Source organism: Arachis stenosperma, chromosome 3 (assembly GCF_014773155.1).
Source record: "Arachis stenosperma cultivar V10309 chromosome 3, arast.V10309.gnm1.PFL2, whole genome shotgun sequence".
Taxonomy (NCBI): Eukaryota; Viridiplantae; Streptophyta; class Magnoliopsida; order Fabales; family Fabaceae; genus Arachis; species Arachis stenosperma.
This window is the reverse complement of record NC_080379.1, coordinates 167,674,935-167,916,632: the sequence shown is the minus strand read 5'-3', so window position 1 is coordinate 167,916,632 and position 241,698 is coordinate 167,674,935. Positions and strand designations below refer to the sequence as shown.

Sequence of the window (241,698 nt, the reverse complement as noted above, 5' to 3'; positions counted from 1 at the left end):
CGGGGGTGGGGAGAGAAAGAAAAGGGGGGGGGGGGGAGGGAGGAGGGTGGAGAGAAGGGGTCCTCGCCCTCGTCGTCACCGCCTCGCCCTCGCACCGCCGCTGTGCCCTCGCGCCTCACCCTCCTCGTCGAGCCGTTTCTGCTCCTCCTCCTCGCCCTTGTCATCGCCTCGCCCTCGTCGTCGCTGCCTCGTCCTCGTCGTCGCCGCCGCCTCCTCCAGAACTCTGATGATGATGACGATGATAGTGATTTTTTGAGTTTTGGATTTTGATGATGATGATTTTTTGAGTTGAGTTCTTGTTTTTTTGAGTTTGAGTTTTGGGTTTGTTTTTCTGAGTTTGAGTTTTGGGTTCTGATGAGGATAACAATGATGATATTAATTTTCTGAGTTTTGGTTGGTGTGATGCAGATGGTGATAGAGTGACAGTGGATGGGGGTGGTGTTGGTGTTGGTATTGGTGGTGGTGGTGGTGGTACTGGTGGTGGTGTTGGTGTTGGTGGTGATGGTGGTGGAGGAGGTAATTGTGTTGGTGGTGGTGAGGATATTTTTATCCAAAAAAATTAAAAGAACAATTTTAATTCAAAAATTATATGAGGGACGGTTTCAATTTTTACGCTAAACTTTAATAACCAAAACAGTACTTACCCCTCTAATTAATGATGGGAATTGTTTACGTAAATTCTTTAATTTTTAATAGTTTACTTTTAATTTTTAAATGCTCAACCACTTCGTGTTTTATGTTTGGTGGGATATAAGTATCTAATTGAATAATAAAAATATAACAAATTCTTTTATGAAATTTTTTCACATTAAATAGATAGAAAATTTTCAATTTAATTTTTTTTGGTAGCTTTTTTTAATTAGATAGAAAATCTTATTCAAAACCTCCTTGGATAGCCGGAGCTGAAGCATCCTCCATTCCTCCACATTCCAACTTTTTTTACGTCTTTTCTTTTTTTGTAAATGTATCAAAAAGTTTGGAAATTCCTAAAGGAATTGAATTGAATTCTTGTCTTTAAAATAAAATAAATTAAATTAGTTTAAATAGAATTTAATTTAATAATATTTTTTTAATATTAATTTTTATTTAAATATATCTGATTTAAAATTTTATTCTATTTGCATTTCATTTAAATTATAAAATAATAAAAAAAAAATCGTAACTTAATTACTTTTTTTTTTCCTTTCTCACCCACTTTCTCTCACACGCTACTCTCTCTCCATGCCTCCCAATCTCCCATTCCTCCTTCTTTACCTCCCTTCTCCTTGATGCCGCGATGCTGACGTCATCAACATAGCCTCTGTTTTTCAAACAAATTCAGGCATTTTTTATATACGAGTTTTATTTATATGTAATTTTAACAACTATAAAATTATAATTATATCATCAGGACCAAGCTATTCCGGTAACCGCTTATTCTTTGAATGTCCAGTAACTATTTTTATAAAACGTATGCGGTCAAGTCACTATGTTTAAGTGTTTTTCACTATTCTCCACATAAATCAAGACTTAAAATCAAAATTTATGGTCAACAAAATTGCTGACAAATTTCATACGTTACATTTTTTTGGTTATTCAGTGTATGTTTCAATTCAATAGATTAAAGATTAATCTATGATAAATCTGAGTTTTATTTAAAGATTTATCATTAGTTAATAGATTACTACATACATAAAATAAATTTTTTATAAAATTCTAATATTGATTTATACGTCGAATCAATTAAGTATATTGGTGACTCAGCCTTTTTTTTATCGGTTGAAAAATATTTCCATTCTAACCATTTAAATTTAATAAAATTATATATATAAAATACAGGGAACATGAGAATCATTTGATGTCCAATTTATTTTTTTAAATATTTTTTATTATATATAATTTATAAAATAAAATATTTTGTTACTTAATCTTGGATGATTTCAAATTTATTATTATTATTATTATTATTATTATTATTATTATTATTATTATTATAAAAAATTGAATTAATAGACATGTCAATACCTATTAATATACTAGCTGAAGAAAATTAAAAATAAAAGAATTTTAGCTAAAAAATATAAATTTTTTAATTATTTCATATAATTTAATAAATAAGTATATTTATTATTAAATATAATATTATATTAATAAAAAATAAAATTATTTATTATAAAATTTAAATTTATTTAATAAATATTTTAAATATTAAATATAACTTAATTTTATAATTTTATTAATTCATTTTAATTACTAAAATTCAATTTAGTTTTTATTAAAATTTAATTTTTAATAAAATTCAATTCAATTCTATACCGTTACAAATTTTTAAACAGACTCTAAAACTTCAAATCATGTATAAGTAATGTGATCATATGTATCTGTTACACATAACTTTTCTTGACTTGCAATGCTTCCTATGCTACTCTTACATTTTTCAATGATCTCGTTATAATGCTTTTGGTTTCATGAGCTATCATTATATTGTCAAGGATCCTCAATAAGTTAAGATATTATTTTTTCCGTTGCATTTGATTTTTCTATTTTTAAACTCTTAGTCTTGCATATATATGGACTCTGCAGAAAATGAGATTGAGTGAAAATAATTGGCATGAAATACTTTGTTTTATGTTTTATTATTTTTTGCTTTAATATGATGCCAGTGTGATAATGCTCTTTATAAAAAGATTGATAATAAGTAGAATAGAATAGGATTTAGATTGAATTTTACCCTAATTCTACTTGTGAATTAAAAATTTTATTAAAATTATATCTTATTCTATTTGCGAGTTAAAAATTTGTCAATTCTAACTCTATTTATACTTTAAAATTTTAAATTTTATTTCATTCTATTTTATCTGTAGAAATATTAATTTTTTTAAAATAAATATAAAATTTAACCATTAAAAATTTTATATATATTAATAAAATAAAAAATTAATATTTTAAATGACTAAATTAATTAACTGATTTAATAGTTATTCACCCGAACGAATTGGACCAAATTAAATACCCACAAGTAATATACGTATCACTAGCCGTAGCTCCTTGTGACAGTTCACTGGCGCTACCATTAATTAGAAGGAACAAATCAAAAACAACAGCTTTCATTAGTGAGAGAAGTGTAATAAAATGCAATATTTTTGGTACATTTTTCTTCTTTTTCTTTATTTATTTTTGGTACATGTGACGTAAAATCCGCTAATTTTTTTATATGAAAAAATATTAATATTTTTATTAAAAATAAATTATTTAGTATAAATATATTTGAAACGATTTTATAAGTGGAGAGCCAATAGATAGGGTACGTGTTGCAACACGTGTCATCATTCTTGTAACATTGCAAGATGCGTGTTGAACATGTGTCATTATCTTGATAATACATAAGATGTTTGTTGGATATTTTTTGTATTTCTATAATACTGTAATACACTGCAAATATCAATATTTAACTAAATCACCATCTTTATTTTCATATTAAAAATAATTTTTGCGTAAAATCAACTTTTTTTCTCTCTCTTTCAAACAATTTATTTTAAAATAAAATTATCTCAAATGTGGTCGTCCTTTTTTCTCTAGTGCACCGAAAATAATTAAAACAGTAATACTAAAAAAATAGAAATATTAACTAAAAATTATTTTATTTAAAATTTATTAATTATTATAAACAAATTTTAGTTGCTTTCAACTTTTTTTTTTGTTACTCAACATTTTCATTAAACTAATAGTTGACCACGTATGTATTTCCTTCCCCATCAATAACTTTTGCTATTTAATTTTCATCCTCCTCCTTCGTACGGTAAGAATATTCTTGTACGATCTTAAAAGTGTGTTTCGGTATCAGCTTGATTCCATTAGCACCTTAAATGGAATGCTATACCAAAATATGCCCTAAGAATATTCTTCTAAGTCTTCACACACTACACTACATATGCATATTTCACTACTGTACCTAAATTAGAGCATTTCTTATGAAATTTGTCACTTTCTAGTGAAATTTGCATATTCACATGTCAAAATTCAAATACAGCATAATCAATTAATCATCCAGTTCAGTCCACCTTTTATGCTGCAATCTGACTGCTTGTTTTGTTTTATTGTAGTTAATCTAATCTAACTTACATAATCCATCATTATAAACGTCAAAATAAAGTGGCAGGAATCCTAATGTCAGATTCCCAATACTAATACTAGTGAATCGGTGATTAATTGATTAGGAAAAGTACAGATGAATAATGAAAATATTAAACAATGTAAACAATAGATATATCGGATATTCATTTTATTAGTGTACGGATAATTATGTTAATATTAAAATTTAGAAGGTTAATTTGGATGTGTAGTGTGCTTTTATTTGATTGGTGATTGTTCATATTCAATAAAGTCATTGTCTCCTAACATTTTCCAATTGATTATAGACTAATTAAATTCAAAACTCACCTAATTATTTAAATAACAATATATCATCTTAAATAATTCTTCTTATTTTTTAAAGATTAATTAAATTTAACTATTTTTAATATTAAAAAATTTAAAATCAATGAATAATAATTTTATTTATTTTTAAAGTATAATAATTACTCATTAATAGTAATTGATGTATTAAACAAATTAATTCTTATATTTATATCTATTATGATTTTTTATTTTAAAAATTATTTTACCAAATATTTTTTAGTTTAATTTACCAAACATAAATATTATAACTTTTAAAAAAATATTTTTTAAAAGTCAAATTTAATAAGTTGTTTTCGATAATTAAAAGTTTTAACAAATGAATAATTAAAATTTTCTAATAATATTTGACTGGAATTCTTATACAGACATGGGAATAATTATTGAATTTAAAAAATTATTAAAGTATATATTTTATAATAAATCATTTCAATATAAAATAAAGATAGTGATCTCATTGCAAAATAAAATGATATATTTTCTCCAATCAATTTATGTCACATTCACTAAAGTGATTTTGTTATAGATACTTATTAATAATTTTTCATTCAATTAATAAATTGATATAAGAGTTGTAATTTGCATCTATAACACCTATTAATATTTTCTAATATTATATCACAACATTTTATATGAATGCAACAATAATCATATCTAATCACTCGAGTAAAAAATAAGAAATATTACATAGTTAAAATATCATATAACTATTTTATTATCCTTTTCAAAATAAATAATAAAAAAAAGTAAGCCTCAATTTTGTGGATATAGTAAAATAAAAATAGAAAATATTACATAGTTAAAATATTATATAACTATTTCATTATCTTTTTTAAATAATTAATTAAAAAAAGTAAGTCTTAGTTTTGTGTTTGTTTGGGTATCATTATCTTGTTAAAAAAATATGTTTTTTAATAATTTTTTTTTTGTTTTTTAGCCTGTTTGGCAAATTTATAATAGTAAAAATAAAATTACTAAAAAAATTAAAAAAAAATACATCTCTTTTGAGAAGCTGCAATTTATATCTTTTTTTAAAAGATATTTTTTCTTAAAAAAATGACATTTTTCATATAATAAATAAACAAAAAAGTACTTTTATATTGTTATACCCAAACATAATTGATAGATAAAAAGATCTTTTTGTATGAGATATTCAAACATAAAATTACTTTTACTTTTTCATAAGATTTTTTAAAATAAGATAACTCAAAAAAGATATTTTTTTAAAAATTTATCCAAACAAACTCTTTGTGAGCAAAGTAAAATAAAATAAAATACATTAATCAAATAGGTATAAATATGAAAATTATAAATTTTTATGAACAATCTCTTTGTACAAAGTTGTCATTTATAAAATTATATTTATAATCCAAATAAATTTAATACCATAAACTTATTTCAGTGCTTATTTTAATATAATTACTAACCTTCTTTTCTTATAATTATTAACAATTCAAATAAAATAATACCTTATAACTTACTTCATTAACTATTTTAAAGTAATTACAAATATTTTATTTTTTCACTGTAAGAAAAATGCTGAATACTATTAGATTTACTGTTGAAAATTAGCGACGAATTTATCGGCAGATTTACCAGCGGATTTGGCAATAAATTCATTGAGCCAGAAAAGTTATCGTCGGATTCGATTTTCTGACGAGAAATTTGCTGGTAATAATTGGAGAAAAAAATTGACACGATCATTACCGTCGGATTTAGAGGAGAGAATCTGACGTTGAGGTAATTAAATGAAACGCGCTGTTTTGGTCACAGGTTGTGCGTTACCGGTGAATTTTTTCACGGTAAATCTGCTGGTAAAATTGACCCTAAATTCAATTTTGCGAATCCTTTCCTTTCATTTCTGCAACATCATTAACCTCACTTCTCTCCTTTTTCTCTTTCTTTCTCGCTGTCATCCCCATCGCCACCATTCGTTGTCATTTTGCCATCGTCGACCGCTTCCCACGATTCAAGCCATCGTTGCCGTCGAGGAGCACCACCTGGAGCTTATTTCTGCCATGGAGGAGCTTGTTTCTCCCCTGCGAGTTGCTGCCTTCGTTGTTCGCTGTTGTCGCTGCTTGCCTCCATCAGTTGCGATGCTATCCTTCCTCCTTCATCCATGTATGTCTTCTTTCCTTCCTTCTTCTATTTTTTTTGAAATTGTTGGCATTTGCTAAACCGAAAAATACTAGGGAACCAAAAGGGTATTAGCAAAAAACTAGCCAAAATACCTTTGGGTGAATCTAAAATCTCTACGAGTTAATATATATGGATGTTTCTTCTGCTAAGTATCAGAATGTTTCTTTTTCATACTAAATGGATGTTCTTTTATATATTTTTCGAATTTTTTTGTATTACAAATGTGAATGTCTCTATTTCTTTAAGAATTTCATATTTTTTTAAAATTTTATAAATATTTAATTATTTTTGCTAAAATATAACTGGATATTTCTTTTGTTAAGTATTAAAATGTTTTTTTTCATATTAAATGAATATTTTTTTATATTTATGTAATTGTGTAGTTTGCAGTCTCTTTAATCATCAAAAACGGCACCTAGCTAATATCCCAAAACGCAGAGAGCAACATCGTGATGATGCTGCTACCGTGCGACTACTGTGAAAGCCGTTGGAAATCCAAACTTTACATGATCACCTGCATCATAGTACCCTCCAACCAAGTCCACCTTCAAAAGCAAGAACATATATACTTCAATTTTCAACTTGGAAATTATCACAAACACCTAGAAATTTAGAACTAGAAATTGGCGTAACTAACTAACCCCTTGTTCTAGACCATCAGTGAGGCCGGAATGGTGACGCCAAGAGACGCGCTGGTTGTAAGGAATTCTTCTTCCATCGCCTCCTCCCTCCACGCCCGCCACCGCCTCCATGGCTTCTCCGGCTATCCCTCCGCCCTCAAAATCGCCGTTGCCTTAGGGATCGAGCTCAAGTTCAACTCCAACTGCAATGGCGGCTCCGATAACACATTTGGTTCACGAAAGGAAAGCTATTCTTGTTGACGATGGCGAATTTGACAAGCCAGATGTCGGTGATAGAAGATGAGTAGGTCGCGGTAGGGAGGTGGAGAGGGCCTGACGATGAGAGAGAGGTCTGTGTGTGTGATTGTTGGAGGTGGGTAAGTTAATGTGAGAGAGAAGAGGAAGGTTTTTATATGTTTTAATTAGGTTTACTTAATCAATTTTAAATTTTTTAAATTTTGAATTTAAAAAATTTAAAATTAATTATTAATATAAACTAATGTGGTTTTGTTTAGTTTTTGGTTGGTAACCTCTTGGTTCCATATACTCTAACTCCTTTTTGTCCTAACCCCTTTTTTGAACCACCATTCAGGTCTCCGCTGCTTCTGGTTCTCTGCCAGCAGCTGCTTCATTTGCTGCTTGTGTCCTCTTCTATTTCTGTCGCTTCTGGTTGTCCTGCTCGGCTCCTCAGGGTGAAGAGACCCGTGGGGATGCCTACTTAAGGTTCTTCATATCACTATCAAAAAATCTCCTTGTGATGAAAGTAAATTCTTCACTGTTCCTTCCACAATTTTTATCATCTTGTGACTGTGACGGTTTATTAATTTGTGTTTTTTTTTTTAAATTGAATTTGTTTTTCATATTTGGATATCATTCATTGTAGAATGTTAAAGGATTTTAGATTAGAAAGGTTATCTATTTCAATACTTGGATATTTAGATAATAACTGTTTTGAAATTTATACAAATGATAGTATAATGCAAGTTATTTGTTAGAATTTTGAGTTTCAGTAGCCATAATGTTAGTTTTATGTTGTGATTAATTTATACTATACTTGTGATTTGCTATGTTATTTTTTATGTTTATCTATAAAACATATTTCAGTATTACAATTGATCTGGAGTTCGTTGCAGATTATATATGTAGCACATCTTTTCTAGTCTAGACTAACATTTTGTTATTGTATTAAACTAAGCATTATTTGGTACAAAATGACAATCATAGATGTGATAAATGTTATGATCTTCCGATTTTAGTCTCAGTGTGCTGGCTTCAATCTTTCAAGAATTCAAGCATTGTGTTGCAACAATCTACGTGAAACCAGTTATTTTAAGAAGGTTAAATGAAGATTATCATATGCTTCTTACAACAATCTACTCGAAACCATAAATGCTTATACCATGTGAGGTTGAAACTCTTTTGTTAACACATGATGATATGCAGGAAAAGTTTAAAGAAATAGAAATTACTATAGTTCAAGCTAATCTTGCACAGACATCATATCCTAATATTCCAAATTTCAATTGTGACAATGGAGGGTGTAGAGGAGATAAAAATGGTGGTAGATTTTAAAGAGGGGATAAATCTGTTTATCAATCTTCAAAATCACAATGTTAAGTGTATGTTAGAATTGGTCATATTGCTTGGCACTTCTTTTACCGATTCAACTAAAAATACCACTATTCTCTCAGCCTCAACAATTAAGATTTGACAATTATGTCACTAATACATCAGCATCACAAAGTAATTCTACACCATCCACTCCACCACCATGAGATAGAATGGGTAATGAGTAGGATACGGTTTAGACTCCACCTTAATCTTATCTGCGGATTTAAATTCTCACTAAAATTTAATCTTATCCTATCCACGGTTGAGAATTTCTCAATTATAATCCTATCCACACTTTAAAATTATACACCCAATTCTACTCGACTCGACTCACAACAAATTAACTTTTTAATTGAACATAATATTTAATCATTCCTTCATAAAATACTAATAAAATAGAAAATACAAAATTAAGTCAAAATTAAAATTAAAAACAACAAAAACATAATAAAATTTATTCTTAAATCACAAAAAAAGAGGATGTGAATTTGATTTCCATCAACTTCATTACATATGTATAATAATTTTTAATTACATATTATAATATATCACGGATGAAGGTTGGGTTAGGCCTAAACCCGCACCCGACCCTACCCGCAGATAAACTCGTTCTACGCTCAATCCGACCCTATGAGAATCGGATTGTTAACCTTACCCAAATAGGTTGGATCAGATTGAATACTCGCGGATAAGATTAGTAATTTAGTATTGCCAGCCCTACCACCAATACCATCCTTCCATAATCCTTATGCATATGTTGTTGTTCCATCCTCTATCACTGACCCTTCTTAATATTTCGGTTCAGGTGCTTGACATCACATAACACCTAATTTTTCAAATTTGCTTTTTGGATCAGAATACAATAGTTATGATCAAAGTACAAATTGGATAATATGTGTCCTTTTTTGTATTCTTTGCATTGTTTTTTCTTTGATTTGTGGCATAAGAGGCTGGGTCACTCAGTCAGTTAGCCACTGAGACTATATAATTGATTTTAAAATAATACAATAATTCTTTGGATGATATCAATAATGCTGATTCAAAATTGTCATCCAGAGTTTGTGAAAATTGTGCAAAAACCAAAATGCATAGAATTCCCTTTACTGGTTCTATTATTGAGTTTACTTCACCTTTACAGCTTGTTTTCTTAGATGTTTTGGGACCTGCACCAATCATCTATCTCACATCAAGGTTATAGTTATTATGTTATTTTTATAGATGCTTATACTAGGTGTACTTGTACATTCTTGTTAGTTAACAAGTCTCAGGTATATCATGCTTTTCTTTAGTATAAAACCTATATAGAAAACAAACTATAAAATCAAAGAACTTCAAACTAATAATGGAACTGAATATACCTCAAGATGTTTTACTGATTTTTTGCACAAAGTAGGCATACATCACAGATTTTCTTTTTCAAATACCCCTAAGCAAAATAGATTATTAGCTGAAAGAAAGCATAGACACTTATTTAAATGTCTAGCTATACTTTCTATAGCCACTATACCTCTTATATATTGGGATGAAGCTGTAATTTGTGTTCAAATTCAACACAAATCCAAGACAACATTTGACTAAAAAAACTAATATATTAAACTAAATGAAGTAACTATTGACTAATTATAAGTTTTTAAAATTCTACATTTGCCCACAACGATGATAAATTTATTGGTTCAAAATAATTTATAATATTTTTTCTAATACAAGATAGAAAATAAAACTTTTACTAAAAGAAGATAGGATACAATTTATACTTATCCTTTATACACAAGTATCATTGTATATAATTACTCATGATCCCTACATAAAGGGAGTTAAGCCAAGAAGATAAAGAAAAAGATCGCGCTGACAGTCTTCAACTCTTCATCAATGTTATTTTATCACTCAACCCCCTAAATCAGAAATGAAATTAAGCACAAGGAATATAATTTAAACATCAAGAAGACTCAACATATAATATAGTAAATTAACTTGTATGTGATAAAAATGATAAAATTTGTAATAAAAAATTATAAAACTTAAATAATTAGAAAAAAATAAAAAATAAAAGTGATAGAGTATAATAATGAATAATAATATTTAATAAAAAAAATCAAAGAATAGAAATAATACATCATAAAAAAAAGTATTATTGATGTTAGAACAATTGGTAAAAAAATGAGATTCTCTTATATTATATATGGCATTTTAGAGTGAATAAGTTATATAGAAATAGATAAAATAAAAGAAGAAGGAATGAAATTGTGTTTTTTTAACAAAAAAATATTCATGACGATATAATTAATGGTAGACATATAACTATTAAATAATGAATTGTAAGAAAATATTAATAAAAATATTAAATTTGATATTAAAATAAAAAATAAAATATAAACAATGAATAAAAATATTTAGAATCAAGGAAGGAAATAAAAAAAACTTTTGGTAAACAATGACACAAATATTAACATGATAATAAATTGAATCAAATAAGACATATTTGAATTAATTAAATTAAATAATTAATATAATCAATTAATTATAATTATTTGACTCAATAAAGTAAGTTAAATAAGTAAAAAATATCTTATAAATATATCATGTAAAAATTATAACACTTTTAAAAATTACGAATCAAAATACATATAAGACAAAAAATTAATACAAATAAAAAACAATATCAATTCATTTATTCTAGTCAAATCAAATATTAATATAATTGATTAGTTATAGTAAATATTAAATAATTTAATATTTATTTCAATAAAATTGAATAAATAATTAATTATAACACTTTTAAAAATTATTAATCAAAATACATAAAATAAAAATTAATACAAATTAGAACAAAATCAATTCATTTATTTCAATCAAATCAAATCATTAATGTAATTGATTAGTTATAATTAATATGATCAAATAAAATATTAAATAATTTGATATTTATTTTAATTAAATAAAATAAATAATTAATTATAAAATTTTCAAAAAATGTTAATCAAAATACATAAGACAAAAAAAATATAATTAAAATAAATTAATTTATTTATTCCTGTGAAATCAAATAATTAATGTAATTTCTTAATTACAATTAATATGATCAAATAAAATATCAAATAATTTGATATTTATCTCTACCGAATCAAATAAATAATTAATTATAACACTTTTAAAAATTGATAATCAAAATATATAAGACAAAAAATAATATAAAATTAATTTATTTATTTCAATCAAATTAAATAATTAATATAATTAATTATTTATAGTTAATATAATTAAATAAAATTTTAAATAATTTAATATTTATCTCAATCAAATTAAATAATTAATTAATTAACACATTTAAATGAATTAAATAAAATAAATAAAAACATCTTCAAGAACATGTCAAATAAGCTAAACTATTAATCGAAGAAATTTAATTTAATATTATATAATACATAATAAATAATAGATTATAAATTTATATATTTGACTTTTACTTTTTTTTTTGCTTTTGGTTTTAATGCTCAAATTCGAGAAGATAGGGAAATAAGTTAGCTTCTCCGTCAATTAATCAGTAACAATAACTTGTTAATTAGGGAAAGAAGCAGTTAATCACATATAGAATCCTATTATTGAATTTAATTTTTTTAAATAAAAAGGAAAGATGCGATAATAGGATTATGAGAGTCAAGGCATTAAGTCAAAGAGGGGGGATCAGGGGAATCTTCTTTGTTCATAAAAACCTAAAAAAGTGACAACGTGACAAACCAAAAAGGAAAAAAAAAGAGGAGAAGAGCAACGCGTCTTTTCTCCACACAAACACAACCTTCTCTCTCTCGCTTGCGCGCTCTCTCTCTCTCTCTCACACACACTGACACACACACACTAACTCTCGAGATTTTCACATTTTTTCAGCTAAAATTACCATTAATGCCCCTCCACAAAATCTGCGAGAACCAACACTGGACTCTGTCATGTGGTTGTGGTGGTGCTGCTAGTAATCTGTGACGGATTCACAGATCTCAATCCAATCCCCAATGGCGTGAAACTGGAGCACGTGTGCGCCACCTCCCCATCCTCGTTTTCTGTTTATACCTTTTTTAACCGATTCCTTCCAAAAGCGAATACGACAAGGGACAACGTGGGAAGATGTCGGAGCTCGGTGGCGGCAACTGTTTTCCGCGTCTGTTGCTCGGTGTCAATGTCGGTCTTGCCCTTGTTGAAGGAATCGTTGCTTTCGTTGCGTTGTTTCAGGTTCTTCTCCTCTTTCTTTCATGTTTCAATTCGCGCTGGCATTGCTTTTCGGATATGAAATTGGTTCGTGCATTTGCAAATTTTTGGGGTTTTTTTAGTGTTGTGCACAATTTGGGGTTTGTTTTGGTGGGGAACTGGAATTGAAAAATAACGATGAAAAGAGGATGGGTGATTGGCGTAATTTGAAAATTTGGGGAATTTGTGAGAAGATATTCAGATTTCGAAACTTGCATTTTGAATTTTGATATTTTAGCTGTTATATTGTTTTACAATCCCTAAACTGTAGCCTACTTTTTTTTTCTTGCCCTAAGAAATTTTTTTCTATATATGAATCCGGTAGCTTCATTAGCATCAATTAATATAGAAGAATTAGCATAGGATATATGATGTTATCATTGAGCAGTGAGTTCTGTTACCATGGTACGATTGTGCAGGTTTTAGGGCATGATTCAGATTTTAATAACGTAGAAGTTTACTTTTGTAATTGCTCTTGATCATCATACAGTTTAAGAATTTGGCTAGTGTACTTTAACGTTGAGACATTAAGCTCTTGTATGCAAAAGGGTGCTGCACTGTAGTTCTTTGCCTTTACTTACTGCCTGTTTTTCTTCCTATGGAATCTCAGTTGCTTAGGATTCACTTGCGTAATCAAGAGCTTGGCTGGACTCGACAAAAAGTAAGTGCATTATGCAAGCTATTATGTCAGAGATTGCTACAGTAGTCAGTAGGCCAGTGTTTTTTTAGAAAATCTACCAATTTGAGTGTTTTCAACATGTAATAAGTGAATGAGTACCATTTACTGGTTAGTACTGTAGTAGACTGCAGATTAGGTATAGCAATGGTGTTTGAATTATGCCCTTACTATATACCAGTTTCCAAAATGTGAAAGGGATTCCTGCTTAACATTAATTATAGCATGGGGATATTAATCAGTGATCCTTTATTTTTATTGTAAAGATCAGAGAATGCTTTTTTGATGCCAATTTCTGCTTTCAGGTTCACTAATTATTACTTGCTGCTACTATATATGATTAACAGCTTCCGTATATATATTTTAGTTTCTCATGAGATGTAAATATGATGGGTTGCAGGTGTTTCATGTATTGATTGGCTCCTCTAATCTGGGTTAGTTGTATTTTAATTTTGTTGCCCAAATCTATTTAGTACGTGCTTAACCTATTTTCTTGCACCTTGGTTTTATGCAGACACGATAACTTCTGGACATTATTTTGAAAAATAATGCTTTCCTGAATAAATTGTGAGCTAGCAATATTTCATATTTTATCCCAGCTGTTTTATCCTGATTCCATCAAGTATTAAATTTCAGGTTACTTTGTTTACTTGGTGTTGGCACTTTTTGCTGCTTGCAATGGATGGAGATGCTGGTCAGACTCTTGTGGTTTTATCTTTATGGGTATGACCCCATTCTCTACTGACTAGACATCTACAACGAGTTCATATCCTTGATTAAAATGTTTGAAGTTTGAAATGTTGAAAATTGTTTTGCAGCTTTCCCCAAAATACTTTTTTTTGCAGCATTTCTTCTTCTTTTATCCTTCTGGTATGTAATCTTGCTTATTTTGGTGTTGTTTGAATTTTTATACTTGAATATGCATGTTGAATCACTAGCAGTGTTTGCTAGAGTAATTTTATATATAGCAAATATTTACAGTCTCTCTTAAGTGGTCTTTACTGTTATCTCTTATTTTTATTAACCTCTGTCAATGATTAGTTCCTTTTTACTTCTCTTCTTTTGCTTTCCCTCTTTGCAACTGTACTATTGATATATTGTTCTCTTCCATGGGAGCAATTCTCAGGCTTCATTAGTCGTTATTCACAAACAAGCATGCATCTTTTAGGAGTGGCATTAAATATTCGGTTTGGTGTTCTAGAATTTGCCAAGAACTTGTTTTTTGAGAATTTGCGAGTCAAATATATATTTGTCCTGAAATTGGTACTTCAAACCACTTACTATTCTGCCTTAACTATTTAAGAAAAGCACACGAAGAGTTGTGATTCATGGTGGTAAAAGAGGGGTGTGTATGTGGGGGGATTGAGTCCTCTTGGGTGTTTTACTGTTTTTAGCTTCTAAGGTGGTGCTAGGTTGCATATCCTCTTTTGTGCGTGTATTACTATTATATGATTATCCTTCATATTATTTTAACCTACTTTGTTCTCATTTCTGCCAATTATGAACTACTTTATGTTGTTACACTTGGGTTTCCCTTTGCAGGGTCGACCTTTGCCATCAGCCTGATGATGATGATGACTATGAAGGAAGTTTTATTGAAGAAGCTTTGTTAGAAAAAACTTCACATGCAAATTTAGCAAACATAGATAGCCATAGAAAGTGTTTTCCTGTTCGTCTTTCTCGTATTGGATATCGGCAAAAGCTTGTTATTTTGGTATGTGAAATTTCTTCTTTGAGTTTCTTCTCATGTAGTTATGCTTTATTCACTTTGTGGCATCACATTACCTGTTTCATTTGACAGTTATCTAATTATTTATTCTTTTCTGAATCATTTCCATTAATTTATTCTTCAGGTTACCTTGCTACTTTTCATCATCATGATGGCATTTGCTGTAATAATCTGGATTGGCCTAGGAGAAAATCCCATTGATTCTGAAGTGGCTTCTCGAGTATGTAAACAGTTATTTCAGTATTGTTTTATTATTTACCATGCCATGCACCAGCTTTTGATTATATTAGTGTCATTATGATAACTGACTTTTTTTTATGTTAATCATTGTTGCTATTCTTTTTCCTTGAGTATAAACGAGTTCTTTTTATTTTTATTTATTTTTAAAAGGAAGTCTAAGCTTACGCTTAGTATGAAGCTTCTATTTATTTTGAGTTGATACCAAACTTGAAAGATATTGAAGGACCCTTTTTGCTCAAGTAATGAGAACAAAGAAATTATTGATGAAGCGCAGCCACCCAACCTCTTAGCATATTTGCAAGAGGATGTGTGGAACCTTGTTAGAAGATTGTACACTCATATTGTAGATTCTTTTTCCTTTCAAAATATAGTAGGTTTTAGATAGGACTAATGGAGGTTTTCCCCAAAGTTTGCTGTCTGAAACGAATGAGAAAATTTGTGCTGTTTATTGATAGGATGATGATGAAATTATGATGCTCCTTTAATATATTTTAGCTGCCTTATATGTTTAGTTGATGGAGGTAGTATTAGGTTTAGTGAAGCTGCTGGACAAGTGGTGCTTAGTTATTGGTACATATGTGAAATTAGCTTAGGGCACTGAGCTGTCACTGTTATTCAGATGTGTGATATTCTCTTCTTTAAATTTGAAAGTTTTCATGAATCATGCATGCTCCCATAGTTTAGTCTTTCAAAATGTTTCAAGCATGGTTTAAATGACTATAAAGATCATGCAGGTATACTTGGATCTTTCTGCTATTGCAATGGTTTTGTTGGGAGCAGCTTTAGCATGTTATGGTGAGCTTCTTCTATTGAAGCTTTTTTCCATTCTAAAATTTTGTACATTTGGCATTGATTGGTACTTGAGTAGATGTTCTACTTTTTTTGTCCCGTGTAAATGTATTTCATTGATTATCTATGAGGCTCATTGCTTAGCATTTGTGTAACTGCATTATGCAATATTGAAAAGATTTATGAATAAAATATGTTAATAAAACACCTGCTTTTTATGGTGACATGATAAGTTCTCTGTTTTGATCTTTTTTTTTCAAAAAAAAAAAAAGCTGTACACTCTCTTACCACTATGTAATTGTAAAATAGGAATCCTGGGAAGTAACTAGATGATAAGATTAAACCATGTACAATACTACGGTACTTCCTACAGATCTGGCCGAATTGCACATGGATGATCACATGGCATTGACATAGTAAACATGTGTAAGCCATAGTTTGTTAGGTACATCTAATGGAAGAGCAATATCTGAAATTTTGGATGAGTTTGTAGTTTCAAAATGTGTATTATATATTTGGGATGAGTTTTGGTAGCTAGTGAGATGCCTACTTTTGTAGACACAGTCTAATTTATTACCTTTTATAAATTATAAATAAATATATATACAGGAATCCTATTGTACTTGAAGATGAGAAAAGTTAGAGCTGAGCAACCTTCATCTGAAATGTGGAAGGTACTATGTTGCTGTTTCTGCTGGAGTATTAGAAATATGTAACCTTTCTTTTTTATCTTTTTATCATTCTAACTTCTTTTGGCTCCAAAAATGGTGTGGTGGGTCTGCCAGCGAATAGCACCCATAGCTTGAAGCACACTTTATTTACTTCTTGATCTGTTGCATGCATACAATCTAATGACTTGTGCTGTCATTCATGTTTGTGCATTAAATTTAAATAATAGATTATTGATGTATTCTGTTTCTCAGGTTGCAGGTTTAACTATTGTATCTGTATTGTGCTTCGTATCAAGTTCCTGTGTAGAGCTTTTAACTGATATTCCTGTATGTATGAATAAATGGTTCCAAGTGTTATTCTATGTCCTTTTTTCTTTTTGACAGGTTAATGATTTCCTTAACTTTTTCTATTGCAGTTACTGTATCACTGGCACCAGTGGCCTTTGAATGATATTTACGCCTCTCTTCTACTTGTTTTGTATTATTTCGTTGGTATGTGCTGTTTATTAGTTCTCATGGCTCATTTACTGGAATCTACTATTGATGCCCTTTCACAGTTTCATACTCTCATGAGAGTGATAATTGTGAAAATATTTTTCATGGTCTATGTTTTCCCTTCAACTTTTAGTTGAGTTTACAATTGGTAATTGCCTTCTGAAATGAATTTCATATCTCCAGTAAATCTGAAGCTTTCACTTCTCCCAGGTTCATCACTACCATCAGCAGTGGTACTGTGGGTAATGAGAGAATTGCCACCTGCAGAAGCTTCTAATGTACAGGAAGAATCAAGAACATTAGCTTTTGTTGCTGATAGTTCAGTTGCTACTCATAATCCTCAGCGCTGGACTACAACAACTAGCATGCAGAATCAGGTACTATATCATGTAACTTACCGTTTGTGCTCAGACTAAGTTATACTTGCATTATTCAGTCATTAATTTGTGATATAACGATGGACTCTCCCAATCTTCCCTATTTTTACCCCATGTCTTTACCTTTATCAATACAGAGAGTTCTGTTAAACATTGCATGATCCCATCCATTCAAAAATCTTTTATAATTACAAATATGTTGATATTAGAAAGGCAATGGATGAGATCATGTCAGATTTAGTTTGTAAGGTTCATGGGGAGCACAATCCCGTGATAACATAATTCAGAATTCTATTTATTTTATTCTTCAAATGGAATAAACTAAACTGACTATTAGAAGTTAAATATTCACAACCATATTGTTTCCGAATAGTGTGGATGGAAGGTGTATTTAAGTGATGATCAAGCATAAATAAAGAAATGGTGCATCTATCCAAGAATAATAATGACAATTTTTAGTGAACCAGTATGGTTCACATGCTAGTATGATGTTTCCTATATCGATTTTATTTTTTGGTACTCCTATCCATGGTTTTTGTTGTTTTTATCATTAGTACCTCTATATCAGTTATGGTTCTGACTCCTTAAGCCAGCTCTGTTTTAGGTTAATTCAACTATTTCCAATTTATCGTTTTATTTGTTTCCAGGTAGTCTCTGTTTCAGACTTAAGTCCTACATGAAGAACTGTGTAGTAATATAAGCCGTGTTATTTTTGCAGGCATCTAGAGCGAGCCCTATATGAATATATGATCGATGTCATAACATTTTCAAATACATATCTTGTTCGGATGGACTTTTGGGCACACTCTTGAAATTTCTCAAGAATGTCAAACCCTGAAGATGCAAATGAGATAAAACAAAGCAGGCAGGTGCAAGTGCTCTAGGGCATCGAGATCTACGTTCCCACTGTATTTACATTCTAAATATAAATGTAAATATCAGCAATTTGATATATGAAAATTCCCTTCCTTCCTATTATACAAATTTTGGAATGCTAATGAATGTGTCATTGTTTTTGGGTTCTTTTTGGAAATACTCTTGTCCGATGTTAATAACACTCTTGCAAAGTGAACATGTTCATCCACCCCGGTTTCTCTGTTCTTAGAAGATCTTTAAAATAGCCAAGGTGATTTCTTCACCCGACTAACTCCGGTAACTGGCTAGGACAAGTTATGTGGCTTGCGTTCACACGTGTTCTTGTTTGTCATAACGTTAACAAGTGTTTTCTTAAAGTGTTTCTTAGCAAAATTCTAGAATAATATGCAGCTCGAGTCACAAACCACATATTTACATCAAGCCTAGTGAATTTTGATTGGTTTGTTCTCAATAATGGTTTGGAATCTCAATGGATTCTTTTCTGATGACTGGACAAAAGATCAAAGTAAAGGATGATAAAATACTTGCATTGGTATAGAATTTTAGAACCCCAAAGGTCAAGCAACTAGATGGAGTGTGAATCACTGTGGGACCTAAAACTGCATGAAAATTACAAGGCGAGCAGCACTGAGAGAAAAGTATTCGTTGGTGCGCCACTAACACCATAAAATTGGGGGGTCTTGGGGACAGTAACCCACAATCAATAAATGCATGACAGTGCCCTGTGACTCTGTTTCTTGAGAGTTAAGACCCATCAGGCCATCACCAAGAATAATAAAAATAAAGGGATGGCCACAACATATATAACAAAAATAAAGACAATGGCAACTTGGTCAAGGTGATGTTACGTTCAAGGTCAACAAAAACGTGGTCTCCCTTTCTTGGTATCTCGACCAAATCCACTGGAGAACACTTCAAAAAGTCAACTTCGAGAAGCATGCTTCAAATTGAGCATGCGTGTTAAATAAAATCCAATGCAAGAATGTAGTAGTGGAAGACAAGAAGATACAAGTGGCATAAAGGACAAGTATAAAGGAAACCAGAGCTCAATCACATAAAATAAAATTTACAGTACATTAAACAGCATAATAAAATGTCTGACAACCTGAATATCTATTCAAAACGGAAATAAACCAACATCACTGCCAAACATAATTTAAGTACAGTTCAGACAGTAATTTCTTACACACTGCCAGCGAAATTTATTACTTTGCAAGACCATTCCAATGAGTGGGAATTAGGAAGGTGGCGAGAATGGAAAGGCCAACCGATATATTGCGGAAAGTTTAAATTTTGCCAGAATTTCATGTTCAGGGTCCAACTCCAAATTGCTCCACTTCAACCTTAAGAGATTTGAGGTACTTAACAGCTTCATCTAAAACAGCAACTGCATCCATTTGGTTACCACCGCCGGGCACAATCCTTCTCAGCATATTCACCATTCTCTTCATCTCCTGTTGCTTTTTGTGGTCACCCCTAGTCCCAGCAGACTTCTCTAGACTCGATGACAACCTCTTCTTTGATGGTTTTGAGCAGTAACTCGAACAAGTATCTGATGTACTTTCATAGTTGTCGTGAGTCCTTGCTGTGCTGACTTCTTCCTCATCCATGCTGTCTTCTAGTTCATCATCCATTTCCAAGCTCAGCAATGCAGCAATGTCATTAGAATCCTCTTCAAACGGAGATGACAAATCTCTTTCCAGTTGATTGACTTTACCCTTTTCAAAATCCTGGGGGCAAGTAGCTTGAAAATCAAAACCAGGAGTATTAAACTTATATGTTACAGCAGGATGGAACATCATCCTGCTCTGTTGATTTGTTTGATCAAAGATAATGAAATTCCTTGGGCAGACCTCAGACGGCTGCAATTTAACTCTTCCAAAGGGCATCATCTGCCTCATACCTGGAGGCAAGGCTACATCAAAGGTAGAAGCGAGTGGGGCGTTCGTATAATTATCAACTGATTCACCTGCCACAGGAAGTGACATCTTTCCTGGGATAAAATATTCATGAGTCTGCATAATGATACTTTTTCGCTCTCACTGAGCAGTGAGTGAGGCAGTGAGCGGTATTGGTTTGACCTTTGCAACTGGCAATTATTCTGTACCAAAGCTGGATGGAAGTTTCTAAAAGGAAAGCAAAAACTTAAAAATACTAGGTACTAAAGTGAGCCCATCTAACAACTTTCTTCAAATTAAAACTTTCATATCTTCTTCAGCCTTCAATGATGAAAATACCGAATCCAATATAATGCAGTCCCACCCCAAACCAATGGTATGTAATACTAGACTACGTAACAGGTTTAAGTAACTGACGGAAATACTCAGCCTGCAAAAGAAAATAGTGTTGTATGAACAATAAATAATACAGTCGCAACAGACTCCCTTTATTCCAATCAAATTGCAATCCAGAAATGGAGAAGAATATTTACCTGGAAAACTAGCATCAACTGATTGTATGCTATAGCACCAACACACATTGTAATCTGCCCAACTTCCCTCACAGCTCGGTTTCTTTTGATCGATGGCGCAAAGTTCATTCTCAACCAACCCAACAGTTTTGATAGTTAAAGAAAAGAGAGTACTAATAAAAGGAGTTTCTCTACACCTAATGGAGCTTCACCTACAACATAAGGAAAATATATTAGAACATCGGACATAAAGAGAAAGCCCCATATACAAGATGACATGAAAAGAGCAAAACAATAGCAGTGTTGTTCGGTATATTGCTTCATATACAGTAACTTACAAACTTGCTTACACATTTCAACTTTCCGAACCAAGCAAAAATCATAGGAAAAAACATATGGTAATAAATGCATTTTCTTTACATCAGAATTTATAGAATTATAGCCTGGGCTAAAGGGGAAACATTTATAAAATAAATGGCAGCACAAAATAGCTAACCTCAGCTAAATAAATTACAGAATCACACGAAAAAACACCACCAAGCGAACACACTTCCTGTTGTAAGGCACAAACAAAGAAACCCACGGCATCTTGATTCAGCTTGACTCCAGCTTAGCAGAAAATTCAAACTCAAACCTCAGACCTGAAAATGTTAAAGTATGGCTTCAATGTGAATGGAAAAGACTACTATGCACAACAGAGAACTAAGAAGCAAGAACCATAAAAAGGAACATGATTTATCCCATTCTGATAGAGAAAGATTCATAAACTCTACATATAAACAAAACAATAAAAACAAAGCAGCTGAAACCCCCCTCAGAACCAATCATAATCTAATCTAAAGCTCAAAACCCATTATTTCAAAAGCATTCCAAATGCACTAAACTGTATTGTTGCAGCCAGCTACACAGCAAGGCTCCGAACTTTGTGATAAAACATAAAACAGTACCAAGTCAATTTTACAAAGAAATCCCTAGCAATCAATAATCCCTAGCCAAGCAAGTTATTTTTTCTGAATTAAAAAAAGAACACATTTTAAGAAACAGATCTTCAAACTCACATCAGTCCAGCTCAAAGCAAGCAGAAAAAACTTTCCCTTTCTGAGAATTTGATAATTTTGAATGCAACAATTTGGGGTAAATAAATCAGCGAGAGAACAAGAGCTTACTTAGGGTTTATGAAGAAGGGGAGGATCAGAAAGAGAGTTGAAGAACGTGAATATAATATTTGGGCCTGTGTTTGGAGATGGGGAGCACTGAGCACTCGCAAGATTTGATTTTGAAGGGAGTGATGAGAGAGAGGGAGAGAGAGAGAGAGAGAGGAGTCAAACATGGAGAATCTGGGCCGTTGGATTGGATCAGAATGGGTCTCGGAAATGCACTTCCGTTCATCGCGGGTGAAATTCTGACCGTTGGATTAGAGCACGCGTGAAGAAGGGTGTGGGCCCCGTGAGGTTTGACAAATGCAATATATAAACTAGAATGGAGTTATAATTAATTCAAATAAATACTTAACTGCAGTTAAGTTAAGACTTCTGAGTTCTGAATTGCTAACCCCAAGAGCTACTTTATTCAGGTGTGTTTGGGTGGGCAAAAATAGGCTAATTTTTTTTAATATAAAAAAAATATTAGTGTTTTTGTTGAAAATAAGATTATTTTGTGTAATTATAGATAGGTGGATTTTGTAGGTATAAAATCAATACGTGAAGGACGTATTGGACAGGTGGCAACATCTTGACCAATACGCAAGGAGCGTGTTGGACACGTGGTAACATTTTGACCAACACGTAGGAGCTTGTTAAAACACATAGGAAGCGTGTTAAATAACTTCCACAATACTGTAATATATTTCAAATGTCAATATTCAACCAAAACATCATCTCTATTTTCATATTAAAAATAATTTCTGGCAAATATATATATATATATTAAAGATTAATAGTATTTCAATCATAATTATTTATCTTTCATATAATGATTCTACAAGAACTAATTCCTATTCATATCTCCATATGTTATGTATCGTTGGATTGAAAATTGATTTTGAGTTAATTTGTTTTATCAATAATAGTTTTGCTTTCTAAAATCACCACATAAGAGATAAACTAATTAATTTATATTTTAATAATTTTGAACAAAAATTAATTAAATGACTCTATTTATACTATTACTACATTAATTTTTTTTTTTTTTTTACAACAGTTACATAAAGTTAGAACATTTGATAAAATAATATAATTTGTCAAAATCATAAAATAAAGAGTTATGATATGCCTACCTAACATGTCACTAGGTTGGGCAAACAAGGGTTAGACAATAACAATAAAGCTACAAACCATTTTTCTTCTATTAATGGATAAGGTGTTTTTTGGTAACAAAGAATCATGTAGTGTATTGTATATCATTTGTCCTATATAGTTATTTTATTTGAACTTAAAATATTATATATAATATATATAACTATCAATATTACACATAATATTTGTTTTTTTCATTTGTTCACCAACCACATGCATTATAGTGAAATCAAGTGATGAAAAAAGAAGACATATATAGCCAAACTTCCCTAGATTAGCACAGTGATAGTGTCTTAGATTCACTTAAAGATTATAACTTTATAAATGCAGTCGACATATACATTATATAATGTGGGGTCCCAGCAATTATTAACGAAGAAAATTTAGAAACAATTTGCTATTGTAAAGTTATAGATAGATAGATAAATATGATTTATAATGGTTGGGTCATTGATGAATATAATGATGACCATGATGCCATTGTTAACTATCAAAATAGCAATCCCCTTTCGTGTGGTTCTAGAACAGATTAATCGCAATGATGCATGATCCGTGACTCTGTTTGGGGTAAAACTCTTAATTGTATTGCATAGCCCATTGATTACTTTTTATAGAAATATTTTATTTGCATACTCATATAACATATTTTAGGAAAACTTTAAAATGTAGGGGTATACGTATACTGTTCAGTAATTTTAAGTGTTGATTTTAATTATAAAAAATATATATAATTAAGATTTATTATCAGAATTTACTGAAACACCATTAAAACACCGTGTACTAATATATTTGAAAGTTTTTCCATATTTTATATATGCTTTATATGTGTATTATAAAGATTTATATTTATTGATGCATTATGAATTATGAGTTTATTTTTTATACATTGATTTTGTAAAGCATTTTACATAGTTATATAATTACATCTATTTTTTGGATAATTATTTATGCAATTAATATGAAAGATAATTATTTTTATTGATATGATGTTACATAATTAGATGCACGTGTAAAACTATTTTACATTGACAGTGCATCAAAATTAAATTCTATGAATTATATATAAAAGTAAAAATAAAACAATTTATATTTTCTTAAAAAATTAATTTTAATACATATGTAAAGTAGTTTTATATATACATTTAATTATGTAAAGTTGTGTCAACAAAAATAATTATTTTATATATTCATCATATGAATAATTATTTAAAAAAATATAATTAAATGGCTGTATTAATAAAAATATAAAAAAATATATAAAATAGAGTACATCAAAATTAAAAACATGTCTTAAACATGTTTAAAAACAAAGAACTTGTACTATGAGTAATCGATTATACTCTAAAAAGTACAGATACTTTTTTTAATTTATCGTGTTTTTGTGTCAGACACACATTGATACTCGTCCGACACGTATGTCTTCTGTGTCCAATTATGTCTTAATACAAAACAAAAAAAATTTCTAGAGGACACACCTAAATACCATCATTTTATCTGCGTGTTTAGTCTTATTCTTAACATGTATTCTTAAAATTAGTTTTAAAATAGTAATATTATTAATTATTAAAACAAAATATATTTTAAATACTTTATATAATTAAAAAATATTAAAAATAATTAAAAAATTAATTTATATTTTAATATCAATAAAATACTAAAAAATATTGCAATTTATCTAAAACATGCTTTTTATATATATATATTTTAAACTCGCGTATCTCGTATCGTATCGTGTACCGTATCCGTGACAGTGTCTATACTTCATAGATTCTACCGCAACAAATTAAAGTCAATATCTGACTATGCATAGCAACATATTAGTTCTTGTGTTTAGCAATTTGTCTGCCACATACACCAAACTTAGAATCAAAGATACATAGATGTATATAAAATTATAAATGTTATCAAGTTCATCCTCCTCAAATTCCAAGAGAATTGACAATCTATCTGTCCACAATTTACTGCTGGAAATTCTCAGCTAGTTGACATTGTTTTCAAGTATTTCAGATCTATTATCTCAATTTTGTTAGTTGTCAAACAGTCCAAACTACTGAAAGTGGCTATGTTGGATTATGCTGCATTTTCACAAAAATGTCAAGAGGCAGTATTTATTTCATTTTGTTGTTTTCTTTTTGGCTTTTTCAAAAGGTTCAATTGACAATGAAGTATTTTATTGAGTGATGTTCCCGTTTGGAGAACAAAGACACATACGTTACATGTAAAAGTGTCACCACCACTTCGTTTCATCTGAAGACATTGTCCATGTATCTCTACTAACTGTTAATCGACATTTATGTTGCAATTACTTCATTAAATTGCTATTATAATTTACAGATCAAATTATAATAGCCAACAGTGGGCATTTGGTCTAGTGGTATGATTCTCGCTTAGGGTGCGAGAGGTCCCGAGTTCAATTCTCGGAATGCCCCCTACTATTTAACATCTATTTTACATCTTACAAATGAACTCGACAGAAATTCCATGAGGTTGCAATAATTGTTAATTCTAAGCATGTATTGCAGAATTCAAAGAACACGCCAGTTGACTATGATTATGACTTTCAATGAGAATTCACAAATCCACCCACCATTACCACGTTACTTTTTAAGTAAATTATCTATTTTACTTTTTTTATAAAGGTTTAACTAAGATGTGTTTTCAGAATATATGATAAATTTATTATTAGTAAAAAAATTTAAATATTTTTATTTACTAAATATAAAATAAATATATTAAAAACTTAAATTATTTATATTTTTAATAATTTTTTTTAATTTGTAAACTTAACATATATACTTAGGATAAAAGATAGATAAAATTCTTTTTATAAAAGTATGAAGAATGTTTAGAAAAAATAAAATTAAAAAGTCTGATTTCAATTTGAAAAATATTTTAAAATTATATTTTTTATTTTTGAAAAATAAATATTGAAGAATTTGATTTAAATTTTAAAATTTTTTAATTTAAAAAAATAGAAATTGAAATGTCTAACCCAATTTTTTTAAGGTTTAATTACTCTATTGGTCTCTATAGTTTTGCGAAATTTTTAATTAGGTTCCTATAATTTTTTTTCTTTTAATTGGTCCTGCACCAATTTTTTTTTCAATTAGGTCCCGCTTGGTAGTAATTGGCTTAATTGTATAGGGATCCAACTAAAAAAGAAATTGGTACAGAGACTCAAATAAAAGAAAAAAAATGTAAAGACTCAATTGAAAAAAAAATTGGTACAGAGACCAATTAAAAAAAAAAAGTATAAAGACTTAATTAAAAATTTTGTGAAATTCTACCCCACATTGTTCGCAAAATTTTTGGTTGTCTTTTTTTTTCTCTCCGATCACTCGATAATTTCCACAAGCACAAATTCCACTTTTTACAGGTCCAAAAATTCTTTCGCAAAATAATCCATCTTTTTCAGGCTTATGTGAGCTCTTGGGGAAGATCAGCCTGTTATCCCTAGAGTAACTTTTATCCGTTGAGCGACGGCCCTTCCACTCGGCACCGTCGGATCACTAAGGCCGACTTTCGTCCCTGCTCGACTGAAACTATAGAGAATAAGAGAATAATTAAACTTTTTTTTAATCCGTGGGTGTAAATACCATATACGTGCTAGTATCCAAAAGAGATTAGTACCATCGATTTCTATCACTAATAGACAATAGTGGTGTAATTCACAGCAGTACTATCAGGTTGCTACAATACCAGTTTATTATCAATCAGCTTAAATGCTTTTTATATTATACAAGTTTACTATAAAATCATCAACTTAATAAATTAATGGTTTTTTACTGATTTAAACTCAAAACATGCTTAATAACATGTTTGTCTCATCTTATCTCAACATTATTTATATAAATATCCTATTTTTAGTATAAATAAATCGCAATGGTATCTCAATATTTACTAAATAACAAGTAAATCGCATTAGTGATAGTTGTTTTAACGCATTTGATAGTGAATAAATTCCAGTAGAATTTAGGAAGTTTAGTGTGTATTAGAGTCTACATATTTTACGATGCTACTTATTATAGCATGTGTAAATCGCAACAGAGTCTATGGTTTTTATTAAAATATACATAAATAGTAGCACTCAATTTTGATTTTTTGTTAGACATAAAAGTAACTCGCCATTGCGATTTAAGAATTCTTTCAATACAGTGGTGGTAAAATGGGTAGATTTTAGTAATATTTCTAAACTTAAATCTTACAACCAACTGCGATTTATTCACTATTTCATGTGTGTTAAATCTTAAATCAACAAACGCTAATGTGATTTACTTATTATTTAGTAAATATTGATATTTCACTACGATTTATTATAATAAAAATAGGATATTTATGTAAATAATATTAAGATAGAACAAGCACATTATTAAATATTATTTTTAGTTTAAACTAATAGAAATCTTAATTCTTAAATTTACTTCGTTATAATCTTTAATTCTTCTAATGGGTGGTTTAATTTGGCAAGTACACCAACTCGCTTCAAATAATATTATGGTGAGTGAGTATCGTTCTTACAAGAATTTAGCGTGTGCATGCTTTCTGCGATTTTCTTTTGTTATGTTTTTTATGAAAAACCCCGCAAAAATCAGGCTGTGATTTTGACAAAGCTTTTGTCTTTGAATGATTTTTTTCTTATCTCCTTTGTATTCCTCATATTCAATTTTTGCTTATTGAATTTCTGTAACTTAGGTTATTTCTGCGATGCATTTTATTTTTCTCGGATCTTCGGACTAGATAGTCGTTCCTGGTTTTTGGATACCGAGTTATCATGATCGTCTGTGTAACCTCTTTACACCGACTTGTACCTCCTCGTTTCATCCTGCCGATTATGTAGGTCGGATATGAGATTTTCACATTTTTTCGAGCTTAAGTCGGCGCGTTTCGTAAAATGATAATAATAATAATAATAATAATAATGGAATTTATAAAGAGATATAATGAAAAGATCTTTATCGATTGATGAAGGTACTTTTTGCTACTAGAAAAATTTTAAAGACTTATTTTTCCCTAGCCTCCACTTTGATGTCTCGTTAAAACCCCCTTCAGGAAAACCCTTTTTTGGAAAAAAACCGAAAAGTCGGGAAAAAGAGTACATCAGGGAGTGAAGTTCGCTTTTAACTATAGTACATTTTCATGTTACAAGCATGCCACGACCTTGGTAGCTCGGTACCGTTCAAGTCGGTTACCTTGTAGCTTGCCTTTTCTAAGACTTCACTTATCTTATATGGCCCTTTTCAATTAGCAGCGAGCTTTCGTTCCCCCCATTTGTTGACTCCGATGTCATTTCTGATTAAGACTAGGTCGTTTGGGACGAAACTTCTTTGAATGACTTTCTTTTTGTATCTGTTTGTCATCCTTTGCTTCAACGCTGCTTCTCTTATCTGGGCTTGTTTTCGGACATCAGGGAGTAGCTCGAGCTCTTCTTTATGTCCCTGTACGTTGCCAACCTCATCGTAGAAGCTCACCCATAGACTTTGCTCATTGATTTCAATTGGTATCATGGCTTCTATGCCATAAGCAAGTCGGAAGGATGATTCTCCTGTGGCAGACTGAGGTGTAGTCCGATATGCCCATAGTACTTGAGGAAGTTCTTCAGCCCAAGCTCCACTTTGATGCCTCGTTAAAACCCCTTTCAGGAAAATCCTTTTTTGGAAAAAAAATCGAGAAGTCGGGAAAAATAGTACATCAAGGAGTGAAGTTCGCTTTTAACTATAGTACATTTTCATGTTACAAGCATGCCACGACCTTGGTTGCTCGGTACCGCTGAAGTCGGTTACCTTGTAGTATCCCTTTCCAAAGACTTCACTTATCTTATATGGCCCTTTTCAATTAGCAGCGAGCTTTCGTTCCCCCCATTTGTTGACTCCGATGTCATTTTTTATTAAGACCAGGTCGTCTGGGACGAAACTTCTTCGAATGACTTTCTTTTTGTATCTGTTTGTCATCCTTTGCTTCAACGCTGCTTCTCTTATCTGGGCTTGTTGATGATTGGATTTTTGATGGTATAGAATTTCACAAATGAATTCTCGTTGAAAGTATAGTTTCTAAACCAACAATAATCCTTTCATACAAAAGATTGTTTGTCACAAGTAACAAACCCCTAAAATTAATAACCGAAGTATTCAAACCTCGGGTCGTTCTCCCTAGAAATTACAATAAAGTGTCTTGTTATTGGTTGGAATTGTGTTTTGGGATTTTGGATAAGAAGCATGAAAGTAAATGACAATGAAAATAAACTAACAACTATAAAAGACTCTTGGCAAGATATGAAAATTAGAAGTCCTATCCTAGTTATCCTTCTCAATTGTGATGAGAATTGTTCATTGCTACCACTTAGTTAACCCTTACTAAATGGAGAAAAGTCAAGTGGATGAATTGACTTGAGCCACAAGTCCTAGCCAACTCCCAAGGAAAGACTAGCTTTAGTGCACTCCAAACCAATTAGCAATCTCTCCAATTACCAATCAACAAAGGAATTAGATAACCCAAGTATCACTAATTACTCTACCTAGGCGAAGAGGAACAAAATCTATACTATATCTAGAAGAGGCATTTCAACAAACACATAAAAGGCACTAAAAGTAAACAACATAAATTGCAAGAATTAAAGAGAGATCTAACTACAAAGGCAAGAGATCAACAATAGAAAAGCAAAGAAGAACAATTATTATGAATTACCTCTTATTGAATTGAAAGAAAATGGAAGGAACAATAGTAGATCTACAACAAAGCATAAGAACAACATAAAGAAAATTACAACAAAAGAATAGAGGAAGATGAATGTAACAACAAAGAATTGAAAGGTAGAAGTAGAAGAAAGCAAAGATTAAAACCTAGATCTAAGAACTAATCCTAATCCTAATCCTAGAGAGAAGTGAGAGCTTCTCTCTCTAGAAACTAACTCTAACTACTAAACTAAGCTAATGGTTAAAAAGTATGTAAAGTATGTTGATTCCCCTTCAATCCTTGGCTTAAATAGCATCAGAAATGAGTTGGATTGAGCCCACAAGGCTTCTAAAATCGCTGGCCACGTTTTGCTTTAAGTGGACTACGTGGCAGCAACGGCGCGTGCGCGCCACCATACGTGTAGCAACTATGGCAAATCTTATATCGTTTCGAAGCCCCGGATGTTAGCTTTCTAACCCAACTGGAACCACATCATTTGGACCTCTGTAGCTCAAGTTATGGTCGTTTAAGTGCGAAGAGGTCGGCTTGACAGCTTTCCGGTTCTTTCATTTCTTCATGAGTTCTCCAACTTTTCATGCTTTCTTTCTTCATTCCCTTGGTCCAATCTTTGCCTCCTAAACCTTAAATCACTTAACAAACATATCAAGGCATCTAATGGAATCAAGGAGAATTAGATTTAGCTATTTTAAGACCTAAAAAACATGTTTTCACTCTTAAACACAATTAAAGGAGAAGTTATAAAACCATGCTATTTCAACGGATAAATGTGGGTAAAAGGTTATAAAATCCCCTAAAATCAATACAAGATAAACCGTCAAATTGGGGTTTGTCACTTGTTTTTGGACTTCAGGGTGTAGCTCGAGCTCTTCATTATGTCCCTGTACGTTGCCAACCTCATCGTAGAAGCTCACCCTTGGACTTTGCTCATTGATTTTAATTGGTATCATGGCTTCTATGCCATAAGCAAGTCGGAAGGGTGTTTCTCCTGTGGCAGACTGAGGTGTAGTCCGATATGTCCAAAGTACTTGAGAGAGTTCTTCAGCCCAGGCTCCACTTTGATGCCTCGTTGAAACCCCCTTCAGGAAAACCCTTTTTTGGAAAAAAAACCATGAAGTTGGGAAAAAGAGTACATAAGGGAGTGAAGTTCGCTTTTAACTATAGTACCTTTTTATGTTACAAGCATGCCACGACCTTGGTTGTTCGGTACCGCTGAAGTCGGTTACCTTGTAGTATGGCTTTCCTAGGACTTCACTTATCTTATATGGCCCTTTTCAATTAGCAGCGAGCTTTTGTTCCCCCCCCATTTGTTGACTCCAATGTCATTTCTGATAAAGACCAGGTCGTCTAGGACGAAGCTTTTCGAAAGACTTTCTTTTTGTATCTGTTTGTCATCCTTTGCTTCAACGCTGCTTCTCTTATCTGGGCTTGTTCTCGGATTTCAGGGAGTAGCTCGAGCTCTTCTTTATGTCCCTGTACATTGCCAACCTCATCGTAGAAGCTCACCCTTGGACTTTGCTCATTGATTTCAATTGGTATCATGGCTTCTATGCCATAAGCAAGTCGGAAGGGTGTTTCTCCTGTGGCAGACTGAGGTGTAGTCCGATATGCCCATAGTACTTGAGGGAGTTCTTCAGCCCAGGCTCCACTTTGATACCTCGTTAAAACCCCCTTCAGGAAAACCCTTTTTTGGGAAAAAACCGTGAAGTCGGGAAAAAGAGTACATCAGGGAGTGAAGTTCGCTTTTAACTATAGTACCTTTTCATGTTACAAGCATACCACGACCTTGGTTGCTCGGTACCGCTGAAGTCGGTTACCTTGTAGTATCCCTTTCCAAAGACTTCACCTATCTTATATGGCCCTTTTCAATTAGCAGCGAGCTTTCGTTCCCCCCATTTGTTGACTCCGATGTCATTTTTTATTAAGACCAGGTCGTCTGGGACGAAACTTCTTCCAATGACTTTCTTTTTGTATCTGTTTGTCATCCTTTGCTTCAACGCTGCTTCTCTTATCTGGGCTTGTTTTCGGACTTCAGGGAGTAGCTCGAGCTCTTCTTTATGTCCCTGTACGTTGCCAACCTCATCGTAGAAGCTCACCCATAGACTTTGCTCATTGATTTCAATTGGTATCATGGCTTCTATGTCATAAGCAAGTCGGAAGTATGATTCTCCTGTGGCAGACTGAGGTGTAGTCCGATATGCTTATAGAACTTGAGGAAGTTCTTCAGCCCAGAATCCACTTTGATGCCTCGTTAAAACCCCTTTCAAGAAAACCCTTTTTGGAAAAAAACCGAGAAGTTGGGAAAAAGAGTACATCAGGGAGTGATGTTCGCTTTTAACTATAGTACCTTTTCATGTTACAAGCATGCCACGACCTTGGTTGCTCGGTACCGCTGAAGTCGGTTACCTTGAGTATCCCTTTCCAAAGACTTCACTTATCTTATATGACCCTTTTCAATTAGCAGCGAGCTTTCGTTCCCCCCATTTATTGACTCCGATGTCATTTTTTATTAAGACCAGGTCGTCTGGGACGAAACTTCTTCAAATGACTTTCTTTTGGTTTCTGTTTGTCATCTTTTGCTTCAACGCTGCTTCTCTTATCTGGGCTTGTTTTTGGACTTCAGGGAGTAGCTCGAGCTCTTCATTATGTCCCTGTACGTTGCCAACCTCATCGTAAAAGCTCCCCCTTGGACTTTGCTCATTGATTTCAATTGGTATCATGGCTTCTATGCCATAAGCAAGTCGGAAGGGTGTTTCTCCTGTGGCAGACTGAGGTGTAGTCCGATATGTCCATAGTACTTGAGAGAGTTCTTCAGCCCAGGCTCCACTTTGATGCCTCGTTAAAACCCCCATCAGGAAAACCCTTTTTTGGAAAAAAAAACCATGAAGTTGGGAAAAAGAGTACATAAGGGAGTGAAGTTCGCTTTTAACTATAGTACCTGTTTATGTTACAAGCATGCCACGACCTTAGTTGCTCGGTACCGCTGAAGTCGGTTACCTTGTAGTATGGATTTCCTAGGACTTCACTTATCTTATATGGCCCTTTTCAATTAGCAGCGAGCTTTTGTTCCCCCCCATTTGTTGACTCCAATGTCATTTCTGATAAAGACCAGGTCGCCTGGGACGAAGCTTTTCGAAAGACTTTCTTTTTGTATCTGTTTGTCATCCTTTGCTTCAACGCTGCTTCTCTTATCTGGGCTTGTTCTCGGACTTCAGGGAGTAGCTCGAGCTCTTCTTTATGTCCCTGTACGTTGCCAACCTCATCGTAGAAGCTCACCCTTGGACTTTGCTCATTGATTTCAATTGGTATCATGACTTCTATGCCATAAGCAAGTCGGAAGGGTGTTTCTCCTGTGGCAGACTGAGGTGTAGTCCGATATGCCCATAGTACTTGAGGGAGTTCTTCAGCCCAGGCTCCACTTTGATACCTCGTTAAAACCCCCTTCAGGAAAACCCTTTTTTGGGAAAAAAACCGTGAAGTCGGGAAAAAGAGTACATCAGGGAGTGAAGTTCGCTTTTAACTATAGTACCTTTTCATGTTACAAGCATGCCACGACCTTGGTTGCTCGGTACCGCTGAAGTCGGTTACCTTGTAGTATCCCTTTCCAAAGACTTCACTTATCTTATATGGCCCTTTTCAATTAGCAGCGAGCTTTCGTTCCCCCATTTGTTGACTCCGATGTCATTTTTTATTAAGACCAGGTCGTCTGGGACGAAACTTCTTCCAATGACTTTCTTTTTGTATCTGTTTGTCATCCTTTGCTTCAACGCTGCTTTTCTTATCTGGGCTTGTTTTCGGACTTCAGGGAGTAGCTCGAGCTCTTCTTTATGTCCCTGTACGTTGCCAACCTCATCGTAGAAGCTCACCCATAGACTTTGCTCATTGATTTCAATTGGTATCATGGCTTCTATGTCATAAGCAAGTCGGAAGTATGATTCTCCTGTGGCAGACTAAGGTGTAGTCCGATATGCCCATAGAACTTGAGGAAGTTCTTCAGCCCAGGCTCCACTTTGATGCCTCGTTAAAACTCCTTTCAAGAAAACCCTTTTTTGGAAAAAAAACCGAGAAGTTGGGAAAAAGAGTACATCAGGGAGTGAACTTCGCTTTTAACTATAGTACCTTTTCATGTTACAAGCATGCCACGACCTTGGTTGCTCGATACCGCTGAAGTCGGTTACCTTGTAGTATCCCTTTCCAAAGACTTCACTTATCTTATATCGCCCTTTTCAATTAGCAGCGAGCTTTCGTTCCCCCCATTTATTGACTCCGATGTCATTTTTTATTAAGACCAGGTCGTCTGGGACGAAACTTCTTCGAATGACTTTCTTTTGGTTTCTGTTTGTCATCTTTTGCTTCAACGCTGCTTCTCTTATCTGGGCTTGTTTTTGGACTTCAGGGAGTAGCTCGAGCTCTTCATTATGTCCCTGTACGTTGCCAACCTCATCGTAGAAGCTCCCCCTTGGACTTTGCTCATTTATTTCAATTGGTATCATGGCTTCTATGCCATAAGCAAGTCGGAAGGGTGTTTCTCCTATGGCAGACTGAGGTGTAGTCCGATATGTCCATAGTACTTGAGAGAGTTCTTCAGCCCAGGCTCCACTTTGATGCCTCGTTGAAACCCCCTTCAGGAAAACCCTTTTTTGGAAGAAAAATAACCGTGAAGTTAGGAAAAAGAGTACATAAGGGAGTGAAGTTCGCTTTTAACTATAGTACCTTTTTATGTTACAAGCATGACACGACCTTGGTTGCTCGATACCGCTGAAGTCGGTTACCTTGTAGTTTCCCTTTCCAAAGACTTCACTTATCTTATATGGCCATTTTCAATTAGCCGCGAGCTTTTGTTCCCCCCCCCATTTGTTGACTCCAATGTCATTTCTGATTAAGACCAGGTCGTCTGGGACGAAGCTTTTCGAAAGATTTTCTTTTTGTATCTGTTTGTCATCCTTTGCTTCAACACTGCTTCTCTTATCTGGGCTTGTTCTCGGACTTCAGGGAGTAGCTCGAGCTCTTCTTTATGTCCCTGTACGTTGCCAACCTCATCGTAGAAGCTCACCCTTAGACTTTGCTCATTGATTTCAATTGGTATCATGACTTCTATGCCATAAGCAAGTCGGAAGGGTGTATCTCCTGTGGCAGACTGAGGTGTAGTCCGATATGCCCATAGTATTTGAGGGAGTTCTTCAGCCCAGGCTCCACTTTGATACCTCGTTAAAACCCCCTTCAGGAAAATCATTTTTTGGGAAAAAAACCGTGAAGTCGGAAAAAAGAGTACATCAGGGAGTGAAGTTCGCTTTTAACTATAGTACCTTTTCATGTTACAAGCATGCCACGACCTTGGTAGTTCGGTACCGCTGAAATCGGTTACCTTGTAGTATCCCTTTCCAAAGACTTCACTTATCTTATATGGCCATTTTCAATTAGCAGCGAGCATTCGATTCCCAGCCTTCATCTGTTTGTCATCCTTTGCTTCAACGCTGCTCTTATCTGGGCTTGTTTTCGGACTTCAGGGAGTAGCTCAAGCACTTCTTTATGTCCCTGTACGTTGCCAACCTCATCGTAGAAGCTCACCCTTGGACTTTGCTCATTGATTTCAATTGGTATCATGGCTTCTATGCCATAAGCAAGTCGGAAGGGTGTTTCTCCTGTGGCAGACTGAGGTGTAGTCCGATATGCCCATAGTACTTGAGGAGTTCTTCAGCCCAGGCTCCACTTTGATACCTCGTTAAAACCCCCTTCAGGAAAACCCTTTTTTGGGAAAAAAACCGTGAAGTCGGGAAAAAGAGTACATCAGGGAGTGAAGTTCGCTTTTAACTATAGTACCTTTTCATGTTACAAGCATGCCACGACCTTGGTTGCTCGGTACCGCTGAAGTCGGTTACCTTGTAGTATCCCTTTCCAAGACTTCACTTATCTTATGGCCCTTTCAATTAGCAGCGAGCTTTCGTTCCCCCATTTGTTGACTCCGATGTCATTTTTTATTAAGACCAGGTCGTCTGGGACGAAACTTCTTCCAATGACTTTCTTTTTGTATCTGTTTGTCATCCTTTGCTTCAACGCTGCTTCTCTTATCTGGGCTTGTTTTCGGACTTCAGGGAGTAGCTCGAGCTCTTCTTATGTCCCTGTACGTTGCCAACCTCATCGTAGAAGCTCACCCATAGACTTTGCTCATTGATTTCAATTGGTATCATGGCTTCTATGTCATAAGCAAGTCGGAAGTATGATTCTCCTGTGGCAGACTAAGGTAGTCCGATATGCCCATAGAACTTGAGGAAGTTCTTCAGCCCAGGCTCCACTTTGATGCCTCGTTAAAACTCCTTTCAAGAAAACCCTTTTTTGGAAAAAAAACCGAGAAGTTGGGAAAAAGAGTACATCAGGGAGTGAACTTCGCTTTTAACTATAGTACCTTTTCATGTTACAAGCATGCCACGACCTTGGTTGCTCGATACCGCTGAAGTCGGTTACCTTGTAGTATCCCTTTCCAAAGACTTCACTTATCTTATATCGCCCTTTTCAATTAGCAGCGAGCTTTCGTTCCCCCCATTTATTGACTCCGATGTCATTTTTTATTAAGACCAGGTCGTCTGGGACGAAACTTCTTCGAATGACTTCTTTTGGTTTCTGTTTGTCATCTTTGCTTCAACGCTGCTTCTCTTATCTGGGCTTGTTTTTGGACTTCAGGGAGTAGCTCGAGCTCTTCATTATGTCCCTACGTTGCCAACCTCATCGTAGAAGCTCCCCCTTGGACTTTGCTCATTTATTTCAATTGGTATCATGGCTTCTATGCGATAAGCAAGTCGGAAGGGTGTTCTCCTGTGGCAGACTGAGGTGTAGTCCGATACCTATAGTACTTGAGAGTTCTTCCCAGGCTCCACTTTGATGCCTCGTTGAAACCCCCTTCAGGAAACCCTTTTTGGAAGAAAAATAACCGTGAAGTTAGGAAAAGAGTACATAAGGGAGTGAAGTTCGCTTTTACTATAGTACCTTTTTAGTTACAAGCATGACACGACCTTGGTTGCTCGATACCGCTGAAGTCGGTTACCTTGTAGTTTCCCTTTCCAAAGACTTCACTTATCTTATATGGCCATTTTCAATTAGCCGCGAGCTTTTGTTCCCCCCCCCCCATTTGTTGACTCCAATGTCATTCTGATTAAGACCAGGTCGTCTGGGACGAAGCTTTTCGAAAGATTTTCTTTTTGTATCTGTTTGTCATCCTTGCTCAACTGCTTCTCTTATCTGGGCTTGTTCTCGGACTTCAGGGAGCTCGAGCTCTTCTTTATGTCCCTGTACGTTGCCAACCTCATCGTAGAAGCTCACCCTTAGACTTTGCTCATTGATTTCAATTGGTATCATGACTTCTATGCATAAGCAAGTCGGAAGGGTGTATCTCCTGTGGCAGACTGAGGTGTAGTCGATATGCCCATAGTATTTAGGGAGTTCTTCAGCCCAGGCTCCACTTTGATACCTCGTTAAAACCCCCTTCAGGAAAATCATTTTTTGGGAAAAAAACCGTGAAGTCGGAAAAAAGAGTACATCAGGGAGTGAAGTTCGCTTTTAACTATAGTACCTTTTCATGTTACAAGCATGCCACGACCTTGGTAGTTCGGTACCGCTGAAATCGGTTACCTTGTAGTATCCCTTTCCAAAGACTTCACTTATCTTATATGGCCATTTTCAATTAGCAGCGAGCTTTCGTTCCCCCAATTTGTTGACTCCGATGTCATTTTTTATTAAGACCAGGTCGTTTGGGACAAAACTTTTTCGAATGACTTTCTTTTTGTATCTGTTTGTCATCCTTTGCTTCAACGCTGCTTCTCTTATCTGGGCTTGTTTTCGGACTTCAGGGAGTAGCTCAAGCACTTCTTTATGTCCCTGTACGTTGCCAACCTCATCGTAGAAGCTCACCCTTGGACTTTGCTCATTGATTTCAATTGGTATCATGGCTTCTATGCCATAAGCAAGTCGGAAGGGTGTTTCTCCTGTGGCAGACTGAGGTTTAGTCCGATATGCCCATAGTACTTGAGAGAGTTGTTCAGCCAAGGCTCCACTTTGATGCCTCGTTAAAACCCCCTTCAGGAAACCCTTTTTTGGGAAAAAACCGTGAAGTCGGGAAAAAGAGTACATCAGGGAGTGAAGTTCGCTTTTAACTATAATACCTTTTCATGTTATAAGCATGCCACGACCTTGGTAGCTCCGTACCGCATTTGTTGACTCCGATGTCATTTTTTATTAAGACCAGGTCGTTTGGGACGAAACTTCTTCGAATGACTTTCTTTTTGTATCTGTTTGTCATCCTTTGCTTCAACGCTGCTTCTCATATCTAGGCTTGTTTTCGGACTTCAGGGAGTAGCTCGAGCTCTTCTTTATGTCCCTGTACGTTGCCAACCTCATCGTAGAAGCTCACCCATAGACTTTGCTCATTGATTTCAATTGGTATCATGGCTTCTATGCCATAAGCAAGTCGGAAGGGTGTTTCTCCTGTGGCAGACTGAGGTGTAGTCCGATATGCCTATAGTACTTGAGGGAGTTTTTCAGCCCAGGCTCCACTCTGATGCCTCGTTAAAACCCCCTTCACGAAAACCCTTAGGAGGTCAGTGAAAACGAAGGCCAATCTTTAGATTGGACTTTTGGCGTGCTTGGGCCTGGGTTATAGTGTTAGGCCAAGATATGAACATCATCCTCCTTTATTTCAGATTGGTCCAAGTATGTCATCTCTCAATCTTTGAGATCAAAAGCTATCATTTGAATTAATTGGGTCAAGTACATTACGCCACCTTCTTTCATATCATAAAAGCAACGTATACCATTCTCCATGATTTCAAATTAAGTCAAAGTATGTTATAGTCCATCTTTGAGATCATAAAAGCTATCTTTTTGGATCAATTGGGTTAAGTACATCATGCCACTTTATTCTCATATCATAAAAACAACGTATATCATCTCCTTTACTTCAAATTAGTTTAAGAATGTCATAACTCAATCTTTAACATCGTAAAAGCTATCGTTTTAAAACAATTAGGTCTAGTATATCACATCACCTTCTTGTATCATAAAAACAACGATATCCTCCTTTACTTCAGATTAGGTCCAAGTATGTCATATCTCAATCTTTGAGATCATAAAAGTTATCGTTTTGGATCAATTGGGTCAAGTACATCACGCCACCATTGAGATCATAAAAGCTATCATTTTGGATCAATTGGATCGTGTACATCACGCCACCTTCTTCTCGTATCATAAAAGCAACATTTACCATCCTTTTAATTTCATAATTTAAAATTGGGTCCAAGTACATCGTCTCTTAATTTTTAAGATCATAAAATCTAACTTTTTTGGATCAATTTGGTTAAGTACATCATGCCATCTTCATATATAAAAGCACAATACCATCTTTCTTTATTTCGTATTGGGTCAAGTATGTCATTTCTCAAATTTTGAGATCATAAAAGCTATCATTTTTTTATCAAAAGCAATGTATTAAATTGGGTTCAAGTATGTCATCGCTCAATCTTTAAGATCATAAAAGCCATCTTTTAGATCAACTGGGTCAAGTACATCATTCCAGCTTCTTCTCGTATCATAAAACAATACCATCCTCCTTTACTTCAAATTGTTATGCCATATCTCAATCTTTGAGATAAAAGCTATCGTTTGGATCAATTGGGTAAGTACATCATGCCACCTTGTTCTCATATTATAAAAGCAACGTATAGCATTCTCCTTTATTTCAAATTGGTCCAAGTATGTTAGATCTCAATTTTTAAGATCTTAAAAACTATCGATTTTGATCAATTGGGTCAAGTACATCAAGCCACCTCATATCATAAAAGCAACGTATACCATCCTCCTTTATTTTAATTGGGTTCAAGTATATCATATTTCAATCTTTGAGATCATAACTATCTTTTTAGATCAATCGGATTATGTGCATCATGCCACATTTTTTCATATCATAAAAGCAATGTATTTCATCCTCCTTTATTTTCAAATTGGGGTCCAAGATGTCATATCTCAATTTTAAGATCATAAATTGGGTCCATCATTCATCCTCCTCTTTTTTCCGGACTTGAAACCATCTATGTAAAATCTTTTGCAATAAAGTTCTACATAGGCAGAGTTATGAATGGCATGCATACCATGCTTCTTAACATTCAAACATTTGGGTGTATAGCATTTCTTTTAACATATTCAAAAGAGTCATGAATATAATCCCCTGTTCTACCATGCTCGTAAGATCAACCATTATGCTTATCTCAAAAATGATTCTAGCCACATTGATATCCATCATTCTTTCCAAATTCCAATGTGGAAATAAATTTTATGAATGACTTTTTAAAGGAGCAAAACATTTTTTATTTAATATGCACAGAAAATGAACAATGAGAAATCATGACTAAAGTAAAAAAAGAAAAAAGAAAAAAAGAAACTGCACCAACCTCAAGAGTCAGGATGCCTTCAGTATTGGGTCTCCAACAAGTCTAACTATCGCTAGCGTCCATCAATCTTTCTGTACCTTAAACCAAGAAGCAAAAAACAAAAGCTCAATTTTACTCCTCAATCTACTTACAGACTGGTCTCTAAATGCATTGTCCAACTTAAATTATATTTTGAAAGTATACCTCTCCAGAGATTATAATTGTAGGTTTACTCTTGAAATAATAATTGAACCTGAGTATTTTCGAAAGAAAGTTTCCAATCATAGGAAGCCATGTACACGTTCTTCCCTTCATATCCAATTTTGCCAAATTTTGAATTAACACTGACCAAAGAGCAAAGTTATCCGCAGCAACAAGCCCAGGCACTGCCCTTACTCTAATGACTAGTGGATCCATTCCAATTTCATTATGTAGCGATAGCAGAGGCCTGAATTCCACAGCACACACAAAAAAAAAAGAATTGCTTATTATAGTGTACAGACAACAATCACAGCTTCAACTAGAATTAAAAGTAGGACATGTCAAATTGCCAAAAACACTATCTAAGGGTGATTGCAACATTATTGTAAAAATATAAAAGAGAGTCCGGCAATCAATAATACCAAAAAAACTTTTTGCATTGTTGGCCTAATAGCACAAGAGTAGCAGGTTCCACTTCCACCTGTTCATTATGCTGACTCTACTAAATTGACAATATACGTGTAAGGCTTGACCATCCCCAATTCTATTCAGTAACTGCAGTATATACAAGAATTCTTTTAGCACAATGCAAAATCAAAGAGACCCCCTCCCGCATATTTTCTTTTTGTACCCAATTTTTAAAACATTAAAAATAATACCCATTGCTTAATTTCAAAACATCAAAGCTTGAACTTGTCTTGTAAGGATAACAAAGCAAAACCAAAGAAACCCTAAAATAGAAAGTAGAAAGATATTGATTGTTGAATCTTGAGGCATTGCCACTGACTCACTAATAGTGCAGGGGAAAAGTTTCTTTTTAAAAAAAAAAAAATAAGACTCCTATTCGAACGTGCAAACAAAGAAAAGAAAGATACCATCTTCATCCTCTTCCTCGTTTTTCTGATTCTGAAAAGGAACCAAGATTTCCAAAAGAGTTATGAACTTTTACAATTGTGAAAGGAAAACAAAACAGAAAAGGGAGAGAAAGATAGAGTGACGAGTGAAGAGTAATTGACCTTGAAATCCTTGAGGAGGCGAGAGAGATGATGCAGTGTTTGTTCTTTCACTACATGGATAGCTTCTTCTCTGCCACCGTTCTGCTTCACATTACCAAGCTTGTGAAAGACCAGGAACCAATGGCATCACGAAATGCAGAGAAAAAAGAACCCTAGTGGCAATGTTCTCGTTCTTTCACCCGCAACATAATGCAACTACGCTATGCTTATGGCAATGCATGAAGAAAAGGAGACCGAAAATTCAGAGAAAGAATAAATCAGAAAAGGATGATGAAAATTGAAAACAGAAAATTCACACTGCGAAACTGTGTCGGAAATAATTCGAATAAGACTCGCAAACGAGGTGTATTTATAGGTTTAGGTAGGCTTACCATTGACGCTAACCAAATAACGCTACTTTTGTGACAAAAATTAAATTTCTTTGGCCCAACCTGACCCATTTTAGAACCCAAAAAAAAAAAGGCTAAGCTAACTGACGATAATAATAATAATAATGCTTGATCAACCTTTTATTTCTGCAAATATGGTCAATTTTAGATTTGATTCTTATACATAAAGAGTTTGATTTAGGTCCAAATATATTTCAATAACTTTATCAATAGACACACAAAAAATATATTTCAGTAACCATTTATTTTATGTTTTTCTCGTAATTTTGTTTGGTTTTGTTAAAAAAGAAAGCATTATGTTTGTTTTAACTTTTAAATTCCTATATAAATTAATAAATGCCTTGTGTAAGTCTCATTTAAAAGTTATATGATAGAGGATTATATTTATGTTTGTCAATTAAAAAAATTTGATTTAAGAAAAATCAAATCCGCAATAATATAACAATAGATTTTGTTTGGTTGTTCTTTTATAAGTCTAAAATATTTATCTACTGTATATAATTAAGATAAAAAAATTTAATATATAAATTATTTAAAAATATTTTTTATTATGTATATCTATAAACAAATAAAAAAATACCTTTTACTATTTATAATATTCAAACTCATAATTGTTTGACTAATTTTATTTTTTTAATCGTTTATATATTCAGATAAATAAAAGGTTAAATATATTATCATTTTATTAGTGTTATGATTTTTTATAAATAGTTTTGTATTTTTATGATAGATTTATTATAAGAAAATGTATTCTAATTTTACCATCTAATGAAACATATTTTAATAGATAAATTTAAATTTTGTTAAATTATTTAAAAAACTACAAACTAGTAGTTTATTAGTTCTTACTTCTTTGTTGACTTTTTAAAAAAAAATTTCTTGTCAGATCGAAATTTATGACCATACGCGAACATAAGAGGTCAGTGGGCTTAAGATAGACGCTAACCACAGCATATATAATGGGCTCACATTGGACTCTTATTGGGCTTCCATAATTCAGTTTTGTTCAATACATTCGTCTTTGATTTTTTTTGTTTTTCCTTTTGGGTTGAAGTTACTCTTTTTCTCTGTGTTCAAGGAGCTCAAAAGTTGGAGCAGGAGAAATTTTACTAAAACTGACAGGAAAATAGCAAGACTACAGGAAGAATTCCAAAACCTCCAAAACTCAAGCATGACCGAACAGCAGCAGGAACTGTCGCAGAGCATCAAGAAGAGGATAGAACAATTATGGAAGCAAGAAGAGAAATATTGGGGTCAAAGATCAAGATTCAAGTGGTTAAAATGGGGAGATAGTAACACGACTTTTTTCCATGCCACAACTCTACAAAGAAGGGATAGAAATAGACTTGAGAGAATAAAGGACAGCAATGGAAACTGGGTGACCAACAGTTCAACCATAATGAGAATGATAGAAGAGCACTTCTCCAATCTGTTCACTAAATCTATAAGAGAAGGTGTAGATCAATGCATCCAAAAAGTGCCAAAAAGAGTAACACAGGAAATGAATGAGGAACTCATAAGAGAAGTAGATGAAAAAGAAGTTAGAGAGGCTGTCTTCAGCATGGGAGGCCTCAAAGCCCCGGGGCCAGACGGGTTGAATGGAAAGTTTTTTCAAAGCCACTGGGAGGTGGTTAAGGAAGATTTAGTTATAGTGGTGAAAGATTTTTTTGAAAATGGAAAGATCCATCCGGACATAAGCGAAACGACGGCGGTGCTTGTTCCCAAGGTCAAGAGACCAGAAAATCTCAATCAGGTGAGACCTATTAGCTGTTGCAACTTCATCTATAAAGTTATTACCAAGATTTTGGTAAAGAGACTGAAAAACATGCTTAATGACATTGTCTCACCTATCCAAAGTGCGTTTGTAAGCAGCAGGCTCATCCAAGACAACATTATAATTGTACAAGAAATATATCATAGCTTGGAAAAAAGTAGAAGTAATGGGGCGGAGAATATGGCAATTAAGCTCGACATTAACAAAGCTTATGACCGAATGGAGTGGGATTTTATTGAGTCGGTACTGAAAGCCTTTGACTTTCATTCAAATTGGGTCAAGCTTGTTATGGAGTGCATCACTACAACGTCCTACCGAATTAAAGTAAATGGGGATCTCTCAAGAAAAATCATTCCTAGTAGAGGACTCAGACAGGGAGACCCATTATCACCTTACTTGTTCATCTTAGCGACAAAAGTCCTAACTATTTTGATGAAAAAAGCACAAGAGCAGGAAAAGATTAAAGGTTTTATTGTTTTAAGATAGCGCTAACGGCACCTACACTCACACACCTTCTTTTTGCAGATGATTGTATTATTTTGGCTAAAGCAAATGTTGAGGAGGCATACCAAATTATTTCTATCCTCAACCAGTATACCGAGGCATCAGGGCAGAAAATAAACTTACAAAAGTCAGGGATCACATTTGGCAAGCAGGTGGCCTTACAAGCTAGAGTGAACATAGAGGAGATTATGAGCATGAGCACATGGGACAATCCGGACAAATATTTGGAGTTACCGGCACATTGGGGGAGATCAAAGAGCAAAGCCTTAGCTTGGATAGAAGAGAGAGTAATGAGCAAACTAGAAGGATGGAAAGAAAATTTACTCAACCAAGCGGAAAAAGAAACCCTCATCAAATCAGTGGTTCAAGCCATTCCGGTCTATGCTATGAATGTGGTCTTATTTCTCAAAGGTTTCTGTAAAAAAATTAAGTGCCAAAGCTGCAAAGTTCTGGTGGAAGATTTGTGAAAGCAAAAAAGAGGGGGGCTTAAGCTTCAAAGATATTCAACATCAAAATCTGGCCCTTTTGGCAAAGCAGGCATGGAGAATTTTACAAGAACCAGAGGCAATTTGGGTTAAAATTATCAAAGCCATTTATTTCCCAAAGGAATGTAAGGGAGAGATTTCTTGAGAAGGAAAGGAAAGTGGATGGTGGGTAATGGAAAAACTATTAATATTTGGGAGGATTCTTGGGTTTATGGCATGGGGAGGATTTTCATAGAGAGAAATCAGGAAATAAGCGTAGTGGAAGAGCTGATAAAACGAGGAGAAGGGTGGGACGAAGTAAAGATCAAAAGGATTTTTTCGACTGATATAGCCAACAAGATTCTTAGAACCCCGATAAGCTTAATTGACAGAGAGGATAGTCTAAAATGGCCATATAGGTCGGACGGATGCTACTCGGTCAAGACGGGATATCATGCTGCTAGAAAGGAGGAGAACGAACATAATCTTAATGCACCATCAACAAGTGGAGAGGACAAGGAGGTGTGGACAGAAATTTGGAAACTTCAGGTACCACAAAAAATTAAAATGTTTATGTGGAGGGCGGCTTAGAATATCCTACCAGTGGAGGCCAATCTATTTAGGAAAAAACTCACAAGGAATTCCATATGCCTTATTTGCAATGAGAATGTTGAAACTACAGAACATACCCTCTTACTATGTCCCTGGACTAGGGCAGCCTGGTTTGGGTCTCAATGCCATCTCAGTCAATCAACAGAAATTGTCTCTACTTTTGGGAACTGGTTTCTTAAGAATGTCAGGAAAATTAGAGCAAACAAGGACAAGAATCAGGATATAATGATCAGTAAAATTGCTTATTTGTGTTGGAAACTATGGAAAACAAGAAACAAAGCTTATTTTCAGAATATAGCAGTCAATCCTAAGACTACAATCGAAAGAGCCAGCGCAATGGAGAAAGAATTTAAGGCAGCAACCAATGATGAGAAACAAATAGCAACAAACACAAACATGGCAAAAAAAAAAGGAAAGCAGCTACCTGGAAGCCACCACCAGGGGAGTGGATCAAGGCCAATGTGGATGCAGCCTTCAACTGCAACTCAGGAGAAGGAGCAACAGCAACAATGATCAGAGACAACAGGGGAGACTCCTCATGGGGGCTACGAACAGAATCAAGGCGAGCTCAGCCCTAACAGCAGAGGCAACAACGATTAGAAATGCAGTCATCCTAGCCAAAAATCTTAGATTAAATAAAATTTTAATTGAGTCGCATAGCCTTCTCATGGTACAAGCTCTAAAATCAAACAACATAGGAGGCGAAATAGAATCCATTCTAAAAGATAGTTTAGAATGGATGAAAGAAATAGAGAATTGTGGTCTTACCTGGACCCCAAAGGAGGGTAACCAACGGGCACGCATGACGGCAGCAATGGAAGCGGAGCGAAAACTTGAGAGAAATTGGACTGGAATCCCCCCACACCGATACAGGACATAATTCAAAAGGAGGCTCGGCTAGCTAGCAGGACAGGAGCGAACACTTATGCAGGTTGGATGCAAGCTTCAAACACAATTGAACAGCAAATAAATAAGGGTAACCAGATTTCATCGGTGCTTTGAAGAAGAAAGTCACAAACCATTCAAGGAAGCTCCACGAGGTATCAAATTGAAAAGAAAGGAACAAGACAGGATCAGCAGAGCAATGCAGAGAATCATAGACAAAGTGCAGACCAGCTTGCATTTAAATTTGGAGCAATAGGTATACCCGTTCTCGAGACTGCTCTCTTTACCTTGGTTTTAAGAGGCAGCTCCACAACAGAAGGCCACGAAGCCCAAGAGAACTAATTCGTGCTAAGACAAAAGGGAAACACAGGGGATGCAGCACGGCGCGCACTCAATCGCAATTGAAAATCCAAAGCTCCCACAGGACTTGAAAGTGGCGCCATATAGCATGCAATGGAGGAACATTGAAAATTCACCTGTTTCCTTTTCTTCAATTAGAGCGTGCTTCAGCTTTTGTTGTGGAACCGGGGCGGATCTATCCAAACCGGTTTCTTCTAGAGGCCTTTGGCCCAGACCAAAAAAAAAAATAATTCCATGCATCGCGCCACTGTCACTATCGTTTCGCAATTTCGTTTCCATTTTCCCGCGAATGTACCTACACCGTTACCGCCGTGGCGATGGGGGAAACTGCCCCCGATAACCGACGCCCGAAGCCACATCAGAACCCATTCCAAAACCCTAAGGTGTTTGTTTCATCTGTACGATTCCAACCTTCCAAATCGCAAATGGCGCTCCCGCATGGCTTGTCTTCCCGGAAGTTTTCGATGCGGAAGGTTTCGCAGAATGCTCTCGTGGCACATACAGGCTAATTCTTGAAACACTTTCGGCATTAGTGTTTTTTTTTTAGTTAAAGGAGTTTGAAATTACAAAGTAGTTAGGGTTCAAATATGATTTTCAATGTCTAGAAAATAATCTACTTTGTTTTGTTCTTTTGTTTACTTGTATAGGTGAATGATTTTGTGCATTGCTTTTTGTATGATTTAAAAATGCCACTTCCAGGAATGAAGGAAGACAAGTGGGGAGATTTTGTATATAAATGAAGGCTGAAGAAGTTTGGATTTTACTGCCAATAAGTGATTGGTCAAATGCAGAGTATGGCTTGGTATTCGGTTTCACAACTTGGGGTATGTTCTTTTTCCTTCATTTACTTGGAAGGTGGTGTGTGCAATAGAGAAAAAGTGTGTTGATCTAATGTCAATCTGAATTTAAACCATTTTTCTTTTCTGTTAAAATGATGTTTGCACTTTTTTTTTTAAAAAAAAATTGTTGTTTTATGGCACTTATTATTATTATAATATAATAATATGTCTGGAACTTTTGGAGATTATTTAGAATAACCTTGAGAAGTTGCTTATTGATTTTGATTTCTGTACTAACTTTTATTGAATTAGCCTTTCTTTTGCCCCCATTAAAACACGATATATGATGCATTGCTTCCTAAGGGTTGCTGCTCAACCTCAACATAACAATTTGTAAAAATTTCAGAACAATACGACTTTGGGGTGAGGAGGGATACACAGGGATAACTGCATTTGAATAGTGGCCATAAACAATGTACTGAACATATTATCTCTTTCCTTTTGACATTTCTAATTTCCAACACAACTCTTTAGTCCAAATGAAAACCATGATTATTCGATTTCTTTAGTAAACCTTAAATGAACAGTCCATGAGTTGCCATATAACAAAGAACCTAAATTTATTTTATTTAATATTTATTAATTATCGCTAAAATTAATAAATGTTAAATAAGATAAATTTGTATTGATTTTTTATGAAAAAGGTATAGAAAAACGTCATTTTTCAAATAACAAACAAATTTTGAATTAATTAGATATAACGTTTGTTAATGAACCTGAAATGCAACTCTTTGTTCGCATCTCTCATTGTTTACTTAACGTAATTAATTTTTTATTGTCTCCGTAGCATTACGGTTATATAAATAGAAGAATTGCAATGCATTGGTAAGGTAGGAAGGAAAACCAAAATGACTAGATCAGTTGTAAACTTAGTTCTCCTACCTGCCATAATTTTCATCTCAATTTTCTCTGCATCATCATCAGGTTCGGCTAGCCATGAAGATTTCCTTCAATGTTTTCAGTCCGGTCTAGGAGTTAACACCAACACAAGTTCAGTAATAGTCTTCACCAAAACCAGTTCTTCTTATGAACCTATCTTGGATGCTTCTATAAGAAACTCAAGATTCTTGGCCACTTCAGTCCCAAAACCAAACTTCATTGTCACTCCACACAACCTTTTCCACATCCAACTAGCACTGCGATGTTCCAAACACAGCAACCTCCAAGTCAGAGTTCGAAGCGGTGGCCATGACTATGAAGGCCTCTCTTATGTCTCTAATGTTCCATTCATCATCATTGACCTTTTCAACCTCAGGTCCATAACCATTAACATGGAAGACGAAACAGCGTGGGTTCAATCAGGTGCTACTCTGGGAGAACTCTACTACGCAATTGCGAATAGAAGCAAGGTCCATGGCTTCCCTGCTGGGAGTTGCGCTACAATTGGCATTGGAGGACACTTGAGTGGAGGTGGATTTGGCACCATCTTCAGGAAATATGGCCTAGCAGCTGATAATGTGATCGATGCGCAGATAATCAATGTTAATGGGACGATACTGAACAGAAGAGCAATGGGGGAAGATCTGTTTTGGGCCATAAGGGGTGGAGGAGGTTCAAGCTTTGGTGTCATCACAGCATGGAAGATCAAGCTTGTCCAAGTTCCATCAACAGTTACCATCTTTGAGGTTTCAAGGAATCTTGATGATGGTGGTTCTGAGATTTTCACCAAGTGGCAAACCGTTGCTCCAAAGCTTCCTGCAGAACTCTTCATGCAGTTCTTGGAGTTTCCAATTCAGCTTCTCGACTTGGTAATAAAACTGTGGTGTTTTCTTTCACGGGAATGTACCTTGGAACCGCAGAGAACCTCCTCCCTTTGATGCAGGAAAGTTTTGCAGAATTCGGATTGCAACGAAGCAACTTCACTGAGATGAGTTGGATTCAATCTGTTCTTTACTTTGCAGGTTTTTCAGTGGACCAGTCGTTGGAGGTCTTGCTCAACAGGAACATAACATCATCAAGTTTCAAAACAAAATCTGATTATGTAACAGAACCGATTTCATTTACTGGTTTAGAAGGGTTATGGAAGATGCTGGTTTTGGAGGAGTCACAATTCATGATCCTGACACCATATGGTGGAATAATGAGTGAGATTCCAGAATCAGCAACTCCATTTTCTCACAAAAAGGGTATGTTATATGGAATCTAATATTCTGTTAGTTGGGATTCCAATGAAGATGCAACTAAGAACATAAAATAGATAAGAACACTCTATGATTACTTGGCGCTCTACTTGTCAAAGTTGCCAAGACGAGCATACTTGAATTACAGGGACCTTGATTTGGGCGTGAATGGTCCGAATACAAGCTATGTTGAAGCACAATCTTGGGGCCTCAAATATTTCAACCATAACTTTAAGCGGCTAGTAGAAGTGAAGGCTATAATTGATCCTGAAAACTTTTTCAGGAATGAATAGAGCATTCCACCATTGTAGAGGTACCATCAGTGCCCACTAGAAAAAGAATATACAATAGATTAGTTACCCATAGTTATTTCATAATCATAAATAAATGGCATACCCTGTTTTGTTCCTTAATGGTTGGTATAGCAAATAAAAATGATACTAAAACTACACAAGTTTGTTTGTTGACTGCAGCCGGACAAAGAGATGTCAAATTATGATTTAATAAAATACAAGAGTAACATGACATAGCAACTGTTTTTGAAAAGTTGTCATTAGTTAAACCAGGCCTATATTTTAAAGTTTATAGTTCGACTTCATAACTTTTGCAAAGTATATACTTGTCTTCACGTAGCTTTGAATAAAAGCTTGCAAATTGTTTGAATAATAAATATTTAAAATCAATCATATACAACCGTCCTAATAATTGAGGTATGAACAGTTAATGCAACTACACAGCAGAGACTCAAATGTACCCAATAAATTTAAAATGTCAATGAAAACACCTATTGGATAATTACACACAAACCTTAACACCCACCCAAGGTGTGTTTGGCAAACATGGTTGAGAGAGTAAAAGTGCGTTTAAGTTTTTTGAACGCTATTTTTTTATGTTTGACCACTTTTCTTTGTTGAACGCAACTCAGACATAATTTTACATCTCAAAAGTTCGTTTACTTCAAGCAAAAAATTATAACTTCTGCCTTCACTCAACGTAAGTTTAAGTTTGTTGCTGGTTAATATTGATTTTTTCCATAATTTTTTTATCACTTCTAATACTTTATTTCATATTTTGATTTTTATATGTTATTTTTAATTTTATAAATAAATATTAATTTTTATGGATTGACGTTGGAGTTTGAATGAAAGTGATTTTGTAAAATTGATTTTGAGTAGAAGTGAGTTTATGTCCATATGATTTATGTTTGGCAATTTTATACTAAAATTGATTTTGATAAAATAAATATTGTTTGGATAATATTAGTTAAAATCACTTCTAAATAAATAATTAATTAATTACTGAAAAATATAATATTAAATTATAATGTTATTTTTTAAGTATATTTAATCTTTTTTTATACTTCTTTTAATATTTTTTTGTAGAGTATTTTTTATAGTATTCAATTTTAATATATTATAATTTTTTACTATTATAATAAAAATTAATATTTATTTATAAAATTAAAAATAACATATAAAAATTGACAACTTTTTAAGTATCTTTTTATAATAAAAATTAATATTTATTTATCAAATTAAAAATAACATATAAAATAACACATTTTAATATTTTTTAAGTATTTTTAATAATTTTATTTTTATTATTATTTTAAGTTCTAACTTTTTACTAATTATATTTTTATTATTATTATTTATTATTAATTTTTTATTTAATTTATCATTTCTAATAGAAACAATAATGCATATTATAAAAAATTAGAATAATAAACAGTACACAAAAATTAGAATAATTATTTTAATATTTTCAATATTCTTTTATTTAATATTATTTTGGATGATAAAATTTTATTCTTTATGACTCTATTATTATATATGATCAATCTTTTATTTATTTTGTCTTTTTTAATAAAATCAATAATGCATATTATAACAAAATTACAATAAAAAAATTTATAAAAAAATCAAAACATGAAAAAAAAGTATTAAAAGTGATAAAAAAATTATGGAAAAAACCAACAATGACCAGCAACAAATTTAAATGTACGTTGAGTGAACGCAGAATCTATAATTTTTTGCTTCAAGTAAAGTGAACAGACTTTTGGGATGCAAATTCACTTCTACGTTTAGAGAAAAAAAGTTGCCAAACATAAAAATAGCAAACTTAAACGCATTTTTATTCTTTTTAACGTGGTTGCCAAACACACCCATAGTCTTTAATAAGCCAAAATTTACATTAGTATATTACAAGTAGCTAATACTCTTGAAATTGAAACTCACACGTATAGTAGGAACCCCGATATGGAAGCTTTGGAAATAGTGATGCTTGATAGTATACGTTGGTGATGCCTTCTTGGTAACAAAGGAGTCCAGTAAGGTCCTGGAGCATCATATTGTGAAAACGAATCTCTCCACTCAATGATTGGGGACGAGCTCCTCTTCAGATGGCGCTATAAAGGAGAAGGCAGTTAATAGCTAATAATGCAGACCTCTTGATGTTCATATAATGGTGTCGCCAATGAGCAAAAATGAAGAGGAAAGCTCTTTTCAGGATCGCAGTGGTCTGAAACAAAGGGCAAATGCCCAACAATAATTTTCATGTTTTTCATAACTTTGCTCTTCTTTTTTGGTCTTATGAATATTATCAGTTGAAATTTTAGAGGTGCTGGCTCTAAATCCTTTCTCACTGTTATTAAAGATTTAAAACGTGAATTTGATGCAAAATTTTTCCTTCTCTTCAAAACTCACCTTAGTGGGGATCAAGGTCTGAAAGTCAGGAATAAATTGAAATTTGAGGGTTGTTTTATTGAAGATGCTGTTGGGCATTCTGGTGGTACCTGGGCTCTTTGGAATCCAAATATTTGGAAGGTTGATATTTTGGGTCATAATAAACAATATGTTCATTTACTAGTATCTTGTAATAACTCTGCTCCTTGACTTCTTACTGCTATATATGAAAGCCCCCAAAAGGTTAATAGAAAATTGCTTTGGAATAACTTGGGTCTTTTGTCGAAAAATACTAATCATCTCTGGAGCGTGATTGGCGACTTCAATTAGCAGCGAGCTATCGTTCCCCCCATTTGTTGACTACGATGTCATTTCTGATTAAGACCAGGTCATCTGGGATGAAGCTTCTTCGAATGACTTTCTTTTTGTATCTGTTTGTCATCCTTTGCTTTAACGCTGCTTCTCTTATCTGGGCTTGTTCTCGGACTTTAGGGAGTAGCTCGAGCTCTTCTTTATGCCCCTGTATGTTGCCAACCTCATCGTAGAAGCTCACCTTTGGACTTTGCTCATTGATTTCAATTGGTATCATGGCTTCTATGCCATAAGCAAGTCGGAAGGGTGTTTCTCCTGTAGCAGACTGAGGTGTAGTCCGATATGCCCATAGTACTTGAAGGAGTTCATCAGCCCAGGCTCCCTTCGCATCTTGCAACCTTTTCTTCAACCCGGCCAGTATAACCTTGTTGGCTGGCTCAACTTGCTGCGGACGTCTTCAGATGCCCAGACTCCTGTTGAAGAGACTGCTCCGACCTCTCCTGCTACAGACCCGAACTCTCTTCCAGTTGGTGACTCTAATCTTCCTTCCCATTAATTGATTTGAGCTACTTGGGGCCCGGCTTGTGGGCCCCTTTTTTGAACAATTTTCTTTTTATTGTTTCGGTGGTTTGTTGTTGACTTTTTTCGGCCTTTTTGGTCGTTAACAAAAATTTATTTTTGTTTTATTGAGATCGCCCTTTTTTGGATAAGTGTTTTAAGATATATTTGGCATGTGCATGCTTTCTGCGATTTTCTTTTGTGATGTTTTTTATGAAAAACCCCGCAAAAATCAGGCTGTGATTTTGACAACAGCCTTTGCCTTTGAATGATTTTTTTTCTTATCTCCTTTGTATTCCTCATATTCAATTTTTGCTTATTGAATTTCTGTAACTTAGGTTATTTCTGCGATGCATTTTATTTTTCTCGGATCTTCCGACTAGATAGTCGTTCCTGGATTTTGGATACCGAGTTATCATGATCGTCTGTGTAACCTCTTTACACCGACTTGTACCTCCTCGTTTCATCCTACTGAATATGCAGGTCGGGTATGGGATTTTCACGTTTTTTCAAGTTTAAGTCGGCGCGTTTCGTAAAATGATAATAATAATGGAATTTATAAAGAGATATAATGAAAAGATCTTTATTGATTGATGAATGTACTTTTTGCTACCAGGGAAATTTTAAAGACTTATTTTTTCCTAGCCTCTACTTTGATGCCTCGTTAAAACCCTCTTTAAAAAAATCCTTTTTTGGAAAAAAAACCGTGAAGTCGGAAAAAAGAGTACACCAGGGAGTGAAGTTCGCTTTTAACTATAGTACCTTTTCATGTTACAAACATGCCACGACCTTGGTAGCTCGGTACCGCTCAAGTCGGTTACCTTGTAGTATCCCTTTCCTAAGACTTCACTTATCTTATATGGCCCTTTTCAATTAGCAGCGAGCTTTCGTTCCCCCCATTTGTTGACTCCGATGTCAATTTTTATTAAGACCAGGTCGTTTGGGACGAAGTTTATTCGAATGACTTTCTTTTTGTATCTGTTTGTCATCCTTTGCTTCAACGCTGCTTCTCTTATCTGGGCTTGTTCTCGGACTTCAGGGAGAAACTCGAGCTCTTCTTTATGCCCCTGTACGTTGCCAACCTCATCGTAGAAGCTCACCCTTGGACTTTGCTCATTGATTTCAATTGGTATTATGGCTTCTATGCCATAAACAAGTCGGAAGGGTGTTTCTCCTGTGGCAGACTGAGGTGTAGTCCGATACGCCCATAGTACTTGAGGGAGTTCTTCAGCCCAGGCTCCCTTCGCATCTTGCAACCTTATCTTCAACCCGGCCAGTATAACCTTGTTGGCTGCCTCAACTTGCTGCCGACGTCTTTAGAGGCCCAGACTCCTGTTGAAGAGACTGCTCCGATCTCTCCTGCTGCAGACCCGAACTCCCTTCCAGTTGGTGACTCTAATCTTCCTTCCCGTTAATTGATTTGAGCTACTTGGGGCCGGCTTGTGGGCCCCTTTTTTGAACAATTTCTTTTTATTGTTTCGGTAGTTTGTTGTTGACTTTTTTCAGCCTTTTTGGTCGTTAACAAAAATTTATTTTTGTTTTACTGAGATCGCCCTTTTTGGATAAGGGTTTTAAGATATATTTGGCGTGTGCATGCTACTGCGATTTTCTTTTGTTATGTTTTTTATGAAAAACCTCGCAAAAATCAGGCTGTGATTTTGACAACAGCCTTTGCCTTTGAATGATTTTTTTTCTTATCTTCTTTGTATTCCTCATATTCAATTTTTGCTTATTGAATTTCTGTAACTTAGGTTATTTCTGCGATTCATTTTATTTTTCTCGGATCTTCCGACTAGATAGTCGTTCCTGGTTTTTGGATACCGAGTTATCATGATCGTCTGTGTAACCTCTATACACCGACTTGTACCTCCTCGTTTCATCCTGCTAAATATGTAGGTCGGGTATGGGATTTTCACGTTTTTTCGAGCTTAAGTCGGCACGTTTCGTAAAATGATAATAATAATGGAATTTATAAAGAGATATAATGAAAAGAACTTTATTGATTGATGAATGTACTTTTTGCTACTAGGGAAATTTTAAAGACTTATTTTTCCCTAGCCTCCACTTTGATACCTCGTTAAAACCCCCTTCAGGAAAACCCATTTTTGGAAAAAAACCATGAAGTCGGGAAAAAGAGTACAACAGGGAGTCAAGTTCGCTTTTAAATATAGTACATTTTCATGTTACAAACATGCCACGACCTTGGTAGCTCGGTACCGCTAAAGTCGGTTACCTTGTAGTATCCCTTTCCTAAGACTTCACTTATCTTATATGCCCCTTTTCAATTAGCAGCGAGCTTTCGTTCCCCCCATTTGTTGACTCCGATGTCATTTTTTATTAAGACAAGGTCGTCTGGGATGAAGCTTCTTCGAATGACTTTCTTTTTGTATCTGTTTGTCATCCTTTGCTTCAACGCTGATTCTCTTATTTGGGCTTGTTCTCAAATTTCAGGGAGTAGCTCGAGCTCTTCTTTATGCCCCTGTACGTTGCCAACCTCATCGTAGAAGCTCACCATTGGACTTTGTTCATTGATTTCAATTGGTATCATGGCTTCTATGCCAAAAGCAAGTCGGAAGGGTGTTTCTCCTGTGGCAGATTGAGATGTAGTCCGATATGCCCATAGTACTTGAGGGAGTTCTTCAGCCCAGGCTCCGTTCGCATCTTGCAACCTTTTCTTCAACCCGGCCAATATAACCTTGTTGGCTGCCTCAACTTGCTGCCGACGTCTTCAGAGGCCCAGACTCCTGTTGAAGAGACTGTTCTGACTTCTCCTGCTGCAAACCCGAACTCCCTTCTAGTTGGTGACTCTAATCTTCATTCCCATTAATTGATTTGAGCTACTTGGGGCCCGTCTTGTGGCCCCTTTTTTGAACAATTTTCTTTTTATTTTTCGGTGGTTTGTTGTTGGCTTTTTTCGGCCTTTTTGGTCGTTAACAAAAATTTATTTTTGTTTTATTGAGATCCCCCTTTTTTGGATAAGGGTGATAAGATATATTTGGCGTGTGCATGCTTTCTGCGATTTTCTTTTGTGATGTTTTTTATGAAAAACCCCGCAAAAATCAGGCTGTGATTTTGACAACAGCCTTTGCCTTTGAATGATTTTTTTTCTTATCTCCTTTGTATTCCTCATATTCAATTTTTGCTTATTGAATTTCTGTAACTTAGGTTATTTCTGCGATGCATTTTATTTTTCTCGGATCTTCCGACTAGATAGTCGTTCCTGGTTTTTGGATACATATTTATCATGATCGTCTGTGTAACCTCTTTACACCGACTTGTACCTCCTCATTTTATCATGCCGACTATGTAGGTCGGGTATGGGATTTTCACGTTTTTTCGAGTTTAAGTCGACGCGTTTCGTAAAATGATAATAATAATGAAATTTATAAAGAGATATAAGGAAAAGATCTTTATTTATTTGATGAAGGTACTTTTTGCTACTAGGGAAATTTTAAAGACTTATTTTCCCCTAGCCTCCACTTTGATGCCTCGTTAAAACCCGCTTCAGGAAAACCCCTTTTTTGGGAAAAAACCGTGAAGTCGGAAAAAAGAGTACATCAGGGAGTGAAGTTCGCTTTTAACTATAGTACCTTTTCACATTACAAGCATGCCACGACCTTGGTAGCTCGGTACCGCTAAAGTCGGTTACCTTGTAGTATCCCTTTCCTAAGACTTCACTTATCTTATATGGCCCTTTTCAATTAGCAGTGAGCTTTCGTTCCCCCCATTTGTTGACTCCGATGTCATTTCTGATTAAGACCAGGTCGTCTGGGACGAAGCATCTTCGAATGGCTTTCTTTTTGTATCTGTTTGTCATCCTTTGCTTCAACGCTGCTTCTCTTATCTGGGCTTGTTCTCGGACTTCAGGGAGTAGCTCGAGCTCTTCTTTATGCCCATGTACGTTGCCAACCTCATCGTAGAAGCTCACCCTTGGACTTTGCTCATTGATTACAACTGGTATCATGGCTTCTATGCCATAAGCAAGTCGGAAGAGTGTTTCACTTGTGGCAGACTGAGGTGTAGTCCGATATGCCCATAGTACTTGAGGGAGTTCTTTAGCCCAGGCTCCACTTTGATGCCTCGTTAAAACCCCTTCAAGAAAACCCTTTTTTGGGAAAAAACCGTGAAGTCGGGAAAAAGAGTACACCAGGGAGTGAAGTTCGCTTTTAACTATAGTACCTTTTCATGTTACAAGCATGCCACGACCTTGGTAGCTCGGTAACGCTAAAGTCAGTTACCTTGTAATATCCCTTTCCTAAGACTTCACTTATCTTATATGGCCCTTTTAAATTAGCAGCGAGCTTTCGTCCCCCATTTGCTGACTCCGATGTCATTTCTGATTAAGTCCAGGTCGTCTGGGACGAAGCTTCTTCGAATGACTTTCTTTTTGTATATGTTTGTCATCCTTTGCTTCAACGCTGCTTCTCTTATCTGGGCTTGTTCTCGGACTTCAGGGAGTAGCTCGAGCTCTTCTTTATGCCCCTGTAGGTTGCCAACCTCATCGTAGAAGATCACCCTTGGACTTTGCTCAATAATATCAATTGGTATCATGGCTACTATGCCATAAGCAAGTCGGAATGATGTTTCTCCTGTGGCAGACTGAGGTGTAGTCCGATATCCCCATAGTACTTGAGGGAGATCTTCAGCCCAGGCACCACTTTGATGCCTCGTTCTTCAGGAAAACCCTTTTTTGGGAAAAAATCGTGAAGTCGGGAAAAAGAGTACATCAGGGAGTGAAGTCGCTTTTAACTATAGTATCTTTTCATGTTACAAGCATGCCACGATCTTGGTAGCTCGGTACCGCTCAAGTCGGTTACCTTGTAGTATCCATTTCCTAAGACTTCACTTATCTTATATGGCCCTTTTAAATTAGCAGCGAGCTTTCGTTCCTCCCGTTTGTTGACTCCGATGTCATTTCTGATTAAGTCCAGGTCGTCTAGGCCGAAGCTTCTCGAAATGACTTTCTTTTGGTACATGTTTGTCATCCTTTGCTTCAACGCTGCTTCTCTTATCTGGGCTTGTTCTCGGACTTCAGGGAGTAGCTCGAGCTCTTCCTTATGCCCATGTACGTTGCCAACCTCATCGTAGAAGCTCACCCTTAGACTTTGCTCATTGATTTCAATTGGTATCATGGCTTCTATGCCATAAGCAAGTCGGAAGGATGTTTCTCCTATGGCAGATTGGGGTGTAATCCGATATGCGCATAGTACTTGAGGGAGTTCTTCAGCTCAGGCTCCACTTTGATGCCTCGTTAAAACCCCCTTCAGGAAAACCCTTTTTTGGGAAAAAACCGTGAAGTCGGGAAAAAGAGCACATCAGGGAGTGAAGTTCGCTTTTAACTATAGTACCTTTTCATGTTACAAGCATGCCACGACCTTGGTAGCTCGGTACCGCTCAAGTCGGTTACCTTGTAGTATCCCTTTCCTAAAACTTCACTTATCTTATATGGCCCTTTTAAATTATCAGCGAGCTTTCGTTCCCCCCATTTGTTGACTCCGATGTCATTTTTTATTAAGACCAGGTCGTCTAGGACGAAACTTGTTCGAATGAGTTTCTTTTTGTATCTGTTTGTCATCCTTTGCTTCAACGCTGCTTCTCTTATTTGGGCTTATTTTCGGACTTCAGGGAGTAGTTCGAGCTCTTCTTTATGTCCCTGTACGTTGCCAACCTCATCGTAGAAGCTCACCCTTGGACTTTGCTCATTGATTTCAATTGGTATCAGGGCTTCTATGCCATAAGCAAGTCGGAAGGATGTTTCTCCTATGGCAGACTGAGGTGTAGTCCGATATACCCATAGTACTTGAGGGAGTTCTTCAGCCCAGGCTCCACTTTGATGCCTCGTTAAAACCCCCTTCAGGAAAATCCTTTTTTGGGAAAAAATCGTGAAGTCAGGAAAAAGAGTACATCAGGGAGTGAAGTTCGCTTTTAACTATAGTACATTTTCATGTTACAAGCATGCCACGACCTTGGTAGCTCGGTACCGCTCAAGTCGGTTAACTTGTAGTATCCCTTTCCTAAGACTTCCCTTATCTTATATGGCCCTTTTCAATTAGTAGCGAGCTTTCGTTCCCCCTATTTGTTGACTTTGATGTCATTTCTGATTAAGACCAGGTCGTTTGGGACGAAGCTTCTTCGAATGACTTTCTTTTTGTATCTGTTTGTTATCCTTTGCTTCAACGTTGCTTCTCTTATTTGGGCTTGTTCTCGGACTTCAGGGAGTAGCTCGAGGTCTTCTTTATGCCCCTGTACGTTGCCAACCTCATCGTAGAAGCTCACCCTTGGACTTTGCTCATTGATTTCAATTGGTATCATGGCTTCTATGCCATAAACAAGTCGGAAGGGTGTTTCTCCTGTGGCAGACTGAGGTGTAGTCCGATATGCCCATAGTACTTGAGGGAGTTCTTCAGCCCAGACTCCACTTTGATGCCTCGTTAAAACCCCCTTCAGGAAAACCCTCTTTTGGAAAAAAAAACCGTGAAGTCGGGAAAAAGAGTACATCAGGGAGTGAAGTTCGCTTTTAACTATAGTACCTTTTCATGTTACAAGCATGCCACGACCTTGGTTGCTCGGTACCGCTGAAGTCGGTTACCTTGTTGTATCCCTTTCCAAAGACTTCACTTATCTTATATGGCCCTTTTCAATTAGCAGCGAGCTTTCGTTCCCCCCATTTGTTGACTCTGATGTCATTTTTTATTAAGACCAGGTCGTCTAGGACGAAACTTCTTCGAATGACTTTCTTTTTGTATCTGTTTGTCATCCTTTGCTTCAATGCTGCTTCTCTTATTTGGGCTTGTTTTCGGACTTCAGGGAGTAGCTCGAGCTCTTCTTTATGTCCCTGTACGTTGCCAACCTCATCGTAGAAGCTCACCCTTGGACTTTGCTCATTGATTTCAATTGGTATCATGGCTTCTATGCCATAAGCAAGTCGGAAGGGTGTTTCTCCTGTGGCAGACTGAGGTGTAGTCCGATATGCCCATAGTACTTGAGGGAGTTCTTCAGCCCAGGCTCCCTTCGCATCTTGCAACCTTTTCTTCAACCCAGCCAGTATAACCTTGTTGGCTGCCTCAACTTGCTCATTTGATTGTTCCACCTTTTAAGGTGGATAACCGTCCATTTATCTTAGGGTATGTGAGATATGACTCCTAGAAGTGGGTTGAGAGATTTTATGAGCAGTTACTTATTTGAGTAAGTGTTATCTGCCAGTTATCGACTTCTTAGGGATGGAGTCTGTGTTGAATCCGACCTCTTCCGAGGAGGTCAGTGGAAAACGAAGGCCAATCTTTAGATTGGACTTTTTGGCGTGCTTGGGCCTGGGTTATAGTGTTAGGCCAAGATATGAACATCATCCTCCTTTATTTCAGATTGGGTCCAAGTATGTCATCTCTCAATCTTTGAGATCATAAAAGCTATCATTTTGAATTAATTGGGTCAAGTACATTACGCCACCTTCTTCTCATATCATAAAAGCAACGTATACCATTCTCCATGATTTCAAATTAAGTCAAAGTATGTTATATGTCCATCTTTGAGATCATATAAGCTATCTTTTTGGATCAATTAGGTTAAGTACATCATGCCACTTTATTCTCATATTACAAAAGCAACGTATATCATCTTCCTTTACTTCAAATTTAGTTTAAGAATGTCATAACTCAATCTTTAACATCGTAAAAGCTATCGTTTTAAAACAATTAGGTCTAGTATATCACATCACCTTCTTGTATCATAAAAACAACGTATATCATCCTCCTTTACTTCATATTAGGTGTAAGTATGACATGTCTCAATCTTTGAGATCATAAAAGTTATCGTTTTGGATCAATTGGGTCAAGTACATCACGCCACTATTGAGATCATAAAAGCTATCATTTTGGATCAATTGGATCGTGAACATCAGGCTACCTTCTTCTCGTATCATAAAAGCAACATTTACCATCCTTTTTAATTTCATTAATTTAAAATTGGGTCCAAGTACATCGTCTCTTAATTTTTAAGATCATAAAAACTAACTTTTGAATCAATTTGGTTAAGTACATCATGCCATCTTCTCATATCATAAAAGCAACATATACCATCTTTCTTTATTTCGTATTGGGTCAAGTATGTCATTTCTCAAATTTTGAGATCATAAAAGCTATCATTTTTTTATCAAAAGCAATGTATTAAAATTGGGTTCAAGTATGTCATCGCTCAATCTTTAAGATCATAAAAGCCATCTTTTTAGATCAACTGGGTCAAGTACATCATTCCAGCTTCTTCTCGTATCATAAAAACAATACCATCCTCCTTTACTTCAAATTGTTATGCCATATCTCAATCTTTGAGATCATAAAAGCTATCGTTTTGGATCAATTGGGTTAAGTACATCATGCCACCTTGTTCTCATATTATAAAAGCAACGTATAGCATTCTCCTTTATTTCAAATTGGGTCCAAGTATGTTAGATCTCAATTTTTGAGATCTTTAAACCTATCGTTTTGGATCAATTAGATCAAGTACATCACGCCGCCTTCTCATATCATAAAAACAACGTATACCATCCTCCTTTATTTTAAATTGGGTCCAAGTATGTCATATCTCAATCTTTGAGATCATAACTATCTTTTTAGATCAATCGGATTATGTGCATCATGCCACATTTTTTTCATATCATAAAAGCAATGTATTTCATCCTCCTTTATTTCAAATTGGGTCCAAGATGTCATATCTCAATTTTTAAGATCATAAATTGGGTCCATCATTCATCCTCCTCTTTTTTCCGGACTTGAAACCATCTATGTAAAATCCTTTGCAACAAAGTTCTACATAGACCGTGTTATGAATGACATGCATACCATGCTTCTTAACATTCAAACATTTGAGTGTATAGCATTTCTTTTAACATATTCAAAAGAGTCATGAATATAATCCCACTGTTCTACCATGCTCGTAAGATCAACCATTATGCTTATCTCAAAAATGATTCTAGCCACATTGATATCCATCATTCTTTCCAAATTCCAATGTGGAAATAAATTTTTATGAATGACTTTTTAAAGGAGCAAAACATTTTTTATTTAATATGCACAGAAAATGAACAATGAGAAATCATGACTAAAGTAAAAAAAGAAAAAGAAAAAAAGAAACTGCACCAACCTCAAGAGTCAGGATGCCTTCAGTATTGGGTCTCCAACAAGTCTAACTATCGCTAGCGTCCATCAATCTTTGTACCTTAAACCAAGAAGCAAAAACAAAAGCTCAATTTTACTCCTCCATCTACTTACAGACTGGTCTCTTAAATGCATTGTCCAACTTAAATTATATTAGTTGAAAGTATACCTCTCCAGAGATTATAATTGTAGGTTTACTCTTGAAATAATAATTGAACCTGAGTATTTTCGAAAGAAAGTTTCCAATCATAGGAAGCCATGTACACGTTCTTCCCTTCATATCCAATTTTTGCCAAATTTTGAATTAACACTGACCAAAGAGCAAAGTTATCCGCAGCAACAAGCCCAGGCACTGCCCTTACTCTAATGACTAGTGGATCCATTCCAATTTCATTATGTAGCGATAGCAGAGGCCTGAATTCCACAGCACACACAAAAAAAAAAGAATTGCTTATTATAGTGTACAGACAACAATCACAGCTTCAACTAGAATTAAAAGTAGGACATGTCAAATTGCCAAAAACACTATCTAAGGGTGATTGCAACATTATTGTAAAAATATAAAAGAGAGTCCGGCAATCAATAATACCAAAAAAACTTTTTGCATTGTTGGCCTAATAGCACAAGAGTAGCAGGTTCCACTTCCACCTGTTCATTATGCTGACTCTACTAAATTGACAATATACGTGTAACGAGGCTTGACCATCCCCAATTCTATTCAGTAAGTGCAGCATATACAAGAATTCTTTTAGCACGATGCAAAATCAAAGAGACCCCCTCCCGCATATTTTCTTTTTTTATCCAATTTTTTAAACATTAAAAATAATACCCATTGCTTAATTTCAAAACATCAAAGCTTGAACTTGTCTTGTAAGGATAACAAAGCAAAACCAAAGAAACCCTAAAATAGAAAGTAGAAAGATCTTGATTCTTGAATCTTGAGGCATTGCCACTGACTCACTAATTGTGCAGGGGAAAAGTTTTCTTTTTTAAAAAAAAAAAGACTCCTATTCGAACGTGCAAACAAAGAAAAGAAAAGAAAGATACCATCTTGATCCTCTTCCTCGTTTTTCTGATTGTGAAAAGGAACCAAGATTTCTAAAAGAGTTATGAACTTTTACAATTGTGAACGGAAAACAAAATAGAAAAGGGAGAGAAAGATAGAGTGACGATGAAGAGTAATTGACCTTGAAATCCTTGAAGAGGCGAGAGAGGTGATGCAGTGTTTGTTCTTTCACTACATGGATAGCTTCTTCTCTGCCACCGTTCTGCTTCACATTACCAAGGGCATCACGAAATGCAGAGAAAAAAGAACCCTAGTGGCAATGTTCTCGTTTCTTTCACCCGCAACATAATGCAGCTACGATATGCTTATGGCAATGCATGAAGAAAAGGAGACCGAAAATTCAGAGAAAGAATAAATCAGAAAAGGATGATGAAAATTGAAAACAGAAAATTCACACTGCGAAACTGTAAGACTCACAAACGAGGCGTATTTATAGGTTTAGGTAGGCTTACCAATGACGCTAACCAAAAACGCTACTTTTGTGACAAAAATTAAATTTCTTTGGCCCAACCTGACCCATTTTAGAACCCAAAAAAAAAAAGGCTAAGCTAACTGACGATAATAATAATAATAATGCTTGATCAACCTTTTATTTCTGCAAATATGGTCAATTTTAGATTTGATTCTTATACATAAAGAGTTTGATTTAGGTCCAAATATATTTCAATAACTTTATCAATAGACACACAAAAAATATATTTCAGTAACCATTTATTTTATGTTTTTCTCGTAATTTTGTTTGGTTTTTGTTAAAAAAGAAAGCATTATGTTTGTTTTAACTTTTAAATTCCTATATAAATTAATAAATGCCTTGTGTAAGTCTCATTTAAAAGTTATATGATAGAGGATTATATTTATGTTTTGTCAATTAAAAAAATTTGATTTAAGAAAAATCAAATCCGCAATAATATAACAATAGATTTTGTTTTTGGTTGTTCTTTTATAAGTCTAAAATATTTATCTACTGTATATAATTAAGATAAAAAAATTTAATATATAAATTATTTAAAAATATTTTTTATTATGTATATCTATAAACAAATAAAAAAATACCTTTTACTATTTATAATATTCAAACTCATAATTGTTTGACTAATTTTATTTTTTTAATCGTTTATATATTCAGATAAATAAAAGGTTAAATATATTATCATTTTATTAGTGTTATGATTTTTTATAAATAGTTTTGTATTTTTATGATAGATTTATTATAAGAAAATGTATTCTAATTTTACCATCTAATGAAACATATTTTAATAGATAAATTTAAATTTTGTTAAATTATTTAAAAAACTACAAACTAGTAGTTTTATTAGTTCTTACTTCTTTGTTGACTTTTTAAAAAAAAATTTCTTGTCAGATCGAAATTTATGACCATACGCGAACATAAGAGGTCAGTGGGCTTAAGATAGACGCTAACCACAGCATATATAATGGGCTCACATTGGACTCTTATTGGGCTTCCATAATTCAGTTTTGTTCAATACATTCGTCTTTGATTTTTTTTTGTTTTTCCTTTTGGGTTGAAGTTACTCTTTTTCTCTGTGTTCAAGGAGCTCAAAAGTTGGAGCAGGAGAAATTTTACTAAAACTGACAGGAAAATAGCAAGACTACAGGAAGAATTCCAAAACCTCCAAAACTCAAGCATGACCGAACAGCAGCAGGAACTGTCGCAGAGCATCAAGAAGAGGATAGAACAATTATGGAAGCAAGAAGAGAAATATTGGGGTCAAAGATCAAGATTCAAGTGGTTAAAATGGGGAGATAGTAACACGACTTTTTTCCATGCCACAACTCTACAAAGAAGGGATAGAAATAGACTTGAGAGAATAAAGGACAGCAATGGAAACTGGGTGACCAACAGTTCAACCATAATGAGAATGATAGAAGAGCACTTCTCCAATCTGTTCACTAAATCTATAAGAGAAGGTGTAGATCAATGCATCCAAAAAGTGCCAAAAAGAGTAACACAGGAAATGAATGAGGAACTCATAAGAGAAGTAGATGAAAAAGAAGTTAGAGAGGCTGTCTTCAGCATGGGAGGCCTCAAAGCCCCGGGGCCAGACGGGTTGAATGGAAAGTTTTTTCAAAGCCACTGGGAGGTGGTTAAGGAAGATTTAGTTATAGTGGTGAAAGATTTTTTTGAAAATGGAAAGATCCATCCGGACATAAGCGAAACGACGGCGGTGCTTGTTCCCAAGGTCAAGAGACCAGAAAATCTCAATCAGGTGAGACCTATTAGCTGTTGCAACTTCATCTATAAAGTTATTACCAAGATTTTGGTAAAGAGACTGAAAAACATGCTTAATGACATTGTCTCACCTATCCAAAGTGCGTTTGTAAGCAGCAGGCTCATCCAAGACAACATTATAATTGTACAAGAAATATATCATAGCTTGGAAAAAAGTAGAAGTAATGGGGCGGAGAATATGGCAATTAAGCTCGACATTAACAAAGCTTATGACCGAATGGAGTGGGATTTTATTGAGTCGGTACTGAAAGCCTTTGACTTTCATTCAAATTGGGTCAAGCTTGTTATGGAGTGCATCACTACAACGTCCTACCGAATTAAAGTAAATGGGGATCTCTCAAGAAAAATCATTCCTAGTAGAGGACTCAGACAGGGAGACCCATTATCACCTTACTTGTTCATCTTAGCGACAAAAGTCCTAACTATTTTGATGAAAAAAGCACAAGAGCAGGAAAAGATTAAAGGTTTTATTGTTTTAAGATAGCGCTAACGGCACCTACACTCACACACCTTCTTTTTGCAGATGATTGTATTATTTTGGCTAAAGCAAATGTTGAGGAGGCATACCAAATTATTTCTATCCTCAACCAGTATACCGAGGCATCAGGGCAGAAAATAAACTTACAAAAGTCAGGGATCACATTTGGCAAGCAGGTGGCCTTACAAGCTAGAGTGAACATAGAGGAGATTATGAGCATGAGCACATGGGACAATCCGGACAAATATTTGGAGTTACCGGCACATTGGGGGAGATCAAAGAGCAAAGCCTTAGCTTGGATAGAGAGAGAGTAATGAGCAAACTAGAAGGATGGAAAGAAAATTTACTCAACCAAGCGGAAAAAGAAACCCTCATCAAATCAGTGGTTCAAGCCATTCCGGTCTATGCTATGAATGTGGTCTTATTTCTCAAAGGTTTCTGTAAAAAAATTAAGTGCCAAAGCTGCAAAGTTCTGGTGGAAGATTTGTGAAAGCAAAAAAGAGGGGGGCTTAAGCTTCAAAGATATTCAACATCAAAATCTGGCCCTTTTGGCAAAGCAGGCATGGAGAATTTTACAAGAACCAGAGGCAATTTGGGTTAAAATTATCAAAGCCATTTATTTCCCAAAGGAATGTAAGGGAGAGATTTCTTGAGAAGGAAAGGAAAGTGGATGGTGGGTAATGGAAAAACTATTAATATTTGGGAGGATTCTTGGGTTTATGGCATGGGGAGGATTTTCATAGAGAGAAATCAGGAAATAAGCGTAGTGGAAGAGCTGATAAAACGAGGAGAAGGGTGGGACGAAGTAAAGATCAAAAGGATTTTTTCGACTGATATAGCCAACAAGATTCTTAGAACCCCGATAAGCTTAATTGACAGAGAGGATAGTCTAAAATGGCCATATAGGTCGGACGGATGCTACTCGGTCAAGACGGGATATCATGCTGCTAGAAAGGAGGAGAACGAACATAATCTTAATGCACCATCAACAAGTGGAGAGGACAAGGAGGTGTGGACAGAAATTTGGAAACTTCAGGTACCACAAAAAATTAAAATGTTTATGTGGAGGGCGGCTTAGAATATCCTACCAGTGGAGGCCAATCTATTTAGGAAAAAACTCACAAGGAATTCCATATGCCTTATTTGCAATGAGAATGTTGAAACTACAGAACATACCCTCTTACTATGTCCCTGGACTAGGGCAGCCTGGTTTGGGTCTCAATGCCATCTCAGTCAATCAACAGAAATTGTCTCTACTTTTGGGAACTGGTTTCTTAAGAATGTCAGGAAAATTAGAGCAAACAAGGACAAGAATCAGGATATAATGATCAGTAAAATTGCTTATTTGTGTTGGAAACTATGGAAAACAAGAAACAAAGCTTATTTTCAGAATATAGCAGTCAATCCTAAGACTACAATCGAAAGAGCCAGCGCAATGGAGAAAGAATTTAAGGCAGCAACCAATGATGAGAAACAAATAGCAACAAACACAAACATGGCAAAAAAAAAAGGAAAGCAGCTACCTGGAAGCCACCACCAGGGGAGTGGATCAAGGCCAATGTGGATGCAGCCTTCAACTGCAACTCAGGAGAAGGAGCAACAGCAACAATGATCAGAGACAACAGGGGGAGACTCCTCATGGGGGCTACGAACAGAATCAAGGCGAGCTCAGCCCTAACAGCAGAGGCAACAACGATTAGAAATGCAGTCATCCTAGCCAAAAATCTTAGATTAAATAAAATTTTAATTGAGTCGCATAGCCTTCTCATGGTACAAGCTCTAAAATCAAACAACATAGGAGGCGAAATAGAATCCATTCTAAAAGATAGTTTAGAATGGATGAAAGAAATAGAGAATTGTGGTCTTACCTGGACCCCAAAGGAGGGTAACCAACGGGCACGCATGACGGCAGCAATGGAAGCGGAGCGAAAACTTGAGAGAAATTGGACTGGAATCCCCCCACACCGATACAGGACATAATTCAAAAGGAGGCTCGGCTAGCTAGCAGGACAGGAGCGAACACTTATGCAGGTTGGATGCAAGCTTCAAACACAATTGAACAGCAAATAAATAAGGGTAACCAGATTTCATCGGTGCTTTGAAGAAGAAAGTCACAAACCATTCAAGGAAGCTCCACGAGGTATCAAATTGAAAAGAAAGGAACAAGACAGGATCAGCAGAGCAATGCAGAGAATCATAGACAAAGTGCAGACCAGCTTGCATTTAAATTTGGAGCAATAGGTATACCCGTTCTCGAGACTGCTCTCTTTACCTTGGTTTTAAGAGGCAGCTCCACAACAGAAGGCCACGAAGCCCAAGAGAACTAATTCGTGCTAAGACAAAAGGGAAACACAGGGGATGCAGCACGGCGCGCACTCAATCGCAATTGAAAATCCAAAGCTCCCACAGGACTTGAAAGTGGCGCCATATAGCATGCAATGGAGGAACATTGAAAATTCACCTGTTTCCTTTTCTTCAATTAGAGCGTGCTTCAGCTTTTGTTGTGGAACCGGGGCGGATCTATCCAAACCGGTTTCTTCTAGAGGCCTTTGGCCCAGACCAAAAAAAAAAATAATTCCATGCATCGCGCCACTGTCACTATCGTTTCGCAATTTCGTTTCCATTTTCCCGCGAATGTACCTACACCGTTACCGCCGTGGCGATGGGGGAAACTGCCCCCGATAACCGACGCCCGAAGCCACATCAGAACCCATTCCAAAACCCTAAGGTGTTTGTTTCATCTGTACGATTCCAACCTTCCAAATCGCAAATGGCGCTCCCGCATGGCTTGTCTTCCCGGAAGTTTTCGATGCGGAAGGTTTCGCAGAATGCTCTCGTGGCACATACAGGCTAATTCTTGAAACACTTTCGGCATTAGTGTTTTTTTTTAGTTAAAGGAGTTTGAAATTACAAAGTAGTTAGGGTTCAAATATGATTTTCAATGTCTAGAAAATAATCTACTTTGTTTTGTTCTTTTGTTTACTTGTATAGGTGAATGATTTTGTGCATTGCTTTTTGTATGATTTAAAAATGCCACTTCCAGGAATGAAGGAAGACAAGTGGGGAGATTTTGTATATAAATGAAGGCTGAAGAAGTTTGGATTTTACTGCCAATAAGTGATTGGTCAAATGCAGAGTATGGCTTGGTATTCGGTTTCACAACTTGGGGTATGTTCTTTTTCCTTCATTTACTTGGAAGGTGGTGTGTGCAATAGAGAAAAAAGTGTGTTGATCTAATGTCAATCTGAATTTAAACCATTTTTCTTTTCTGTTAAAATGATGTTTGCACTTTTTTTTTTAAAAAAAAATTGTTGTTTTATGGCACTTATTATTATTATAATATAATAATATGTCTGGAACTTTTGGAGATTATTTAGAATAACCTTGAGAAGTTGCTTATTGATTTTGATTTCTGTACTAACTTTTATTGAATTAGCCTTTCTTTTGCCCCCATTAAAACACGATATATGATGCATTGCTTCCTAAGGGTTGCTGCTCAACCTCAACATAACAATTTGTAAAAATTTCAGAACAATACGACTTTGGGGTGAGGAGGGATACACAGGGATAACTGCATTTGAATAGTGGCCATAAACAATGTACTGAACATATTATCTCTTTCCTTTTGACATTTCTAATTTCCAACACAACTCTTTAGTCCAAATGAAAACCATGATTATTCGATTTCTTTAGTAAACCTTAAATGAACAGTCCATGAGTTGCCATATAACAAAGAACCTAAATTTATTTTATTTAATATTTATTAATTATCGCTAAAATTAATAAATGTTAAATAAGATAAATTTGTATTGATTTTTTATGAAAAAGGTATAGAAAAACGTCATTTTTCAAATAACAAACAAATTTTGAATTAATTAGATATAACGTTTGTTAATGAACCTGAAATGCAACTCTTTGTTCGCATCTCTCATTGTTTACTTAACGTAATTAATTTTTTATTGTCTCCGTAGCATTACGGTTATATAAATAGAAGAATTGCAATGCATTGGTAAGGTAGGAAGGAAAACCAAAATGACTAGATCAGTTGTAAACTTAGTTCTCCTACCTGCCATAATTTTCATCTCAATTTTCTCTGCATCATCATCAGGTTCGGCTAGCCATGAAGATTTCCTTCAATGTTTTCAGTCCGGTCTAGGAGTTAACACCAACACAAGTTCAGTAATAGTCTTCACCAAAACCAGTTCTTCTTATGAACCTATCTTGGATGCTTCTATAAGAAACTCAAGATTCTTGGCCACTTCAGTCCCAAAACCAAACTTCATTGTCACTCCACACAACCTTTTCCACATCCAACTAGCACTGCGATGTTCCAAACACAGCAACCTCCAAGTCAGAGTTCGAAGCGGTGGCCATGACTATGAAGGCCTCTCTTATGTCTCTAATGTTCCATTCATCATCATTGACCTTTTCAACCTCAGGTCCATAACCATTAACATGGAAGACGAAACAGCGTGGGTTCAATCAGGTGCTACTCTGGGAGAACTCTACTACGCAATTGCGAATAGAAGCAAGGTCCATGGCTTCCCTGCTGGGAGTTGCGCTACAATTGGCATTGGAGGACACTTGAGTGGAGGTGGATTTGGCACCATCTTCAGGAAATATGGCCTAGCAGCTGATAATGTGATCGATGCGCAGATAATCAATGTTAATGGGACGATACTGAACAGAAGAGCAATGGGGGAAGATCTGTTTTGGGCCATAAGGGGTGGAGGAGGTTCAAGCTTTGGTGTCATCACAGCATGGAAGATCAAGCTTGTCCAAGTTCCATCAACAGTTACCATCTTTGAGGTTTCAAGGAATCTTGATGATGGTGGTTCTGAGATTTTCACCAAGTGGCAAACCGTTGCTCCAAAGCTTCCTGCAGAACTCTTCATGCAGTTCTTGGAGTTTCCAATTCAGCTTCTCGACTTGGTAATAAAACTGTGGTGTTTTCTTTCACGGGAATGTACCTTGGAACCGCAGAGAACCTCCTCCCTTTGATGCAGGAAAGTTTTGCAGAATTCGGATTGCAACGAAGCAACTTCACTGAGATGAGTTGGATTCAATCTGTTCTTTACTTTGCAGGTTTTTCAGTGGACCAGTCGTTGGAGGTCTTGCTCAACAGGAACATAACATCATCAAGTTTCAAAACAAAATCTGATTATGTAACAGAACCGATTTCATTTACTGGTTTAGAAGGGTTATGGAAGATGCTGGTTTTGGAGGAGTCACAATTCATGATCCTGACACCATATGGTGGAATAATGAGTGAGATTCCAGAATCAGCAACTCCATTTTCTCACAAAAAGGGTATGTTATATGGAATCTAATATTCTGTTAGTTGGGATTCCAATGAAGATGCAACTAAGAACATAAAATAGATAAGAACACTCTATGATTACTTGGCGCTCTACTTGTCAAAGTTGCCAAGACGAGCATACTTGAATTACAGGGACCTTGATTTGGGCGTGAATGGTCCGAATACAAGCTATGTTGAAGCACAATCTTGGGGCCTCAAATATTTCAACCATAACTTTAAGCGGCTAGTAGAAGTGAAGGCTATAATTGATCCTGAAAACTTTTTCAGGAATGAATAGAGCATTCCACCATTGTAGAGGTACCATCAGTGCCCACTAGAAAAAGAATATACAATAGATTAGTTACCCATAGTTATTTCATAATCATAAATAAATGGCATACCCTGTTTTGTTCCTTAATGGTTGGTATAGCAAAATAAAAATGATACTAAAACTACACAAGTTTGTTTGTTGACTGCAGCCGGACAAAGAGATGTCAAATTATGATTTAATAAAAATACAAGAGTAACATGACATAGCAACTGTTTTTGAAAAGTTGTCATTAGTTAAACCAGGCCTATATATTTTAAAGTTTATAGTTCGACTTCATAACTTTTGCAAAGTATATACTTGTCTTCACGTAGCTTTGAATAAAAGCTTGCAAATTGTTTGAATAATAAATATTTAAAATCAATCATATACAACCGTCCTAATAATTGAGGTATGAACAGTTAATGCAACTACACAGCAGAGACTCAAATGTACCCAATAAATTTAAAATGTCAATGAAAACACCTATTGGATAATTACACACAAACCTTAACACCCACCCAAGGTGTGTTTGGCAAACATGGTTGAGAGAGTAAAAGTGCGTTTAAGTTTTTTGAACGCTATTTTTTTATGTTTGACCACTTTTCTTTGTTGAACGCAACTCAGACATAATTTTACATCTCAAAAGTTCGTTTACTTCAAGCAAAAAATTATAACTTCTGCCTTCACTCAACGTAAGTTTAAGTTTGTTGCTGGTTAATATTGATTTTTTCCATAATTTTTTTATCACTTCTAATACTTTATTTCATATTTTGATTTTTATATGTTATTTTTAATTTTATAAATAAATATTAATTTTTATGGATTGACGTTGGAGTTTGAATGAAAGTGATTTTGTAAAATTGATTTTGAGTAGAAGTGAGTTTATGTCCATATGATTTATGTTTGGCAATTTTATACTAAAATTGATTTTGATAAAATAAATATTGTTTGGATAATATTAGTTAAAATCACTTCTAAATAAATAATTAATTAATTACTGAAAAATATAATATTAAATTATAATGTTATTTTTTAAGTATATTTAATCTTTTTTTATACTTCTTTTAATATTTTTTTGTAGAGTATTTTTTATAGTATTCAATTTTAATATATTATAATTTTTTACTATTATAATAAAAATTAATATTTATTTATAAAATTAAAAATAACATATAAAAATTGACAACTTTTTAAGTATCTTTTTATAATAAAAATTAATATTTATTTATCAAATTAAAAATAACATATAAAATAACACATTTTAATATTTTTTAAGTATTTTTAATAATTTTATTTTTATTATTATTTTAAGTTCTAACTTTTTACTAATTATATTTTTATTATTATTATTTATTATTAATTTTTTATTTAATTTATCATTTCTAATAGAAACAATAATGCATATTATAAAAAATTAGAATAATAAACAGTACACAAAAATTAGAATAATTATTTTAATATTTTCAATATTCTTTTATTTAATATTATTTTGGATGATAAAATTTTATTCTTTATGACTCTATTATTATATATGATCAATCTTTTATTTATTTTGTCTTTTTTAATAAAATCAATAATGCATATTATAACAAAATTACAATAAAAAAATTTATAAAAAAATCAAAACATGAAAAAAAAGTATTAAAAGTGATAAAAAAAATTATGGAAAAAACCAACAATGACCAGCAACAAATTTAAATGTACGTTGAGTGAACGCAGAATCTATAATTTTTTGCTTCAAGTAAAGTGAACAGACTTTTGGGATGCAAATTCACTTCTACGTTTAGAGAAAAAAAGTTGCCAAACATAAAAAATAGCAAACTTAAACGCATTTTTATTCTTTTTAACGTGGTTGCCAAACACACCCATAGTCTTTAATAAGCCAAAATTTACATTAGTATATTACAAGTAGCTAATACTCTTGAAATTGAAACTCACACGTATAGTAGGAACCCCGATATGGAAGCTTTGGAAATAGTGATGCTTGATAGTATACGTTGGTGATGCCTTCTTGGTAACAAAGGAGTCCAGTAAGGTCCTGGAGCATCATATTGTGAAAACGAATCTCTCCACTCAATGATTGGGGACGAGCTCCTCTTCAGATGGCGCTATAAAGGAGAAGGCAGTTAATAGCTAATAATGCAGACCTCTTGATGTTCATATAATGGTGTCGCCAATGAGCAAAAATGAAGAGGAAAGCTCTTTTCAGGATCGCAGTGGTCTGAAACAAAGGGCAAATGCCCAACAATAATTTTCATGTTTTTCATAACTTTGCTCTTCTTTTTTGGTCTTATGAATATTATCAGTTGAAATTTTAGAGGTGCTGGCTCTAAATCCTTTCTCACTGTTATTAAAGATTTAAAACGTGAATTTGATGCAAAATTTTTCCTTCTCTTCAAAACTCACCTTAGTGGGGATCAAGGTCTGAAAGTCAGGAATAAATTGAAATTTGAGGGTTGTTTTATTGAAGATGCTGTTGGGCATTCTGGTGGTACCTGGGCTCTTTGGAATCCAAATATTTGGAAGGTTGATATTTTGGGTCATAATAAACAATATGTTCATTTACTAGTATCTTGTAATAACTCTGCTCCTTGACTTCTTACTGCTATATATGAAAGCCCCCAAAAGGTTAATAGAAAATTGCTTTGGAATAACTTGGGTCTTTTGTCGAAAAATACTAATCATCTCTGGAGCGTGATTGGCGACTTCAATTAGCAGCGAGCTATCGTTCCCCCCATTTGTTGACTACGATGTCATTTCTGATTAAGACCAGGTCATCTGGGATGAAGCTTCTTCGAATGACTTTCTTTTTGTATCTGTTTGTCATCCTTTGCTTTAACGCTGCTTCTCTTATCTGGGCTTGTTCTCGGACTTTAGGGAGTAGCTCGAGCTCTTCTTTATGCCCCTGTATGTTGCCAACCTCATCGTAGAAGCTCACCTTTGGACTTTGCTCATTGATTTCAATTGGTATCATGGCTTCTATGCCATAAGCAAGTCGGAAGGGTGTTTCTCCTGTAGCAGACTGAGGTGTAGTCCGATATGCCCATAGTACTTGAAGGAGTTCATCAGCCCAGGCTCCCTTCGCATCTTGCAACCTTTTCTTCAACCCGGCCAGTATAACCTTGTTGGCTGGCTCAACTTGCTGCGGACGTCTTCAGATGCCCAGACTCCTGTTGAAGAGACTGCTCCGACCTCTCCTGCTACAGACCCGAACTCTCTTCCAGTTGGTGACTCTAATCTTCCTTCCCATTAATTGATTTGAGCTACTTGGGGCCCGGCTTGTGGGCCCCTTTTTGAACAATTTTCTTTTTATTGTTTCGGTGGTTTGTTGTTGACTTTTTTCGGCCTTTTTGGTCGTTAACAAAAATTTATTTTTGTTTTATTGAGATCGCCCTTTTTTGGATAAGTGTTTTAAGATATATTTGGCATGTGCATGCTTTCTGCGATTTTCTTTTGTGATGTTTTTTATGAAAAACCCCGCAAAAATCAGGCTGTGATTTTGACAACAGCCTTTGCCTTTGAATGATTTTTTTTCTTATCTCCTTTGTATTCCTCATATTCAATTTTTGCTTATTGAATTTCTGTAACTTAGGTTATTTCTGCGATGCATTTTATTTTTCTCGGATCTTCCGACTAGATAGTCGTTCCTGGATTTTGGATACCGAGTTATCATGATCGTCTGTGTAACCTCTTTACACCGACTTGTACCTCCTCGTTTCATCCTACTGAATATGCAGGTCGGGTATGGGATTTTCACGTTTTTTCAAGTTTAAGTCGGCGCGTTTCGTAAAATGATAATAATAATGGAATTTATAAAGAGATATAATGAAAAGAACTTTATTGATTGATGAATGTACTTTTTGCTACTAGGGAAATTTTAAAGACTTATTTTTCCCTAGCCTCCACTTTGATACCTCGTTAAAACCCCCTTCAGGAAAACCCATTTTTGGAAAAAAACCATGAAGTCGGGAAAAAGAGTACAACAGGGAGTCAAGTTCGCTTTTAAATATAGTACATTTTCATGTTACAAACATGCCACGACCTTGGTAGCTCGGTACCGCTAAAGTCGGTTACCTTGTAGTATCCCTTTCCTAAGACTTCACTTATCTTATATGCCCCTTTTCAATTAGCAGCGAGCTTTCGTTCCCCCCATTTGTTGACTCCGATGTCAATTTTTATTAAGACCAGGTCGTTTGGGACGAAGTTTATTCGAATGACTTTCTTTTTGTATCTGTTTGTCATCCTTTGCTTCAACGCTGCTTCTCTTATCTGGGCTTGTTCTCGGACTTCAGGGAGAAACTCGAGCTCTTCTTTATGCCCCTGTACGTTGCCAACCTCATCGTAGAAGCTCACCCTTGGACTTTGCTCATTGATTTCAATTGGTATTATGGCTTCTATGCCATAAACAAGTCGGAAGGGTGTTTCTCCTGTGGCAGACTGAGGTGTAGTCCGATACGCCCATAGTACTTGAGGGAGTTCTTCAGCCCAGGCTCCCTTCGCATCTTGCAACCTTATCTTCAACCCGGCCAGTATAACCTTGTTGGCTGCCTCAACTTGCTGCCGACGTCTTTAGAGGCCCAGACTCCTGTTGAAGAGACTGCTCCGATCTCTCCTGCTGCAGACCCGAACTCCCTTCCAGTTGGTGACTCTAATCTTCCTTCCCGTTAATTGATTTGAGCTACTTGGGGCCGGCTTGTGGGCCCCTTTTTTGAACAATTTCTTTTTATTGTTTCGGTAGTTTGTTGTTGACTTTTTTCAGCCTTTTTGGTCGTTAACAAAAATTTATTTTTGTTTTACTGAGATCGCCCTTTTTGGATAAGGGTTTTAAGATATATTTGGCGTGTGCATGCTACTGCGATTTTCTTTTGTTATGTTTTTTATGAAAAACCTCGCAAAAATCAGGCTGTGATTTTGACAACAGCCTTTGCCTTTGAATGATTTTTTTTCTTATCTTCTTTGTATTCCTCATATTCAATTTTTGCTTATTGAATTTCTGTAACTTAGGTTATTTCTGCGATTCATTTTATTTTTCTCGGATCTTCCGACTAGATAGTCGTTCCTGGTTTTTGGATACCGAGTTATCATGATCGTCTGTGTAACCTCTATACACCGACTTGTACCTCCTCGTTTCATCCTGCTAAATATGTAGGTCGGGTATGGGATTTTCACGTTTTTTCGAGCTTAAGTCGGCACGTTTCGTAAAATGATAATAATAATGGAATTTATAAAGAGATATAATGAAAAGAACTTTATTGATTGATGAATGTACTTTTTGCTACTAGGGAAATTTTAAAGACTTATTTTTCCCTAGCCTCCACTTTGATACCTCGTTAAAACCCCCTTCAGGAAAACCCATTTTTGGAAAAAAACCATGAAGTCGGGAAAAAGAGTACAACAGGGAGTCAAGTTCGCTTTTAAATATAGTACATTTTCATGTTACAAACATGCCACGACCTTGGTAGCTCGGTACCGCTAAAGTCGGTTACCTTGTAGTATCCCTTTCCTAAGACTTCACTTATCTTATATGCCCCTTTTCAATTAGCAGCGAGCTTTCGTTCCCCCCATTTGTTGACTCCGATGTCATTTTTTATTAAGACAAGGTCGTCTGGGATGAAGCTTCTTCGAATGACTTTCTTTTTGTATCTGTTTGTCATCCTTTGCTTCAACGCTGATTCTCTTATTTGGGCTTGTTCTCAAATTTCAGGGAGTAGCTCGAGCTCTTCTTTATGCCCCTGTACGTTGCCAACCTCATCGTAGAAGCTCACCATTGGACTTTGTTCATTGATTTCAATTGGTATCATGGCTTCTATGCCAAAAGCAAGTCGGAAGGGTGTTTCTCCTGTGGCAGATTGAGATGTAGTCCGATATGCCCATAGTACTTGAGGGAGTTCTTCAGCCCAGGCTCCGTTCGCATCTTGCAACCTTTTCTTCAACCCGGCCAATATAACCTTGTTGGCTGCCTCAACTTGCTGCCGACGTCTTCAGAGGCCCAGACTCCTGTTGAAGAGACTGTTCTGACTTCTCCTGCTGCAAACCCGAACTCCCTTCTAGTTGGTGACTCTAATCTTCATTCCCATTAATTGATTTGAGCTACTTGGGGCCCGTCTTGTGGCCCCTTTTTTGAACAATTTTCTTTTTATTTTTTCGGTGGTTTGTTGTTGGCTTTTTTCGGCCTTTTTGGTCGTTAACAAAAATTTATTTTTGTTTTATTGAGATCCCCCTTTTTTGGATAAGGGTGATAAGATATATTTGGCGTGTGCATGCTTTCTGCGATTTTCTTTTGTGATGTTTTTTATGAAAAACCCCGCAAAAATCAGGCTGTGATTTTGACAACAGCCTTTGCCTTTGAATGATTTTTTTTCTTATCTCCTTTGTATTCCTCATATTCAATTTTTGCTTATTGAATTTCTGTAACTTAGGTTATTTCTGCGATGCATTTTATTTTTCTCGGATCTTCCGACTAGATAGTCGTTCCTGGTTTTTGGATACATATTTATCATGATCGTCTGTGTAACCTCTTTACACCGACTTGTACCTCCTCATTTTATCATGCCGACTATGTAGGTCGGGTATGGGATTTTCACGTTTTTTCGAGTTTAAGTCGACGCGTTTCGTAAAATGATAATAATAATGAAATTTATAAAGAGATATAAGGAAAAGATCTTTATTTATTTGATGAAGGTACTTTTTGCTACTAGGGAAATTTTAAAGACTTATTTTCCCCTAGCCTCCACTTTGATGCCTCGTTAAAACCCGCTTCAGGAAAACCCTTTTTTGGGAAAAAACCGTGAAGTCGGAAAAAAGAGTACATCAGGGAGTGAAGTTCGCTTTTAACTATAGTACCTTTTCACATTACAAGCATGCCACGACCTTGGTAGCTCGGTACCGCTAAAGTCGGTTACCTTGTAGTATCCCTTTCCTAAGACTTCACTTATCTTATATGGCCCTTTTCAATTAGCAGTGAGCTTTCGTTCCCCCCATTTGTTGACTCCGATGTCATTTCTGATTAAGACCAGGTCGTCTGGGACGAAGCATCTTCGAATGGCTTTCTTTTTGTATCTGTTTGTCATCCTTTGCTTCAACGCTGCTTCTCTTATCTGGGCTTGTTCTCGGACTTCAGGGAGTAGCTCGAGCTCTTCTTTATGCCCATGTACGTTGCCAACCTCATCGTAGAAGCTCACCCTTGGACTTTGCTCATTGATTACAACTGGTATCATGGCTTCTATGCCATAAGCAAGTCGGAAGAGTGTTTCACTTGTGGCAGACTGAGGTGTAGTCCGATATGCCCATAGTACTTGAGGGAGTTCTTTAGCCCAGGCTCCACTTTGATGCCTCGTTAAAACCCCTTCAAGAAAACCCTTTTTTGGGAAAAAACCGTGAAGTCGGGAAAAAGAGTACACCAGGGAGTGAAGTTCGCTTTTAACTATAGTACCTTTTCATGTTACAAGCATGCCACGACCTTGGTAGCTCGGTAACGCTAAAGTCAGTTACCTTGTAATATCCCTTTCCTAAGACTTCACTTATCTTATATGGCCCTTTTAAATTAGCAGCGAGCTTTCGTCCCCCATTTGCTGACTCCGATGTCATTTCTGATTAAGTCCAGGTCGTCTGGGACGAAGCTTCTTCGAATGACTTTCTTTTTGTATATGTTTGTCATCCTTTGCTTCAACGCTGCTTCTCTTATCTGGGCTTGTTCTCGGACTTCAGGGAGTAGCTCGAGCTCTTCTTTATGCCCCTGTAGGTTGCCAACCTCATCGTAGAAGATCACCCTTGGACTTTGCTCAATAATATCAATTGGTATCATGGCTACTATGCCATAAGCAAGTCGGAATGATGTTTCTCCTGTGGCAGACTGAGGTGTAGTCCGATATCCCCATAGTACTTGAGGGAGATCTTCAGCCCAGGCACCACTTTGATGCCTCGTTCTTCAGGAAAACCCTTTTTTGGGAAAAAATCGTGAAGTCGGGAAAAAGAGTACATCAGGGAGTGAAGTCGCTTTTAACTATAGTATCTTTTCATGTTACAAGCATGCCACGATCTTGGTAGCTCGGTACCGCTCAAGTCGGTTACCTTGTAGTATCCATTTCCTAAGACTTCACTTATCTTATATGGCCCTTTTAAATTAGCAGCGAGCTTTCGTTCCTCCCGTTTGTTGACTCCGATGTCATTTCTGATTAAGTCCAGGTCGTCTAGGCCGAAGCTTCTCGAAATGACTTTCTTTTGGTACATGTTTGTCATCCTTTGCTTCAACGCTGCTTCTCTTATCTGGGCTTGTTCTCGGACTTCAGGGAGTAGCTCGAGCTCTTCCTTATGCCCATGTACGTTGCCAACCTCATCGTAGAAGCTCACCCTTAGACTTTGCTCATTGATTTCAATTGGTATCATGGCTTCTATGCCATAAGCAAGTCGGAAGGATGTTTCTCCTATGGCAGATTGGGGTGTAATCCGATATGCGCATAGTACTTGAGGGAGTTCTTCAGCTCAGGCTCCACTTTGATGCCTCGTTAAAACCCCCTTCAGGAAAACCCTTTTTTGGGAAAAAACCGTGAAGTCGGGAAAAAGAGCACATCAGGGAGTGAAGTTCGCTTTTAACTATAGTACCTTTTCATGTTACAAGCATGCCACGACCTTGGTAGCTCGGTACCGCTCAAGTCGGTTACCTTGTAGTATCCCTTTCCTAAAACTTCACTTATCTTATATGGCCCTTTTAAATTATCAGCGAGCTTTCGTTCCCCCCATTTGTTGACTCCGATGTCATTTTTTATTAAGACCAGGTCGTCTAGGACGAAACTTGTTCGAATGAGTTTCTTTTTGTATCTGTTTGTCATCCTTTGCTTCAACGCTGCTTCTCTTATTTGGGCTTATTTTCGGACTTCAGGGAGTAGTTCGAGCTCTTCTTTATGTCCCTGTACGTTGCCAACCTCATCGTAGAAGCTCACCCTTGGACTTTGCTCATTGATTTCAATTGGTATCAGGGCTTCTATGCCATAAGCAAGTCGGAAGGATGTTTCTCCTATGGCAGACTGAGGTGTAGTCCGATATACCCATAGTACTTGAGGGAGTTCTTCAGCCCAGGCTCCACTTTGATGCCTCGTTAAAACCCCCTTCAGGAAAATCCTTTTTTGGGAAAAAATCGTGAAGTCAGGAAAAAGAGTACATCAGGGAGTGAAGTTCGCTTTTAACTATAGTACATTTTCATGTTACAAGCATGCCACGACCTTGGTAGCTCGGTACCGCTCAAGTCGGTTAACTTGTAGTATCCCTTTCCTAAGACTTCCCTTATCTTATATGGCCCTTTTCAATTAGTAGCGAGCTTTCGTTCCCCCTATTTGTTGACTTTGATGTCATTTCTGATTAAGACCAGGTCGTTTGGGACGAAGCTTCTTCGAATGACTTTCTTTTTGTATCTGTTTGTTATCCTTTGCTTCAACGTTGCTTCTCTTATTTGGGCTTGTTCTCGGACTTCAGGGAGTAGCTCGAGGTCTTCTTTATGCCCCTGTACGTTGCCAACCTCATCGTAGAAGCTCACCCTTGGACTTTGCTCATTGATTTCAATTGGTATCATGGCTTCTATGCCATAAACAAGTCGGAAGGGTGTTTCTCCTGTGGCAGACTGAGGTGTAGTCCGATATGCCCATAGTACTTGAGGGAGTTCTTCAGCCCAGACTCCACTTTGATGCCTCGTTAAAACCCCTTCAGGAAAACCCTCTTTTGGAAAAAAAAACCGTGAAGTCGGGAAAAAGAGTACATCAGGGAGTGAAGTTCGCTTTTAACTATAGTACCTTTTCATGTTACAAGCATGCCACGACCTTGGTTGCTCGGTACCGCTGAAGTCGGTTACCTTGTTGTATCCCTTTCCAAAGACTTCACTTATCTTATATGGCCCTTTTCAATTAGCAGCGAGCTTTCGTTCCCCCCATTTGTTGACTCTGATGTCATTTTTTATTAAGACCAGGTCGTCTAGGACGAAACTTCTTCGAATGACTTTCTTTTTGTATCTGTTTGTCATCCTTTGCTTCAATGCTGCTTCTCTTATTTGGGCTTGTTTTCGGACTTCAGGGAGTAGCTCGAGCTCTTCTTTATGTCCCTGTACGTTGCCAACCTCATCGTAGAAGCTCACCCTTGGACTTTGCTCATTGATTTCAATTGGTATCATGGCTTCTATGCCATAAGCAAGTCGGAAGGGTGTTTCTCCTGTGGCAGACTGAGGTGTAGTCCGATATGCCCATAGTACTTGAGGGAGTTCTTCAGCCCAGGCTCCCTTCGCATCTTGCAACCTTTTCTTCAACCCAGCCAGTATAACCTTGTTGGCTGCCTCAACTTGCTCATTTGATTGTTCCACCTTTTAAGGTGGATAACCGTCCATTTATCTTAGGGTATGTGAGATATGACTCCTAGAAGTGGGTTGAGAGATTTTATGAGCAGTTACTTATTTGAGTAAGTGTTATCTGCCAGTTATCGACTTCTTAGGGATGGAGTCTGTGTTGAATCCGACCTCTTCCGAGGAGGTCAGTGGAAAACGAAGGCCAATCTTTAGATTGGACTTTTTGGCGTGCTTGGGCCTGGGTTATAGTGTTAGGCCAAGATATGAACATCATCCTCCTTTATTTCAGATTGGGTCCAAGTATGTCATCTCTCAATCTTTGAGATCATAAAAGCTATCATTTTGAATTAATTGGGTCAAGTACATTACGCCACCTTCTTCTCATATCATAAAAGCAACGTATACCATTCTCCATGATTTCAAATTAAGTCAAAGTATGTTATATGTCCATCTTTGAGATCATATAAGCTATCTTTTTGGATCAATTAGGTTAAGTACATCATGCCACTTTATTCTCATATTACAAAAGCAACGTATATCATCTTCCTTTACTTCAAATTTAGTTTAAGAATGTCATAACTCAATCTTTAACATCGTAAAAGCTATCGTTTTAAAACAATTAGGTCTAGTATATCACATCACCTTCTTGTATCATAAAAACAACGTATATCATCCTCCTTTACTTCATATTAGGTGTAAGTATGACATGTCTCAATCTTTGAGATCATAAAAGTTATCGTTTTGGATCAATTGGGTCAAGTACATCACGCCACTATTGAGATCATAAAAGCTATCATTTTGGATCAATTGGATCGTGAACATCAGGCTACCTTCTTCTCGTATCATAAAAGCAACATTTACCATCCTTTTTAATTTCATTAATTTAAAATTGGGTCCAAGTACATCGTCTCTTAATTTTTAAGATCATAAAAACTAACTTTTGAATCAATTTGGTTAAGTACATCATGCCATCTTCTCATATCATAAAAGCAACATATACCATCTTTCTTTATTTCGTATTGGGTCAAGTATGTCATTTCTCAAATTTTGAGATCATAAAAGCTATCATTTTTTTATCAAAAGCAATGTATTAAAATTGGGTTCAAGTATGTCATCGCTCAATCTTTAAGATCATAAAAGCCATCTTTTTAGATCAACTGGGTCAAGTACATCATTCCAGCTTCTTCTCGTATCATAAAAACAATACCATCCTCCTTTACTTCAAATTGTTATGCCATATCTCAATCTTTGAGATCATAAAAGCTATCGTTTTGGATCAATTGGGTTAAGTACATCATGCCACCTTGTTCTCATATTATAAAAGCAACGTATAGCATTCTCCTTTATTTCAAATTGGGTCCAAGTATGTTAGATCTCAATTTTTGAGATCTTTAAACCTATCGTTTTGGATCAATTAGATCAAGTACATCACGCCGCCTTCTCATATCATAAAAACAACGTATACCATCCTCCTTTATTTTAAATTGGGTCCAAGTATGTCATATCTCAATCTTTGAGATCATAACTATCTTTTTAGATCAATCGGATTATGTGCATCATGCCACATTTTTTTCATATCATAAAAGCAATGTATTTCATCCTCCTTTATTTCAAATTGGGTCCAAGATGTCATATCTCAATTTTTAAGATCATAAATTGGGTCCATCATTCATCCTCCTCTTTTTTCCGGACTTGAAACCATCTATGTAAAATCCTTTGCAATAAAGTTCTACATAGGCAGAGTTATGAATGGCATGCATACCATGCTTCTTAACATTCAAACATTTGGGTGTATAGCATTTTTTTTAACATGTTCAAAAGAGTCAAATATAATCTCACTGTTCTACCATGCTCGTAAGATCAACTATTATGTTTATCCCAAAAATGATTCTAGCCACATTGATATCCATCATTCTTTCCAATTTCCAATGTCGAAATAAATTTTTATGAATGACTTTTTCAAGGAGCAAAACATTTTTATTTAATATGCACAGAAAATGAACAATGAGAAATCATGACTAAAGTAAAAAAAGAAAAAGAAAGAAAACTGCACCAACCTCAAGAATAAGGATGCCTTCAGTATTGGGTCTTCAACAAATCTAACTAGATAGCTAGCGTCCATCAATCTCTCTGTACCTTAAACCAAGAAGCAAAAAACAAAAGCTCAATTTTACTCCTCAATCTACTTACAAACTGGTCTCTAATTTGCATTGTCCAACTTAAATTATATTAGTTGAAAGTATACCTCTCCAGAAATTATAATTGAAGGCTTACTCTTGAAATAATAATTGAACCCGAGTATTTTCGAAAGAAAGTTTCCAATCATAGGAAGCCATGTATACGTTCTTCCCTTCATATCCAACTTTAGCCAATTTTTGAATTAACACTGACCAAAATGCATAAACAAGAGCAAAGTTATCCGCAGCAACATGCCCAGGCACTGCCCTTACTCTAATGACTAGTGGATCCATTCCAATTTCATTATGTAGCGATAGCAGAGGCCTGAATTCCACAGCACACACAAAAAAAAAGAATTGCTTATTATAGTGTACAGACAACAATCACAGCTTCAACTAGAATTAAAAGTAGGACATGTCAAATTGCCAAAAACACTATCTAAGGGTGATTGCAACATTATTGTAAAAATATAAAAGAGAGTCCGGCAATCAATAATACCAAAAAAACTTTTTGCATTGTTGGCCTAATAGCACAAGAGTAGCAGGTTCCACTTCCACCTGTTCATTATGCTGACTCTACTAAATTGACAATATACGTGTAACGAGGCTTGACCATCCCCAATTCTATTCAGTAAGTGCAGCATATACAAGAATTCTTTTAGCACGATGCAAAATCAAAGAGACCCCCTCCCGCATATTTTCTTTTTTTATCCAATTTTTTAAACATTAAAAATAATACCCATTGCTTAATTTCAAAACATCAAAGCTTGAACTTGTCTTGTAAGGATAACAAAGCAAAACCAAAGAAACCCTAAAATAGAAAGTAGAAAGATCTTGATTCTTGAATCTTGAGGCATTGCCACTGACTCACTAATTGTGCAGGGGAAAAGTTTTCTTTTTTAAAAAAAAAAAGACTCCTATTCGAACGTGCAAACAAAGAAAAGAAAAGAAAGATACCATCTTGATCCTCTTCCTCGTTTTTCTGATTGTGAAAAGGAACCAAGATTTCTAAAAGAGTTATGAACTTTTACAATTGTGAACGGAAAACAAAATAGAAAAGGGAGAGAAAGATAGAGTGACGATGAAGAGTAATTGACCTTGAAATCCTTGAAGAGGCGAGAGAGGTGATGCAGTGTTTGTTCTTTCACTACATGGATAGCTTCTTCTCTGCCACCGTTCTGCTTCACATTACCAAGGGCATCACGAAATGCAGAGAAAAAAGAACCCTAGTGGCAATGTTCTCGTTTCTTTCACCCGCAACATAATGCAGCTACGATATGCTTATGGCAATGCATGAAGAAAAGGAGACCGAAAATTCAGAGAAAGAATAAATCAGAAAAGGATGATGAAAATTGAAAACAGAAAATTCACACTGCGAAACTGTAAGACTCACAAACGAGGCGTATTTATAGGTTTAGGTAGGCTTACCAATGACGCTAACCAAAAACGCTACTTTTGTGACAAAAATTAAATTTCTTTGGCCCAACCTGACCCATTTTAGAACCCAAAAAAAAAAAGGCTAAGCTAACTGACGATAATAATAATAATAATGCTTGATCAACCTTTTATTTCTGCAAATATGGTCAATTTTAGATTTGATTCTTATACATAAAGAGTTTGATTTAGGTACAAATATATTTCAATAACTTTTTCAATAGACACACAAAAAAAAATATATTTCAGTAACCATTTATTTTATGTTTTTTCTCGTAATTTTGTTTGGTTTTTGTTAAAAAAGAAAGCATTATGTTTGTTTTAACTTTTAAATTCCTATATAAATTAATAAATGTTTTGTGTAAGTCTCATTTAAAAGTTATATGATAGAGGATTATATTTATGTTTTGTCAATAAAAAAATTTGATTTAAGAAAAATCACTTCCGCAATAACATAACAAAAGATTTTTTTTGTTGTTCTTTTATAAGTCCAAAATACTTATCTACCGTATATAATTAAGATAAAAAAATTAATATATAAATTTTATTTTAAAAATATCTTTTATTATGTATATCTATAAACAAATAAAAAAATACCTTTTACTATTTATAATATTCAAACTCATAATTGTTTGACTAATTTTATCTTTTTAATCTTTTATATATTCAGATAAATAAAAGGTTAAATATACTATCATTTTATTAGTGTTATGATTTTTTATAAATAGTTTTGTATTTTTATGTTAGATTTATTATAAAAAAAATGTATTCTAATTTTACCATCTAATAAAACATATTTTAATAGATAAATTTAAATTTTGTTAAATTATTTAAAAAACTACAAACTACTAGTTTTATTAGTTCTTAAAATTAAGGATGGGAGTTTTATTAGTTCTTACTTCTTGACTTTTATTGGTCGGTGCTATAGCGTGTTTTTTATTTTAGTTTTTTAAAAAAAATTTCTTGTCGGTGCTGTAGATCGAAATTTATGATCATACACGAACATAAGAGATCAGTGGGCTTAAGATAGACGCTAACAACAGCATATATAATGGGCTCACATTGGACTCTTATTGGGCTTCCATAATTCGGTTTTGTTCAATACATTCGTCTTTGATTTTTTTGTTTTCCCTTTTGGGGTTCAATTCCATGCATCGCGCCACTGTCACTATCGTTTCGCAATTTCGTTTCCATTTTCCCGCGAATGTACCTACACCGTTACCGCCGTGGAGATGGGGGAAACTGCCCCCGATAACCGACTCCCGAAGCCACATCAGAACCCATTCCAAAACCCTAAGGTGTTTGTTTCATCTGTACGATTCCAACCTTCCAAATCGCAAATGGCGCTCCCGCATGGCTTGTCTTCCCGGAAGTTTTCGATGCGGAAGGTTTCGCAGAATGCTCTCGTGGCACATACAGGCTAATTCTTGAAACACTTTCGGCATTAGTGTTGTTTTTTAGTTAAAAGAGTTTGAAATTACAAAGTAGTTAGGGTTCAAATATGATTTTCAATGTCTAGAAAAGAATCTACTTTGTTTTGTTTACTTGTGTAGGTGAATGATTTTGTGCATTGCTTTTTGTATGATTTAAAAATGCCACTTCCAGGAATGAAGGAAGACGAGTGGGGAGATTGTTATGATTTTAAGTGAGGTTTTGGATGCCTCTCGGGGTATATAAATGAAGGCTGAAGAAGTTTGGATTTTACTGCCACTAAGTGATTGGTCAAATGCAGAGTATGGCTTGGTATTCGGTTTCACAACTTGGGGTATGTTCTTGTTCCTTCATTTACTTGGAAGGTGGTGTGTGCAATAGAGAACAAAGTGTGTTGATCTAATGTCAATCTGAATTTAAACAATTTTTCTTTTCTGTTAAAATGATGTTTGCACTTTTTTTTTAAAAAAAAAAAAATTGTTGTTTTATGGCACTTATTATTATTATAATATAATAATATAATAATATGTCTGGAACTTTTGGAGATTATTTAGAATAACCTTGAGAAGTTGCTTATTGATTTTGATTTCTGTACTAACTTTTATTGAATTAGCCTTTCTTTTGCGCCCATTAAAACACGATATATGATGCATTGCTTCCTAAGGGTTGCTGCTCAACCTCAACATAACAATTTGTAAAAATTTCAGAACAACTGAGTTCTGAAACGACTTTGGGGTGAGGAGGGATACACAGGGATAACTGCATTTGAATAGTGGCCATAAACAATGTACTGAACATATTATCTCTTTCCTTTTGACATTTCTAAATTTAACTTTCTATCTTATCGGATTGATGTAGCCATTGATCAGGTTTTGGAGAGGATGCTTCAATCTGATGAAGTAAAACCATGTCTAACTGTCTAAGAAAGAAGATCGGAGTGATGTTCTGATCGTACCCATTAATTCAGTTACCGAATGCAGCTGTAAGTTATTTATTTATTTATTTATCTTCTTTTTTTTAATGTAATCTGAATTTCTGATGCAATCTTTTCTAAATTATTTAATTGCGGGAGCCAAGAGAATTCAGTATTAACAAAGACAAGTTCAGGAGATTCTGCACATTGAGATAATGCAATATTCTGGTTCAACAACACCATTTGTATGTATGAATAATGACAAGCTGTCATCAATAAACAAATAGACAAGAAAGCCTTTGTAGGTACGTAGTGAATTAAGTCCATTTACTTTTCAATTTTCATCGTAAAACAATTACCTCAGTCATTAATAACTTCAATTACTTTCGAGTTGGTTGAGATATCAAGTTATTGACAGTGTGTAATTACTTGAATATCAAGTTTGTTTTTCGTTTTTTTTTTTAAATGTTGATTTTCCTCCTCAGTCTCAATGAAATTCTTGTCTTAAAAAAAGAGTAATTAGCAAACTATCACTTTGATACCCAAAAGTTATAGGTGATATAAATTTAGCACTCTAAAGAAAGCTGTTATTAGTTTAGTCCTTCAATAATAAAAAACTATAGAGAATGATTAGATGTGGGCTAATATGATTGAGGGGCAAAAGCCAAAAGCGATATTATCACTTGTATGATTGAGGTGCTCAATTAGTCTAAACTTCCTTTGAAGCACTATAAATGGATTGAATTTAGTCATATATTTGAAAGAAACTAAACCTGACCCATTTTAAAACCCATAAAACAAAACAAAAAGCTAACTGACCGTAATAATAATAATGATGCTTGATTATTCTTTTATTTCTGCAAATATGGTCAATTCTAGATTTGACCCTTATAGATAGAAGTTTGATTTAGGTCCAAATATATTTCAATAACCATTTATTTTAAGTTTTTGTCATTATTTTGTTTGTTTTTGGTCCATAGAAAGAGTTATGTTTGTTTTAAATGTCTTGTATTGGTATCATTCAAAAGTTGTATAACAGGGGATTATATTTATCTTGTCAATTAAAAAATTTTATTAAGAAACTTCTTCAATAATATAACAATAAGATATTATTTATTTTTGTTGTTTTTTTGTTTGAAAATTTAATATACTTATCTACTGTAGATAATTGGAATAGAGAAAAAGTGGTGTACAAATTTTTATTTCTAGAATATTTTTATTATGTATATTATCTTTTTCCAATTGTTGTGTTGAGGCACTTATTTCTCTAAGTTATATACTTGTGAGTTATATATGCCTATACTCCATATTACATATTCTTTGTGAAATTCTCAGATTAATAAGTCCTAATTCAAAATTTATTGAGGGCTATGTTTTTTTTTTTTCGGTTTCAGTCACTAAAGGATAACAATATCGTTTGTGTTAACTTTATCATCTTTATGTTTCACTTTTGTATGAGCAAGACTTGCTACACTTGTCTGACATTTGTGTTGTTAATGAATGAATCGAAGTTTCTGATGTAGATTTATGTTGCAGATGAAATCTTGCAGCTGTGAAAGTTGGGTGGCTGAGCAGTTTGGGGTGAAGAAATTCAGGAAAATAGCTACTTGGATGAATTCATGGAAGGTATTCATTCTTTTTCCCCCTTGATAGCTAAGAGATGTAAGAGAAGCCGAAGATAGTAGATCATAAAGTCCGAAAACCAAAGGAACAAGGTAAAAATTAACACCTGAAAAGATCACTAAAGGATAAAAATACACTCCATTTGAATAACAGTTCCAACTCCCACATTATCATGGTTAGATTATTTATTTTTATTCTTTTCCTTGTTCACAGTGGGCACATTCTTCCCCCACTCAAGGCCACACTACTCTTTATTTTCTCTTTTGCCATCATTTTGGATTGGCCCAATTTGATTCTTGATAAGCAGATAAGGTACGTTAACCAACTCTGTTGGCTGGATTCCGCAGTGTGGGGTAGTTTGTGTTTATCCTCTCTCTAATTATCTACCCCTTCATCGATTAATGCCACTCATTCGCTGTTAATTATATAAATCTTTTCTGCTTAGTGGTGTACAAATTTTGCTCCTAATAACTCTTCAGCATCATGCTGATGCTGGATCCAACATCGTGATGAACGTGACTAAATAATGCATATAGCTTTCTACCAAATAATTGAAATTTATAAGTTCTGAGAACTGTTCAAGTTCTTAATTATTAGCTGCCTATACAATTATGCTTACCCAATCCTATTCGCAGTTGTGCTAGTATATAACTATGCATTAGCTATCATTAACTTTATTTATCTACACATTTTGGACGGTAATTTCGTAAGAATGGCAGAGAGGAAAGAAAACCACTAACTCCATAGTGCAGTCAAGGAAGCTCTCAATGTCCCTTCACAGGAATCATAAGTGTGTCATAAACAAAAGCTGATGGAAAATTAAAAATAGAAAAAGAAGCAAGTATATTGTTTGATCAGGTAACAGGATTTCATAATGTCATGTAAAAAGCGGTATTAGAGGTCATTTGTGTTTATATAACACGTGATAATTTGTGTTGCTCACTTTTCTTATTAGAAAAATTCATCTGATAATAGTGCTAAATTTTGGGACAAAGCAGTCAATTTAAAAAGCAGTAGAGTGGTGTTTCTGAATTTGCAATAACTCTGGTGCACAGACACCAACAAAAATGAAGGACCCAAGACCACATTTTACTGTTGTCATAATTGTCCTTTTATTTTCATTCGTGTCTTGTGTGTCTCATACTGAAGAAGACTTCCTTCAGTGTCTTCAACTTCATAACTCCGCATCAATCTTTAAGCTTGTCTACACCAAAACCAATTCCTCCTATTCATCTGTACTCAAGTATTCTGTTCACAACCATAGATTTGCCACCAAAACAACCCCTAAACCCCTTGTCATTGTGACACCCCGGCATGCTTCCCATGTTCAAGCCACCATAATTTGTGCCCGACGCCATGGCTTGCAGATTCGAACCCGAAGTGGTGGCCATGACTTTGAGGGAATCTCCTATACTTCTCGAGTTCCATTTGTTGTCATTGATCTCATAAAGTACAAAAAAATTGAGGTGGACGTAGAAAAAAGAACTGCATGGGTTCAAGCCGGGGCGACTATAGGTGAACTTTATTATAGAATCAATGAGAAAAGCAAAACTCTGGCTTTTCCAGCGGGTGTATGCCCCTCTGTAGGAGTTGGTGGACACTTCAGTGGCGGTGGCTATGGATTCTTGATCCGTAAATATGGCCTTGCTGCTGATAACATAGTTGATGCTCACATGATTGATGTGAAGGGAAGGCTTCTTGACAGAAAAGCTATGGGTGAGGACCTTTTCTGGGCCATTAGAGGTGGTGGTGGAGCAAGCTTTGGAGTCATCCTAGCATGGAAGGTCAAACTAGTTTCAGTTCCATCAACCGTAACAGTATTCAGAGTTAAAAGAACCTTGGAACAGAATGCAACTAAGCTTATTCTTAAGTGGCAGCTTGTGGCAAGTAAAATTCATGAGGACATAACCATTAATCTCATATTGCAAAGGGTGAATTCAAGTAAAAAGGGAGAGTTAACAACACAAGCCACATTTGAAGCCGTGTTTCTTGGAGGTAAGGATCAGCTCATTCCCCTGATGCAAGAAAGCTTCCCAGAATTGGGTTTGGTCAAGGAAGATTATACCGAGATGAGCTGGATCGAATCGGTCGTCTTCATGACTAGAGTTGCTCGATCCCTTGGTTATTTGCTGCAAAGAAATCCAACTTCAGTGCAAACTACTTATAAAGCAAAATCTGACTATTTGAGACATCCCATTCCTGAAGATGGGTTAGACGGAATATGGTCACTGTTCAATGAAGATGAGGGCAAAGGTGTATTTATGCAATTGTTTCCTTTTGGGGGCAGAATGGATGAGATTTCTGAGTCTGAACTTCCATTTCCACACAGATCTGGAAACTTGTGCTTAGTTCTTTACCTAGTTTTTTGGCAGGAAGAAGGGGATGAAGCTGCACAAAGGAACATCCATTGGCTTAGAAGGCTATATAGCTATATGGAACCGCTTGTTTCAAAGTCCCCTAGAGCTGCATATGTCAACTATAGAGATCTTGATATTGGGGTCAATAACATTAATGGCTACACAAGCTATAAGCAAGCTAGCGTTTGGGGTGAGAAGTATTTCAAGAACAACTTCAATAGGTTGGCACATGTGAAGACCAAGGTTGATCCTCTTAATTTCTTCAGGTATGAACAGAGTATACCTTCACTCGTGTCAAAGAGTCACAAATAGATAATGTAAGATCTAAAATCTTGGAATGTCAGCAGCATATATAATCAAATAAGCTGCTTTATTCATTTGCTTCTGTGTATCAGTGTATGGAGGGTGTCCTTCTTCCATAACAATATTATTTCAGAGGCTACTTCAATGCCTAATATATATTTTGCATGAGGTCCTTGAGAGCTTCAAGATGGTTATTTATAAAAAAGAAAAAATATGTTTACTGTGTCCTAAATTTTTCTTATCCTGAATCAAAATGAGTGGAAGAGCTTGGGAATATTCTGGCAGTGCTAACTCTTAATTGAAATCGCAAATTAGCTTCTTAGCCGTGATCATAAAATGGTTATGCAGATAATCATTACTTACAAGTTGGTGATGATTCTGGAAAAACATTGTGATCCGGCTTTCTTCAACAATTTTGAGGGCGCATAAACTCCTACTTAGAAGAAAGAGAGGAAAAGCTTAAGATAATTATGAACAACTACTAACAATTATATGCAATTTGTTAGGTTGGAAGGTCTAAAACAGAGAAAACTTATTGCCATTATGTTGCTCAGTATAATTGATAAGTGCACACGGGATGTGTGAATCATATAAGACAGACAATCTCATATTGAATTTGCTATTATAAACGTTTTAAATGTAAATATAAGAAAGACTATCTCATATGTGAATCATAGATGCTCTAGAGTTCTAAATGTTTTAAAACTTAGATGTTTCTTTTTTTTGAAAATGTAAATTATAAAAGAACAAAAAAGACATGTCTTATATCGCCTCAACAATATAGACTATATGTTGATTATAAAAAAACTTTAAAGATTAAAACATTAAAGATGAAATTAAAATAAACATAAAAAATATTTTTAAAATTTTTCAAAATCTTAAGAAACAAAATGTATACTCTACACAACGACTTTTCAATTGTTACAATATTTGTCACAAAACTGACAGAAGGATTTTGATTTAAAAAGACACAATTACACTAAATTCAAATTCAACGCACGATATTTATTTATTGGTTGAATTTTATTTCAGGATGTCAATCAGCATAGTTGACTTTCACACGTAGAAGAATTTGATTGGACAATACTATAATAATTCCAAGAAGTTTACACTAAATAATGGAATCTTGAATACTGAATAAAGACAAACAACTATGAACCATACTTTGTTGTAGTCCTATCTGAGGTAGATCCTGCCTTCAAATTTCAAAAGTGATAAGCTCCTTCAAAAGTGATAAGCCTCAGTAAACATACCAGTTAGTCATACATCCTTAAGTTTTTAATTTGCAAAGAGTATTCAATTACACGACTTGTCTAAAGTCTAAACAAGTAGTTTGCGTGTGAGCGAGGTATAAGTTGATTGTAGCGTTTGTTAAGTTGAAGCTTCTTTAGATATATATTATCCATAGAAATAAATATACATTTTTATTGTTCAAGCTAAGACTTGTCTAAACAAATTTTCAACAAGTTTGAGGATTCTATATATTTTTCAAAATAACCATCTGTCTACTTTTACATGATTGAATTGTCTCCCACTGCATATGATCAAAATTGATTTTTAATCTCTTTTATTCTTATATTAACACTTTGATTATAATGTTATTTTTAGGTAGTGTTGAACTTCAATATCATATCAAAAAATAAATCTTCATTCACACTTTTGGGTACGTATCAAATTAAATTAGCCAGTCTTGACTATTATATAAATCTGATACTCATATACAAAGCACACAATAGTATTCTCAACACAAAATATAATGAAATCTATAAGTTGGTATTTCATTGTTCTTCTGTTCTCTTTATCCTTAACATGTTCATCAGCAAGCACACTTGATGATGATACTAACAATAACGAAAACTTGGTTAAATGCCTTTATCAATATTCGAATAATTCAACATCAACATCTAAGCTTGTTTACACCAAATCCAACTCATCCTACTCATCCGTACTCCAATTCTCCATTCAAAACCTGAGATTCGAAACGAACACAACATCAAAGCCCCTTGTAATCGTAACACCCTCAGAAATATCCCAAATCCAAGCCACAATCATATGTTCGAAACGCCATGGCATGCAGATTAGAACTCGAAGCGGCGGCCATGACTATGAAGGCCTCTCATACGTTTCAGAAGTTCCGTTCGTCATCATTGACCTCATCAACTTGAGTGAGATCCACGTGGACGCAGATAACCGTACTGCATGGGTCCAAGCTGGTGCAACTATTGGTCAACTTTACTACGCAATCAGCCAAAAAAGCAAAACCCTAGGATTTCCCGCCGCCGTGTGCTCCACCGTAGGAGTTGGTGGGCAATTCAGTGGCGGTGGCTATGGATTCTTGATGCGTAAATACGGCCTCGCTGCTGATAACATCATCGATGCTCACATTATTGATGTCAATGGTAGATTACTTGACAGGGAAGCCATGGGTGAGTTTTTTTTTTTTTTCATTTAACTATAATGCAACATCTTGTCATTTATTTAATGAATTTAATTTTGATTTTATATGTATTTAATTACGAAGCAACTTAATAAAAATATAATTTTTTATTAAATAATTGAGTAATCATCTTTTACACCACACATGTGAATGATAATTCAAAGAGACAAATATATTAAATACTTGATTTTATATTGTTTATCAATAAATCAAAATTAAACTTTTATATAATATATTCTCTCTTTGATGAAATTGTCAAATCACTTTATTGTCGAGTAATATTTCAAGCACTAGTTTTATATACACATCTCTTACTTTTCACTTTTGATATTAAAACCTAAAAGTGATTGTTTAGAGAAGATAAAAAAAATTGTATTTTATGAGTTTAGTTTTGATATATCAAAAGTATAAAATATTTTACAAAAAATGTTAGAGTCAATTTAAATTTATTATTTTTTAATATTAGTGTTTAAAATTATAAGATAAAATATAATGTTGGATTATCTGTGGTTAGAAATGCACATGTAAAATTATTTTATATAAAAAAATAATACAAATATTTAACAAACGCAGGTGAGGATCTCTTTTGGGCCATTAGAGGTGGCGGTGGAGCAAGCTTTGGAGTAATAATTTCATGGAAGATAAAGCTAGTTACGGTTCCATCAACTGTAACAGTGTTCAGAGTTGCAAGGACTCTAGAACAAAACGCAACTGAGCTTGTTCATAAGTGGCACCTTGTGGCAAATAAACTAGACGACAACCTAACCATCAGGATCATCTTGCAGAGACTGAACTCATCATCATCAAGTAATAAACAAGGGAGTTTAACAGTACAAGCCACATTTGAATCCATGTTTCTTGGAACTGTGGATGAACTCATTCCACTGGTGCAAGAACGCTTCCCTGAATTGGGTTTGCTTAAACAAGATTGCTCTGAGATGAGTTGGATCCAATCAGTGCTTTACCTGGGTGGTTTCTCAATCAATGAATCCCCTCAAGTGTTGCTGAACAGAACTCAATCTTCTGTGTTTTATTTCAAAGGGAAATCAGATTATGTGACGGTTCCAATTCCTGAGTCAGGTGTAGAAGGTTTGTGGCCTCTGTTTTATGAAGATGAGGCACAATATGCACTCATGATATTCAATCCATACGGGGGAAGAATGGATGAGATTCCAGAATCTGAGATTCCGTTCCCACATAGAGCTGGGAACATATGTAAGATTCAGCATATAGTGTATTGGGTAGAGGAGGGGAATGACGTGGCAGAAAGGCATATGAATTGGATTAGAAGGGTTTATAGTTACATGGAACCTTTTGTGTCAAAGTCCCCTAGAGCTGCATATGTCAATTATAGAGACCTTGACATTGGGGTCAATAACAAAAATGGCTACACAAGTTATAAGAAAGCTAGCGTTTGGGGTCTTAAGTATTTCAAGAATAATTTCAATAGATTGGTACATGTGAAGACCAAGGTTTATCCTCTTAACTTCTTTAGAAATGAACAAAGTATACCTTCTCTTTTGCCTCTGGGACGCAAATAGAGAAATCTTTATAGGAATATAGGATGTAATAAAAAGTAAGTAGCTGCTTTAATTTGTTAAGTTAACGTTCTTGTGCTATGTATCGTAATTCGGTAATATATTATTGTTATTATTAGTGCTATTGTTGTTGAAAAAGAAATTGTAGAAAGGCCGACCGAATGAGGATAAAAAATATTTTTTATCTGTGTATAGATATAACTCACCAAAGTTGCGGCCTTAAAATGATTAATTATTGCAAGGACTTCTTTTACTATAAATAAATTATTTAAGTTATCATTATATGAGCTCCAAATAAAAATTTAGACTATCTTTCTCCCAACTCATTAGTTAAGAATTAATCTGTGGTATATTATTGGAGTTTTGTTTACGAGTTTGTTACTGACTAATGAATTGCTATATGTATAAAGTGAGACTTAAACTTTCGACACTTGTTTAATCAAACTAGTGAATTAACTAATAGATCAACCTAATCTTTTTAATAATATGACAACTTTAGAATTACATAATTACCTATTAATACAATAGATAGTAATAAAAAAAGTTAATGTTAAGTACAAAATTTTATTATTTTAATTACCAGTTATTAATACCCATTTTAAATTAGGTTGTTTGGGTCGGCAGGTTTTGACCATATCCAGATGTAAGGTAGCACTAAGTAAATGATCAATGTGGATTGGAAGGTACATAGGATGATGATGAGAATGTCTGAGTAATAATTTTCTTTCATTTTCATGGTGAGTGAAGAATCAGAAGAGATCTGAGGACAGAGGTTAGTGATGATCATCGAGAAAGTTACGTTGGATATGTATGTGTATCAAGGTTGTTACGTACTTACGTTGATGATCACTACGTACTTGTGCCCATATATAGCTAACATATAATTTGTTTTCTATCTTCTGAAAATTAATGTGGTACGTTTTCTATTGGTTTTATTATCTCTTTTTCAAATAAATAACTTAACTCTGCAACTGAAAACCAAATCTGTGATATCTATATAAAAATATGAGTAAACGATAAATAGGTCATTAATTTTTTATTTTAAAAATAAATAAATTAATTATTAATTAAAAATATAAAAATATCTCTTATTTTTTAAAATACGAGACATTTAAATTTTTTTTATCCAAAATCATTCAAAATATATATATAAAAATAAATCAGTCTCTTAAAAAAATTTTAATAATTTGGATAAAAAAATTTAAATATCTCATAATTTTAGAAAATCAAAGATATTTTAATATTTTTAATTAATCTAAGACTTATATGTTATTTATATTTAAAATTAGTTATTACATATTTATATATAAATATATATTATTTAATATTTTTTATATATTATGATATATATTTTATATTAATCATTAATTTTTGTATATCTAACCTGATTATATATATACATACACGTGTGCGCGCGCTTTTATTGGAGAGAATTTTTGGAGTGTTTTGTGAATAAATAAATGTATTCTTATGCTACCTCAAAAGTGTAAGCCAATTCGATGGTTAATTTTTTATTTTGTTGTTTTAAAATTGAATTAGAAAATAATAACAATTTTTTAATGACAATATACGTTTTGGTGGCCCCTACTCATTTTTGGATGCACAATTATGTTGACTTTCACGATTTATAGCGTTTACAAAGCTAAATACACACTTTGATGACTAATGGTCTTGCCTCTTCTATAGTTATACTTTATGATGTATAGATTCTAATACGAACAGGGAATACGACACGATATAAAATATGACAATACGTGAATTTTAAAATTTTATATGATAAGGAGACACGTATATACATATAAAATATAAAGTATTTTTTAGATAAATTGTAATAATATTTTGATATTTTATTAATATTAAAATATAAATTAAATTTTTTATGTTTTATTTTAGTTATATCAAGTATTTAAAATATTTTTTTATTTTAATAAATAATAATATATACTATATCTAAACTTATTTTAAAAATATATATTAAAAATAAGACTGAACACGCTGACACGTGATGATATTTAGGTGTGTCCAGACGTGTTCAGAAAAAAAATTTATTTTTTATTAAAATACAAATAGACACAACAAACACACATGTCAAACGATATCGATAAATATTGTGTTTAAAATATATCTAACACACAAATACGATAACTCAACAAAATGTCCCTCGTTCATAGGTTAGACTTATACACACAGTCATATGTAGGTGCGTGCTTAGTCGGGTTTATTTTCAAACATATCTAATTAAAGAATTCCAATCTTGCGAGTTGGTGTATTCAAATTTGATTCCATTTTCTTTATGAATATATAATTAATAAACTAATGATATATCGGATATATAATGCGGCCTTTTACATTTACATTTAGAACTTTAATTTGTTAATTACGGGCCTGTCCAAAAATGATCGCAAATCTACAAAAGCACGAAAACGAAAGATTATTGGATCAAATTATACATAGAATTGTGCAAGCCACAATGACACATTTCGGGACCTTTACAGGGAGAAGCAACAAATCACTAATCACCACATAACCAAGTTGTTCTGCAACAGAAACCTTCTTAGGACTTCAATATTGACTATTCTCAATTCTTAATTAGAATTTTATTAAGTAGAGATGGTGGAAATAAGGCGTTTTACCTTCCCAAGTTAACCCGATTATTGGTTAAACTCAAATGTTCTCATTAGACTTTATCACTTTCGTTGACCAAAAATTGTTAGGTAATCTTAATCTTAGAGCGCCACGTATTTTATGATCCTAATAAACACGAAATTATTAATTTTAAATAAATATTTAAGTCCGTAACAAATCATATTTTAAGCAGTCATTTCTGTTAATAATTGTGATTACATCCATTTAATTAAAAAGTTTATAGTTTGGCGGGATGCAATGAACCGATGAAATTAAAAAGCCAAGCTCAACTGATATAGGAATAAGAAGACAACAAAAATAGGGTTGGGCAGAAGAAGTTAATGCTACGGATTTTCTTTCCTATTATTCAGACGATCTGAAACTATTTTATTGAGGGAGTTTGACGTCAATAATAATAATAATTTTCCAACACAACTCTTAGTCCAAATGATAACCATGATTATTCGATTTCTTTAGTAAACGTTAAATGAACAGTCCATGAGTTGCACCTAAATTTATTTTATTTAATATTTATTAATTATTATTAAAATTAATAAATATTGTTGATTTTTAAATAAAAAATATAGGAAAACGTTATTTTTTTAAATAACATAAATAGATTTTGAATTAATTAGATATAATGTTTGTTTTAGTGAACCTGAAATGCAACTCCTTATTCGCATCTCTCATTATTCATCTAACGTAATTAATTTTTTATTGTTTCCATAGGATTACGGTTATATAAATAGGAGAGTTGCAATGCATTGGTAAGGTAGGAAGGAAAACCAAAATGACTAGATCAGTTGTAAACTTAGTTCTCCTATCTGCCACAATTTTCATCTCAATTTTCTCTGCATCATCATCAGGTTCGGCTAGCCATGAAGATTTCCTTCAATGTTTTCAGTCCGGTCTAGGAGTTAACACCAACACAAGTTCAGGAATAGTCTTCACCAAAACCAGTTCTTCTTATGAACCTATCTTGGATGCTTCTATAAGAAACTCAAGATTCTTGGCCACTTCAGTCCCAAAACCAAACTTCATTGTCACTCCACACAACCTTTTCCACATCCAACTAGCACTGCGATGTTCCAAACACAGCAACCTCCAAGTCAGAGTTCGAAGCGGTGGCCATGACTATGAAGGCCTCTCTTATGTCTCTAATGTTCCATTCATCATCATTGACCTTTTCAACCTCAGGTCCATAACCATTAACATGGAAGACGAAACAGCGTGGGTTCAATCAGGTGCTACTCTGGGAGAACTCTACTACGCAATTGCGAATAGAAGCAAGGTCCATGGCTTCCCTGCTGGGAGTTGCGCTACAATTGGCATTGGAGGACACTTGAGTGGAGGTGGATTTGGCACCATCTTCAGGAAATATGGCCTAGCAGCTGATAATGTGATCGATGCGCAGATAATCAATGTTAATGGGACGATACTGAACAGAAGAGCAATGGGGGAAGATCTGTTTTGGGCCATAAGAGGTGGAGGAGGTTCAAGCTTTGGTGTCATCACAGCATGGAAGATCAAGCTTGTCCAAGTTCCATCAACAGTTACCATCTTTGAGGTTTCAAGGAATCTTGATGATGGTGGTTCTGAGATTTTCACCAAGTGGCAAACCGTTGCTCCAAAGCTTCCTGCAGAACTCTTTCTTCATGCAGTTCTTGGAGTTTCCAATTCAGCTTCTCGACTTGGTAATAAAACTGTGGTGTTTTCTTTCACGGGAATGTACCTTGGAACCGCAGAGAACCTCCTCCCTTTGATGCAGGAAAGTTTTGCAGAATTCGGGTTGAAGCGAAGCAACTTCACTGAGATGAGTTGGATTCAATCTGTTCTTTATTTTGCAGGTTTTTCAGTGGACCAGTCCTTGGAGGTCTTGCTCAACAGGAACATAACATCATCAAGTTTCAAAACAAAATCTGATTATGTAACAGAACCGATTTCATCTACTGGTTTAGAAGGGTTATGGAAGATGCTGGTTTTGGAGGAGTCACAATTCATGATCCTGACACCATATGGTGGAATAATGAGTGAGATTCCAGAATCAGCAACTCCATTCCCTCACAGAAAAGATATGTTATATGGAATCCAATATTCTGTTAGTTGGGATTCCAATGAAGATGCAACTAAGTACATAAAATGGATAAGAACACTCTATGATTACTTAGCGCCTTATGTGTCAAAGTTGCCAAGGCGAGCATACTTGAATTACAGAGACCTTGATTTGGGCGTGAATGGTCCGAATACAAGCTATGTTGAAGCACAATTTTGGGGCCTCAAATATTTCAACCAGAACTTTAAGCGGCTAGTAGAAGTGAAGGCTAGAGTTGATCCTGAAAATTTTTTCAGGAATGAACAGAGCATTCCACCTTTGTAGAGGTATCATCAGTGCCCACTAAAAAAAGAATATACAATAGATTAGTTACCCATAATTATTTCATAATCATAAATAAATGGCATACCCTGTTTTGTTCCTTAATCGTTGAATAGCAAAATAAAAATGATACTAAAACTACACAAGTTTGTTTGTTGACTGCAACCAGACAAAGAGATGTCAAATTATGATTTAAGAAAAATACAAGAGTAACATAACATAGCAAATGTTTTTGAAAAGTTGTCATTAGTTAAACCAGGCCTATATATTTTAAAGATTATAGTTCGACTTCATAATTTTTGCAAAGAAGCATATACTTGTCTTCACATAGCTTTGAATAAAAGCTTGCAAATTGTTTGAATAATAAATATTTAAAATCAATCATATACAGCCGTCCTAATAATTGAGGTATGACCAGTTAATGTAACTACTAACTACACAGCAGACTCAAATGTACCCAATCAATTTCAAATGTCAATGAAAAGTGAAAACACCTATTTGATAATTACACACAAACCTTAATACCCAGCCAAACACTATTGGTATATTTGGGATCACGTTGGAAAAAAGAGAAGTCCGTTTGAGTATCCTGAACGTTTTATTTTTATATTTGGTAACTTTTTAAAATTTTGAATTCAGAAGTTCTCTCACCTCTAAACGTAAGTTTGCGTAAAGCTAAAAATTTTAACTTTTGCGTTCACGTTAGAAAAAACTAATTACTGTTGGAGAAATTAGCTGAAAAATTTATTCCTTTTTTACCAAATTCTACCCTTTATGTTCTTTTATAAAAAAAATGCAAGTAACTGTATAAGTTTTACAGTAGTTATTTATGTATTATTTTTGTTCTAATTTTTTTTCATCAAAATCTTTTAGATTTGTTTCAATCTGCCAAGGTAAATATTTTAATTTTTTATTATTTTTAATACTCTCTTTCATATTTTAATTTTTATGTTTTTTATTATATTTTTTATATTATTTTTTTAGTATTCTAATGTTATTTTTTTAGTGTTTTGATGTTATATTTTTATTGTATTTTTTATTCATATGACAACTATTGTTGATATAAATTCTTATTTTTATTAATTTTTATGATATTTTTATTATTTTTTGTTTATATAAATTTTTTTCTATCTTTATTATACTATATTTATGTTGTGTATAAATCTTTTATTTTTTATTTGATTTTATTCATACGAATTTTATTTACTTCTTATTGTAATTTATGATACATATTGTTGGTTGTAATTATTATATACTATGTTTCTATAAAAGAATTTTCGTTTTTATTGTACTTCTTATTGTGCTTTATTTTCATTTTTATTATATACGAATTATAAGTAACAAAAGAGCCATACATAATAAAAATTTATAGTACAAAATAATACTAAATTAAAGAATACTAACGATATTAAAAAAATTATAGAACATTTTCTTTTTGTTTGACATTATAAAATGTATAGTACTTTAATTTTTTTTATAAAATGAATTAATATGATCTATTCAAATATTTAAAGTGAAATGATAGGATAATATAAAATATTACTTAAATTGATATATTTTTTAGTAATTTTTTATCTAAAAGTGATTTTGAGTAGTATAATTCAAATAATATTTATTTTATTATAATTCATTTTGATATAAAGATGGTCAAACATAAATTACGTTAACACAAACTTACTTTTCATCAAAATCAAGTTTACAAAGTCAATTTTATACAAACTCTCATTTTCAAACTGTAATCCAAACACAAACATAGTCTTTGATGAGCCAAAATTTGCATTAGTATATTACAAGTAGCTAATACTCTTGAAATTTCTGATGCGTCTCCTCCCTCATATCGCGTAGTAGGAACCAGATATGGAAACTTTGGAAATGGTAATGCCTGATAGTATGCGTCGGTTACAGCAAGAATAGAACGATGCCTTCTTGGTGATAAAGGAGTCCAATAAGATGCTGGAGCATCATATTGTGAAAACGGATCTCTCCACTCAATTGTTGGGGGCGAGCTCCTCTTCGGGTGGCGCTATGAAGAAGAAGGCAGTTAATAACCAACAAACAAATCTCCTGATGTTCATATGATGGTGTCGCCATTAAACAAGAATAAAGAGGGAAGCTCTTCCTGGGATCGTAGTCTGAAGCAAATTAAAGGGCGAATGCCCAACAATGATTTTCAGGTTTTCCGTAACCTTTCTCTCCTTTTTTTGTTTTATGAATATTATCGGTTGGAATTGTAAAAGTGCTAGTTCTAAATTATTTTCTACTCTTATTAGAGATTTAAGACGTGAATTTGATGCAAATTTTTTGCTTCTCTTCAAAACTCACTTTAGTGGGGATCGGGGTATGGAAGTCAGGAATAAATTGGAATTTGAAGATTGTTTTGTTGAAGATGCTATTGGGCATTTTGGCGGTATTTGGACTTTTTGAGATCTGAGTATCTGGAAGGTTGATAGTCTTATTGCTGTATATGGAATCCCCCAAAAGGTTAACAGGAAATTGTTTTGGAATAACTTGCATCTTTTGTCAAAAAATACTAATCATTCCTGATGTGTGATTGGCAATTTCAATGCCACCCTCCATGATAATGAGAGGCGGGACGGTGCCACTAGGATTTAGTCTGGCGCTTGCTCTGATTTCAGCGATTGCATTTTTGGCTGTGGCCTGCTTGACCTAGGGTTTGTTGGATGACCTTTTGCTTGAAAGAGAGGTAACTTGATAGTTAGACTGGACAAAACTCTTGACAATTTGGATTGGCAAATAAATTTTTCGAATGATTGTTTTAAACATCTTTCTATATTGAAATCTGATCATGCTATTCTCTGCCTTCAGCTTTATTCTATTTCTGTGCTCAATAAACGAAAAAGGCATTTTTTTCTTTGTTGCAGTTTGACTACCTCACCCGGATTTTGACAACATAGTTCGGGACTGCTGGAATGTTGAGGCTTCTTGGATAGCTAGTGTCAATGAATTTCAGCATGCTCTTAAGGAAATTTCAGTTGTGTAAAGATTATAAGGAAATTCTTACTCCAGAGGAATTGTTATGGTACCAAAAATCTAGGAGTAACTGGATTGAATTTGGAGATCGCAATACAAGATTTTTTCAAGGATATACTATGATTCGAAGGAGAAGAAATAAATTCATTGCCCTCCAACAAGAGGATAGTTCGTGGATCACAAAAAAGAATGATCTGAAACAACATGCCTTTACTTTTTTTGCCAACCTGTATCAAGACACCCATGATAACCCCCTACGTTCTTTGTAAAGAGTTTCCGCCTCTCAATGAGTCTGACCTTAATATTCTAGGCTGTCATGTGACGTATCAGGAGATTAAGGATGCTCTTTTTGGTATGAAAATCCTAAAAGTTTCGGTAGAAATGGTATTCGAGCTATTTTTTATTAGCAACAATGGAATAAAATTGGGCCTGACCTTTGTAACATAGTGCAGAGTATTTTTTACAATCCGATCAGTGTTGAGGACCTTAATGAAACGCTCATCATGCTTATACCTAAGGTCGACTCTGTTTCTAATCCAAGATAGATGAGACCTATAAGCTTGTGCAATGTTTCATACAACGCTATTACTAAAATTTTTGTCAGTCGTATGAGAAAGATTATGGAGAAACTGGTTGGTCCTACTCAATGTAGTTTCGTGCCAGGAAGACAAGGCTCTGACAACATCATCATTGCTCAGGAAGTCATTTATTCGATGAGAAATAAAAAAGGGAAGAAAGGGTGGATGGCTATCAAGATCGACCTTGAGAAGGCATATGATAAGCTTAAATGGTCTTTTGTTAGGGAAACCTTAATTGACATTGGGTTTCCCTCACATACCGTTGAGTTTATTATGGCTTGTATTTCTACAACCAAAATGAGAGTTCTTTTGAATAGAGAGGAGATGGAGGAGTTTAAACCAACTAGGGTATCTGACAGGACAATCTCATTTTTCTTTACATTTTTTTCTTGTGCATTGAGCGTCTTTCTTAGCTCATTAACTGTGATGTGAATTATAGGTTCTAGAAGCCTATTTATATTAAGAGAGGAGGGTTGTCTTTTATCTCACATTTGTTTCGCGAACAACTTGATTATTTTTGCTAAAGGTAGTATGGAGCAAGCTAGTATCATTAATAGATGCCTAAGTGTCTTTTGTGAGAGCTCTGGGCAAAACATCAGCTAAGAAAAAACACGTATTTTTTTCTCTAAAAATGTTGAAAGCCCAATCAGAGAGGAGAACAATGAAGCTTTGGATTTCAGCAGAACTGACAATCTAAGGAAGTACCTTGGAGTTCCTCTTTATTATTTCAAAGTCTCAAATAACACTTTTGATGAAATCCTCAACAAACTCAACACCAGGCTTAACTCTTGGAAGGCATCCTCTCTTTCCTTGGTAGGAAGAAATATTTTAGTGAATTTTGTCCTTTCTTCTATTTCTTTATATACTACGCAAATGCCTTACTTCCTATTACTAGTAATTTCATTGATTGTAAATGCAGAAAATTTTTTTGGGGAAAGACTGAACGAACAAAAAATATCCACTTGTTAACTTGAAAAAAAGTGGGTCAGCAAAAGAAAAACGAGGACTTGGGTATTTGTCATGCCCATACTCTTAACAAGGCTTTCATAATGAAAGTTGGTTGGAGGCTTATTGAGAAGAAGGATGCCCTGTAGACAAGGGTATTACAATCCAAATATGGTGGAGGTGATAACATTATTCCTCGAGTAGATAGAAAGCAAAGTAACTTGAACCTCTGGAAAGGAGTATCCGCTAATTGAGAGAATGTCACTAAAAACACCATTTGGCGGGTTGGCAATGGCAAAAACATCAACTTCTAGAAACATAACTGGGTTCCTAATTTAGGGAGTTTGGATATGCATATTAATCAGGTAAGCAATAGAAGCATTGATTATTCTAGTAACCTTATGAATTTTCGTTCTATTTCAGGGGATGGGGACGCTGACAAAATCAAAGAATGGCTCGCTGATAACGTAGTCAGCAAGATTGTTGTGAATCCCACGCTGTCCCCTTGAAAAGATAAAGATCAGATTGTGTGGGCTCTCATCTTGGATGGATGCTTCAAGCTCAAATCTGCTTACCAAGATATCTAGAATACCACTGACAGCTCTAGCGATATTTTTAGCCTTGTTTGAAGTTGGAAAGGACCTGAATAAGTGTGTTTATTCCTTTGGCTTATTGCTCATGACTCCATTCTTACAAATGAGGAAAGGAAGATGCACCATCTTACCAATGACGATCATTGTCCCCGGTGTAGGAACGATATTGAATTCACTCTCTATGTCATTCGAGACTTTTTTTTTTTGCTAGAAACGTATTACGAAACCTCCTGCTTGCCAATCAATTTTGACATTTTCTGAATTCTGATATGCTGAACTGATTGCAAAGCAACCTCTCGAAGAGATCAAAGTGGTCAAACCTGTTTGGCATTGCAACATCTCATTTTTGGTTTTTCCGTAATAAACTTGTTTTTGAAGATATGTTGATTTCTTTTGCTATATCTCTTATCCAGATTAAGGCTAGGCATGAGGAATATTTACATGTCATGAATGGACATTGGAGGCAGAAGCACAATAATCCAACTGCTAATACTCTTATCTGCTGGTTCCCTCTTCATGAGAATGAAATTAAGTTTAATGTTGATGGCTCTTCCTTCGCTAACCAGAATAGCACGATGTACGGTGGAGTTTTTAGGGATCACTTGGGGAGATATATCATTGGTTTTGCTTCCAACTAGGTAGTTGTTCTATTATGCATGCGGAAATATGGGGGGTTGTGTGCGGTCTCTAGATTGTTGTGGCCAACAATTTCAAGCGGCATGTTATTGAAACTGATTCCTCTTCTTTCCTTGAGTTTGTAAGAGATGGTTGTACTGCGAGTCATCCTTTTTTTTAACAAAGAGCTCAATACAATACAGTGGAGCAATCAAACAAGAAATAAAATAACAACTTAAAAGTAACACAACAGCCATTACGAAATCCTCCTGTCATCTCCGGCATAGCCATCAACGACTAGAAGGGTCCACACCTCTCCACTCGTTATGGTTCACGACAATCACGTGAGTAATTTTTTCAACACCTTTGCTTTTATTCTAAAATATCTTTCTATTTCTTTCTAGCCAGATATTCCAAACGATCGCACAGAAGCATGTCAATCGTTGCTCTCTATCCTCCCTGCTCCTCGGCTCCTCTGTCCAACACAGAAAATGTTCTTTCATTGTACCTGAGATAGACCATTGTTGGCCAATCATTGATATCCAAGCACTCCACACCTGCCAATTAGTAAACTCACAGCATAGAAACAAGTGTTGCACATGTTCCACATCTTTATTACATAAAACACAAGCGTTATCTAGTTGGTTAATGATCCCGAGCCGGCTTAACCGTTCCTTTGTATTCACCCTATCTATCAGGACAAACCAAACAAACAACTCTACTCTTGGTGGAACTAACCCCTTCCAAATGGTCTTTGTGTAGCTGTAACTTGTAACCTCCTCTGGGAGTATCGCCTCCTACAAAACCTGAACAAATGAGTTGGTTGAATAAACTCCTAGTTTATCATATTTCCACACCACCCTATCCTCTCTGTTAATTACTAGTTTCACAGGTCTCAAAGCCTCATGTAATTGACCCAGTAGTCCCAATTCCCATTGAAAGAGCTCTCTCCTCCATTGGAAGTTCCAAATCTACTCTAACCCGTCCCAAAACCCACAATCCCCTATAACAGATCCACATTGGTTTGAAACAGAGAAAATCATGAGGAACCGATCTTTTAGAGACCCACCAAGCAACCATATATCCTCCCAAAACTGAGTACGCCACTCATCACCAATCTCCATGATAAGCCTGTAACCATCTTCTCCCTGATACAGTTATTCATTATTTGTAACTGGCAGATATCCTTCCACGGGCCACCTCTAGAAAGTAGAGCTTGAGTTGACAATAGTTCATTAGGATTCAGATTATAACAATAACAAACCACCTTTTTTCACAACGGGCAATCTTTCTTTGCGAACTGCCACCACCACTTAAACAACATAGCTGTGTTACGAACCATAGCATCTCCAACTCCCAAACCGCCTAGTTTTTTAGGGGCATGTACCACTTCCCATCTTACTAATGCCATTCCATTACTACCATCCTCCTTGCTCCACAAGAACCTTCTTTGTAGTGAAATCAATTTCTCAGCAACAGCTCTCGGCATCTTGAACAAACTCAAATAGTACACTGGCAGATTATTTAGAACTGATTTAATCAGCACCAACTTCCTAGCTTTATTTAGTACTTTGGCTTTCCACAAACTGAGCTTCTCTTCCACTTTGTCTATTATAGGCTTCCAGATCTTCACCAACCTCGGATTTGCACCTAAGGGAATACTCAGGTATTTGACTGGAAGCGAATCAACCTTACAACCCAACACTTGGCACATACTCTGGATCCACTGATCGTCGCAATTTATCGGAATCAAGCTCGACTTGTCAAAATTAATACTGAGCCCTGACATCAACTCAAAGCATCTCAATAGTCTCTTGTAATTTCTAATAGTTTCCTCCTCTGGTAGGCAGAACAGAATTGTGTCATCAGCAAACTGAAGATGTGACAGTGCTATACTATCTCTCCCAATCAACAATGGTGATATCATTCTTGTGCATCAATTCTTGTTGATATCAACATTCATGCCCAACGGCTTGATGTTTTCGGATGGTCACTTACTCTTAGAGAAACAAATTATGTTGCGAATATGCTTGCTAAAAAGGGACAGATCCTCCCATTTGGCCTCCATATTTTGTATGTTCCTCCTCCAATATTAGCTTAGCTTTAGATTTGGACTGTTTTGACATTTTACTCCCTAGAGACTCTAAGCTCTGTTTAGTAGTGTTTGTTTTTTTTTTTTTGGATAAGTACAATTTTGGTCCCTAACGTAGAGGTCAAAAATTTATTTCGTCCTCGACCTTTTATTCGCTATAAAATGGTCCCCAAAGTTTCAGTTTGTTTTAAAATCGTCCTTTTTACTAAATCTTTTATTTTTATTACCAAATTACCCCTAACTAAAAAATTATAAAATAAAATAAAATAAAATAAAATAAAATAAAGAAAGGGACGCGGGGGGAGGGGAGAAAGAGAAGCGGGAGGGGGTGTTGTTTCGGGAGGAGGGGAAGGGGAAGGTCGCCCGCCGCAGCCGCTCCTTTCTTCCTCAGCAAATACGCAGCGCCACCGAGACGCGGAGAAAGAGAAGCGAGAGGGGGATGTTGTTTCGGGAAGAGGGGGAAGGGGAAAGGGGGAAGGGGGAAGGTCGCCGCCGCAGCAGCTCCACACCGCCGCAGCCACTCCACACCGCTGCTCCTCCACGCCGCTCCTTTCTTCCTCAGCAAATACACAGCACCGCCGAGACGGGGGGAGGGGGGAGAAAGAGAAGCGGGAGGGGGTGTTGTTTCGGGAAGAGGGGGAAGGTCGCCGCCGCAGCAGCTCCACACCGCCGCAGCCACTCCACGCCGCTGCTCCTCCACGCCGCTCCTTTCTTCCTCAGCAAATACACAGTGCTGCCGAGACGGGGGGATGGGGGAGAAAGAGAAGCGGGAAGGGGATGTTGTTTCGGGAAGAAGGGGAAGAGGGAAGGTCGCCGCCATAGTAGCTCCACACTGCTGCTCCTCCACACCGCTCCTTTCTTCCTCAGCAAATACACAGCGCTGCCGACAAGAGAGGAACGAAGCCCTCCACAGCGCCGCGACCACCACAGCGCCCTCCTCGTGATGATTTGTACTCCGCCAACACTGCATTGCCGTTCACCACCACAGCCCCTCCTCCCCACCACCACCGCAATCCTTTCCCTCTGTTTCAATTTTTTATTCCTTTTTCTTTAATTTTTCAGATTTAAAGGATTCCATTGTTGTTGTTGTTGATGCTTCTGGGTTTATTCCTTTTATTTCGTTGTTGTTGTTGATGCTTTGGTTGCTTTTGCTTCTGCCTATTTTTGTTTCTGCCTGCATTTGCGCTTTTGTTTCTGTTTCTGGTTGAAGAAGAAGATGAGAGGGAAGGGTATTTTTGTTTGAAGGACCATTTTAAAATAAATTGAAACCTTGGGAACCATTTTGTAGCAAAAAAATGGCCAAGGATAAAATAAATTTTCGACCTCTACGTTAGAGACCAAAATCGTACTTATCCCTTTTTTTTCCTCCTTGCTTGGGGTCTTTGACCCCGTAGCTCATAAAATATATATATATATATATATATAAACATGACAGAGGAAACCCAACTCCTACGACCAAATCATAATTACCTCAAATTCCATGTGTGAAACCTTAAATAATACTAGCTGCATAATTACTGAAAGCAAAGCCATAACTTGTGCAGTTAGTTCAATTTGAAATACAATTAGTAACACTTGCAGCATAATGAGTGAAGCAAATTTACCAGCATGGATGCATTATTACCCTAAAGCAGAGTCTTGTGTATTGTAATGTCAATTCTCTTTCGGCATACACTGACCGTGACCAAAGGGTCCAAGGCATTACTTGTCATGGAAAAGAAAACTTATGAAAAAGCAACAGCAGGAGAACAAAAGTTGATGTACCAAAATTCATATTCCAGCTGCACCCTACCCTGAAGCACCCCATTCGGTCCAACTTGGTGCTGTGCATATAATTAAATGAATTTCGAGTAATACTAAGAGCTCTATGAAAAATAAGCAAGCTCTCTTATATCAGTAGTTCTACCATGACAATGACACAAAACACTTTATAATATAAGTAGCTCACCCCGCACGCCCTTTCAAACAATTTTATAATAGTCCTCAGCCGACCCAGCATGAAGCAGAGCCAAGAAAAAACACTTAAAAAATTGAAAGGGCAACCAATGACACCGCCCCATGAAGAAAAACAGTGCAATCCTTGTGGGTCAATTGTCCTCAGTGGTCACTAGTAAGTAGTAAACTCTTACATATAATTAAACAAATCCGAAAGTCTTAATCAAGTCAATAAAGAAATCCCATAAAAAGCCAACCACACCGAGACAAAGACTTGTTCATATATTTATCAGCCAATACAACCTCCTCCCACCAAAACTACCTAACCCCCTGCAACAGAACTCACTTACTCACTCACTCATTCTCACTGAATGGAAGATCATCGAAGTTCAACACCCAACGCTATTGGTCTCTGCCTCCTCCCGCAAGAGCTCATTCAAAACATATTTCTATCTCTCGTCTTGCCTGAAATCCTTCCCTTGAAACTGCTCAACAAATCTTTCTCCCGAATCATCTCCGACCACACCTTCGTTCGCCGCTGCAACTCCGTCTCCGCCGCCACCACCTGGCTCTTCGTCTACAAGAAGCGCTGGCTCCGCGACGCCGTCCTACACGCCTTCACCCACCGTAGCTCCCACCGCTGGTTCCGGATCCGCATCGCAGACCTCCACTTCCACGCCGACAACGACCTCTACTTCCTCGCCGCCTCCGCCAACTTCTTCCTCTTCGCTTCCAACACCGTCCGCGAGGTCATCGCCGTTAACCTCGTCACCCTTGCCGTCAAGAGGATCCCGCCTTCCCCGTTGGGTCCACGTGGCACCTCATCGTGGAGGAGGTCCGGCATGAAGCTCGTCTCCCACCCGGACGGCTCCGATCATTTCCTCTTCTTGTTCGCCGAGTGCGTGGACAACCGGCCCGTTTTGTTTGTCTACAATTCCGAGAGCGACACGTGGAAGTCAACGGAGGGGAAGGAAAACACTGGATCCATTGGGATTGTGCCACGTGGAGGTGGAAATATTTTCCTGAGCGTGGCTCATGGGCCCCGGGAGAGCGTTCTGGTTGCGTGTACAGCACAGTGCGAGGCGCCAACAGTTGTACGGCCGAGATTTGATCCGAGAGGGAGCGATGGAGGGTTGAGCGTTGGATATAGCTGGGGAAACGTGATAGATAGGCTACACGTGTACGGAGATGGGTACATGATGATAGTGAAATCGGAGGGTGGAGAGCGTGGAAAGGGGAGGGTGTTAAAGGGCGTGGAGTTGTGGGGGTTGAGTTTGGATGGGAGGAAGTGGGAGTTTGTTTCGGTGGTTCCGAGTGAGTTGATGAAGGTTGTTGAGAAGCCTTATGGGGTTATGATGGGTTGCTTGGAGGAGAAGAATGGGATCCTTCGGGCTGCTTTGGTCTCTAATTCTGAGGGGTTTTGGAATATGATTTGGCTCTCCTATGATGCCACGTGTAACAACTGGACCTGGATTCCCCTTCCTGATTGCAAAATGAAGGGATGGAATATGGCTGGAATAAGCTTCTCCTCTGGTCTTATTCTGCCTTGATGAAGAGTACCAAACATGTATATAGTATAGTATGCCATCTATCTTGTAAATCAAATTATACCAGAGGATGAGCTGAGCCATGCATTTCTTAAAATTATTTAATGGATCATCCATGTTATTCACTTTTATTATTTTTTAAATTCGTGATTTCAAGTATTGCCAATGCCACGTTATAGTGCAATGAACACCTTAAAGTGTGAAACAAGAAGAGTTCCCGTGAAGAAAATAATCACTCGAGTCGAAACTGATGCCACACCTTTTCTTCTTGACTACAAATCTCTATACATGATTTTCGTGAAGAACAAAATCAGAATCAACAACTCTCTTTCTTCACAGAAAAGGATAGTTCAAATGAAATCCAATTTTTTTTTTCAATAGCTTAAAGTATATTGAATCCAATATTCAAGGAGTTGGGGTTCCAATGAAGCAATTAAGGGTATCATATGCTAGTAGATTAGTAAAGACGACTATAGTTCCAATGAAAAAGGTTCAATTGCAAATTTACTTTATCCTCCTTGACTTCAGCTGTATTTATCTTAAACACCTAAATTACAACACGTACAAGAGTTGCTAAGCTTCGATTTGTTTTAATAGGTATTCTTGATGGATTTCATGATCAACCTAATTCTGAGCAAATTTTATTAAAAATTTCGAATTTTTATTTAAATAAATATTTAAAATTGATTAATTATCAAAATGTGCATGGACGAAAAAGTGGATGAAAATGTGCATGGCCAATTCATTGGAGTTGTTCACAAAATGGGATTCGCTACCAATTCATCTCAGGCGTCTGCGAAATGAAAGAATTTGTCCGGACCAATCCAAATATGTCATATGCGAAATAGTGTCCAACCTCCGCAAAAAATTGTATCCAACCTCTACTGCTGCAAAACTAACTAAATACTTTATTTAATTATGTCTATTGTTTAAAGAGTTAAAATTAAAAATTAAAATTGGATACTATTTCGCGTATGGCACACCTGAGTTGGTCCTGACATGCAGTTCCTCCATTTCATGGCCGTCCGGGATGAATTGGTGGCGAATCCCATTTTACTGGCAGTTCCGGACAGTTGACCCTGCACATTTTCATCCACCTTTTTATCTATGCGCATTTTGGTAATTAATCAATTTTGGATACTTATTTAAATAAAAAAGCAAAAAATTTATGAATAATTAATCAAATGTATTATTAAGTTTGATGTGTTTTTTAAGTTTGATGTGTTTTTTAATACAAATGAAAAAATGTTTGAATTAGTAGACAACAAGTTTGTAGAGCATGGGATATATATATAGTTCTTTGAAGATTACTTACATTATGTAAATAATCAAATATATATATATTAATGATATATTTCATTTCATATAGAAAAAGATTCTTTAAAATCAAACAACCCAATTTCTAGTCCTACATTCAGTCTTCCTCAATTTATTAGTCAACCCTGTTTGAGACTTCAAATGAAAAATAAACAGGACCACATTAGTGGGAGGTATTAACCTTAACCTTTTGCTTCCACTTCATAGTCCACCAATATAATAAAGCACATGGAATATGACTAATGTAGATTCCTAAGGTCATAATAATGTGACACCAATTTGCTAGAAATTAAAAAAGCTTGTTATCAAAGTATGTGTGGAAGCATATGCGGGGAAGATACTTTGTTCCACTTTCCCTACCCTTCTTCACCTACAAAAACCACTTTCCCTCTCTTGGGCTTCACAATTGAGACTTGACCACACCATTACTGTTAAGGCCTTACCATATACCATATAATTATCAGCTTCTATCATCCTCAAAATGAGTCTCAAGTTCAGAAGAGAAGGTGTTTGCATCAATGATGATGATGGGCAGGGAAGCGAAAAACAGAAAGGTGCCCCTTTAATTAGTCCTACAAGTTAGGTCATAGGCTTAATCTTAATAGGGCAACCATGATCCTTTGGCAATGTATCCTAATCCTGCATGTAATCACTTATTACTTATTTTGCTGTTATACGTCCTTTGAGTGTTTCAAGTTTTTTAGTTGTTGTGTTAATATTCAAAGTTATGCAGTGTCAACTCTTGTGTGTGTGGTAAAAGAAATATAATATATGAGTAATTAAACTATTTGTAAGGTCTAAGTTGAATGAAAGGATTGGAAACCTAATTAGCTGATTAGCTCCTATTATCCTCATCTTTTTTTCCCCTCGTTGTGTTAATTTAATTTGCGTGAGGTGTAATAATTATATTAATACATAGAAAAAAAAAAAAGAACTGATATATGGTTGGAAAAAATTTGTTAAGCAAATATGAAAGGAAATACCTCAGTGTTAGTTTAATTGGTGAGTATTAAATCACTTTCTAGCATTAGATTAGATAACACGAATTCTTATTTAGTTCGTAGCGTTTATGTTGTGCTAGAAGAAGAGACTATATATATAGGTTGAATGACTTCAAGGGTTCAGGGAATTAATTAATAACAATGCAAAAGGAATAGTTTTATAATTAACAAAAGAAAAAATAAAATTAACTAATGTTAAAAGCAAAAAATAATTAATTACATACATATTAATTTTAAAAAATTATGAATTTAACTAAGAAATATTCTTAGTATGAAAGTTTTTTTAGAAGTATGAAAAAATAAATAGATAAGATAACTAGTATTTACTATTTTTAGGAGCACTTTTGATAAAAAAAATTATTTTTTTACGATATCTTTTAATTTAATATACTAAAAATTAATTTACTGTAATATTGAACTCCGCTTAAAGGTTAGAAGCACTTTTGATAACTAGTTTCAAACTTCGGATCACTTTTTTTAAATTTATAATTTATTCTTATATTCACACAATCACACCGTCTAGCTTTACCTCACTCTTCTTTTTACCACCAATAGTCCAGTTCTATTTTATTTTTTTAGTTTTTTATTATATCTTTTAATTCGATAATTTTATTTAGTAATTTATTATTGGCTAATAAATTATTACATTTACGAGACGAGACTTGACCATAAATTATAATTTATATATTATTTTTTGTGTTGTAATTTAAGTGATATTTTTTTATAGATATTATAAATCTAATTCTTAAATTTGTAGTTTTTATTTTAAAATTATTTAGATATAAAATTTGTAGGTTAAATTTGTGTTTTAGTGTTAAAATTTTTTTTAAACATGCTTTACATAAAAAAATTTATTTTATCACAAATAAAACCAATTTAACCCTTAGATTTAAAATAAAAACATTTATAAAAAAAAACACACCAATTACTGAATTACGCACAATTTTTTTTATTACTAAAAAAATGAGGCCTTTATTAACCATGATCTAAAATTATTAATTGTTAATAAAAATATGATCTAAAATATTCTAAAGTTATTTGGTGTTGTCCAATTCCTTGGAGGCTTGGACTCGGTCTTCGTCTGATTGCAGTAGATGGGACACAATGGCTATTACCTATGCACTTGTTCCACTCTTTTTGGCCCCGATCTTTCTACTTGAAATTCTAATGGCTGCTGCAGATATTCTTCAGTGCCTTTCTCTCCATTCACACCCCTCTTTTCCAATCTCTCAAGTCACCTACTTTCCCAACACAACTTCCTATCCATCCATCTTAAACTCCTACATCAGAAACCTCAGGTTCATTTCCCCCATCACCCCCAAACCCTCCTTCATCATCACCCCCACCCACCTCTCCCACATTCAAGCTTCCATTATCTGCTGCAACCAATTCTCTCTTCAGCTCAGAATCAGAAGCGGAGGCCATGACTACGACGGCCTCTCCTACGTTTCCCAGCTCCCATTCATTATTCTCGACATGTTCATGCTCCAATCTGTGGACATCAACATGGACGATTGCACTGCTTGGGTTGATTCTGGCGCCACAATTGGTGAGCTTTACTATAAGATTTCTCAGACAAGCAAGGTTCATGGCTTCCCGGCCGGTGTGTGCCCCACTGTGGGCGTTGGAGGCCACTTAAGCGGCGGCGGCTATGGCAACTTGATGAGAAGATTTGGCCTCTCTGTTGATCACATTCTTGATGCAATCATTGTGGATGCTAATGGAACAGTCTTGGATAGGAAATCAATGGGGGAAGATCTCTTTTGGGCTATTCGAGGAGGCGGTGGAGCTAGCTTTGGTGTTATCGTTTCATGGAAAATCAAGCTTGTTCCTGTGCCTGAGGTTGTAACTGTTTTCAGAGTTGAAAAGACATTGGAACAAGGTGCTACTGAAATTGTTCATCAATGGCAGCATGTTGCCCATAGAATACACCATGGTTTGTTCATTAGAGTGGTTCTTAGTCCAGTGAAAAGAAATGGGAAGAAAACAATAAGGGCTAAGTTCAATGCATTGTTTCTTGGAGATTCAGAAGAGCTTCTAGGGATAATGAATGAGAATTTTCCTGAACTTGGTTTGGTTGGTGAACAATGCATTGAAATGAGTTGGATCGATTCGGTGCTGTTTTGGTATAACTATCCGGTGGGAACTTCAAGGGAAGCTTTGCTTCAAAGGGTGCCTGAATCAGAGAAATTCTTGAAGAGGAAATCAGATTATGTGCAGAAGGCGATGTCGAAAACGGAGCTTGAAAGCTTGTGGGAGAAGATGATGGAGCTAGAAAAGCCTGTTCTAACACTGAATCCTTATGGTGGGAGAATGAGTGAGATTTCTGAGGTGGAAACACCATTTCCACACAGGGCTGGTAACCTATATAAGATTCAGTATTCTGTTAATTGGAAAGAGGAGGGTAATGATGTTGCTAATCATCATTTAGATGCAATTAGAAGGCTTTATGATTATATGACACCTTATGTGTGCAATTCACCTAGAAGTTCTTACTTGAACTATAGAGATGTTGACATAGGTGTCAATGGAGATGGAAATGTTGGTTATGCAGAAGCTAGCATTTGGGGTAGTAAGTATTTCAAAGGAAACTTTGATAGGTTGGTAGAGGTGAAAACCATGGTAGATCCGGGTAATTTTTTCAGATATGAACAGAGCATCCCATCACTTGCATCTTGGGATAGTTTAATGTCACAATAGTATATATCTTGTATTAAGATTCTAATTTCTAATGGAATTGGTAGCAAATGAAAATGGCTAATTTAATTAATACAATAAGTCTCGAAAAATACAACACTTTAAGTTGGTATTAAATCAAATTAACCTGTGACAAAAATAAGCTATGAAAGTAGTTTGGAGGTGGGTGCGAAGTTGTGCATCTGTGGCGTCACCAACCACCGCAGGCGATGAAACGGTGTCGCTGCTCAACGACTTCGCCACCATGTGCCACCAGAGGGACCTTCCCAGAGCCATGCACGCCTTGGACGCCATGGAAAGGCGCGGTGTGCGTGCCCATGATCTCACCTACGCCGAGCTCGTCAAGTGCTGCCTCGCGCGTCGTGCCGTCAGCGTCGGTAAGCGCGTCCACCGCCACGTCTTCTCAAATGGGTACCTTCCAGAGACCTTCTTGGTCAACACACTACTCAATATGTACGTCAAATTCCACCTCTTGGAAGAGGCACACAAGCTGTTCGACGAAATGCCCGAACGAAATGTTGTTTCATGGACGACTTTGATATCTGCTTATTCTCAGGCTAAGCTGAATGATACGGCTATGAGACTCTTGATTGGTATGCTTAGAGAAGGTGTCATGCCTAACATGTTCACTTTTTCTTCTGTTTTGAGGTCTTGTGAGAGGCTCTCTGATCTCAAACAGCTTCATTCTTTCATATTGAAGGTGGGGTTGGAGTCTGATGTCTTTGTAAGGAGTGCCCTTATTGATGTTTACTCAAAACTGGGAGAGTTGTTTGAAGCTCAGACTGTTTTTCGTGAAATGGTGACTGGAGACCCTGTTGTTTGGAGCTCCATCATCGCTGCTTTCGCTCAGCACAGCAATGGGGATGAGGCCTTGAACCTTTACAAGAGGATGAGGAGAACTGGCTTTCTGGCCACACAACCAACTCTCACGAGTGTTCTGAGAGCGTGTACTAGTTTGTCATTGTTGGAGTTAGGGATGCAGGCGCATGTCCATGTGCTGAAGTATGATCAAGATCTTATCCTTAACAATGCATTGTTAGATATGTATTGCAAGTGTGGTAGTGTGGAAGATGCAAAGCTCATTTTCAATAGGATGGCTGAGAAGGATGTTATCTCTTGGAGCACCATGATTGCAGGACTAGCTCAAAATGGTTTCAGCTTAGAAGCTCTCGATTTGTTTGACTCCATGAAAGTTATGGGTCCAAAACCAAACTATATAACAATGCTTGGGGTTCTATTTGCATGTAGTCATGCAGGGCTGGTAAATGAAGGCTGGAACTACTTTCGGTCTATGAAGAATCTTTATGGGATAGATCCTGAAACAGAGCACTATAGTTGCATGCTTGATCTTCTTGGAAGAGCTGGGAAGCTTGATGACATGGTTAAGCTAATTCAGGAGATGAGTTGTGAGCCGGATGTTGTAGCATGGAGGACTCTGCTTTATGCTTGCAGAGCCCACCGGAATGTGGATTTAGCCACATATGCTGCTAAAGAGCTTCTAAAGTTAGATCCACAGGACACAGGAGCTTATGTATTGTTATCTAATATCTACGCAAACTCGGAAAAGTGGAACGATGTTGTAGATGTTCGGAGAACTATGAGAGCGAGAGGCATAAGGAAAGAACCTGGCTGTAGCTGGATTGAAGTCAACAAGCAAGTACATGCTTTTATTTTGGGAGATAAATCGCATCCCCAGATTGATGAAATCAATATGAAGTTGGATCAATTTATTTCTAGACTAAAGGGTACCGGTTATGTGCCTGATACAAATTTTGTCCTGCAAGATCTTGAAGGAGAACAGAGAGAAGACTCCCTTCGGTACCACAGTGAGAAACTGGCAATTGTTTTTGGCATCATGAGCCTTCCAAGGGAGAAAAGTATTAGAATATGGAAGAACCTAAGGATCTGTGGGGACTGCCATATATTTGCAAAACTTATAGCAAAGTTAGAGCGGCGGCACATTGTAATTAGAGACCCTATCCGATACCATCATTTTAGAGATGGTATCTGTTCCTGTGGTGATTATTGGTAGCATAGTAGAAGCACATAAGACCAAGACAGAATATATTGATACTCACAAATAGGTGAACTGGGATGAATAAGTAGCTGCTGTTCAACATTTGTCTCCAATAGTTCAATCAGTACCTTCATAAATTACCCGAGACATATAGACCTACCTTTGAGACGTTGGTTTACCTAAACACAGAAGTTCATGCATAAAAGCGTTCAGGAATGAACTAACACGGGTAATCAGTTTATCCATTTCCCCATTTGGGTTTGGAAGAAGGGAAGTCAGTCTAGGGAGTTTGTGTTTTGAAGGTGTAAATGTAAACAGAACATGGAAACATCAAAATGCAATTTTCAATTTCTTTTTGACTTTTTATTCTTATCATTCAAACCGAGTTATAGACTTACAGTTATTTCTAAAGATTTTATGTGCAGAGAAATATGTATTCTTTCTTAATTATTTTTAGTTTAATAAAAAATATTGTTTTATAGACTAATTTGTTCGAAGTTTTTTTTTTTATTCTTTTCTATAACGGAAGTAGACACGAACTTGGAACATGACTAAAGTATTAAAACAATCTAAAGAAAAAAAACAATCTAAAGAAATTCTTTCACTAACGTGTGAGGCAATGTAGTTGGAAAAAAAAGACAAGAAAAAGGAAATAACTTGCATAAACCCAGAATCACACTGACGCAGACACCTAGTCAAAAAGACTAAGGCAATGAGAGAATCAACCTCTTTGGTTCATTTGTCTGCAATTTCCCTTCTTCTTGTTCTTGTTGATCATGTGTCTTCTTTGGTGGCAGCACCAACACCAGAATCTGTGTATACCCCTTTCCTCCAGTGCCTAGAAAACCACACAAACTCTTCAACGCCCCAACTCTCCAGCATACTCTATGCTCGATCCAATTCTTCCTTTTCTTCCGTTCTACAAGCCTATGTTCGTAACGCCAGATACAACTCAACCTCAACACCAAAGCCATTACTTGTTGTAACTCCTCTGCAACAATCTCATGTCCAAGGTGCTGTCATTTGTGCCAAAACAATTGGTGTTCAACTCAAGATCAGAAGCGGTGGCCATGACTTCGAGGGTGTCTCATATGTCTCACACGAAACCTTCATTGTTCTTGACATGTTCAATCTCCGAAACATCACTGTGGATGTTCAGAACGAGGTTGCTGTGGTTCAAGCTGGTGCCACTCTTGGAGAACTTTACTACAGGATTTGGGAGAAGTGTAAAGTTCTTGGCTTTCCTTCAGGGGTGTGCCCCACTGTTGGTGTTGGTGGCCATTTCAGTGGAGGAGGCTATGGTAACATGATCAGAAAACATGGGTTATCTGTTGATCATGTTCTTGATGCTGAAATTGTTGATGTGAATGGTAGGGTTCTTAACAAGGAGGAAATGGGGGATGATCTTTTCTGGGCCATTAGAGGCGGTGGAGGATCAAGTTTTGGGGTTATATTATCATACACAGTTAAATTGGTTTCTGTGCCAGAAATTGTTACTGTTTTTAGGGTTGAAAGGAGTTTGGAACAGAATGATACTGTTACCGAGCTTGTTCTGCAGTGGCAGGAGGTTGCTCCTAATACTGATGATAGGCTTTTCATGAGGCTGCTATTGCAGCCTGTGAGTTCTAAGGCTGTGAAGGGGAAGAAAACTGTAAGGGCCACTGTTATGGCTTTGTTTCTTGGAGGTGCTGATGAGGTTGTCACATTGTTGGGAAAAGACTTTCCTTTGCTTGGTTTAAAGAAGGAGAATTGTTCTGAAATGAGTTGGATTGATTCTGTGATTTGGTGGGCTAATTTCGACAATGGCACAAAGCCTGAAGCCTTGCTTGGCCGGAATTACTCAGCCGAATTCCTCAAGAGGAAGTCTGATTATGTGCAGACACCAATTTCAAGAGATGGGTTGGAAGGTTTATGGAAGGAGATGATTGAGTTGGGAAAAATTGGATTTGTTTTCAATCCTTATGGTGGGAAAATGAGTGATATACTGCCGGATGCTACTCCGTTTCCTCATCGTGCTGGAAATCTGTTCAAGATTCAGTACTCAGTGAATTGGGAGCAATCTGAAGTTGCTGAAGAAAAGAATTTCATGGATCAGGCTACAAGGGTGTACAGTTACATGACTCCTTTTGTGTCAAATAGTCCAAGAAGGGCATTCTTGAATTATAGGGATCTTGACATTGGTACCAACAATTTTGGGACGCATAGCTATGAAGAAGGAGAGGTTTATGGTGCCAAGTACTTTGGCAATAATTTTCAGAGGTTAGTGAAGATCAAGACTGCTGTTGATCCTGGAAACTTTTTCAGGAATGAACAAAGCATTCCCACCAATCTAAGTAAGTGTCTATATATAATACCTTAGTTGCTACTGAAATTTCCTTTTCTTTTTTTAAATGTAAGTTGCACTGGGCTGGTAGACATTATCCAATCATAGTCAATGCAAAACATGGTTTTCCTGAGTAACTGAAAGATTTCTTCTTTCTCTGAAAATATTATGCAGTTTTCTGGAATGGATCCTTCAGCTATCTGATTTATTTATTTATTTACACGTTTGAGATTATCAAGCACCTTAGTGTATCCACTGTCACATTAATACTCTCTTTTTTTGATAATTTGATGTTTGATCATCTATTAGCCCCAAGTATATATAGGTTGTAGGACTCATGTTTGAATTTCTTGTCTTGCAGGTGGTGGTACACCATTTAACCGCAGCCTAGGTAGAAAACTCATGGTAAAGGGGGTAGGGTTACTCATCCTAGAACTCTTTATTATAAGATTATTGTACTTTGTTTAGTAAGCATACATGGCCAATTTGCCCTTTGAATAATTGATCTAGCTTTATTGTAAATAGATAATGTAGATTGAAAATTCCATTTAACAAATTTATTATTTTTATTGTTTAATTTCAATTTTCTTTTATAAATTTCTAAAACTAGAAAACACTGAATGAGAATAAAAAAAAAACCAAATATATCCTTTATTTTTTAAAAATGACTGTTTATTTGCTAAAATCTATGATTAAATTTTTTATATATTAATAAGGTTGTGTACAAATTAAGTTTATAATACATATGTCCACTATAAAAAAAAGAGTACGTGTTAAATGATACAACAACAATAACAAAGTTTTGTCCCACTAAGTGGGTCGGCTATATGGATCAAACGATGACATTGAACTAAGAATTTACATGTAGAACATATTAAATAATAATCTAGAAAATTTTCTCTTTACTAAGAATCTCTTGCACCACTTCACCATCCACATGCTAATATGCTATATCTGACTTTTTCTCTTTATATTTTACTTTTACACTCTTTTAAGCTGACAGAAGCTAATTAAAGCATTGAAGTGGATTCTCAATAATGTAAATTTCATCATGTGTATATTATCACAAACTTGAGATCATTTCAAATTTATAAAATTGACAACACATGTAGCTAGACAATTATTAGAATGAACTGTGTTGGAGAAAAATATCATCAATTTGAGTAGTTGACAGCACAACTCAATTATTAGAGAAAGCAGAAAAGCACTACCAACACCTAAGTGGTCCAACATGTTTCTCTGAATTAAGAACCTTACCAATCTCACACTATATTTCCAAGAACTGAATCCATGGAAAAACCAATCTCTCTCCTTGCTACTCTTATTGTTCTGCTTCTTTATGCCTCTGACTGTTTGGCAGCCCCATCATCAAGAAATTCCCTATTTGCCACTTTCCTCAACTGCCTAAAAACCCACACAAACCAACCAAACCAAGTTTCAAACATAGTTTACTCCCAAACAAACGCATCCTATGACTCTGTCCTTAAAGCCTCTGCTAGAAATGCCAGGTTCAGCAACCCCTCAACCCCAAAGCCATTACTCATCATCACCCCTCTTAATGAAAACCATGTACAGAACTCTGTTCTCTGCGCGAAAAGCATTGGTGTTCAACTCAAAATAAGGAGTGGTGGCCATGATTTTGAAGGCATTTCATATGTCTCTCAGGCTCCCTTTATCATCCTTGACATGTTCCACTTTCAGAATGTAAGTGTGGATGTTCAAAACGAGATTGCTGTGATCGAAGCAGGTGCCACTCTTGGACAAGTTTACTATAGAATTTATGAGAAGAGCAGTGTTCATGGCTTCCCTGCAGGGGTGTGTCCCACTGTTGGTGTTGGTGGCCACCTCAGTGGAGGAGGCTATGGCAACATGATCAGAAAGCATGGCTTATCAGTTGATCATGTCATCGACGCGAAAATTGTCGATGTAAATGGTAGGATTCTTGACAAGGAAGCAATGGGGGATGATCTTTTCTGGGCCATTAGAGGCGGCGGAGGAGCGAGTTTCGGAGTCATATTGTCCTACACTGTTAGGCTAGTTCCAGTGCCGGAAACGGTTACTGTTTTCCAGGTTGACAAGACTCTTGAGCAGAATGCAACTGATCTTGTTTTCCAATGGCAGCAGGTTGCTCCTCACACAGATGAGAGACTCTTCATGAGGCTGGTGATGCAGCCGGTAGCGAAAAGAACCATGAGAGCCTCGGTTATGGCTTTGTTTCTTGGAGGAGCTGATGAAGTTGTGACACTCTTGGAAAAGGAGTTTCCATTACTGGGTTTAAAGAAGGAAAGTTGCCATGAAATGAGGTGGATTGACTCTGTTTTATGGTGGGCTAATTACAATGATGGATCAACATTGAAGGCATTGCTTGATAGAAGCCATTACAGGGTGCATTACAACAAGAAGAAATCGGATTATATTCAGACACTGATTTCGAAAGCCGGGCTTAATCTGATATGGAAGAAGATGATTGAGTTGGGAAGAGTTGTTCTCATTTTCAATCCATATGGTGGAAGAATGAATGAGGTTCCTTATGATGCTACACCGTTTCCGCATCGTGCTGGGAATTTATACAAAGTTCAGTATAGTGTGACATGGGAGGAGGGAGGAGATGGTGCTGATAAGAAGTTCATTGGTGAGATTAGAATGATGTACAATTACATGACTCCATTTGTGTCAAAGAATCCAAGGAGTGCTTACTTCAACTATAGGGATCTTGATATTGGTGTGAAGATGCATGGCAAGGATAGCTACCAAGATGGGGTGGTTTATGGTTCCAAGTATTTTAATAGAAACTTTGAGAGGTTGGTGAAGGTTAAAAGTGCCATTGATCCTCAAAACTTCTTCTGGAATGAGCAGAGTATACCAAGTCTTGGGAGCAACAAGTTATTTTTGTAGTACCATTATTGCTTGGATTTCGATAACTACTTCACTAGTTCTTTTGATTAATCTTTTGGTCATTACAATTTCACCTCTCTTTTTCTTTATTTTATTTTATTTTTTTAAGTTCTCTCTAACGATAGACAAGATAACAAACTGACTACTCAGATGAAGATGGTCAGAGAAATTTCTATTTGAAAATGATTGTTGAGATATAGCTACATGTAATATCAAGTATTTTAGTTAAACTTCTCAAATTATTTAATAATTTTAACCATTTTTATTTTTTAAGGTGTATGCCTAGAGATAATTATTTTTTTGGCTCGTGCTTGGTTGGAACTATAAGATAGGAATATTTTTGGATGGAGTCTTTTTTTTTTTTGGATGATGTCTTGAAAGAAAGGTTGAAAACTCCCAAAATTTTTATATTTGATTGTTTACAGTATTTCTTAATCTATCACAGATTAAGGACTAATCTGTCGCGAATTTAAAGTTTTCAAAAGTTTTTGTTCACAAATGGTAAATAGTAAGGGCTTGGAATTCTATTGGTCCATATATGGGCTAACATCGTTAAAATATTTTTATGTGAAAATGGACTAAGAGAGGCCTATATGTAGTTCATCATCATTATTTTGAGCTAAGAAGTCATCAAGACCAAAAAAGAGGAAAAGGTAAGAAGTGATGATATAGTAATCATGAGGGAATGTAATAGGTTTTTTATTAGGTGATTTCTAGTCAAACTTCTTGTAAATAAAAGGTTAGTTACCTTTTATGATTTATTTAATAACCATTAGATATATAAATTTAATTATATTATTATAATTAATACTAATTATTTATTTAACCTAAGTTTTAAAAATTAAATTATTCAACTATAATAAAACTTTTTCTATAAATTACAAAAAGTTTTACAAAAATCTTAATTTGTAATTTGTAATTCTTTTTATAAACCATCTAATTATTATTCAGTGGTTCATGTTTTGCTCGGTTTTCCATGACCGAACATATGTCAAAGTAAATAGTACTATAACTGCAACAATACACTAGAACTATTTTAACATGAATACATGATTCCTTGTGCCAAACAAAAAAGCAATGCAAAGAATTCAAATTTATAATGATTAATGAGCATGCATGTATACAACACAACAACACTACTGAAGGGCGAGATTGAAGAACCGACAAAGTCGGTGTGTAATTTGGTTTATGTTTATTTTCATTTTTTGATTTTTTTTAAATTGGTTAATAAATTGAGTAGTTTAACAAAATGTTAAAAATTATAATTAAGACTTATTTAAAAAATTTTATAATTTATAAAAATAGTTTTATTATAATTGTGTGATTTGGTTTCTAAAAAAATATGGTTAGTGTTAATCATAAAGACACAATTAAATTTTTTCAATAACTATTTAACATGTCATAGAGAATAATTAATCTCTGATTTGTGAAAAAGTAGATTCCAAGCATGTTACATGGTTAATATAGTCTTTACACATTTAGTTTATGTTAGAATTTTTTAATCAAAAATTTGTGCAGTAAGTTAGTTTGTTAGCTTTTGATTGTAATTAAGCATATATATTGAGAGTTCAGGAACTCCTTTAGTTTTTATGATTTTAGGTCCCATTAACCATCATGTTTGGGAGACAGTTATGTGCAAAACGTTGAGATCTGAAAATAAATTGAAGTTTGTTGATGGAACTTTAGTAAAATTATTGGAAGATGATTCACTGTTTGATGTGTGGGATAGATATAACACATATGTAGTATCATGGTTGAATTTGTTTTTAAGTCTAGAAATAGCACATAATGTGGTGTGGATGAATGTTGCTGTAGACATATGGCATAGTTTGAGACATCGCTATTACCAGGAAGACGCTTTTAGAATGGCTGAGTTGCAAAAATAATTGTTTGGTATAAAGCAAGGAGGCCTCAACATCACTGCATACTTTACCAAATTAAAAGGAATTTGGGAAGAGTTAGATAATTTTTGACCAATTTCAGCATTTAAGTACTGCACTGGAACTTGTGATTGTGGTTTAGATGTGATGAGGAATTACCAAGAAGATACCTATGTAGTGAGACTCCTCAGGGGGCTAAATGATCAGTTTGTCGTAATTAGGTCCCAGATCATATTGATGAAGCCGCTTTCCAACGGTAGATGCAGCCTTTTCACTTTTGTTACAACAAGAAAGACAACATGCAGATATCATTGAAGGAAAAGTATTGATAACCACCGGTAATACCAATCAAGATTTTAATCCTCATATCAATATGGCCACTAGAAGAGGTAGAAGCTTTAGAGACAGAAGGGGTAGATTGAATGGAAGAGCAGGCAGAACTCAAACTTATAAACAATGTGTGTTTTATGGTAAGAGTAGACACACTAAGGATGTATGCTATAAAAACCATGGATACCCACCGTATACGAGGAGTGGCGGTGGCAGTGGAGTCATCAACATGGTTGCTGATTTGAATGGTGATAACATCAGTAACAACACTCAAAAAGCAATTAGCAAGTTAGAGGCTCAATTCTCTGCAAATCAGAAAGCAGCATTATTGGCACTTATTGAAAGGGAGAATAATCAACAGCATAATCGTAACACATGTTCTAATCACACCATTTCTCTACCATCAAATCAAGATATTGCATTTATTATGTCTTTGTCCACATTTAGTCCAAATTCCTAGGTCAGACTCAGGAGCTAGTAAACATGTTTCCTTTTCATTAAAATTATTCAAGAATTTGTATCATATCAAAACTGTACGCATTAACTTACTTGATGGTACTCAAAGAGTTACTGATGTAGCTGGAACAGTAGAGTTTAGCAACATATTTTATCTAGTACATGCATTATACATTCCCAATTTTAAATTCAATCTCATTTCAGTATCAAAATTGACTACTGATCTGAAATGTGAATTCATTTTGAATTATTTTACTTGTGAGATACAGGATCATCTTTCAAAGAGGATGATTGGAGTAGATGAACAAAAAAGAGGATTATATGTATTTGAGAGTTTGACAACTATTGCATCACCAAAATCGCATATAGCATTAACATCTCCGAGTTGGCCTCACAACTCCAATAAGCATGAAGCAGGAGTCTTATGTCACTTTAGACTAGGACATATACCATTTCAAAGAATAAATGTAATGCAAAAATCATATGAATTTTTGATAAATAAAGGATCTATGGATCCCTGCGATTCTTGTCATTTTGCCAAATAAAGAAGGATAGCTTTTTTGCCTAGTTTCTCTCAATCTTCAGTTTTATTTAACTTTATACACATGGACATATGGGGACCCATTGGAATACCTTTCATAGGAGGTCACAAATATTTTGTCGACTTCGTGCGCTTTAAAGCTGAAACTGTTTTTCATGTGCAAAATTTTGTCGACTTCGTGCAAACTCAATATGGTAGCACCATAAAGAAAATCAGAATCGACAATGGTCTTGAGTTCAAAATGCCTTCTTTTTACAATTCCAAAAACATAATTCATCAAACAACTTGCGTTGAGACGCCTCAACATAATGGAATTGTAGAAAGAAAGCACCATATTTTAGAAGTTACTAGAACATTAATATTTCATTTAAATGTACCTAAAAGTTTTTGACATTTTGCTACAGCTCATGCTGTCCATTTAACCAATAAGTTTCATAGTGTGTCTCTCAATGAATTATGTCCTTATCAAATTTTAAAAAATAAATTACTTGAAATTACTTACTTGAGAGTGTTTGGTTGTCTTGCTTATGCATCTACATCGACTGCACATAAGAAGAAATTAGATACAAGAGCTAGAAAATGTATACATCTTGGTCACAAAATTGGAATTAAAGGGTATCTTTTATATGATTTGTCAAATAAAAAAGTATTTTGGTCAAGAAATATCAGTTTTTATGAACATAGACTACCTTTTTTGCAAATTGAAAAACTTGAATCATCATCACAACATCATGCAGCACCCTGCATAACTACACATTATACGTTCTTTAATCCTTTTGACTTACTTCATCATAATATCATCAACAATAACACAAATCACACACAATATGATGATACTCAGCATGCATCTCATGACTCTTAATACACTTTTGCATCCATTGAGCTAAACAGTGACAATTCTAATCTAATTGTACCTAATAGTCCTCAATTGAAAATTATTCTTAGAGGTTCAGCACCCAAATAATACCTTATCAACATGCATTACATGAAAATCATGAGTTGAATTTAGAGATACGAAAGTCACTTCACTCTAAGGTAGCGTTTGTTTTCGGAGACAGGACACGGAGACATGGACAACACATTCTTAAAAAATGTTTGGAAGCCAAGACATGGACATGAACATATTGTCTCTGGGACAGTTTTTTATACTTTTGTATCCACTCTTTTACAAAGGACAATGATGGACACGGGATTTTGAAGAGGGACACGGACTGTTTTATGAATTTTTTTTCTTGTTTGTCCATGGTGCTATTTTTTATTATTCCACTGTTACCCCTTCTTATTTTTCCTATTTTGCGTTGTTCTCAGAAAGTACTTTTTTACTCTATGCTCCTTTTCTATCTCTACATTCTTTTTCTTTCTCTTTTTTTCTCAGGTACTCTCTTCTTTTTATAAAAATTTTTATTGGACTGGATAATTTCTTTTTTCTTATCATTCTTACTTCAACATCATTTTAATTTTATATTATATTATTTGATTTGTAATAAAAATAATAACAAAAATAATTAGTCGGGAGACTTTTAAAAGATAAATATTATAAAAGTAAAATTAATATTTTAAAATGCTAAAAAATAATTTATAAATTGTAATTGATTTTATATAATTTAAAGAAAAATTAATTTTTTGAAAAGAAAAATAAAATTTTAGATAAAAAAAATTAATTTTTTAAATAAAAATAGATTTTTATGTGCAAAAATTAATTTTTTTCCATTTAAAAATGGATTTTTTTTAAAACTGATTTTGTATTTAAAATTAATTTGGCTTATTAATCTAAATGAAATTTTTTATTAATCAAACTCAGATTTTTTTTGTTAATATTAACCATATGTATTCCTACATATTAAGAATAAATTTAAAAAAAATTATATTTATAAATTTTATTTTAATGTAAATACTATTATATAATTTTTTATTAAAATTTTTTACTACTTCAAATATTTTTTTCAAGTTTCCACTGTCTGTACTCCTACGTACTCTCATTATTTATTAAATTAGTTTATACTAAAAAATTTGGAATCACATGGCTATTTTAGTCATTTTATATAATATTTTAGTCTTGTCCATGTGTATCCAAACATAATACTGGACATTACATTAGTGTCCTATCCATCGTATCCAAACACGATACACAAAACATAATTTTTAATGTCTCTGTCTTATTGTCTTTGTCTCAGTGTCCTGTTCTGTCGTGTCTCTACAAACAAACGCTACCTAAGAGACCACCATCTTATTTGAGAAACTTTTATTGCATGATGGCCTCCTCCAATGGTTCAGCTACTACCAGCACCATACATAAATATCCCCTCTCACAAGTAGTATCATATGAGTCGTTGTCCCCAAAGCACAAAGCATTCACACTAGCTGCATCCATGCATTTAAAACCCAAAAATTATGATGAAACTATCAAGGATCCAAACTGAAAAGAAGCTATTGATAATGAGCTTTTTGCTTTGGAGAGGAATGAGACCTGGACACTTACTGAATTGCCTGCTGGAAAGAAAGCAGTGGATTGCAAATAGATTTTTAAACCTAAATTGAACCCGGATGGATTTATAGAGAGACACAAAACAAGCTTGGTGGCACAGATTTAACTCCAGTCTCATGTCACTAATTCAAGGGTTAGAGAAAAATAGAAATAAAACTAGTAACTATACTAATACACCTTTCATGGCCTCACCCCCAACTTCCTCCCTCTCCATGAAGAAGAACAAGGATGACGGATAGTCACAACTCAAAAGTGCAAATCAACAAGGTCAGAAGCCCAAAGCAGTTGAGAGCCCAGATGCCATTACAACAAAGACAACAACAATGGGCGGTGCTTGCATTCATCCAGTGCAACATAATAGATGGCTATTACATATATACCTCTATGCCCTCAAATGCCGCTATGGAGCAACGTTGCAACAATAAAAGAGCTTGTTCATCAATGTATAATATTCATCACATATTCACATTTACATAACATAAATTCATAAATTAAAACCAAATCCTCAACCCACCTATGATGACACACTTTAATTTTCTAATTTGGAGGAATGCCACACTTTCAGAAACTACTGAATATTGAGTATTGATCCCTAGTCAAAAACTCTGCTATCCATTCAAATGATAAGACCTATTCACCACAAAATCACTCCTGCATTACCAATACTCCCTTCCCACACGCTTGAACTTTCATTGAAAAAAGAGGAATTAATTGCATGAAATTGAAAATTTAACCTCCAGGCGAAGAAAAATAGAAGGCTTCAGTTTCAGTTAATTAGCGGATTGTACGTTAGGGTTCGAAAGGAGAGACGCGAGCAACACACGGAGAAGATCCAGAAAGGGATGTGACGGAGCTTCGGTACGATAGAAGTTCAGTGCAATGGAATTTTGGTGCGATAGCAGTGCAAGGCTGAGAGGCGCCACCGATGGAGCATTTGAAGCGGATGAGTGTGGATACGCAGAAGTATCGTAATTGAAATGAGGAGCTCGGGGTGGCAACCCTTATTTCAATATTTTTTGATGGAAACTTTTAAATTACAGATAGATTTTTTGTCTATAATAATTTAATAAAACGTAGCGTTTTGACCATTTAAATACAGGCAGATTTTCTGTTGGTAATTATTTTCCATGAAAGAACCACTAATTTTATCGATAAAATTATCGATAGATTTTCTTTTTTGTTTGTAATTCATGCTAATTCATTTTTTTTGTTTTTGATGAAAATTTCCTCACAAAAAATCTGTCTGTATTTCTGCAGGATAAAATTTGTCAAAAATATATGTTTGTAATAAGTAGTTTTTTAGTGGTGATTTTTCTCAAACTAAGGGTGTTGACTACAAAGACACTTTCAGCCCTGTAGTAAAGATGAACATGTTTCGAATAGTCATGGCCATTACAGCTATCAAGAGTTGGCATTTGCACAAGTTAGACGTCAATATAGCGTTTTTACATGGAGATATCAATGAAACTATCTATATAAAACCTCCACCAGGCCTCAAAATTCACAAACCAGGTCTGGTATGCAGATTAGATAGATCGCTCTATGAAATAAAACAACCAAGCAGACAATGGACACACAAAACTTGCTGGCTCTCTAACTAAGGCTGCCTACACTCAATCTAGGCATGATTATAGCATGTTTACCAAGAATATTTCAAAGGGTTTCACTGTTATCTTGGTATATGTTGATGATTTAGTGATTGCAGGTAGTGACTTGCAGAAAATTCTTCACATCAAGACTTATTTGCATAACTTGTTCATAATTAAAGATCTTGGAAAACTCAAATACTTCCTTGGTATGGAGGTAGCTCGAAGCAAGAAGGGCATTTTCATTTGTCAGAGAAAATATTGCCTTAACTTACTGCAGGATTATGGAATGCTTACTACCAAACCAATATCCGATCCAATGGATTATACCACTCATTTGTCAAAAGACTCGGGAACCCCTCTAGCCTCAACTTCAACATATTGCAGAATTGTGAGAAGACTCTTACATCTAACAAACACAAGGCCTGAGATTTGTTATGCAGTGTCTAAATTGAGTGAATTCTTAGACTCTGCTATAGATAAATATTTTCAAGTAGCATTGAGAGTGTTGAGATATCTCAAAGGATCCTCATCAATGAGTTTATTCTTTTCTTTATTCATTGACCTCGCTCCCTCTGATTTCTCAGACAGTGACTGGAGAACATGCCTAAATTCTAGAAGATCCATCATAGGGTATTATTTTTTCTTAGGCACTTCAATAATTTCATATAAGAGCAAAAAGCAAGATACAATTGCAGCATCATCTTGTGAAGCAGAGTATAGGACATTAGCTTTAGAAACAAGAGAGGCGCAATGGCTTCGTTATATGATGAAGGAACTTCAGATTGACCAACAACGACCAATGAAGATTTATTGTGATAGTCAATCAGCATTATATATAGTTGTCAATCCTATTTTTCATGAGAGGACAAAGCACATCGAAGTGAATTATCATATCACAAGGGATAAGTGACAAAAGGGGATTACTAAGTTGCTACCATTAACAAGTGCTTATCAAGTAGCATATATTTTAACTAAGTCTGTATTAAAACTGTCATAACAAACTTAGACTATTGGATATTTGCATTCTAAATTTGAGAGGGGGTGTTACATAATTAATAGTCTTTACAGATTTAGTTTATGTTAGAATTTTTTAACTGAAAACTTGTGCAATAGATTAGTTTGTTAGCTTTTGATTGTAAGCATATATATTGGATAGAACGTGAATAAGTTAACTTTTTGTGAAGTTCATTTGCTCATTTTGAGATATTAATGCTTATTTTTTTTCTCTATCAGAACTTGCTTCTTCTATTTTTTTCTTCTACTTTTCTAAAACTTTCTTTTTGTTCTTTCACTCATTTTTTATTTCTTTAGTTTTCTTTTTCTATTTTTCTCTTCTCTTCACATCTAAGCTTACATAACAGGGATGATAAGAGCTGCTTCACCTCAATTCATGATCGATTCTTCAACAAAGTAAGCACGTGGGAGAGGTCTTAAATCCACGTTTGTAGAAAGATTATCGTTTGATGAAGTATGTTTTTTATTTTTAGTATTTTAGTGATCTTTTAATTTTTTTATAATATACATTTGTAGAAAGATCACTGTTCAATGAAGTGTATGTGTTTCTATTTTTAGTATTATGGTGTTTTTAATTTTTTTAGTGATTTAATTTTTATATAATATCATTTTTAGTGTTGTCTATTAAGTTTTATTTTTTCTATCAATTTTTTAAAATATTTTTTTATTTATATTGTAGATTTTTTTTAGAGCTTTTTTCTTTAATGTCCTCTCTAGTGTACTGTTATCTTTAATTCTTTATTAAGCTGCACGGGTTCATGCTAGTTTTCAATAAAAAAGATGCTTAAATATTGATATTCTTCGAGAGTTCACGATCCAATTTAGCGAAAACCTAACTAAATCAAGAGAATTTATACATTTCCAAGTTTTCTTGATAATAGAATGTACAGAGAGACATACTCTAATAAGCAAACTAAAATAAAAATAATAAGTACAAAATCAAAAGTGAAATTAAAAACCATACCGGGGAGGCAGTTTTTTTTTTTTTTAGAAAAAGACAAAAGAAAATCGCACCCGAGATTAAGCCCTTTATATAGGACCTGACATAGACACTAATAACAACCGGACATTACACACTTATTACATTTTATAAAGAGAAACTTTATGGGTCTAGTAGATTTTGTGGTTTTTAGCTATTAATTAGTTATTAATGTTATTTTTAATAGTCTGAGATTGTATCTAATAATATAGAATTATTTAATTTCTTTTTTATGGTTAAATGCTGGCCATAATTTAATAAAAATACTAGTCTCCTAGCACTCCTCTTTTATAAATACTAGTTATAAAAAAAATCACATTCAATTGTCTTTGTATGAGATTAATAATTGAGAATTATTAAATAATTTAATAAGTTTAATTAAATTATTATTATTTATCCATTATCAACTATCAACTTCACATGACCTGCATATGAAATTTTACATTATAAAAAAATATCATTTAGACTGCATTTGTTTCTAAAAACAGAATAAGACAAGACACTGAAAACAAGACATAAATGGCAGAGATACAAATTTTTATGTTCTTGTATTCTATTTGGTGATAAACTAATAAAAATTATAAAAATCCAATTTATTCTCATTTTTTTCGTTCAAAAAATTTGAGACAAAAAATATGATTATAAAAAATTAACAAAAATAAGGAAAGAAAAAATAAAAAATAAATTGTGTCTTTTATTAGTGTATCCGTGATGGACACAAAATATATTAATTCAGTGTCTCTGGATGCTTTATCTCTATCCATGTCTCTTATATCAAATACGATTTTGTGTCTTTATATTTGTATCTCTGTATTCTATCTCTATAAAACATGCAGCCTTAAATTCTTTATTATTGAGAACGTAGTAATGAACATGTGCATGAATCCCGTGTGATTCATTTCCTAGATATGGATGATCATTTAGTAAATCTTAGTTATGTCATTACTTGTACTATGAGACTAAAGTGCCTAGACAGTAGTTGAGATTAATTTACAATTCTTACGTACCCTGATTCATCGCTCCACAATTTTTTGGTTTGCACCAGGGTATCCATCAGGCCGGAAGCCCAATGACTAATTTCTCGGGTACTGCAGAGGCACATAAAGTGGGCGACCCTCCCAAACAAGTAAGGTCCATTCCCATCCTCCAGTGAGTATCGAACCCGGAAGAGATGGTTAAGGGACACAGACCCTCATCCATTTGTGCCAACTTGCATTGGTCATCGCTCCACAATTAACTTTATGCATGCATAATTCAGATACATCAAATATGCATGATAATAAACAAATGAAAAGTTCGTTATAGTTTCTTACAAGTTAAAGGGACCAACCCTTTTAGGTCAAGAGCATACTTACTACTCTTGTCATAGTTTCTTTGTCCTAATATATTAAGCCTAAATGGGTAGATTTGCAAGGTTTAACAACTATTGCATCATGGCATATTATTGCAAGATTTGCTTGCACTGATCAGGAATATATATTAGAACGAATGTGACCCCAACAACATCATTAGTGCATATGAAAAAATCCAATTGAATTATTGGGACCTCTCCTAACTAGAGCTTTAATTTTCTATTATTCAACATGTAGTTATGTCACGTAAGAGTTCTCTGTTATGATCGTGATCATTGATAATTTTATATGGTAATTACGAACAATCCAAACAATAATAATAATAATCTGGGACCAAATTCTGTGAAAAGATGGCTTATCCGTAACTTTAATTTATTTGGTACTAATTAATAATAGCATGCTTTTATTTTTTGTTGTCCAGGTGCCCATGTGTAATTCCCTTGAGCATTAAATAATTAGTGTCACAAGCAACTTCTTTTCTTTTCTTTTCTCAATCTTAGCGGTGTATATATGTCTTTATTTGCTTCTGTGTCTTATATGTTATCACGTAAGGGTTTACTGATAGGGTCACAACTTTAATCATTTTAAGAAGGAAAATTATAGGTTGCCCAAAATATCAATGTATGAGGTTAAAATTAAGAGAAAATGACAAAAAAATTTTTGATATTTTATCTTAAAGATTTTTGACTAATTAAAAATACAAAAACGTCATTCACTTTTTAAAAAGTAAGACATTTAAATTTTTTGAAAAATTTATTTGTTCTTATATATATTTTGGACGGAAAGATTTAAATGTTTCGCATTTTAAAAGATGAATGATTTTTTCGTATTTCCAATTAGTGAGAGACTTATGTATTTTTAAATTAAAAGTTAGGAATTTTTTTTTTTTTAAATTAAAGATATAGATATAAATGTTGACAACAGTCATGTCATATATATTAATTACAAATTAGATATCATATAAAATTATTTATTTGGTAATAAAATGTTTATGAAAATTTTTATTATGCTGCAATAAAAATATTTGATTATTTTACTATGATATATTTGATTATTTTGTTGGTTAACTATTTTGTTAAAAAAGTGTGCAAAATGACATATATCCAAGTATATAATAATTAATTTAGGGACTAATTTTTAATATTTATAGAATATTTTTATATGACAAATCATTCGATCCTTTTTTGTTTGTTATCTAAGCAAGATAACTTTGGAATTTATAGTTTAAGATATTACGACAAATGTCCGAGGAATTCATCATTTTATATAAAAAAAATTAAATACAAGGATAGTTTAGTACTTTAGTTCCAAAAATTTTAATATTATATTGTCGGACTCATTTTTTAACATGTGTATGATTTTTGTCAAAAGAAATTATATTTATGAAGGAAGAAAAGAAAATTGTATATCAACAACATATTTTACACAACTTTACAAACCAAGCCTTAATCATAAGTTCACAACCTAATTTAACATACATTTTCTATAATAAGAAGTGTTAAATACAGCAGATTTTATGATTTATAATTATTAATTAGTTATTATTAATATTTTTAATAGTATAAAATTACATAAAATTATTTAATTTTTTTAATAAAATATTAATCAAATTTTAATAAAAATGTTATTTCACTAAACTTTTTTTTTATATTTTTTTTATTATTTTCTATTTATGTTTACACCCATGTGCCATGTGTTGCTTTAAAGAAATAACCACGCTCTTTATTTCTTAAGCAAGATAATTGCGCTGTATTTATATATATATATATATATATATATATATATATATATATATATACTACAAGAAAAGAGAGTTATTTTAACATATTTTTTTTAACAGCTATAGTTAAATATAAAAATTAATATATATTTTTGACAAATATAACAAATGTGAAATTCTCTATATTTTTTTGATAAATAATTTGATTGGAGAAAATTACTCTTCAATTTTGATATTTATTTGTTTTCAACTTACTCCATTATTTATTTTTTTCGTTAAGCTCTGTCAATTTTGGAATCACACTGCTCTCAGTTTGGGATCATACTACTCATTTTTCATCTTCAAAATCTCAATTTATTCTTTAGTTTCAAGATCTCATCTCAGTTTTTGTTAAAAATTTTTGTTGATAATTTTTTATGGTCAATAAGTGTCAAAAAAAATAGTATTTTTGACGGTTAATAAGTATCACAAAAAATATATTCTCAAATTTTTCTAACAAATTATTTTTGACGACCAATATTTATTAAAATAAGATTTAAACTTTTTTTACAATTACTTATATATTAAAAATACTATTTTCGACAAAATTTTTATTAACATATTTTTATAGTTAAAATAGTGTCAAAATTTATTTTTTTTGACTATTTTTAATTTTTTTTGACACATAATAATCTTAAAAAATAATCTATATTATTGTAGTGATATATACACATTGTTTCTGATCAATGGTGGCTGAATTTCTGGCTTGTTTTATTATCAGCTACACTATTCATGCAATTTCACTTATTGATTTCATTAAAGGGGCATTTATTTTAAACATAAATAAATATATAATATGTTTAAAGTTGAGATGTATGTATGTTATTTTATAAGTCATTAAAAACATGTTAATTAAAAAAATAAAGCGATGGATGGATTAATTATTGAAGAACATATTGAACTTATTATTACTAGTCAAGACCACACAATAATTTCTGATTGATTTGATTTGGTCCATTTCATCACTACTTTAAATTTTTCAAACAATTTCTGCAAGTTAGGTTAGGTGATAATTTGAGTTGGAAATGTTGACATGAGAGAAAAGCTAATAATGGCTATAGAGTGCAGTCTATGTGTCCAGTTGAAAAGGAAAGTTGGGAAACCCCTCAAATTGATGACCTTTAATTTGGTTAAGAAAGCACAACTCCTGCGCATTAAGCGCCAACAAATTAAAGAAGCATTCAATAATAAATAACAACATTTGCTTAGTCAAATGAAAAAAACTTTCATTTACATACATGGCATTGAGATCTTTCCACGACCGAATCCGTGTGAATGTATCTTTTAATTTCTAGCTACCTATAATAATACTTATTACCAAGTATATATATTTTGGTAAAATTTCATTTCATATTATTCCACATTGCACGTTTTGTGTAACTACCTTAGCTTGGTCCAACTCCACACACCACACTAAGGTAGTGTTTGATTGGTCTAACTTAGAGTGAGATTAGAGATTTGAAATTCAATATTATGTTTGTTGGTTAGAAATTAAAATTAATATTTTAATCTTGAAATACAAAATTTTAATATACTTTTTGAAAGTAGAGATAGAAAAGATTTAAATTTCTAAAACTAGAAATTAAAACTTTAGACATACATTTTTTTTAAAAGTAGGGTAAACCTTAAATAATTTTATTTTCGATAAAAATACAGTTAAATTTCGTTATCGACAAAAATACCCTTAAATAATTTTAAAATGCGATAAAAAGTCTAACATTAAATATGTATTCTAAAAAAGGTTTTAGAAATTGAATTTTGATTTGATTTTTTACTAGTATGATTTAAAAAATGAGATAGTTTTATCTTTAAAATTTGGTGATTTTCACTATGTATATATTTTTTTTGTGATTTTTGTCAATAACTAATAATACTTTTAAAAAATAAAAAAATATACTTAGCAAAAAATTACCAAATTTTAAGAATAACAAAATCTCATTTTTCTAATCATACTTGCAAAAAATTACATCAAAATTCAATCTCTAAAGTATTTTTTGATAAGTACATATTTAATGTTGAATATTTTTGTCACGTTTTTAAATGATTTGAGAGCATTTTTGTCGATAGAATTCGAATATATTTTTGTCAGCGACAAAATTATTCGAATGCATTTTTTGTAATTTACCCTTAAACTATTTTCATTTAACATTTTAAATTTTAAATTTACCCTATATCTTTATATCTATCTTAAATAAAATAGAATACTTATAGATAACTTAGTTCAATACATTTTACACTAAATACAATATACTTTTATTATATCTCAAACATTATTGCTAGTTAACAGAGTCAACCCATGCAGGTGCCAAAATGGACCAAGGCATATACTACATACAGAATCACACACTATTCTACATAATTTTAACCAATTTATTAGCATCCATGCAGGCCAAGAAGTGGGTAGATTCCTATTTAATGTTGTCCTGCACTTGTTTTGAATTTGTATATAGTAGTGTTGTGTGTGAATGGATACAAATGTAGAAAAATAATTAACATTTTTTCTAAGGATGAAAACCAAAATAGTAACGAGCCATTGAGTTCATTAATACTTGGCTACGTCAGGGATAACATCATACACACGTAATGTTAAAAGTTATTGTGTCACATACTATATAAACAGCAAAACAATATTAATCTTAGAGAGCTTTCGATTTATGCCTGTCATTGGGATGAAGAGGACATAATAAAATTAAAACGAAAAATAAATGGTGAATTAATTATTAGTTTTTTTATTTAATTAAGGATATTGTAGCTTTCACATACAAATACGTCTTTTTCAGAGTTAAAAGTAAAGTTCCTTGTCTAGCTATAAGCGAGCACGATTAGCACAATTAAAATTAAAATTATAGGGGGTTGAAACATGAAATGAATGCTTCATTGGATTCTCCGTCATTTTCCTTTAATCTACTACTCTTATCTTATGCTTACATTCTTTCTCCTTCTTCCTCTTTTGTGTTTTCAAAGATAAAGATAATAATGATATATTATTCTTACAGAACTTTCATAATAATGGTAAGCTTTTCTGTTTGATCAGTTTAAACAATAATTTGATAAATTAATTTAAATAAATAAATTATTCTAAGCATGTATGCAACTTTAATTTAATTTGATATATATTAGAAGCTAACCTACTCGGATACTCTAGCGCAGCTGTTATATTATATTAGAGATTCTAAATAATGTAATTTTTTATTTGGAGCTACATTATGTAAAGACAGTGTTTTTTAATGGTGATATTGATAAAACGATGTATATGATATAATCAAAAAATTTTGTATCAGATGATTCAAAATTTATGGTTTGTAAGTTAAAAAAATCTATTTATGGTCTCAAATAAACTTTTCGTTAATGGTATCACAAGTTTCATCAAATTATTATCTCATATGGTTTTGAGATAAATATTATAAATGAATGTGTATACCGCAAATTTAATAGAAGTGTTGGGTAGATACTTAAACAATTCAAACATGAATCATTGAATAGATATTAAACACGTAATATCTTATCTGAAGAGAACAAAAAATTATTACATACTTATTTATCAGAGATAAAAAAATTTAGAGATCATATAAAGACTATAAAATAAGATACCACAAGTTAAACAATATATAGAAATATCAATGAGCTTTAAAAAAGACTCCTAAACTTTTAGACCTACTTTAAAAAGTAGTCAGATTAATTAATCAGCTTTTACTAATTAAAAGTTTGCAATTGTACTTTAATTACCTCAACTTTCAGATAGTTTAATTTTTCCAATCCAAAAGAAAAGAAATGATGACAAAGATTAATTAAGGACTGAAAATCAACACTTAATTATATTCTAATATATGTTTATAGTGTTGTTTTAATTAATTTACCAACACCGGGGCGGGTGACGTTGATGTTTCATTGTTTCGTTTTTTAATTAAAGTTGATATTAGTTGCTTAGATTGCTTCATAACAACGTCCGATCAGCATTGTGTATTTGGCCATATATTAGTAGCAATCTCTCTATATCTTGCTTTTGCTGATGTATCTGTCTTTACTAATCGGGTTTTAAGTTTTTTAATTATGATGATTAATTCTTAAAATAAAAGTATTGTGTAACAAAAAAATTAAAATAATAGATGAATAATAAGAAGAAAGAAAAGGGTATATAGATTCCAAAAGTTGTTGAAATGCTCCATTTCAATCTTAGCAAGTTGAAGTCATATATTATAATTAAGGTTCCAAGAGAATGAATGATGGGATGGTATAGGGATGGAGAACGTATAGATTGTGTGTTGCTGTCTTGAAATTACTGAAATAATGCGCTTCAATAAGTGCCGTTTATTATTTTACACAAAAGTTTTTTTTTTCAGATTGTTAGGTTACAAATTCAACCTAAAAAGAGAAAAAAAAATACAAAACAAATTCTACATTTTAATTATATTTTTTTTAGTATTGTCATCGAGAATAATGATAAAAAATAAAACATTACTAATATAAAAATGTTCAAAATATAAAAATATTACACCTAATTCAAGGACTAACACTAAATCAAAAAATAAATTCTCCAACTAAATACTAGAGCTATAATAATTTTTATTATGTTGTTTTCACTTTTTATTGTAATATTCTGTCTTTAACACTGTATTAAAGATCACCTCTCTATGATCAATACCAAAGTTGCATACAAAAATTATTTTGATGATCACACAGTTTCTCATTATCACCACAAGACTTTTCTATTCTCATTCTAATTATTGATCATTTTTTTTTAAATGTTGATAAATTTAAACTCCTTGTGTGAAGCATATTAAACCTTAATATTATTAAAATTTTGCAGAAAATTTTTCAGTTTATTTTTTGTAAAATTCAGCCTCCAATAGTTATCACATTTTTCTTTGACCCATCTCACTAAGATTGTTTCATTGGTTTTGAAAATTACCCACTCTAGAACTGCACTATATTCCTCTACCAAGAATTGAACAGAAGTTTCAATACACTCTACCAAAACATTAACTTTAGAATTTGCATTCAAAAACTCACATAAAAACACAACATTATTTTCAACATTCACAATATAGCCACCTACTATCATACATTGTTTTGAAGCAATATATTCAGCACAAATTTACGAAGAAAATTCATATTCAATGTTTACAGCCGATCCTAGACTATTTGTAGCCCCTTGAACAATAATTAACTGGTCTTCCTTTTTTGTTAAAACTTTCCATTCTTTTAACTAGTACATAATAAACTCCTATGCATTCTTCCACAATATATCCTTTCTTTCAAAAATAAATTGGTTTCTAATCCTCCATATCATCTATACTATTGCAAACCAACAATTTATTCACCTTTTTCTTTCCGCTCTCACCACCTCTTACTCACGCCAAGATTCAAAGAAATTCCTCACCTCCTTTGACTTAATCCATGTAAATTTTCCTACAACCATAGCTTTATAGCACAAATGAATAACATAGTTACAATGGATGAAAAGGTGATCTATATCCTCATCATCTAAACCACATAAATAAGAAGTTATCTCATTTGCACCCACCACATTAATCTGGGCTAGCCTTTTCATCGTGGTAAGCTCGCCTAAGATAAAAAATCAGCCCATCATCTCCACCTTCGAAGATACTGTTCCTCGCCAGATATTATCAAAAGTATGACGTATTTCAAAAAAGTCCAACGCTTTTGACTCCACTAAAATGATAAACAACTTTATTGAAAAACTTCTATTTTTGAAGCAATTCTAAATGAGCTTATCTTCTATACTTGCATTTAAATAATTTTTTGTAATAATACTAATAATTTTTCATAATATTTACATGTTCACTAAAAAAAACATATTTTTTATCTTAAGTTTCAGACTCATCTAAATCTGTCCCAAAAATCATAGTTAACAATAATTTTTGTTTGTTAGACAAAAATCAAATAAAGCCTTAAAAATTTTGTTCTGAGGCTCAAATCACCCAACCACTTAATTTTGAAATGAGTTTTAACTTAAGTTAATAAAAGAATCCAGAATGATTATAAAAAATACTATTATATATATCCACTACAATAGGCAATAATTATATAATTAAGCGGTGATGAAAAGTGGCTGTGAAAAAATAAAAAATCTAAATTAATTTTTAAAAAATTTAAATTAAATACTTTAGTTTTTAATTTATTTTATTTTCTAAAATTTTTTAAAAATTATTTTTGTTAAACAAATTAAATTTTTTATTATTTTAAAAGAAGACTGATTTATATTAAAATATATTTTTTAAAAATTTAATTGTTTTACAATAAAATTATTAGGAACTACTTATGGGTTAATCTATTTTATAAAAAAATAAAAAAATTTTCAGAAAATAAAAGTATACTGGATACTAAAGTATCAAATCTAAAAGTTTTAGAGAACTAATTTAATGTTTACTGAATAAAAACGAACAAAGGTTGATTACAAGAGCATTACAGAAGTGTGACGTAGTAATATCTTTCAAGTTTCAATTAATGTAAACAGATACATATTTCAGGGAATGAACCCGAAATGAATATTATTTCAGGTCATTAGCATTATTTAGGCATATATGCGAAAGATCAAAGATACAAACAGTTACTTTATTATTCTTGTCACCACAAAGGAAAAGGGAGAAGAATAATGTGAGACTAAAGAGCTATGATGACACGGACACGAAATTCGATACGATATAAAATATATTGACATGTAAATTTTAAAATTTTATAAAATATTGGAATGCGTATATATATAAAATATAAAATATCTTTTAGATAAATTATAATAATATTTTATTAATATTAAAATATATATTAATTTTTTAATTATTTTTAATATTTTATTTTAATTATATTAAATATTTAAAATATTTTTTATTTAAATAAATAATAATATACACTATATTTAAATTTATTTCAAGAATATATGTTAAGAATAAGACTGGACATGCTGACACGTTATAATATTTAGGTGTGTTTAAGCGTGTCTGGAGAAATTTTTTTATTTTTTAGTAAAACACAGTTGGACACAACAGACATGCGTATTGAACGAGTATCGGTGAGTGTCGTCGTGTTCAAAATATGTCCGACATGCGAATACAACAACTCAACAAAATATATGTGATTCATAACTAAAAACGTAAAAAAAAGGGTCAACTCTTAAAGATATAATTTTGGGATTAATAAATTAAATCTATCCAAATTAAAAATAGATTCTCTCCAATTTTTTCAATACTTGAAAAAATTTAGTGTGATCTTTCACCATTAATTTTATAAGTGAGGTTAAAATTAAATATGACCAAAAAAACAATAAAAAATAAGATATCACAATTGACACCATCCAATTTTTTCTAAAATGATCCACTCCCATCCAAATTCTATAGAGAGCTTCTAATTCTACAGACAAGAGGGATGCCACCACATACACTCATTCTATTGAATCCAAATTTGAAAGCGAAAGAGGTAACATATCTACAAAAAAGAAGATGTATAATTGAGTGTTGAAAGAAGACTACATTATTAATATGTTCATATGTCTTTGAATGGTTGAATTATTCTGTTAACTATTTTTAATTTTGTATAATTAAATTTTTGTCAAATATAAAAAATTAAAAATATTATTTGTATACTAAAATTAATCATTAAAATTAGTTATCAATATATTTGTATATAAATACATGTATTGTTTAATTTATTTTTTTGTGTATTTATATTCTAATATATATTTTATACTAATAACGAATTTTAGTGTACAAATAATATAATTGATAAAATTAATAAAATATTAAATTAATAGAGTATTTTTTGTAAAGTAAAAATACTTATAATTAAAAACTTAATTAAATTTTTTATTACATATTTTTTTAAAAGAATATTTTATTATTTTAATATTTTTAATACGAAAAAAATTTAATTACAAAATAAAAAAAATAATGTGAAAACTCAACCGAAAGAAAAACAAAATTATAGAAACCATGATTGTAAATTTGATGTTTCTACCTAACCATGTTGTGGCTTATCTCTTTTTCCACGATCTTTATTTATTACTAGTTAGTTCGTACATTTCTTGTCACATTTGAGGCTTTCATTTGCACATGCTAAATTTACCCTCTCGTTATTTTGTGTACTTATTCGTCGCAATTTGAATGTCATGGTTTCATTGTTACCAGATGTGCATGCATGGAAGGTAAGAAAATATTGGAAGACTAATGTATTACTAATATAATATAGGGTTTAGTTAATATGCACATCATAAACTTATTATTATTATTATTAAAATTTTTAAATATTTTTATTTAATAAACGTAAAATAAATATATTAAAAATTTAAATTTTTTATATTTTTAATATTTTTTTTAATTTATAAACTTAACATGAGTTATTAAAACAATAAACCCTATAATATAATCACGCATCATTGCCTATTAGATATTAATAAATTGGTTGCCTTATATTAGAGCTATGGATTTGAATTTTTTAAAGTTTAAATTTTACTTTAAAGAATAAAGTGTGATCTTCTATCCTTAATTAGTTTCTCTTTTATATTTATTTTTAGTCCCACCTATGAAATAAATAATGAGAGATCACACTTTATTTTTTAAAGTAAAATTCAAACTTTAGAAAATCTAAGTCACAGTGCTATAATCAGGGTTGGTCTCAACTCTCAAGACAAATCCACAATAATTTAATGAGCAAAAATATTAAATGACCAAACAAATAAATTTGTTATTTATTATGGATAGAATATGAAATTAAAATAAACTAAATAAAGTACTAAACTTGGGATTTATTTATTTAACATTTTTCGAAAAAGAATGGAATCGAGTAAATATAATATACCGTGTGGACTGTTTGACTCTCCAAGAAGAAGTAGTTGAACCAACTTAAGTACCTTTATTTTATATTATTTTCATTTGCTTCTTTTTAGAATAAGCTCTCTTGAGTCTTGAGAATTGAAATAAATCTAATCAAATTAAATGAAATTATATAGGATTGGACCTCAAGAAGTAAAATTACGCTTTAACTATAAATTGCTAATACTTTGAAGGGGTTAATTAAAGAATGCAAATTCAATTGTATGATTTTGCGGTTGTTAAATCTCCACACACAACAACGTAACGTTTAATACAAATAGATATAGTGGAAACATAGAATGTGATGATCCAGCATTCTGCTTCTCCTAATTTGTTATAAAAATACTCTATTTGAACAAGCTGTGTTCATAATGGACTTTCCAACTTTGACAATTGACAGAATCCATCAGCATGATTGACTTGGAAAATTGTTTTGAGTTTACTTCCACCGTGCTTCTTCCAAAAGTAAGGAAATGAATCATCATCTTCTAATTAAAGCATATTACACTACAACTTAGGAGGATAATAAGGTTGTTTTTCTTTCCATATAGGTACACCGTACACTACATCTTGAAACTTCTCTGCCTACCTTCAAAAACTACACTACAACTTTAATTGTCACTTGTACAGCAAGCAACACTAGCTATAGCGATTTATAGCAAATTCCATATTAGTATTAGACTAATTAATGCTTACTGTATAGGGTCAGGCTAATTAAGGCAGGGGCAATTAAAATTAGAGTTATGCTAGGTGTACACTAAAATTAGCTATCAAGCTATCAGTAATATATATTAAAAATAAATTAAATCACACATGTATTTATACACAAATATATTGATGGCTAATTTTGATGTACAGATAGTATTTTTATCAAAATTAATCACTTTAAAGTATGGGCCTTCAATCAAATCAAATATCTAAGTGATGAGTCATGTGGACCAAATTTAAAGACTATCAATGTGTATACAAAGACATGTTCATCTCTTAATACCTTGATCAACACTATTGCTTTGGCTTGCACGTGACTAATGGGCAATTCCATTCTTTTAATTTTTGTGGTGTGGAGAGAAGAAATAAAAAAGAGTATGTTCCACACTCTCATAATTAAATGACTAGAAAGTAGAAACAATTCCAATACTCTTCAACTTTATATCTTACATACACCACCATACTTCAAATATAAATACAACATATATAGCTTCACCAATCACCACAAACATAACCAACAACAATGTCACACTTAACAATAATAATCCTACTCCTATTTTTATCAAGAACAAGTTCAGATTCAATTCAAGAAAGCTTTGTACGCTGCTTACACGTGAATTCGGACAAATCATTCCCATTTGATGCATCAATATACACTCAAAACAATGCATCATTCACAACAGTTCTTGATTCCTCAGCACAGAACCTAAGGTTCTTGGTGCCTTCAGCACCCAAACCTTCCTTCATTTTCACACCAAACACTGAGTCTCACGTCCAAGCAGCCGTCATCTGCGCCAAGAAGCTTAACATCCACCTCCGAGTGCGAAGCGGCGGCCATGACTACGAAGGCATGTCCTACGTTTCGGAGATCGAAACGCCTTTCATGGTCGTAGACTTGGCCAAGCTTCGCGCCATAAACGTTGACATCAAGAGCAACACGGCTTGGATTCAAGCCGGCGCCACCATCGGCGAAGTTTACTACAGAATTTACGAGAAGAGCTCTGTTCATGGCTTCCCTGCAGGACTCTGCACAAGCTTAGGTGTTGGAGGACACATCACCGGAGGTGCATACGGTTCCATGATGAGAAAATTCGGCCTCGGCGCCGATAACGTCCTCGACGCTCGAATGGTGGACGTTAACGGCAGGATTCTTGACAGAAGATCCATGGGGGAAGATCTGTTTTGGGCCATAAGAGGAGGAGGTGGTGGAAGCTTTGGAATCCTTCTATGGTGGAAGATAAAGCTGGTTGAAGTGCCTCCAACAGTTACGGTTTTCACAGTTCCAAGAACACTTGAACAAGGTGGAACGAAGCTTCTTCATAGGTGGCAGGAAGTAGCACCTTCCATTGATGAAAATCTCTTCATAAGAGTTATAATCCAACCTTCAAATGTGGGAAACACAACGAAAAGAACAATCACAACCGCTTACAATGCTCTCTACCTTGGTGGAGCAAGGAAGCTCCTTGAGGTGATGCAGAAGAGCTTCCCTGAACTGGGATTAACTGCCAAAGATTGCAAGGAAACAAGTTGGATCAAATCTGTTATGTACATTGCAGGGTATCCAGACAACACTCCCCCTCAAGTTCTTCTTCAGGGGAAGTCAACTTTCAAGAATTACTTCAAGGCCAAGTCTGATTTCGTGAGGCAGCCGATCCCGGTGGCCGGCCTCCGCGGCTTGTGGCAGAGGATGATGCAGGAGGAGAGCCCCTTGATGATATGGAACCCATATGGTGGAAAGATGAGTGAGTTCTCAGAGTCTCATATTCCATTCCCTCACAGGAATGGAACACTATTCAAGATTCAGTATGTGACTTTGTGGCAGGATGGAAAGGAGAATGCTGGAAAGCACATTGATTGGTTGAGGGATCTTTACACTTACATGGGTGCTTATGTGTCTAAATCACCAAGGGAAGCTTATGTGAACTATAGAGATCTTGATTTGGGGATGAATTCCAAGAGCAGAACAAGCTTCAAGCAAGCTAGCAACTGGGGTTATAGGTATTTCAAGGGTAACTTCAAGAGATTGGTTAAGATCAAGACAAAGGTTGATCCTGGTAACTTCTTCAGGCATGAACAGAGTATTCCACCTCTTCCTTACTGATGCAACTCTATAAATTGGCTCACTTTAGAGGGAATAATTAAGGATAAATGTTGTAAGATACTGATGGAAGTGTTTCAAGTGTTTGATGTGTTTTGTGATTGTGTATGCGACTGTGTATTAGTACTAAAGCTTTCATTTTGTCTTTGGTATCATTCATCAAGTGTGTTTCATGAAAAACAAATATAAAGTTGGGCAGAATAGTCCTGCATGCTTTCTTATACAATTATTTGCTCTATATTGTTAATTAATATACAAAATTTTAGAAGCATGAAATATATAAAATAGTGAAAATTTAAAACTGCAGAAAGTGTCACTAATTTATAGACACAGGCAAAATATTATATGGTTAAGATTTAGACATGAAAACAATTGAAAACTAATAAGTTTGCTACGTGATCCAACAGAATGCTAACTTTCGCTGAAAAAAAAAAAAGGAAATTCATAGTTTCATGAATGCTTAGGCAATCATAGACATTCAAGGCATGAATTTTAACAATTCTTCAAAGTCTCGGCCGTTTTCACAATTTAGGGGTCAACACAGATGGGATATAATCAAAATTTCGATCCGATTCATACTAAAATTATCGGATCAGATCGAATCCAATATCCGTCGTTTTTAAGTTTGGATCTGATCCGATTCACTCCACACATTTGCGGATCGAATCGGATATCGAATATATCCGCAAAATACAAAAATATTTTTAACAGGTTATTTTTATTAAAAAATATTAATAAAATTTATTTTTTCTATTTTTTTAAATATGTTTATTTTTAAAATAATATTAAACATATTTATTTTTCTTAAATAATAAATTAAAATAATACAATATATATGATAATTATTAGTTGAAATAAAACATAAAAAAATATTTACTTATTTATTTAGTTATTTTTACAAATACGCGGATATGCAGATACCTACACAAAATCTGTTATCCGATTCTATTTATGTGCCGATCATATCCGATCCGATCCGATAACTTTGCGGATCGAATGGATTCATGAACACCCCTATCACAATTTCCTTCTTCTTCTTCTCATTTTTTAATCAGTTGAGAGGGCTAAAGGCCCAACGAACACTAAGAAGAAACATGTTCGTTAACATGTTCTTGTTGTTGGACGAGGCGTCTGAAGCCCAATATTGAGTCTCCAAGAAGAAAAATTGATAGGTACATTACCATCTCTTTTAAAGGGAAAAAAATGGGATAAAAAAACTCATAGCAGTTTTAACATTTGGGTAGGGTAGGTTTTGGGAATCTATTTTGTATTGGGCTGGCCAGCTGGGGCATGTTCGGTTGTACCTGGCCTTGACCAAAACTCCAAAAGGAAGAAAACACTTCTCCTTTTCTTAATCCGCTGTGCGTGTTGCCGTGTTTGACAAATGACTCCGATGACTTATTCATGTTTGTTGACTTTTAAGGAAAAGAAACAGTGGCATCCATTATGTTAAATTATTCGATTAAAGTTGGTGTGTTTTTTATAAGATTATTGTTGTCTGTTCATGTTGTATTAATAAAAATTGACTTCTGAAGGCTCAAAAAAAAATTTATTTAAAGTTTAAACAATCAATAAGGTATTATTGAAGATTTGATGGGAATATTCACATAAAGATAAGTTCTTAAAAGAGTAAAAGTTTATCACATAATGTTAAGATACTACATTTCATGAAATTAAAATGAATCTCATATCATTAATTTTACTTTACAAACATAATTATTACACCATCAACTTTATCTAAATGTATGTAAAGATAATTAGTGAAGCTTATTTCTTGTTTCTTATCAAGATTTCTCTCCAGTCTCCACAAAGTATGGGTCCTTCGGCCCTCACATGTCCCCCAAAAAAATCACACATTGTCATCTTTTTATCCCTACCTAACATGCTAAAGAAATTAGTGTAGTTTCCTTTGAAACTTCTTGACATACAAAAATGGCACGTGGAGCTGGTCTTACGCTAGGATATTCAGTTCTATCTATCTCACCTATATTATTATCCTTGCTTTAAGCAAAGCGACTTCTATGATTGATCTTTCAGAGCTTGATTGGCGCGCAAATGTATAATACCAACGATGCATGTGTATTGGTTGTAGATATTTCAGAATGTGATTCCTTCCTTCTTCATATTGCAACCACAAAATATTGTTAAAGAAAGAAACTATAATTTATATAATAATAAACTATACACTTAGCTACAAGCTAAGCTATATTTACAATGACCATAAGAGTGGATTGACCATATTAGAGAAATGATTATCCGCATCACGAGATAGTTTCTGGTGTGAATTGTATTCAAATAAACTAATATTCTTTCCACCTTGTCATAATTTCAACTACAGCACTGCAACTGGACCTAAATAAAATAGAAATACCACTTAGTATATGAATATGACGTGTACATTAGCTAACATACACGTATATTACCACTATAAAACCAGCATTGGCAACCAGTATTCTTTAAACACAAGACAAGAGAGGAGAAGATTAGAGCATTATTATGGAGTCTTACTCTTTTAGGCCCTTCTTGTCAAGTTTTCTGATTCTGTTGTCAATTTCACTCACTAACTCAATTCCAATTCAAGAAGCTTTCAACCATTGTGTAACACTCCATTCTCAAACCCCAAATGAATTTCCCAGTGCAGTGTACACTCCTAACAATGCTTCCTACACTTCTATCCTTGAATCCACTGCTCAGAACCTAAGGTACTTGCTACCCTCACTGCCAAAACCAGAATTCATATTCACACCATTCCATGACTCACAAGTCCAAGCTGCAGTGATTTGCGCCAAACAGCTTGGTATTCACATGAGGGTGAGAAGTGGAGGCCATGACTACGAAGGCCTCTCTTATGTTTCTTTCATAGAGAAGCCATTCATGATCCTAGACTTGGTCAAGCTCCGCGAGATCAACGTTGATATCGCGCAGAACACGGCTTGGATTCAAGCCGGTGCCACCGTGGGCGAAGTTTATTACAGAATTGCAGAGAAGAGCGCAGTGCATGGCTTCCCTGCAGGGCTTTGCACAACCCTGGGAATTGGCGGTCACATAACAGGGGGTGCATATGGTTCTATGATGAGAAAGTATGGCCTTGGAGCCGACAATGTCCTCGATGCTCGAATCGTGGATGCCAATGGCAGGATTCTGGACAGAGCAGCCATGGGAGAGGACTTGTTTTGGGCAATCAGAGGTGGTGGTGGAGGCAGTTTTGGAGTTATCCTCTGGTGGAAGATCAAGCTGGTTCCAGTGCCGGAAACCGTGACAGTTTTTACGGTTACCAAGAGCTTAGAACAAGGAGCAAACAAGATTCTGTATAGGTGGCAGGAGGTGGCACCAAGCATTGATGAGAATCTGTTCATCAGAGTTTTGATTCAAACAGCCAACGGAAGCCTTCCGGGGCGCAGAACCGTGACAACTTCTTACAATGCTCTCTTCCTTGGCAGTGCTGACACGCTCCTCCAAGTGATGAAGCAGAGCTTCCCTGAATTGGGATTGACAAGAAATGACTGTGTAGAAACCAGCTGGATCAAATCTGTTCTTTACATTGCTGGATTCCCCAGTGGAACTGCTCCTGAAGTTCTGCTCCAAGCAAAATCAACATCCAAGGCTTACTTCAAAGCAAAATCTGATTTCATCAGGCAAGTCATCCCCGAGAATTCGCTAAACTCGCTGTGGAAGATTTTCCTGCAGGAAGATGGGCCTCTCATGATTTGGAATCCCTATGGAGGAATGATGGGGAGGATTCCGGAATCTGCCACGCCTTTCCCTCACAGGCAAGGAACTCTCTACAAGATTCAGTATGTAACTGGATGGCTTGATGGAGAGAAGAGCATGGCAAGGCATATGAACTGGATCAGAAGATTTTACTACTTTATGGCTCCTTATGCTTCAAAATATCCAAGGGAAGCTTATGTTAACTACAGGGATCTTGATATTGGGATGAACCACCAGAATACCACAAGCTTCTCAAAGGCTTCTGTTTGGGGATTCAAATATTTCAAGAACAACTTCCTCAGACTAGTACAGGTCAAGACTAAAGTTGATCCATCTAATTTCTTTAGGCATGAACAGAGTATCCCTCCATTCCACACTAAGAGATGGTAGAAGCCAACAACTTTGAATTATTCCTATGCATATTTGCGTTCTGTGTAAACTCAGTTTCCAAATAATTACACCTCAATTTCCTTTCCATTTGTGTGCCACTACGAATTTAAGAATTTTGTCAATTACAACAAGTGTATTGACCAAAGTGATATATAACTTATATTATTCTCACATTTCATAAAACTCAACCTTTCAGGCGCACTGAAAGATCACCAAAAACAGCAGCAGCCAACACTATGTTGCACTGACCTATGAGATTAACTTTCCTTTGTTTTTCACATTTCTTAATTCATCTTTAGGAAAAGTATATCCACTTGCCTACCATGATATTAGTAAATAATGTGGCGTATCCCTATTTGATGTGACATGCAATCTCACGATCTATAAGACTTTGGTCTAGTATTTAATTTTGAATTGACATTGGCAGTGGTTGAATATAATGACAGCCTGCTTCGCTATACTATTATCATTATCAATGGGAAACAGTGCAATCATTTCATTTGAAAATGTGAGACACCGAATGTTTGCTGGCTTCAGACCTTGCTTGGTCAATGTTTTAATACTCTATTTCAAAATAAAAAAGATATATGCACAGGAAGGGAGAGAATTTTGAGCCACAAAAACTTGATACATATCAAATTTTACAGGCTGATAGAAGGTGGAGAGTTAACCCTCATAAGCATTAATTAATTACACAATGAAAAGCATTAGATGTTTATGTATTGTCTGAAACCCTGAGTTCACTATCATCTTAACAAATGCAGAAAATATGCAAGTTCTGACAATGACTTAACTACTTTTGGAATCTCCCTTTACAGAAGGAGGAAGGGTTCCGAAAACGACATCCCATAGCGGTGAGGTGATCCCAAAACCATAGTTGGAGATCCGATAGTGATGATTCAAGTGGTACTTCTGCAAACACAGAACCAATGAAATATTATTTGTGTTCTTTCTTCCTTACAAGACTTGTGTTGATTTGTAATTTTGAAAAGGAGTGATGCCTTGAGGATTTATGAAATCAAATTTTACCTTGAGCATTTTGGGAGCATCAGACTTGGGTTGACCATGGTGCAAATAGTAATGTGTGCAATCGTACATGACGTATCCCAACAAAAGACCTCCGAAAATAGCAGGAGCAGTTGTTGGAGTGCTGAAAATCTTCACAATGTTCCACAACTGCGATTCAAGAAGCAAGTATCTCAAAATGTCACCGATTTTGAGGGAGTGATTAATCATTCTATAAATAAAAAGAGGAAGAAGATATAGTTACCGGGACAGCAAACATGGCGGCGGCTGCTGGAGGGAAAACGAGTCTGAGGTGATCCATGGGATGTTTATGGTGGCAGCCATGGAGAAGATAATGGAAGGTATTTCCCCTGTAAACAAAGGAAATGAATGAGACAAGACGAGAAGAGAATAGATGAGACGAGATGAGATGTGAGGAGAAAATGCAAACCAGTAAGAGGTGGTTTTGACGTGGAAAAGGAAGCGATGCAAAAGGTACTCGGCGAGGGTCCAGGCTAAGAGGCCAATGAGGATGAGCTGGGAAATATTAGAAGGAGGGACGCCCATGGTGAGGGAGTTGTGAATGAAGAATAAGGCGACGGGTATCCATACAATTGGGATGGCGTACCAGGGAGTGCGCGTGAAGAACTCCAGAAAATTGCTGTGGAAGAAGCGGGGGCCTTCCTTTCCCAGAATTGGATCGTGAACCCACTCTTCGTATCCATCTCCAAGATGTCCCACCTGGAACACCAGCGGCTTCTTCAAATCAACCTTCACCATCTTCCAAGATTCTCTCTCTCCTCGCGCGCCACAGAGAGAGACACAGAGAGAGCCAGAATGCCAGATCTCGCTCTCTCTATTTAGACGCCTTCCCACGCCCAAATCTGGACACACTGTTATTACCGTTCATAAACTTTCCCTTCTTAATTCAATTGTGATGGACAATAACCTCCCCTTTACCACTTCTTTCGACACCCTCCTCCCATACTGGCCCAATCTTTACACATATTAACTCTCTTAATTTCGTTTTTGGGCTCGGGCCCATTTCAATACCCAAAAGAATGTATATTGACTAAACTCATTTACATTTACATGTGAAATCTCAAAAGCATCTTAAAAAGAAAACACGACGCCAGTGTAAGTACGAGTGCTGCCAAACGACCCATTAAGAGCCCACCAAGTACTGTCACTAACACAATGACGTGTCCCCATGAACAACACTTCCCAACTTCATGGATTCTAATCACACCTTCCTCCCCTTCTTCTTCTTCTTCTTCAACCCAAGTCATGATCATTCCATTACTATCATCAACCTCCTCCTCTCTTGAACACTTGTCTTCTTCCCCACTCCTTCGAGACTCACCTTCACTCTCTTTACTTCTCTTTCTCAAAGAGCTTCTCCACTTTTTAGGCACTAGTTTCTTCATCCCCTTCCATGTAAACCTAATACTTCGGCTACCTTCTTCACATGAATCCGCAACATCCTCCAACCATTTCTTCTCACAACAATCACCAACCTCGCTTCTGCTTTCACTTTCAACAACCTCAACAGTATCATTCAACAACATCAATCCAGCGCCGCCACCACCCGCTACTTCTTCACAGTGATCCTCTTTCTTGCTTTTCAATTTCATCAGTTTCTGAAACCAAACACAATTACAAACCGTTGCGATAAAAGGCTCCATTTTTATACCCACGGTTCTCCACCACCCAACGAAACGTTTCCCCACGTTTTCAAGAAACAGAAGCGTAACTGCCGACACGGTTATCCCAACGGTAAGCTTCATCACGCTGCTAATCAAAACCACCACCACAAACAACGCCTTCCACTTCACGGACGATGCAAGAACAGATTTTGAATACGACCCACACCCGCATTCGCCGACCCTATTTACCTCTTCCGAGCCCGATACCCCGCCGTCATCTCCACCGTCGTTCACAGTTACCGGCGGTGTCAAACTCGGAGCGTGGGCCCGAACCACGGATAAATCGCCTGAACTTGATGTCTCCGGCACAGGAGATAGCACCGGCGTGGAGGGCGGTGGCGGTGGAGGATCATAGATACCGGGTTGAAGAGGTCTCTTTGACTTGGTTCTTGTGAAGCGGCTTCGGTTCTTGACGAAGAGATCGATGAGGGAAGTGGGGAATCCGGTTTCGACGACGAGGGAGCCACCGCGCCTTGGAGATTGAAGGTCGGCAACGATTTGAGATATTCTTGTTACCCTGTTCTTCTTCCATGGTAACGGCATGGTTCTCAGGCTCCTTCACCCTCTGCTACTCAACCGCTTTCTATTTCTTTTTCTTCCGTTTTGGATGAGAAGCAGAAATTAAATGAAAAGAAAAAATAAAGGGGGGCCGAAAAAGAAAGAGAGTGATGGAAAGTTGGTTGTGAAAGAAATTAAGATCGTTTTTATAGCGTGAAAGAGAAAGATAAAGAGAGTGAAAGAGAGAGGTTGCTGAAGGCGCGTGATGCAGTTGGTGTGGGTTGAATGCTATGGCCACCGTTACTATGTGGCGTGCGTTACTTTATTCATTTCATAATTAATTGCTTCATTTATGGACTATTAATACCACTACTAACCCATATTTTATCTCTTCTTATTTTGCGTTGGTTTTCCTTCGTTGGAACTTGGAATCTAAAAGAAGGATGAAATGCATGCTACTAGTATTTTCTAATAAGAAAGATAAATATGAGTGTGGCACGTCAAGCATATGCATATTACTGAGTTTAGAGGAAGAAAACAATTAACTATTAACTAGGCCAATAATAATATCTAAATATAGATATAGATATACAATTTGGCATTTAGCTTTGGAATTTCAGTTTTGTTCTTATACTGAGAGCGACTTCTTGTTTGCTCTATCAGCCACCTAACCCACCCCACTCGTTTTCAATCTCTCTATAATATGAACGAAAATGAAAATGAATTTTGTCTTTCTCCTCTTTCAATTTTCTCCCATTAAGAAAAAAAATCATAATAATGGAGATTACGTGTTTTATATCTCGGAAGAAAAAAAAAAGAAAAAAACGTATAAAGCCATATAGAAACCTCCGGTTTCCAATTTACGAATCAAAATTTTCATAACAAATACACCTAATTTTCAAATTAAAAGTGAGCAGTAAAATATTTTAATTTAAAAATAGTTATATATTTTACACGGTGGTTGTTGATATGTAGTTTCAGTTACTGATGAGTCCCATTATTCTTGCCACTACGCTTGAACGAACAGAACGTGTGGGAAGCAGATAAATTCTACATGGGACCAGTTTCCACTTGGATCAAATATTTGAAACTTATAATTGAGGCTTTAACAATAAAATGGAAGCTTAAAGAAAGTGCACTTTAGTCTTTTGGAGGGGCCAAAGTGCGAGGAAAGAGCCAAATGGAAAAAGTCAAGCTAAGCTTGGTGCTATGCAAAAAGCTTTGTGATTATGGCCCTCTATGTGACTAATGTCACTCATTACACTAAGTAGGTAGGGTCTTCCTGCCATTCTTAGCCTAACTTTTTTTTATATTAAAATATTATTTATGATTTTGTTAATATTATAATATTTTTGTGGAATATAATGATATAAAAAGTATCTACTATGTTATATATATATACTAAAATTAATTATTAGTATAAAATATATTTAAAATATAAATATATATTAAAAATAAATTAAACCACATATGTATTTATATACAAATATATTAATGACTAATTTTAGTATATAAATAATATTTTTAAAAAAGTATATACAATAAAAAGAAATTGTAAATAATAATTTTAAATAAAATAAAAAATATAAAAATATATATCTTAAATTACAAATTTAAATAGAATAAAAATATAAAAAAATCTTAAATTATGATTTTAATTTTTAAATTTAAAAAATTATAATTTATAAATTCTTTTATTATATAAATCGGATACTCACAATTTGTATATACATCATACTTATGGAATATACTAAGTTAAACTCATATTAATATATTACACAATTTTATCCGCATACAAAAAATAATTAGCAGAAAAACTACAAATATCTTTTTCTATGGTAAGTAGAAGGAAGAGAAGAAAAAAATAAAAGGAGAAAGGGGGAAAACTGTTGGACCCTTTATCCAGTGAGATAATGTAAAGGGAAAGCGAGAGGAATCTGAATGAGAAGCACGTGGCATAATGTGGTGTATTTACAGATTGGCCTCGTGGAAATGTTGTCTTGTCCTCTGGTTTCGTAACATTTCTCTCTTCTTTGACTGACATTTTTAACTGTATTTTAAATTTGTCTTAATGGATATGCATACAAAATTACAAATATCAACCAATCTCAGTTATTGTCTGGTAAATGTGATTCACCTCAGAATATAACCTGGGTATTTTATTTTCTAAATAAAAAATAAGTAAAAATCAAATATATTTATTGACTTTGAAAACCCTAAAATAGAAATCATACTTTTCTCTATTTAAAAATTAGAAAAATGTTTAGGGGCTATGTTTAGGTAACAGGAACGAAATTAAACAGGATATATCATATTCTTTATCTTTTACTATTAACTTTCGGAAAAAAAAGAGCCTCCGCTTCTTGTTTGATTCTTAGTTAATATGATGTAGTATATGTTTTGTTTTTAAATTTTGACAAAAATTATAAAAATATTTTTAAGTTTTATTTTATTTTAATTTTTAAAAGTTTTTTATTTACATCAAATATATTTTTGATAGTTAATTTTTTAAAAAAATTAAGATAAATTCAACAAAAATTTTACAAGAACAACCCTCAATACAAGTAAATCAAGTATAATTTTCATGCATTATTGTTAGATTAGTTTTAATTTTTTTAAAAATTTAGCCGTTGAGAATAATTTGATAAAAATAAAAAATTTATAGCACAAAACTAAAACAAAATAAAACTTAAAAATATTTTTAAAATTTTTGTCAAATTTCAAAAATAAAAAACTTATAATAATACGGTAAACAGGAGCAAGAAAGGGGCTGCCATTAGTTAGCTGCAAGGGATGAGAGAGGCCTTACGAGGGCTCTTTCCCACTTAACAGATTCGTTCCTTCGTTACTTGAGGCCGTTTAGAGATGCTATCAGAGTAGGAAAGTTAGCCAAGTGATCTGCCTAGTTTATCTAAAGCACCCCTTATCTAAATTTTATACAAGGGATTAAGCCCATAGATAGTGGTGTTCATTTATTTCTTTTTTGTAGGATATATTCATTAAACCCAAGTACCCAACTATCCAAGTCCAACTGTACAATGAGACAATATAAAAAGAAAATTGAGACCAGAAAGAAACGTACAACTGACAGAGGGCCCAGACTATGTTTTTGTTTCAACTGCATTTGATGCTTATATGTTCCCACAAACAAGAATCTTTTAACAGCAAGACGTATAGTTCTGTACTTTCGTAAAATTAAGTAAATTATTATTATTATTATTATTATTATTATTATTTGTTACTCAATTACTCTACTCCGACGACTGCTCCCTCCGATCTAACCTTGCTTTTCACTTATTCCTCTCCCAACAACATGGTATTTCAAAATAAAATGGGAAAGCCAGTAGTATAAGTTAATGCTTGTTGAATTCAAAACCAATAAAAAAATAAAATAATTAGAAAGAAAACAACTGGAACAAAAAGGGGAAACAATGGTAATAGAGGGGAACTGCCACCATCGATATATATAAGGAACTACCTAGTAAGACATCCATGACCTCAAAATAGAAGCACTCTCCGCAGATCCCAGATTATACAATGACTTAATGTCTCAACGACCCTCAATCCATTCAAAACACATCAACAATAAACAAGTCAACGTATTTTGACTGTTCCACAATTTAAAGCAGCTTAAGCAGCAGCCTCCTCTTCTTCCTCTCCATATTCTTCCTCATCAGCAGTAGCATCCTGGTACTGCTGATACTCTGCAACTAGATCATTCATGTTACTCTCAGCCTCGGTGAACTCCATTTCGTCCATTCCCTCTCCAGTGTACCAATGCAAGAAAGCCTTGCGCCTGAACATTGCTGTGAACTGCTCACTAACTCTCCTGAACATCTCTTGAATTGATGTTGAGTTGCCAATGAAGGTGGATGCCATCTTGAGACCCCTAGGTGGAATATCGCACACGCTAGACTTCACGTTGTTAGGTATCCACTCCACAAAGTAAGAAGAGTTTTTGTTTTGCACATTTATCATCTGCTCATCCACTTCCTTGGTGCTCATCTTACCACGGAACATTGCCGAGGCAGTCAGATAACGACCGTGGCGTGGATCTGCAGCACACATCATGTTCTTGGCATCCCACATCTGCTGAGTCAATTCAGGCACAGTCAAGTTGCGATACTGCTGGGAACCTCTTGATGTCAAGGGTGCAAACCCAACCATGAAGAAATGGAGACGAGGGAAGGGGATAAGGTTGACAGCAAGCTTTCTAAGATCAGAGTTCAGCTGCCCAGGGAAACGTAGACAACAAGTAACTCCACTCATGGTAGCAGAAATGAGGTGGTTAAGGTCACCAACTGCAATAAGAAGAAAAATAGATACAATATACATTATGAGTTCAAATTAGACAAGCAAACAAAACCAAATGATTGCAGAAGTTCAACAACCATAACCACAGGTATGAGTGAGACACAAGACACAAACCCACTTGAATCCTCCCACTAACGTCACATATACTCCTATTTTAATATTCAAAATTGAATGGTCAAGGAAAATGAAAACTTCATCTTAATCATTACTTAACACATTTTTTACCTCAAGCAAATAAATACAACATCAATATTATCCATACAGCAAGAATAATAATCATAAATTTCACTAACTGTACTAAAATTCAAATAGAAACTCACAAGTTGGTGTAGCAAGCTTCAAAGTGCGGAAGCAGATATCATAGAGAGCTTCGTTATCCAAGACCATGCATTCATCAGCATTTTCAACGAGCTGATGAACAGAAAGTGTGGCATTGTATGGCTCTACAACTGTGTCGGACACCTTGGGGGATGGAAAGACGGAAAATGTCAACATCATACGGTCTGGATATTCTTCCCGGATCTTTGAGATGAGAAGGGTTCCCATGCCTGAGCCAGTACCACCTCCCAAAGAGTGGCAGACTTGAAATCCTGTTCATATATATTCAACATATAACTCAATTGCTTAGCCACAGTTGAAATAACTCAACGTGATTAAATTTTGACAGATATGCAAGAAGTTCAATAAGAAACCAAAAACGATTTTTCAATTTTAAGGTTTTAACACAGCCATGCACCAACACTAAATAAATGCCAATGTATAGTCCAATGTTTAAATTTATGGAATCGGATTTTACATAACGATATGAAACATACAAAAGCTTAAAGCTGTATTCTAAATCTCTAGTAACACATTACAGATATTTAATAAAAATAAAACTCGTATCAATGCCAAAGACAGAAAAATATCTTCAGACTATAAGCATATGTTATGGTAAACAAGAGACGGATTAGAACGAAAATGATGTGAAGAAATCCACATTCCACGAATAATGTTGAGACCAACCAAAAAAAGTTCGAAAATCACAAACTGCAACTAAACAACAAAGCTTGGGCCCCGACACCAAAGTTCAGTGAACAGATTACAGATTATAACCAATCCAAGGCACGTGAAAGCAAATCAAGGGAAAAACCTGAACACAATTTATATCAACGCGAACCAAATTCAGGGAAAAAAATTGCTTGGAACGAGGACCTAAATTGCATTAAAATAAAATAATAATCCAGAAACAACAATTGGCTCCTGAACGATACTAAAATGAAACATAAGAAAACAATAAATCGAAGAAGAAAGAATGAAAGAAAGAGAGAGATAGCGAATTGAATACCCTGCAAGCAATCGCAATTCTCGGCCTCCTTCCTGACAACGTCCAAGACGGAGTCGATGAGCTCAGCTCCCTCGGTGTAGTGACCTTTGGCCCAGTTGTTACCCGCACCTGACTGCCCGAACACGAAATTATCGGGGCGGAAGATCTGCCCGATCGGACCGGATCTAAGAGAATCCATGGTTCCAGGCTCCAGATCCATCAAGACGGCGCGTGGCACGTACCTTCCGCCGCTGGCCTCGTTGTAATAGACATTGATGCGCTCGAGCTGGAGCTCTGAATCGCCGCTGTACTTTCCGGTGTGATCAATGCCGTGCTCGTCGCAGATCACTTCCCAGAATTTGGCACCAATCTGGTTGCCGCACTGGCCACCCTGGATGTGCAAGATTTCTCTCATTTTCTCGGGAAAGTGACGAAAGGTGGAGAGCGGAGAGAGATGATAAAATAACGAAAGGTGATATTCTTTTTCCTTTACTCTCCCTTGCGCTTTGGGGGAGGGAGGGTACAATTTAAAAGGCGTGGTTGGGATTGTAATTATGGCGTGGTTTAAGGGTTAATTTTATGACGTGTGGTGGTGCTTGTTCTTATGAGCTGTGGAGCCGCCCAATTCTTCTCTTCTCGTCTAAAAATATCGCACGATGGATAACAACCCAACAATCGTTATTGACTTTATGATTACAGTTACAGATTTGACATCACTCATCCCTAATCCCTATGACCCTATGCTATTTACACTTAAATCAAATATAGACCACTCCAATTTGGATAGTCCTTAAACATATTGACATTTTTGTTCTGTCACACGCTTCCGTAGATGCCACCTGTCAACGTCTATGCATATTTGTTTTTGGGCCGGTTTAAGCCCAACTCAAAAATTGATACATGCCCAATGCCCATACATGAAAATTTCATTATTGAAAAAATTGGTTCGATTTATGTTTTTATGTTTATTTTTTAATATTTTTTATTTTCAAGACTTTTATACAAAAATAGGAAGTGAAAACTGAAAAAAGAATTATTATTTTTACTACTTTTTCGTTTACAAAATTCTAAAATACAAAATACTGAAAATAAAAAATATAAATATAAATCAAACAAACTTTCAACTAAAATACATTTAGTTTGAAACTCGATTTTGATTATAACTCAAAATGTAAAAATATACTAAAAAAAGTTTTAAAAATATATCTAGTACATATAATATATAAAAAAATTACCAAAAATATAATATATAAAAAATATTATATGCACATAAAAAATTAATTATTCTATATTTGTGTATAAATACATTTAAGGTTATTAAATTCACAAGTTTAAATAAATTTGTGGAGCTCACCTAAATTCAACTTGTAAATTCAACTTGTAGGCACACATAGTTTACTTGTTATACATTCATTTTCTTAAAATTATATATCATACATAATATATATTTACTCAAATCTAAACATTGTTTTTAAATTAACAATTTCACCACAAAACACATAATAAATTAAAACATAGTACAAATTATAATAAGTACATTTAACTATTTTATTATTATACAATATGTAATATCTTACCACACAGAGTTTTACACTTAAATCGTAAAACAGAAGTGATATGGTATATATATATATATATATATATATATATATATATATATATATATATATATATTGAAAAGAATGCAGTATATGATGAGTCTTGAAAAACGGATAAAATAAAAACGTGAAATAAAAAGTGCAATGCTCATGAGGCAACTAAGGTTCATGAGTAAAATTAAACAGAAAGTAGGAATAGAGGGTCAAGAATACAAAATAACAAGCTCTTAACTCAGCCTATGAAACTAAGGATAGCCGGAGAATATTCACAAACACACACACATATATAACCCAAAGTTCAAAATACATACATATATATATATAAACCCAGTTCTCCTTAAATCTTTAAGAGGTACAAAATAAAACAAGTTGCTCGGAGGGTTAAGTAAATAAGATTATATAAAAACTATACACCAAACTAAAATCCTAGAAACCATTTCGCTGCAGAACTCCATACGCCTAGCGAGGGGTTTCTCGACCTGCATCTAAAAAATAACAACATTATATGGAATGAGAATCGGGAGTTCTCAGCATGATAAAGGTGCCACGCACATAAGATATAAGGTCCTAGGAAGACTAGAGGCAATCTTAGAATGTCGACACTCAAATTATAAAACTTAACGTACTAAAACAGAAACCATAACGGGTGGTATTATAAGATTTAGCTTAACCAAATCTTAAACTAGATTAAACTCCCTAACTTCCCCGCCTTTCCTCCAATCCTCCAACACCATTGATACTGCACAGACAAACAAGTAACCAAGGGCAAACATAACTAGTATACAAGTACTGCAATTAGCAAATATAACAATTAACATAATAATTCACTTAGGCATTCTCAGTTAATGCACAAACAGGCAAAGCAAACAATATGCACATGATGTATGCCTGTCCTATGGCTGATGAGTCTCATCTGTCGGTTATCAAGCCAATCCGACAAGTCCGATTGCTAAACCCTGGACTGTCCTCTGTTGCGCATCTCCATGAGTCTATGCATAGCTTTCTCTCTTAACATTCATAATTCATACATATATATAAAACTTTACTCAATAGGGGTTAACCTTCCCGGGAATTTCTAAGTGCTCGATCACCTTTACGACGCAGGGTCAACAGAGTATCGAGTCTCAACCTGAAACATGTGGTGGAAAGTAACGTTACTTTACTCAGGAAAACTCGTATCTTAGATAATTGAGTGCATAAGCCAATAATCAATCATAATCATTTGTAAACGTAGCATATTCATATCATTATAGTCATAGCACCATATGCATTCCAAGTATTTATATTTTCATCTATAATTCATCAATTTTCAACCTTACTTCACTCCCAAGTTACCTCCATTTCCTAACTTCATCTTATTACTGGGCTTACCAATAAGATTTAGGGTTAAAAGAATGAAAATAGAGGTTTGGAAGGTCAACATGGGATTTAAAACGCAAAACATTAATTTGTTGAAAACAGGGTTATGCGTACACATGTCATGGTATGCATACGCATAGGTCCCCTATTTGGCCCAAGATGCGTATGCGTGTACACTAGACAAAATCGCATGCTCGCGTACGCATATGTCTCTTTTTGACCAATATGCGTACGCATACACATGTCTGCGTACGCATACATGCCAAACAGAAACGATCCTTCGCGTATGAAGGGTATGCATACGTATGCAAGGAGGTTATAGCAAAATTTTGATTAAGTCTGAAAATTTGCAAAATTTTAATTTTGAACTCCAAATTTTTTATGCGCATAACTTTTTCGTTTTAAATCCTTTTTTTTTAACCGTTCTTCGAACGGCATAAACTTCACGGACTCAATTTTCATTTGAAACAAATTTAAAACAATTTGGGGGGTCCAAAAGTCGAGTTATGACTCGCCAAAGTTCGACAAAAAATCAGTTTTACACAAAAACTTTCAAACCTCAACTTCTTACCAAAACAAGATTTTCACCAACAACTCCAAAGTTATACACAACATTAAAACAATTCAAATTACCTTCTCCACATTCTCATTCTTTCCATAACATACAACACACCATTTCAACCACTCCAATTCAACAATCTATACCCAAAGTAATATTAAACATCAATTAGACAACAATAATAATTCATGTTCATAAACTTCTCACCACAGCATTATCAACCATAAGCAATAACCATCAATCCATTCTCATACTCATTCAATATCTTTCACAAATTTTACTAAGCATTAAGCACAATCAAATATTTCAACCTATCCTATGGTCATCTAGCCTAAGTTTTCGTAGAACATTATATATTAAATTCGTAAAACCTAAACCATATATTGGCCAATTTTTACATATTATCCAAGGCAACCCACAAGGCAAGCTCACAAGCCTTCCTCACCACAATTCAGCTTCCCAAACTTCAAATCAAGTCTCTAATGTTTTAAATTTTGCTTCATATCACATATATATACACCTAACACAATTATCACATATACATACCCAAATTTAATTTCCAACACACTAAATCAAATAATTAGCTAGAGTTCTACGATCCTCACCTTATCCAAGCACCAAATAAGCAAGAGTGAACGTTTTTTCTCAAACTAATCGGGTCCTAATATATCAAAGAAGCAACATCTCAACATATATACTCATAAATTTTGAAATTCAAGGAGTAGAAAAACTGGAGTGAGATTGAGGCTTACTTATGAAATTGTTTTGATAATTCGTAGAGCTCGACGCCGCGGTCGCATAGCCGCAAACAGTGCGGCGATTGAAACTTTGACGTGAAAGTTATGGTGGCTTGTTTACAAGGCTTGGGTTGGGACCTTGGGCCCATTTTGAGTTTGGTTCGGTATGTTTAGTTTAATTTTGGACAAAATTTTTTAAAATTAATGTCAAAATTTTTATTTTAATTAGTTATATCTTATTTTACTATAAACTTTATATTTCTAATTTTTTATTAAAATTTAATTTATTAATTAATTATTCACTAATTTCAAGGATTTACACAACAAACATAAAGCATAAATACAAACACAAAGCACATATAAGGATTAGAACTTTAAAGCTCAAATCGGAGACAGAACTCAGAAGCTGATGCATCAACATCTAAAATGATAAAATAGAATCAAAATGAGTTAACACGAAGCAGCTAAAAAATAGAAAGGACAAAAGGAGAAGGTCTAAAAAGAAGGAGATAGAGGCTAGGAGTAGTAGAGCTAGACAATAAACAATAGGTTTATTTCTTAAGCACAAGCGATATTGTTTGGACTTAAAATGGGATAAAAATCAAACAATATGCAAGCTCGAGAGTAAACTCGAGTTTGTTGAGTCAATCCAAATTCAGCCGAGTCTATCCAAAAACAAATTTGAAAACGAGTTTATTCGGTTCTACTACTTAACAATGTGAATTTGGAAGATTTTATGAGTTAATTAAAAAATTTGACAATCATAAATATATGTATTACTTAACTCATTTGAATAATTATTTATACAAATAAATAATTGTTTATACAAATAATATTGCTGATAATATATGTTAATATTTTAGTTTATATACCTGTCTCCAATGAATTGAATTGCATGACGTTTCGCGGCTGATTTTTTTCAATATGGAAACAAGAAATGTGATGTGCAATGAAATAGAAGAGTGGAAAGAAATTACACTGGTATGGTGTCAGAGAAAAAACGTAAGCTACGTTTTATCTTTTTTTTTTTCTTTTTTTTTGGTTTAGCAATTTGGATAAATGCAGGTTGCGTTTTATTGTTTTAATGATTTTCAATTTTTTTTAAAATTTTGATTCGGCCCAAACGCAACCTGCGTTTAATGAGGGCAGTATGTCATTTTTTTTTTGAAACAATAAAACGCAGCTTACGTTTTTTCTGATTTGGTAGTCCTTTTTTTCGAACAAATAAAACGTAAGTTGTGTTTTTTGTGCGTCAGAATTTTTTTTTGAAAAACCAAAAACGCAGGCCGCGTTTGTTAAAAAAAATATTTTAAACAGGAACCCAGCCTATAAATATGAAGCAAGATTCATTCAAAATGCTTCATTCCACTTCTACTCATTTTCTTCTTTCTTTCATCTATGTAACAGTTCTGAATTTTTTTGGTGTAAAAAAAATCAAGCTATGGAAGGTATTGCAAATTTGCGAGTGTATTATAACGGTGATATTATACCAAACACACACGAGGGAGTGAGTTTTGTTTGTCAATGTCCGTTGTCATTTGCTATACCGTGCACGATGAGTTTTGTAGAGTTACAAAATGGTCTTTGTGATAACATACAAAATCACATTTCGAAAATGGTGAGCAATATTTTATACAGGAATCCTGTACAAGTATTTGGTGGGCTGATACAGTTTCAAATAATGCCCATCACGGATGACACCAGCATGCAGCAGATGTTCTGTATTTATCAACAAACCTGATTTCACGTGCCAATGATAGAGCTGTACGTTGAGTTCGAACAGCATTCGAGCCTGGACGTGGTCAGTGAGGAGGTCGATGTTGATGAGTGCGGGGACCTAGATTGGGAAGAAGATAACAACGATAGTGAAGAGGAGTTCGAAGCCAACTATGAAGTCGATGATGAAAACGATGACGGAGACTTGGCATGCAATCCGATGATGCAGAATGAAGCGGCCTCGATTGTAAGCCGGCACCCGTTTGGTGTTCCATCTTTTATGCGGACTCTGGATCTCGAAGCCATGCATGCCCCGGAATTTTCAGAGTATGCGAATAAGGGTATGTTATGATTATTAATTCAAGTTACCATTAGTGTGCATTTTATTTGCGTTGTCTGTGTAATGGTGGTGCGCATGTTGTAGGTGAAGGCAACGTTGCGGCGGAAGATGGTGAGTTTACAGTTGTACCGTGATGCACGACACAACGATCTGTACAGATGTGCCAGACTAGCTGCCCCCCAACTATATTCCGAAATCCGATGAAAATCTCGAAGTAGAGGCAAAAACTTCGAATTCAAAGACGTAGTAGACTTATCTGGAAACACCACTGTACCAAGCACACAGAAAATGTGAGCCCTAACGTACCGCTCAATAGACTCCTGCGTGTCACACGGTTCAATGTCTCTGCACCGCCGGACCCATGCAAGATTTACCTTGCCCAACACGTGATCGTCCGGACCTGGTTGCCGACCAAAACAAGCGATGCAATTATCCACTAAAAACTGGTAACTGCTATCCGATCTACCCGTGACGGGTTCTCCGTTAACCTGGAGGCCAAGTATATGTATCACGTCTTCCAACGTCACCGTCACCTCGCCCACTGGAAGGTGGAACGTGTGGGTTTCTGGCCGCCATCGTTCCACCAAGGCACTCAAGAGTGCAGAATGACCTCTCATTTCGCCTATTCGCGAAACGTGTTGAAATCCAGTTATTAATGCTAGTGCCGCTGCAGCTCTCTCATTAAAGGTATCTGGCGGATCAAGCTTTCTAGGCAACAAATTTATAGTCGCCTGCAAAATAAAAGATAATATTTATTCAAATTAACAACAACTAACGCAATGATGATGATGATGATGATGATGATGATGATGATGATGATACTACGGCTACTACTACTACTATTACTAATAATAATAATAATAATAATAATAATACGGCTAATAATAATAATAATAATAATAATAATAATAATAATGCTACAGCTACTACTACTACTACTACTAATAATAATAATAATAATAATAATAATAATAATAATGCTACGGCTAATAATAATAATAATAATAATAATAATAATAATAATAATAATAATAATGCTACAGCTACTACTACTACTACTACTACTAATAATAATAATAATAATAATAATAATAATAATAATAATAATAATGCTACGGCTAATAATAATAATAATAATAATAATAATAATAATAATAATAATAATAATAATAATAATACGGTTACTACTAATGATAATAATAACAATAACCATAATAACTACTATTATTATCATTACTAATAATAATAATAATAATAATAATAATAATATTGCAACTATCAGTAATAATAATACCGATAATAATAATAAAAATAACAATAAACCGGTCCAAATAAAATCAAATAAAATAAAAATAAATATATTTATTTATCACAAATTAAAAAAAAAACTTACTAATTGAGGATGATCCAAATACTCAATAATATATTCTTCAGGTAACGTAAAATTGCGAACCAATTTTTTTTATGAATTAACTAAATTCCTAAATCTTCTACTCTTCTTCTACTTCCTCCACTTTCTCCAACTACTCAGCGCACCAGCCTCCCCTCTTTCCCGCACAATGGAACCCACCTCACCGTTTTTTTGCCCCTCTTTGTTGCCTCTCCTCCTGCGTTTTTCTTTATAAATGCACGCTCAACTTCCCCATTCGAAACGTGTCACGCATGCAACATAGCTTTCTGACAATCGCATCCTGCGATTAATTTCTCCCCACTGACAAACGCAGCCTGCGTTTGTTGAGTTCCAAGCGGTCAACACGCAGCAGCAGGTGTCTGTCTCCATGCAGGGAGCTACGATAGGTTGTCAAATTTGACCGTCCAACACTGACAAACACAACTTGCGTTTTTTAGATTCCTGACTATAACAGATCCACATATCAGGATTACACGCCATGCACCCATTAAGCTGCATATCACCATTTTTCTATCCATTCAAAAAATAATTTCCGACATTTCGCAAGTGCAGAGAACTTCAAGTTTTAATATAAGCCTAATATTTATATGCATTCTAATGTGACAAACTAAATCTCATGCTAAGACACCGCAGACGAAACCAATCCCCAATTCTTCAGAAAGGAACTATCATAGAGTTCATACACTTCCATTATTATCTATCCTCCTTTGTTTAATTCGTTAATTCAGTTCTGTTGAGCGCATATACCCCCCATGTGGCTCTCACATTCATACTAGCATTGCCAATTGATCATAGACCTTTCCAGGATTTTTGTGTGGCAGATCCCAAAATCAAATTAATTTGTTACTTCTCAAGAGCTAAACCGAGTAAGAGAATTTCATTGTCGGCACTAGGGGTGGCAAACGGGCCTGAACCCGCCGGGTCGGCCCGCGTAATCCGCCAAAAAAGGCGGGTTGGGTTGAAAAATAGGGACCGCCAAATAGCAAAAGCCCGCTTAACCCGCACTGCTTAAATCGCAGGCTTTGGCGGCGCGGGGCGGGTTTTCCCGCCGGGCTTAGTATTTTTTAGCAATGGGGTATTTTTACAATATTTTTTACCAAAACCCAACTTCTTTCAACCCAACTTACAAGAGAATGAAGATGAAAATTGAGTGTTTTGGATTATATTTATTTTGTTTTAAAGACAATATTTATAATTATATTTTGGATTATGTTTATTTTGTTTTAGGAACAATATTTATAATTATGTTTTGGATGAAAACTTAGTTTATAATTATGTTTATTAGATATTTATAATTACAAAAACTTTAGTGTTTGTGAATATAAAAATTATAATTTGTTTATACTTTTAGAAATTATAATAGTTAAAAGTAAAAAATAAAAGAGATTTTTTTTATGTCTTTATATATATTATTTAATATTTAAAAGTAAAAAAAGGATATTTGGCGGGCTTGGTCCGCCGGCCCGCCAGCCCGCCGTTAGGCGGGGCGGATTGAGATTCTGGGACCGCCTCACTAGACAGAGTAGGGCGGACCAACCCGCCTAAGGACGGGCTTCTGACGGGACGGGGCGGGGCGGAGCGGACTTGCCACCCCTATAGCCAGCCCGTCTAAAGGCGGGCTTCTGGCGGGGTGGGGCGGGCTTCCCCGCTTGCCACCTCTATTCGGCACTACTCCGCTACTAAGTCAAAAATGGAGGCCATTGCTTTCATGGATACATATTGCATTTCATGACATGGGAGGCCTATGCCTCGTGACTTGTCACCCTACATTTGTATCTTTCTATTGATATTGCAACTTGAGAAGAAATGACGTACCTAATAACTCATTATTATATTCAATACATTTTTCTGCATTTAATCATTGCTTACTATTTTTTTAGATATTGTAAAATAAAAGGTGTAACAGGATGATATTATATAAATTTAATGTAATACATTGATATAGAATGGATTAATGTCAGAATAAATCGTTACTATTACTAACAATTTGAGTTAATGACAAAAATATACTTAACACGTGAGTAATAATTTGATGAAGAACAAGATTTTTTGCTCAATAAAAATGAGACACAAATTGCTATTTTCATTTTTTTCAACAACTTTTAACCGTTGAACAATGATTTTATGATTTTTAATTTTTTTTTCTCTCTCTCTTTACTCGGATTATGATTCATGATTTTATTTAAAGAAGAGTATTAAGGGTCAATAATTTTTGTATTTTGTAATTATTAATTGACTATCAATAATATTTTTAATAGTGTGAAATTACATCCAATGATGAGAGATTACTCATTTTTTTTATGATTAAATACTAACAACAAAACACAAAAATTGCTGGTGCTAGACTTTTTCTTATTTAAATTATGTATAACAATTTATACAGAAGTTATTATTAATTTCATACATATACATATGTATTACACACTTAAATTCTTATTTCGGCGTATTACAGCTATCTGACCTCATATTAAAAATAAATCGAGTACTAAGCTATTGTTTAACTATTAAATTAACAAGTTGTATTTACTATTTAGTATTTACTACTATCGGTGTAAATTTATTCTTAATTGACATCATATTAACTGATACTGATATTTCTCCCTATTTTCCCCTGAATAGGAGTCCACAGTCAAAATCAATGGCACTAAAGTCACGTCAAAAGATATTCTAGATTCATGACCAATAATAATTAATTATCATGAATTGGAATTCACTGAGCCATGCACTTTCCTTGAACTTACCAATAAATGAACCTACATGTACTCTACAGTTAACCAATAACCATTGACTGACTAAATCGAAACATATTTAAAAAAACTAAAAAATAAAAAGCTAATTACTAATAAACAGTTATTCATATAATGTACAAACAGAAACTCACCGCAGCACTTTTATTAAAATTTGATTAATATATAATCAACAAAAAAATTGAATAATTTTATATTAAAAATATTATTTATAATTATTTAATAATTATAAATTACAAAATTAATTGACTCTTATTATTTTTTATGTATAAAATATATATTAAAATATATAAAATAATACATATAAATATACATAAATAAATTATAAATTTGTGTATGCAATTTTATTAATATTATTACATTATATATAAATATTAGTTAAGTGCGATCACATAACCACACTTTATTCACTATTGAATTAATAAAATATACATTTAATTTAATATAAAGTACACAAAATCTTTTTTTGTTTACAATATTTTTTAGTTAAAAATTAACCTGTTGTTGAATCTAAACTCTATTTAAAAATTTATTATTGATTAAGATAAAATTTAAACTTCTAATATTTATTTAAACAAATAAATAAGTTCTAATATTTATTTAAACAAACGATTAAGTTGAACTTCGATCAAGCCGAATTGGTTACATAAAATCTTATTTATACAATATAAGTAGCAACTAACTCTCTACCGTGTGAGATCCATAATCCACCTTAGAACATGAACAATAAACTTTACTCTTCCTTATGGACATTCTTCACTTTCTGTTTTTCATTGCAATTGCACTACTACTTCTTCATGAGCCTCATTGTTAGTGGAACCAACTTCACTACTAGAGATAAGCATGCACTTGTTGCTCTCAAATCTTCCATAACTGAGGACCCTCACCACTTCCTCACACATAATTGGTCCACCAACTCCTCAGTATGTAACTGGTTTGGTGTCACCTGTGATCATCGCCATGGAAGGGTAAGAGCCTTGAATCTTGGTGACATGGGTCTTAGTGGTACCATACCCTCTCATTTGGGGAACCTCTCCTTCCTCATTGAACTCAACCTTGGTGGTAACACTTTCCATCACAACTTGCCACAAGAACTAGTTCATCTTCGAAGATTGAAGTCACTTAACTTGAGCTACAATGAATTCAGTGGTAATGTTCCAAAATGGATAGGAGCCTTATCTTCTCTTCAACACTTGAACCTTAGAAACAATAGGTTTGGTGGTGTTATTCCAAAGTCTATATCAAATTTAACAGTGCTAGAGACCTTGGAAATTGGCCACAATCTTATTGAAGGCTCCATTCCATATGAAGTTGGCAGAATGAGGCAATTGAGGATCTTATCCATGTCAGTAAACCATCTCTCCGGTGTCATTCCTCCAACTATTTCTAACCTCTCTTCTTTGCGTGGAATCAGTTTGTCTTATAACTCTCTCTCAGGTATCATTTATATGTCACTCATCTTTCAATTTAGTCTCTCTGATTTAATGAATTATCTCAGGAACCACATTCCATTGTTATGTGACGATAAATACAATAACTACAATCTTTTCAATTCTTAACAGAGTCTTATTCCATTTGGTCGGGATGACTGTATAGATCCAACGATGTCATTGTGAAGTTAGCTGTGAGATTTTGAAAATCAAATCATTAAATTAAATTATTTAAAAGTCCAATTCATAATAAACTGATGTATTTATGTATAAAAAAGATGATTTTTTTATTTATTATTTTAAATCAGTTGAGTATCAAAATTATTCCGATTTTAAAACTGCCTAAGTGTAAAGTAGTTTTACATCATGCATTCAATTATATATCGTTACATAATCAATTTGGATGAGTTGGTTAACTGGTCAGCTCACTCATTTGTTTAAGTAAATGTGGAGGTTCGAATTTCATCATATGCATGCAATAATTCATTGGCCAATGACAAATCTTTAAATGGAATTCAGATCCACGACGAATTAGTCTCTAGTTTGTCAGGCTAAAAAATACCGTGGGCAACCAAAAATATTGTATACCGTCACATCAACAAAAATGACTTTCTTTCACATTGACCACGTGAATGGTCATCCAAAAAGAATTACTATGTAAAATATATATATTTTTTTACTTCATAAGCAATTTTTACTCTAATCCAAACTAATTTAGTAGTTGATTCCTAGTTAACTAGATTGAAGTGACCGATTCAGTTTGATTCTCAAAATTATGATGTCGATGTGAATTAGTTGTAAGATAAATTTAAATAATGGATTTTATTAGATAGACAATGACTTTTGTAAATAATGAAAACAATAAGTTTCGGAATTAACCAAATAAAGTAAAAAAAACGCTCCACTCCAAATTACTTCCTAAATTTTACATTAGGATAACCATCTGCACACCTAGTGAATTGAACATCCAGCCATTGTTAACTTTGCATGAGTAAATCGAATTAAAAGGAATAACCATCCAATTAAAAATAATTAACATAATCATCTGCTACCTATTAAATTGAACATCCAACATATCCATTATTCACATTGTTTAGTATTATCATTGTCTACTTATACTTTACCTTAAATAATTTAATTATTTTCATTTCTTTGAATGAAAAGGAGGCATTCCAGTGGAGATTGGTGAACTTCCGGAGCTAAGAGTGGTGTATCTTGGAAATAATCCACTTGGTGGATCCATACCAACAACAATGTTGAATAGTTCAACGCTGCAAGACATTGAGATTGGGTCAAGCAACTTATCTGGGACCCTACCATCAAACTTATGTGGTGGACTTGCAAGAATCCAAGTGCTTTACATAGCTTTCAACCTGCTTTCTGGTAAACTGCCTTCGGTTTGGCACCACTGCAAAGAGTTGACCGATGTTGACTTATCAAACAACAAGTTCAGCCAAGGGAACATACCCCGGGATATTGGAAATTTAACTATGCTTGCTTCCTTGTATCTTAATCAAGCCAACTTACAAGGTTAGTGTCAAAACTATTTTTGTTACAATCATTTTCAACAATAAGAGATGAAGAGTTATTAAACAGCAAAATAATTAATTTCTGCAAATTAATTATACATGGTTTTTGTGGCTTAATGAATAATGATACATTATTTCTTTATTGATCGCCTTTATTATATTATAAACTATAAAGCTTGTTTTCTGTATAGGAGAAATTCCACCCTCTCTTTTTAACATATCTTCAATGAGAGTACTCAACTTTGGACAAAACAAATTGAATGGTAGCCTCACAGAAGAGATGTTTCTTCAGCTTCCTTTACTAGAATACATTTATCTGGTAGATAATCAATTTGTTGGAAGTATTCCAAAAACAATAAGCAACTGCACCATGCTCCAAGAGTTACATTTGGGAAGCAACTACTTCACAGGTATGCCAATCCTTAATTAATCAAGATATGCCATTGTTGTACTTGTACATTAACTAAACATAGTACATGAATGAATATCAGAGCAATTTTAAAAAAATATTATATCTGAACATGTGTGTCTGATTTATGTTATTCCTCTGAACTTTTATGGCTTTCAGGTTCTATACCAGAGGGCATTGGAGATCTTCTACTCACAAGCTTAAGCATGGGAAATAACCATTTAAGTGGATCAATTCCCTCAAATATCTTCAACATGTCTTCACTGAGTTACTTATATCTAGCAAATAATTCCCTCTCAGGTTCTCTTCCATCACATATCAGCCTTGAAAACATGGAAGAGCTAAACTTGTATGGAAACAAACTTAGTGGAAATATTCCAAGTAGCATATCCAATGCTACAAAGCTTAACTACATGGACTTGAAGTTAAATAAATTCAGTGGAGTTATCCCAAATACTATTGGGAATTTGAGAAATCTTCAGCAGCTTGATTTAGGATACAATAATTTAACCACTCATTCTTCCACTCTTGAATTAATGTATCCTTCTTCCTTGTGTGATCTTTACATATCAGGGAATCCATTCCATGCAAAGCTTCCCAAGTCAATTGGAAATATGTCCAATTTGGAACTATTTGATGCTGATGCTTGCAGTATTGATGGTGAAATCCCTTTGGAAATTGGAAACTTAACCAATTTGTACGCGCTAAGTTTGTACCAGAATGATTTAAGTGGAACCATTCCAACTACAATTAAAGGTTTGCAGTCTCTTCAATATTTGAATCTTGGCAACAACCGTCTGCAGGGAACCATCATCAGCGAAATCTGCAAAATCAAGCAGCTGAGTGAGTTGTACATAACTGAGAACAAGCTAATTTCTGGAGAGGTTCCAACTTGCTTTGGTAATCTTACTTCTCTAAGAAAACTTTACTTGAACTCCAACAAACTCAGTAAGGTGCCTTCTTCTCTTTGGAGCCTCAGAGACATTCTTGTGGTGAACTTGTCTGACAATGCTTTAACTCTGTCTCTTCCAATTGAAATTGGGAACTTAAAGGCTGTGACTTTCTTGGATCTATCAAAGAATATGATCTCAGGAAGCATTCCTGGGGCCATTTCTGGATTGCAAAATTTGCAAATTCTCAACTTATCACAAAATAAATTGGTAGGGGGTATTCCTGATTCACTTGGCAGTTTGATAAGTTTGACAGATTTGGACTTATCTCAAAACAACTTGTTTGGCTTGATTCCAAGATCATTGGAGTCACTTCATTATCTTGAATTCATCAATCTTTCTCATAATAATTTGGAAGGAGAGATTCCGAGTGGTGGACCTTTCAAAAATTTCACTGCTCAATCTTTCATGTTTAATAAAGCACTTTGTGGAAATGCCAGATTACAAGTCCCAGCATGCAGTAAAGTAAAGAAGAAAGGGTCAAATGCAAACATATTCTTCATCAAATGCATATTGCCTATAATGGTTTCAATCATTCTGGTTGTTTTCTGTGTGTTTTTTCTCGTCAGGCGTCGAAGAAAGAATGGTGGTGATACTAATGAAGGAACATTATCAGCATTACCAGCAGCCAGAATGATTTCGTACTATGAACTATCACAGGCAACTAATGGATTTGATGAAAGTAATTTGCTTGGTAGGGGCAGTTTTGGCTCTGTGTTCAAAGGTTTACTTTCAAATGGGATGGTGGTTGCTGTCAAAGTGTTTAACTTGGACTTGGAATTAGGATCAAAGAGCTTCAGCGTAGAATGCGAAGCAATGCGCAATCTGCGCCATCGAAATCTCATCAAGATCCTAGATTGTTGTTCAAGTATAGATTACAAGCTTTTAGTGATGGAGTTCATGCCTAATGGGAGCCTTGAGAGATGGTTGTATTCTCATAACCATTGTTTGGACTTCTTGCAAAGGCTAAATATAATGATAGATGTGGCATCTGCATTGGAGTATCTGCATCATGGATCTTCACCTATAGTGGTTCATTGTGATGTCAAACCTTGTAATGTCTTATTGGATGAAGACATGGTTGCCCATGTCAGTGACTTTGGCATTGCCAAATTGCTTGGAGAGGGACAATCCAAAGAATATACCAAGACCATGGCTACAGTTGGCTACATTGCACCGGGTAAGTTATGCTACACCAGATTATAATTTCCCTTTTAACTTTGGTCATTTGATTATAACCATATGCTTGATTAGTATGCATATACAATTGAAGATCATAAATCATTCACTGACCTTTTAGTAATAATTTGTAATCAAAGTTGAACTACAATGCTTTTAACTTTTTCTGTAGTAATTTTCATTAGTTCAGAAATTCACTTTCTGTTGTAGTGGTGGTATCTAAACATTTTGTTTCCAATTTTAGTGGCTTGTGTGTCACATATACTTGTTCTATAAACAAATATTTTAAGAAAAATAACGAGGTTAATTTGAGTTGCAGAGTTTGGATCCAAAGGGATTATCTCTACAAAGGGAGATGTATACAGTTTTGGGATAATGCTGATGGAAACATTCACAAGAAAGAAGCCAACAGATGACTTGTTTGTTGCAGGATTAAGCATGAAAGGTTGGATTAGTGAATCATTACCCCATGCAATTGATCGAGTTGTGGATTCCAACTTGTTACAAGATGTAGGTCACCACCATGTTGATGACATAATAGCATCTACATCATCTATCTTGAAACTGGCCTTGAATTGTTGTGAGGATTTACCTGAAGAACGAATGAACATGACAGATATTGCTGCATCATTGAACAAATTTAAGGCCATGTTTCTTAAAGCTAGTGACAAGGATGTCGTGCGGTTTTGTAGAAAATGAACCACTTTGTAATATGTAAATGTTTAGTACATTCCCTTTCTTTGCATTTGAATTTTGGCCTCAGTAGAGAGTCTATATTTTTCTACATTAGGAACATAAGATGTTGCAATAAACATTATCAAAAGAGGGTCAGCAAATATAACTACAGAACATTTACAGTTATTAAGCTATGGGTGATTCAGGATTGATATATAAAGATTCAAGAATATAAAGGATGATCATAGCCATTTGCTAATTGACAATATATCAGTTGTAAGAAACATTCATTGTGTCACTTCAATACCAATTTCTGTAAACTAAGAAAGCAAAATCTGCGATGTTGAGCACTGTTGACATTTGACAAACTCAAGTAATCATCTAGGATATTCGAAGAAAATTAGCTCTGGTTTTGTTGAAGGACATGAAAGGATGTGAAAAATGCTTAATGTATGACTTGAACCAAGAGAAAAGTGAAAACTTCCATGCACGCTCTTCATGATGGCAAACACGATTGCAGCAATTACAGCTATCAAACTAATCTTCAAAACTCTTTCAATGTTGTATCTTTCTAAGAGTGTTCACATACGTATAACTCGACAAAGTAACAAAAAGCTTGCGGAACCTGCACAAATGGCATTAGAGTTTAGATGGAGAGAAGGATGTATTGTTGGGCAAGGCATATCGAGATTGCTTCAATTGAAATGGCATGCTTTTGCGATTTTGGAGGGAAGGGAAACACTTGGAAGAGTGATAAGTCCATTTTTTTCTTGAAAAAGAAAAAGAAAAGATGAGGCAAAATTTATATTCGAAACAAGGGAAATGAGGTATACCAGACCCACTGGCTTGCGTGCTGGGCCATAGCACGATAGCTCCTACGTGGATGTTCGTTTACCAAGTACTGTATTGTTCCACTTGAGTGAAGCATGGCCCAAATCATGGTCAACCAGATATCAATGGGACCACTATACTTTCGCAATATGTTGGTGCTAACCTAAGAGGAATGAAGATACCGCAGGAAAATATGTCAAAACAATTTTAATATAAAAATAAAATGGCAATTCAGAAAAGAAAACCACGAAGGCAAAACATACAAGCTCCCAGACATCGATATCCTTTTGTAAAGTATCATACAGTAGCTTGCTGCTAACATGGGAAAAACTCTGATGTCAGTCATATAGTACACAAAACTAAATCTAAAAGGGCAAATCATTGATGAAGTCAGGTATCATTTATCTCCCATCATCCCTCACTTTCTTGGATAATGTGCCGGAAATGACACAGATAAGCTAAGGACTACGATAACTATTAAACAATCCACAGTGATAATTATCGAAATTAGCATTACACAACAAACAAAAAAGTGGTGCCAAAGTATAAAAATTAAAAATAAACAATAAGAAGCATGCATATCTACAAAATTTAAAGTAATAGTAGTTCAATATTGATGAATAGCAGTATCATAATATCTCAACTTGCCTTACTCCATAATGCACATCTCGATGATTACAATGACCTGAGACACCATAGTTATCAAAAGTAATAATCTGGAGAGGCACAAAAACCAAAACAGTTAAAACAGGGGGGCTCTGAAAGAGATAACTAGAACAGAAGGTATTAGTCACCCCAAAAGATTGCATATGGTGGCACAAATGAAAGCTTCACTTACATGCCTAAAAATGGCAACAATAATACAGAGGCACAGGCTTACCATATTAATGCAGTGGCTGGTTATTTGTTCTTCTATAATATTTGCCAATAAACTATGGTTCCAAACCTTACCAAAACCATCCTAGATATGACAACACAATAAACAATGGTAATATAAGAAATTAACCATAAAATCAGAAGTAAAACTGAACTCTACAACTCCAGGGACCTATTTGATCAGAACCTGCAGATCTGGATGGTTGACAATCTTCACTTGTTGCATTGGAACCTGTTTACATGATTTCTGATGTCATGGAAAGAATAACCTCATGAAGTTGTAAGACAGTGTTTGTTATCTTTTTTTTTTTTTTTGGTTAATGCAAACACTATTTTCAACTAGATGAAATGTTTCCGGGGCTTACCAAGAAATTTTGTTCTATGATTGGAAAGCTATGAGCCTATGACCACTAAATGATCTACTTGTCCGAGAGAGAATATGTTTAATAATTTCATAACAGGGAAATGCTTAATATTTAATGAGAAGCTGTTGCATGATTTTGGAACCAGTCAAACCACAACCATTTTGAGCAATTTTGTAAATCACCTTGAGGGCTACACAAGCCTGAAACAACTCTTTTTTTCTGATATTTCCTTTACCATCTGCATCACCTACATAAATGACTCAAACTGAGTAAAAAAATAAAAAATAAAAAAATTCCAAGGGAGAAAAACATATACATTAAATTCATAGCATAGTGAGACAGGAACCTTTTCTTTAAAGTGCTTAAGCTTGAAGCTTTCATTTTTTTTTGAGAACTAGAAGAGCATACCAGACATGCTAAGATAACTTTCCAGCTTTTGTATGTGATAATAAATTTCACTTTATGTAAAAGGGCTTTGTATATAATTGTAGATTATAGAAAAAACAAAAAATATTATATCCAAACAGTGGAAACAGATAACTAGAACTAACCCCAGACGTATGTCATTGCATAAAATTGGACATTTTATGTAAATCCATTTGCATCAGATACCAGTGCCACTTGAATCGAAGTTAACTTCTTCAACACAATAACTAAAATTGCTTTACTAATTTAGATGCCACTGTGATGGCGAATTAACTACAAAATGGTGGGGCAAAAGAATACGACTAATTTCCATTTAATAAAACATATGAGCAAAAACTGATATACGTAAAAATAAGCATCTAACCACAGATACAGAGTAAGAAGCATAAAATACAAGACAAAAACTAACAGTCCAAAGTTAATCACCAATAGATAAGCAAAGTACTTGAACATTGTGCCGCCTTGAAGTCAGAAAATTAATAGTTGGAGTAAAGAACCTGCAGAAATGGAACAAGTTTTCAACACAATGTGAAATCCTAACCAAAAGATGCAATTTCCTAGAAGTTACCAAAGTCATGTTGACAACATTCCAAATTCACACAATTTCTATACTGAGCAGTGAAGTAGTGAGTAATCTATCTTTTTTTCAGCCATTTCCTATTAGCTTTAGTTTGTCAGAATAGGGGTAAGAAACCCTAATAAATGCAATTACTAATTCCACGTGTAATAATAGCAAAAATTAGCAGCTCATACTTTAGGATCTTTATAAGGCATTTCCAACTCACACATACATCAAAATGTGAACTGTGAATGCCATTATCGAATAAAGATGACGAAAGTAGAGAAGTTTAACTTACATGGATTCATCATCAGGATGAGCGATCACGAGCAAGACGTTGTTCCTCTTGCGAAGAGGTGCAGCTCTATGATTGGTGAAAGGGAAGAACGAGAGAATGAGGATTGTGAAGAGTGAAACGATCCATGTAACCAGAATCAGAGAAGCGATCATCACAAGCCATGCCATTGTTCCTCCTCAACAACCGATTTTTCATGGATTCATTGTTTCCTGCAAGGTTCTAAAAACCGTAACGGTCATCGAACTGTTCTAGCTACTGGTTCAGTGATTTACTGGTCTAATTGGTTCAACCATAGTTTAACTGGAATAACCGTTTTAATAAAATAATATATAAAATATAAATAAACACACTAAAATATAATTATAGTCTAATATAAACCTTAAAATATCATCAAATTTAAAACACTACGTCAATCAAAGTCTTATATAGTTATCAAAGTACAAATTATACAAGGGAGCCATGAATTGAACAAGGAAAAGAACAATTATAAATTTATAACTAAGCAACCCAACCAGTTAACAAATTAACAAATTATACCAAATTATAAGATAGAAACAATTAAAAAGTTATAGCAAATTATAATAATACAAGAACATGAACATGAACTAAAAATGACAATAACTACAAGAACAATTAAAACGCAGCAACAACACTAATAGGAACAATTAAAACACAGCAACAAAGTGAGAAATATCTAAGAATCACCATTGCTGAAAACAATCACTTGAGACGTGTATGCTCAAAGAATCAAAGAACTCAAGAAGTTGTGGTTTCATTGTTGAACACAAACTAATATATACAAATTGATAAAATCAAAAGCTTAATATAATATATAATCTCAAAACACATCCAGAATAACATCTTAGCAAATAAAATACTATCTAAATACATCCAATACTTGTACAAGCTCATCCAAAAATAAAAATCCCTGCTCTAAACACAACATACATTGCCTGGATACAAGCATTGATCCTGCATTGCAAACTGATAAAATCAAAAGCTGAATAATATATACAACTTCAAAACTTTACAACACATTTAACATAGTATAATAGCATACACATCTAAAATAACAAACAAACATAATACTTTCTAAACACATCTGAAAATGAACATAGTTGAACACCACAAACAGTCAAGAGAAAATCCTCTTCATCTATTGTCAAGACACATCCAAAATTATTTCGAGGTAAAACATAATCACTTTGTCTATTTTCATGACACATCCAAACTATACTGCTCTCTCAAACCCCAAATCAAATAAAGTAATAATAAAAAATAAAAAATAAAAATAAAAACACAAATACATCCAAAACTAAAATATATAACTGAAAAACAAAAGAACTTCTTCTTTGTCTATTCTCATGACACATCCAAAATTAGCCAGAGATTAAACATATCAAATCATTAAAAAAAAAAAAGGAAGGCTGGGATAGGGGCAAGAACTGTACCGATGCTATGCGGGGAGAATCTGGTGGAGGTGGCGCGTTTCGGGACCAGGAGCGGCGCCGACGAGGCTCGATTCCGATGCAGAGGAGGTGGACTGAGAGGCGGCGCGGAGGAGGAGCGACAGGCGGCTTGAAGGAGACGCGGAAGAGATCGTAGGAGACGCGCTGCGAAGGAGTGGCAATGAGACGATTCGACGAGTTGTGATGGCAGAGAAGAGTTGCGACGGCGACTGGAGCAGATTCGACGGCGGCGACACAGCTTGAAGAAGAGCGAAGTCTCGGAAGGAAAGGAACATGTGAGGTGAGAAGGGGCTGGGCAAAAGGCGTCGTTTCAGGCAAACCGGTTGAATCGGTTTTCGAAGGAAATCTTTTATTATAGTGAACCCTCTTATTGACGGTGCACCCTGCTCCATCCTTTCTTGTAGCCGTCGAAGGAAAACGCTGATGCCACGCGACTCATGTCACAAAAGTATTATCAACCTACCAATAATGGTATGTTCCACTCCAGTCTTCCAAATTTCCAAATTTCCAAATTCCAAATTCCAATTTCCAATTTCCAATTGTTTCCTTTCCTTTCTATAATCAACACAAAAACAGTAACGTTAAAAAAACGTTATATATCCCACAAAAATTGTCTGCTAAATTAATTATCTATGTATATGCATTATTTATAGAATTTAATTTTTATGTTGTAAAATAATTTTATAAATATATTTAATTATATAATTAATTTTGGTTGATACAGTAATCAGTTCATTCGTTCATTTAAATAAGTGTTGGAGGTTTAAGACACAAAATAAATAAGTTCTTTATAGATTCCTTCATTATTATTCTTTTTGCCCCACTTGCTTGCCACGTGGTGCTTCAGCATGTGACATTGCCTAGTGGTGTTGTTGAGTTGAGTTTTAAGTTTTTATTCCACTCCTTCAGTTTCCTCCACTGTTTATATGCTGCTGCTTCCCAGCATCATTTTACTGCTTTTCTTGAGAACATGTTTCTCTTAGTTTCTGGTTTGCTGACCAATATCTTGAACAGGGTAGATTCCGCTACCTACAAAGAGATTTCACTGTTATGGGGTCTTAAAGATGAAATTGACACCCTCAAGAACTCTCTCAGAATCATCAATGCTTTCCTTGTGGATGCTGAGAACAAGCAAACACAAAATAACGGCATCATGGAGTGGCTGCAGCAGCTCAGGGATCATTTCTTCGATGCTCGTGACATCTTGGATGAGATTGAGTGTGAAGCACTCAGGAACAAGATTGTCAAGAGCCAAGGAAGCTTCAAAAGAAAGGTAAAGCGCTTCTTCTCACTCTCTAACCCTCTTGCATTTCGTATTCAGATGGCTCATAAGATCAAGGAAATTAAGAAGAGAATAGATGAATTGGCTTCTTTTAGGATGAAACTCGGTCTCTCGGAGATTCATGCAAGTAGTAGTGATGTTCATGTTCCAAAGTTGGCTTGGAGGGAGACTAAATCTTATGTTAGGCCTTCCCATGTGATTGGTAGAGATCAGGAGAAAGAGAAGATCATTGGTTTATTGACGGTTCCATCATCAGATTCTGGTAATGAGATTATTGATGTTATTCCAATTGTTGGAATTGGAGGTTTGGGGAAGACCACAATTGCACAACTAGTGTACAATGATGATAGGGTGATCGAGAAGTTCTTTCCACGAATGTGGGTGTTTGTCTCTGATGATTTTGATGTTAAGAGGTTGGCATTGGAGATTCTTAAGGCTATGCATGGAATAGATATAGATGCCCATCACAATTATAGTTATGATCAGTTACAGAATTTGCTGCATGAGGGACTAGATGGGAAGAAGTTTCTGCTTGTTCTTGACGACGTTTGGAATGAAGATTACAGGGGGTGGGATGAACTGAGAAATCTGTTAGTAGGAATGCACGATGATGACAGAATTGGTAGCAAGATTATCGTGACAACTCGTAGCGAAAAGGTTGCTTCGATCATGGGGAAAGCTTATAAACAGAACCTGCTATATCTTCCTGATGAAGATTGTCTAAAGCTATTTCTCAGGTGTGCATTTCCGGCAGGAGAGGAAAACAAGCACCCGAGGCTTGTGGAAATTGGGAAAGAGATTGTTAGAAAGTGCAAAGGGTTGCCCCTGGCAGTGGTGAGTTTAGGGTGCATGCTTCACTCAGAAAATCGAGAAAGTGTGTGGAAGAAAACTAGAGATAGTGAAATTTGGAAAATGGACCAACAAAATGATGGGATTTTGGCTGCATTGAAACTGAGCTATAACCACTTGCCATCTGAATTGAAAAGGTGTTTCTCCTATTGTTCAGTTTTTCCCAAGGGTTATGAATATAGCAATTTGGAGTTGATATCATTTTGGATGGCACATGGACTGCTACAAACCAACGACGAAGATGAAGAGGCAGAGGATCTTGGAGAGTTCTTTATTCAAGAGCTAGTTTCAAAATCTTTCTTTGAAGGTGTTCCTGAAGATCAAGTAGTTGTTGATGGACTTATTTTTGAAGAACTTAAGCATCTAGGAATATCTTATTTTAAGATGCATGATCTTATTAATGACCTTGCTGTGTCTACTATGCAAAATGAAAGGGCTGCAGTAAAGTTTAATTCAACCAATGTGAGAGAAAATGTGCAGCATTTATCATTTTCTGATAGTAGAGAAGGAGTACCTAATTTTGGTAATAAAAGGTTGAGTAAGGTCCAAACCATTGGATTCTGGCATGCAAGTGAAAGTGCAAGTGCAATCACTGAACCATTTCTTAGATGGGTTTTTAAGGAATTCAGGTACCTCAGGGTGTTGAATTTACAATGTTCAAATTTTCAGTTCTTGCCTGATTGTTTCAACAAGATGAAGCATTTGAGGTATCTTAATCTGAGCTATTGCCAAAGGATGGAAAAACTCCCAGATTCCATTTGCAAGCTGCAGAACTTGGAAGTTCTTAATCTGTGTAGATGTGTAGCACTTAAATACATTCCAAAGAACTTGAGGTATCTTGTGAGCCTCAGGATTTTGTGGATCACCACACAAATGAATGATTTGTCTTGTATAGGTTTTAAGACCTTCAGTTCTTTGCAAATATTGATTTTGTGGAATTGTGAAAACTTAACATTCCTTCCACATGATTTGAGACACTTAACTGCTTTGAAAAGGCTTAGTATTGAGGCTTGCCTTGAGGTGACTCATTTTGGAGATGAAGCTGAACAAGAAATTGATGACGACTATTCCTTGAAACTTGAACAATTCTCAATCAACCAACTACCAGAATTGTTAGCATTACCTAATTGGCTAAGAAGATGTTCTAAGACTCTCAGATATCTGGGCCTTTCACAGTGTCAGAGCTTAACAGCATTTCCAGAATGGTTCCCAATTCTGACATCACTTGAAACCCTTCTAATTGCTGATTGTCCAAAATTAACACTACCACATAATATGGATAATGTTCATAACCTTCAGAACTTGAAGATATTTGGATGCCCTCAGCTAGTTGAGAGATGCAAAAGAGATATAGGACCTGATTGGTGTAAAATATCTCATATCCCAAATATTGAAGTAAGTACATTTTCACCAGTACTATTTTATTATATATATATGCTTGCATTTATTAACTTCTTTGTCCTCTTCTTTTGAACATGCAAGCTTGAAAGCGTTTAAGACCACTATCTGATAACTTGGTGCAAGCACAATCAGAGATTGTTGAGGTGGTAGAGCATTTGAAGTTTGTAATTGCTCACATTTTCCTCCAACTTCAATTACAGATCTATGTTTCCTGTAGGAGTATGATATGCCTACTCAAGTATTTCTTTTAATATTATATTTCAATTTCTTTATCTTTTTTGTATTCACCGAAAGTTTTGTTATGAAAACAATTTGATAAGGCTGGCGCTGGCAATTGATAAAAAAAGACACTGCCACACTGGAAGCCTATCTAAAACTTTGTTATGTTACAATGTTAATTGAACAAAATTTCAATGAATATACAACCACAGGATATACATTATTGTTAATATTTAGATAAGGATTTCTGATACAAAGTGGCTGCAGCAATGTGGGTTGTTAGCAATCCGAGGAAGAAGAACAATTGAATAAAACTTGAGCATAGATAAATATTTGCTTAAAAGTTAAAACAGCAGGGATCCATGTGCTGATATCAATAATTGTATTTCCTAACTTTGAGTTGGATAATATTGTTTTCTCATCAACTTTTATTTTTCATATTAGAAAGATTATTCTTGGAGGTAAAGTAACTTGACTCTTGTCTCGTGAACATGGCCAGTTAAGTGCATGTATCAAAATGGCTACCACTTGTTAAGTTTGCAAAATCTAACACAAGCGGTGAAGGACACTACCTCGTGTATTTGTCAAACACGTGCATTCATGTCCAGACACATTTAAAAGAATATAAAATAATAATAGTTCTTTTTTACTCATCCTGCACTTTACTATGCACATAAATAACGTTATCACCATTATTTCTCAAGTTCAAATCGTGTCATCATTTGATGAACAAGTTCTGAACTCAGCTAAGAGAAAGCCTCCCATCAAAACAAATGCAGGTATGGTGCTTTGACCAAATAAGTGGCTTCAATGTTGCATGAATATAATAGAGAACAATTGGTAGAATATAAAATCTTGATCATTTATTTTAAATGCATATGAGGGTAAATGATCTCTGGTACATGGATGATGAAACAGAAAGAGTACATAGTGGTGATGACCCTGTGAAGGATCTTGGATACTCCAAACATATAATGATGTTTATATTCTCATATTCAGTTTGAGTATTGCTCATTTCAAACGTAAATTTGTTATCAGTCCCAATCTAACTTGCAGAAAAGAAAGTCTACATTGATAACGGAAGGGAATGCTGCTGCTTTCAAGGTATATATAATATAAGCATGCAACTTCTGTGTGCCCTTAGGCATAACAAGTGCACCCATAATTGTGTGTAGCTAGGTATGTGTATCCCCCATGGAAATGGGAGTTCATCTGAGTGAGTTTACTTCAATGCCAAGAGTAGAACTCTTGCATCCAAAATCCAGCTTTTGAGTTCTAATTTTACAGCTGCTGTTTTCTCTTTACACTTCTGATTGTCACACTATTGCTGAATAATTTTCTACTTTTAATCATAAGTGTATATGGATTAACTGTTTAATTTATTCTTCGTTATATCAGAAATCAAGGTTGGCAAGCCATGTTGACTCCGTTGAAAGAGAGAGAAAGGTTCTCTCTCTCTCTTCTCTCTCATTATTGCTATGTGTATATAGTGCACCTTCCTCTCACCAAGCAAATTCTTGCATTTTACAGCAGCAAGATGACTTCATAGAAGAAAAATATGGTGAGGATGAAGATGACGATGATGTTGAAGACAATACTGATGAAATAAAACCAGAGGCAGATGAGGATGCAAATGATGATCATCGAGAAGAAGCAGAGTACTTACTAGGAGATGATGGCGCAACTGCAGAGGTATTCATGTCCTTGAATTCTTCTCCAGGGAAATATTGTCATTGATATGTGCTCTTTTCTTGCTAAGAGATCAAAATTTTGACAAAGTAAACTTCGTGAGACTTGTAGTGTAGTTTCAATGACAATCTTTTGATTCTTGTTATAGCAGGGACTTCATGAAGGTCTTCTCATTAAAGATGGAGATGAAAACAGCAGGCTTTCTGCTCGACATTTCAGCCATGGATATCACTTGACCGAAGGAAAGTTGAACCATGGAATGGAGGACTACATTTTTGCTCAACACAAGAAGCTCAATGGTTATGACTTGGGTTTGTATGCAATATTTGATGGTCATTCAGGTCATGATGTTGCCATATACTTGCAAAGCCATCTATTTGAAAACATACTGAATGAGGTATATCCCTTAATCATGGGTATATTTAATTTTAATCAAAACCATTATCTCCCTAATATTTGATTCGTTGATCATGCATGGATAGCCTAGTTTCTGGAAGAAACCAGTGCATGCAGTTAAGAAAGTGTGCAAGGCTACAAACGATGAGATCTTAGAGAATATAGCTGATTCGCGGGGAGGATCGACAGCGGTTGCAGCAATACTAATTGATGGAGTGAAGCTGCTTGTAGCCAATGTCGGCGATTCTCGAGCGATATCATGCAAAAATGGTATTGCAAAACCAATAACTGTGGATCATGAACCAGAGAAGGAGAAAGATCTTGTTGAAACCAGAGGGGGCTGTGTGTTCACAAGACCAGGTAATGTCTCGATTGCGACATAACATATTTGTTATTAGCATCAAACCTAATTTAACGCAACATTATTTTCCTCTACAAGTTCCACTATTGAATTACTAAAGTATATGATGGAATTAGGATCTATTCCAAGAGTGGACGGCCAATTAGCAATGACAAGAGCATTTGGAGATGGAAAACTGAAGGAGCACATTACTGCTGAGCCAGATGTGATGATTCGGAAGATTGATGATGACACTGACTTCATCATTTTGGCAAGTGATGGTTTGTGGAAGGTATGAGTGAATTCTTATAATTACTGAGATTTATGATGGGGAAGAGAATACATAAAGTATCCTTTCCTCTGATGCAGGTGATGACAAATCAGGATGCTTGTGACTGTATCAAAGATGATGTTGATGATGCTAAGAAAGCAGCTAAGAAGTTGGTTAAAGAAGCCAAGTCTCTAGGAAGCTGTGATGATATTTCATGCATAGTTGTTACGTTCTAGTTGAGATGATGACAGCAGCAGACAAAGTAGAATAGTAGATTCAGATGGGTCCCCATTTTTCCACCAAAATAAGAATCTAAGTTCGACTTTCAGCATTGTTCCTTACATTTTACTTGAACTTCTGGTTTTTGATGAAGTAATATAATAGCTGTTGGTTAATTTTCATGTTTATCTAGACAATAAGAGAGGAAAAAGACCAGCACTTAAGTAGTGAAGTCAACTGTCACAGCTAGCAACAACCAACACCAGTGCTTTAACGTTATGCAGAGTTAATTATATGAAGATCAGACCATGATATTGGACTCTAAAAAATAAAAAAATAAAAAGGAAAAGAAAAAGAAAACAAATGTTCATGAAAAACAATTATATTGTTACATTGGACTTAAACAAGAAAACAAATGTTGATGAAAACAATTCAAATTACTACATCAAAATGGCAACTACTTAGCCATGAGTGATCAAAAAGTTAGGTGTAGACTTACATAACATATATCGTGTGTAACAAATTGAGGTATCACCTCAACTTGAAACTTGAAACCTTGCTTCTATGTCTTCAAGCCTTAGGGTAACTGCTCGCTTGTGAGCATCAAGACCTTCAACTTCAGCCATGGTTGCCACATAAGGCCCAAGTTTTCTCAAGCCTTCCTCTGTTAGAGATTGCACTGTAATGTACTTGAGGAAAGAATCCAATGAAACACCACCGTACATCCTTGCATATCCATAAGTAGGAAGCACATGGTTTGTCCCGCTTGCATAGTCACCAACACTCTCTGGTGACCACGGCCCTAAGAAGACAGAACCTGTAGTGTAGAGACAATCGTTAGAAATGTAAAATTGTCATCATACATCAAAGTTCAAGAAAACGGAAACAATGTATCTGCTTTTGGTTTGTCTGAATTGGGTCTTAGCAAGTTTTATTTTTCTTTTAGAAGTGTTTGCATCCAGTTTCAGTTTAAGTACACACAAGATTTTTATAGGTAAAAAGTGAATATGGCAAGCTACAAAAGTCACACCTGCATTCTCAATAAAACCCTCCCACTTCTCTGCATCCTCCACATTGACAATTAGATGTTCTGGTGCATATAGGTTTGAGAAATTTATTGACTGGAGAGTGGAGATGAAAAAACAACTTTTAGTTTGGAAACCCCAATGTAGACGTTATGAAGATGTTGATGAATTGAGACATGATTAGCTTCAGGAAACTAGGAATTCGGTGGGGAAAAAAAGTAACTTCATGAGAAAAAGAATTAACGGCATTTGGTACAAAGAAAGATATGATCATGACCTCGAGCACATCACGTGCATAAACTATAAAACTGTGGGTGAGGGCTTTAGCAGCAAACTCTCCTCTTGGAAGACTCCGGCACTGCTTGTTGAGTTCTTCCTCTACGCCGTTCACATTCACACCTTCACCAGCAATCACAAGAACTACTTGACTATCAGGGCCATGTTCAGCCTGAAAATTTTAAGTTACAACCAAGAATGAAGTGCCATATTAAGCAAGCACAAAGGAAATAATACTAGTTATTCACTGCTATGAATGTAAACATTTTCTAAATGCAATTATGCAAGTAGAATCATTTTAAAGCTCATCAAACCTGGGAAAGTAGATCAGCAGCAACATGACGAGGAATCGCATGCTTATCCGCAATGACCAAAACTTCTGATGGACCAGCTGGCATGTCAATTGCAACCATGGCTTCACTGTTCTGCAGAAGATTTTATGATTAAATCGTATGTTGCTTGAAATGCAATGCATATACAGATTGAATCGTATGCAATGCATATACAAATTGAATCGTTACTTGAAGTATCATTTTTGCAGCTGTGACGTATTGATTTCCAGGGCCAAAAATTTTCTCAACCTGCAAAAGCGTTGTCACAAATTCATAATAAAATTTGTCATATCTAATAAGTAATAATGAACTTGCACTGATATAGGTTTGTTTATTTGTTTATTTATTTATTTTTGAAAGGCTGATATAGATTACGATAGAGGCAATAGATGAATCAATTGCACATAGGATAACATGAGTAATATTAATTGAAAGAAGCAAAGCTCAGTCCAATAACTACAAACAATAATCTGAATAGAAAATCTAATGAAACAAACAACACTTAGAAATTCCACCTTGGGACAAGTTTCAGTTCCCCAAGCCATGGCAGCTATAGCCTGTAATGAAGACGAATGTCATATTTATGATTGCTTCATTAAAGAAATTATAATATAAACGCATATACAAACAGCTAAATGATTAGACTAGAATCACATAACCAGACAGGCAGACACAAAAGCGGTTATGTTATCATCTTTCAAACCTGAGCTCCTCCAGCTTTGAGGATATGAGTTACCCCAGCTTTCTTGGCGCAATACAGTACCTCCTGCAAAAATTATTTCTAAAATAAATAAATAAATATCTAACCACACAATTATAGTTCTTGTACAATATGGAAAAGTACCTTGCATATAGTGCCATCCTGAGATGGAGGAGTTGCAAGAACAATAGTTTTACATCCAGCAATATGTGCAGGCTGATAGCAAAAACAATTAAACATCAATGATGATGATGCGGTTATACGATAGGACATGATACCAAGAACGAATGAAATAACTATTCACTTACAACAGAAAGCATCAAAGCTGTTGATGGTAATACAGCAGTTCCTCCTGGAACATAAAGACCCACAGAATTAATACTTCTTGCAACTCGCTTGCATTGAACTCCCTGGTATTTTCAGAAGACTCAAAACAAAAATATTGGTGTAACACCCCAAGAATGAACAAACACATAAGCATAATTACAAAATCAAAGGACTTGGCACAAACATAATGGTGAAAATCCACAAATCAGGGGCAGTTATGCACATCTGACTAGAACGAAAATAAATCTTCCACGTATTTTGTATTCTGTATTTAATCTTTCTAGGAATATCTAGCCTTTTCTAAAAAAAGGACACCACTAAACATATCTTTAAATAATTTATTTTCAACTGTTTAAAAAAATTGACTTAATAAAACATGGATGATCCAAAGTAAGAATAAGAATTGGAATGGCATACATACTTTCATGTTCTCAACAATTCTCTCAGGTGTCTTCTGAGCAGCATGGAATGCATATATATTGTTGTAGGCCACATCAAAAGCTTCCTTAACAGCTCCATCAAGCTGTACTCCCATAAAACCACATCAAGTTAAACAACAGAAAAAGCTGACTCTTACTCACTCAAACCAGAAAATTAGTTGCAGAATTTCAATTTCAATTCAAGAGAAATAAACAAACAAAACCTACCACTGGATCAGGCAGCTCCGACACAATTTCAACTACCTTATCCAATTTAGCCTTCTCAAATTTCAAAGTATACCTACCCGGAAAAAACAGAAGGTTCAAGTTTTGATGCATCATGACTAAAATCTTGAGCCATAAAAAAAACAAAAAAAAATAGAGAAGCACAAACTCTTTAACAGCAGCATCGCCTCTTGTGCGAACGTCATCAACAATGGGGTTTACCTGCGAATTTGCAAAGCGCGAGAATGTGAAAATAAGGATGCATTGAAGAACAGGGGAGGATTGAAGAGAGAACACTGACCACAGAGAAAACAGAAGAGAAATCGATACGAGGGCGAGCTTTGAGACCTTGAAGCTCAGAATCACTCAGCTCCGACAACCTATACGACTTCATCTTCACCTAAATACAGTTGCAGCTACTGCGCTGTACTGGTCAACGACGTGGAAATGGAATACGGATACGGATACGGATACGGATACGTGTACTCCTCCGATACTTAAAGAGAAGCGCTTGACTGTTGTTACTTGTTAGTTAATACTTAATAGTATCTTCTAACACGAACGCTGTGAGTGCAATGGAACGAAGAACGCTTAGAGAGAGGGTTTCTTCTTCTACGGTTAGTGTGGTGTTGTTTTGTCACGCGCCGTCGCCGCCGCGTTGGCCCAGATGTGTTGTGGGCTCACCAAAATTGAACGAGAAACTACGTTGGGCCAAAAAATGAAAAAGAAAAAAAAAGAGAGTTACAGCTTAGAAGTACAGAACAGAAGTTTGGTAGGTAAAAGATTTCACTTGGAAATACCAAAAAAAAAAAAAAAAGATTTCACTTGGTGACTTGAATTATTGGGCTAGCCTTAAGCTAAAAGGAAAGTATAGGGAGTCAATGGCTCAAGCGTACAATGAGTACAATAGAAGTTTAGGAAGTATTAGAGATATAATCATTAGTGTTACACTGTCCTATCAGGTTATGCTTTTGGGATGAGTGGTTTCATGATATGATATTAGAGTTCTAAATCTGGAAAGTCAGGAGTTTGATCATTGGTGAACCCCAAAATCAACTTAAGTTTTTGGGATGAGTAATTTTATGACATGAGATGTTTATTTATCCTGGTATCCGGATGGTTATTCTGGATAGTATGGGTGATGTTTATTTTATTTATGGACCAAAGATTTAGTCCATTATACACATTGTACACTTAGGTCATTGGCTCCCTAGCACTACGCTAAGCTAAATACTATGATTGCTCATTTTTGTTCAGAAGAGATCTCACAGCTAGTATCATGTTTAGAATTTACTATTTAGTGAAATATAGTACTCATTTATTTTTCTTCAAATTCATATTTATTCTTTCATTTGAGATTTATTTATTTATACATTTATAAAAAGCATATTTATCATGAAATCGATAAGTTTGTTTTTCGGTCATCTTGAAGGATGGTCTGATGGTGCAAAGACGAGATTCATATATTTACTTGACTATGTATATATCATAATTAGAATTTCATTATGAATTTGAACGGCTTAATATTACAGTAGATATACAGTGTACAACAATACAAACTCTAGTATTTTTATTTGCTTTTATCGCTAAGTAAAAGAAAAATAATCATAGCCCGAGTTATTGTCTAAATCAGATTTAAGCATGAGTAAGAGTCTCTTTGGAAATTGCAGAAGCTTTTTTTTTTAATTATAAAAAGCCATAATACGCGTATTTGGCATCATTTAAAAAAAAGTTTTTAATTTCTCAAAATGTTAATTCACATCTTTTTAAAAAATTAAAAATATATGATTTCTCTTTTTTGATAAATCATTCTATCATTTTCTTAAAAAAATTTGACTTCAAAACAAAAAAATCTGCCTTCATTTTTGATTCTGTAAAAATATTTTTTGTTTCTTCTAAAAATACTAGCCCTCCACCACCATTTAAAATAATATGTCATCTGAATCTGCATATATTCCTTTCAGTTATTTTTTTTTATCATTTTATCATTCTATTTTTATTATTAAATTTGTATTTAACAGTGTGTGGTATGAAATCTCAATTTTAATTTTATTTTTTCACATGTGATTTTATTTTTATATAGTTTACTATTATTTTTATAGTTAATTATAACAAGTTCTTGATCCTAATAAAGGTGGAGGCTAATAGGAGTAAAAATAAAAAATAAAAAATAGTAATAAAATATACATTGACACACATTTTATATTTATTTTTTATTTTTACCTATCATATTATACACAATACAATAAAACAACAAACACTAACTACACAATAAATTTTTTGGCATTGCCATCAAGATTATTGTAAATTAAAATTTTATTACTATTCACCACATACAAGAACACCGTTGCTGCAGGTAAAGGTGAAGTAAAAGAACCAATTTCTAATGATATTACGTAACAAGAACTAATTGTCTAAAAAATAGAACTAATAAGAAAACAAATAAAGAATCTAATAGCCTAAACGATTGAAATCTTAATGATTAGATGATATAAAATCAACATTTAATATTAAAAAGTATTTATTATTATTGTTATTTTAATTTTTATTTCTTGTGTAAAAAATTGTATTTTTTGAGTTATTTATCCCGACACTACAACTTTAAAATAAGTATTTCTATAACTAAAAATTCAAATTCAAAATAACTTATTTATAAGCTGATATTAATAAAAATCTTTATGTTTTAACTTCTTTTTCCAAAAAAACTTAAGAAAAAACTTATTTAAATTGTTTATTCAAACAGGCCTAAGTGGCATGTCTTTTCCTTCCATTCTAGTATTGTTATCCTTAAATTTCCTTAAATCTAGCAGGGTCACCTTTTATTATATTCATTTCCCAAGAATATCTCATAAAGGAATTGTAGAAATGATCCAATAAAATCTGCCCTTCTTTAAAGCTCTTAATCGCCCTGCCCTTCTCCAAAAATCATTCTGTTGTTTCTCTACTTCACTAAAAAAGGATTCTTGAGTACCTAAAAGAACTGTACAATTCAGTCTAAACAATTATTCGTTCTTCCTATTGCATACCCATTCCCATATTTTATTATAATGGTGATCCATATCAGCATCCTTGAAGCCATCTTCAAGACTCCATTCCCTTTTAAAGACTGCAATTTGGGAAGCAAAACCAGGTTCAATATCAGCAGAACCACCAACTCCACTAATCTCCACATTGTAATTGTGCTGTGCAGCCAAGCCGGATGCCCATTTTCCGAACTGTTCTCTGGTCCACTCAAATTTGTGGTCATGGTTGCGAAACTTACATGATTGTAACAGGGTTTTCTCACCCGATTCCTCATATTGCTCTTGGGCTGCCAGATTGGATCTCTGAAGCACCACATTGTACTCATAATTTGGCGTAGAAACAATGAGAATCCTTGGACAAAAATAACTCAATGCCACATCCCCGAATAGGCATGCTTCATCTTCATCCATATGCTCTATCACCTACATAGAGAGTAATCTGAATAATGCTGCTGAGCAAATAATCTGGCGCAGCTAAGGGCAAGACAGAAAACATATAAAAAGCTTCTAGTAATATACACTAGAAACCTATTCTATAGAACTTGAACTAGGACTCCCCTTCTATAACAAGACAGATCTTACATTTATACCCAAATAAAAAACCTGAAGTCGGCAATAGTGGAATAGCTATAGCGGACAAGTACCTCCAAACAAGTGCCAATATCAAATCCTTGCAACCTGGAACCAAATTTTGTAATTGAACCTTCATAGAGAATTAATGATTTGATACTTGTCAACTGCACACCACTGTCTGAGTTTGTGACCAACTTCGAATGAAGTACCTGCAGACACACAAAATCCAAACAGTGTTTTACTAATGGAATTCACATTATACACGGACAAAATCCTAATTCTATTTTACTTTACACAGAATACCCTTCAAGATCATATTGATTAACTTAGCATCTAACATAAAATTCAATTGCATAAACAATATTTCCATACTGGACAGAAGACGAAGTCAACAACTTTATGCCAAAAACATCACCCTCCAATATTAAAATATTTCCATCTACGAAAAAGGAGCATCTGGTTGTTTCTATTCAAAAGAGAAAAATAAAAAATCCCAGGGTATCGCCTCATCCATTAGGCATCAGATTAGAAACACATCTAAGCAAGAACTCCCCTCCCTTACATACACATAAATTTCCATATGGGACCCAAAAACTTATGCTTAACGAAACCAAGCCCTTTCCATTTGGACCAACATGTAGTTGGTAATAGTTCTCTAAAAATGATGAAAATGATAATATATTCTCTATTCTGAAAAAAAGTTACAAGAACAAATATGAACATAGGATAGGTGAAGAAATGTGAACAACATATATTTTCTTACTTCAGGATATGTGATCATGTGCAGACAAATCTCATGGTACCATAACTTTTAAAAATGACAAAAAAAAAAAACCATTTCTTTCTTGTACATAGAAATAAGTTAAAAACCCAGGTACTCTACACAAAAATAAGTTTGATATGAAATTGCTTGTGACCTTTGCAGCACGGGTCAGACCCTTCGGTGAAATATCAACACCGACAATTTTCTCCAAAGAAGTTTGATACTTCAACAATGCTTCCAACAAGCTTCCAGATCCACATCCAAAATCAATCTGCAATGTCCCCTTGAACGTCAAATTAACAACTCATGTTAACATAAGAAAACAGTGCAGACAAGATTTTCCTTACCAAAGTAGTAGCATGGGATTCTATAATGTGTCGAACTGCAAATTCCACCCGTTGCTTTGAAAGTGAAGGGTTAAAAAGAGCCTGTTCCATCCTTTCCTCCAAAGGCTCTGCTACCTTGGTCAAATTTATTTCATATTCTAAGCAGCAGCCTTCTGATAAACAAGAATATCAGCAGAAATTTATTACAAGCTGATCAACATTCAACAAACATGATTCACAAGAGAAAGTAACTCACTAGAAGATAACAAGGACTGCATTTCGACTGAATCACTTGCTGAAGCAAAAATCAAATCAGAAGTGAATATGCTTGTAGTGAAGTAAGCAGACTGACCAACAGACATCTGCATCACAACCTCCTCCACATAGGAAATTACAGCACCAACTCCCACCTCAAACTCAAAGTTGTTTGTGACTTCAATAACTTTTTTAATATTCTCACCCTCCACAACCAAAGAAACTGAGTAACTTATACAAGATAAAGATCCATTGCATGGACAGACACCAGAGTCTGGACCTTCAATCTTTAACAAGCACACTCCTTTTACTGGCGTGGTACATGATGAATTTATACCCAGTGATTGATTAAGCTGCTGACAATTTTGAATTGAATGATAGTGTGAAATCTCTCTGAAAAAGTTCTCAGAAAAAATCTGGATGCCGAAGATGTCAGCAGTCTCATAAAGTGGTTCAAATGGAACAACTGTATTATTAAAATTATTGTTCAGCCACACTAGAAGTTTCAATGAAGCATTCTGAATGGCATCATTCTGCTTTTTAAAACAATCCTTTGGGAAACACTTAATTATCAAATTCTCACACCTAGAAAGTAATTTTACTTCACACTGAAACATCTCTGTATCTGATTGCATTGGTCTTGTAGTTGTAGGGGCCCCATTGACACATCCAATCACATCTCTGCCCAGGTCTGCAACTTTCAAATTTGATCCACACGATTCAGTTGGTTCTTTTGAAGCAGGGCTTATAATGGAGAATAGAGGTTCAGATAGACGGTGCTGACGGCAAAAATTACAAAGTATATCCCTGGGAAACGAACCCCTCCAATTTACTCTTGTGGTGAACCTTGAAGGTAACTCTGATGCGAGCAAAGCCTCTCTGGATAGTTTATAAATCCCACCTGGGGTCTTCCCTATAAGCATCCTGTATATAATCGAGGAATCATTAATCGATGCAAGCTTGGGCAAATTTGTACAAGAAACGTGACAAAGGATATTTATCAAACAAAAAATTGACACAGATTTCATGTGACCAACAAAAGGGAAACAAAATGGTTATCGCCATTGTCCACATGTTAACCCAGAATCAGAAACAAGAAAATAAACTGGCCACCTAGAGCCTATATTAATTAGACAGAATGATGTGCAGTAAGTTTGTGGGAATGCATATAAAGGTAGACAGAATTATAGGCATTTTAAGCATTATGCTAGGATATGTAGAAATCCTTATGGATATAGTTTCAAGTTATAAGATATGTGATAAAGACATACAAAGGAAAAAGAATTTCACTGCACTCGGATGAGAGGGGGGTGGAGGAGAAGAAGAAGGGAAAAAAAATTACTTCAGGCACTTCAGTTAAACAATTCACTAAATGATGTGAATTTAAAGAGACCTGTAATATGACTGAACTGCTACATCTTCATAGAAAAGATCTCTACATTTCCACGTATATCCAATAGATGCTAATATTGCATCACCAGCTATATCATGACCAGACAAGTAACTTGCCCTTAAATTTGAAGGTCCATCAAGACGAAGGCCGTCTTTTCCATTTGGCAATTTAGAAGATGGATCCAGTATATAAGATTTTGGAGCAGCAAAGAACAGCCTTGTCTCGGAAGAAGCTTTACCCAAATTCCTGTCAAGTCAATAATATATTAGAAAGCAACCATCTAAATTATGATATGCACCTTTCAATTACATTTCACCTTGAAATCAAAACATTGGAGGCATCTTCAAGACCAAGTTCATTTGCAATCATATTAAGATAGTACTCTTTTGAGGAAATATGAAGAGTCACTGCTTCAACAGATTTTTCCTCTGAACTAGGAATGCGTACAGCAGCAACCTGAATGGGTTCTTGCAAACCGTCTTGTTTCAATAATGAATCTACAATATCTTCAGGATATGGACTTTGCTTTCTAATCCAGGGATGTTGTTCAGCAGTAGCAATAAATCCAGATAACTTTGTAGTGGCCTTGATTATGTATGACATAACCAAAAATGGATTTGACTCCACCTCAGGATCAATATATTTACACAAGCTACCAAGCTTTGCATCATAGACAGCAAGGACAGAAACAGGAAGTGATCCACAAAGATCACCTTTCCTCTGTAAAATTGCACCAATGTGACCACTGAGCGGGTGGAGAGATGAAAGAAACTGTATAAGTGTCAGATGACAAAGAAGGGTGTCAGAATGAAATGAAAATCACTGATAGTTTCTTTTGTCTAATTTTCATCATGATGGCCAACCAAAATAATTGTAAAAATCTTACCAAAAGTTAACCAAGCGATGAGACAAAATTGGCCATAAATAAAGTAGAAATTAAAGAATAGACAATTACAAAAACTTTTGGAGATAAGATCCATCCTAAAAGAATTTTTTTACTTGAAATAAGCAATTTGGTAAGGAAGGGATGTAAGAAAAGAACGTTCTATTTCACCATCCATCATTTTACATTTTAAAATTTCAAGGTCTTAAGCTTTATACGGATAGAGGGCAATGAATACATATAGAAATAGCATACAAAATTCTTCGCAGTTCACTACAATAAACGTAAATATTCAATAACTTGAATTCTCAAGAAATTAGAACCTCTAAATGCAAAAAACAAAAAGAAATTAATAAAATAATAAACAAATAAATAAGGTTGATCAATTGGCTGTTAAAAAAATGCAACTAAATAAACCAAAAGTAATTCAATGCAAAAAACTGAAGTCTACTTTTAATTATGAAAAATAATTATGGTCATCACTGTGGTCACTTCAGTATGCTTAAAAATGCTCAAATTCAAATAGATTACCTACATTTTCTGAAAACAAATAGTTAATTCGAGCAACAATGCTGTCCCATGCTTCTTGTGGAGTGGGGTCATCGGTATCAACACGGATGCCAAGCTGCAGTAGAGCAATTGACAGTTGTGAAAGTTAAACTGCCACAATCCTTCAGTACAAAGGTAAAAGAATAAAATAGCAGATACTAGCTCAATACAAAGAATAGATTCAAATAAATTGTAGCTTCAAAATAAGTATTAGGAAATCATTCATGTCCTATCCATAGTATTTTCAAGAGAATATCATATGAAAGAAACAATGATAATACCTCTAAATCTCTATTACAATACATTGTCAAAAATAATGAAAGAAATATTCCAGGATCCAGTTAAAGACACCCATCTATCAAAATTCTTACAAATAACATTCTAGTTTAAACCACCTGGCACCTGGACATGACAAATCGAGAAGAATATAGATAAACACACAGTTAGAAAATGTCTATTATAGCATCATAACATCTTACTACAATCCTAAAAAGGCAATCATGAAGTGAAAGTGGAATAATTCATCACACAGGTATTACAGTATTACTAAGAAAACAATCTCAAGAGTGTTTGGCATTGACATTTCCAAATTTTCTTTGTTAGTGTGTGTGTGTGTGTGTGTGAGAGAGAGAGAGAGGGAGAAAAAAAAGGAATTTTGGGGGGGGGGGGGGGGGGGGTACATCTTCCTCCCAGCTTAGAAAGAAGATAGAAGCAAGACAAATCTAACTTAAAAAAGAGAAAAGCACAATTATTTATTGAAATTATATATTTTGCACACTAACTGGAACTAAGTGATACCTTCTGTATGGCCAACTCTGCTGCAGATTGCTCTGCATCCTTCTTTTTCTTAAAGATCCCTGACACCACAAGAAGTTCTGGAAGTTGCAAGGAGCAACGATAAACGCAGGGTCTTTTCTGTGGTATACTTAATCCCGGACAATCATTTTCATCAGATTCCTTAACTTCCTCTACAGTGTAGCAAGCCTTAGTGCCAAATTTTTGGTGTATTATAGTTTTAGGCGTAACAATTGCCTTCTTAGGTGCAACACCAGTAAATTCTTTGGTCTCCATGAAAAAGATCAGGGCATCCTCTATCCTTGAAAACCAAATATTAAAAAAATATATATATTTGATCAGCCAAGAACTAGTCTTTATTCTACATACTCGAAATTCAAGTATTCAACATCGAAAATCAACAGTTAACTACTTCTAAAGTTGCTACTGGCACAAAATCTGGATTGTACACATAACAAATGACAACTACGCATTCCTTTTCCCATTTTCTTGGAAGGTGAGTAAAATGTTGAAGAGAAGCATGAGTAGAACGCAATAGATTATAACAACCTCCAGCATTATGAGAAGAAAAAAGAAAATCAAACCCTCATTTACCAGTACGATAAAGAAAATAATAAGAATGATACAGCGTGGTTTTGCAGGGGCGAATTGCGGAAACGCATTCTAGCATCGGGAATTAGCTATTTCCGAAAGAATGATGATGATGATGATGACGATGATGATGATGGTAAAAAAGAATCATGAATACATAGAGAGGATTATAGCGAAAGAAAGATTAAGTGAAAGAGAGTGAGAGTATGAAACAAACCTTCGTTGAGAGGCTTGAGGTGAGAGAAGTGAAAACGGGGGAAATTGATTTTGCGAAAGAAATTGCAAGAGAATGTAGCGAATGTAATTGTGATTCTGAATGTAATAGCAAGTGCAATGCAAGAACAAAGAACGAAAAGGTTTTAGAGCGGGTTTTGGAGGTTATAAATATCCTTCACCTCAAAGGTCATGCCCCTTTCAACCTTATTAACTTCTTCGCTAAGTTCACAGTCACACAGGTCTTTGAGTCTTTCTCTTTCTTTTTTTTTTTTTTTCTTTTTCTTTTTCTTTTTGGTATTTTTTTATTTAAATATAAGCCTTACAAAAAAAAAGTTAAAAAAAAAGGGTTGCGGCTTCCTCTAAATTCCAGGGCAGAACTCTCGTCTGAATTTCTTACACTAATTCTCTATGATCACCTTATCGTGTAGAATTATATAAATACAAATTTAACATTAAGCCAGGTTTCATAAACAATAATAATAATAATAATAATAATAAGTAGATGTCTAAACATAATATCTAAGACTAATGTGCAGATAAATTTTTCCTAAACAAGTGCTTATTTGAAGACTCTTGGAATAAAATTCTCTCTGGAATTGAATTGAAATTCTGTTTTATCAAAAAATAGAATAAATTCCAATTCTAATGCCCGCAGATAAAATGTATACTTCCCAAATACAGGTCTCACAAATCACAATTCCCATTTATTTATTTTAACTAGTATATGTATCATATTCTATATGGGATAATAATTGTTCTGGGATTATTTGAAACAGTGATTTAGACCTTAATGTGAGGTTCAAACTCTTTTTAAGGTAACGTTCAATTTGTGTTAGTGTCGAGGTGACCAGGGATGAATCCAGAAATGATATTATGGGAGGCCAATAATACATATAATATTAAAATTATGTAAAAAAATAATATAATATAAGATGTATTATAAAAATATACCGATAGTGAATATATTTTAAAATAGAAAAAATATGTGTATATTTTTTATTAATGAAGTGGTCGATTCTTCGTATCATAAAATTCACCAATAATAGAATTTGTGTCAAATTTTTTAGTAATTTTCTTTTCAATATAATTAAAAGACAATTAGCAAGAAATTCATTTTTTATTTTATTTCTAAGTTATTTTTCACAATATTCATAGTTAAAAAATATCTCTTAATTGTAGCAGTTGAAACAGAGAGAATTAATATTAAATGAATAAAAAAAGACGGCCACAAAAAGAAAAAGAATTCACTTTATGAGATTTGAAAATTTTTATTTAATTAAAAAATATTAGTAATAATATCTTTTTCAGATTTCTTTAATATTGTTACTTATTTTTTAAATATTAAAAATTATTAATATTTAAATTAAACTGGACTTTTATTTATACTAGACTAAATACTAAATAATTTTTTAAAAAAAATTAAATTATACATAATAACTTATTACTATTAAAAAAAGTTGGGGGACCGAGGCCGCCACTCGCCCCCCTCATGTCCGTCCCTGGAGGTGACGTCGTCCAAGTTTCTTATAAAAAAGTGAGAGTGATATCCGCAAGAAATTCTAATACTTAAGTTAACAAAAGTTTTAGATAAATTTTTAGTAGATTGGATTTTCAATATACCTTTTAGAATAGTTCCACCTTAAATGGTGGATGGCTGTTTTCCTTTTTTAGGGAAGTTATTTAGATTTTCTTTCTAGATGGATAGGAGATATCTTAGGAAGTAATTATTCATTCAAATAAGGATGAACTACCATTCTTGCGCCCGACCTCTATGAGGTCGAGTAGAAGTGGATAAAACGGGATTTTTTTATTAGACCTTTATTCATTTCGGGTCTGGTCTTATTTTTGAGTCAAAATATGACAAGTACTACCCCTGCTAAAGTTTGAGCTTTTAAGAGATCGGACTCAAGCCTTTTTATATTTGTTTAATCTTTGGGATATAGGCAGGCTATGTCGGGTATGCCTCTTTTACGGAGATGGGCGGGTACTTGACGTGTTCTTCAAAATTTGAAACGATGTGTCTTTTCATGATACAACGCATGTTCCTTTTGTAGTTTCTTTAGGATATGCGCACATTATTAATGACGAGACGTGAAATGACTTTTTTGCCCCTAATGTTTTTTAAATATTCAAACTCATTTCTCTTTTTTTTCGTTTTTTCTAAAACGTTTGCACTCACTCTTTCGGTTATTTCCAACGAATCTTTTTTATCTTTCCCACAATCTTTGCTGTTTTTTTCAAGATTTTTATCTTGAATTCTTGTTTTAGACATTGGAAGCTTTAGATCGTACAAGCTTTACTGTTATTGTGCATCATTTTCTCTTTGCATTCTCTTTAAGGTTGGTGCTTTAATTCTTTTAAACTTTTGTTTCTGCTTTTGCATTCTAGGTGGTACTTCTTGCTTTTGTTTTTACTGGTGTTGGCAATGGTTTAATTGGCTTTTTGAAAATAGAGTTTTAGTTTTGATAATTTTGCCTTGAACCTAATCTTTATTTGTTATTATCACTATGAATCTGAGTGTGGGGCTTTCCTTTGTGTTGCTCCCAAATGGCAACATTTTCTCTGAAAATGGTCCCGCTTTTATGTGATCTCGTTGAATATCCAGGGTTGTAGGAACTATAATATTAAAAATAACCTGACCCCTTTGGATTTTGTTGTTTTACTTGTCTTTCCGACTTGTAGTAATGATATTTTCTTTTGTTGTATTGTAGATGTAGCATTTATTGTAACACCCTACCACACAGAGCTTTACACCAAGGAGGTAAATAAGAGGTAGCGAGGCGCTACGACTTCTAAAACAAAAATATGTAAATAGATATATACAAAGAATATTTTAACTATGAGTCTTGAAAGAAAATTTAAACGAAACACCAACAGAAAAAGCGCATCACTATTGATCGGGTCAACGCAGAAAAATAGATAAGATTGAATGGAAAGGATAATATATATATATAAGATCAGAGTCCCAAAATACAAATATCAAGCTCTGACTCGAACTACAATCCAAAATACGACTCGAACTACAGAATAAACACCTGTTTCTCCATATCAACTTCAAAGAGGAACAAAATATCATATATAAAAGGTGGAGAATCTATATACATATATACATAAACAAAATACAAATACTAAGCCCCAAAATAGTTCTTCGCTTCCAAGAGTCTCCAGAATGTTCAACGAGGTGCCTCTCAACCTGCATCTAAAAACAACAGAATATGTATGGGATGAGAACCGGGAGTTCTCAACATGGTAAAGGTGCCTGCATAGTTAATATAAAAGGTCCCAGAAAAGTCAGAGGCATTCCTAGAACTTCGACACTCAGATTTAAACTTAAGATCCAACTATACCAGAAATTAGGTAAAACTATCTAAGGGGTTCAAGTTCTAATCTAACTTTAACCTAACATTTCACTTTCTGTCACCTCCAACCCTTCGAAACACCGGTAGAACAATCCTCAGCGTCACCTCCACTAGCATGAGGGATCTCTCAGTTGCAAACACATGCAAAACAGACAATGAAAGCACAAGTATAGATAGCAGTTACAGCAAATAGCTCAGGTAGCAGTTAATTACAGATAAGCAATTAGGAAAACCAAAACAATGCACACTCAAACAAATCATACAAATGCACATGATGTATACCTGTCCTATTGGCTGTGAGCTCACATGTCGATTACTTTGACAGAACCCGACACACCTGATAGCTAATCCGGATATCGTCTCTCTGATATGCATCCACACTCTTGAGGATATAGTGTCTATCACACTTTTGGGATATAGTATCCATCACACTCATAGAATATAGTGCCTGCCGCATTTTCTGGGATAAAGTGTTTCCACACTCTTGGGATATAGCGTCCACCACGCTTTTAGGATATAGTGCCTGGCACACTTCCCAGGGTAAAGTGCTCTCACACTCTTGGAATATAGTGTCCGCCACACTCTTGGGATATAATGTCCATCATACTCATGAGATATAGTGCCCGACACACTTTACAATAGAGAGAAGATGATGCAACACAAGTGGAACAGATTATACACAACCAATCTCACAAGTAGAATCACAACTTAACAAGATCAATCCTCAATCCACCTCATCATAGTCACAGTCACTATCTATCATGGATATAGTGTCCAGCACACTCTTGGAATATAGTGCATGTCACACTTTTCAATCATAATCATTATCCTCATCTCTTATCCAAAGCAAGTGGATAACGCTATTGCCTCCTATCTAGAGTCTCTTTCTCAATCAGATTCAATCTCATACCATATTTAATATTTCTGTACTTCTTAAACATAAATAATCACTTCACCATCTTCCTTCACCACCAAGTTACTCTCCACTTTAGTTTACCCCCTTTCTCTATGGTTAGGAACTAAATTTGGGACTTTTGAAGGTAACTATAAAGGTTTAGAAGCTAGAAAACATATTTAAATTACAAAATATAACTTTTCCAAAATATGGTGGGTATGTGTACGTATGGGGTGCGTACTCATGGATGTAATACTAACAAACTTGCACATGCGAGCACCTCCTACGTACGTGGGTGTCCAAATCAGAGGGGGAGGTTCGCGTGCATTCACATCGTCACATACGCATGTGTTGAAAACTGGCATTCTCGAGTACGCATGCATCATGCGTACGTATGTTTACAAAATTAGCCAAATGATGCGTACGCGAAGGTATTGAAACATAAGGAATTCTCGCGTACGCATGCATGTGTCTGCGTACGTATGCCTTGTATTTTTCAGAAAAGATGTTAAGTCTGCAGAAATCACTTTTGCACACCAAACTTCCAACGCGTATAACTTTTTGTTAAAATTGTTTTTAGTCCATTTTTTAAACAGCATAAACTTCATGGACCCAAATTTTTATTTGAAATAAGTTTGACAAAGTTTGAGAATCTAAAAGCCAAGTTATAGCCTGTCGAAGTTTGGTCAAAAATCAAGTTTTACCGAAAATACCAAACCTCCATTTTTACCAAAAATCCAATTCAAACCAATGTTTCACACCCCCAAAACCATACCAATTACATTCCAACAATGAAATAATCATTCTAACTCTTCCCCAACATACTAATATTCAATTTTATCAATTTTATTTCAAACAATCAACAATAAAAACGATACAACTCATCAATATATCTACATTCACAACTCATAATCTTCATTCACATCAATCACCATCACAAGCTCACAATAAACACAACATTATCACCAAAATCACTAAACTTTAGCAAGTTCACTTAATTCAACGTATCCAACGGTCAACTATAGCCTAAGTTTTCATGTTACATTACACATTATCTACGAGAAACCAAAACTATACCTTGGCCGATTCTTTCCTAGCCAAAAACACCTCAAATTACTTCTCCTTTTCACAAGCTCCAAGTCACAATTTCCAATTCTGCAAGTCCAATCACCCGAATTTCGTTCCAAACCACCAAATTGAACTCCAAATCAACAAGAATATAATCTACTCCACACAATATCACAATAATTAACATAGGACTCACTAATTCAACAATTTACAAGGGTTAGAGTTTCTTTATTGTTATCCATGGGTTAATTGGACTAAACTCAGTGATTTTTTGCTGCTAGAGTTTACCTAAATCATTAAAATTTCTCAATTCCCAAACCAAAAATGTGAAAAAGAAAAAAACAGAGAAATATGCACGAAATTTATAGTTCCTTATCACAATATTTCATTAGAATTGAAGAGAACTCTGAGACAAATGTGTGGCCACAAACGGCTCGTCAATCGGAGCTCTGAATTGAAAGTTACAGAAGATTAAAGTTTGGAGGTGATTTGGGTTAGGGTTCCATGGCTTCTCCTTCCTCCTCAGTGTGCTTCAATGTGATTGTGGGGGAGATAAGGCTGAACTAAGTTATTTATATGTTGGGTCTTGGGTCCGATTTGGGCCTGGTCTAATCAGTTCGGTCCGTCGGTCCAATTTTGGGTCAAAACCTTTAAAATTATTGTTAAAATTTATATTTTTAATATTTCTACTCTTCTAACTTATCAAATTTTAATTTTCTAATTTTTTAAATAATAATTCATTTATTAGCTAATTCTTTATTAATTTTTCGAGATTTACATTTATGTCTCACTCAGTAATTCACAATATGTCTTCTAAGGTCCCATTCGACCAAATTTGGGTAGATATATCTATTCTGATTCCTGTCTCAGTTATTGATAACAATTATGCTAAAACCTTCCGTAGGCATCATAGGATATGTCTAAATTGGAAGGATGAGAGAAATTATGAGATTGTAGTTGCCGACCCAGAGGAGAGGGTGTGTTTTTTCTAACTTGATAAGTCGGAGCGTCACTTTATGTACCTATATGATTGATATTTTACGAAATTAGATGTTAGTCTTCCCTTTTCTGACGTTGAGTCTGAAGTTCTTAGGGTTTGTAACGTTGCTCTTCCCAGCTTCATCCTAATTCATGAGCTTTCTTAAAAATTTATCAGCTTTTTTGTCGAGAACTTGACGTCCTTCCTTCTCTTAAGGTCTTCTTTTATCTCTTTGTTCTTACCAAACCTTTTAGCTCCAATAAAATAAGGTTGGATCTCCTTCCGAGCTGTCCAGAGGAGGAATGTCTTTGCCATTTTTTGACAACTCTTTCAATGACTTTAAAATTTACCTTTTTAAGATTCGTGCTGTTGAGGGTGTCTGACCTTTTTTCCCGAATGAGAGAGACGAGCTCCTTTTCTCTTTGTATTGGGAGGAGAGCCTAGTAATAGTGAAATATAATTTGGACCATGTAGATGTGGTAGAAGGGAGTGTAGTAGCTTTGTTCTAGGAGTGTTGGGGTCGAGCTCCTTATCTGGATACGAAGAGATTTTTAGGAAACCTAAGCCAACTTCAATCCGAGTTAGGTAGCCTTAACTTAATTTTTGTAGATACTCTTTTGTTGGATTGCTTTGTGGATGGCCAATGTGACCCGACTTTCAAGTCGTATAGATAAGATGGCTCCTAAAATTAATATGAAAACTCTTCGGACAGCTGGAAAGAATGTTGTCGCTCGAAGTATACAACTAAAAGAGGCCGGTGAATCTTTTGATCTCTCTTTGCCCTCTAAATCAGACTTGGGTGCCTCAAACTCTATAAAGATTACTTCTGATCTTACTCTCCAGCCAACCCCTCCTCCCTCTAACTCGGTAAAATAGACAACTCTTCTTCCACCTTCCAATTCCGAGCTAAACCCTAAAAAGTGTAAGACTTCGGAACCAAGGGATATTTATGAATAGGATTTTGATGTCATTTATTGGAGTGAGAAACACATCCTTCCACACAACTTTATCAGTATAGATGACGTTGCCATAAAGAGCGATCTTCAGGTTCATGCCTGAGGTAGAATTTGGGCGGCCGGGATTTGTGCAGCTTTGTTAAGAGAACTGGAGAAGACTCCCCTTGATGTCACTCAACGCACTTTGACCGATCTACACGCTGAAGTGGCATCCTTAAAGGAGTCAAAAAAGAAGTGGGATGGTGAAAGAGAGTCCCTCATTTCTAACCTTAGCAAAGCTCGGTCAAGAGCAAAACAGGCAGAGGCAGCCTTAGTCATAGCGAAGGCCTTAAAAAAGAAGGCTGAGAAGAGTTATACTAGAGTCTTCATGGAGAAGCTTGACTTGGTGGACGAGATTACTAAAAAAAATGCGAAGCTTGAGGAAACCATAGCCAAAGACATGGATGAGATGGTGGTGAATCTAAAAACTCAATTTCGGGTTGTTGCTCCTGACACAGACCTCTCTCTTATCAGCCCCGACAATATTGTAGTTGACGGAAAGATTGTTCCTGCCCCTAATGATAAGGAGAACACTCATATGCCCGATCCAAATACCATGGTTGCACAAGTCAGACAGGCTTCTCAAGTTTTCCCTACTCAATTGAATGGTGAGCCCCTTCCTTCTCCACCTATAACTCCCCCTGCTTATGTTGTGCTAGTGTCTAAATCTAGCCTGACTTCATCTGCTCAGTCGAAAGATACTCCGAACTTGACTTCAAATGACCAGGCTCCCTCTTTGTAGTTTAATTTTTCTAAGTGCTTAATTGGCCCGACTTGTGTGTCTTTTTGTGGACAATTTTAATTTTGTAATAGTCGTAGCTTTAAACACTTTACGTTTTCCACTACTCTGATAGTAGTCTTTTGCATGATTGTGTGTTTATCTTTCTTAGTTGTAGCTTTCTACCTTTTACGACATAGTTGTAAATCATTTTGGTAGCTTTAGATGTGGCCTTGAAAATCTTGGTAAAGATTTTTATTAAGTGAAAAAAGGCGTCGGCAAAGTAAGTCGGTCATTTTTGGATCTTTCACTCATAAATTTAACTATTTCTTAATCGTTTGCACTCCGACTTTAAGTAGTCGAGTTTATTAAGTTATTCTTGCCTTCAGTTTTAGGCATGAATTTTTTAAGGCCGGACCACGAACCATTTACATAATTTCTTACACTAATTTGTACCTCGTTGCTTCATCTTGTTGACCCTTTAGGTTGGGCAATAATTTTTGCAGTTTTCGAACTTAAATTAATGCGTTTGAATGAAAAAATTGATAAAAAATGAGTTATCATTAACAAGAGAAAAATATTTTCATAATTTTTCTTACTACTAAGAATTTCTTTTACCTTGCTTGCTAAGGTGCCTCGTTGAAATTCTCTCCAGGAAAATCCTTCTCGAGAAAAAAAATATGAATTCGAGAAAAAGAGTACATCAAGGAGCAAGGTGCGTTTTCTAACTATAATACCTCTTTAAGTTACATGCATGTCATGACCTTAGGAGTTATTCTGGGAGTTACTTGAAACGGTGATTTAGGCCTGAACGTGAAGTATATACTTCTTTTGAGGCAACGTCTGACTTGTGCTGGTGCCGAGGTGCCGCCATCCGCGTTTCTCGTGAGGAAATCGGGGTGGTATCTGCAAGAGACTCTAATCCTTAAGTTAGCAAAAATTTTAGGCAGATTTTTAGTAGATTGAATTTTCAATATACCTAAGTGTGGTAATGTATTTATAGTAGAAAAGATAACCACCTTTTAGAGTAGCTCCACCTTGAATGGTGGGTGGCCGTTCTCCTTTCTCTAGGAAAGTTGTTTAGTAAGGTTGAACTGCTATTCTTGCTCCCGACCTCTATGAGGTCGGGTAGGAGTGGATAAAATAAAATTTTAAATTTATTTGCTGGGCCTTTATTCATTTTGGAATTGATCTTATCTTTGGTCACGATATGAACAATAATATTATTTGATTTCGTATATATGTTATGCCAATATAAATAGGTTACAGATGTGATTGGTGATAGAGAAAAAAAATCAAAAAAATAAAAAAATATTCAAAAAACTATAAAATTATCAAAATATTATAAATACACTAATATATTTTTTGTCAAAATAAAATGCATTTTTATATATAGGTAGAAAATTAAAATTTTTTGAGATTTTATGAAAGGAAACAAATTTGATAATTATTACTTTAGTTGATTAGCATTCTATTTTCGACATTATTCCTAATATGATAATAAATAACTCAGTTGAACAATATGAATTATATTACAAATCATTATATTAATACAACAAAAGAATTTAAATAGTCAATTTTGCTACATTTTTAAATTTTTTTGGCAACCAAATTTGTTAAAATTTAACCAAAATCAATTTCATTAGTGGAAGCGTGTCTACACGCTCTGACTTTCTTTCTCGTATTTCTTTCTTTTTTTTGTATTCCTCCTCCTTCTTCTTATTCACATTTCTTCTTTTTTGCGTATTTCCTCCTCGTCATCATTTTTTTTATTGTTGCGCTTTTTTTTCCTCCTCTTCACGGTAATTCTGTAGTATTATGTGTTTTTTCTTCTTTTTATTTGATATTTTTTATTTTTATTCTCGTTAAAAGAGTAAAACAAGAAGAATTATGAGAAAGAAAAATAAGAAGAAAATGAATAAGAAAAAGAAAAAAATAATGATGATGAGAAAGAAGCAGAAAAAAAAAAGAGGAGTGATTTTGAGTTATGTAAAATTTATCAGAAAATAGTACCAAAATTTTTTAGTGTGACACAAAAATTTCTAAATTTTGGCATAAATTTTTTTTTTACTGTGACACAAGTTCTTGTTAAGAGGGTGAAACAAGAATTATGAGAATGTGAAAGATAATGAGGAGGAGGAAGAGGAATGAGAGTTTTAAATTATGCAAAAAAATAACATCAAAATTTTTTAACCGTGACACAAAAATTTCTTAACTTTGATACAATAGAAATATCTTTTTTAATACTGTATTCATTTTGCTTCTTAATCTTTTTTCTTTCTTTCTGTTGCTCTTATTACTTCTTTTAAAACCATTATTTCTCATATTAAACATGAATGAACACATTTGTACTGTATTGTAATATTATTTTGTTGAATGAATATAAGTTCACACTTATTTAATTAAATTTTTATTAGAAATAAAATAACACCAAAATTTATTTACAATGACACCAAAATTTAAATACAATGATACAGAATATAGAAAATAAATTACATATTAAAAGATTATATTTACTCTATAAAATAAAATAAGATAGCACCAAAATTACTTAAAATTGACACCAAAAATTTAGTAACATGGCACAAAAAATATTGAATTTTTCTAAAAAATATTACACATTTAATGAATTGAATACTTATCTCATATATAAAACAATATATAAAAATCTAAAACTTAACATCAAAATATCTTCATTCTAACACTGAAATTTTTAACTAAATGATATGATAGAAGTAAGAATTTATTTTATAAAAAAATGAGTTGCAGATTCACAAATTTTAATAAAAAAAGAGAATAAGCGAAAAATCTTTAGATAACATAGCGAAATTAAATAAAACAAGTACAAAAATTCAAAAAAAATGAAGAGTGACATTTATGTATAAAAAGAAAACAACTATTTAATATATAAAACAACATTAAAATGTTTTTATTTTAATACTAAAATTTTTAACTAAAAGATGCCATGAAACTAAGAAATGAAATTAAGTATGTAAGGAATATAATTTAAATATTAAAAAATTCAATATGTGAAAAATTATAATCAATTAATTTATATGTGATAAAAATGATAAAATTTATAATTAAATTAAAAAAATTTAAATAAATAAAAATAAAATAAAAAATAAAAGAGATATAATATAATAACGAATAATAATATTTTACGGTTTATAAAAATATATATTAAGAAATAACAATAATGCATGGTAGGAGAAAAAAATAAAAAAATAAATTTTACTCAAAAACATTTAGTTTTCTATATATTTAAGATGTACTATATTAACTAAAATTTCTAGAAAAAAATTATCAAAAAATATTTTATTAATATAAAACTGTATCAGTATTATCTATCAATTATGAATTGTCATCAAGCCGATAGAATTATACATATGTTTTTTAAAAAAAATTAATAAATCGTATAAAAATTGAAAAATAGATAAAAACATGTTTGAAAAAATGTTTGAAAATAAAAAATTAGTCTAAAATTATTTTATTTATATTTTTAATTATTAAAAATTAAATAATATTAAAATATAATAACATATAATTATAAAATATTATATATATAATTATAAATATTAAATTAAAAAAATAATTTTAAATTATTATTATCTTAATATTATCCAACATAAAATATCTTCTCTATCTCTCCTCTTACTTATTAGTCATCTATTCCCTATGCTAAATAGCACTAGTGTTCATCCAGATGGCACGATAACTTTTAGGAGGTTGTATTTAATAATATTTGTATAGTATTTTAGGATATTTGTATTTTAGAGGGTTTACCAATGTTTTAGATGATTTTAGGTTTTTAAAAGTTTTGGAGGACTCTAAAGCTGGTTTGTTTTTGTGAATAAAACAGAATATAATATTGAGACAGAAATTATAAAATAAAAATATTAAAAATGATTTTTTGTGTATTATATTTAAATATAATGTATAAAATGTTAATATAATGTTTAATATTAGGTTTGAATATATATAAATAAGATTAAAATATTATACAAAATAATTAAAATAGATATATTATTTATTTATTTTTTATTTCTTCTTCTTTTTTATTATTTAACTTTTTTGTAGTTGCTGAATAATGGTAGAGGAAGGAAAAGTCTAGGGGGCAGCAGTTTTATTGAAATCTGGCCAGCAGTTAATCAGCAAAAGCAAACTGAATGATCTTTCACCCTTGGATGAAATCTCACACCATTAAAATTACCAATGATGACTAATTGATGGCTATAAATCACACAACTTGCTGACCCCCTAGCACTCCTCGTAGAAGAATAATACTTAATTACCTATTGCAATTCAGTCTCTTTTATCTAATTAAACATTTAAAATTGTTTAGATACAATTTATTTTCATAATTATTTAAATTTTTTATTTTTTTACTTTTAAATTTTTTATTGTGTAAATTAAAAAATTCAATCGATTATGAATTTGTTCTTTTTACCTTAATTAAAAAAAATAGAACACAATAAAAGAAGAACACATAAATAGAGAAGAGAGTATCTAGCTGTAATATCTATGGACAAAAATAATTTTTTTTTTTAAATTCGCGTTCATCTTACTAAATTTTGTGTCTATCTTTGTCTTTCTTTTAAAAGTGGACACAAAAATAAAAAAAAATTGTCCTAAAAATACTGTGTTTAGTGTTCATATTTTTTTGTCTAAATATTTTTTAGATATTTATAGTTAATGTCTCTGTGTCGTATCCACAAACATAAATGCAATCTAAAAATAATATAATATTTTAAAAGAGTATAAATATATATAAAAATATAAAAAATAGTATAAAATAATTTAAAAATATTTAAAAAATATGAGAATTTAAATATTTATAATAAAAATTTTAGATATTTAATTTGAACTATTGATAAGATTAAGTTATAATCATCAATTAAAAAAATGAATGATTATAAATAGATAAGAATTTAAAGTTTATGGAGTATGAGTTATTTAGAGTTTACGAGATATGAATTATTTATAACAAATATGTGTGTTAGTAAAAATTTTTTTTACAATTTTTTTTATATTTTTTATTTTTTTTTACTAAATATTAAGAATGAGACTAATTTGATCTTACCTCAAAAAAATTGAATAAATTCAAATACCTATACAATAACATTGGAATATGTTTAAGATGGTGACGCATAACTTCCTTGTGGAAAAAAATACCGATAATAATAATCATCTAATTTTTTAATTTTTACACATCATTTTCATTACATCATAAGTCACCAAAAAAAAAATTTACATCATCACTCTCATTTATTATATTGTTTTTCTTCAAATATGAAAAGCTTGAAAATGGTGTTCTGACGTGGAAATGGGAAAGTCATTAAAGTACAGGTAAAGAGGATAAATCACAAGCACGTTAAAACGTTTTTTATTTTTAGTATTGGCGTTATATTGGTATTTTCCAATAATATAAAAATTTAATATATATATTTTTGTATGAATACAAAAAATATGAAAATTAGATTTGTGATTTTTAATTTATTTTACAAATATTTAAAAAAAATACAATCTAACAATCAGATTTATATTATAATATTAAAACTTTTTTAAATATATTAATTAAACCTTTCGATTTATTTGAGAACAAAAAAATTTATCTCATTATTGTGCATTATAAAAATTTGATCTTTCAATTTTTTAAATCTAAAAGTCTAATTTGTCATTTGAATTAAAAATTTAAATTGATATAAAATAAAAACACATTAATTAATCATAAATTTATGATATTATATTTTTTTTAACAAAGAATTAAAAAAACTCAACACATTAAAATTAAGTAATACAAAAAAAAACATGACATATACATACACAAAAATATATAATTTATTGTTATTTTTGACATTGTCATCAACAACTAAATACTACAACTATTTTAAAGGAACTCATTTTTTCTTATATAAAAAAAATTATGGTGTAACGCAACAAAATAGATGTGTGACAAAAATTTTGACAACTATGGTCTCAGATACAAATCGTAATCTATGTTTTGAGCTTTTAATTTTTTTTTGTTTATGAAAATTATCAAATACATGCTGTGTTTAGTAAAATAGTAGTTTTTTATTTTTTTTATTTATTTTGGTGTTCGCCAAATGCAGGTTGTGCTTTTTAGAATGGTCAAATTTAATTTTTTTTAAACCCACAAATGCAGGTTGCGTTTTGATAGTGTCAGAAAATTTTACTTAAAGGCCTGTATAAAAAATAATATTTTAATTGAGAGTATTGTCTATAAATACGAAACGCACAATTTCATCTTTCCTCACTTCTCTTCTTACTCTTTTTTGTATATATGTCATTATTGTGAGTTTTTTTGCAATTAGTTATACCCAACACACACAAAGAAGTGACTTTTATTTGTGAATGTTCATTATCGTTTGCTATTCTATGCACCATGAGTTTTGTAGAGTTGCAAAATGGTCTTTGTGATAACATACAAAGTTACATTTCAAAAAAGGGGAGCAACATTTTATACAGGAATTTTATACAAGTATTTAGTGGAGTGATACAATTTCAAATAATGTTCATCACTGACGACGCAAGTATGCAGCATACGTTCCGTATTTATCAACAAACTCAATTTCACGTGCCGATGATAGAAATGTACGTTGAGTTCGAACAGCATACGGGGCTGGACGTGGTTGGCGCGGAGGTCAATGTTGATGAGCTCAGGGATATAGATTGGGAAGAAGATAACAACGATAATGAAGAGTAGTTCGAAGCCAACTATGAAGTCAATGAAAAAAATGATGACGGAGACCTGGCAGATAATCCAGCGGTGCAAAATAAAGCAGATGCGATTGTAAGCCAGCACCTCTTTGGTGTTCCGTTTTTTATGCGGATTCTGGATTTCGAAGTCATGTATGCCCAAAATTTTCTGAGTATGCGAATATGAGTATGTTATGATTATTAATTAAAGTTACCACTACCATTTATTTTATTTGCCTTGTCCGACTGATGGTGGTTCATATGTCGTAGGTGAAGACAACGTTGCGGCGGAAGATGGTGAGTTTAGTGTCAGAATGAAATTTAGTTCTAGAAAGTCAGTGATATCTGTAATCAAAAGTTACACTATCTCCAGAGGAGTTGATTGTACTGTGTATGAGTCTGAGCCGCAGACATTCTATGCAAAATACAAGGGTTATGGTGCAAGGAGCGATTGGCTTATCTGAGATAGCTTGATTCGGAAAAAAATTTGTTGGAAGATCAAGAGATACAATGGCAAATACACGTACACTATGGGCACGATTTCACAAGATCATGTCAAGTTGGACTCAGACACAATTACATATGATATTAGGCCGTTGGTGTCGATAAAGGTGAAGTCTATTATTGCAGAAGTTCAATACAGGTTCAACTACACTGTAACCGCAAGGCTTGGTTGGCAAAGTAGAAATCCGTCGCAAAAATTTTCGGTGATTGAAAAGTTTCTTACCAGACTCTGCCAGTGTGGTTGAAAGCAATGACTGCAAATATGCCAAGGTCTCGTGTTCAAATAAAAATGCTCTCTGTTTATCGTGAGAGTGAAGAATTTCAAGGTGTAAGAGTTCCTCATTGTGTTTTTTGGAGTTTCTATCCGTGTATTATAGCATTCAGGCACTGCAAGCCATTAGTGCAAGTTGATGACACACACATGTACAGAAAATATAAAGGTGCACTTCTAGTTGTGGTTGCACAAGATGAGAACCAAAACATTGTGCCTATTGTATTTGCGATTGTCGAGAGTAAAACGACAGACGCGTGAGAGTTTTTTCTAACCAATTTGTGGAGATATGTTGTTACCATTGATGGTGTAGACATTATTTCTAACCACCATAACTCTATCAACGCAGCAATAACTCGCAATAACAGTGTGTGATCACCACAAAATGTGGCACATATTTTATATCAGGCACATTAAATCTAACTTTTTAAGAAAGTTCAAAATTCTATATTTACATAAATTTATGGTTAACACAAGTATTTGAAATTATAAAAAAATAATAATTAATAATATTACTTCATAATTATAATAACAATTAATAATATATTCAAAAAATAATAATAACAATAATAATGTTCATAATTCATAACTAACAGTATAATAATAATAATAATAATAATAATAATAATAATAATAATAATAATAATAATAATAATAATAATAATAACGTCACTCACGATAATAATTATAATAAGGTTACTAATAATAATAATAATAATAATAATAATAATAATAATATTTTTAAAAATAATACTCTGTTAATAATATATTAATAATATATTAATAATAACAGTTATTATTATATTAAAAAATAATAATAAAAACAAGATAACGATAATTTTATAAACAGTATTATTATTATCCTAAAAAATAATAATAAATTATTAAACAATATTATTTATTATTAGAAAATAATAATAATTTATTATTATTATCCTAAATAATATTATAAAATATTAACAATATATTAATTATAATAATAATTTTTTTCAAATAATTACTCAAATATAGCGAAAACACGAATGATAATAACAATAATAATAATAATAACAATAATAATAGCAATAATAGTAATAATAATAACAACAATAATAATAAAAATAAAAATAAAATTATTAGTTAAAATATAAATACATAAAATATAAATAAATATATTTACTTATTTATTATAAAATAAAAAAATACTTATCTATTAGAATGATCCAGATATTTAATAATGTGTTCTTTAAGATTGGTAAAATTACGAACCATTGTTTCTTTCTCTCTCATATAAATTTTTCATTGAATTCTTCTTCCTCCCACACTTACTCTCTCTTTCACCCCTCAACGCATAACACTCCTCAATGTTTCTCTCTTGCTTCTTCCTCCCACACTTACCTACATTTTACTTTTAAAGACCGACTTCATCACTTTTGTCAACACGTGTCATGCATGCAAGGAGGGAGGTTGTCAATCGCAACCTGCAATTAGCCTGTGGCACCTGCCCTGCATTGGGAGAAAATCCAAGCTGGTCAACAACCATTCATGTTTGTATACAGGGGACAAGAGACACGTTTCGAGATGTGATTGTCCTTCTTTGTCAATCGCAGCCTGCATTTTGCAGCTTTAGCCCAAAATATTATTTGCGTTTTGGAGGTGACTGAACATGACAGATTCACATATATGGATAACACACCATGCACCAATATACATGTATATTATCATTATTTATTCATTAGTAAATTAATTTTTGTTTCGAAGGTGAATTTCATAGGCAAAAACAGGATATACAATTTTTATCAAAAATATTATTTATACACTAAAATTAACTACTAAAATTAGCCAATAATATATTTGTACATAAATACATGTGTAATTTAATTTATTTTTAATGTGTATTTAGTGCTTATTTGGCGCTATTATCTTGATAAAAAAAAATTTTTTTCAATGAAAAATATATATTTTTTAGCGTATTTGATAAATTTTTAGTAATAAAAATAAAAGTATTAGAAAAATAAAAAAATATTTTTTTAGAAGCTGTAATTTATATTTTTTTAAAAGATTTTTTTGTTTAAAGAAAATATTTTTCATATAATAAATAAACAAAAAGGTACTTTTATATTATTATATCCAAATATAATTAATAGATAAAAAAATATTTTTACTTGAAATATTTAAATATAAAATTACTTTACTTTTTTTATAAGATTTTTTAAAAAGAGGTAACTCAAAAAAGATTTTTTTTAAAAAACTTATTCAAATAAATTCTTATACTTTAATATATATTTTATACTAATAACTAACTATGATGACTGATTTTAATGTATACCTAAGATAGTCGAATTTTTATTTTGTCATTTCAAATATCTTTTGTTCAATCACGGAAGCGGAGAGACAAGAAGATCAGGCAGAAATAGAGTGCGCAACCCCACAGAAATTACAATATTTTAATCAATGCCGACTGACCATAAACGTTTGTGTACCACTTTGAACTTTCTATATTATTTGGGCAACCGTCATGTATTAATGATAACAAAAACAATTTTGTATTAGGGTAATGTTAGGAAACATAAAAAAATAAGCAGAATTTATCTTATTTAATATTCATTAATTATCACAATAATTAATAAATATTAAATAAGGCAAATTATAATTATTTTTGGTTGATTTTTTTTATTACCAAATATTTTTGTTTGTATTATGTGGTATACAACAAAATATAAATTTATACGGAAATATTTGGTAATAAAAAAAAGAGAAAGTATAGGGAGCCAATGGCCTAAGCGTACAATGTGTACAATGGAGGTTTAAGAAGTATTAGAGATATGATCATTAGTGTTATATTGTCCTGTCAAGTTACGCTTTTGGGATGAGTAGTTTCAGATATGATATTAGAATTCTAGATTCGAAAGGTCAAGAGTTCGATCCTTGGTGAACCCCAAAATTAGTTTAATTTTTTATTGAGATGTTTATTATCCTTGGTATCCGGATGGTTATCCTTGGTATCGGATGGTTATTCTAGATAGTATGGTGATGTTCATTTTATTCATACCAAAGATTTAGTCCATTGTACGCATTGTACATTTAAGCCATTGGCTCCCTAGTACTACCCTAAAAAAAAATCAACCAAAAACAGCCATAACTTCCTTATTTAACATTCATTAATTATTACGACAATTAATAAATACTAAATAAGGCAAGTTCTAATTATTTTTTTGTTTCCTTAGCATTACCCAAATTTATATGGAGTTACCGTTCAACAAATATATGACAGGCCATGAAGGCAAGGCTTCTTTTCAACACAACACATGCATATATTTCTCACTCTAATGGCCTGACTTATTTGTTTTACTTTTCACATATCTTATTATTACTGTTATAAAAAAACCAATTTTATTATAATTTGTTAAGAAATTCAAAAATAACTGACTTATTAATACGTCTAATAATAATAACGATTTTACACATTTAAAATACAAACTAAATAAAACTAAAATTTAAAATTTAAACAAGTATAATAACCCGTACCATGCACGTGATGAGATTGAAATTGTAATTTTAAATTAATCTATTAAAATTAATTTAAATTGTAATAATTTAATTAATAAATAAATAATATAATGTACATTGTTCTTTTTTTAATATGGTATTAAGTGTATTAATTTGAATGTAACTATTAAATGTATAAAAATTATGTTTGAATTATGAATTCTCTAAATAAAATAATCCCATTTAAAATATTTAAATTATGATTTCAATCATAAATTACAATTATGATTTAAAAAATTTTTTATATGATATTATATTTTTTCCACTTCACTATTAATATACTAATATTGCAAGTCTAAATTACAGTATTTTACTAAATCTTGACTGAAAAAAAATATAATTATGTGTTTCTATCATTCAATTTATTTATTACACCATGTACTAATATTAATGGTATTTTTAAAAAAAATATATTGATAAAAATAGATATAATATGATTATAAATTAAATATAACAAAAATAAATAAAATATATAAATAAATGCTAAATCAATATGTTTACCAATGCTTTTGTTAAATTTTGTAAATTAGAGAATAATTATGTATTCGGTTGTTTGGTGATTATATAGATAATCAAGTAATTAGATTATAAATTGATCCCACAGCGGGCATCTTATTTTTTTCTCATTTTTGAACGAAAGCGAGAATTAAAAGAAATAAGTAGTAATACATAAAAAAAAATTTTGTACCACAACACATAATTATTACCAAAAGATATTTCTCATATTAAAATATTAAAATTTTACATACCACAAATCATGAAGATCAATCACAATGTATTAGTCATTTCTTTTTATTTTTGTCCATGATATAAATTTTTCTTTTCTAGTCAAGAATCTAATAACATCTAATTGAACAAAAAATTGAATTAAAAGTATCAAATTAAGGACAAATGAGTGAATAATATAAGGAATTATAACTTTGTATGTGTATAAAATAAAGAGAATTTACTCATTTATTTTATGTTAAACGATAAATCTAATAGTAGTATATTAATAAAAAGATATATCTTTAAAAAAAGTCATAATGCAATTTCAAATATTTTTATAAATATACTGTTAAAATTTTTGTTATCAATAAAATGATGCTATTATACAGTTTCTTGACGAAACTTAAAATTAAAAGGAAAACAGTTTTGTGTGGGTTAATATAAATTAACTACGTATCAAATAAGTTGAATCGTTCATTTGTTAGTTTCAGTATATCAACATGGGCAAGCGAATTAAAATGTATCATCCAAAATTTTACGATCGTCGGCCGTATGTACTATACATGACTCATTCTTAAAGATATTTTACACGTGTGTGCAGTCGGAAGATATATTTTACTTGATTCCTCAATCTCAAAATTTGAGAAGAAATAGACCTTCATTTCTACCAATTCATTTTCAAACATTTTTATCAAATAATTCTTAATTGAACAATGAATTTTATCGTATTGCAAAACAAATTAAATATAAAAACTATTAATATCTACAAAGCTATTAAAAAGAATTGTCTTTGACACGTGGAATTGTGTATTTATAAAATTAACTTAACATACGAACTACAAAGATTTATAAAAATTTAATTTTGATACACTAACAGTGTAAAGTAGTTTTACATGTGCATCCAATTACGTAACGACATATCACTAAAAATAACTATTTTTCACATTGACCGCGTGAATGGTCATCTAAAAGAACGGATATGATTGCACGACTGTATAAAACGCTTTACACTGTCAGTGCATCAAAATTAAACTTTATTTATAAACTGAACTTGGAAACAATTGCTCAATTAAAGAAGAATAACAAATTAGAAAAAAAGAATACTTTGACTCTTAGATTTAGACTCACGAATCGCAAAAGAAGCACTATATATAGCTTTTAGTAGTACAAAAATAATTATAAAAATTAATTATTGATATTAATATCAATTTACCACTATTAACGTTAGTATCATATTTATGGTAATTAAAATTATAAATCTATGCTTATTTTTTTATTTTTAATTATTGATATCTTAATCCTTTTAAAAATATATTTTGCTTTTTCAAAATTTAACGTGTGTGCTGTTTAGATCTTTTCTATTATTATTATTATTATTATTATTATTATTATTATTATTATTATTATTATTATTAAAATTATTAAAAATATTTTTAATTAATAATTGATAAGTAGTTTAATAATACATTAAATATTAATTTTATATAACTATATAATAAAGATATTTTCCTAAATTAGTATAATTATGCATTATTATTTAAATGTTAATTATAATAAAGATATTTTTTTTAAAATAAATTTAGAAGAAAAAATAGTACATATATTTTGATGGAAAAATAAATTTATGAGGAATTGACATCTCACTTTTATTAGTTGGGAGAAAACCTAGTTTTAGTATATTAAGTGAAGTGAATAGTTGTGCTTGAATTATTGTTAATATATATATATATATATATATATATATATATATATATATATATATATATATATATATGTAGCATTTAATAAATCCGATGAAATAATCTGTAGCAAAGTAAAACATACAGGAATATATATGCATTGTGATGTGTTGTCAAAAGCAAAGAAGGAAAAAAAAGGAACGGGATGATCCAACCGTAGAAAAAAAGGTAACACCATAACAAGATTAAGAGCCAATCGTTTAGTTGAATCAATCTAAAATAATAATGTTGCATTTTTTTGCATCTTCGTTATATTATTTGCTGATAAATAAAATGCTTCTCATTTTTGCTGGTAACAATAGAGTATACGAGACAGAGATTCAAATACAAATAATTAAAGAAAAATTTTTGTTGAGGAAAAAAATGAAAGAGAGAAAAAAATTTATCAGCACATACATATATATTATTGGTCACAAATACAATAGGATGATTGATTTGACCAAAAATTGATTAATATCATAACATTAATTTATAAATATTGTTACGTGTTAAGTAAGCATTGAGAATCGTAAGAAATGACCTCTTTTTTATTAGAATGCTGCCGAAACAACAACGTTAATAATAAGCCTGAAACCAAAGAAGAAAAGGAAGAAGAAGAGAAGATGGTTATGAGAATCGAAGAGTAAAATAAACAACTTCATATGCAGCTATTATTATAGTTTGTGAAATTGTTTAGAACAAAGAAATAAAAAAGGTAAAACGAAAAGTCGAAAACCACCTTCGAAAAAATATGAAGAACCACGATTAGGAGACTTTAGGTATTTATATGTTCAAGAATAAGAAGGCCCATCAAGGTAATTTATTATTCACATTATAATCTCTTACCATGATTCTCGTATAATAATTTATTCTATTAAATTACATTCATTATTCCCATATCTTTTCTTTCTATTATTATTTACGAAAGTCAAATATAAGGATGAATTTTTAGATAATTATAATATTTCAAAATATTATATTTACAACACTAAATTAATCATTTTATATATATTATATATATATTGATTAACTTATTTTTAATATATATTTATATTTTTATATATATATATATATATATATATATATATATATATAAAATACAAATTAATCTCTTATATCCATATAATATCATTAATATTTTGTCTTTGAATATTTTTTATTTTTTATTAATATCATTATAATATCTTTTTTTTCTACTAAATATCATGGTTATTAATTATGTATATGTAATAAGATGATCAAAAACTGACATATAATTGATAATTTAATAATATTTAATAATTTTTAATTATTAATTTTATATAAAAATATCTATAATAAATTACATAGGAGAAAGTAATTTTTTTAACTGATTTAATATGTATTTATTATTTTATTACATTCAATTAGAATAAATAATAAATAATCTATTTTGTTATGCGTCTTATAAAGTAATGATTAAAGTAATTGATAATAATTGATTTATATAAATTATAATAAATTATATAATATTTAAATATCCAATCAAATCAATTAGTTGATATTATTAATTTATCGTAATGAATTGAATTTAATGAGTTAGAAGAAATAATTCAGGAAACACTCTCAGAAGTATGCTACGTCAACTTCATCGTTAAATATAAAAAAATTCAATTTTTATATAATAGAATAGATAAATAATTTATTATTATTATTATTATTATTATTAATTGATATCAATATCAATTTTTCACCATTAATATATGTAACAATTCGTCATTAATTATGATTGATTAAAAATAATAATTAAAAAATATTAATAATTGACAATTAATATTATACAATTAATATAATAATTTAATAATTAATATTAATATTTTATTGATAATTAATTTAATAATACATTAAATATTAATTTTATATAATTATAATAAAGATATTTTTAAATTAGTATAACTATACATTTTTTATTAAATGCTAATTGTAATATAATTATAATAAAAAAAATTTATAAAATAAATTTAGAAGATAAAATAGTACATTTATTTTGGAGAAAAAAAAACTCACAAGGAAATACCTCACCTTCATTAGTTGGGAAGAAAACTCAGTTTTAGTATATTAAGCAGATAGAATTTTAATAATAATACACGTGTAATTGAAATAGTTTATATACGGATTTTTCAAGTTATTATTATTATTATTATTATTATTATTATTATTATTATTATTATTATTATTATTGGATAATGAATAAGAATTAGAATTATATCAATATTTTTAAAATCAATATAATTTAAATAACTAAAAATATTTAAAATCAATGTACGTTATTAATATAATAAGATTTCATCATTTTATGATTAGAATCAAATATTCTTATCATGATTAACACGACCGGTGCAATTATCATATCATTATTATTATTATTATTATTATTATTATTATTATTATTAAAATGATTAAAAGTATTTTTAATTAAAAATTGATAAGTAGTTTAATAATGCATTAAATATTGATTTGATATAATTATAATGATGATATGTTCCTAAATTAGTATAATTATGTATTATTCATTAAATGTATAATTATGTATTATTCATTAAATATTAATTATAATATAATTATAATAAAGATATTTTTTATAAAATAATTTAGAATAGAAAATAGTGTATTCATTTTGGAGGGAAAACGGAATCACGAGTGATCGACATCTCACCTTCATTAGTGGGGAAAAACCCAATTTTAGTATATTATGTAGATATATAGATAATAAAGATATTTTTTAAATTAGTATAATTGTGCATTATTCATTGAATATTAATTGTAATATTGTAATATAATTATAATAAAGATATTTTTCTAAAATAAATTTATTTAGAGAAATATAAATTGGTTATTAATAACCGGTGCCATTATAATAATAATAATAATAATAATAATAATAATAATAATAATAATAATAATTATCAATATAATTAAAATGATTAAAAATATTTTTAATTGATAATTGATAAGTAGTTTAATAATACATTAAATATTGATTTTATATAACTATAATAAAGATATTTTTCTAAATTAGTATAATTATGTATTATTACTTAAATACTAATTATAGTATAATTATAATAAATATATTTTTATAAAATAAACTTAGAAGCAAAAATAGTGCATTCATTTTGGCAGAAAAATAGATTCATGAGAAATCGATATCTCACTTCCATTAGTTGGAAAAAAATTGAGTTTTAGTATATTAAGTAGATAAAATTTTAATAATAATACACGGGTAATTGAAATAGTTTATACACGGGTTTTTCAAGTTATTATTATTATTATTATTATTATTATTATTATTATTATTATTATTATTATTATTATTATTATTATTATTTGATAATGAATAAGAATTAGAATTATATCAATATTTTTAAAATTAATATAATTAAAATGACTAAAAATATTTAAAATTAATGTGCGTTATTAATATCATAAAATTTGATCATTTTATGATTAGATTCAAATATTCTTATCATGATTACCACGATCGGTGCAATTATTATTATTATTATTATTATTATTATTATTATTATTATTATTATTATTATTATTATTATTATTATTATTATTATTATTATTATTATTATTATTATTAAAATGATTAAAAGTATTTTCAATTGATAATTGATAAGTAGTTTAATAATGCATTAAATATTGATTTGATATAATTATAATAAATATATATTCCTAAATTAGTATAATTATGTATTATTCATTAAATATTAATTATAATATAATTATAATAAAGATATTTTTTATAAAATAATTTAGAATAGAGAATAGAAAAGTTCATTTTGGAGGGAAAACAAACTCACGAGGGATCGACACCTCACATTCATTAGTTGGGGGAAAACTCAATTTTAGTATATTATAAGTAGATTTTAAATTTTATGTTTCGGTTTTAACATTTTTAATTACTAACGAATTAAAATTTAAATACACATCCAAAAATTAAATTAAATAAAGTTCAAAATTTTAATTTTAAAATTAATAAAGACTTGAAAATGAAAAAATACCAATGATCAAATAAATAATAAAATTTCTAACTAATACTATGATAAAAATATTGTTAGATATATTTTTATTGAGTACGTTCTAAAAAATTTAACTTAATTATTTATTTTAATAATTTAAGAGATATTAATGTTCAAATAAGTAATAAAAAATTAAACTAATAATAAAAAATAAGAAATATTAGATACGTTTTTAGCGAATAAGATAAAAAAATAATTTTATTTTTAACATTTAAATTTAAATTTTAGATTTGTGATTTTGGATGTATTTCAAAAATATTTTATATATAACTTAATAATTTTAGATGTTTTATAATTGAAAAAAATAACTTTTATGAACATACATTTTAATAATTTTAAAAATATTAATGTTCAAATGAGTAATGAAAAAATTTAACTAATAATAAAAAAATAAAAAATATTAGATGCATTTTTATCAAATAAGATATAAAAAGATTATTTTATTTTTAACGTTTAAATTTGAAATTTAGATTTATGATTTTAGTTGTCTTTCAAAAATATTTTGTATATAACATAATAATTTTATATGTGTTATAATTAAAAAAATATAATTTTTATGAACATACATTTTAATAATTTTAAAAATATTAATGTTCAAATATATGAGTAATAAAAAAATCTAACTAATAATAAAAAAATAAATATTAGATGAGTTTTTATCGAATAAGATATAAAAGAAATAATTTTATTTTTAAATTTTGAATTTAAATTTTAGATTTATGATTTTGGATGTATTTCAAAAATATTTTATATATAACTTAATAATTTTAGATGTGTTATAATTGAAAAAAATAATTTTTTGAGCATAAATTCTAATAATTTTAGAAACGTTAATGTTTAAATATATAAGTAATGGAAAAATCCAACTAATAATAAAATAATAAAAAATATTAGATACATTTTTATCGAATAAGATATAAAAAATAATTTTGTTTTTAACGTTTAAATTTAAATTTATGATTTTGGATGTGTTTTAAAATATTTTGTATATAACTTAATAATTTTAGATGTGTTATAATTGAAAAAAAAAACAATTTGTATGAGCATACATTTTAATAATTTAAAAAACGTTAATGTTCAAATATATAAGTAATAAAAATATAACTAATAATAAAAAAATAAGAAATATTAGATATGTTTTTATTGAAAAAGATATACAAAAATTAATTTTGTTTTTAATGTTTATATTTAAATTTTAGATTTATGATTTCGGATGTGTTTCAAAAATATTTTGTATATAATTTAATAATTTTATATGTGTTATAATTAAAAAAAATTATGAACATAAATTTTAATAATTTTAAAAATATTAATGTTCAAATATATAAGTAATGAAAAAGTCCAACTAATAATAAAAGATAAGAAATATTAGATGAATTTTTATCGAATAAGATATTAAAAACATTAATTTTGTTTTTAACGTTTAAATTTAAATTTTAGATCTATGATTTTGGATGTGTTTCAAAAATATTTTGTATATAACTTAATAATTTTAGATGTGTTATAATTGAAAAAAAATAATTTTTTTGAACATACATTTTTATAATTTTAAAAACGTTAATATTCAAACATTAAGAAATAAAAAAATTCAACTAATAAAAAAAATAAAAAATATTAGATGTATTTTTATTGAATAAGATATAAAAAAATTTAATTTTGTTTTTTATGTTTAAATTTAAAGTTATATTTTAGATTTATGATTTTGGATGTATTTTAAAAATTTTTTGTATATAAATTAATAATTTTATATGTGTTATAATTGAAAAAAATATAAATTTTATGAAAATAAATTTTAATAATTTTAAAATCATTAATGTTCTAATATATAAATAATGAAAAAATCCAACTAATAATAAAAAAATAAAAAATATTAGATGAGTTTTTATCAAATAAGATATTAAAAAAATTAATTTTTATTTTTGCAATAATTTTTTACTTTTGCTTAGTCATTAATTTTTTTTAAATGTGAATCATTCATAACCAAATTCGCAAACTAAATATTTTGAGAATTAAGTGATTAAGTCACCATACTTTTATTTCAGTACTTCAAAACGTGAAAATATTAAAAATAAGAAAAATGTAACTAACAAATAATAAATAATCAATCAATGGGACGATATTAGATATTACCAAATCTTTTTGGATTTAGAATAGAATTTATAAAGAGAAGTGTTAGAGGACAAGTAACTTTTGTGTTTTGTAATTATCAATTGGTCATTAATAGTATATTTAATAGTGTGAGATCAAATCTAATAGTGTGAGATTATTCAATTTTTTTTAATAGTTAAATACTGGCTAACTTTTTAAAAAATTACTGACCCCAAGACTTTTTCATTTATAAACTTAAAAAGAATTATAATAATAATAAAATATTAAGTATGAAGTAATAAATTTACCTGTAAAAAAATAGTACTCTTAAATTAAATTTTTTACTGAATATGAAAGAAAAGAACGTAAGAGAAAAAGAAGAACTTAGAAAATCGAGAGAAGTACGTAGGAGAGAATGCAAAATAATAAAAGTAACTGTTTTTATGAGGTGGATAGAAAGTTAAAAAAATTCTAATATTTAAAATTTAAATTAATTTTAATTACCAACATATTTATCTATAAAATAGAAATATGTTTTAATTAAAATTTAATTAAATAATATTATTAGAATTAAAAGACTTATTAAAGGTTGAAAGTTAAAAGAAAACTATAATTTTTCTTTCAAAAGTTTTGGAAGATTCTAAAATTACATTTATTTTTGTGGATAGAACAAAATATGATATTGAGACAAAAATAATAGAATAAAAATATTAAAAATTATTTTTTGTGGATTGTATTTGAATATAATGTATATAATATTAATTTAATGTCTAATATTATGTTTAGATGTACATAAAAAAATTAAAATACTATACAAAATAATTAAAATAAAAATATCTCTTCTACCCTTTTCTCTCTTCTTCTGTCTCTCACTCATTCTTTGTTGTCTAACCTTTTGCAGGTTGGTGAAAGATGGTAGGAAAATGATACCTACTATATCTGTTAAACTTTGCTTCTGTTAATTCAATCTCTTTTGTCTAACTTAACATTTAAACTTTTATGGATACCATTCATTTTTTATTTTTTAAAATTTTTTATTTTGTTGTTTTTAAATTTTTTATTATGTAAGTTGAGAGATTAAAAAGATATTGAATTTATTCTTTTTATTCCAATTGAAAAAAGAAGAAGAACATAGAGATAGAAAAAAAATAAAAAAAAAGAGTACCTAATTACAATTATCTATGGACAAAATTAAATTTTTTTTATTAAAATTCGTGTCCATCTTCCTAAATTATGTGTTTATCATTATCTTTTATTTAAAAGTGAACACAAAAATAAAGAAACATTCAGATTAATGTTTATGTCTTTCCGTCTAAATATTTTTTAGATATTTATTATTTATATTTCTTTGTCATATCCCAAAAAATAAACACAAATTAAAATATATAATATTTCAAAAGAGTATAAATATATATAGAAATATAAAAAATAATGTAAAATAATTTAAAAATATTTAAAAATGTAATAAGTCAAATATTTATAATAAAAATTTTGAATATTTAATTTAAACGGTTGATCAGGTTAAATCATAATCATTAATTAAACAAATAAATGATTATAAATAAGATAATAATTTAAAATGTCTAGAGTATGAGTTATTTAAAATTTATGGGATATAAATTATTTATAATAAAAATTTGTGTTAATAAAATATTTTTTCATAATTTTGTTGTATTTTTAATTTTTTATTTAATATTAAAAATGAGATTAATTGGTCAATAAATTATAGTTTAAATAATATAATTTTTTCATATTAACTTAAGAAGTTACGAATTTGAATTTGTCTATCTTTAATAAAAAAAGAAAAAAAAAGAATGAAACTAATTTGATCTTAACTTAAGAAATTGAATGAACTCAAATACCTGCACAATAACATTGGAATATGATACGAGGATTTTTTATTTTAATAAATAAATAAATTATAATAATTATTAAAATAAATAATTTAAAAAATATTTATTAAAATAAAATTAAATTTTAAAATTTATATAACTATTATCACATATATAATATAAATTAAAATAAAAATTTAAATATAATACAATATTATTAATTATTTATTAATTATTTTACATATATTATATATATTATATATTAAAATTATATATATTATATATATATAGCGGGACGGGTAGGGGCGGGTATTTACCTAAACCCGATTCCCTCCCGCCCCTCTCAAGAACTCGCTCCACTAAAAACTCGTCCAGGTGCAGGGCGGTAATATAGGAGTGGGTGGTGGATACCCACAAATTCGGATAGTATTGTTATCTTTAAAGATATTTATTTTGGTAAATATTTTTAAATTATTTATTTTAATAATTATTATAATTTATTTATTTATTAAAAAAATCCGCATAACTTCCTAGTGGAAAAAATACGGATAATAATCATCATCTAATTTTTTTAATTTTTACACATCATTTTCATGACATTATCACTCTCATTTATTGTATGGTGCCTACTACTGTAAAGATGCATCTTTACAGATTTTTGTCTTTTATGGCAAAAAAGCGTGTCACTAAAAAGCGTTGCTTTAAAGAGAAAAGTGTTATCCTTAATCGTTAACTTGGCTCTGATACCAATTTTTATCAATGCAGGTTTTTGAAATATTTTTCTTGGGTTGGATTTGCATTATTAAAATTTTCTATTTCTTTTAACAAATTTTCTATTTCTCTTGATATGCTTTCTATACAATTTTTACAGAATTGTTCCACTTCTTCTCTATTTCTTGTGTAAATGTTACTATTCTGTAATCTTACTTCATAATATCTTTTTTGACTTGTCTGAAAATCTAAATCATTTTTTAATTCTTGTATCGTTTGATTTGCTAAACCAGGCATTTTATACTTGTAATTCTTGTTCAGATTCAATTTGTATTTGTTCTAGAGGTTCAACCTGTAGAGGTTGTATTACTTGAATATTTTGAACATGTATTCTTGATTCAAAAGCTTGTAATGCAATCATATTTTGTATGTGAAGATAATGCAATCTTCGAGCACGATAAATTTGTTTATTCTTAATATTTTCTTTTAAATTTTTGACTGATTTTTTAGTTTTAAAACGTTGTATTAATTTTCTTGTTCTAAATATCTTTTTGTTTACCTTCTTGATTTCTGTTTCTAAATCTGAAGATTCAGTTGTCAAATTTCTTATTTTTATAGATATAGCCATTATTCTTGTTTTCATATTCCTTTTAATTGTTTTTAAAGAAATAAGACTTTTTTGAAAATCTTTCATATTAGAATTTCTGCATCTTCTGCCATAGCTTCATTGTTATTTTCTAAAGATTCTATTATTTTTTCTAATTTTTCGACTTCTTTTTTCAGATTGTTATAAGATAATACTAAAGTTTTGAAAGCTCTTTGGTTTATTTCATAAAACTTTAAATATTTCAAATGGTTTTTTCTTTCAAAGAGTTCTTGTTTCTTATCTTGATAAGACACGTATATTTCTTCTTTATTTATCGTCATAATTTATTATTTAAAGTTTCATTCAACTTTTCAATTCTTTTTGTTAATTCCTTTATTTCAGAATCTTTTTCTTCAATTTTTAAATGAGATAGACTTAGAGGACTGTTAATTTTAGATTCTCTTATTCTAAAACTAGATGATGAAAATGAATTTCTTGACGGTTGTTTTAATAACAAAACTGGGCTTTCAATAGCCTTATTTCTTGGTATTTCTGTTTTTACAAACTTTTGAAATAGTTCATCAACATAAATTCTTTCTTTATCTTTGAAGTCTATACTATGATGACTATTTGTCAGCGCATAATTAATTGCATATGTGATAGAAAATGGTTCATCATTTTGTTCCATTAAATCTATCTTATGGAATTTATAAGCCAGACTTAAGGATCTGCCGAGATTTTCGGTTGATAGAGGAATAGCGTATCCAATATGAGCATTGAATTTAACATTTACATTTGCCAAGTTACCATGGATTATTCCAATTATTTGATCTCTAGGATTAGTGATTCTTTTATCACAGATTGCCAGACTTATTGGAGAATTAATTCCTTTCATGTATGTGGATTTAACTAAAACTTGAATGGTACTAATATGAATCCATCCAATTTTAGATCTTTTTTGTTGATCTTTAATTTTTCCAATTTGTTTATTTACATCTTGTTCATTTATCAGAGCTATTTCAAGTTCTCCATTTGCGGATTGTATTTTTATTGGAGTTTCAATCTGAATTTTTCCATAATATATTATATTTTTTCTATTAAAGATTTCTTTTAGAGGATTTTGTTTATTAAAATTATCGTTAGGTTTAAGATCTAATTCCGTTTTTAAAATAGCTTGTTTTTCATTATCAAGTAAAGCGGTTAGCTTATAGTAATCAGATTCTTCAGTTATTTCTATGTCTTCTAAATAATTCATAACTTAAAAAGATTGGGATAAAGATGTACCTTTCTGGAGAATAAACTTCTTTATTTATTGCTATTTTACAATATGTGTTTTGTTCTCCAGAGGGGAGATTTTACAAATTAATTCCAGAGGGGAATTTCTTAGAATTATTTTTCTAATGGATCAGACTCCAGAATCGCCTCAGCTACTTCCTCTTCGCCCTCCTGGCCTGTGAGTACTCTAAGCTTCCTGCTTTCTGATTTCTGATGCTCTATCAAATGACTTAGCACTCTATTTATAATGGTTGGGTTTGATGGACAAATCCATCCTTACCCTTCTTATGACGTCATTGCTTACGTCATTGAGCAATAATTCGCACCAACTACATTATTGGTGCCTTGTGACGAAAGCTCTTACATCATTCAACAATAATGTTGATGGATGACTCAGATGTCTCATCCTCTTCTTTTCCCACGTGGGTGGGGTCTTCAGCATTGTTGCTTTCTTCAGACATTTCTGAGGCGCACAGCTGGCACCTATGGTCTTCTTTGTCTTTTAGTAAATGGCATAGATTCCTCCTTATCCCGTCAGGAAGTTTTTCCAGTAATCCAGAAAAGTTGTAAAATGCTGATTCAAAATCCACTAGAAGTCTCATCTCTCTTGATTCAATTTGGTTTTTCTTACTAGAAACAATTAGAGTGTTTCTGCTTTTGTAATTTATTCTTGTTCTGGATTCTTTGTTTATTTTTGGGCTCTCTCGAAGACTCTTGCCAATGTACTGGCCAATCTTCCTTCGTCGCTATAAATTGATAGATCTTGAACTTGTTCTATTGGTTGAAAATCTCCTGGGAAGACTGACATGAAAATTACTTGAAATGCTGGGATCAAACATTCTCCTTCTTCATTGAAGATTGGCTGACTACTTGTAAATTTTAGAGATATATCCCTTGGTTCTCTTGCATCAATCATATTTTTGAATTTTTTCACTGCATCTATAAAACCTGCAGGAAATTCTTTAATGATATTTAAATTGTCAAAAATTAGGATTGTATCAATTAATCCGTATTGGAAAAACTGATATGTATCAGAGGGTGAAGCCTCTGGGAAGATTACCAGCTTTGTTAGCTGTTCTTTGTTAATGGGATAATATCCCAATATTGCTCTTTTGTCTAGAGTCCAATTTAGAACCAGATTTAAGGTTTCTCTACAGTTTGATCTGCAGACCCTTTTCTTGTCATTTATTTCGGCCCTTGTGGGAATATTTTTCATTAGTCCAGTCCTTTGGGCTTGGGCTGTTCTTTGGATTTGTACTGGAGCTTTTTCTGCTCTTTTTAGAATTTGCTCTGGATGGAGCACTTCATATTCTCTGAGGGATTCTTTTGCGTCTTCTATTGTCAAGAAACCTCCTTTATGAATAGTTTTGGGCTGATGGGTGAATGGGGCTGCTTTTGCCCAATCATCATAAACTCCTTTCATTGGGCCATTGTAAATAACATAATATTTTTTGTCCTGAGTCGATTTTTTAATTATTTCTGCCAAAGTTTTATTTTCAGAAATTTTTTCAATTTTTGGTTGGTCCACCACGCTTAGCTGGCTGAACTCTGATGGTGTTGTCAGCATTGGTATTGGAGCAGGTAATGTTGACTGCTGGGTTACCTTTATGGCTTCCATGGCCTTCTTAATGGATTGAATTTGAGCTCTTAGCTGCTGACAGTGATTGCATCTTTCAAGCTCTTGTTCAAGCTTCTGGATTTCTTGATTCATTGTGTTGACAATGAACTCCATTCTCTTGTCAATGTATCTGCAATAATATTTTTATTTCCCTTAATGTACTCGATTTTTATCGGATATTGTAATAAAAACATTTGCCATCTTACCAGACGACCCTGATTATAATCAGATTGTAAATTATATCTAATAAAACCTGTTAAATAACTTGAGTCTGTTCGTAATGTAAATTCCTTTGGAAGTAGATCAATCCTCCATTTCTTAATAGTTTTTATTGCTGCTAGAGTTTCTTTTTCATGGGTAGTATACCTCTGTTCTGTTGGTGTAAACGTTCCAGAAATATATCTGCATAGTAGTTCCTTTGAGGAATGTTTAGAATCTAGTGATTCTTTTTCTTTGTTCAAGCTTTTTTCAGCTTTTTTAGCTTTTAGACAGCTTGACCAGGTCTTGTCTGAAGTATCTGTTTCTACTATTAAATAGTCATCTTCTTCCGGAATATAAAGTTCTGGAAGATTTTTACAAAGTTCTTTAATTTTTTGAATCTGCAGGCTATCCTTTTCTTCCCATTTCCAACTCTTTTTTATACTTATTTTTGAAAATAAGTTTTTAGTATAATCTGTTATATTCTTTAAAAATCCTTGATCAGAAATATAATTTATGCATCCTAAAAATCTTTGTAATTGTTTTCTATCTTCCATTTTATCAGGAAATAAATCTACTTTTTCTAATACATTTGGTTGAAGTTTTAACTTCCCTTCAGTAGATAGAATTAATCCAAGAAATTCTATTTCTTGTTTTGCTATCTTAGCTTTCTTTTTACTGAGGACTAAACCTTTTTCCTTACATCTTTCTAAGACAATTAGTAATTTTTGAAGATGATCTTCTTTATCTTGTTTTGTAAAGATTAGTATATCATCGATGTAAACTAGAACAAAATCATTTAAATCTTTTAAATTTTCTTCCATAAATCTCTGATAAATACCTGGAGCTTGTTTTAGTCCAAATGGTAGGACATTCCATTCGTAGAGTAAAACTCCTGTTGATTCTTTTGTTGGACAAGTAAAGGCAGTTAGTTTCTTTGTTTCTTCGTCTAAACGAAGTTGCCAATATCCTGATTTTGCATCGAGCGATGAAAACCAAGTTGCTCCTTTGATTTTTTCTAGAATGGAATCCTTTCTTGGGAGCTTATGAGCATCTCCTATGGTTGCTTCATTCATTTTTTTATAATTAATAACCATTCTTCGTTTTCCTCTTTTAATTTCGTTATTGTTTTCAACATAGAAGGCTGGGGCCGCATGAGGGCTTTTACTTAGTCTTATAATTCCTTTATCCAAAAGATCCTTACATTCGGATGAAAATTCTTCCTTATCTCGAGCTGAATAGGGGATTCTATTTGGAACATTTATTTCCCTTGTAGGAACTTTTAGCTTAATACTTATTAATTCTTTGTTTGTATTTTTAATATCTAAAGGATTTTCAGCACAAACTTCATTTAAAAGTTCTTCTATTTTAATTTCAAGGTCATTTTTTGGAGTTTTTATCTGAAAATATAGGTTCAAATAACATTCTTCTAGAATAGAAAATATTTTGAATTTTAGAATTTCGTTTATAGTAGTAATTGGGATTTTTATTAATTTTGCCCTTTGATTTAGAGAGGAATCATATGGGGCTTTTAGAACTATATATGTTAATTCTTGGATAAAAGGGTGATAAAGTTTAAGGAAATTGTTTCCTATAATTAAATCTATTCCAGATTCTAATTTATATATAGCTGGAATGATGAATCTGTAATTTTGAATGAAGACTTCAATCATTTCTGCTTTAAAATTAATTTTGTGTATAGATTTATCGGCTATTCTAATTCTTAGTGGATTTTTTAATTTTTTCCAGTTAAGTTTTATATTTGAACTTGCAAAACATTTTGTTGCCCCTGTGTCTATGAAGGCATTAATAAATTTTTCTGTAATTTTTACAGTAATAAATGTAGCGCTATTACTCAGTTCCTGAGTTTGTCTCTGAGTCTGTTTCTGAGACATATTCAAAAATATATTTTAGTTCATCATCAGATTCTTCTAAAGGTTCCATAAAACAAGTTTTCGCGACTTCTAGTTGTTTAGTTAGGTCTTTTTATCCTTCTTTTTTGGACATTCATTTGCATAATGTCCTTCTTCTTGACAATACCAACATTTACAGTTTTCTTTTTTATTTGGGCAATAGTTCTTTTGTTTTTTATTGATACTTCTTTCCCTAAAATATCTCTTTTTTCTCCAATTTGGATAATATTTTCTTTTTCTAAAATGATATTTTCTTTTTCTTTGGATATTTTTATAAGGATGGTATTTCCGAATATTTTTATTAGAACCATATTTTTGAGGAATTTCTTCGTTATCTTGACAACAAATTCTAATTATATTATTAAATCTTTTCTGAGTAGCTTCTTGCATACAGCGTTCTTTTATTTCCTCTCTTATAGCAAATGTTGCTCCACCGAAATTATTTTCAATTGTTTTATTATTTATTTCTCTTATAAATCTTCCCATAATAATTTCATTAACAGGATATGGAAGTTTTGTAATATACATGCTAAGATAATGTTTTTTATCTTCTTCTTTTAGTTTATAATAATATATTCTGTATTCACAAATATAGGATTCTATATAACAAAGATCGAATATCTGAATATTGGCCAAATGATTTTTTGCTTCTAAATATTCTTTTTCAGAAATTTCATTTCTATGATCTATGACATTTTTTCCAAAGAATTCTTTATATAAAATTCTCATTATGTGTGCTATTTTATCATAAGCTGTTGTCTTTTCATCTAATTCTTCTATTATTTTATTATCTACTGATAACATATAATTTCTTATAGTTCCTTTTGTGTGGAAACCTATGAAATTCCAGATATCTAATCCAGATAATTCATTTAATTTTGGGTTTGTATAAGCTTCTAATAAAAAGGAGTTTATCCAATCTTCGAAAATTTCTTTTTCGTTCCTTTTGCAATCTAGATCAAGCATTCTTTCCCCTTCTAGTTCTTGAATTTTTGGAATATATTTAGATGGTATTTTAGTATATTTTGAATTTTTGCTTATAAACCCTTTTTTGAAAGCATAATTTTCAAAATCTGTTTCCCATTTAAATTGGGTTTGATTACTATTCCCAGATGTTCCAGCTTCATCCTTTACTTGTACTGGATGTACTGGTTCTTCATCACTTGAATAGTCTAAAACATATTCTTCTCTTTCAGAAAAATCTGGTTCTTCTTTAATCTGAAAACCTTGTTCCATAAGATTATCTTCTTGAGCCATTTTTAATTGTTTAAAAAGCATTGTAACTTCTTCTAATTTTTCATCAATATTCATAATTTTAGAGGTGGTCTAATCTTTAGATTTGTTGTATCGATTTTATTTTGGACTTCTTCTTTTTTAGGAATTTCTTTTTGGAAATGTTTATCAAGTATTTGTTCAATTTTATTTATCATATTAGGTTCTTCCTTTTCTTTATTTTTCTGAAATTTTAGAGAAACTAATATTTCTTCAAGCATATCTATTATAGAATTTAATTGTGGATTAAAAGTATGATGAAAGTGGGGATAATTATCTCCCTGATAACATTTTTTAGAAACTCCATGTGAAATATAAGTTTTTTCGGGCTTTTGAAGTCCTTCAATAAAACTTATAGTAAAATAAAGATTTTGAGAAAAATCATTTTGTATTGATTTTAAGAATTCGGTGTCATTACAATTGACATTAGTTAAAATCATTAGTTTTTGATCTATTAATTTTGATAGATTAATAATTTCTTCTCTTAAATCTTCTAATTTACTAGTTTTTTCCATAAGGTGACGCTTTTCTTTGAAAAGGGCAACGATTTTAAATTAAAAGTGTGGTTTTAGAATGAGTGGTTCAGATTTTGCCACATATCACATCTTTAAAACAACATCTTTACCATATATTTCACCTTATTGTATTGTTTTCTTCAAATATGAAAAGTTTGAAAATGGTGTTCTGACGTGGAAATGCGAAAGTCATTAAAGTACAAACATGGGGCGGAAAAAAAAACGAAAGAGATGGGATTTTTCTTGCTTTTGGTATAGTAGAAGGTTCACATAATAGGCTATTAGTTCAATGGTAGAGCGTGTCTTTGTTAAATAAAAAATAATACATATTTTAATATTTATATAGATATATTTTTTAATTTATATATAATTTAATTTAAATTATATATAATATAATAGATAAAATAAATTTATTATATAAATACATGTAAAAAGAATTTGTTAAAAAATAAAAATATTTTTTATTTTTAGTATTGAAATTGTAGTGGTATTTTTTAATAATATAAAAATTTAATATAATTTTTATATTTTTTGTTTGTATGGATTAAAAAATATGAGAATTAAATTTGTAGTTTTAAATTTTTTTGATTTTTTTTAAAAAATAGAAATTTGAAAGTTAAATTTGTATAGTAATATTAAAAAAAATTTTAAACATATTAATCGGACGAACGAAAAAATATTATTTTATTATTATGTACTATAAAAATTTGATTATCTAATTTTTTAAATTTAAAGATCTGATTTGTCGTTTAAAATAAAAAAATTTAAATTCATATAAAAAAACACACTAATTAATCATTAATTCATGACTAGATTTCTTTTGAACAAAGAAAAAAAATCTCAACACACTAAAATAAAATAAAATAACACGAAAAAATATAATACATACATTAAAATAAAAAAATGCAAAAACAATTAATCTGTTGTTATCTCTAATATTATCATCAATAAAGTAAATTTTAAAGGCACAACCAGAATATACAATTTTTATTTTGTTATTTTCAAAGATCTTTTGTTCAATCACGGAAGCGGAGAAGACAACGAGATCAGGCAGAAATAGAGTGCGCAATACCATAGAAATTATATTATTTTAATCAACGCCGATTGACCAAAAACATTTTGTTTACCAATTTAAACTTTCTATATTATTTGAGCAACCATCATGTATTAATGATAACAAAAACAATTTTGTATTATGTATGTGGTATACAACAAAGCATAAATTTATATACAATTATCTTTACGTAAATTTATTAATTAAAAAATATTTAATATATTTAATTAAATTATTATTTAATAATTTTTAAATATTAATTTCATATAAAAATAATTATAGATAAATATTCACCGTCCAATAAATATATGACATGCCATGAAGGCAAGGCT

The 241,698-nt window shown here is 33.1% G+C and overlaps 21 protein-coding genes, 2 long non-coding RNA genes, 1 other non-coding gene and 2 pseudogenes across 34 annotated transcripts; 17 read left to right on the top strand and 9 right to left on the bottom strand.

Annotated features, from left to right (window-relative positions):
• The first annotated feature begins 12,554 nt into the window (after positions 1-12,554).
• On the top strand, positions 12,555-19,669 carry LOC130967582 (tobamovirus multiplication protein 1). 2 transcript variants are annotated; one of them, XM_057892506.1, is made up of 13 exons: positions 12,555-13,025; positions 13,651-13,701; positions 14,117-14,150; positions 14,353-14,439; positions 14,535-14,586; positions 15,259-15,430; positions 15,570-15,665; positions 16,411-16,480; positions 17,084-17,148; positions 17,398-17,472; positions 17,562-17,637; positions 17,851-18,017; positions 18,736-19,669. In XM_057892506.1, exons 1-13 carry the CDS (start codon positions 12,921-12,923, stop codon positions 18,757-18,759), a joined length of 1,074 nt encoding a protein of 357 aa, XP_057748489.1. In that variant the 5' UTR covers positions 12,555-12,920; the 3' UTR covers positions 18,760-19,669. The 2 variants fall into 2 exon arrangements, with proteins under 2 accessions (XP_057748489.1, XP_057748490.1); XM_057892507.1 differs by having other exon boundaries at positions 16,420-16,480; positions 18,736-19,666.
• A 254-nt stretch (positions 19,670-19,923) lies between these two features.
• Positions 19,924-22,635, bottom strand: LOC130967583 (transcription factor bHLH144). 2 transcript variants are annotated; one of them, XM_057892509.1, is made up of 4 exons: positions 22,470-22,635; positions 21,800-21,944; positions 21,325-21,515; positions 19,924-21,221 (listed from the first exon to the last, which is right to left on the bottom strand). In XM_057892509.1, exon 4 carries the CDS (start codon positions 20,912-20,914, stop codon positions 20,204-20,206), a length of 711 nt encoding a protein of 236 aa, XP_057748492.1. In that variant the 5' UTR covers positions 20,915-21,221; positions 21,325-21,515; positions 21,800-21,944; positions 22,470-22,635; the 3' UTR covers positions 19,924-20,203. The 2 variants fall into 2 exon arrangements, with proteins under 2 accessions (XP_057748492.1, XP_057748491.1); XM_057892508.1 differs by having other exon boundaries at positions 22,362-22,598.
• Positions 22,636-25,954: 3,319 nt separating this feature from the next.
• TRNAP-AGG (transfer RNA proline (anticodon AGG)) lies at positions 25,955-26,026 on the top strand. The gene has a single exon. It is a non-coding gene; the product is annotated as a tRNA-Pro (tRNA).
• A 21,567-nt stretch (positions 26,027-47,593) lies between these two features.
• On the top strand, positions 47,594-50,171 carry LOC130969009 (tetrahydroberberine oxidase-like; annotated as a pseudogene).
• Positions 50,007-64,014, bottom strand: LOC130969010 (uncharacterized). 2 transcript variants are annotated; one of them, XR_009081765.1, is made up of 5 exons: positions 63,751-64,014; positions 62,733-62,977; positions 62,550-62,624; positions 52,098-52,267; positions 50,007-50,189 (listed from the first exon to the last, which is right to left on the bottom strand). It is a non-coding gene; the product is annotated as an uncharacterized LOC130969010 (long non-coding RNA). The 2 variants fall into 2 exon arrangements; XR_009081764.1 differs by lacking the exons at positions 50,007-50,189; positions 52,098-52,267 and having other exon boundaries at positions 61,167-62,624.
• A 5,380-nt stretch (positions 64,015-69,394) lies between these two features.
• On the top strand, positions 69,395-71,973 carry LOC130968040 (tetrahydroberberine oxidase-like; annotated as a pseudogene).
• Positions 71,974-84,317: 12,344 nt separating this feature from the next.
• LOC130965540 (uncharacterized) lies at positions 84,318-85,829 on the bottom strand. The gene is made up of 3 exons (XR_009081224.1): positions 85,566-85,829; positions 84,537-84,793; positions 84,318-84,427 (listed from the first exon to the last, which is right to left on the bottom strand). It is a non-coding gene; the product is annotated as an uncharacterized LOC130965540 (long non-coding RNA).
• Positions 85,830-89,607: 3,778 nt separating this feature from the next.
• LOC130970786 (tetrahydroberberine oxidase-like) lies at positions 89,608-92,751 on the top strand. Its single transcript, XM_057896972.1, has 2 exons — positions 89,608-89,872; positions 91,237-92,751. The coding sequence occupies exons 1-2, from the start codon at positions 89,774-89,776 to the stop codon at positions 92,536-92,538; spliced, it is 1,401 nt and encodes a 466-aa protein (XP_057752955.1). The 5' UTR covers positions 89,608-89,773; the 3' UTR covers positions 92,539-92,751.
• A 1,443-nt stretch (positions 92,752-94,194) lies between these two features.
• On the top strand, positions 94,195-96,694 carry LOC130970785 (berberine bridge enzyme-like 18). The gene is made up of 2 exons (XM_057896971.1): positions 94,195-94,955; positions 95,540-96,694. Exons 1-2 carry the CDS (start codon positions 94,286-94,288, stop codon positions 96,505-96,507), a joined length of 1,638 nt encoding a protein of 545 aa, XP_057752954.1. The 5' UTR covers positions 94,195-94,285; the 3' UTR covers positions 96,508-96,694.
• Positions 96,695-99,883: 3,189 nt separating this feature from the next.
• Positions 99,884-101,608, top strand: LOC130970787 (berberine bridge enzyme-like 26). Its single transcript, XM_057896974.1, has one exon. The coding sequence runs from the start codon at positions 99,920-99,922 to the stop codon at positions 101,504-101,506; it is 1,587 nt and encodes a 528-aa protein (XP_057752957.1). The 5' UTR covers positions 99,884-99,919; the 3' UTR covers positions 101,507-101,608.
• A 9,953-nt stretch (positions 101,609-111,561) lies between these two features.
• LOC130969420 (uncharacterized) lies at positions 111,562-112,930 on the top strand. The gene has a single exon (XM_057895129.1). It carries the CDS (start codon positions 111,624-111,626, stop codon positions 112,800-112,802), a length of 1,179 nt encoding a protein of 392 aa, XP_057751112.1. The 5' UTR covers positions 111,562-111,623; the 3' UTR covers positions 112,803-112,930.
• Positions 112,931-116,158: 3,228 nt separating this feature from the next.
• LOC130966429 (berberine bridge enzyme-like 8) lies at positions 116,159-117,906 on the top strand. Its single transcript, XM_057891233.1, has one exon. It carries the CDS (start codon positions 116,222-116,224, stop codon positions 117,815-117,817), a length of 1,596 nt encoding a protein of 531 aa, XP_057747216.1. The 5' UTR covers positions 116,159-116,221; the 3' UTR covers positions 117,818-117,906.
• On the top strand, positions 117,824-120,251 carry LOC130966428 (pentatricopeptide repeat-containing protein At2g03880, mitochondrial). The gene has a single exon (XM_057891232.1). The coding sequence runs from the start codon at positions 117,960-117,962 to the stop codon at positions 119,844-119,846; it is 1,887 nt and encodes a 628-aa protein (XP_057747215.1). The 5' UTR covers positions 117,824-117,959; the 3' UTR covers positions 119,847-120,251.
• A 168-nt stretch (positions 120,252-120,419) lies between these two features.
• LOC130969798 (berberine bridge enzyme-like 21) lies at positions 120,420-122,652 on the top strand. Its single transcript, XM_057895686.1, has 2 exons — positions 120,420-122,164; positions 122,516-122,652. Exons 1-2 carry the CDS (start codon positions 120,544-120,546, stop codon positions 122,620-122,622), a joined length of 1,728 nt encoding a protein of 575 aa, XP_057751669.1. The 5' UTR covers positions 120,420-120,543; the 3' UTR covers positions 122,623-122,652.
• A 651-nt stretch (positions 122,653-123,303) lies between these two features.
• Positions 123,304-125,284, top strand: LOC130968098 (berberine bridge enzyme-like 19). The gene has a single exon (XM_057893181.1). It carries the CDS (start codon positions 123,445-123,447, stop codon positions 125,047-125,049), a length of 1,605 nt encoding a protein of 534 aa, XP_057749164.1. The 5' UTR covers positions 123,304-123,444; the 3' UTR covers positions 125,050-125,284.
• Positions 125,285-147,436: 22,152 nt separating this feature from the next.
• LOC130969868 (berberine bridge enzyme-like 13) lies at positions 147,437-149,291 on the top strand. The gene has a single exon (XM_057895770.1). It carries the CDS (start codon positions 147,491-147,493, stop codon positions 149,066-149,068), a length of 1,578 nt encoding a protein of 525 aa, XP_057751753.1. The 5' UTR covers positions 147,437-147,490; the 3' UTR covers positions 149,069-149,291.
• A 2,229-nt stretch (positions 149,292-151,520) lies between these two features.
• LOC130968153 (berberine bridge enzyme-like 26) lies at positions 151,521-153,251 on the top strand. The gene has a single exon (XM_057893260.1). It carries the CDS (start codon positions 151,562-151,564, stop codon positions 153,164-153,166), a length of 1,605 nt encoding a protein of 534 aa, XP_057749243.1. The 5' UTR covers positions 151,521-151,561; the 3' UTR covers positions 153,167-153,251.
• A 522-nt stretch (positions 153,252-153,773) lies between these two features.
• Positions 153,774-155,213, bottom strand: LOC130968156 (dihydroceramide fatty acyl 2-hydroxylase FAH1-like). Its single transcript, XM_057893263.1, has 4 exons — positions 154,623-155,213; positions 154,437-154,542; positions 154,196-154,342; positions 153,774-154,078 (listed from the first exon to the last, which is right to left on the bottom strand). The coding sequence occupies exons 1-4, from the start codon at positions 154,949-154,951 to the stop codon at positions 153,956-153,958; spliced, it is 705 nt and encodes a 234-aa protein (XP_057749246.1). The 5' UTR covers positions 154,952-155,213; the 3' UTR covers positions 153,774-153,955.
• A 44-nt stretch (positions 155,214-155,257) lies between these two features.
• On the bottom strand, positions 155,258-156,550 carry LOC130968155 (uncharacterized). Its single transcript, XM_057893262.1, has one exon. It carries the CDS (start codon positions 156,418-156,420, stop codon positions 155,260-155,262), a length of 1,161 nt encoding a protein of 386 aa, XP_057749245.1. The 5' UTR covers positions 156,421-156,550; the 3' UTR covers positions 155,258-155,259.
• A 3,169-nt stretch (positions 156,551-159,719) lies between these two features.
• LOC130968154 (tubulin beta chain-like) lies at positions 159,720-162,515 on the bottom strand. Its single transcript, XM_057893261.1, has 3 exons — positions 162,017-162,515; positions 161,010-161,279; positions 159,720-160,676 (listed from the first exon to the last, which is right to left on the bottom strand). The coding sequence occupies exons 1-3, from the start codon at positions 162,408-162,410 to the stop codon at positions 160,006-160,008; spliced, it is 1,335 nt and encodes a 444-aa protein (XP_057749244.1). The 5' UTR covers positions 162,411-162,515; the 3' UTR covers positions 159,720-160,005.
• A 10,653-nt stretch (positions 162,516-173,168) lies between these two features.
• LOC130968629 (LRR receptor-like serine/threonine-protein kinase EFR) lies at positions 173,169-178,786 on the top strand. Its single transcript, XM_057894009.1, has 5 exons — positions 173,169-173,899; positions 175,057-175,422; positions 175,613-175,831; positions 175,990-177,960; positions 178,279-178,786. The coding sequence occupies exons 1-5, from the start codon at positions 173,182-173,184 to the stop codon at positions 178,656-178,658; spliced, it is 3,654 nt and encodes a 1,217-aa protein (XP_057749992.1). The 5' UTR covers positions 173,169-173,181; the 3' UTR covers positions 178,659-178,786.
• Positions 178,787-178,864: 78 nt separating this feature from the next.
• LOC130968633 (uncharacterized) lies at positions 178,865-183,937 on the bottom strand. 4 transcript variants are annotated; one of them, XM_057894016.1, is made up of 10 exons: positions 183,441-183,937; positions 181,990-182,208; positions 181,559-181,629; positions 180,889-180,944; positions 180,529-180,573; positions 180,346-180,426; positions 180,114-180,181; positions 179,729-179,780; positions 179,468-179,628; positions 178,865-179,259 (listed from the first exon to the last, which is right to left on the bottom strand). In XM_057894016.1, exons 2-10 carry the CDS (start codon positions 182,154-182,156, stop codon positions 179,190-179,192), a joined length of 771 nt encoding a protein of 256 aa, XP_057749999.1. In that variant the 5' UTR covers positions 182,157-182,208; positions 183,441-183,937; the 3' UTR covers positions 178,865-179,189. The 4 variants fall into 4 exon arrangements, with proteins under 4 accessions (XP_057749999.1, XP_057749997.1, XP_057749996.1 ...); XM_057894014.1 differs by having other exon boundaries at positions 180,889-180,953; positions 181,990-182,198; positions 183,441-183,933; XM_057894013.1 differs by having other exon boundaries at positions 180,889-180,953; positions 183,441-183,932.
• Positions 183,938-184,406: 469 nt separating this feature from the next.
• LOC130968630 (putative disease resistance protein RGA1) lies at positions 184,407-187,280 on the top strand. The gene is made up of 2 exons (XM_057894010.1): positions 184,407-186,984; positions 187,072-187,280. The coding sequence occupies exons 1-2, from the start codon at positions 184,429-184,431 to the stop codon at positions 187,084-187,086; spliced, it is 2,571 nt and encodes an 856-aa protein (XP_057749993.1). The 5' UTR covers positions 184,407-184,428; the 3' UTR covers positions 187,087-187,280.
• Positions 187,281-187,942: 662 nt separating this feature from the next.
• LOC130968632 (probable protein phosphatase 2C 39) lies at positions 187,943-190,474 on the top strand. Its single transcript, XM_057894012.1, has 7 exons — positions 187,943-187,988; positions 188,608-188,655; positions 188,740-188,901; positions 189,050-189,295; positions 189,381-189,654; positions 189,772-189,926; positions 190,004-190,474. The coding sequence occupies exons 1-7, from the start codon at positions 187,983-187,985 to the stop codon at positions 190,139-190,141; spliced, it is 1,029 nt and encodes a 342-aa protein (XP_057749995.1). The 5' UTR covers positions 187,943-187,982; the 3' UTR covers positions 190,142-190,474.
• LOC130968631 (histidinol dehydrogenase, chloroplastic) lies at positions 190,475-194,143 on the bottom strand. Its single transcript, XM_057894011.1, has 13 exons — positions 193,730-194,143; positions 193,598-193,650; positions 193,432-193,504; positions 193,206-193,307; positions 192,766-192,867; positions 192,602-192,673; positions 192,461-192,523; positions 192,273-192,314; positions 191,947-192,006; positions 191,740-191,850; positions 191,427-191,597; positions 191,155-191,245; positions 190,475-190,941 (listed from the first exon to the last, which is right to left on the bottom strand). Exons 1-13 carry the CDS (start codon positions 193,820-193,822, stop codon positions 190,661-190,663), a joined length of 1,314 nt encoding a protein of 437 aa, XP_057749994.1. The 5' UTR covers positions 193,823-194,143; the 3' UTR covers positions 190,475-190,660.
• A 2,134-nt stretch (positions 194,144-196,277) lies between these two features.
• Positions 196,278-202,956, bottom strand: LOC130967552 (small RNA 2'-O-methyltransferase). Of its 5 annotated transcripts, none has more exons than XM_057892457.1 (10): positions 202,797-202,956; positions 201,992-202,289; positions 201,180-201,269; positions 200,078-200,532; positions 199,762-200,007; positions 198,370-199,292; positions 198,135-198,286; positions 197,942-198,058; positions 197,096-197,233; positions 196,278-196,874 (listed from the first exon to the last, which is right to left on the bottom strand). In XM_057892457.1, the coding sequence occupies exons 2-10, from the start codon at positions 202,262-202,264 to the stop codon at positions 196,431-196,433; spliced, it is 2,838 nt and encodes a 945-aa protein (XP_057748440.1). In that variant the 5' UTR covers positions 202,265-202,289; positions 202,797-202,956; the 3' UTR covers positions 196,278-196,430. The 5 variants fall into 5 exon arrangements, with proteins under 5 accessions (XP_057748440.1, XP_057748442.1, XP_057748441.1 ...); XM_057892459.1 differs by having other exon boundaries at positions 198,135-198,283; XM_057892458.1 differs by having other exon boundaries at positions 201,992-202,284.
• Positions 202,957-241,698: the final 38,742 nt, after the last annotated feature.

Coding starts and splice junctions, on each gene's coding strand:
- LOC130970787 (XM_057896974.1), top strand. CDS start 99,920: ATGACTAGATCAGTTGTAAACTTAGTTCTCCTATCTGCCACAATTTTC.
- LOC130969798 (XM_057895686.1), top strand. CDS start 120,544: ATGAGAGAATCAACCTCTTTGGTTCATTTGTCTGCAATTTCCCTTCTT. Junction 122,165..122,515: donor AAGCATTCCCACCAATCTAA/GTAAGTGTCTAT, acceptor CTTGTCTTGCAG/GTGGTGGTACACCATTTAAC.
- LOC130968631 (XM_057894011.1), bottom strand. CDS start 193,822: ATGAAGTCGTATAGGTTGTCGGAGCTGAGTGATTCTGAGCTTCAAGGT. Junction 193,651..193,729: donor TCTCTTCTGTTTTCTCTGTG/GTCAGTGTTCTC, acceptor GCAAATTCGCAG/GTAAACCCCATTGTTGATGA. Junction 193,505..193,597: donor GGCGATGCTGCTGTTAAAGA/GTTTGTGCTTCT, acceptor TTTTCCGGGTAG/GTATACTTTGAAATTTGAGA.
- LOC130968155 (XM_057893262.1), bottom strand. CDS start 156,420: ATGCCGTTACCATGGAAGAAGAACAGGGTAACAAGAATATCTCAAATC.
- LOC130968098 (XM_057893181.1), top strand. CDS start 123,445: ATGGAAAAACCAATCTCTCTCCTTGCTACTCTTATTGTTCTGCTTCTT.
- LOC130968632 (XM_057894012.1), top strand. Junction 188,656..188,739: donor CCGTTGAAAGAGAGAGAAAG/GTTCTCTCTCTC, acceptor TGCATTTTACAG/CAGCAAGATGACTTCATAGA. Junction 189,296..189,380: donor TTGAAAACATACTGAATGAG/GTATATCCCTTA, acceptor ATGCATGGATAG/CCTAGTTTCTGGAAGAAACC.
- LOC130969868 (XM_057895770.1), top strand. CDS start 147,491: ATGTCACACTTAACAATAATAATCCTACTCCTATTTTTATCAAGAACA.
- LOC130970785 (XM_057896971.1), top strand. CDS start 94,286: ATGAAATCTATAAGTTGGTATTTCATTGTTCTTCTGTTCTCTTTATCC. Junction 94,956..95,539: donor ACTTGACAGGGAAGCCATGG/GTGAGTTTTTTT, acceptor TAACAAACGCAG/GTGAGGATCTCTTTTGGGCC.
- LOC130970786 (XM_057896972.1), top strand. CDS start 89,774: ATGTTGCAGATGAAATCTTGCAGCTGTGAAAGTTGGGTGGCTGAGCAG. Junction 89,873..91,236: donor CTTGGATGAATTCATGGAAG/GTATTCATTCTT, acceptor CATGGCTTGCAG/ATTCGAACCCGAAGTGGTGG.
- LOC130968630 (XM_057894010.1), top strand. CDS start 184,429: ATGTTTCTCTTAGTTTCTGGTTTGCTGACCAATATCTTGAACAGGGTA.
- LOC130968153 (XM_057893260.1), top strand. CDS start 151,562: ATGGAGTCTTACTCTTTTAGGCCCTTCTTGTCAAGTTTTCTGATTCTG.
- LOC130969420 (XM_057895129.1), top strand. CDS start 111,624: ATGGAAGATCATCGAAGTTCAACACCCAACGCTATTGGTCTCTGCCTC.
- LOC130968629 (XM_057894009.1), top strand. CDS start 173,182: ATGAACAATAAACTTTACTCTTCCTTATGGACATTCTTCACTTTCTGT. Junction 173,900..175,056: donor GTCTTATAACTCTCTCTCAG/GTATCATTTATA, acceptor TTGAATGAAAAG/GAGGCATTCCAGTGGAGATT. Junction 177,961..178,278: donor AGTTGGCTACATTGCACCGG/GTAAGTTATGCT, acceptor TTTGAGTTGCAG/AGTTTGGATCCAAAGGGATT.
- LOC130967582 (XM_057892506.1), top strand. CDS start 12,921: ATGTCGGAGCTCGGTGGCGGCAACTGTTTTCCGCGTCTGTTGCTCGGT. Junction 13,026..13,650: donor CTTTCGTTGCGTTGTTTCAG/GTTCTTCTCCTC, acceptor ATGGAATCTCAG/TTGCTTAGGATTCACTTGCG. Junction 14,587..15,258: donor CTTCTTCTTTTATCCTTCTG/GTATGTAATCTT, acceptor TTCCCTTTGCAG/GGTCGACCTTTGCCATCAGC.
- LOC130967583 (XM_057892509.1), bottom strand. CDS start 20,914: ATGCAGACTCATGAATATTTTATCCCAGGAAAGATGTCACTTCCTGTG.
- LOC130968156 (XM_057893263.1), bottom strand. CDS start 154,951: ATGGTGAAGGTTGATTTGAAGAAGCCGCTGGTGTTCCAGGTGGGACAT. Junction 154,543..154,622: donor GTCAAAACCACCTCTTACTG/GTTTGCATTTTC, acceptor CTTTGTTTACAG/GGGAAATACCTTCCATTATC. Junction 154,343..154,436: donor CCGCCATGTTTGCTGTCCCG/GTAACTATATCT, acceptor CTTGAATCGCAG/TTGTGGAACATTGTGAAGAT.
- LOC130966428 (XM_057891232.1), top strand. CDS start 117,960: ATGAAAGTAGTTTGGAGGTGGGTGCGAAGTTGTGCATCTGTGGCGTCA.
- LOC130968633 (XM_057894014.1), bottom strand. CDS start 182,156: ATGGCATGGCTTGTGATGATCGCTTCTCTGATTCTGGTTACATGGATC. Junction 180,427..180,528: donor TCAACCATCCAGATCTGCAG/GTTCTGATCAAA, acceptor TGTCATATCTAG/GATGGTTTTGGTAAGGTTTG. Junction 179,781..180,113: donor GATGTGCATTATGGAGTAAG/GCAAGTTGAGAT, acceptor TTCCCATGTTAG/CAGCAAGCTACTGTATGATA.
- LOC130967552 (XM_057892457.1), bottom strand. CDS start 202,264: ATGGAGACCAAAGAATTTACTGGTGTTGCACCTAAGAAGGCAATTGTT. Junction 201,270..201,991: donor CAGAGTTGGCCATACAGAAG/GTATCACTTAGT, acceptor GCTCTACTGCAG/CTTGGCATCCGTGTTGATAC. Junction 197,234..197,941: donor GTCTGACCCGTGCTGCAAAG/GTCACAAGCAAT, acceptor GTGTGTCTGCAG/GTACTTCATTCGAAGTTGGT.
- LOC130968154 (XM_057893261.1), bottom strand. CDS start 162,410: ATGAGAGAAATCTTGCACATCCAGGGTGGCCAGTGCGGCAACCAGATT. Junction 161,280..162,016: donor GAATTGCGATTGCTTGCAGG/GTATTCAATTCG, acceptor ATATATGAACAG/GATTTCAAGTCTGCCACTCT. Junction 160,677..161,009: donor GAAGCTTGCTACACCAACTT/GTGAGTTTCTAT, acceptor TTCTTATTGCAG/TTGGTGACCTTAACCACCTC.
- LOC130966429 (XM_057891233.1), top strand. CDS start 116,222: ATGGCTATTACCTATGCACTTGTTCCACTCTTTTTGGCCCCGATCTTT.